The 288,358-nt window shown below is 48.4% G+C and overlaps 4 protein-coding genes across 4 annotated transcripts; 2 read left to right on the plus strand and 2 right to left on the minus strand.

Moving 5' to 3' along the window:
- Positions 1–805: 805 nt before the first annotated feature.
- Positions 806–14,668, plus strand: LOC138807937 (zinc finger protein ZFP2). The gene is made up of 3 exons (XM_069993806.1): positions 806–983; positions 4,672–4,846; positions 7,108–14,668. Exon 3 carries the CDS (start codon positions 7,185–7,187, stop codon positions 8,562–8,564), a length of 1,380 nt encoding a protein of 459 aa, XP_069849907.1. The 5' UTR covers positions 806–983; positions 4,672–4,846; positions 7,108–7,184; the 3' UTR covers positions 8,565–14,668.
- Positions 14,669–15,699: 1,031 nt separating this feature from the next.
- LOC138808029 (zinc finger protein 208-like) lies at positions 15,700–69,140 on the plus strand. Its single transcript, XM_069993993.1, is given in 19 exon segments — positions 15,700–16,069; positions 16,733–16,827; positions 20,362–20,488; positions 20,925–21,011; positions 25,737–27,071; positions 30,986–31,130; positions 32,343–32,530; positions 32,904–32,958; positions 33,543–33,648; positions 33,759–33,892; positions 37,138–37,778; positions 37,927–38,002; positions 44,687–44,847; positions 46,870–46,935; positions 49,743–51,284; positions 55,556–55,770; positions 59,029–59,155; positions 59,483–59,578; positions 61,018–69,140. Coding segments are annotated over 17 exon segments (6,510 nt in total). The 5' UTR covers positions 15,700–16,069; positions 16,733–16,827; positions 20,362–20,364; the 3' UTR covers positions 62,430–69,140.
- Positions 30,113–37,572, minus strand: Grm6 (glutamate metabotropic receptor 6). The gene is made up of 10 exons (XM_069993805.1): positions 37,159–37,572; positions 35,519–35,735; positions 35,137–35,272; positions 34,214–34,368; positions 33,766–33,906; positions 33,480–33,680; positions 32,869–33,014; positions 32,146–32,769; positions 30,966–31,277; positions 30,113–30,839 (listed from the first exon to the last, which is right to left on the minus strand). Exons 1-10 carry the CDS (start codon positions 37,447–37,449, stop codon positions 30,642–30,644), a joined length of 2,421 nt encoding a protein of 806 aa, XP_069849906.1. The 5' UTR covers positions 37,450–37,572; the 3' UTR covers positions 30,113–30,641.
- Positions 69,141–72,336: 3,196 nt separating the features above from the next.
- Adamts2 (ADAM metallopeptidase with thrombospondin type 1 motif 2) lies at positions 72,337–227,269 on the minus strand. Its single transcript, XM_069993809.1, has 22 exons — positions 227,046–227,269; positions 225,596–225,996; positions 162,135–162,294; positions 116,589–116,791; positions 107,267–107,350; positions 96,749–96,905; positions 96,140–96,245; positions 95,334–95,477; positions 94,796–94,928; positions 94,396–94,509; positions 91,433–91,578; positions 90,866–91,041; positions 89,482–89,615; positions 87,571–87,694; positions 85,767–85,847; positions 83,244–83,410; positions 81,854–82,013; positions 81,484–81,616; positions 80,442–80,649; positions 79,976–80,105; positions 78,965–79,054; positions 72,337–72,813 (listed from the first exon to the last, which is right to left on the minus strand). The coding sequence occupies exons 1-22, from the start codon at positions 227,188–227,190 to the stop codon at positions 72,350–72,352; spliced, it is 3,660 nt and encodes a 1,219-aa protein (XP_069849910.1). The 5' UTR covers positions 227,191–227,269; the 3' UTR covers positions 72,337–72,349.
- Between the last annotated feature and the right edge of the window lie 61,089 nt (positions 227,270–288,358).

The raw sequence follows: 288,358 nt of genomic DNA on the forward strand, positions 1-288,358 counted from the left end.
GCACACACACAGATACACACAACTGGCTTGGGAGAAAGCCAGGCTCTCTGAGCCTGTCCAATGTTTGATTCAGGACTTTGTCTAAGCAAAAGTAAATGGCAGAAGAAATTAGCAGGGTTGTTTTTTGTTTTGCCAGGCCACTCCTGGGGCTTGAACTCAAGGTTGGGCACTGTCCCTGAGCTTCTTTTGCTCAAGGCTTAGCACTCTACCTCCTGAGCCAAAGCATCACCTCTGTCTCTTTCTGTGTATGTGGTACTGAGGAATCGAACCCAGGGCCTCCTGCATGCTTCCCAAGCACTCTACCACGAAGCCACAGTCCCAGCCCTAGCAGTTTTTAATTAAACCAAATGTCACATTTCAAGTTCCAAAGTGGCAGATCCAACTCATACTACCTGAACACGGGCCACACATTTAACTGACAGAGAGGCTGGCTTCGTAGACCACGATAATTTGAAATACTTAGCAGCCTGAGAGCGCTCTAGGGCACTGGACACGACAGCTACAACTCTCGGGGTGCCCGTTAAGTATTTACTTACTTACTTCCTCTAGCCTCCTTTTATTTTACAGCCAAGGCCTAGCTGCCCGTTCTCCCCGACGACTGGCTCTGAGGAGAGGTGCATAGCAGTAGATTTAAGGAGCCCGCCCGGGTCGGCTTCCCACAAACACATCTCCTCCCGCCCCCCCCCCTCGCGCCTGCGCATTGGGACATTGGGAGACGCCCGGCCGCGGCTCCGTGGCCTTGTGGGAAATGTAGTCCGACGCGCCGGGCGCGGCTGCGTGTGTCCGCCAGCCGCTATGGCTCCTACAGGACCAGGGTGAGGGCAGCGTCTCTCGGGCGCAGTCCGCGAGTCTCAGAGGCTTTCAGAGGAGGAGCGCTGACCGCAGGGCGAGGCCAAAAGCGGCCCGAGGGGCGGAGCCGGCCACGGATGGGCTGGGAGAGCGTCCTCGGTCCCCCCGCGGGTCGCCGGGCCACAGAGCTGCAGGTGCGCCCCCTCACGCCCCGGACGCCAGGCCGCGGGGAGACCACCGGGGCCCCGAGTGTCGACAGTTCGGCCCTCCCACCTGTCCCGGGAGGGCTCCGGGCTGGGGCGGGGCCCGAGCTGGGGCGGGGCCTAGCAGCGGGGTGGGCGGCACTTGGCGGAGTGGCTCGGCTTCTGAGGGATCTGGGGGCAAAGGCTCCAGGGGTCGCGCGCACCCGGAGCTGCTCCGCGCGGGCTTCCGTGGGGTCCGCGCATCCCCATCCCGGGACGCGCAGCTCGCGTGTGGGGTGACCTGCCCCCTCGGAGGCCTGGGGCGGGGCGGGGCCGGGCGGGAGGGGCGGGGCCAGACCTGGCGCTGGGCTCCTGTACCTGCGCTTTGTGCCCGCCACATCTTGGGAACCTGCCCTCAGCTTTCCCATCCCAGGAGTGCAGGCTTTGGGAATCCTCGCCCTAAGAAGGTCAACCTTGGCCAGATTTAAGGATTTTTTTTTTCTTTTTGTGTCTCTCTGTCTGTGTGTGTGTGTCCCGGGCCTTGGCCTGGGCACTGTCTCTGAGTTGGCATTCTGCCACGTGAGCCACAGCTCAAATTCCACTTTTGTTGTTGTTGTTGTTGTTGTTGTTAATTGTGGATCAGAGTCCCACGGACTTTCCTGCCCAGGCTGGTTTCAAACAAACGATCCTCAGATCCCAGCCTCCTGAACAGTTAGGATGACAGATGTGAGCCACTGACACCCAGCCTTTTTTTTTTAAATTTTTTTCTTTTTAAATGTTCACCATAGGTCAGTTTGAAAACTCAGATGAACAAAATCATTCAAAAATCTCTAAAACTCTGCGTGTGTATGTATAAATAGGGATCATTTTGTTTAAACGGAATGTGAATGTTATCTTTCTCCATTTGCATTTTAAAATTGAGTTAGCAAATGCATCTGGGAAGTGCACAAGTAAAACTATTAATTTTTACTCATGTTACTATCATTCTATGAGGATAGAAAATAGGCTTTAAAAATCTGTTCCATAGAAATGGAAAAAAAATCTGTTATGTTGAAAACATCTACTTATGCCAGTTTTTCAAAAGCAGCTTAACTAAATCTGATGTGTTGAAAGCATATGTTGATGAGTTTGAAGGAGAAGAGGACTGTATCATATTTAATTCTCCTTTTAGGCCTTTTGATCTTTTTTTTCTCCTTCCACCCCTCCTCCCCCAGTACCAGGGTTTAAATTCAAAGTGTCCTGCATTCAGGGCTGGTGCCCTATAACTTGAGCCATACCACCAGCCTAGGCTGGGTTTGAATCATAGCCTCTTGAGCTGTCAGGACAGCAGGCATGAGCCACAAGTATCCAGTTGTTGTTGTTTTTTAAATAAACGATACAGGTATTCCCATCTAGTTATGGTAGTCTTTGCATTATGTCACATTTTATGTATTTCTTAAGGGGAAATCTCTAGTTAAGGGTACAGTTTGGCTTTTGATTCCTCCTGTCTTATTCTGTCCAGAGAAGTTGCAGTTTGTACCAACACTTGCGGTGTGAGAGTCCCTAATTAACTCGCAACAACTTTGCATTTGTGTTGTCTTTTACTTCTGAGAGGTACAAATGATAGGGTGTTTAAATTGCATTTTGAATACCCATGGAAATTTTTATGCAGTTTTCTCTCTGTGTGTGTGTGTGTGTGTGTGTGTGTGTGTGTGTGTGTGTGTGTGTGTGTGTATACATATGTATGTGTGACCCTGGGCCTTGTGCCTGCTAGGCAAGTGCTCTACCACTCAATCCCAGTTTTATTGTTTAATTTTACATCTGCTAGATAAGCATGTTTTTCCTATGCAAGCATGTTCTATGTTCATATGATCAGATATTAAAACCTTTGATGTTTGGATTTTAACATCCTTGTTAGGGAGGCCTGTTCTGTGAGATCACAGAATTATTCATCTACTGCTTTTACTACTATCATTTCATTCATGTGTATATTTTCTTTTCCAAATGGCAAGACTTTGTCATGTTATTGATCCTTTCTTCAACTGATGTGAATTATCACTTTTTCAATATTCATTCACTGTGTCCAGTATCTCATTCTTTCTCTTTCCCTATCACTCTTCTGGGGGTAAAACCCAGGGTCTCATGCATACTAGACAAGTAATCTGCCACTGAGCTCCCATTCCAGTGTATAAATACACATGTACACACACATTATATATACATATAAACAGACATATACACATATGTGTATATATACAGTATGTATAAATATATATACATTTTTCCTGACTCATTTATGATGGTAAGATTTAATCTCATTATCATAAGGGAGTTTACCTGTTTTATTTACAACTACAGTCACTACCTTTGGAGTGGTCCCGCTACACAGTAGGAGGTTCATGTTTCTGCTTATTTGGTAATACTACCTTCCAATATATTTAACTCTTAAGATGGGCAAGGTATGTCTCATTAGATTCTTATTATTTAAAACATTTTAATTTAAAACATTTTAATTGGCATAATGTATACATTGTATATGTATAAGTATATATACTTGTGTATGTGTGTATAAAATCAATTCAGGGCCGGGCGCTGGTGGCTCACGCCTGTAATCCTAGCTACTCAGGAGGCTGAGATCTGAGGATCGCGGTTCAAAGCCAGCCCGGGCAGGAGAGACCGTGAGACTCCTATCTCCAATAAACTACCAGAAAACCGGAAGTGGCGCTGTAGCTCAAGTGGTAGAGCGCTCGCCTTGAGCTGAAGAGCTGAGGGACAGCGCCCAGGCCCAGAGTTCAAGCCCCACAACCGACAAAAAAAAAAAAAAAAAAATCAATTCAGGATGACTAGCATATTCATGACCACAGAGATTGTCATGTGTTTTGTGTTGGGAAAATTTTAAAATCCTTTTTTCTAGTTTTTTGGAATAATATGGTAAATTATTGTTTACTCTAGTCATCCTATTGTAATATTAAATGTTCTTATTTTTAGTAACTATAACTTTTGTTTTGTCTTCTTTTGTTTGCCAGGCCTAGGGCTTGGACTCAGGGCCTGGGCACTGTCCCTGAGCTTCTTTTGTTCAAGTCAAGTGATCTACTACTTAAGCCACAGCACCACTTCTGGCTTTTTTCAGTAGTTTAGTGGAGATAAGAGTCTCATAGTTTCCTGCCCAGACTGGCATTGAACCATGAGCCCCAGATCTCAGCCTCCTGAGTAGCTGGGATTACAGGCATGAGCCACTGGTGTGAGGCTTATAACTGCTTTAATAGCTATTTTGTACATGATAACCAATCACTCTTTAACCCACACCACCCTTCACAGTACTGAGTGCCTCTATTTCTACTTTCTGCTTCAATGAGATCAACTTATTTAGCTTCTTTGTATGAATAAGAAGAGGTGGTATTTGTCTTCATTGGTACTCTTTTTCAGAAAGAATCCTGGCTATTGTGTAACACAATTACCTTTCATAAGTTTTTTTCCATAATTTGAAACATCATTACTTAGGTGTAGCTTGTATTAAATTATATAGATTCATTTTAAAGACATGACAGCTTAGAATACCGAGACATCCTCTCCAGTAGTGCAGCACATTTCTTTGTGTTCATTTTGGTTTCTAAACAACTTTAATAAAACAAAGCTCATAGATAAAAATGGTCATTTTACTTATTCAGGTGTCCTGCAGCTGATATGTCATTTATTTGTAGGTGTTTTGTTGTTGTTACAGGAGTCTTTCTTCTCATTGCTTCCTTTCCTTCCCTTGGCTTCGTCTCCTTTGAAGTTTACACAATCTCTAGGAGGGACACCCCAGGAAGGATCCTACAGAAAAGATCCCATAGAGAGGAGCCCATGGGAATGACAGCAAAGACAATGGCCGCTAGGTCTTGCTCGTGGGAGTGCAGGTAAGCTCATTTTTCTTTCAGACTTCTTTCTTACTTCCATACTGTGTGTGTGCTATAGATATGCCATTTGGCTGGGTTTTGTTTTGTTTTATGACTCCCTCTTCAATATCCCCACTTGGTTACCTTGAGTTCTTGGAAGCTTTGAAAGGGGAAGAAGTCATATGAAAGGTAGTCCTGGTGCTTATAGGCTTATGGTTTATCAAGACTCATAGAAGAGGCACATCTGTACAGGATACAGTCATAATGATTGCACCTGGAAAGGGCAATAAGAACAAGTATGGTTAGGTGCCCAGATCATTAGTGATTCAATACCTAGAGAAGGGAAAGATGAGGATGAGGAGGAAGAGAATTAAGTGTTTTCCCATCACACAGGGAAGAGACATCTAGAAGAAAGGATTTGCTACAATGGAAACCTCTACCACCTAATAGCTGCATTGCATTGGGCATATGACTTGCCTTTCTGAAGCATCACTTCCTCTTGGTGATGATAGAATAACAGCACTGACTTTACGTCAGCCGTACTCTTGGCATCATTAGGAATGGCTCACAGTTTATCTCATTTAATAATGCATACTTCATACATTTCCTGAAAGTTCAAATAAAATGAAATGTAAAACGCCTAGCCTGGGTCTTGGAACATGGAAGGTATTCAGAAAGTGTAAACTACTTAGTATTATCCCAGCTAACAATAACTTGGTATGTTAGGGTTTTGGTGTAAGGAGGAGTGAATGTAGCAGTGACTGATAGGAGACCTGCTTGATTGAAGTAGAGAGACTCATACAAATTTTGGGGTCAAGTGCCAGGAAGGAGGAGTTTATGTGTTCTTTCACGAGAGAAAGGTTTGAATGTAGCCCTAGGAACAGGAAGTTTCCATTAGAGGACAAACTATCAGTCATGAAAATGATATTCTTTCCAGATTTCCTTAGATATTTTTACTGCCAAATTAGTCCACCTGTTAGTCCTCTTGGTGCCCTGTCTAATCTAAGAAGAGAGAGCAGCCTTTGAATACTCTGCTCAGCTCAATTTACACATCATACAGACCTACATGGGAGGTTTTCATGCCACTTTTTCTTCTCCTGATATTTTTTTCTTCTTAAAATTTATTTCCTAAATCTATGCATTGTTTCCAAACTTAGCTTTTTCTATGTTCATCTATCTTTCAGTAGCGGCTGTCCTTCCTGGATTTTGTCATTGTCTAGCTGTGCTAATTGATTTGAGTTTGTACTTTATGTTGTGTTGTGGGTAGCACTTGAAGAATTCCCAAAGAATTTGCATAGATGGATTTTCCCATGGTGCCATGGGGCAACTCCTGTTTTCTGCTCATATTTTCATACTCTATTGGATAAATATTCTCTCAGGAGTTACTTGATGGGGTGTGGGTCTTGGAGCTGGAACTTGTTTAACTTTCCTCTTGACATTTTTCTGTAAGGCAGTTGGGTTGGAAGGAAGAGGGCCAGTTAATGACTAACCCTTTCTTCCTAGTCTACCTTGTGTATACAACCTTTGATTCATTGGCTCAGTGTTAAGCTCTGTTCTGTTGACTTTGATTGGTAATTATAAATCTCATTCTCAGATTGCAGTTTCTTATTATCTATCCTGTGAGACACCCACCTCTTCCCACCCAGAAGTTCAAAGGATTTTCCATTGCCAGCCCTGATTTTCACAGAAAGGATATTTAGAAAAGGTTAACCCCTTTACAACTTGTTTATATCTGTCAGTAGATTGCATCATTTTCTCTCAAAGACTAACGTTTCAAGTATATTCTGGTACATAGTGTTTCAGACAAGTATTTTCTCAAGTGCAATTTATATACATTATCTTCTTTACTCTTCATCATATTATTTTTATCTTATTTTATAGCTGTGAATACTGACCTAAATAGAGAGCAGTAAACATTTAAGATGGTATTAAAATTCAAAATTTGAGCCATTTTTTACTGTTTATATTAATTTGATGTAGAACCCTAAGCAGTTTGACAGGAGGGAAGAAAATGCTGTTATGAGCTTTCTGACTTACTTCTCATAAATCTCATCTCTTCTGCATAGTATCTTTTAATTTCAACTTCATGATTGTTCATCCCCTGCTTCTATCCACTCACTTTAATATACAGGCTCACTGTACCTTTCCTGTCTTATAAGTGTTCTATGTAAGTGTAGGTGTCTTTGAAATCCCTGCCTAATACTTATTTTTGTTTCAATGCCTCATTCCTTCCTTACACATTTTCCAGTCTCCCAACACAAAACATTTGAATTCTTTTTCAGACTGGGGGACAAGACTTGAAACAAAAGAATCAACTCCAAATCCCCACATTCCTGAATATTTATCCCATTGGACCACAATGGAAAGGGAACAAGTCTGGAATTCAACCTGGGAAGCTGACAGATGGTTAGAGAGGGAGCAGGACATACATGTGGGCCAAGTAGCAGTTACCCATAAGGAAACCTATACTGAGAGGAGCATGTTCAGAGATAATGAATTTGAAAGAGGTTCTGATCAGGGCTCAATCCTTGATATTCCCCAAAGCATTCCTATGTCAAAAAGGCCCCCAAATTGGAATTTACATGGAAAAGATGTGAAACAAAATTCTGAGTTAAAACTCATGAAAACGCAGAGAATGTTTGTAGGAAAGAAAATCTATGAATGTAATGAGTGCAGGAAAACCTTCAGCCAGAGCTCCTCCCTTCTTAAGCACCAGAGGATTCATACAGGGGAGAAACCCTATATGTGTAACGTTTGTGGCAAGCACTTCATCGAACGCTCCTCCCTCACTGTACATCAAAGAATACATACTGGAGAGAAACCCTACAAGTGTGATGAATGTGGGAAATCCTTCAGTCAGAGCATGAACCTTACTGTTCATCAAAGAACTCATACTGGAGAGAAGCCCTATCAGTGCAAAGAGTGTGGAAAAGCTTTCCGCAAAAATTCATCCCTTATTCAGCATGAAAGGATTCATACGGGAGAGAAACCATACAAATGCAATGAATGTGGGAAAGCTTTTACACAAAGCATGAACTTAACTGTTCACCAGAGAACACATACAGGAGAAAAACCCTATGAATGTAATGAATGTGGAAAAGCCTTCAGCCAGAGTATGCATCTTACTGTACATCAGAGGAGCCACACTGGAGAAAAACCTTATGAGTGCAGTGAATGTGGAAAAGCATTTAGTAAGAGCTCAACGTTAACTCTACATCAGCGGAATCACACTGGAGAAAAGCCCTACAAATGTAACAAGTGTGGAAAATCATTTAGCCAAAGTACATACCTTATCGAACATCAGAGACTTCACTCCGGAGTGAAACCTTTTGAATGTAATCAGTGTGGAAAAGCTTTCAGTAAGAATTCCTCTCTTACTCAACATCGAAGAATTCATACTGGGGAGAAACCTTATGAGTGTATGGTCTGTGGGAAACATTTCACTGGAAGATCATCCCTTACTGTCCATCAGGTTATTCACACTGGAGAGAAACCTTATGAATGCACTGAATGTGGAAAGGCCTTCAGCCAGAGCGCGTACCTTATTGAGCATCAAAGAATTCACACTGGAGAAAAGCCCTACGAATGTAATAGGTGTGGGAAAGCCTTCATTAAGAACTCGTCCCTCATTGTACACCAGAGGACTCATACAGGAGAGAAACCCTATCAGTGTAATGAATGTGGAAAAGCCTTCAGTCGGAGCACAAACCTTACAAGGCATCAAAGGACTCATATGTGAGGAAAGTTTCCATTGGCCTCCTGATGCTAATTAACTCTTCATTAATAATCAGTGAAGTCATATTGGTGTAGACTCCTAAGAAATGTAACAAAGATGGGAATCTTTTGGTTGAAATGCAATATGTCATGTAAGATAGTACTTGTACCACAGCATAGGAACCATTATAAAAATGGAGATCACCTTTATTCAGAAGGTAAAACCTATTTTATATCAGAAGGTTTGAATAGCTAATATATAAATGATGAAGATTTATGATGGAGATAAGTTCTATTGTGTCACACTGCAGATTCTCCTTTGGACATCACAGAGTTCACACAGGAGAGAAAATATGACAGTACTTGGTTGGACAGACACACCTGGTATGTAGTTCTGATCTGCAACTAACCTGCACAAGTTACCACTTTTTTACCAGGTTACACTTTCCTTATCTAGTAAATGAGATATTGTAGATTTAGCATGCCTTCAAACATTTCTGTTAGCTAAAATGTTAAAAAAAAAAAAATCACACTGGTGGCCAGACACCGGTGGCTCACGCCTGTAATCCTGGCTACTCAGGAGCCTGAGATCTGAGGATCACAGTTCAAAGCCAGCCTGGGCAGGAAAGTCTGTGAGACTCTTATCTCCAACAAACCACTAGAAAACCAGAAGTGGTGCTGTGGCTCAAGCGGTAGAGTGCTCCCCTTGAGCTGAAGAGCTGAGGGACAGTGCCCAGGCCCAGAGTTCAAGCCCCATGACTGACAAAAAAAATCACACTGGGAAGCTATTGGTGTTTTGCTCTGTTATATGTATTGTCTTGATGCCTCTCTTCCACAGTCTGGTATATGGATGTTTTGCCAAATTCTCTACCTCTACTAACTCCTGTTTACCACTCCAAGTCATTCCCCTCTTTCTTCATTACTTTCTCCCCTAAAACATAGTCTGGTTTCTACCAGGTGATACACTAATCGTATAAACCTTAATGAAATAGCATGCTGTTTTTTTAATTCTTAATTGATAGTCATTAGTCTTTTGTTAAGCTATTTAGAAGACAATGTAATTTAAATATAGACTTTAAGTACATGAGTCAAATAAATATTTATTTTTATGTCATTTGACTGTCAGAGTGGAAAGGAGAAGAGAGAGGGGTTGAAGATAAACATAGAAATTTCACATATGAATAGAAAGTTTGTAACTTAAGACATGTTCAGAATAACCATAAGAATAGTTTATAGATGCATCATAGTGTGAGTAGGTAGAATAGTTTCCTTTTTTTCATATTTATCAAGGCCTAAATGTGCACCAGATATATTTAGGAAGTCAAAGTAAATAAAATACATTTTTTAACTTTCAAAGGACTATACTAACAAATATCATGTGAGAAGAAAGGAGAATGAATGAGGCTGAATCTAGCCAAAATTGGTGGCCGGTTGAGATACATCTATTTGAACAAGAAGGAGTCTTGGATTCTTATTTGATTAGATTGAAATGCCACAATTAAAACCACACAAAAGTGGCTGGTTATGTGAGGGCACTGATGTGTTGTTTGAATATTTTGTTGAGTCTGTGGTCATCTCAAGAAGATTCTTGAGAAAAAAATAAGTTAGTGAAAAAAAGCCAAACATATGGAGGGAAAGAAGACGGTTGTTTCTGAGGATACAGTTAGCTCAGTGCTCCATTTGCCTTCTTAGCCTGTTTTGATGACTCAGTTTGTATTTGCGTATAGTCAAGGAGCCCTAGGACCTGCATTCTGAGATAAAGGACGCAGTGTATACGAGTAGGGAAGCTCAGTGTCTATGGATGACCACATTCCCTACAAGCCTCAAACTCAGAATGAGAGAAAGGGTGCTGTCACTCAGGATATGCTGACAAAGAATACTCAGAGCATAAGTATCTGGGAGAAAAGACCTCCATTATGTTACCCTCTTCTGAAGACTAAACCTTTCCTTCAGTGTCCATTGGCAGATAGAACTGTGGCTTTCATGATATTTGAGAGTCATGAATAGTTGTTTTTGGTTTTGTTTTTGTTTTTTTGGTGTGACTTGAGATAGACCTCGTGGTAACTAAGAACTATTATCAGCCAAGGTTATCTGTGCTCTGTACCTTTCCCTTTTTCTATCCTCTACCTCTCACAGCATGGCCATAGAACATGGGCTTCTATCTCTTCATTCCACATTCTTTTTTTTTGGGGGGGGGGTCTGGTTGTGGGGCCTGAACTTTGGGCCTGGGCGCTGTCCCTCAGCTCTTCAGCTCAAGGCTAGCGCTCTACCACTTGAGCCACAGCGCCACTTCCGGCTTTTTTCTTTTTGCTTATGTGGTGCTAAGGAATCGAGCCCAGGGCCTCATGCATGCAAGGCAAGCGCTCTACCACTGAGCCACCTTCCCAGCCCCTCATTCCACATTCTTATGGATAGTTGGTGCTTTTTTCACAATTAAGTTTGGCCCCAAAATATAAGCATCCGTTTTCCTATAGTAACCACACCAGTGGCTTTCCACCTTCCTTCTAGCTCTACATCTCTTTATCACAATTCTAAAGTTCCATGGAAGAAAATCAGTAGGTCCAGATCCTTCTGCCAAGAACCTCTCCCATTTCCAGTCAGCTGCTGGGGGGAGGAGGCTGCGATATAATCTCTGTCCATTACAGTTGGGCCTATGGACAAAAAAAAACAAAACCCCAATATGACCAAGATAACATTATTTACTGAGAACCTTCTCAGTAGTACTCTAAAGGAGCTCATGATAGAGAAGTCAGATGTAAGGAAGGAATTAGAATGTAATCGGGTGACTTCTAAGATGACAAGAAACATAGTGCCCTCAAACCACAGAGATTAGGGATGATTAAATCTATTTTCTCTATGGCTAAACTATCACTCAAGACTTAAATAGAGCCATTTCCACCACTGGAGTTCTGTGAAATAAGTTATCAATCTCCAGTTACTGGTGGCTCATGCTCATGCTCATGCAACTCAACTCTGAGGATCATATTTTGAAGCCAGCTTGGGCCAGAAAAGTCCGTGAAACTCTCATCTCCAATTAACCAGCAAAAAGTCAGAAGTGGCAGCGTGCTAGCCTTGAGAGAAAAGCCAAACAAGAGCATAAGACTGAAGTTGAAGCCTTACTACCCCCAAAAAAACGTTATCAAAGTTCCATAACAGATGGAACTGTAGAATATGGCACCATTTCCTCTCTCTTAGATTATGCATAGCTTCTAACATTTAAATGTTGGTGAGACCTGCATCTGCCAAAAGCATCACAACCCATCTGGACCCCTCCAGATGGGACTCTGAAAGTTTTATGGACACATAGAATCTAGTTCAGGTTTCTTCCAGGGTATATACCCATTGGCATTTTCAGTTCCCGCCTGCAGTCCATGGAGTTGCTTGCTTCCTGTGGGCTGCATGTTGGAGCAGTTATCAGACTGAGTAAGGCATCCTCTACCCATCCTGCATAAAGCAGCTCAGAGGCATTCCAAAGTGAAGGACCCTTAGTCTCGGTGCCAAGTTTCAGGGAAGAGGCAGCAGTATGTACAGAAGATGGGAAATGGGAGAGGGAAATAGTAAGAGCAGTGCAAAGAGGACTGAAAAATACTATACCTTTAGGAAAGTATAAGGGAGTATTGTGAATGTAGAGCCTTTAGGAAAGTATAAGGGAGTATTGTGAATGTAGAAGAGCAATCAAGAAATGACAGGAAAAGGATGCTCTTGTTACCTGAAAGGGTCATGTGACAGGGCTCAGCAGGAAATGGTCTCTCTGAAGGAAGACTAATCAGAGTTGATTGTAAGTGGTCATCCAATGTAAGTGATCATTTATCCCTAATTAAAATAAAAGCAGACAGGAAATAGTTCTTCCTGGACACGGTTTAGAGCCTGAGGGAAATATAGGCAAGAACTGGGGACTGCCCTAGTGGATGTTGGGAACAATAAAGCCAGTGTGTTAGCTCTGGCTAGTGCCAGAGGGCACATTGGATTTCTCATGCTCAGAGTCACTCTTTGAGTTTTAATTTATTTTTATTGTCTATGGAAAGCTTCCAATTAGGTCTTCTCTAACACACTACAGCCGCTCCAGGAAAACCAGTCAGATAAACAGAGGGGAGTTCTACTTACATGCCAGCTCTCAGCCATCTGGGCAGATAGACTGTCCTGCTGACAGCTTCCTTGTCAGCAGGAGTGATTCCTGCTTCTACTTACTGGTTGTGGGACACTGACAAAGGCATTTAGCAATGAAGGCCTCCGTTTTCTCATTGGATAATAGCACAAACCTATATGCCTTCTGGGTTGTATTAGGTAATAATGTAAAGTGCTTATAAAAGTGTCCAACACATAGTCACACTCAGGTACCATACTGTCATCCTTAGGTGTGAAAATAATCTCCTAGGGAGAGAGTAGTCAGTGGGCCAACCATGTTAGCAATATTGAGTTATGAGAACAAAGCAGATTGCCATCAGGCATGATGGTATTACTTCATTCCAGCTACACAGGAAGCATAAATAGGAGAATCATGGCCTCATCTACAACAAAAAAGCAAGGCCTTATTTGAAAAATAAAGAAAAAAGGGCTGGAAATGTGCTTAACTGGTAGAGCACTGTCCTGTTAATGCTTCCTAAAAGGTGGCTAACTTACCTAAATGACAAACCTTGGATCTTATTAGCTTTTTTTTTTTTTTTTTTGTCAGTCATGGGGCTTGAACTCTGGGCCTGGGCGCTGTCCCTCAGATCTTCAGCTCAAGGCCAGGGCTCTACCACTTGAGCCACAGCACCACTTCCAGCTTTTTCTGCTTATGTGGTGCTGAGGAATCGAACCCAGGGCTTCATGCATGCAAGGAAAGCACCCTACCACTGAGCCACTTCCCAGCCCTCTTATTGGCTTTTTTTTTTGGGGGGGGGTCCAGTCGTGGGGCCTGAACTCTGGGCCTGGGCGCTGTCCCTCAGCTCTTCAGCTCAAGGCTAGCGCTCTACCGCTTGAGCCACAGCGCCACTTCCGGCTTTTTTTCTTTTTGCTTATATGGTGCTGAGAAATCGAACCCAGGGCCCAGGCATGCAAGGCAAGCGCTCTACCATTGAGCCACCTTCCCAGCCCTCTTATTGGCTTTTTAAGCATCAAGAAAGTAAAAACTGTCAGCCAGGAGTCAGTGGCTCATGCCTGTAATCCTAGCTATTCAGGAGGCTGAGATTTGAGATATCAGTTCTAAGCCAGCCCGGATAGAAACATCTGTGGTATTCTTATTTCCAGTTAACCACCAAAAAGTCAGAAGTGGAGCTGTGACTCAAGTGGTAGAACACTAGCCTTGAGCACAGAGAGGCTCAAAGACAGTGCCAGGTCCTGAGTTCAAGCCCCAGGATCAGAGAAAAAAAAAAACAAAAAACAAAAATCTCAAACACTCATCTTCCCCTCTTGAGCTCCAGGAAAATGATGCATTCAAAGGCAATTAACTGTCCTTAGCAGGGTATACCTATCCATCACCACATCCTGCCTAGCAGAATAAGAACCTCAGAAAAAGACTGTAACTTATCTAGATGTCCCCCATTATCCCAGTGGAGGCTCCCCTGGACCCAGGGCAGCCTGGATAAGCCAGTGAGTGATTCCTGTGTTCTGACTCCGGAGCATTTCTGGTTTCCTTAGCCACATGTCTGGGTTTGGCCACCATCAGGTCTTCCTGGAGTCCCTGTAGCAAACTTGGCCTTCCAGTGTCCCTGTGTCCTCTCCCTGCAATGTCTAAGTCTCAGAGTCAGCTTGCCAGTTAAGTCCTCACCCTGTGTCCCTGTTTACAAAAATCGTTAAGTTTCTGTTTCCCCGATGCTATATTGTATTGTTTTCTGGGTGTATTGTTTTCCCAGTGTGACTAACAAATTCCTGCTTCAGTTGTAACAGTCGCTTTACACTCCTTCTTGGAATGTGACTCCCCCCCCCCAATTCCTGTAACCCACATAACACCTTCGTTAACACCTTCTTGAAACTGACTCTTCGAAATTCCCACAGCAGATAATGTACCCAATTTATTGCCCATGTGACCCATGTGACTGCCCCCTAAAATTTTGTTTAAATTCCACCCATACCTGTCCATATCTGCTGCCTCCATTCCTGCCATTCCAGCCGGGCAGGTCTGTCCCCCAATAAAGCCCTGAGCTCCTATCTGTTGCTGGCCTCTTGTTTCTTACAGAATGAAATTGGGAATTCTGTCTCTGCACCATGCCCGGGCCATCCCCCAGGCCAAACAGGAAGTGTTGGAAGCTTGTCAGGTGGAGTTGCCATCCTGCCAGCTTTTGCAACCTTTTCTGCCGTGGGTCTTAGGAAACTGAGTTATGAGAGTATTAGAATAAAGAGCAGAAAGCAAACTCAACAGGCCAGATCAACTTTAATGGAAAGTAGAAGAGGGATACCATGGTCACCAGAGAGGAGATAGGAGGCTTAATGGGGGCAGGGGTGGAGGGACTTAGGGTCATGGCTAGGGGACAGGGTTGCGTATAGCTGGAGAATTGCAAGGGATTTGGGGAAGTGCCTTGAGAGTTCATGGCCTAGTTCCGGGATCCTATTGTGTAGGTTACTGGCTAGACCAAGGGTATAGCCTGCGAGGAGGACTCAGGTGCCTGACACCTGAGGGGTGGGGTTGGGAAGTAGGCTTTCACTTTTAGATTAAGATTACAGGCTGGAGAGAATGGGCTCGGGAGACTCAGGGAAGTCACCCCCGGTGGAGGGGAGTGTGGTGGTGTGTGGGCCAGGCCATGGGAGCAACATTGAGTCATGAGAATAGAGCAGATTCCCATCACCAAGCATTCCATTTAGACTAGCTCCCTTGCCCCTTCTGCCCCCCACTTCCCTGGTCCCGTGGGCTAACTTCCGTCATGGACAACTTTCCCTTTCCCGATCTTTGGTTTCAGGGTGTTATTTCAAGATAGAGAACAAGGGCCAAGTCAGAACACGGAACCAAACGCACGCATGGTGGTTCGCTCCCTGGCGGAAGGGTTAAGCTGACTCGCCGCCGCCCCAGAGACTCCTGGGAAACGTAGTTTCGTACAGAAAGCGGCTAGACCGGAGGGCGGGGTTTGAAGGGCAGAGCCCGTTCTGCGCAGGCGCACATCATCCCTTTCGCTGAGGATTTCCCCCCCCCCCCCGCCCCCCCCGAAGAATCCAAGCAGCCCAAGCCCTGCTGCTCTAAGATTTGTGGGAACTCGGCTCGGCGGGGTCCAGGGCAACGCGCAAGCGCAATCAGATCCAGGCTGCAGACTTACTGCTCATTGTGTTCTGAGTGGAGAGTTGGGGGTGGCGGTGGAACCCCCCCCCCTCCGCCCCACCGCCGCCCGCGGAGCTTCTGGAAGGACCAGGCAGCGGTGGTCGGGTCTGAGGACGCGAGCGCGCCGGGAACGCCACCGAGGTCTGGCTCATTTAGGAGGGGCACGCATCGAATGCCCTAAACCTCGTGGAATTTGGTCCCAACCAGAAAAAAAAAGAGTCGGGCCAGGAATGGGCTCCTGGGTTTGGGTCAGGATTTGAGTGCACGCGGATGAGGACAGGATCGGGAAGCCCATCTCTCAGGTAAGGGCTGGCAGCTCTCGGGTTGCCCAGGGCCGGGGCAGCCGCAGTGTGAGCCCTGCAGCGGCTCCGCGGGACCTGACGAGGCGGCGGCAGAGGGTGGGAGGGTGGTGTGGATGATTCCTGACCCCCCTCCGAACCCCCCTCCCCGACCACACACACATGTGGCTGGCTTTTGACCCTAGGTCACTCACATTACCCTGAAGCCAGAGATCCGCTTTTGACCTGAGCGGTTTTCCCCAGTGAAGACTTCAGGCTCCTTAGCTCTGATCCCTTTCCAGGAAACAGGAGTTGACCCTCCTTGCTCTTCCTCTCCACTCCTTTCCGAATCAGCTGTCCCAAGATTACAGTCCCCGATCCCTTGAAGGGAAGGACGGAGGGTGACTAGAAAGTATGAGAACGGGGGCTGCAGCATGCGTTCTGCAGGGAGAAGGCACAGTATTTATACCGAAGGGAAGATACGGAGGACTTGACTAGAGGAAAACAGGAAGGGAAAAGGGTAGCCCGTGGGTGCTTCACCTTACTGTGGAAGCAAGACGTACATACTCTGAGAAGCCAGAGAGAGTGGAGAACAAAGAATTGGTTGCATTGGGAGTACTTGCAGGACTGCTAGGATGGGAATGCTAGCCTCTCTCCCGCTGCTGACACATCCTCTGCTCCTAACAGGTGTGCAGTTGTTGCTGGCCCGTGGAAGCTGGAAGCTAAAGGGCTTCCCACCTGCCTCCCATACACTTTGCCTGCCTTCAGCTGGTTTGTGAGAGGTAAGCGGAGGAATGTTGAGAGTTCTCCCTGCCCTCCAATTCACCTTCTAGATTTGAAGGGTATAGGGATATTTTCCCCATCTTGGAGCTCTACTCCCACCTTAGTGCCCCCCCCCCCAGATTCTTGGCCCCAGTCTCCCTCCCACCCCATATTGGGCTCATCTGGCCGGTTTCAGAGCTAAGTTGCCAGAGGTCATATAAATGGCACAACCTGAACTTGAATCCAGACTGATCTGAACTGAAAATCAGTCTCCCTCCCTCCCTCCCTCCCTCCCTCCCTCCCTCTCTTTCTCTTTCTCTTTCTCTTTCTTTCTTACTTGCTTGCTTTCCTGGTTCTGGGCCTTGAACTCTGGGCCTGGGCACTGCCCCTAAGCTCCTTTTGCTCAAGGCTAGTGCTCTACCACTTGAGCCACAGCACCACTTCCAGCTTTTTCAGTGATTAACTGGAGATAAGAATCTCACAGACTTTCCTACCTGGGCTGACTTCAAACCAGGATCCTCAGGACTTGGCCTCCTGAGTAGCTAGGATTACAGGTGTTAGCAAATGGCACACAGCTCTGAAAACCTTTCTACTAGCAGTACTTGACATAGGAACTAAAAGAAGGGAGGAATCAGAACCCTTTTCTGTGGAGCATGATGGTTTTTCTGGACATGTATTAGGGGTGTGAAATATGCTTTAAAAAAGTGAATTACAGGCTCTGATAAATTGGTTCATGGGTTCACTTCAACTAGTATTTCTTGATTTCCTGCTGTATACCAAGGCTTTGGGTACAGGTAATAGACACTAATTGAGAATGTCTTAAACTAAAGAATGCATTTAGCTGAGAGATACTGAGTTATCTTCCCAATTCTAGAAGCAAAAATACAACTGGACTTTTTTGTGGAAGAGGGGTCTTGAACAATCCAAAAATCCTTTCTCTTAGATATTTTTTTCTGGGCTTCTGCTGAACTCTTCTTTCTTAGAATATTCCAGCTGCCCTGGTTCCTCAGTTAGCTCAGAAGACTAGAACTGTGAGAGCTGCTGAGTTTTCCATGTGAGATTTCTGGTACTTGTTCTTATTTCTGAATTTCAAGGGAGTAACATGGAGTGACTGTTTCCATGGGTCATGTGTGTGTGTGTGTGTGTGTGTGTGTGTGTGTGTGTGTGTGTGTGTGTGTGTGTGTGTCTGTGTGTCTGTGTGTGTCTGTGTGTCTGTGTGTGTCTGTGTGTCTGTGTGTGTTGGGGGTGGGCACACAAACAGTTAAAGAAAAACAAGAATTGCTGAAAAATAAATACAGTCATGCTTCACTTGATAATGTGCACAGGTTTGGGGTTCAGACATCGTTAGGTGATTTGGCCCTGGCTGAACACTGTGGAGGAATCATAAAACTGAGATGGTGAAGTTAATCACTTATATGTCCTCTTGATGCAACCAAGAGATTCATGAAGACGAGATATGTGTTCTGCCCCAGTGGCATGGCCTACTAAGCTGTGTTTTATGTAGTAGTGTTGTACAGCATAGACCAGCTAAGATTGAAACCACTTTTTAGAGAGGGTAAAGGAGTATATTGCTGACAACTCAAACCAGGCTAGTGTCAGAAGTTTGGATCCCAAGGAAGGGGGGACCCTGAGTTTTATACAAGCTGGTTACACACAAACTAAGTATTAATTGGATATACCAAAGATCAGGTGGACTGACATCAAGTTCTGACTAGGTGGGCAGTTCCTGTGTAGTTATGCAGAAATCATGTCATCCTGTCACTACCCCTTCTGTATTGTTATTTAAAAGTGCTTTATGAGGAACCAGGCACTGGTGGCTCATGTCTGTATCCTAGCTACGCAGGAGGCTGAGATCTGAAGATCAGAGTTCAAAGCCAGCCCAGGTAGAAAAGTCCATGAGACTCTTAGCTCCAATAAACTACCCAGAAAAAAAGCTGGAAATGGTGCTGTGGCTCAAGTAGTAGAGTGCTAGCATTGAACAAAAGATGGGACAGTGCCCAAGCCCAGAGTTCAAGCCCCAGGACCAGAATAAAAACATGCCTTGTGGGCTTCTGCTATGGATTCAGACAGCCCTACCTAGCCTGCTCCCAGCCTGCATTCCAGCAACAGCCCCACCACACCACATTCTGGCAACTGGATGTGGGAAAGGGGAGAGGGGTAATTTTTGTCCACTTCATTCCCACCTCTAGTACCTCACTCAACTCATTGCAACATAAGTGTTATCATTGCTGATCAGTGGCTCCTATCAGGAAGCTTGGCCCCATGTAGGGAGAAGTAGAATCCAGTGTAGTAATTCCACTAATTAAGGATGTTAGCCATATGAAGCCAAAAGGGATCTTTGAGGTCAGCTGGGGGCCCAATTTGCATGGGTGGCTAGGACCACCGGAGTCTCTGGATGGTAAAAGAGACCCCTGGATCTCTCCGATGACCCAGAATCGCATTCTCAGGTTTTGACAGTTGGAGCTCCTATTCCTGTTTCCTGGGCAGGCACAGAAGGCTGTGCCTGTAACCATCCTTCATAAGTGAGGTCTCCACACCCAAGGGGCCTGTGCTTGGTACCACTGTTTCCCCATGCCTTTTTCCCTAGTCTATCTTACCTCAATAGTACTAGCTAAAATCATGATAAAAGAATAATATACTGCAGGGTGCCAGTGGCTCCCCCCCTGTAATCCTAGCTACTCAGGAGGCTGAGATCTGAGAATCGTGGTTCAAAGCCAGCCTGGGCAGGAAAGTTCATGAGGCTCCAATTAACCACCAGAAAACCAGAAGTGATGCTGTGGCTCAAGTGGTAGAGCACTAGCCTTGAACTGAAGAGCTGAGGGACAGCGCCCAGGCCCAGAGTTCAAACCCCATGACTGACAAAAAAAAAAAAAAGGTACAATATACTACATGTGTCAGTAATATAACTGCTTACTATGATTATCAAATACTTAATACAATACACAACTTGTAGGCACTATACTTGTGTGTGTGTGTGTGTGTGTGTGTGTGTGTGTATGTGTGTGTGTGTGTGTGTGTGCTGGTATTGGGGCTTGAACTCAGGGCCTTGCACTTTCGCATGGCTGTTTTTACTCAAGGCTGGCAGTCTGCCACTTGAGTCACAGCTCCAATTCCAGCTTTTTTTTCTGCTTAGAAATAAGAGTTCCATGGACTTTTCTATCCAAGTTGGCCTCAACCTTCAATCCTCAGACCTCAGCTTCCTGAGTAGCAAGGATTACAGGTGTGAACCTCCAGCGCCCAGGGCTTTGATAGGCCCACATAGATGACTATAAAAGCAGTCAGAGAGAGAACTATGCTGAGGAAACAATGTCCTTGTTGGAGATCAGAGGAATTGGTTGAACGGGGGAAGGATGGAGAGCTGAGGCAGGGCTGGGCAGATTAGGAGAGACTGGAGAAGATATTGAAGGCAAAATGAACGAGTACTGGGCAAGCAAGCATGTTTTCTCTGCCTCTTCAAAGTAGGGACCATGGTGTAGGAAATGGGTAACTTGTGCCCAGACACCAGCCAGCAGCCAGTGTCAACGTTCTCACTAAGGATGGGCTTGCTGTTACAGAACATGGTGAGCTTCAAGGATGTGGCTGTGGTCTTCACACAGGAAGAGTGGGGTCTCCTGAGCCCTGCGCAGAGGGCCCTATACAGGGAGGTGATGCTGGACAACTATAGCAACTTGGTGTCCTTAGGTAAGTGAGGAAGCCTGGAACGTTCACCTTTGGGGATCTCGTTGGGACCCTTCTACTAATGCTATGCAGAAGACTAAGCTGGAAAGGTGCTGAATGGGGATGCTACCTGCAAAGCTCCCACTTGCGTATTCCTGGTATCCCTCAGCCTCTTTGGAGTCTTTAAGTAGAGATCGTCCAAAATGATGGAGGACTTAGGGGTGTGGGGGGAGTCCCCCCCTCACCCTCTTCTAGCAGGGACAAGAACGTGGGGACAAAGTGTCTGTGTCAGGCCTGAGCTATCTTTTTTCCTCCTACGAGCATGTGTCCACCTGGGCTTTCTGATGCGATCACCTTTTCTAGGATATTCCGGAGAACATATCTCCTCCTTGCAATGACGTTTATCTCTATTAGAAGCAGATGTGGTCTTTTTTTTCCTCCCCACACTTCTCAAAACCAGGACTCTTAGGACCCAAACCAGATGAGTTTTCTCCCCTGGGAAAAAGGAAAGAATGGACACTGGATACATCCAGAGGCTTCTGTCTTGGTAAGAATCACGCCTCTGCGAGGCTGGGACTCCCGTGGGTGGTGAGGATAAGGGTGTCATCTCAGCAAGCACGCCAGGCTTTGCTGCCACATTGTCCCAGCATGCATTGCCAAAGGGTGACACTCCTGAATCCTTACCCCCCCCCCCCCCCGTTACTTTTTTTCCCCCTGTCCTTGTTTGGCATAGATGAATAGAGTCTGGGTTAGGGACACCTCAGACATCACTTGCCAACTCGGCCCTGACCCCTGAACAGCATGACATGCATCTGGAAATGAGGGCTACTTACTTCTCTAGTAGGAAGGAATCACACTGGCTTACTCACAGCGGTTATTTAAAAGCCAGTTATATGCCCAAGAAAACACCTCTTTTCCTGACCGCCCTCCCCCCCCCCAGAAAAATTGCACATCTTCTCAGCTACTTCATGCTTCTTCATCCATGTGGAAGTTCAATCAGCTGGCATTCAACTAGTCTCCCTATGCCAGGCACTGTGCTAGATTATCGGTGCCAGGAGAGCTGGTTTGCTATGCTAAGCTGCATTGCTCATACATAGGAAATGCGTGACACCTTGTTTTAGCAAATGCCTATGTGTATTGCCTGGGGATGCAGACAGCATGATAACTTAGTGGCTATTAATTGTTTTGAAGGAGTCCACTGGGGCTCACGACGTGAGGGCAGGTCTGAAGCTCTCTTGCTATCACCCAATATTCTAGAAAAATTACTGTATTATCATGACACTATAAGCTCGATGCTGGTGGCTCATGCCTGCAGTCCTAGCTACTCAAAGGTCAAGACCTGACTTTCCTGCCCAGGCTGGCTTCGAACTGCAATCCTCAGATCTCTGCCTCCTGCGTAGCTAAGATTACAGGCATGAACCACCAGTGCTTGTTTTCTTATTTTTGTTTCATCTCAACTTTTTTTTTTTCTTTTCTTTTCTGTACTGGGGATGGAACCCAGGGCCTCAGGTCCACCAAGCCAGTGCTTTGTCACCGGCCACATTCCCAGCCCTTGCTTTCATTAATAACTGACTCAGACTTCAGATACCTTATGGGGAAAGGGTGGTAGGCTTCATTTCTGATGCTTGAAGTATAGATTGAAGCATCCTTGATCCGAAAACCTCAAATGTGAAGTGCTTCAAAATGTAGTTTGAGCTCTGTCATACAGCAACTGACCCATAGGGAACTCCACTCCTGATCTTCCTCACGTGATAGGTCATAAGTCAAAATGCAAGCACCATGAAGTTCTTTATGAAATCACTGTCAGTTTATGTGTAAAAAGTGCATGTGAAAAGAATTGGATTTTGAGTTTAGGATCTTCGATCCCATTCCCACGCTTTTTTTCTTTTTCTTTTTCTTTTTTCTTTTCCAGTTATGGGGCTTGAATTCAGGGCCTGGGCACTGTCACTGAGCTCTTTTTGCTCAAGGCTAGTGCTCTACCACTTTGAGCGACAGCACCATTTCTGGTTTTTGGATGGTTAATTGTAGACAACAATTTCACAGACTTTCCTTCCTGGCCTGGCTTTGAACCACAATCCTCAGATTTCAGCCTCCTGAGTAGCTTGGATTACAGAAGTTAGTTACCAGCATCTCACTCCCAAGCTATCTTATTATGTATATGCAGGTATTCCAAAATGAGAATAAAAAAATCTGAAACACTTCTGGCCCCAGGTAGAAATGTGGAAGGGTTGTTTAACCCACAATGGCTATGAACCTGTATCGTTTCCATTGTTACTCTCATTACTCCCGGGGTAGCATAAAGCATTTTTTAAAAGTAGTTTTGACTCTACTTTTTTAAAATTAGTTTTATTTGTTTATTGGTTATTTATTTGTGTTTATGTGCTACTAAGGAACCAAACCCAGGGCCTCATGCATGCTAAGCAAGCACTCTACCACTAAGCCACATTCCCAGTCCCTAGATTATTCTTAGTTATAGTAGTAAGTCATGAACCAGATAGCTTTCTCCTGTGTCTGTTCTCTGGGCCATGAGACAGTGGAGAGAGATTGGGGTGATTTGGGGTGATTTGGGGCCCCACTCAGACTTTCAAACTATGAAGCAAGTAGGGATAGCACACTTGCTAGGGAGTGGCATCAATGGGGTTAGCTCATCTGGACTGACTTAAAGTTGTAAATCAAGGATTAGCATGAGGCCCTGAGTGGCGCTTAAAAGGTCAGTTTCTTCTGTCCAAAATTGTGGTTGGTGGTGCTGATCTTGAGGCTTGTCCCTGAGCTATTTTTCTCAAGGCTAGCACTCTATCACTTTAACCACAGCTCCATTTCCAATTTTCCGGTGGTTAATTTGAGATAAGGGTCTCACAGACTTTCCTGCCCTGACTGGCTTTGGACCACAGTTCTCAGATCTCAGCCTCTTGAGTAGCTAGAATTACAGGTGTGAGCCACCAGCACCCGGCTCTCTAAAATAGGTTTTGTTTTGCTTTAATATCTGTTGTGGGTCTTCAACTCAGGGCATAGTCACTGTCCCTGAGCTTTTGGGTTCAGGCTAGCACTCTACCATTTGAGCCACAGCTCCCTTCCAGCTTTTTGGTGTTTTAATTGAATTGATAAGAGTCTCATGGACTTTCCTACCTAGGCTAGCTTTGAACTACAAGCCTCAGATCTTAGCTTCCTGAGGAGTTAGAATTACAGGCGTGAGACCAGCTTTACCTTGATAATTTTCAAAGTAGGATCTGACTTTCTTCCTGGGCTGGCCTGGGCTGCAGTCTACCTACTTGTGCCACCCTGTGTCACTGGGCCTGACAGGCTCACACCACACCACTTAGTTCTTGAAATGGAGTCTCATGAACTTCTTTTTTGCCGAGATTGTCCTCCAGCTGCAATCTCCTGATTACTACCTTCCAAACAGCTAGGATTCCAGGCATGAACGACCATGCCCATCAAGGTTTGCTCTTGACAGGATTTCCCAGGAATCTGCATCATTCATGTTTGGTCTCCAGTCCTTAGCATTACCTTTCGTAGGATAAAATTTTAAATTGGCTTAAGTTAGAAGGTGGATTTTCACAAATGTGTAGAATGACATACAATCCAGAACTATGTTCTCTAATTCCAAGATGTGAACCTAGTGGGAAGGTTGTTTATGGAGTGGAAGTTTTTGTCAAGTAATTCACAAGGCTGTAGCTGCTACTCCAGTAAGAGTCCCACTGGTGGCTCATGCCTTTAATCCTAGCTACTCAGGAGGCTGAGATCTGAAGATCATGATTTGAAGCCAGTCTGGGCAGGAAAGTCCATGAGACTTTTATCTCTTTGTTAACCACCAGAAAATCAGAAGTGATGCTGTGGCTCAAAGTGGTGGAGTGCTAGCCTTGAGCAAAACAGCTCAAGTACAGAGCCCTGAGTTCAAGCCCTATGAGTGACAAAAAAAAAAAACAAGTCCCATTCATAAGTGCCCTGTCCCCCAGATTCATAGCTTCTCCCTCTTGGACATACTAGACATATCCTGGCAGGTGTGCTACTTTGTTTCTAAGTTCCTTTTCTACTCACACATCACGGTGGTTCATTTTCTCTGTGTGTAGATTCTATTATCTTGGTCTTGGATGCCTCACTTCTATTGGCAAGTGGTGGGCTTTACTTTTTTATTTTTATCCTTTGTCATCATGGAGCTTGAATTCAGGGCCTATGCGCTGTCCTTGGGCTTTTCTACTCAAGGCTAGCACTCCAGCACTTTGAGCCACAGGTCCACTGTCTGTTTACTGGTGGTTAATTGGAGATCAGAGTCTCAAGGACTTTCCTGCCTGGGGCTGGCTTTGAACCACGATCCTCAGATCTCAGCCTCCGGAGTAGCCAGGATTTCAGGCATAAACCACCAGTGCTCAGCTGGTGGGCCTTATTTTATTAGTAGATAAGAACATTTCATCCCAAGTATGTGACAACTTAACTTTTTATTGCCTGTCAGGGCTAGGGAGCCATTTTAAGCCAAAGGCCATTTGGATATTTATAACATCAGTTGGAGGCCATAAAAAAAATTATCAGTACAGATGGGCATCTGTCAAGTATCTCACGTGCCTGTGCCACCGTGTTCCAAATGATTTTGCTGGCCTCAAATAAACATCTTGTTCTATAGGCCAGATGTTCCCTAGCCCTGCTCTCTCAGCATACTCAAATGAGTCTATGAAATATATGAACGTTAGTAGAGGTTGTTACTCTTGAGTTATTTCCTAACAAGTACTCACCTCTAGTTTCAGGATTTTTTAAAAGACTGTATCTTGTTTGTTGTAAACATCATAACACTAGAATAGACCATTGTTTCTTGTCTATTAGCATCGGACACTCTGTGTTACACTTTAGGAGTATTACAATTTCAGATAGCTTCTGTCTGACTGCAAAGATATAAAGTGTTGGACTCAGAATTCCAGGTCAAGCCAGTGGCATCTGAGCTCAAGCTCCCAAGCTGTCCTGCCTCAGATAGATAACACTGCCGGAGAGCTGTGCTCGCCTGTTTTCCTCTTCTCTTTTTGCCACATCAAGTAATCTTCAAAACTGCCACCTGTTTATTAGCATTCTTAATAGGCTTATCATCTCATGCCATTCAGATGTTTCTTCCAGTCAGACATTATCCTGGGTTTTATTTTGGGGGAGGGGGTTGTTTGTTTTTTTGTTGGTTATGGGGCTTGAACTCTAGGCCTGGGTACTATCCCCCAGCTCTTCAGCTCAAGGTTAGTGCTCTACTACTTGAGCCACAGCGCCACTCCCTCATTTTCCTGTTAATATCTTACAGCATGGATGATCATACCTGTGAGTAAGAAATCTCCTCTCAAGGCAGATATTCCTGAAGAAGAATTAGATCAGTGGACAATAAAGGAAAGATTGACCAGAGATGATCACTGGACACATGCTGGCCTGTTGGAAGGGCAATGCCAGAAAAGTCAGGAGATTAATTTACAGCAGGTGAGCTGCACCTCCCAGTACATTCCATCTGGGGTTAGTGAGCAGAAATGCCATGAATCTGGGAAGGACTGCACCAAGAGCTCCTGTCCTGTACAAGATGAGGAATTTCAACTAAGCAAAAACACCTTTGAATCCAGTGAGCGTGAACAAGTCTTCTCTAATAAACATCAGCGAACGCATCCCAAAAACCTTCACACAAGTCAGAAAAATCTGACTAAAGAAAAACGCTATAAATGTAGAGAGTGTGGGAAAGCTTTTCACCAAAGTACATACCTTATCCATCACCAAAGAATCCACACGGGGGAGAAGCCATATGAATGTAAGGAATGCGGCAAAGCCTTCTCAGTGAGCTCCTCGCTCACTTACCACCAGAAAATTCATACTGGAGAGAAACCTTTTGAATGCAACGTATGTGGAAAGGCTTTCATCCGCAACATACATCTCTCCCACCATCACCGAATACATACCGGAGAGAAACCTTTCAAATGTAATATCTGTGACAAAGCCTTTGTGTGCCGAGCCCATCTTACCAAACATCAGAACATCCACAGTGGTGAGAAACCCTACAAATGTCACGAGTGTGGGAAAGCCTTCAACCAAAGCACAAGTTTCCTGCAGCATCAGAGAATTCACACTGGAGAGAAACCCTTTGAATGTAACGAGTGTGGGAAGGCTTTCAGGGTGAACTCTTCCCTCACTGAACATCAGAGAATTCACACTGGAGAAAAACCATACAAGTGCAGCGAGTGCGGGAAAGCCTTCAGGGACAATTCATCCTTCGCACGACATCGGAAGATTCACACGGGGGAAAAGCCCTACAAGTGTGGCTTGTGTGAGAAAGCCTTCAGGGACCAGTCCGCCCTAGTCCAGCATCAGAGAATTCACACTGGGGAAAAACCCTACAAATGTAATATGTGTGAGAAAGCTTTCAGTGACCAGTCAGCCCTTACCCAGCATAAGAGAATTCATACACGAGAGAAGCTATACATGTGCAAGGTCTGCGGGAAAGCCTTTATCCGAAGCACCCACCTCACCCAGCATCAGAGGATTCACACGGGCGAGAAACCCTATGAGTGTAGTAAGTGTGGGAAAGCTTTCAACCAGTCTGCAAACCTCATTCAGCACCAGAGACATCACATTGGAGAAAAGTGATTGAACCCACTTTGTCCGGAACAGCATTAGGAGTTAGGGAAGATTCCTTCTTGAACGTGAGAGATCTGCGCCAGAGATGAACTATGAAGTCTTGCATCAAATAGTTAAGAGTCAAGCTTCACAATGTCATGGAGCCAAAGGTGGTGTTAGGTTCACCCAGGGAGGCAGCTGTACATCCTTGGACTAGACAAAGTGCAGAATAGCACCTGGCAATGACTCTGTTAGCCGAGAAGGGCATACAATAAATGGTTAATTGTTACATAATGAAGGCACTGCACAGGCAAGTGCTATTACTGTAAATAGAGTTCTATTGGCCCACACATGTCCAGAAGGCCATTTAGTCCAAATTTTAGCAACTACTAGAGACTTTTTCTCTGCCCACCCTCAACTGGGTTAATCCCAAGGCATGAAAGGGTATTGATAAGTGCAGTCCTTCTGTACTTTCCTTTCCTTATAGATAGTCTGACCACAGCAGAGCAAAAAGGTCCCCTGTTGGGACCTTTCCTGGCTACAGGGGTTGCAAGCTGGTCTTGTGACATTGTGAGTCATGTGCATAGGGATGGTTCCCAGCACACCTGTAGACAGTGCCATCTCGAGATGCCATGCCTGCGTCTGGCAGGGAAGAGTGGGGCTTAGGTGTGATGTCAGTGTCTCCAGCCCTCCTCATGTGGACCGTGGAGCCCCAGAAGCAGACCCAGAACCCAGCTGCCCTCCGTGTCCTCCACCCTGCAGAACTGCAGACACCGCCTACTCCTGGGAGAAAAAGAAAACTCCCAGTGCCTCTTCAGATTCCTGTAATCCGGTCTTGTCAGCTCCCTGATTGGTTTTCCTCTGTCCACCGTAGATTGCTTAGCTCTGGCTTGCAGTGCTCTCTGGATGCTGCCTTCCTCCACATTCAGTGCCTCCTTTTTCTTTTTCTAAAATTGTTTTAACCCTATTGTCTTTAAGTAGTTGTACAGAGGGCTTCCATTCAACACATCCATGAGTATTATCATGATCAGGTTCACTCTCATTTCTCACCCCTCTCCTCCCCTTAGTCTTCCTAGTTCCATTTTTTTACATATATACATTGAGTAATATTCTGAGTGCATTCTCCCATCCTTCCTCTCTCCATTTGTCTGTCTCTCCACCACCACCCTTCACCTCATTCCTCTCCCCTTTTCCTACAGCACACTTGGGCCTCTGGTTCCTGTGGGTGAGCCTCAAGAGTCTTCGGGCTAGGCCTGGCCTCTATCCATCTCCTTTCTCTACTCCACACTGCCCTCCCTCCCCTGCACTGTTGCCTTTCATCAGCATCAAGACACAAGACTTTCCCGCCCTGCTCTTCCCTGCAGCAGGAGGCCTCCTTCCTTAGCTCAGGCCAGCTCCACTGAATATATTTTCAGTAACACTTGTATATACCAGTGAAGGGGAGGAAATCACAAGGCTAGATTATTGATCCTCACCCCTGGCTTTCTCCCACAGGCTAATGACCACGCTAACTCTTTTGCTTCTTGCCTAGCGTGCTACCACCTGAGTCACACTTCCAACCCCCTCATCATCACTCCATAAGCACCAGGACTTGGTGATGTATACCACATAGCACTATAAGCTTTTTAAAAAGGTGATTGATGAAGAATTACTCCACGGGGCATTGTCATGAAAATAAAAAGTAGCCACTGTTCTAAAGGTATGTGAGTTGCTTTTCTGTTGCCTGGTTATCTAGTTAGATGTCGCTAAAAAATGAGAAGTTGTAGCCCGGCGCCGGTGGCTCATGCCTGTAACCCTAGCTACTCAGGAGGCTGAGATCTGAAGATCGCAGTTCAAAGCCAGCCCGAGCAGGAAAGTCCATGAGATTCTTTTCTCCAGTAAATCACCAGAAAATTAGTGCTGTGGCTCAAGTGGTAGAGCACTAGCCTTGAACTGTAGAGCTGAGAGCTTTCCTGGTCAGAGGGGGTTTAAAAACTGGATATCAAAGCATATTATAAAAAATTATACAATATGATATACAATAAGAATCTCCAGTTGAATGGAAGAGATCAATTTATTAAAGTCATGCAGTTGGTAGTAAATAAAAATTAACTAGGTAATAAAGCTCCAGGACACATGTACTAACCCACTGTCCACCATCTGTTTTAGCAGTCTGAACCAACTAAATCAATGATTTACAAATGAAGTGTTAAGGCTAGGAACTTCCAAACCAGTCCTTCCATTAATTTTCCTCCCATGCTCTGGTTAGCCTTTTCCATTCAGTCTTCCCATTTTGATCCCCCTTCTCTTGGTTCCTACCCTCTGAGTTTTATCACTTTTTTGGGCGGGGAGGGGTCTGGTCATGGGGCCTGAACTCTGGGCCTGGGTGCTGTCCCTCAGCTCTTCAGCTCAAGGCTAGCGCTCTACCACTTGAGCCACAGCGCCACTTCCGGCTTTTTTCTTTTTTGCTTACGTGGTGCTGAGGAATCGAACCCGGGGCCTCATGCATGCAAGGCAAATGCTCTACCACTGAGCCACCTTCCCAGCCCATTTTATCACTTTTCTCCACAGGTTGGAACATTGTCTTTGAATCCCTATAGTTACTTGTAGTAACTGTCAGTATTTTGTTTCTGTCCATCCAGTATTAGTGCTCATTTCCCCCAATAGTCTCCTATATATGGTTGGTCATAGGGCTTGAACTCAGGGCCTGGGCGCTGTCTCTAAGCTCTTTAGCTCAAGGCTGGTGCTCTATCACATTGAGCCGCAGCTCCACTTTGTTTTGTTTTGTTTTGTTTTTCTTTTTGGTAGTTAATTGGAGACAACAGTCTCACAGGGACTTTCCTGCCTAATCTGACTTTGGACTGTGATCCTCAGATCTCAGCCTCCTGCGTACCTAGGATTACAGGTGTGAGCCATCAGCGCCTGGCTATAACAAATTTATTTCTGAGGCTGTTAAAGGATGGTGGGAAGATGTACCTGTAATGGTGCATCACACTCATTTTATAAGGAGTCCTGCAGACTGGTAAATAGATAAAGAACCAAGAGAAGACCAAAAGTAAACTTTAGGAAGAGATACATTTATTTAACAAGAATTCAGTGGGCAAAGTCAAAGGCAAGGTATATAATAACTTAGGGGAAATTTCCAAAGAGCAAAAGCATAGTAGATGTGACTAAGCTATAGGAAACGTCAAAAATCACAGTAGTGAGAAAACATAGGAATAACATTAATATCCAAAAGCCCTCCTGCATGGGTCTCAGCACATGGAGTAGAGGTAAAGATGTCATGAACAGGTAGGTAGGCCTCTCAGATGCACGCTTACTCAACTTCATCGTGATCTTTGAATTTCAGGGGATAAATTTAGTTCCTCTCTAGAGGCATAACCATTTGTACCAATCAGGTACAAGGTCCCATCTTCAGAGAGGACAGATGTGGCCAACACACACAGAAAACAGAGGCCAAATGTGGAATCAGCTCTTGCTGACGACCAGCTTCCATGCTGGGCGTGGTCTTCATGGACCTCTTCCCTCTGGCTAGTCACTGTGGACCCAGACTCTCTACGGCTTCCACAGTAAATCAAAGGGGAAGACAAGAAATGTGGACAGGGCACAAGCCATCCCACTCACAGCCACCCTGCTACTTGGGGCCTTCTTCATCCTCACCCTTGGGCTGGGCTGCCATGGTGGAGGTCTTTTTCAGGCTTCGCTTTCTCTTCTGCACGTTCTGCTCTGGATGGAACAGGATGACATAGGTTTTGGGCACGTAGAGCATTCCTAGGGACACCGATGCACTCAGGCTCAAGGACACCGTCAGTGTGGTGGTTTGGATATAGATCTAGACCGTGGAGGAGAGACAAGGAGGGCCTCAGATCTGTTCTTTCCCTTCCTGCCTTCTTGATAACACAGACTGGAGCTGAATGGGAAAGGAGATGGTGTGAAATCTACCAGGGCTCTTGATTACCTTCTCTGCTGATTGGGCAGTGCCAAAGAAGATGGGCACAAATGCCAGCCAGATGATGCAGGTGGTGTACATGGTGAAGCCAATGGGCTTGGCCTCATTGAAGGTCTCAGGCACTCCACGGGCCTTGATGGCATATACAGTGCACGTGACCATGAGGAGGAGGCTGTAGCCCAGGCAGCCGATGAGGGATAGATCTGACATGTCACACTTGAGGACCCCCCTGGCCTGCTCCGGATCCACCGTCCGCTGTTCCTCATAGTCAATCACACTGTGTGGGGGCTGGGCTCCCAGCCACGCTATCACTCCCACCACCTGCAGGCATCAATGGCATGTCAGGGACCTGCCTTCCTCCGGGGACAAGCTATCCTTGCCTTCCACCTAGGGTTTAGGAGAGAAGGGCTGCATTGTATGGAGGTATGTGTTGGCCATAGCAGGGGTGGTGGGTGAGGGGCAACTTGACATCCTTGTTCTAACCATTGCTAGTGCCATGTATTGAATGCCTTCAAGGTGTAGTGGCTGAAATGATGGTCTTATCACATGCCTTTCTTGGCCTTAGTTTCTTCCACTACAGAATGGAATCCCTCATAATCTGTTAAGAGGACATGGTGAAGCTGAGTCCTAGGGTAAGGCTCATGCCTGTATTCCTACTAACTCAGGGGGGCTGATTTCTGAAGATCATGGTTTAAAGCCAGCCCAGGGAGAAAAGTCCAAGAGACCATTGTCCTAAGTGAGTTACTTTCATTACTCAAGAGCATGGCTCTATCTCCTGTGGCATTTATTTATTTATTTATTTATTTATTTATTTATTTATTTATTTATTTATTTTTATTGTCAGTCGTGGGGCTTGAATTCTGGGTCTGGGCGCTGTCCCTCAGCTCTTCAGCTCAAGGCTAGTGCTCTACCACTTGAGCTACAGTGCCACTTCCAGTTTTCTAATGGTTTATTGGAGATAAGAGTCTCATGGACTTTCCTGTCTGGGCTGGCTTTGAACCATGATCCTCAGATCTCAGCCTCCTGAGTAGCTAGGATGACAGGCGTGAGCCACCGGCACCCAACTTCTATTTATTTTTAACACAAGGCCCTAACCCAGAGTGAGTAACTAGCCATAGATTAAGCTTGAGGCCTAGATCCTACGCCACAGCCCTGCCCCACGCCAGCCCTGTCCCTTGGGGAGACGCACCTGCAGGGAGGTGAGGCTGAAGGTGATGACGAGCTGGGAGGTGGGGCTGATGAAGGGCGGTGGGGTGACGGAGCGCTTGCCTTGCTCAAAGATGCGATAGATGCGGTTGGTCTTGGTGAGCAGGGCAGAGTAGCTGAGCGTGGTACCCAGGCCCAGGAAGAGTCTCCGGCCAGCACAGACGGCCGCCCCTGGCTCAGCCACCATGAGGAAGGTGATGGCGTAGATCAGGAAGATGCCGGTGAGCAGCACGTAGCTGAGCTCACGGCCCGAGGCGCGGACGATGGGGGTGTTGTTGTGCCGCACAAAGGTGGCGACCACCGTGGTGGTGGCCATGATGCCCAGCACGGCCAAGAGCAAGGGGGGCGCTGCCCAGGGAGAGGCCCAGGTGAGGCGGACCACAGGCGTGGGGCGACAGCCTGTGTGGTTGGGGGTGGGCCTCATGTCCCCGGGACAGGCCTCACACGTGAACTCGTCCACCTGGAAGCGGTAGCCATCACAGGCCTCGCAGTGCCAACAACAGGGCACGCCCTTCACCATCTTCTTCCGCTCCCCCGGCCCACAGGGAAGGCTGCATTGAGATGGGGGTACCTCGCGGGGGTCACCTGACCACTGTAAAGCTTCTACCTGGAACAGATGAAACATGGGCCGGTGATCATGCTGCCAGGGACAGATTCCAGCCCCCCCTCCCCCACCCGCACCCAGGGCTGGGTCTGAACCACTTACATCGAGTCTGAGCGCTTCTGCCCACTGGCCCACAGCCTGGTACCCGCCGCTGCTGGCGCTGCCATTGTTCGCCTGGTACTGGAAGATGTCGTAACGTCCAGGAGCATCCCCGTTCTCATTGAACATCACTGGAGTTCCTGCACTGCCTGCAGGGAGAGCCTGTCATCCTTAGCTGCCGGCCTCCTGGGCCTCGCAGGACACAGGAAGATGAAGGAGCTCAGGAGAAGAGGCTCAGCATCACACCTCACACCTATTAGGATTGCCCAGAGGCTCACCCTCTGTCATCCTAGCTACTCAGGAGGCTGAAATCTGAGGATCACGGTTCAAAGCCAGCCCAGGCAGGAAAATTGGTGAGACTATGTTGCAATTAACCACCAAAAAGCCACAAGTGGAGCTATGGCTCAAGAGTGCTAAGCTTGAGCAACAACAAGCCTCAGGGACAGAGCCCAAGACTTGAGTTCAAGATCCAGGACCTATGCGCGCATGCGCGCACCCTCACACACACGCACAGAGACATAGGGACCAGAACTCAGGTCTCTGGAAGTCATTCCAGGGCCCGCTTTGCAATTCTATCTATCCGTTGTTGTCCTGGCTTCCCTTACTCCGCTCACCATTGAAGCGCACAGCTCGGATATACTGCAGCAGTGTCCGCCCGTCGGTGGGCTCCATTGCAGGGCACAGGCCTGTGTGGCCAGGGCACAGGGCCTGGTGCATGCTGTGCAGCGCATGGGCAATGGCGTACACAGCATCGATCACAAACTGGACCTTTCCCTCTTGCTCGTAGGCAGAGTCCTGGCCGATGCGTTCCTCGCCTGTCCTAGGATGTATGGAGGAAGTGTGCCTGGCTCCCAGAGACCCCAAACCAGGCTTCCCACCTTCTCCCCCCACAGCTCTCACCTGTGCATTTGCGGGCCGAGTCATCTGACTGGCCGCCCGAGCTGGTTAGTTTGCAGTTGAAGTTTTCTTCCCAGAACTCAGCGAACCAAATGTTCCTGCGGTTGTTCTCCAGGGAGCGTGTCATGAAGTACTGGTCAAAGCCTGAGAGGGAGGAGGGGGCCAGACATCTGAGCCTACCATACTTCCAGGTGTGGTCCTGTGGCCAGGTTCTCTCCTGAATTCAAAGCCAGCTGGGAGATCCAGTGTAGAACTGGCTTCCCGTCAACAACTCAGGGCTCACTATTCCAAAAGCCTTTTACCCTGGCCCCTTCCATCCTGGTTAGAATATTCTAACCACAGTATCAGAGTCTGGGATTGCTGGTTTGTGGCATCCAACATACAGATGTGGGGAGTGAGCACCCCCTAGCGGGCACTCTGGGGAAGACAACCAGGGATTTCGGACTCTCACCATCAATGGATGCTCTTTTGGGCAGGATGGTGATGGCCCCCAGGGCAGCGTCCTCTAGGCTCAGGATGGGTGAGATCTTGGATCCCCAGCTGTCTGAGCCAACCCACAGGAAGTGGCCTGTCAGGTTGGCCTGGCGTGTGGCCTCCAGGACCCTCCTGGTAGGAACAGAACTGGAGTGAGTGAAGACCTAGGATCCTCTCTGGCTTAGCCTTGGTCCATTCCTGTTCTTTATCCATTGGTCACAATTCACATCACTCACCAGATCTTTGTCAGTCAGGAGAAATGGAAGGGGTTTCTCTAATCCTCTGACCCCAGGCCTGTGCCCATGGTCTGTCCACTATGACCAACTTCACACTGGCCCCCAGAGGGCGCTATGGTTGCGATATGGTATGGCAAAGGTGGGGGGGGGGTGTTGGGACCTTAAGAGGCGGGGCCTATTGCAACATTATTGGGTCTCTGGGGCCTAGTCCTCACCCCAGGGAAGGCTAAGCAGTTCTGCAGGACCCTTGCTTTGTTCCCTTTCAGTGATCCTGGCCCAGTCCCAATCTCTGGCTTCCTGACTCACCCTGTGGTCTCTCCCTCAGACACATACACCTGCCAGGATGACACCTGCTAAACTAGGATGCAGCCCACCGCCCTCCCCAGAACTCTTATGGTGCTGTTAGGACTTCTGACCTCCAAGACCATGAACTAAATATACCTCTTCTCCCTACAAGCTGGCCAGTGAACATGGACTACTTGTAGAGAACTCCCTGGGGTGAAAATCAAGGCCATTTAGAAGCCGTCCCTTTCCCCAGATGTCTCCGGAAGAGCTGCCTCTGGGCCTGTTGATTCCTTCTGTGCTGAGTGTGAGGCTCGGCGAGGGCAGAGGAAAATGGAAGGGAGCCGGGGGGTGGGGGGGGCCAACGTGGTATCTGTCTCACCTGATGTCATCCTCATTGGCGAAGATGATGATGCCCCGGGCATTGGGCGTCTCCATGAGCCTCCGGATAACCTTGTCAAACTCTCCAGGCTTTGGTTCTCTGGGAATCTTGATGGACTGGGCAATACAGACGCCCCCTAGGTGTCGGGGTGCTAAAGTCAGCTGTCATCCCGCCCACCCTCACCTCCCCCTCCCACTTGACCTCCACAGAGCCATTTAATCATCCGGGGACCTGGCTAATGGGGTCTGGAGAACCACAGGCAGGGGCTGAGTCCTCTAAAGCAAAGGCACCTGCCCAGCTGGCAGACCATCAGCAACCCCTCAGCCCCTGGCCGCACCCCTACAGGCTCCTTGATGCCTGGAACCCCCATCTTGCGGCTCACCAGCCTCGCGGGAGATCTGCACAAAGGCCTCCACCCCGCTCTCGCCATAGTTGCCCTCCGAGGCCAGCGTGGACACGTAATTCCACCCCAGTGCCCGCACAATGTCCACCATGGCCTGGGCTTGGTATGAGTCGGGTGGCACCACTCGGGAGAAGAAGTCGTAGCGCGTGGAGTCGCTGAGCTCTGGGGCCGTGGAGGCGTAGCTGATCTGGGGTATCTGGAGGCAGGAAGGATGGACAGCCAGGCTGGGAATGGACAGTCGGTCACCCAAAGGAGGGAGGGGCAGTGAGGGGAGGCTTGGGGGCCAGAGAGGAGGGTGATGCAGAGGTGACCAGGGGGAGGGGCCTCAGAGTGCTGTCCCACGCATGCACTGATGCGTATGGAAGGTTTAGGGGCTGGAGCCGTGTACAGCTGTGCAGGCTGTGTCTTAAACAAGGAGAAGGAAGCCAAGGGGAAGCGAGGGCTCCAATTCAGCCTGTTACCAATCCAAGTGGTGGCATGCCTCGGAAAAAGAGGTGTCTTCTGAGGAAAGTATGCTCCCCAATTCCCACCCAAGGATGTGAGCAAACAACACGGGAACCCAAGAGAGGTCGCTGAGTGGAGGCTGCATCAGAGGGGACAGGCTCTTTTCAAACTGGCTTTTATCCATGTGCATTAGAGCTGTGAGCAGCAGGGATTAGAGCTGAGCCCTTGGTGCGGGGCATGCCGAGCTGGGCAAGGCTGGTAAAGGGGGAAGGGTGTGGTCTGAACCAGAGGTACTCAGGAGGCACAGAGCAAAGGCAGATCGGGGAGACTGGGGCTACCCTCGGGCTGTTTGATTTGGAAGAAAAAGATGGTGGAGTGTGGACGTGCTGCGGGAAAAGATGGGGAGAGGAGGAAAGAGAGAAGGAGGGAGAGAGAAGGAGGAGAGACACGGAGAAGAGACAGGGGTCCTGGGCTCCCAGTGATTGCTCCCCTCAGCTCCAGTCCCCAGGAGGTCCCCTGAATGCACTTCACTCTGCGATTTCTTCATCAATCTGGGTGGGGAGGAGAGACAGGCAGACAGACACGGGAGCACCAGGCAGGGCTGGGGACACGGGAGGGGTGGGGACACACAGGATGGCAACCCAACGTCCCCAGTGTCATGGACGATGTGTCTGTGCCCCACATCCACAGTGCAAACAGGGGTTGGGGGGGGGGGTTTGGAGATCAGCAGATAGATGCCAGAGGCCACAGATGTGGCCCAAACAGGCTGCTCACCAGACAACTCAAACTCTAGGGCTGCTAAGAGCACAGCCTCCGCTCTCACAGACAGCTGGAGGGACAAAGGCCTTGCCCAGAGCCGGGTGAAGGCTGTCCAGCAATCCTTAGGGGTGGACCCCCCCCTTCCCCCATGGCTCACATCTGTCACCCTAACGATCCAGGAGGCTGTGATCTGAGGATCATGGTTCGAAGCCAGCCCCCCGGGGTGTGGGGAGGGGGGAAGAAAGCCCATGAGACTCATCACCCAAAATAAACCCCCCATAGTGGTGCTGTGGCTCAAGTGGTGGAGCACCAGCCTTGAGTGGGCAAAGCTCAGGGACGCGCGGCCCAGGTCCATGAGTTCAAACCCCGGGACGGGTACCCAACCCACCCACCAGACGGAAGGCCGAGACCCTCACCGCGAACAGGCGCAGCACGTTGGCCACCATGATGGACACGGAGCTGGCGGAGGCGCCCACCACGGCCACCACGCGCTCGGGGGGCGCGGCGCGCAGCGGCGGGGCGCCCCCGGGACAGCGCAGCCCGGCCTCGTCGCCGTCGCCGCGTCCCCGGATCAGCGCCTGCACGAAGCTCAGCGCCTGCTCCAGCGCGTGCGTGTCCCGCGAGCACGTGTCCAGCAGCCGCGCGCCCAGGCGCACGCCCGGCAGCAGCCGCGGGTCGGCGTTCACGCGGTCCAGCGCGTACAGCATGGCCTCCAGCCGGTGCACGCCCTGCTCCTTCTTCAGCGGCCCGCACGCCGCGCCCGCCGCGCCCCGCGCGTGCACCGGGAACAGCCCGCCCAGCGTCAGCCCGCCCGCCAGCCGCACCGAGCCCGCCGCGCGCGCCACGCCCGCCCGCGCCAGCCACGCCAGCAGCGCCAGCAGCGCGGCCCGCGAGTCCCCCGCGCCCCGGGGCCGCGCCATCCGCAGGGAAGGGGCGGGAGGAAGGGAGGGGGGCACCGAGGAGGAACGCTCCGAGCACCCGATCGCACCAGCCAGCCCACCCTCCACCTCACCCCCAAACCCCGACCCCAGCTCCGGTCCTGGGAGGGGAGGGAGAGTTGGCTGAACCGGCCTCCCTGGGAGGTCACCTCGCGCTCTCCTACCCTGCCCTCCTGCCCCCACTCCCACCCCCGATCGATCGCTGTCCTGCCCCCAGCCCGACACCCCTGGTCCTGTCCTTCCCAGAGTGCGCCCCCAGCCACCGCTGCGCCTCTCGGTCCTGTCCACCGGCGCCTGTGACTGGGCCGCTCAGGACAAGCCTGTGACAGATGCCAGGGCTCCGAGCCAGAGAGGATTTAAGGATTCTGGAGAGAGCTGGGAGAGGGCAGACCACCTCCTGGGCTTGGAGGGTGGAGGAATGCACGCGCTCTCCCTCTCCGCCTCCTCCCTCCCCGCCCTGACTCCCTGGCCCACCCAGCCGGCCTCCCTGTGCCATCTCTGGCCTGTCTCTGTCTTATTTTTGTTTCTGAGTCTCTGTTTCTATGTCTCTGGTGTGATCTCTCTCTTCTTGAGATCTCTCTCCCTCCCCCCCACCCAGTGTCTGTCTGTCTGTCTGTCCCCTTCCTTTCCCTTTCTCTTGGCCACAACCTCTTTTGACTTCAGCTGTCTGGCTAAGGGTCGGCCAGCACCCAGTCACAAACCATACGTGCTGGGTAATCGGCAGATGGTGAGTGAGGCTGGAAGAGGAGCTGAAGGACAGGAGGAAGGGCAGGAGGGGCAGGAACAAACCACACCCCAGCAGACCCTTAACATCAGCAACGTTCAACAGACCTGCAGCAAAGTGACTTTTCCCACTAACTCCCATTGGCAGCGGGCAATCAGAACCTCAGGAACGGAATTACCATGCCCTAGGTCACACCGCTGACCCCGGCCAGCGTCGATTTCTGCGCAGAATGGTGGAAAACCACCAGTCCAAGCCACCTTTGGCTAGAGAGAGAAAACAAGGCTGGCTTACCCAGCATTTCCCACACTTGCTTCTGAGAAACCTCTAAGGAGTTGTCCCCTGGTCATTTATTCCTGATGTTCAGCCTGGTGGCTCATGTCTGTAACCCTAGAAGGCTAAGGTAAGAGAATGTTGGCCAAAACCAACCTGGGAAAAAAGCAAGATTATCTGGATGAAAAAAATAAATAGCTTAAAAAGTGTACAGAAAAGCCAGGTATTGGTGGCTCATGCTTATCGTCCTAGCTGTCCAGAAGGCTGAGATCTGAGGATTGTGGTTCAAAGCCAGCCTGGGCAGAAAAATCCATGAGACTTATCACTAACAACCCACATAAAATAACTGGAAGTGGACCTGTGGCTCCAGTGGTAGAGACAATGCCCAGACCCAAAATCCAAGCCGTAGATTTGGCACACACACACACACACACACACACACACACACACACACACACACACACACACACACACACACACACACACACACACGCACAGTGCACGAAAGCTCAAGGCTCTGAATTCAAATTCTAACTCCCATAAACATTAAAATGAAAACCTAAAAGTTTTCTGAGTTCGGGTGTAAGCAGTAACCTGGAGCTGATTCACCAAGTGTGAGCCTCTCTGAACTTGCCTTTCTCCAAAGGTATCTTAGCACCATCTCTGTCTGAAGCTGAGATTAGGCTGTTTGGTGTGGAAGGCGCATAGGGTGTCTTGGAGCCAGGTGGTGAGCTCTCAGCCATGGCTTAGCCAGATCACGGAAGTAGGGCTGAGCTGGCTTGGCTTTTGCCTCCATTAAACAGGGTAGATTAGGGTGGCTGCGGGGATTTGGGTATAGCTGGCAGAGGGAACGGGAGGAAACGTATGGCTCCTACTACATTCGAGGCCTCAGTGTTCTCTGTCCCAGCAGCTGGCCAACCTCCTCTGCGGTGGAAGCCAGGAGCTGGGAGAGACAACTTGCTTTCTACCATTTTACAGGCTGGGCAAGGTGAGGCCCTTGAGCAGGACCAGGCCTGAGCCAGATGCTGCTGCAGAGAGCGCAGCGTCCTCATCTGCCTTTGCTACAAAGAGGTTTCCGTTCAATTTGTCAGTGTGTGAGTAAAGTGCTTCTTCAGGTCACCCCTTCTGTTGTTTTCCCCCATCCCTGCAACTTAGGGCCACATCCTGATGTCCTATGGAATTAGAACTTTACTATAGGAATTTTTTAATTCATCTATACCATCACCCTGCAAAGACAGTGAATTCTGTCTAGTGCTTTGACACAACAGTAATTGAGAACAAGGGTTATGGAGGCCCTGGGGAGGAGGCAGAGGGTACACAGCTCATCTTCACAGCTGCCAAGGACAAAGCACCATAGCACTGCAATGCTACAGCATTCACCTGGCAACAGATTTCAAAGTCGTAATCGTTCACATTAGCCCAATACGCTTAGAAATGGGACAACAGATCCACCAGAGGCAGATTGATTTATGTATTAAAATGCAGGTCTATTCCGAAATAACGCATGCTGCCATTTTGCCCGTGGGTGACATTATATGAGTGGACAGGGCTATTTGCAAAAGGTAGAACTGGAAGTGATTTGATCAAATCAGTCTGAAGTAACAGCTGTCAAATGCAGGAACATGCAGTGTGAAGCCTGGTCATTTTTGTTAGATCAGTTGGCATGAGTTTTATTGTTTGAGATTGGTACTGGCTTGCAGATGATAGACAGACAAACATTTAGGCTCCTGGCTATCTTCATGGAAAGATCTCCACTATTTTGAAACAAAACTGCTTTAATGAAAACTACATACTTTGTGGTTTGGTTTGGTTTCGATGCCAGTACTGGGGCTTGAACTCAGGGCCTCAGCAATGTCCTTGCGCTTTTTTTGCATGCAAGGCTGGAGCTCAACCAGTTGAGCCACAGCTCCATTTCCATCATTTTGGAGGTTAATTAGAGATAAGAATCTCACAGGCTTTCCTCTCTGGGTTGGCTTCAAACTCCCATCTCCATACCTCAGTCTCCTAAGTAATTAGGATTACAGGTGTGATGCTTAGCTACAGACTCATTGATACATTTAATATTTTGATCTGCCTTTCCAGAGAGCACAGAGGCTTCAAGTATGAAAGACAGATGTAAAGAACCCCTCATTAAATATCTGAGTGTCTTTAGTTGAGAGACACTGTTTCATGGTTTGTTACCTTGTTTGCTTATCAGAAAGAGATGAATGACAACACAGTTCTATTTGAAGTTAGAGAAATTAGTGTGGGAAAGGCCATCCACTCAGACTCACGAGAGAAATCCATGTAGGACAGGCACTAGAGATGGTTTCTTAAAGGGCCGTGTCCCAGGAGCTTGGTGGCTGTCACATCTGTCCATGTCCTAATCCACAGGACCTGTAAGGGTCCTCTTCTCTGGCAAAGGGAACTTTGTAAACATGATTAAGGATTTGGGTATGGGAGAGATGATCCTGTATTATCCAGGTGGGCTCCACGCCACCAGAAAGATCCTTATAAATAAAAGATGCGAGCAGAGAGAGGTCAGAAGAGGCTTGGAAATGAACAAAGAAGCCCCCTGCCAAGGAAGTCAGCTCTAATACCCCCAGGGAGACAAGGAAAAGGATTCTTCCTTGAGCTTCCCCAGGAATACCGTCTTGCTAACAACTTCACCTAGGCCTAAGGAAACTAATTTGAGACTTCTGGTTTCTAGAATATAAAGAACAGAAATCTACATTGTTTGAATTATTGTTATAATTCGTTACACTGATTTGGATTGGATATTGTTTGAGTTTCCGCCCCATACCCCCAGCCTCAAGTGTTGGAAGTATGGTACCCAATGAGCATGTGAGAGGTGGTAGGGTCTTTATAAGGTAGAGCCTAGCCTGATGCTTATAATCTTAGCTACTCAGGAGGCTGAGATCTAAGAATCATGGTCTGAAGCCAGCCTGAGCAGAAAAGTCTGCGAGACTCCTACCTCCAATGAACTAGTAAAAAAAAATCTAGAAGTAGAGCTGTGGCTCAAGTTATAGAGCAACAGCTTTGAATGGAAAATCTAAGGGATGGTGCTTAGATCCTGAGTTCAAGCCCAAGTACTGGCATAACACAGACACACAGACACAGACAGACAGACAGACAGACAGACAGACAGACAGACACACACACACACACACACACACACACACACACACTCCACATATCAGAAGAGGCAATAACCCTCTACTGCCAGTTGGTTATATACAAGGCTTGCATCATGGGTGGTATGGGGTAGAGAGCTGAATGAAGAGGAAGCTATAAGATGTTTATCAGGAACAGAAGATGACAACTGGAGACCCCAGGGAAAGACAAATGGCACAAAACACATCAAAGGGTGATGACAGGTGTTTGTGTTGGACAACAGAATACATATTCCTGAAAACTCTTCTGTTGTATAAAGATACAAATGGAAAATAACTCTGAGTATAGAAGAGACTGACCTTGTAACCGATAATTCAAGTCAAGCAGATATGGAACCAGAACACTAATGAAAACCAAAATCTTAATAAGAAATAATAGCAGGGCCAGAAATGTAGCTCAGTAGTACAGCTACCTTTGGCTAGCAAGCATGATGTCCTGGGTTCAATCCCCAGCTTAACAAAAAACATAAGAACAAGGAACACGGTGTTTCTAGAGAAAGCAGTCATATCAAGCTGAGACTTAAGAGCTAAAGATGTCCCACAATTCTATTTCTTCAATCCCTTCTGCTACCTTCTAGTTCTCCTGCATTCAAATCCATTTACTTTGAGAGCAAAATATTACTGTGCTAGGAAAAAGGTATCTAGAAACCTTATGAGGTTTAAAACATAGAACAAGAAAGAAAATTTACTGACTTGCCCCAAAAGCAAAGATACAGAAACCCTAGCCCAAGTTGACAAACCGACATGCATAAAAATGTCACAAGCATGTCTGGTTTGCCCCAGAAATGAACTTGAGCAGATTAATGACTTAGAAAAATCTATTAGTGTAATTCACTGCATTAACAGATTAAAGGGAAAAATATGATTATCCAAATGGATGCAGAAAAATTTTTTGATAACATCTAATGTTCATTCATGATTTGAAAAGTTTAGCAATCTAGGGATTTTTTTTTTAGTTTGATGAAATTATCTACTAAAAGCCCACAGAAAACATTGTAATCAGTAATGAGTCTCATAAAGTATGTATTTCCTTCAAAAACCAGATCAAGATAAAAACTGAAATTATCCCTTGGATAAAGGCATTTCTCCAGAATTATTCATGGTAACTTGCTTTTTCTTTATGATTTGCAATGTCAGTTTCTCATAAATGGTCACGTATTGCTTAATGACAGGGATATAATTGAAAAAAGCATTGTGAGAGAATTTCATTCTTTAAAAAAAATCAGTATTCTAGTACTGGAGCTAAAACTCAGGGCTTAGGCAATGTCCCTTTTTTGCACAAAGTTGGCATAATACCACCTGTGCTACCCCTCCACTTCCATCTTTGTTGTTGTTGTTGTTCATAGGGCTTGAACTTGGGCCCTACGCACTGTCCCTGAGCTCTTTTGTCAAGGCTAGTGCTCTACCACTTTGAGCCACAGCACTACTTCCAGTTTTTGAGTGGGTAATTGGGGATAAGAGTCTCACAGGGACTTTTCTGGGCTAGCTTCAAATGCGAGCCTCAGATCTTAGCCTCCTGAGCAGCTAGGATTATAGTTGTGAGCACCAGCACCCAGCTCACTTCCATCTTTTTGGTGTTTAGTTGGAGATAAGAGTCATGGACTTCGCTGCAGGGTCTGGCTTCAAACCTTGATCCTTAGATCTTAGCCTCCTGAGTAATTAGGATTAGAGTGGACTTACCTGCACCTAGAGGTTTGCTTGTCCTGTATCCTCATCAACGCTGTGTTATATTGTCAATATAAAGGTGATGTGGTACAGAAGGCTTACAGTTACATAAGTCAGGTAATGAGTACATTATTTTTTAGACAGTGTTGCTCTGCTGTGGGGTGTTTTTAAAAAATATTATAATAGTCATTCTAATTAGTGCAAAGTGTTCTATATCTCAATGTGGTTTTGATTTATAGTTCCACAATAACTAATATATGCAATTTTATTTACTCAATGTAAAGTGGCCTATTTCATCCAAATAAGTTTACTGTGAAATAATGTTTGTCTTTTTATTTTAGCATCATAACCCTAGATTTCTTCTTCATATGATTTACCTAACATACATTAGTCAAACCTGTATTTTCTACCTTCTAGTGCCCTTTGGATTCACATCTGTCTATAAACTACAAGGTTTACAGAGGCCTTGACTATAGATCTCCCTTGAGCCCTCAGGAGTATTTTGATTGGCAAACACCCCCTTTTTGTCCCCCACCGAACATATGGTTATGAACCAGGTAGCTCATTATCTGGCCTCACCACAAGCTACTTCTTTTTTAAAAAAAATTTTTTTTGGGGGGGGGGTTCGGTTGTGGGGCCTGAACTCTGGGCCTGGGCTCTGTCCCTCAGCTCTTCAGCTCAAGGCTAGCACTCTACAACTTGAGCCACAGCACCACTTCTGGTTTTTTTCTGTGAATGTGGTGCTGAGGAATGGAACCCAGGGCTTCACGCATGCTAGGCAAGCACTCTACCACTAGGCAACATTCCCAGCTGCAAAACAATTTTTATATAAAAAGTTGGTAAGTAGATTCTAGTAGTTCAGAATAAGCAATGAGTAGCTAGTTTTCCATATTCTTAAATACATACTCATCTTACCCTCTTTAATATTATTGCCATTATAATTATGAATAAAGTACACGAAAGTACTGGGTATCTGAAGAGTTTCAGCTGTCTGACACCAGCCTGAACGCGTTCCCTTCTTGGACACCGTAGAGTAGTGTCGCTATGCCAACTGGGAAATGTAGTCCAAGGGCGCCAGTGCTGCTGTGCGCGCAGAGAAGCCTGCAGACTCCCTGAGGAGCATGCGCAGTTGTTCGGGGAGGCTTGGCGGTGCAGCGGGTCCCTGCACTGTGCGTTCTGTTTGCTGCTGGTAAAGGGGCACAGCGTGGAGTGCCCGCGTGCGCGGTGAAAGTACAGACTGTTGGCCAAGGCGAGGGCGGCGACGGTGCGGGTGGCTCCGGGGTGCGGGACCGGGGGTTGACCGCGGCGCGGGCCCTCGCGAAGCGCGGGGCTCGGGGCGCGGCGCGGCCTCGACAGGTAAGCAGGGACGGAAGGGGGCGTGGTTAGACGAGGGGCGTGGTCTGCGACAGGGCGTGGCCGGGAAGATGCTGCTGCGAAACCCTGGGGGACAAATAGACCCAGAGAAGAGACTACAGGTGTCCTCACCCGTGCCCTGTTTAGGGGCTCATGAGTCCTGGGGAGGTTTCCAACACTTTGCATTGGTGAGTTTAGCCGTCCCCCCTCTGGAATTGTAACTTTGTTTACTGATTATGATTTTTTTTTTGGGTGGGGGGGAGAACACTTTTTTTGGACACTATTTTACTGCACTGAATCCTAGTGTTAGGTAACTGCTTATTGTTTTTTTTCTTTCTTTCTTTCTCCGAAACTGTGTCCGCTGGCTGTGACCTCCCCTTTCTCTGAGTGGTTAATTTTTTTTAAATTTTTTTTTAATTGTGAAAATACCGTACAGAGGGGTTACAATTACATGAGCAAGGTAATGAGGGCATTTCTTATCAAGCATTGTTGCCTCCTCCTTTGTTTCCCCTTCCCATCCCTTCCCATCTCCCCCCCTCCCCACTTCCGCGCCAATGTTGTAAAGTTCGTTTTTCAACATAACGTCTTGTACATCTCATTGTTGCAATGGGTCCACCTGTACCCTATTTAAACGATTTGTTTTTTTCCCTTCCCCTCCACAAATTATACCAACATCAAATACAGTGAAAACAGGGGTAATACTGTAAGGAGGGACATACAAAGCAACAAAGAAACCATTTTATAAATGTTAGAAACAATAGCAAGAAAGAAAAAATATTTGAGTCCTTATCTTGGGGTTCATTTCACCTAACATCAACTTATCTGACCGTTTCTGCTTATCTCAGACATATACTAGTTATTGCAAATAAGGGAAACCATGGGGCCTATGTTTCTTTGGGCCTGGCTTACTTCACTTAATATAATTTTTTCCAAGTCCTTCCATTTCCTAACAAATGGGACAATGTTATTCTTTCTGATGGAGGCATAGAATTCCATTGTGTCTATATACCACATTTTCTTGATCCATCCATCTACTGAGGGGCATCTGGATTGGTTCCCTATCTTAGCTATGGTAAATAATGCTGCACTAAACATAGTTGTGCTGGTAAGTGTTTAATTTTTGTATTATTGGGAGGTGTGCCTCCTGTAGCTTGTACTCTGCCTCTGAGCCTTTGCTCTGTATTTGAAATTGATTTCTACCCACTGATGTGGTTCTACTTCAGCTTCTCAAGTGGGCTTCATGCCACATTTAAGCGGCTTTTCTTTTTGATGCAAGAAGCAAAAGTTTCAAGAGGAAGAGTGGATAGGGCTGAGTTTTATCAGCTGTTTCTGAGAAATATATCCATTCTTCAAATGCTTTTTTTTTTTTTGGTGGGTATGTGTGCTGCTGAAGTTTGAACTCAAAGCCTTGATCTTGCTAGGTAGGCATTCTACCACTTGAACCATGCTTCCAGCCTCCAATGCTGTTTTTACCTCCACCAGTATGCAAGGGCAGATGTGTAGTTAGTTACACCTTTCCACTTTAATTAACACCCATGAGCTGTGTGTCAGCCATGTGTACGGCTGTACTTTTTATTGGTTAGTGAACATTGGATGATTTCTGAAAACTTTTGTGCCTGTACTGGCACTCTACCACTTGAGCCACGCTTCTGCTTTGGGCTCTTGATGAGTTATTTGGAGTTAACAGTCTCCTGGTTGGCTTCAAAGATCTCCAAATCTCAGTCTCCTGAGTAGCTAGGATTACAGATGTGAGCCACCAGTATTGGGCCATCACGTGGGTTTTATCCCTTTAGTTTGCCTCATCTTTACAAACAGTCATTGGCTGAATTGTAGAGGGCCAAGTGACTGGACTAGATTGTCCATATGTGGCTTTGGTGGTGGTGCCCAGGCCCCCTCTGGTTTAATATTGCCTTGACTATGCAGTTATCCTGAGGGAGGGTTGTATAACCCTGCTTGGGATTAGTGATGGTAAGGTGAGGGCTGGATAACCATACCTCACTCACTGCTTCTTTTCTCTATACTCAGTGTGTTCTCTGAGATCAGGAAACGAAGAGAGAAATGGCCAGGAGGTTGCTACCCACCCAGGCTCAGGTGAGTGAAGGCAGCTTCCTTTACAGCACATCCAGATGAGAAGTTTCTCTATACATACGTAATGTATATAATGTATAATGTATGTCTGTCACAGATATATAACTATATATAAGAATCTAGCTTGTCAAATGACTCCAAGCTGTTATACATAATAATTTATAATTATATATCTCTATATAAGTATAGAGATATTTATTCTAAATAAGTGCCCACTGGTTCAGAGTGGTGATTGCAATTCAGTGAGGTTGCAGAGAAAGAGAAACAAAGCCCTGGGGTAGAGAGGGGAAACCTTTCTGCAGCTGTCTCCTGACAAAGTCATACCTGGTCATACTCAGTGTTTCTTATTGTGAATGTCAGTTCTTCTTTCCTGGGGCTCAGAGATAGCTCAAGGTGATGACAGAATTAGGACCTCCCGAAGTAGAAGGAGTCTCTTTCTAAAACCTGATTTGTATGTCACCAGTAAAGCAAGTCTGGACCAGGGGATTACATATTTCCAGGTTTCTGGATTGAGTGTGGTGGTACATGCCTGTAATCCCAGTTAGGACAGGAAAACTGGGAGACTAGGATGTAGTTTGAAGTGAGTCTATGCAAAATTAGTGAGACCCTGTCTCTAAAGCAAAATACAAAGGAGCTGGGGGCATGGCTCAATAGGTAGAGCACTTAACCTAACCTGCTATAGAGCCCTGGGTGCTGTCCCAGGTTTTGTTTTGTGTACTTCCTGTTTGGCTGCTGTGTGCTTTCTGGGGACATGGTGGCACTCACAGGGGACACATGATACATACATGTCAGCAGAGGATTCCCAGTCTAGAAACACTCACCTGACCCTGAAATCCCCACAGCCCTGGTTGGTGCTGGGGCTGGTTCTCAGGGGTCCCATGGGGCGACTGGGTGCTGTTTCAGGAGTTGGTGACCTTCTGGGACGTGGCCGTGCTCTTCAGCCAGGACGAGTGGTCGCACCTGGATGCTGCCCAGAGACGCTTGTACCGGGAGGTGATGCTGGAGACCCACAGCCACCTGGTCTCACTGGGTGAGCAGCCCTCCTCTATGGCAGATCTGCTTGGGAGCAGGTGGACTGGCCAGGGGGACATTTTGGGGGGAGGGTAACCAGAGATCTGGGTGTGGTCCATTTGAGGAAGGGCTTCCTTGCCCAGAGTTCTGTGCCCTCCTGCAATGAGAGGGGGGTACACAGCCAGGACCCCAACTTTCATCTTGAGACCCCCTACCTCCTGGTGTCCCTGAGGAGCCCAATTTTAAGCCCCTCTGACAAACCCCCTCCTCCTCTGCACTGTCCCCTGCACTGCCCCAGCACCAGGGACTCGAGGCTGGACCTCTGCCATGGCTGCTCACGTCTTCTTGTTCACCACAGGGATTCTGTTTTCTAAGCCAAAGGTCATCTCCCAGTTAGAGTGAGCCAAAGACCCCCATACAGTGGGAAATGGGGCGCCTCAAGGCGCATGTCTAGGTGTGTGGCAGGGAGCCTGGGCTATGGGCCTGGGGAGGCCACATGGGACACTCAGGCCAGGGGGAAGTGCACATGCGCTCTCCACAGTTCTGCGCACTTTCCAGGCAGGTTCAGAGGGATGGGGACCCTGCCGGCCTGGAGTGCACTTGGGTCTGGAGTGCAGAATGTGTACCGACCACAGGGGGCCAGGTGGAAATGAGCATCGCTGTGCACCTGCACCCACTTCTACTGCATCGATGCGCTAACTAAAGCCACACTAGACCACGGACAGCCGCTTCCTGCCCTGTCTGAACTGTTCTTTCTCACTGCAATTGTCTTTATTTATTTATTTATTTTCTGGTCCTGGGGCTTGAACTCTGGGCCTGGGCACTGTCCCTGAGCTCTTCAGCTCAGGGCGCAGGACCTAACCCTTGAGCCACAGCGCCACTTCTGGTTTTCTGGTGGTTGACTGGAGATAAGAGTCTTACGGACTTTCCTGCCTGGGCTGGCTTTGAACCATGATCCTCAGATCTCAGCCTCCTCAGTAGCTAGGATTATAGGCGTGAGCCACCGGTGCCCAGCTTATTTAAAATTTTTAGAATTGTTATTAGAAAGGTGATGTACAGAGGGGTTACAGTGACATAAGTCAGGTAAAGAGTACATTTCTTTTGGGGCAATGTCACCCTGCAATGTCTTTATATCAGCATTTCTCCTGTGCCTTGTTCCTATGTAGATTTAATCTTTTGACTGCATTGTTTTCCACCACCCCATTTAAAACACCGGCATAGTTACCCACCCCTAACTCATATTGTCTTGTGTTCCCATCAGCCCCTAGCTCTTCTTGGCTGGTTTGGTTACATATAACCTTTGTCCATATAAGCTTTGGCCTTTGGCTTGTTCCTTTATCTGTTCTGGTAACTCCTGGAGCCTTGACCTTTTGCATGGAGCAGGTGGGCACCGAGTCAGTTCTGAGCAGGTCTTCTTCATGGCTTATTGTATGGCACTCTGATGAGTCTGTTTCCAAGAGCAGCAACCCTTTCACGTCTTATTTGAACCCTTCTGCAATCCTCCCTTGGCAATTATGAGTGCTTGGTGGCTCATCTGGAAGATAAGCTTGTCCTCAGAGATGACTTAATGCTGATGGCCTGGGCTTCGTTGCTCCACCAAGCCCAGCCCCTCGTCCTGCAGGAGCGTCCTTCTGAGTCCTCAGTTTACCTGCCCATCGGTTGCCTTGAGCTTTCCCCACCCCCAGCTTCCTGCTTCTTTCCCCTCTTCCTGTTCCCTTCCTTTCCTAAGATTTCAAGGCTGGCTTTTTGTTCGCTGTCTTTAGGTCTGTTGATGTCACGGTCTATTTTATTTGTTTTAGGATGGGAGAGTTTGTTTGAAACCACCATTTCCAAAGAAGAGAATCAGAAAGGCTTGGACAAACTCATGGCCGACAGTTCTTCTGACTTCAGGTTGGGAAAAACCTGCACGAACGGGGATAAGTCAGGGATGCAGCGAGACAAAGAGAACCCCATTTTTAGCAAAAAAGACCCCGTGAAAGCGAGGAGCTTTAGAGATACAGAACTTGGGAAACCTTTTGGTCCCCAGTCATCATTGATTAGAAAACCTAGAATCATGCCCAGAGGAAGAAAACCGGGTTCCCGGCGCTACTCCATTCTGTTGGAACACGCGGGAGTGGACGCAGTGCGCAGGCGTTATAAATGTGACCTGTGTGGGAAAATCTTCGTGCACAGCTCTTCTCTGAGCAAACACCAACGGACCCACAGCGGAGAGAAGCTGTACTCGTGCAAGGAGTGCAGGAAGGCTTTCAGCCAGAGCTCGTCTCTCACGCAGCACCTGCGGGTGCACACTGGCGAGAAGCCGTACATCTGCCGCGAGTGCGGGAAGGCCTTCAGCTTCACCACGTCGCTCATCGGGCACCGGAGGATGCACACCGGGGAGAGGCCCTACCGCTGCAAGGAGTGTGGCAAGGCGTTCCGGGGCAGCTCCTCCCTCCACAACCACCGGCGGATCCACACCGGAGAGAGGCCCTACCAGTGTCACGAGTGTGGGAGAGCCTTCGGCCAGTGCTCATCGCTCATCCAGCATCACCGGATTCACACCGGGGAGAGACCGTACGAGTGCAGCCAGTGCGGGAAGGCCTTCACCTCCGTGTCCCGGCTCAGCCGACACCATCGGATCCACACAGGAGAGAAGCCCTTCCACTGCGGTGAGTGCGGCAAGGTGTTCAGCTACCACTCGGCCCTCATTATCCATCGGCGAATTCACACTGGCGAGAAGCCGTACGCATGCAAAGACTGTGGGAAAGCCTTCAGCCAGAGCTCAGCGCTCATCCAACATCAGAGAATCCACACGGGGGAGAAGCCCTACAAATGCGACCAGTGTGGAAAGGCCTTCTCCTGGGTCTCCAGGCTCAATATCCACCACAGGATTCACACGGGGGAGAAGCCGTATCACTGTAAGGACTGCGGGAAAGCTTTCAGCTCCCACTCCGCGGTGAACAGCCACCGCAAAACCCACAGCGGCGAGAAACCCTATAAATGCAACGACTGTGAAAAGGGATTCAAGCAAAGCTCAGCCCTCGTCCAGCACCAGCGCATCCATACCGGAGAGAAACCGTTCAGCTGCCAGGTGTGTGGGAAAGCTTTCAGGCAGAGTTCCTCCCTCATGACCCACACGAGGATTCACACGGGAGAAAAGCCTTACAAGTGCGGCGAGTGTGGGAAGGCGTTCAGTCAGAGCTCCTCTCTCACTAACCATCAGAGGACTCATAATTGAGACCATAGAGACATGTGTGATACCTGTGACTATCACAGAGATCGGTCTGGAGAGAAAGAAGACAGTTCTCTGAAGTTAGATTCATCACGCATCTCCCCATCCAGGCCAACTTTGGGTATATCAGGCTAGCTTTGGTAAAACACTTCTTTAGAGTTTTGCTTGTTGTCTTTTATACATATATCTATCAGTACTGGGGCTTGAACTCAGGGCCTCATACACTTGTTTGGCTTTTCTGCTCAAGGCTGGTGCTCTTATCACTTGAGCCACAGCTTCACTTTGATGACTTAGAGATAAAGAATCTTGAAGATTTATCTGTCTGGGCTGGCTTAAAGTCCAGGCTTCAGATGAATCTAGAATCTTTTTTTTTTCTTTGTTTTTTGAGACTGTGTTTATGTGTTCATGCAAACTGGTTATACTAGGAAGAAAAGAAATGTGCACAGGTACTTATAGCTACCTCACTGTCCTGAACATTTATTTCTGTAATCCCTGAAAACAGACTGTGTACTTGTTTGCTGACAAGACTTCAGGGCCATTTCTGTATTTTCTGGTCCCTGTCACTCACCCGAGGAGAGAATCACAGTGAACTGCAGGGATTCTGCATGTGACTTTCCTTCCTGATTACCTGTGCTGACATCTCACTCAGATCTAACATTACTTCAAATCACAGGACACATGGCATTTCCCTTTCTTTTTTCCCCTCAGAAAGAGATTGCCTTTCTTATATTAAATGGCAAAGTGAAAGGTTATTTGGAGAACAACTGCTTTTGCAATTTAATTTAGGATGTTATTAGAAGGTATCTGAGGCTCCCAAGCTGTGCCTGCCTCCTGAGCTTTCAAGGTTACAGTGGGAGCTGCAGGAATGCTGAGGAGGTCAGGCCATCCTCCCAGGAAGTAAAGCGAGCCACGCCACTCACCCTACCCACCCCTTTACCCCACCCAACAGTGTTGCCCCTCCTCACACTCTTGACAGCTATAGGCAAAAACCTGGGCTCTGAGTCTGTTTTAATCATCCACAAAAAGAGAGAGAGCCTGTAGCCTCCAACATTCTCATCCACTTCAGCATGTCTAAAATATGAATTATAACATTAGCAAACTTAAAAGTTGTCTTACAAGTCAGAACTGTTGAGCTTTTCAGAAGTTAACATCTGGATTTGTCACGTTTATAAGGAACACAAGCTCAAGGGCTGATATAGCCACTTTATAAAACAAAATGCTTTTTTTCTTCTTCTCCAGGGAAGTTAAAAAAAATTAGAAATGGTGCTGTTGGTTATAGAGCATAAGCAGAGCCAAAATTCTCTTTAGCTCTTGTGTTCTGGGAGTGAAGAGTCAGTTTCAGACCTGTAAGGGGCAGAAATCTGGGACAGCCTCTAATGACCTGTTCCCTCCACTCTTCTAAATTCTCCCAACTACTCCAAGCGGGAAGATTCTATAACACTTCCTTCCCCCAAATATAGTAGTCGTAGAGAAGTTAGGTCTGAGTTTAAAATCCCACTACAAAATTATTTAACGTTATCTGTCATAGGCCCATTTGGGGGCTTGGCTGAACAGTTCCTATTGTCTAATTGATTTCTACTCTGCTGGGCTGGATGTCAATGGTGGCTGGCAGTTGGTAATGGCTACTGATTCTGGGCTCCGTTGAGTTACTCCATGGGGCTGGGGCTTCTCACAGGAGGGCAGCTGGTATCTGAGAGTACATGCTGAAAGCTGGCATCCCCGAAGATCTCTGTATATGGTGAATCTTGTAAAGCAGCTTTGGAACTCTGATGAATTTGACTGGTCAAACATGAGACAGATTTGGCCCAGATACAAGAGATGCCTGAATTGGTAGGGCATGGTTCATTGGGTGGGAGGCATCCTTGGGGACTGGTTTCCCCATAAACAGAATTTGGGGGTAATGAGGCAGTGTGAGGCATAGAAATGGCTTGAAGAGGAGCACAATCTCACTGCTTGGTTCTTGTTCAGGAGCAGAGCTGTCCAGGCCAGTCAGAGCAATTGTGGAAGGGAAGGTCAATCTGTGTATTAGTAAATAATTAGTACATTAATTTGATCCAATGGTTCTTTTTTGGGGGGAGGAGAATGTTGAAGAATAAAACATCCTAATGCCCCATCACTTTGTTGAAGCAACACCAAGTATAAGATGAAATGGGCTCAGAGATTGCACCCATCATCTTTGTCTATAGATTTTCTTTGCCTGAGTAGTCTTTGTTTCAGACAAGCTTGTTCCAAATTTAGAAGAAGAGAAATGTGTCCATTTTCATAGCTTCCTTAAGTGGTCATTTTTAAAGCAACCTGATAAAGCAAAAAATGCTTTAACATTTTTTGATGTACTTGACAAGTGGAGGATTTAGAACATGTCATCTTCAAGAACACCAAAGTGATGTTCTGATTATTTCCAGTTTTGGCTACCTATCAGCCATAGCTCCAGAAAGGGCCCTTGGCTTGTCTTACCTATGACACAGAGTGCCCAGAGCTGGAATGCATATGTTCCATCCTGGTCTGTACCCCTAATCTGACTTTGATCCAGGTTTAAGTGTTAACCACTGAAACCTCAGTGTAGAAGGATCCCTTGCTTCCTGGCTATTACAAAGTATGCTGCCCTCAAAATCAATAGTGCCAAGATGTAAACAGAGACCAGGGTTAGAGGACAAGGAGTCGGTCACCTTGCTAAAATATGCAATTAGTGCTAGATGGACAGAATGTAACTTAAAAAAAAACCCAACAAACTCCCCTGAGCAATATATAAATTAATTTGAATGAGATACAGCAGGTGCAGTGTATTTAAAAAAACAAGGAGGAAAATGTACTCACCAAGGTTAGGAGACTGTCTGGATTCAAGAGTGTTCTTTGGATGGTCATTGTGCAAAGGAAGAAATATGACACATGAAGAATGAGCATTAGAGCTGGGGATATGGGTCAGTGGTTGAGCCCAAGGCTGTAGGTTCATTCACATTGATCTACAGTAGGCAGCAAATTCAGGTTTTGCTCCTTGGAACTTTATGGACTTTCCCCCCAGATATGTTTAATCTGTAATTGGTTGAATGCACAGATGCAAGAATTTGTGGCGACACATGGCAGACTACAGGAAGATCAAAACCTTTGCAAGTGTGAAGCATTTACAATATAGGAACATATACTTAGAACCATCTAAGTGAGAATGCTGCAAATAAATTCAAGAAAATGTCTTGAGGGAATAAGTTAAACATCAGTTACGTGAGTATTGAGTTAATAATTCTCAAGAAGTAGCTATGGGCCAGTACAGTGCCATCCAGCGCACCTGTAATCCCAGCAACTAGGAGGTGGAGGCACGCTAGCCTGGGCTACATAAGTCAGTACTGGGCCACTTTGGGCTACCAAAGCAGATCCTGTGAGAAACCCCCTCTGCTCCCAAAATATGCCTCTGATCCCACCTGTTTGTCCACAGGTTAGTACAAATACAATCATGTGGAGGCTGCACAAAGACTGGCCGGTTTTGTTTAGTCAGATCGCTTTGCCCGCTGACAAAAACCAGTGTGCATCTTCTGGGTGCTGTCCCTCATCTCGGCCCGCGTTCCCGCACCCGCCCTGCTTCGCACCGCAGCCGCACGTGGCCAGGGCTTTTCAGCGCCTAGGCACTTCCCGGAAGTGGGTTGGCCGCGGTGCCCTCTGGGAAGTGTAGTCGGGAGGCCCGCTGCACCCCGGGAGTTGTAGTTCTCCAGGCCTTTGACCGGGTTAGCGGGTTGGGGGCGTGGGGGGGGGAGGGAGCTGGTGGCCGCTTTGCGGGGGGCTCTTGGCACCGGTGATCCCCACTTTTGCGGGGCGGCTGAAAGTGGGGCGACTGCGTCCTCTGGACCGCGGTGGGAGCCGGCGTGTATCTGTGTGAGTGGGGCGACGTGTGCGGCCTCGGCCGGGTGGCGCCACAGGCCCGGCGCGGCGCGGGTTCTTGCGGGCGGTGCGGGGGGGACCCGAGGCCGCCGTGCGCCCCTCGGGCCGCGCGGGCACCGGGCCGCCGCGGGGAGGGAGCCATCCCCGGGAGGCGCGGGGTGTCGGGGTGCCCAGGGACCGGGGGCCAGGCCGTCTTTTGTGATTCTTAGCACACAGAACTCAGGAAAGCAACAATAGCTGCTCCCAGCCGAGCGCGGCCTTGCGCCGGACCCGCGGGGCGAATTAACCCGATTCATGCGTTTCCTGCGCGGGTGAGTGCTCGGCCCCGAGCTGTTCCTGTGTGGGGACAGGAGCGGGGGCCAGGTCATCTGCTGGAATCGGAATGGAGGCTTGTGTGGGCAGCTGCCTGTCTCCCCTACTAAACCTTTCTTGTTCTTCTTTGTGTCTCTGGGCAGATCGGAACTCTGCAGTCATTGGGATCCCCTCGTCCCCAGTGTGCAAAATTGTAGTAGCCATACAGTCCTCTGTCTGCAGGTGCGGGGGTCACGGAGGACACCACACGGTTGTGTTCATACCAGGGGGGCGGCAGATCCTGCTGCAGAGTGCCCACACTCCTGGCTGCACCTGTAGACCTGGCTTCTGTAGGCCAGGCTCGTCTCTCCTCCAGCTTGCACGAGGAGGGAGAGGAAGGCCATTTGAGAGTTGGTGCAGAGAGATGGTACCAGTGGGGCCAGCAGGGCAACCGAATGGCAATCTAGTGCATCCTGAAGGGCTGCATACCCTGGGCGAGAGAGGAAGGCCAGATGCAGATCCAGACAGCGCGGTTGGGAGCGTTTAATGGGGAGACAGTAGCACTTCCTGTGGGGTCATTCGAGGTTCTGACTTGAGGCAGAGAGAGAAGGGTGAGGCAGGTGAGCAGGCTGAGGATGCACTAGTTGTGTGGCACAGTGCCACTCCTGGGAAGTTCAAATTCACTGTGACAGTGTGGAGTTGAAAGCTATCCAAGGATCCTTAGTATACCTGTAGATGAGCCCTAGTTTATGGAGAGGAAGCTAATAGGCCTTTATATTAGAGCATCGCTGTATGGAAAATAGAATACAGGGAGGTGGAGGTTGGTAAACTGGCTTGGTTGACTTTCTTCTCGCTTGCTTTGCATTATTTAGGGGGCTGCTTTCTTGGGATTCAACGGCCATTGTGGGTGGTTGTAACCTCCTCCTTCTAAGTCACCCCTCGATTTGAGAGTTCCTCACACCCCCTTTTTCCTCCCTAGACTCTTCCTTGCCAGCACTCAGTGCTGCTCAGCTCTGACAGGGACACTAAGAAGTAAAGAATGGCTGCGGCTTTGCTTCCAGCTCGGGTGACAGTAAGTGAATCTTGCTTTTGTATGAATTGCCTTTTGGGTTCAAGGAGTGAATGTGTTTCCCTTGGTTGACCAGACATTTTTCTACACACACACACGCACGCACACACACACACACACACACACACACACACACACACACACACACACACACACACACACACACACACTATGGCGAATCTAGAGCCTGACACTTCTCTCTTTCCTCATGGAAACCCCATCCTTTCCTCAACACCAGCTCCCTTCCTGGTTGCCTCTTTTCTGTGGATTTTCTGTTCTGCCATACCCCAAGGCTTCTGTTGTTCTCCACTGCCTGCTTTTCTGAAATGTGGCAGTAGCCCACGAGTTGCAGATGTGAACTTGAACTTGACCAGGTAAGCTTTAATTCACACTAGGGATTTGACCATGGCCAGTGATGGTATGTATGTCTTTGCATCTCTGCAGGGGGGAGGGTAAATTATATCTATAGCTCTTAATAGCTCTAAACATTATTAGTGGTCCAACCACAAATGTAGCTGCTGCATGCCAGGTTCTGCGCATTACAGTATGTATATAAATTAATCTTTTCATCAGTTAACTCATTAAGTTCTCACCTGAAGACTGAATTTGCATTTTACAGAGCCACACAAGCTAGACTGATTCCAAATAAGACTATCCACACTGTAGTGTTAGACTCTGAGAAAGAACAAATAAATGAACAGCTGGGTACTGGTGGCTCATGCCTGTAATATTCTTGCTACTCAAGAGGCTGAGATTCGAAACCAGCCTGGGCAGATATGTCCAGAAGAGTCTCATCTCCAGTTAACTACAAAAAGCTGGAAATAGAAGCACTGGCTCAAATAGTAGAGTGCTAGCCTTGGGTGAAAACAGCCAAGGGAGAGTTCAAGCCTTAGTACCAGCATGCATGTGCGCACGCATGCGCACGCATGCGCACGCACTCACACACACACACACACACACACACACACAGTGTGTTGGAAACAGTTTATGGTACAATTAAGATATTGACAAAAATTATGTTAGTGTAGCCACCTTGGCTGATGCATTACTTTACCAACAGCCTCTCCTCACTAGCTGGGCTTTGACTCTCTTAATTACAATGAAGTGAATGGTTTAGAAAGCCAAGATGCAGACACAGCAAAATGCAGGGCAAAGTGGAGCCCAGCAGTGACCTGGGCTCCGGCCTAAAGGTGAAAGGGAAACACTTCACTCTCTAGACTCTCCCAAGCTGGGCAGGCTTCCTTCATTTCCACTGAAGGAAGGGTGTGGCATTTGGTTTGTGGGTTGAAGCCAGTTTATGTGGCTAATTCAGTACCTACCCCTGTGGTTGTCTTGGGGCCCCAGGATCCCACCACAGGACTTGTCAACTGACACCTGAGACAAATCTCTCTCTGCTGTGTCAGAAAAATTAAATAGCAAACAGGCCTAACTTGGGGGGGAAATGAGGTATTTGCAGATTTTATAAAGATCTGTTTCCATGGAAAGTATAGTTTCTCAGCTGGAAAAAAAGACATAGAACTTTGTACTGATTGTGTATGTTATAGTCTTAGGTACATTTTTTTTTTTGTCTGTAGTAGTTTGATACCTCGTTTTGGTATTAACACTTTATTGACTGTTTTAGCACTTTATTTTTAGAGGCTAGTTAGTGTACACTCATCCGGCTTTTCCTAGTGGTGACACACCTTCTCCCAGCTGGCACGGTCAGTAGCAGCCGTGACTGCACCGCCAGCACTTACAGTGGGAGCCCACACACTGGACTTACAAATGTGCGGGACAGATTGCCACCCTGGCCCTCTTATTGAGTATATCAGAATAGCGAATGGCAATCCTCAGGATCTCAGCTTCCTGAGTAGTTGGGATTACAGACGGGGGCCACTGGTGACTGGCTTTGTCCTTGGGGGGTTTTTATGAGGTCAAGGAGATGCCATCAACACTTGACATGCATACATTCATTACAAACACTAATGAATACTATCATTTTACCATTTTGTGACTGAGTTTGTTTTTTTTTTTTGGTCGGTCGTGGGCTTGAACTCTGGGCCTGGGCACTGGTCCCTTAGCTCTTCAGCTCAAGGCAAGTGTTCTACCACTTGAGCCACAGCCCCACTTCCCGGTTTTCTAGCAGTTTATTGGAGATAAGAGTCTCACGGTCTTTCTTGCCTGGGCTGGCTTTGAACCACGATCCTCCGATCTCAGCCTCCTGAGTAGCTAGGATTACAGGCATGAGCCACCGGCGCCTGGCAATGAGTTGTTTTTTTTTTTTAATGTTTCTTTTGCTGTTGGAATTTTCCTTAACCTGCCCTCATTTCCCTAAATGTATTTGGATTTTTTATTTTATTCTATTCCTTCATTTAATTTGGCTTTTGAGTGTAAGGATGACTTGCCTAGATACTTTGAAATTCCCTGGGCTGGAATTTTCACTCGCTGTCAGTGGGGACTTTTTTTTTTTTTTCTTTTCCTCACAGCATGTGACATTTCTTTGATCCCAATGGCTAGTCCCTAAACAGTTAACTGGTATTTACGTAGAGAACTGACTTGAAAATTTTGGACTCCTGAGATTTGGGGGTGGGGGATGGGGACGGGGTTGTGCTTGAATCCTGGCGTTGAAGGCGGCAGCGCAGGTGAGTGGCACTGGTTTTCATCCTAGGAGTTGGTGACGTTCAGGGACGTGGCCGTGCTCTTCAGCCGGGACGAGTGGTCGCAGCTGGACGCCGCCCAGAGACACTTGTATCGAGAGGTGATGCTGGAGACCCACAGCCACCTGCTCTCACTGGGTGAGCATCGGAGCTCCCTTCTTGGGGTGCTGGGAGTGACGCTTCCATGTCGCTCCATGTGCCCCGTGCCTTTCTGCCCTCCCTTCTCAGTCTGCTCCTTGGCTAGCTTGAGATGCTCAGATCAGGATATGTAGATGTCCTTGGGAAGCACAGCAGCCTCCGGGCTCACTGAATCCTTTCTGAAGTAAAGCCTGCTTCCTGTTCTATGCCAGCCAAGGAGGGCACTGCCAGGCTGGCCCTGGTGGCTGAGCGCAGGATCTGGATGTGAGTTCTGTCCGCTCCCTCCTTTTGCCTCCCTTCAGATTCTATTTCCTTCCCCTTGGGCAGGGATTTCAGCGTCAACGCCTAAGGTGATTTGCCAGTTGCAACAGGGAGAAGATCCCAGCATGGCGGAAAGCGAAGACTCCAGGGACGCTTGTGGAGGTGAGTGAGAGATGGGAATCGAGCATCTGGGATCCTGTGCACAGATGGGCAGGTCGCAAAGCAGCAGTTATGAGACTGAGCCCCATGGAGAGGCTTAGGGTCCCTTGTGTTTGATTTCAACTGCAGGGTTTATTTCAGTACTATGGTCACCTGATTGCAGTGGTGTAATCCACTTGCAATTGTGGATCACATGAGGAGAGCCACGTTTTAACTCCCCACACACGCACACCTTAGGAGCTGCTCAAGCTAACGTTCCCATGGAATCAGCTGAGCTGTGGGTTGGCACGCAGTTCAGAACTCCAAGACAACTTTGTCCTGTGTAGCTCACAGATTTCCTGACTTCAGAGAGTGCTGTTCTGGTTGTAGCACGTTAGAAGATTTGACCATGCATTTCTCCTCCATTCACATAGTAAGGAGAAAGATGTGGCAGGGCAATAGGAGAAAATTGTTACTCCTCCAGTCCTGACAGGCCCATGGCTGACTTACTCCCCCTCTTTCCTTCCCTCACTTTTTCCCTCCCTCCCTTCTTCCTTCCTTCCCCTCCTCCCTCCTCCTTCCTTCCTTCCTTTCTTCCTTCCCTTTTTTGGTACTGAGGTTTGAACTCAGAGTGTCATGCTTGCTAGGCGGATGTTCTAACTCGATCTACACCCCTACCTCTTTTTTTCTTTATTTTTTGGGTAGGGTCTTTATTATTTTTTTTCCCAAGCCAGACCTCAAGCCATAATTCTCTTATGTCCTCCCAAGTAGTTGGGTGGAATTACAGGTGCACACCATGGTGCCCAGCTCATTGATTGAGAATGGTCTCATTTTGCTCGGGATGGCTTCAAGTACGAGCTTCTCGATCTTTGCCTTGAGTAGCCAGGATCACAGACAGGCCTGAGCCCACTCTGCCTGGGCCTTTTTCTTCTTTAAAAATCAGCCTTTTGGACTTAGGTGAAATACAGATGACACAGAAATACAGTTGCTCTAGGACTAGGATACGTTTTAAACCCCAACATGTCTTTTAACTGTTTCCTCTTTAACAGACATAGGATATGTGATTACTATCACACAGGGAATCACAGCTTGTAAGAAAAACAACTCAAACATTTGAAAGTGGTGTGGTGTGAACGGGAAGAAGGCTTATGTGCCCCGTGCTCGCTGGAGCCCCTGGGGTTTGGCTGGAGCTGGCCACCTGCCCTTGCTAAGCCTGCTCCGGGGTCCCCATCTCTCAGGCCGCAGGCCCTTGTACTTCCAGAGTCACATTATCGAGGATGTCTTCCCTCCCTGCTCCTAAGCAGGGACCTCACGGCACATCTGGCCGTCCACGGGCCCCATCCATGTCTGCTCTGGAGGGCATCGGGCCTCCTCTGGGCTGCTGCCGGCCCCCCGCCCCACTGAGGCAGGCGTACCTCTGCCCGGCAGAGCGGGGAAGCCCTCACCCTTCCCATTCATTTCAGATTTCAAGGTGGAGCCTGGGAAAGAAGCCACAGGACCGGAGGGAAGGTCTGGAGGGCTGCTAAAGAAAGAACCCCTGCAGCCCGGGGGCCCCGCGCTGCCCCTGGGAAGGACCATGCATGCAGCGGTGAGCGTGGCAGGGCGGGAGCGAGCGAAGCGCGCAGCCCCACGCCAGCAGGGCCTGCGTGGAGTTGGCAGCCCGGGCGCCGGGGCGAGGCCCTCCTCGCTGGGCGGCGCGGCGCCGGCGTCCCCGCCCAGCGTGCCCACCGAGCGGATCCCCAGCCTGTACCCGGCTCTCGGAGGACGGGCCCTCCCCCAGGCTCTCGAGCTGACGGGATGCTTCCAGATTTCCCCCCGGGGCCGGCCTCACGCGTGCCGGGAGTGCGGGCAGAGCTTCAGCCAGAGCGCGCACCTCCTGGAGCACCAGGGGCGGCTGCACGGCGGCGGCGGCGGCGGCGCGGGGAAGGCGCACGGGTGCGGCGAGTGCGGGAAGGCCTTCAGCCACCGCTCGTCGCTGCTGGCCCACCAGCGGGTGCACACCGGCGAGAAGCCCTACAAGTGCGGCGAGTGCGGCAAGGCCTTCGGCAGCAGCTCCACGCTCATCAAGCACCTGCGGGTGCACACGGGCGAGAAGCCCTACCGCTGCCGCGAGTGCGGGAAGGCCTTCAGCCAGTGCTCCACGCTCACGGTGCACCGGCGCATCCACACCGGCGAGAAGCTGTACAAGTGCGGCGAGTGCGGCAAGGCCTTCAACTGCCGGGCCAAGCTGCAGCGCCACCTGCGCACGCACACCGGCGAGAAGCCCTACCGCTGCGCCGAGTGCGGCAAGGGCTACAGCCAGCTGCCCTCGCTGGCCGAGCACCAGCGGCTGCACACGGGCGAGCGGCTGTGCCCGTGCCCGCAGTGCGGCCGCACCTTCACGCGCACCGCCGCGCTGGCCGAGCACCAGCGCCTGCACGCCGGCCAGAAGCCGCACCAGTGCCCCGAGTGCGGGAAGACCTTCAACCAGCACTCGTCCTTCAACGAGCACCGCAAGCTGCACACGGGCGAGAAGCTGTACACGTGCGGCGAGTGCGGGAAGGCCTTCGGCTGCAAGTCCAACCTGTACCGGCACCAGCGCATCCACACCGGCGAGAAGCCCTACCAGTGCCGGCAGTGCGGCAAGGCCTTCAGCCAGTACTCGTTCCTCACCGAGCACGAGCGCATCCACACCGGCGAGAAGCTCTACAAGTGCCTGGAGTGCGGCAAGGCCTACAGCTACCGCTCCAACCTGTGCCGGCACAAGAAGGTGCACACCAAGGAGAGGCTGTACAAGTGGAAGGAGTACGGGACCCCCTTCCTGTACGGCGCCGCCCTGACGCCCTATCACAGGTTCGCTTCCCCCGACGACCCCACGGTGCTCCCCGGGCCGTGAGCACTGCGCCCTCCTGGGGCTCCAGACACCCCCCCTCCCTCCCCCAGGAACCCTTGTGGTGGGGGTCCCAGGCTGCTGCCCTAACCGTGGCCTGTTTGATACCCCCCCATTGAACGACGGGATTCCTCAAAATCCGGCCGCCTTTTGAAACTCATAGGAAAAGTGGAGGAAGGCCTTGCTTCTTCGAAAAGCCCACGTTGCAGTGGATCATGGGTTCTCTTTCCAAGAGGCAGCTTCTGGAGGTGGATTGATCATGGGTTCTCTTTCCAAGAGGCAGCTTCTGGAGGTGGATAACACGACTGCCCACGCGGCCTCTTTTACTACATGCCAAGGACGGAAGCAGTTCTTTCAGCCTGACCTACAGGGCGAAACCCGAGCCCTTCATGGTTTGCTCCATAAGCAGCGTAGATGTGTCAGCGCATCTGTACGCACAGCCGTGTAGGGAAGGCGTGGACACCGATCTGTCCATCAAAAGTGCAGTGCACACCACGAGTAAGCAACTAATGTTTCTTACATGGCCACACATTTGGCCCATCCAGAGTCCCGTGTGCAGGGCTTTTGAGCTGACTGGTGGCTCAGCAGATTTGCTTCGTGCCAACAGTGCAACACATGGCAATGGTTATGACCTCATAGTAGCGGTGACGTCATTGTATGCACATAGGCAAGTGCACAGAGTGGTGGAATACTTCTTTTTTCCCCCAAAGTCATTGATGAAAGAAAAAAATTAGTCTTACGAATTTAGAATTTTGTTTTGTACAATGTAAACCGTCAAAGGGAGACTCTTGGTTTTGCTTTCCTCTGTTATTTCTTAAGCAGTGTGGTAGTCTTAGCATAGTGCACCGTAGGGGGCGGGCAGGGTGACATGCAGCTGTAGGCCTCAGGGCCTGTTACGGAAGGTCAGCATCTGATACCGTCTCCCATGACCCATCGGAGAGATTCCGTTCACTATGGCTTTTGCTTGGTTGTGTTGTGGCCTGGTTCAACGCCATCGCAGTAACCTAATCCGTTTTGGTTTTGTCTTTTCAGCTTTCCCTTTACTTGAGTCTTCATTACTGACTTAAAACCAGATTTATTTGTCCTATAGCTCTCTGGTTGTAGCTGCGTTTATGACAGTCCTTAAATCCTCAGAGCCAGTGTGAAGGCCCAGAGGGTGCTGCTAGGGGTGTTTCTCATGCAACATTGCCCCTCTAGTGTGAATCTTGGAAGAATTCTGGGTAATGTTATAGATGAATATTTTATGATTAAACATTCTGTTCATCCCTTTGATACAGCCCCTCACCCCAGGCCTATTTCCTGACCATCGTAGTTGGAACTGTTTTAAAATGGTTCTACTGCAATTAATTACACCGTCTGTCTGAGAATGGTTTTAGAATGAAGCCGTCTCAGCATTCGTCAGGATGGGTTTCTTCATTGACTTGGTTTAGCTAAACAGAAGGAGTCCCTTTATCTATTTAAATACATATTTACAAGGGAAATGAGGCTTTTCAACTGACCTCAAAACCCCCATGTGGTCCCAATAACAGTGGGCATGTGTAGTAGAAAAATCTAGATAGCATTCCTGCTAAGAGGAAGCTGAGTTCTTGGAGATGTGGGTTTCTCCGATGTGGAACTAGTGGGCCTAAATTAGCTTTTCCTGAATGAAAACACAAGATAGCATTTGAGGATTATTGGAATCACATCAGAAGAACGAAGAGACCCACTCTTTTGAAAGCATTCCCAACAGCCAAATTTAGAGAAATTTGAACATCACAAAGATTTATCACTAGGATTGTTTTTAATACAGTAAGAAGAAGAAAACCATAATGATAAAAACAGACAGACAAAACAAGCTCATCTTTCAGATGTATACAGAAAAATTTAAGAAAACTGCCATTTTACAATCCTTAATGTAATTAAGTCTAGAAAAACTCAAGGGATGGTAAAAAAAAAAAAAAAAACCAAAAAAACCACTAGTTGAAAAAAAAAATGTAAGGAACTCTGTGTAGATGATGGCGGACATTTACAGATACCAGTTGGCATAGTGATACCAGTTGGCCTGTAATCCCAGCACTTAGGAGAAGTGGAGGCAGGAGGATTGCAAGTTTAACCCCAGTCTTTGCTACACAGCAAAATCCTTACTCAAAAATAAATAATGAAACAACCCACAGACACCAAGTAGATTTGGTTTTATAACTGGCTGAGTGTTACTGCTTATGTGGAGGGCTGACATGTGACTTTTAATGAGTGACATGTAGAATAAATCCCACCATAATTATTTATGATACACTGCCAAAATGTCTAATGAAAAGAATCTATTAAAGATCTTTTATCTGAACTTCCTAATCACAAGGAATCGAGTAATAAGTTGAATTATAGGGCCATACACAAATCCGGAGTCTGGAACATTGTGAAAAGACGACTGATCTGGCCATATAATCCTCTATTGGGTTTGGATCCAGAAAAACAATAGAAACTCTAGGAGGCCTCTGGGCTATTTAGGGGCTATGAAGATGGAACGGGGATCAGATGATGTAGTGGTTCGATGTCTGGAACAGGCGACGGTATTGGGTTAGTAGCATTGTTTTTAGGAGATGCATGCAGAAGATTTTAGGTTTAAAAAGTCGTGATGTTGGCAGGGTATTTTCAAGTGAGTATGTAAGAAAATTAACTTGTGGGGCCTTTGTGGTAGATGTAGAGATATTCATGTTAAAAGCTTGTCTGGATGTTTAAGAATTAATAAAAATTGAGGCAAAGTGACTTAGGAAGGACCATCAGATTTCACCCCGCATTGTCTCGGATCTCTGCTTCAGGAGCTCTGCACCGCTACTGGTTAGAGCTGTTGTGTGGGGTAGCTGGGGACCCCACAACAGGTGACAACAGGCCGTTTGGGGGAGGGAAGTGGTTTAAAGCAAGAGCATCCGGAGCTCCTGGGCATTCATATGGCCAGAATGGTGGAGGCTGACGGTGTCTCCACCTCTGAGAGAGGGGAACCCTCGTCTCTGCCAAGAGGAACTGTGGGCCACCCAGGGCCAGGACACCCCCATTGCTTTTCCTTCTTTCCCTCTCTCCCTGCTACGTGGGCCTGGAGGTGCTATGTCCACCAGGTATGAGGCAGACAGAACCTGAACCCTTGGATTTCTAGCCCGAGCTCAGGAACACAGAGGACTCAGGAGCTGGAAGGTGCTGGGCTGGTGGCAGAGACGAAGAGACTCCAGTCATCTGTCAGAGCCGCCTGTGTGATCAGGACTCGGCCTTGATCCGCATGTGTGCAGATCACCCCTCAGCTCACTGGCTGCGTGAGAAAAACGGCATCAATCTTAGAAGCAAAATCCACAGGAGGATTGGAACTGGTGACCAAGCTAACCTGGTCAATTGCCTGCTTAGGAAAAAAAAAAAATCAAAACATTTTCCAGAATTAGTCATAGTCTTAAAATCTGCAAAATGCCCAGGATGCAAGGCAGAATTACACATAATAGATAAAGCAGGAAAATGCCCACCATTGGTTAGGAACGAGATAAAGACACTTCAAGGTGATATATGTTGGAATTATGAAACAAAGACTGGTGGGAATATTTTAGATTGACACTTGGTTGTACATATTTAGGGAGTGTAGTGTGATGTTTCAACTTACTTCAAACCCCAGTATTGTAAAAAAGAAAAGGAAAACAAGAGATCTTAGCCTAGTAAAGTGGATCCACCAAAACCTCACGAATAACATTTTCCTGATGATCAACCATGTGATTAAAGTTAGGAACAAGATACTACGTCCTATTCACTATCATACTGCCAGTCTGCACGAGGCAGGAAGCAAGAGGCCTTTAGATCAGAAAGGAAGAAGGTAGAGTGGTCTTGCGTCGATTTTCCATTCAGAAATCCCAAAGAAATCTACAAAACGCAAAATGAATGAGTTTAGTCAGACAACAAGATAACAAGGTTAACGTGTCCATCTTTCACTAGCATCAAGCAATCAAAATGAGCTCAAGCAAGATACTCCATTTGTAACTTTTGAAAAAGGACAAGAAAGCAAATGACAGAAGTCTAAAACATCGAACCAATGCCAGTCTGAGAAGGACTAAGTTAATGGACACACAGACTATGTAGAGGTCTCTGTAGTTAATAGACTTGGCAATTCTGATGTGTTGAGACAGATGTAATATCATTCTTGTAACGAATTTAATAATATGCTTAATAGACAAGCCAGCTCTAAAAACTTGTATGGAAAGTAAAGAAAAAAAAAATTTAAAAGCAGAGGAACAGTTCTGAAAAGTAAGAGCTGACACTGAAGAATGGAGAGCCAGAGAGACCAGGAACTGACTGAGGGACTTTCAAAACTTGGCCCTGAGGGTTTAGGAGTGTGATAGAGAGTCATACCAGCCCTTGAGTCGGGGCTGGGCATAGGGACTCACTCTGAATGAGTAGAATGCAGGTAGATGGGAAGATATGCCATGGAGAGATTTGGTTAAAGACTGGCTTCTGTTTGGGGGATGTGTCCTTTGGAAGCTGGCTGTCATGAGGACAGTTCTAGCTGGTAGAGAATTTCGTGGGTCAGGAAGTGTAGGACTGACTGGCAGTCAGCTAGGAACTGAGGCCTCTAGCAATATGGGAGGGAGAGTGAGCTCCTAGATAGAGATCCTCCCGTACTAACTGGGCATGTCTGGAGACTGGACCTTCGGGAGATGACTAGGTCAGGAGGGCTCTGACCTCACGAATGGATTCAGCCATTATTGATGGATTACAGGTGTTGGGGACTTCTAAGACATGGGCCCTGCTTGGGAGCAATAGATCATTGGTGCCTTTGAAAGGTCTATGTCTCTCTCTCTCTTTGCCTTGCCATAGGCTTAGAAGCCACTGGGCCACATGACCATGGACTGCAACCTCTTAAGACCTTGAGCCAAAATGAACCTTTCCTCCTTTTAAGCTCCTTTTTGCAGGTGTTTTGTCACAGTGATGGGAGGCTGACTGCCGCATCAGACCTGCAAGCCAGACTACAGCTCTCGCCACCAGCCTGCCTGCAACCTCGCGAGACACACTGCAGAAACACTCATCTAAACCACTCGCTATGGCCTTCTAAGTCTCAGACACTGCCCACGAACCTGCGAAGTTTTGTGGAGACACTTTGTGATACAGCAGTGGCTGACTAGTACAGAACTAGTATCTGAGGGTGGGCTGCTGCCATAATGAAAACCCAAAACGGGGTGGCTTTGGACTGGGGCACCCTGAAATTTTAAGTTGTATTTTTTTAGCTCCAAATATGCGTTGTCTCTTTAAGACTTCTTTGACCCATGTTCTATTTAGAACTGTGTTGCTCAGCCACCCCCTTCTCCCAATTTTTTTTGTTACTGATTTCTACTTTAGTTCAGTTTGGTCTGATGGCGTACTTCATATGACTTCTATTCTTTTAGATTTGTTGGAGAGATGTTTTATGGTTCAGAATTTGGTTTATATGTTGGTGAATGCTTCAAGTAAGCTTGAGAAAATTGTGCATTTCATTTTTCTTCTACTTGTCCTTCTCTTGTTCCTCTTCCGTTTCTTCTTCCATATCCTGCTCTTTCTCCTTTAAAAATAGCTCTCTTCTGAGGATGGTGGTTTGAAGTCAGCCTAGGCAGAAAAGTCTGTGAAACTATTATCTCCAATTAGCCATCCCCAAACCAGAAGTGGAGCTGTGGCTCAAAGTGGTAGAGTGCTAGCCTTGAGCACAAAAGCTCAGGGACAATGCCCAACTCCTGAGTTCAAGCCCCTTGACCACACCCCCCCCCCAAAAAAAAAATTCTCTTGAACTTATCTTTCCTATTTGACTGAAACTTTTGTATCCTTTGGCCATCACCTCCCAATACCCCCATCCCCTGCTCTCCTATCCTCTAGTACCCAAAACTTCCACTGTCATGGCGGCGAGTTCTGTTTGCAGGTTACACATGAGTGCTATTGTGCGGCACTTTGTCTCTTTGTGCCTAGCTTATTTCACGTTGGGTTCATCTATGTTGTTGCAAATGACAGGATTTCTTTCCTTTTTTTCAGGACGCCTCACATTCCATTTTGTATTCACACTCCATTTTCTGTGTCCATCACTGATAGACACAACATTGATGCCATATCCTGTGCGCTTGTGAACAGTGCTGTGGTAAACCCAGGGGGGTGTAGTATCTCTTCAGCATACTGAACTGCTCCTCCAGATACACACCCCATGTTGGGATGGCTGGATCCCTCCTGCTGCTACTGATTTATGTCTTTTCTAAGTATCAGGGAAGGTTCAGCTGATGGATGATGCTTTTGAGTCCAATGGTGTTCTTGTTGAATTTCTGCCCGCTTGGTCCATCAGTCAATGACAGAGAAGTGCCGAAGCGCTGATGGGTCCATTTCTCCTGCAATCGGCTCCCTGCTCTGTGGCGCTTGGTCTCCATAGTAGGGATTGCTTTGATGTCATTGAGAATTTACTTCTTTATCACTGTGTAATTCCTCTGTGCCCCTGCTTAACCATTGGTCGTAAAGTCTGATTCAAAATTAACACAAGGATGAAATGAATAGAAGGCATCCAGCTCTCTTTGGTTTGTTTTTGCTGTGTTTCTGTAATATAAGGTCTTGCACATGCTGGCCACTCATTGTCCCCGCCACTGATTGACACCCCAGCCCACCAGCTTTCTTCTATCTAGTGTTAACATTGTACAACTTCCTCTATTCATTTTTTTTATTAAAGTGGGTTTCGTGCACAAGTAATAATGTAGTTTTTTTAAACTATGATGACAGTGTCTGTATCTTAATTGCTATATTTAGATGATTCCCATAACTGAATGATTAGCTGGGGCTCTTGGCTGGGTCATGGAATATCACCTTCGTGGGGGGTTGGGAAAGGGGTCCCTTGCCCCCCACCACAGGGTCCTGATTTGAGCAGCTGTGACTACACTACTCTGTGTTCCCCCACATGAGGCTGGCCTTGGGACGTCACTGGCCTTTCCCTTGTGCTCATAGGTCGAGGTAATAAACGACACATTGGTGATTTGCAAAAACACAGACATTGTAACTTTAATAAGTTATCCAAGTAAGGAGTGGAGTGTTGCTCTACAGAACAAATACGTATTGTCGGCTATTGCCAGGAAGATAAAACTCTGTGATTTAAGTTCAGCACCTTGGTGTTTCCGTGTGGCGGCTACCTGTCGAATGGGAGTAAATAGAACCATAATGTCTCATCTGACCGAGACATTGCTACCAAGCACCATTTATATATTCGAAATAGACAAAAATACACATGATAAGGCATATACATGAAATTCCATGGGTTTTCCCAAGAGGAGTAATCCAGAGAGCTAGATTCCCCCCAAATCTAGTGTGAGTCTCCCTAAGAGTGAGCAGACTCGGCTACCTCAGGAGGTTTTCCGGGTGACATGGGACAGCCTGTATGCCATTGTGGTATTGGGAACTCTCCAGAAGACACCCACCTGTCTCTGGGGGATGCCGAAACTGGCTCTGAAAGCTCAGGAAGGTTCTGGGCCAGGGCTTCCCTGGGAAGCCTGCTGTTTCTGTCCAGGTGGCGCTACTCCCTTGGGGCAGAGTGTCTTGGGGACCTCTAACCTCAGAAAACTGTGGCTCTGTGGCCCAAGACACTGAGGACTGCTCGTGGGAGCACGGCCAGGCTGGACGTCAGCTCCCGAGGGAGACTTTCTCCCTCACACACAGGACAGATGCCCAGAGAATGTCCCCAAACAAGTGCTTTGCTCAGCCTCACATCCCTCAGGTTGGGTAAACTGAGTCAGACTTCCTGGCTAGCATTAGTCTCCTACTTCCTCCCCATTCTCCCTCAGACCCAAGCAGGTAATGCTGCTCATTAGGCCCAGAACAATAGCACCGGGTTCTATAAAGGAGTGTGGCCTGTGGGATCCACTTCCACTTCCTGAGGCAGGGCCACGGGCGTGTTCTCCAGCACACCCTGTGAGACACAGCTCACCTTGTCTGCAGTTTGCTTCTTGGGGCACAGGACATGTAGGGATGGGGGCGGGAGGTGACGGCAGGAGGGAGGGAGAAAAGGAGGAAGGGAGGCCAGCCACTTCCCCTGTGGCAAGTGAGGCCAGATGCTGTTTTCTAGCTGGTCCCTACATTCCAACTTTGTTCCTTACCCCCCCCCATGACATCATGACATGCACACACACACACACACACACACACACACACACACACACACACACACACACAGATACTGACAAGCATACTTAGCACCCTGACACTCAAAAGAAAGTAGCCCTTACCGGACCATGACCATCCCGAGTCAATTTCTAACAAGGAGGAGTTCTCTAAGATATATAATTGGTGAGAATACAAAGCTTCTAGAAGGTTCCTACACATGAAAACTCCAGCATTATCCACCCACTAGGCCCAGCTAAGAAGCTCGCGTGCCCCTGGGTCTCATTTTGGAATGCTAGAACCGCATGTTCACAAAGCACCAAGGTCATGAAAGGTCAAGGTGAGCACCCTCCCCCCTCCCCCATTTCCTTCTCCTCCCCCCCCCGCCCCACATCTGGCTCAAAGAAACATCTTTCTGACAAAGATAGAAGTTAAGTTTTTGAAAGGGCAAAGCTTCTCTCCTTTTCCTCCTCTATTCCCCCTCCCTCACTAGAGGCCTGTACCCCCGGTCCTGGGGTCTCAAACTTCTGAGGGATGAGGTGGTGGGGGGCAGGCCAGAACCAGATAGGGGGAGCCTGTCCTACAAAGCTAAGCTGTCCAAGGCCTCTCACACCCTGGGGGCTGCATTCTGACCCCAGAACGATGGATTCTTAGGCCATGGTCCACTTACAACTCAGCAGGTGCCCCCCACATCCTCCGATGCCCTTGGGAAAGGCTGGCTGGAGGAGAAGCTTGGGGCTCTGTATCGCAGAGTTCATGGTCCAGCAAGCAAGGCCGGAGGGTGGAGGGGAAGGGACTTACTGTCTTCCTTGCTGTCTTCGTCTCATGTTTCCTGTTTGGATCTGTCCTCCTCTCTAGTTCCAGGAGTCTCATCACTTTCCCCGGGGGGGGGGGGGGGGGGGAGGGGAGAATTAGCATCACAGCTCAAGCTCAGCTGAGATTTGAACACAGTACAATGTGAGCACCAAATGAGATGACTTTTGTGAACTTCTTAATTAATGATCAAGACAACCCCCGGTGATGAATTAATGATTGAGACTGGATTCAGACCCTAAGAGTCTTCCAAATTTCCTTTAAACTATTTAGAGTTGACTTAAAGACAGAGTTTTCATAGGAAAAACAAAACTCTATGCCTTTTTTTTTTTTTTTTGAAAAAGCCAAGCCAGGGCTCCTGGAGGAAGACAGATTTCACCCTAGCAGCCATGGCCACAGCTCACAAACCACTCTAACATGGTGTATGTAAGTTCCCAGTGTGTCTCCACTGTCCCAAACTGGCCACTGCATTCATCCTCAGCACCGGCCTGGTCCTTAGGACCCTGGAGAGCTCATCTTGACCACTGCTTAGTTATGAAGGAAATCTCAGGGTGTCCTAACAGTGCCCCTGATTTGGGGCCCAATAAGAAATGTCTTAGTCATATCCCCTAGGGACAGTGAACTTGCCATCCACTGTTCAGCAGTTTGGGAAAATCCAATTGCTCCTGTTTTCCCTTTTGCTTCCCGTTCTTCTCCAGTCCTGTCTACTCTGCACCCAACACTATTACACAATTCAGGTGATTCCTCGTCCAGCAAAAGAATATACAGTCTAACCTGACTGCCTTATGCACATGCATGTGCACACACGCCAACACACGTACACCAACACACACACATGCACACACATGTACACACACATACACAGTGTCATTCCCTTCTTCCCCTCCCCCCACCCCCCATGAAACCTTTTAGAATCAGGAACTTTGGCTTCATGTCCAACGACTTAAGATTTGCTCTCCATCCCATGGAATATCTCTACAAGCAAGAAACATGAACGCCACGATGCTCTTTGCATTTTATTAGGCCTTCCGGCGCGCCTCTTTCTTCCGCATTGCATCAATGAGCTCCTGGATCCTTTGGTTCCTGGTCTTTTCATACAGGCTCGGTCGTCGGGGGATTAAGTTGGGCGGTTGGGCTTCGTCATCCAGGCCATGGACCTTGTAGGGGACATCTAGAGCATTGGTTTCTGGGTGGTCCTCGGTGCTGGAGGTATTGACACTGGAGACATTGAGAGGGATCTCCGGGGGGGCGCCCGGCGAAGGCTGTGTCTGCGTGGCTAGGGTGGGTCCTGGGAGCGTGGGCATGAACACCTCGATGTCGTTGTGTTTCCCCGGCGGTGGCTCTGCCCGGTCGTCCAGGTCGGTGAGGTTGTTTTGCAGATTGCAGAATTTGCAGCAGAGTTTGTTGTAGCTTGGGATGGAGCAATAGCGAGACAAGACTTCCATCCTACAGAACATTGACTTGTCACCTTGGCAGTGGTCCTCTGAAAGAGAAAATTGGGACAAATAACCAAAGGACAGGGTAAGGGGGACTTGGTGCCCCCCGCAGGGTGCAGCGGCTGGAGAAGGCATGTGAGAAAGAGCCCAGAGGCAGCCTAGAGGCAGAGCGTTTGCACCGATAGTCTGTGTGCTCGCGGCGTCCACGTGCCTAGCAGGGTGGCATCCATCGAGCCCCGTGCCCCTCCTGTAAGCAAAGCCCCAGCTGCAGCTGGATTTTTCCGGGGTCTCAAAGGTTGAGATGTTCGCTCTTTCAGAGTGATTTCAACCAACGCTTACAAGAATGGAACTTGGCCGGCTCTTCACACTACAGACCCTCATGGCGACCCCAATGCCACTTAGCAAGTCCTGACTATAACAAAATTAAACCTAAAAGCGCCAATCCCAGAGCCTGGCTGTGAGCTCCCGTGTGCCCTGCCACACCCCCATCCTGACTCAGACTTCCCAGGTGCTCTGAACAGTGGCCAGTGCATGTGTTTCTCTATCTACACTTGCCTCAACTTACCCACTGGCATCCTGCCCTGCCTCGGCCCCATCCACTGGGCAGCCTTCCTCAAACAAACCGAATGCTTTGCTAAACGCTCACCCTCTGTCCAGCATTTTCCCACACAGGAAACTGGTCCTCATGGTCCTGCCAGCATGCAGAGTCCTGGCTCTCTCTGCAGAGGGCCAGGTCTCTCCCTGCCCAGCTGTCTTTCCCCTAGCCCACCCCCCTCTGCCCACAGCTCCGTGGATTCAAGGCCATCATCCCTCTCTGGCTGTCCCTCTCCCTTTTGACCCAAAATGTCACACCCCTTTCCCTCTCCCCTAGCATTCCACCCACAACCTGAAAAAGGACAGGATTTACCCAACCCATTCAATGTCAAGGAATACATCAGACGGAAGAGGGCGATGAGATCCACTGTGAATTCTTGGTTTCAGAGCTCACTGGGACCCACCCCGCCAGCCATGTTCTCAGCTCTCTTTCCACAGTGATGGCTCCTGATACCCTCACGTAAGCTCCTGATGCACCTTCCCTTCCATGTACCTCATCCCCTAATTCAAGGATGGACAGTGGGATGGAGGAGGAGTGAGCAGGCATCATCGCCATGTAGCTCTCCTGTGCACCCAGTAGGAATAGACCCTCCGCTCCCACCAAGGGCCATTGCTCCCAGCTGTACTTCCTCTTCAGAGGTGGGTGACCCCCAACCCCAAACTCCCAGAGTTTTCAACTTTTGAACACAGCTATCTACTGGGCACATGCTCCTGACTCTTCCCATGAGTCCAAAGACACCTGGCACCTTCTTACCCATCTAGCCCAAGTTCATGGCATCAGATGGCACCAGCAGCCTCAGTGAGTGGCCTTTCAGACACCTCAGCCGGATTCGTGGTGTCCCTGCCCCTCCTGCTCCCTCATCTCCAAGTCCTTCCCAGCCTGTCCACGCCTCTCTTCCACTCCTGTCTGGCCACGCTGCCTTGCCTCTGGGTTGCACCATGGTTTTAATTTTAAAAAAAAAGCTCCTTCCATTGCTTGCCTCTGTATCATTTGCTCTCTCTTCAGCTCATCCAGTCATTCTGCTCCAGAATTTCCTTTTCTAACATCCATCTTTCAGCCTCTGAAGCATCGCCTAAGCTCTCTTAGGAGGTAAAAGCTCCCTATTCCGCAGACCCCTGGTCTATCTTTTCCCAACTCCCTCCCAGCCTGCAAGTTCACATATAATTGTCATCTAAAAGTGACCGGAGCTGCCTGACTGTGCCATCATCCTAAAAGTCCCAAAGATCAAGCTAAAAAAGATAAACGGAAAGAAGCTACAAATGTCTGAGGCAGAAAATACAACCTAGAAATCAACTAAAGCTACAGGCAAGAACATTCACGGCACATACTACCACAGACAGACAGACAGACACCTCGCCCACACACACCCAAAACAATGAATCTTGTACTTCTAAGTGGCCAAAATAAAGAGGAAACATGACTGGCTGCAGCCCTCACTGCACAAGCTGACCAGTCCTGGGAAAGCCCAGGTGGTCCTAACTGATTGAGAAACGCTCACCAGTGGACTAGAGGGTGAAGGTCTTACACTCGGGCCTGGACAGTGGCTCTCGGGGATTTTACACTTGAGTGTGCTTTTCTCAGACACCCAAGACAAGAAGCAGGCAAATCAGCATGGTCCTGCTTGAGGTTTAGGGGAGGGGACACAGAGCCTCACCTGTACTCCCTTTCCCTCCTCCCTTCTCTAAGTAGCCACTGAGACGGAAAGTTTTGTGAAAACCCCACTGACCTCAGCGCTCCTCGGGATACAAGTGGGGATTTGGATAAGGGCTGGTTATAAGATCTGCCATAGGAGCCAGGAAGCAATGGTGATAGAGGGATCTGTTCTCTCATCTGGTTTTATAAATAAAGTTTTATTGACACTCTGCCACACTCCATTTATTGTCATTGCTCTCCCAATACAAGGGCAGTATTGAGCAGTGTGATAGTGGCTTCTCAGCCACAATACCTAGCTCTTGGTAGAAAAAGTTGGCTGATCCCTGGTTAAAGCTTGTCTGGATTAGAGCTTGACCCACAGAATTGTTCAGTACTCACTGGGTAAGTAAAACAGTCAGCACTGATGACTGGGCTCATGGCTCCCTTTTACCTATTTCCATAAAGGAATTCCCTGTCTGATTCCCTCTGGACATTCTCCAAGCAGCTACATTGCCTGCCATTGTTAAAAATGAAAATGTCGGGCTGGGAAGATGGCTCAGTGGTAGAGCGCTTGCCTTGCATGCCTGAGGCCCTGGGTTCGATTCCTCAGCACCACATAAGCAAAAAGAAAAAACCGGAAGTGGCTCTGTGGCTCAAGTGGTAGAGCACTAGCCTTGAGCTGAAGAGCTGAGGGACAGCGCTCAGGCCCAGAGTTCAAGCCCCACAACTGGACCCCCCCCAAAAAAAAAGAAAATGTCAACTGGGTTGACATTATAGGCTCACACCTATAAGCCTACCTACTCAGGCAGTTGAGAGCTGAAAGTTGAAATCCATCCAGCCTAGGCAAACAAGTCTGTGAGACTCTGATCTCCAATTTGCTAGCACAAAAAGCTGGACTGGGGGTGTGGTTCAAATGGTAGAGCACCAGCCACAAACAAAAAAGCCTAGTGAGTGCACGAGGCCCCAAGTTCAAGCCTCAGTACACACACACACACACACACACACACACACACACACACACACACACACACACAAACACACACACACACACACTGAAATAAGTCAGTGAATAAAAAAATTGGAAAAAAAAAGAACAACACAAATCAAGAGCTTGGCTATGGTAATATCAGCTGGGAACAACTTGACTACAGTTGTTACTCCGTATCTACAATTACACATTGGTGAGCCCATGGATCAGAAATATTTGGCAAAAAGAGAAATGCATCTTACTGAACATGCACAGACTTTTTTTTCCTTGTCATTATTCCACAAGCAATATAGAAGAACAGGTATGAACATCGCATTTACATGCGATTAGGCATCCTAAGTGCTCTTTAGATGATTTAATCTATACAGCAGGATGTGCTTAGGTTGTACGTAAATACCAGGCTCTTTTATATAAGGGTCTTGAGTCCCCAGAGAACCTGAACCAGTGCCCTGACAATATTGAGAGACGGTTACAACTAGGATGGACCCTGGGGCCAGGACAGTGACCTGGTGGTGGCGCATGGACAGGCGACCAGGAGCTTACATTTCCACTTCACTGTTTAAGTTTTGTTTTTTGGTTTTGGTTTATTAAATCAGTCCTAGGGCTTGAACTCAGGCCTGGGCTCTGTCTCTAAGCATCTTTGTGTTCAAGGCTAGCATTCTACCACTTGAGACACAGTGCCACTTCCAACTTTTTCCGAGTAGTGTATTAGACATAAGAGTCTCACGGACTTTCCTGCCTGGGCTGGCTTGGAACCAAGATTCTCGGATCTCAGCCACCTGAGTATGTAGGATTACAGGTGTGAGCAACTGCCACCCAGGGGTGTTCTAAACTGTTCTTCCTGATTCTGAGACTCCACGTGGGATCAGAGAACCTAGACTTTGCTTCGCATTAAAGGTCAGAAACTCCAAATCATGCAGTGCACTGTTGCATGTTGGGAAATACTTTTTTTTTTTTTTTAGAGAGAGAATGAGAGAATGAACCCAAACCCTTGTGGTAGACAGGGGACGGGCTGTGAGGTCATTACGGTCAAGTCGGCACCCTAATCAGTGCTGCAGAACAACTCCCTGGCTCCCTGGCGTGGTGGCCATGAAGGTGAAGACAACGAGCCATTAGCTTGCCAAACCCAAGCACCCAGTTTGACTGAATTTTTATTGAGTTTATTTGTGGGATGCATGACAGGTCTTTTCATCATTAGTGAGAATAAAAGGTCATTTTTCACAGTCACTTTGGCACACGCTAATGTGGTCTCATTAAGGAAAAAAAAAAAAGAACAACAGAAAAGCAACAACAACAATGGAACCGATAATCATACGTCATTAAATACATACAAAAACACTAATAAAATATCCCTGATAAACCAAAGTGCATATAGACAAGAGAGCGCAATGCCTGGGAGCCACGCTGTGCCTTCCCGGCTACAGAGATCACCCACATTGCCTCGTGAAAGCTGGAAGTTAACAGTCATGAAGATTAGTATGCAGTTACACACCGATTATTTACATAACAGTAATTAGTGCCAGAGGAGGAGGGGGAAGAGGAAAAGGAGGAGGAGGAGAAGGCTGGGATCCGTGGTCCAGCAGGTTTGTTCTTAATTGATGCAGTTGGCCTAGGGGCGAGACAGGAGTGCTACATTGGTCACAGCTAAGGGTCCGGGGTGTGTGACCCTCTGGGAGTAAGGCCGCGCTGTTGGATCCCCCCACGCCATGCGGGGCGGTCTCCACACAACAGTCAGCGCCATTTGGCCAGGTGGGTATCCTTATGGGGCTCCTTTTTTTACGGAGATGGATGGAACAAGTGTCCCCAGGACTCCGGGAGCTCGGATTCCCTCAGCAGAAGGAGCAAGGCCCCCATCTGCATCTAGAAACCTTGCCCTTGGCACAAAAAAGAAAAAAAGAAAACAAAGTGGGTGACTTGGACACTCTTCCCTTAGACCTCTGGTGCCCGCCTCCTCCCTGGACCACGTCCCCCACTGAGGCTGGACTCAGCAGCCAGTCCTGTGACCTTTCAACGTTAAGGCATGTTCTACATAGTTTGTTTGTTTCCTAAGCACAAAAGCAATAAAAATTGAGGTAATTCTGTAGTTTGTTCACACTGGTAGGCGAGGCAAATCCATATCACACAATCAATCATCAATCAATCATCCATCCATCCATCCATCGATCAATCACCAATCTCTCGTACTCTCAACCCTCTGCACGGGGTCTTATGCACACGGTAAGAAAAGGCCATTGGAGCAAGTGGACAGAGAATAGGAATTGTGTCCCCCAGGAGGGGACACGTCCCTCTGTCTCCTCCTTCACGACCAGACCCCTGAGAGGACAGGGGGAGGTGTGTGTGTGTGGGGGGGGGAAACCAGGGCGGCGTGGGCCGGATGCAAAGGCCAGTCAGAAGCAGGCCACAGTGTCACAAGGCGGAAGGACACACTCAGCAGAGGAGCAGGTAGCTCCTGATGCTGCTGGAAACTTGGGGGTGAGGTGGGGAAGGAGGGAGTCTGATCACCCGGCACGGCGACGCAAACAAAACAAAACAAAACAACACCTCAACGGCCTAGAGACCCCTCTGGCCTGGCCTCCACGACGGCAGGGGGCGTTGTGAGCCAGGGGGTGTGTGTGCCGGCTTGCACCCATCACCAGGGCCAAATGGGCACGATCGATTGCTCTTTGACCTCCAGCCCCTCTGGCACCACCACGACAGATCTTTGCCCCTTTACGAGCTATCGCCAACCAGGTCCCGGCCCCCTCCCCCCACAGCAAGGAGAGGCCGGTGGTGCTCCCCAAGGCCGGGCCTCGCTCACAACCCGGTGTTACAAGCTCCAAGGAGCTGCCAGGCACAGAGCCCGGAGAAAAAGAGAGATGCGGGCGTGCACCCCGCAATCAGGGCAGCTTTCCATACAGAGAGAGGAGCGGGGCCCAGGGCAGGCCCCACAAGGCGCGGGGCATGCACTGCAGGACAGAGGCAGAGTTATAAATGGGTCGGTTACTTGACGAGGTCTTCGCCATGGGTGCATCTGCGTCGGGCCGGGACAGCCACTGAACCACGTAGCTCTTCTTCGATGGATCTGAGGTGTTTCCTGGAGGGGAGAGAGGGGGGCATGGCTGCTGGGGTCTCCGGGTGGGCCCCCCACTCATCCCACCCCAAGCAACATGGCTCTGACACTGGTATCCCTTGGTGGGGGGAGCAATAGAAAGGACTTCAACTCATTTGGGGGGTCATCACTGGCCCCCCAGGGACAAACTGGTCCTGCCTTTTGGCCTTCCCCACTCTCTCCTTCCGTCTCTTCTCCCGATCTTCCTCCTCCCTCTCCCTCCACATCCCTCCGCTCCCCAGTCCAGGGTCCAAGGTTTAAGTACACCTGACCTCTCCCTGCATTCCTTCCTTAGTAGAAGCAAAAATAGTCTTGAGCCACTGGTTTTTTTTTTTTGTCGGTTGTGGAATTTGAACTCGGGGCCTGGGCACTGTCCCTGAGCTTCTTTTGCTCCAGGCTATCACTTTTTCTTTGCTGCCACTTGAGCCACAACACCACTTCTGGCCTTTCCTGTGTATGTGGCACTGAGGAATTGAACCCCGGGCTTCATGCATGCTATGCAAGCACTCTACCACTGAGCCACCTTCCCAGCCCTTGGGCCATTCCTGAGGGAGTCTTGAGTCTCTTGGGGACCAGGAGAGGGGAGTTGTGTGTACTACTAGGCCAGGAATCTGCAGGAGGTATTCTGTTACTAGCCCCTGGCAGAAGTCCATAACCCCTACCAAGAGGGCTGGGAAGGCCGTGCTGGGCTGAGGTAAGCCCATTTTCCCTGTCTGCACCAGGCTTGGCCCAACAACAGCGTGGGGCAAAATGCCACCCTCTCTCCCTTCCGTTCCCTCTAGGGAAAGCCCAGCCCCAGTGAGGAATGTCTTCAAGTCCAGCCAGTTTGAAGAAAGAGAAGAATTTGCTTAGATGCCCCCCCACCCTGCTCCCCAGCATACACACACAGCACAACAGAGAGCTTACGGGGACAGGGACCAAGCCTGCAGATCCGGGCTGTCTCAGGCCGCGCTTCCAGGCAGACGCCAAAGCTGTCATCCCCTGTGCGACAGAGCACTGGCCGCTCCTGGGTGCCATTGCCGCAGGTTACTGAGCACTGTCAGGGGAGAGTCACCAGTCAAAGGGGGGCACCGCCCCGAGTGGGGGTTCCAATCTGGAGGAGGCTCAGACGCCATCTCCATCAGCTGACTCCGTCCACTCCACAACCTCTCCCAGTGACACACTGTGACCACAAGACCACCAGAGTCCTTGTGGGGACTGAGCCTCTGGGTGGCCTTGGAAGTCCCCAACACACCAGGGCTGCCAGAGAAGACTCTGGAAATCACAGCCCTCACTGCGCCCAAAGTGGAAGGCCCCCTCAGTCCCTCCCAAGCTCAGTGGGGGTCGAGGGGGGGGGGGAGGGATCAAGGGTAAGGTACCGAGAGGGACTTACCTGGGACCAGGGCCCAGCGCGCCAGCGACCAGGGCAGAGCTCTCGGTTGCAGGCCCGGCGGCTCTCGGGCCGGTTGTCATTGCAGTGTTTGGTGTGCACGGATCGGGTGGTGTTGTTGTGTAGGGGCTGGATGCAGCGCACGGCGCGCACCTGCATGCCGGTCCGCCCGCAGCTCTGACTGCAGGGCTCCCATTCGCCGGTCACCCACCTGCCAGGGCAGGGTGGTACACTGTCAGCCCCCTGTAGCCCCGGAGAAACAGCCTGGCTGAGCTCTTGTGGCCCTGTCTGGAATGGCCCCGGTAGAGGGTGAACCTTTTTCCTGTTCTTGCAAAGGGGCTGGCTGTGTGTGGGTTTGCATGGAGGCTTGGATAACTCTACGCATGTCCACGGCTGGAGACGCTGCTGAGCCTGGTGGTTACGGTGCATCTGTCCATTATAATGTATCCTAACCCCTCAGGCTTCTAATCTGTCCCAGCCTCACTTTATCTTTTTGTCTGAGACCAAGACTCGAACTTGGTATCTGACACTTGTGCGCCCTGGCTGGTGCGCTGCTTCCAACCCGAAGGAGTGGATTATATCTTTTCTTTTTAGAGTGAACTCCCTTAGTCCCCCTGTCTCTTGTGACCCCCATCTGCCATCTTCCTAGATACCCCGGAAAGAAACCTGTACCCAGAAATGGAGTCTCCCCCCAAGCCCCAGAGCCTGAAGACCAAAAACCACCGCTTAGGAAACGTGTCTCTACACTAAAAGTCAGTTCTCTGAGCCTCAGTTTCCCCCATTTGCTATGACTTCCAAGGTTATACTAGTGTTCTGGCTTGGAGGCCGAGGTGTCCCTTTCAACCTGCAGCATCTTGGGGGGGGGTCCATGAGACATGGTGGGTGAGGAATGAGCCACCAAACCCCAAGGCCATGCCAGGGCCTGAGCTGCTCTAAGGTTCAGATACTGCCCCTCCCTTCATGGAGGATCTTGTGGCCTCTGACCTTTCCCTCTGAGGGAGACACTGGGCTAGGGGTCCCCTTCCTCGCACCCCCCGGCACTCACACAGGCTGGGAGCACTCCTGGGGGTTGCAGGTTCGACGGATGGCCTTGGGCTTCGGGAGAGCGCCGCAGAAGGCTCGGTGCACCATCTTGTGGTCCAGCTTCCGGCGGCAGCCATACTTGGTGAATTGGGACCCTGGACACAGGGTACTCGAGGGGGGCTCAGTGGTATGGGGAAGACCTCCCTCTTCCCAAAGGGCCTTGGAGGGGGCTGACTCTCTGCCTGAAACCCCTCATCCAGAAGACCGTCCACCCAGCTCAGGCCTCCTGTAGGAGTACAAGCTCCTGCCCTTGCTGAGCCCCAGCCCTTGGTAGTTCTCTTCTTGTTATCTAGCCCAGGAACCCCACAATGGGAAGCCCCCCCACCCCTCACCTCCACCGCAGGGCTTGGAGCAAGGAGACCACTTCTTCAAGGCCCACTCGTGGCGCACAGAGTCATCTTCAAGGACATTGTTGTCATCGACATTGAGCGAATCCTCGTGGATCATGTACTTGTAGGTCAGTGAGATCCGGGCATCTCCTTCTGGGATAACCTAAGCCCACACACGTACAGCTGTGCATGGGTCTGCCTCGCTGTCCACCCTCCCTCGCAGACAATGTAGAACTTGAAACCCTCCTTGCTCAGTCAGATCCCTGAGTACTGGACCATGACCCCAAGGGGAAATGCAGACGGTCCCTGACTTCCGGTGTGGCCTTACCATTTCCCAACTTCCTGATGAGAGATGTGATGTGCATTCGATAGAAACAGTACTTGGAGTCTTTTATGTATTTGGGATTTTGAATTTGAACCTTTTCCTGGACTAGCACCATCCTCTCTCTGGATGCAGGATGGCAGTTCTATCAGCCAGGAGCTCACCATACAACTATCTCATGTCCTGCAGTGTGTTTTGCTAAGATGGTCAGTGGCTTCGGTGGCTTTGATCCTTTTTTTAAATTTTGGGTCGGTCATGGGGCTTGAACTGTGGGCCTGGGTGCTGTCCCTCAGCTCTTCAGCTCAAGGCGAGCGCTCTACCACTTGAGCCACAGCACCACTTCCAGTTTCCTGGTGGTTTATTGGAGATAAGAGTCTCATGGACTTTCCTGCCTGGGCTGGCCTTGAACAGTGAGCCTCAGCTCTCAGCTTCCCTAGTAGCTAGAATTACATGCATGAGCCACCAGTGCCCGGCTGCTTTGGTCCTTTTGGTTGGAGGTACTGGGTTTGAACTCAGAGTGTCACATTTGCTAAGCCAGAATTCTTAGTAGTTGAGCCACAGACCCAAGTCTCTTTTTTGAACTTTGAGTTATTTTTTTTCCCTGTTTCTATCCAGACCAGCCCTGGACTGTGATCCCCTACCTACACTTGTAGCATAGCTGACATGACCAGGGTTTTCCACCATGCCTGGCTCTCAACACATTTCTTTGGGACTCGATGGGTTTATAGGGGAGGGGCTGCTGCCTGGTCAGAACATTTTGACAACAAATGAACACGAAAGACAGGATATGTGGTTTTTATTGTTGGTGTTGTGTGTGTGCGTGTGAGGGGGCTACTGGGGCTTGAACTCAGGGACCGAGGTGATGGAAATCCCTCTTGGGGCAGGTGCAGGGCCCAAGGCCCCAGTGCCTGTTCCTGGTTCTAACACTGCGTTTGGGGCCAGAGCAGGTCTAAGAGTCTGCTTAGTGTGTGGCCTGAAGCATGCAGAGAGGCTCAGGGTTTCCAGCCCTCCCCAGACCACTGGTTCCCATGTCCAGGCGGCAAGGAGGGGAGCCGGCCCACCCCAACTCACCAGGACAGTGATGGTGCCGTGCAGGGGACCCATGGTCTGCAGCGTCTCCCTGTCGTCCTCATTCCTGTATTCCCACTCCACGCCCAAGGCAATGAATGATCTAGAATTGGGGTCCACGTGGTTCTCTTCATTCAAGATGAACTTGCCTGTCTCCAGGCTCTTGACGGCTGAGAATGGCAAAGGAGCCCCCCCCCGCCCGGCCACAGTCACTCACGTGCAAGACCCAGACCCGCTTGGGGAGACACCGCAGGGCATTGGGCTTTGGATGGCCCGGGGCATGGTGGGGAGCAGAGCCCCTTGCCTCTCATAGTCCACATCACATTGGGAGGGTCACATCTTGCTCTGGGGCTTGAGTCTAAATAATTACCCTCCACGTGGCTCTTTCTGGATCGGCCCTTCTGAGTCCTGGAGGCTCCAGGGTTCCCCTCAGAGGTGACTCTGCAGCTGCTAAGGACACCTCCCTGCCACTAACCAGGGCCTCAGTGGCACTTGGAGGTTGATGTGAATGTGTCCCCAAAGCTTCGTCTCTGGGATGGGGAGGTGCCATTCAGAGGTGGTGGAGCCTGTGAGGGGTGGGGCCTAATGGGAGGCCTTTAGGTCATTGGGAATGGCCCTGAAAGGGGACTGAGGGACCCTGACCGCTCTCCCTCTGCTCCTCCATGCCCTCCCATCAATGTACCACCATGCGCTGCCCTCATCAGGGCTGGAGCAATTAAGGCACCATGTCTTTGAACCTCCAAAAATGGTGTGCTAAGGAAACCTTTTCTCTCTATGAGTCAATTGCCTCAGGTGTTTCATTGTGGCAAGGTGAAGCTGACAAATGCAGAGGCTTCCAGAGCATCTCTACCGGGTGCAGGGATGTGCTAGACCCAGCGCACAGGGATGGGTGGGAGTTGGGAATGAGTTGATATTTAGCTGGGAAGGCAGAGTACTGCATCCATCTGTAACTATGGCCTGGACATGGCCCCACCAGCTCCTTTCACTCCCCAAGGGGGCCACTGGGTCTCCTTATACCATCCAAGAGAACCTGGCTGGCCAGGAAGCACCACACTGCCTGCAGTATGGAAGGCAGCCATAGGGGCTGCTGGGTGACTGGGTTGAGGGGAGGAGAGGATAATAGGACACAGGTTAAAAAAATCATTTCCTGTACAAGTCCTTGCAATCCATGTTGTAAAGAAAGCCTTAGTTTGGAGCCAGCAGGTCTGTGTACATGCATGCGTGTATGCATGTGTGTGTGTGTGTGTGTGTGTGTGTGTGTGTGTGTACTCATGCTCCAGTCCTACCTAGGATCTGGCCTAGGTGCTGTTCCGGAGCTTCTTTTACTCAAGGCTAGCACTATACCACTTGATCCACAGTTCTACGTCTGGCTTTTTGGTGGTATATTGGAAATAAGAATCTTACAGATTCTTGCCAGGGCTGGCTTTGAACCACAGACCTCAGATCTCAGCCTCCTGAGAAGCTCGGATTCCAGGCATGAGACACTGGCGCCCAGTGTCAGGTCAGCAGGTTTTAAACTGCTCAGGCACTTGCTGCTTTTTGCCAAAGAAATTTGGACCCCGGCCTCAGAGACTCCGTGGGAAATAGTTTGGGACAGTACTGCTACTTAGCAAGTACCACTTCTGCACTTACCACGTGTCCTTTTAGAAAGGAAGGGCAATGCATACTAAGAGAGTGAGGGCTGGTCACCATCCTGGAGTGCTGACTGTGGCTATTTGGAAGTTTCCCACCCCTATCCCACTTCCCAGAGCTGGAGACAAAGGGAAAGCCTGGCTGGGGGCAAGGACTTGTCCAGTGGCCCCCAGAATCACCACTGGAGTCTCCTGACAACTACCCAGCAGACAGAGTCTGGAAAACTCCTTTGGGGGTTGGTAATAGGTGAGGGAAGCACTTAAGTCATGTTCTGGGCAGCCAGGGAATGCCCAGTTCACAGGCCGAGGCTGCCACGTGGGCAGGGTCACCAGAGTTGTGAGAACATGCAGATTTTCAAGAGCTGTCAGACTTCCCTATGGCAGGTGGAATCTCTTGAATTTCACATGAACGGGCTGGAGCACATGCTTACAATGTGTGAGGCCCTGGGTCCCATCCCCAGCATAAACGAATAAATAAAGTGAAAATATGTGAATGGATGGAATGATCCCATCCCACAGTGGGCTCTGGCGCCCTCTGGTGGGTATGTGCGGCGTACCACCCTGCAACCTGATCCTGTCATCCTTTCCCAAGGGTTAATGGGGGCCTCCCAGCATTCTGCAGGCCAGAGAGGCATGGCTTGGCTTGAACACAGGCCCCTCTACATTGCTGCCAGGGGGAGTCCTCTGAGCCCAAACTCTGGCCTTCCCACAGGGAGATGAGCCCCAGAAAGACCGTCCAGGTGGGTGGTAGATAGGGGCTGCAGCTATGTGGTCAGTTAGAGTATCCCCGCTCTGGTCTTGGTCACACAACCCAGGCCTCAGACCCCTGGTACTCTTCCCATCCAAGAAGAGCCAGGACTTGGAAATATGGAGTTGTCTGAGCTCTGACACTCACACAGATGGTGGCTGGCACTGTCTGTCTCCTGGATGAGCAGGTGTCTGGCTCCGGAAGGGATCTCAAACATCTTGATGTAATCTTTGGGAGTAGAAAGAAAGAATAGCAAATGAGAAAGGAAAAGGCAGCTCAAAGTCAGACAATCTGAGGGACCTCGTGGGCTCCATGGCTGGCTTTCCCAAGACTACTGTATTTCCCAGGCTTTGGTTTCCCACCCATCAGAAAGATACTGGGTCTGGGACCAGCCACAGCCGAGGGCTGGAAGGTGCGTCCTGCCCATCATCAGATTTTCCCATTGCCTCCTCCACTGAAAGCTCAGACAGAAATCCAGAGCAGGGCTCTAACGTGCCTGCCTGTCTAGGTAGGAGGCCCTCTGCAAACTTCATGGCCTGGTTGGACCACATTGCCTTTGACAAGGCCAGTATTGAGCACTTAATCTCAAAGGAAAGGCATTCCCTGGCGCTGGCCCCAGCCAAGTATTGCATGTTTTCCCTTGGCTCTCTACAATTAGCAAACCAAAGTGGCCTCTTCCGGTTCAGATATAGACTGCCGAATCTACCAAAATGCAGACAGGACCACACAAGGTGTAGGCAGAAGCACAGCCTAGAAAGAAACTGGTGTGGTTTGGATATGACTTGAATGTGCCCCCTAAAGATTCATGTGTGGGAGTCTGGTCCCCAGTGTGTGGTGATAGGGGGGGTGGTGGTTAAGAGGTGGGACCTCTCCTGACTTTAGCTTTCTCTTTCACCCTGTGATCTCTCTTTTCCTTGCCTACACGTCTGCCATAATGGTGCCATTTGCCACGATGTGATGAAAGGAGAGAGGCTGTGGTCAGAGTAAGGGTCATGCTGTATAGACATCTTGACTTCCTGAACTGTGAGCTAAACAAACTTTTCTTTGTAAGTTTCATAATCACAGATATTTTGTTACAGTAACAAAAAAATTGGACTAAGTTCCCCAGACTCATCACCTGTGGAGACAGAATAAAAAGAGGCCAGCGGGCCACTGGCTGCACTGACCAGGAAAGCCAGTGAAGAAAGTCCTGCTGACAGCTAGCTGGAGACAGAGAAATGGAGGGAGCAAGAGGCAGGCAGGCTGGGCTTCCCTGGAGGTTAGGGAAGGGGTCCTCTGCTAACCTCTGATCTCTAATAAAGATTTCTTTCTTTCCCTTCTTTTTTCTTTTGTTGCCAGTCCTGGGGTGTGAACTCAGGGCCTAGGCACAGTCCCTGAGCTTCTTTTTTTTTTTAATTTAATTTTATTTTATTTGTGAACATACTGTACAGAGGAGTTACAATTACATGGGCAGGATAATGCGTACATTTCTTACCAAGCATTGCAGCCTCCTCCTTGGTTTACCCTTCACATCCCTTCCCAGCCTCCCCCCTCCCCCCTCCCTGAGCTTCTTTTGCTCAAGGCTAGCACTCTACCACTTGAGCCAACAGAGCCATCTGGCCTTTTCTGTGTATGTGGTACTGAGGAATCGAACCTAGGGCTAGGTAAGCACTCTACCACTAAGCCACATTACCAGCCCTAATAAGGATTTCCAAGTCTCAACTTGTGGAATTTTTTGGTCCTGATCCTGTGACCTGGGCCTTCATTCTCCCTCTTCTGTCTGTTCTGACTATGGCTGCTTTAACTTCAAGTTCTCCTTCTCCCCCTCTGACCCTCCCAGATCTCAGCCCTAAACAGTCCAGAATTCAGACAGAGCCCCAGGGGAGGTTCGGGCCCAGCCCTGCAGGGCTCAGCCTGTGCATCAGGTGCTGAGGCTGCTCCGCTCGGGGTCCGGGTGGCAGGTGGGACTCACCGTGCTTCTTGGGCGAGCGCGTGAATGTGCCCTTGACCACTTTGCAGTGGGTGTTGTCGCCACCACACACGCCACACTTGTCCTCCTGCTTGCTGGAGCCGATCACCCCGTCACAGCCCACCTTCTGCAGGAGAAGGGAGGCAGGGAGCGCTGAGAATGTCTCCATGCTTGGGGGCTGGTGACCCCAGAACCCCTGGCACCTGTTTTCCCCTCCTGCAGCTCCTGATCTGCATCTCCCTTCCTGTGGTTCCAATGCAGTGAGGAGGAAGGAACCCAGAGCAAGGCAGGCCTTGAGAAGCTACATCTGGAAAGCCCCGCTACAGCGCCCACACAGGGCCACTGGCCCAGCTGGTCTCCGAGGAGCACATCTGTCCTTTGGCTGTGAGTCAAAGCCTGGCCTGGCCCTGCTGTGCACGCTGCCCGTCTCCAGAAGCACCGGCACAGCACATCCCTACCCCTGGCTCTGGCTAGGAAATACAATGTCCCTTGAAGTCTGTCTTCAGGTATTGGGCAGGCTAGTGACAGGAGCTGGCTGAGACTCTTCACCTTTATTCTCTTAACTGATCCTCTCAAGTCTGCCACTCCGGGAGCCAAAATGATTCTGCTAAATGATGGACCCCAGGGCCACCTGGCAGAGACGAGAACACTCAGGTTTTTCTCTGACACTGGTAGCACTCCATTCCCAGGGCCACAGCAGCTCAGTGGGGCCTAGCGCGTACCATGCTGCCCTGCCCAAGGCCACTTCTGAACAGATCTCAGAGAAGGAGATGAGCTTGGCCCTCAATGATATGCTCCCCATGGCTGTTCCAGATTGCATGATGGCATGCATCATGGATTTTCCTTCTTGCTCTGGCTGCCTGGAAGCTCTGAGCTAATGCTCCCTCAAAGATGCTTCTACCACGCCTGCAGAGACTCACTTCCTTTCCGTTTGCTCTTGGAGTCTTCCTTCTTCATACCCTGTCTTTCCCTCCCTTTCTCCATTCTTCTTTCCTCCCTCCTTCATTTCCTTCCTTCCTTTTTTTTCCTTTCTATATCCAATAACACCAACCAGAAACTGAGCTCATTCAGAAAATGTGGAGCCACAGTTGTGGCTCAAAACAGTAGCTCTGAGAGTCTGTTCCCAGTGCCAGAGAAGTGGAGCAAAAGGGAAATGGAGGAAACTACTGATCTGTTAGATCTTGACACTATTAAAGTTGCTGTTGCCGTCTATCTTTCACACTGAGACATACTTTTTCCCCCCCTTTTTATTTTTATTTTTCAGTAGTGGGGATTAACTTCAGGGCCTCCTGCTTGGCCAGTCAAAAGTTCTCCAGGCTAGACCTGTTGCTTCCTGGGGAGGCCCTGCATGTCTCCTATGTCCTCCTCTTGGGAGATGTAAAGACAATTTTTCTCTCAATGGCTTTGGCCTTCCCACAATGTCACTTATTACAAATGGAAGTCTTGCCAGTACAAAGGCGATGCCACCTGGGGGGTGCCAACCCCCCCCCCAGGCCGCTCCTCCGTATTTCTTCATTGACTAGTTAGTAGAAGCCAAGGATATATGGATGATCCCCAATATACGATGGCTTGACTTAGCTTTGTGTTGGGCCACGCTGACCTAGCCATAGCTCATGCAGGGCTCTGTGGAGTATAAGGGTTGGGTGGTTTGCACAGGAGTTCCCTGGGGAACTCCCGAACCCCCCAGTCAATATGAGACAGAGCCCCCAGGTTTCCTGAGAAATCCTCCGGGGATCTAGTTCAACCTCGACCTCTGCTCCTCCCTCCCCACTCCCTCCTGCCATGGGAAGGGGAAATCTGAAAGCCTGTGTTTCTCTGGACCCTGTGTAAACTTTGTCTTCGTTTTCCCAAGGAGTGGAAGCTGAGACCCAGAAGACCGAGGCCCGGGTCCCAGGCTGGCCTGGTAACACTCACCCTGCAGTCGCCACGCACACAGACGCTGAAGGCATCCTTGTAGGAGCAGCGTGTCCCATCATGTACCATGCGCTTCATGGACACCACCTCTCCAGTCTCCTTGGACTCGCAGTAGAGGTGACACCTCTCTTTGGCTAGAAGGGAAGCGGCAGAGTGTCAAGTCAGCACCAAGCTTTCTTGTATCTGTAGAAGAAACTCCCACGGGTCTTCAAATTCACCTGCCCACCCGTGAGGGAAAGGGGGCTGCAACCACTGTCCCAGCTCAGTGTCTTTTGAGCCTTTGAGTTGTTGCCTTTAGACAAAACTTTCCCCACTGGACTCACAGGCATAGGCCTCCTCTGAGATTTTATCACCCATCTATGAAGTCCTGAATACAAGCAGGACTTAATTTAATCCCAGGTTCTGGAACCATCCCTGCTCAGCCTTTATCCCAGGCAACGAAAAATGCCCGCCTGGGTTGGTAGACAGCAGCCTTTTCTGCTGTTATGGCCAAGCTTTGCATTAGTATGAGTAGGACACACAGCAGGGGGCTACATCATCACAAATCATGTGGAGCCACATGGCACCAGCCTTCTTTCCCTGCCTACTTCCCTGGGAAGAGCAGACAGAGAGAGCCCTAAATAGAATATCTCTTGTTGACCTTCTGTACCCACTCCTAAGTCTGCAAACTCGACTTCCCTAGATGGAAAATATTTTAAAACAGTTGCATCTGTATTGAGCACATACAAATATTTGGGGTTTTTTTGTTGTTGTTGATCTTCTTCTCTAAGCAACACAGTATGACAACGCTAGTATTTGCATGGTATTAGGTTATTTTAAGGCATTAAATACATGGAAGGAAAACATACAAATATGGCACCATGTTTGAGTATGGTGTCCTATGGAAACCCAGGCCTCTCACTATCTAATGCTACCAGATTTTTTTCGGTTCTACCAATCACTAAATAAATCCCTTTAAATGCTTAACGTAGTTGGAGCTGTACTTTCAACACCTGTAAACTGAGAAACCTAACAGTTGAAGGCCAAAGGTCATCTGATGATTTGGCAAAGTCAGCTGCCCCCTTTCACTACAACAGCCCAGCCATGCAACTCCAGTCTCGTGCACCAGATGGCGACTGTGGAGCCTGCTACCCTCAGCCTCTGGCCCCTCAGCCTCTCCTCAGCATCCTTAGTCACATCCAGTGTTTAGGTACCTGCATTAAAGCCCAGCCTCCAGCTGAACCCAGGAGTGGATACCTGCAGCCACACTGGCCACAAGTGAACTCTGCTGTCAGGCCCAAGTGCTCTGGCAGCCTTGCTCCATGCGGGATCAGAGGCACGGGATAATATGAGACCTGTCTATCCCTGCCTGAGGCCTATGCAGAATCCCAAGGCTGAACCTCACCATCCCGGTGTTCATGGGGCAGCCAGTGATGCTGGGCATCTCCATGCTCAAAGTACAGGTCCCACTGCCGGCACTGCTCTTCCCGGAAGTCGGCCAGGGTGTCTGGGCAGTCCTGGGGGTTGCAGAGCTGGAAGTCGTAGGCAAGGCCTGAGCAGGTGCGGCCACCATTGGCTGGGCTGGATAAGAAAGCAAACATCCACTGCTTGATGCCACTCAGCCTGGGGGTGGGGTGTAAAACATTCCCCTAACTTTCCTATCTCTTCTCCATGTCCACACCCCCTAAAATACAGAGGAAGCCTGTGTCTGAAGTGGGTTGCAAACCAGCAAGGTTGTGTGTCCTCAGGCCAGGGGGTCAGGAGATCAGTTTTCCAGGGCAGTGCACTGGAGACAAGGGTTGAGCCCACCCCTGGGTCTCAGCTTCCTCGCAGGTAGGAGGAGGAGAATGGTAGTCTGGAACTAGCATGTGGCAGCCATCAGGGCCCTGCAGAATGGGGCTCAGCTAAAGAGGGTCTTTGGGGACTGTGGCTGCCACTCAGGAGGGTGGGGGATGGAAAGTGGCCAACTCACTGTGGGTTGTCACACTGGCGGGTCCTAAACTTCACACCTGTGCCACAGGTGCGGGAGCAGGAGCCAAATGGAGTCCAGGCACCCCAGTTGCCATCCCGTTTGAGGATGTCAGGTGTCAGCCAGATGCAGTGTCCCTTAAAGCAATGCTAGAAGGCAAAAAGTCTGTCCTTTGACCCCCACTCACAGCAGGCTCCTGGGATACTACCAATTTCTTCAGCCATCAGTGTCTGGGTGGGGCAGGGGAAGGTACAAGGTTGGGGATGGGGGTCAAACCTTCCTTGCCCTTGATAGTATTCAGGAAGATTAGGCTCAGCCTGTGAGTGACAGGAAGAGGCACAGGAAGTGCTGGTTCCCTCAACCCTACTATCTGCCTACAGCTCTGTCCACCTGTATTCAGTACCTTGCCCAGCCTAACTCTGCCCCCTCAGCCACAGCCCCACACCGTGACACTAGGATGCCTCTTAGAGTGAGGGCTAAGGTGACAGGTGAAAGAGAATGAATGTGATCCAAGTAGTTTGCTTGCATGTTTGAAAACAGAACAACAAAACCCATTGAAAATGCCCTGCCCCTTGAGCCATGCCCCTATCCTGTTCTGCTTTATTATTTTTTTCCAGGAAGGGTGTCTTGTTTTTACCCAGAGCCTACCTCAGCCTGCATATTGCCTCTTTTGTATCTGGAACCACAGTCATGACTAACATGCCTGGTTAAGGTTTACTGGTTGAGATGAGGTATTGCTCACTTTTTGCCCAGTTAGACTTGAACTGTGATCCTCCCGATCTGTTTCTGGAGTAGTTGCACGTACAAGCATGACACCATGCCTGGATGAGTACTGGAGCAATCTGGTCCATGAAAGTGGGATGTCTTTCAACTTACTTTATCTTTAATTTCTTTCAGTGAAGTTTTATGCTTTTCAGTAGATATGTTTTGCAATGCTTTGTTCACTTTACTCATAAGGGTTGTTGTTCTAATTTTTTATGCTATTGTGAGTAAAACTGTTTTCTGCATTTCATTTTTAAATCAGTCATTGCTAGTTAATAGAAATACAATGGGTTGGGGAGAACTACTGGAGCTGGAACTCAGGGCCTGGAGTTTCCTTCGCTTGCTTGCCACAGCTGGTATTTTATCAGTTGAACTATACCTTCAACCCTGCTTTTTGCTGGTTATTTTGGACTGTTATAGACTTTTCTGTCCAAGCTGACTTCACACCATGAAGTACCGAGGGTTAAAGGAATGAGCCACCGTAATACCTGGATTATTTATTTTTTCACTTATTTGAGATAGTTTCTTTATGTAGCTCAGTCTAGCCTTAAAGAAGTGATCTTAATTGATGATGGTGAAGACATCATACTTTTACAAAATTTATTAGAAGATCTGACTTGGTGGACACATTACCAGGCTGCCTTCCAGGCCTTTGGAAGGGACCAATGTTTCTCTCTCTTCCCTATTGACTTCTACCACCATATTCTATTCCTACGTACACACAATTTTGGGTAACCATCATTTTTTCTAGAAAGAAAAGAGAACTATATCTACATTCTATCTCTGACTTTACCAAGTCTTTGGTGAATTACTAACAACATCCCACCTCTGACTTCTCACAGCTTGATAAATCTGGGCCAGTGCTCAATCATCTGAGGATATTTCTTAAAAAAAAAAAAAAAAAAAAAAAAAAAAAACCAACTTCTGGGTCTTCAAACAAAAAGTTATATAGAGAATGTTCACAGCAGCACTATTCACAACTACCAAAAAAGTGGAAAAAAATATATCATCAGAGGATTAGCTGATAAATGAAGCATGGTATAAACATACAATAGAATATTCTTCAGCTATTAAAAAAGGAATGAAGTATTCGTAATTACAACTGGGATGCATCTTGAACATATTAAGGGAAATAAGTCAGACACAAAAGGTCATATATTGTATAATTGTATGATTCCATGAAATGTAAGAGAGGCAACTCCAAAGAAACAGAGAACAGATTAGTAGTTACCAGGGGCTGGGGGGAAAAAAAGAAGAAAGACGAAAGATTGATTAATGGGTATAATTTTAGGCTGATAAAATTGTCTGGGAACTAGGGGGTGGTGATAATCTTGTGAATGAATTAAATGCTGCTAAACGATACAATATAAACAGTTAAAATGGTAAACTTTATTTCATGCTTTGTGATAATTTAAAATGGAAACAAAAATGAATGTAAAACAACAGGAACAAAAAAAAAAAATCAAAAACAAAACAAGCAAACAAAACCAGTCTCCAGGACTGGTCCTGGAAGTCTGTATCTTTAAGGAAAGAATTTATCCCAGGAAAGACAATTAGGCAGCTGGTCTAGTCCAATCTAGGCCCAAAACCTGCGCGGATCAAACATAGTCTGAATGACTGGTTGGGGCTGGGGGTGAAGTAGAGTGGGATCATTTAAACCACTCTCCCCTCCATGGGCCTCCCTGATAGCCAGGGTAGTTTCAGCAGGGAAGGGAAAACTCAGGTTTAGATTCATCTTCCTATGGCAGCACCTTAGCAAGTGATTGGCTAAGAAATGTGCGTGTGATTTCACCTGAACCAATGAGAATCAGGCCCTTGAGTTCTGGCTGTGTCAACTGGAAAGAAGCAGCACTTGCTTTTGCAGACTTACTAGGAGGGTGGGCCTCCTAACACAGAAGATGGAGAGGCTAAACCTCATGCAGGGTGTGGGGACCCAAATGCCCCAGTGTGTTCGCTTCATGGTGAGGCCACTCAGAGTCACCCACAAAGGGCAAAGGATTGGGGACACACTGAGAAGCTCTGAGTTTGCTGGGTTTCTCTGGCGTGGGACGCTGTGTCCCTTGAAACAAGGGGAGTAACTAGAAAGGGAGGAAGAGAGGATAACTGCAGTTCCTTGGGAAGGCTCAGGCCCCAATCAACAGGGCCTTCTGTGTGTGTCCTGGTTGCTACCCCTCTGTCCTTGAGAGCCCGGGGCCCAGTCTCACCTTGCCAGGTGCACACATAGTCCCATCCAGGGGGGGACCCTTCTTGGTTTTGCAAAAGTAGGGGTTGTCAGGGTGGCTGCACCATAGCTGTTTGCAGGGGTCAAAGGTCCGGAACTGGAAAAAAAAATAAGAGCACCCCAAGCTTACCTGGCTACCTCCTGCTGTGAAGGACCATCCAGGGTGACCCCGCCCAACCAGGTCCTATAACCTGGGGTACCCCAGGAGAACTGGCCTGTGTGGCTGTGGGGGAGGGGGGTTGTGCTGTGACATCTGCGTGATTCTGGAGGCCCTGAGGGATGGGCTGCAGTGTTCTAGGAGGGGCTGGGGTTACACAGTGGGATCCCGGGGGGCCTTACTATCCATCTGCCCTCCACCTTTCCCCCCCCCAGGCCGTACTTACCGCGGTGCACATCATGTAGCCCAGGCCGAAGTCGAAGCGACACTGCTCGTTCATGGAATAGTGCAGGCCGGGGAGTTGGGGCAGCGCTGGCCAGTCGTGGGCGAAGGGGTCATCCCGCAGGCAGTCATAGGAGCTGTGATGGGGGACACGTGGTGGTGGAGGGGATCACAAGCAGCTTTTGGTGGGGCTGGACATCCAGCCTGGGAGACAACTGGGTCTTTCATGGCGGGTCAGACAGCACTTGGCAATGCTGTTTCAGTTGTCCTGCTTAAGACCTGGCTGTTCAGCTCCTAGGAGCAGCTGCAGGGTCTGTTTGCCCGCCAAGGTGGGCCCGTCCAATGCTGTGATCTCCTCCCTGACATCAGAGTCACTCCGAAGTGTCCCTTCCCATCCCCAGCACTTCAAGCTGAAGGCTCCGAGGTCTGAAGGCTCAGGCTGGAGCCAGGTACAACCTGACACGGGAACCTAGCCCAGGGATTTAGGGGAGGAGGGAGGGCCCCCCCCCCCCCACTCCCAGGGACCGCATGGAGGCACTCACTGCAGGTAGCGGCCCAGCTCTTGCTGGCTGCAGCGGGACCAGTGGAAGCGGTGGAAGGCGGCCTGCACCAGGGGCGCCATGATGCTGCCCAGCCTCACCTCGTCGCCACAGCGGTTGCCCTGCCCGTCGTGTTCCATGCCCAGCCTGTGCGAGAGAGCAAGCCAGCCTGGATGGACCCTCACCCTGCCGTGCTCATCTGCCATCTCCTTCCCACCCATCACCAGGAGGGTGTCCCTGACGCACAAACACATATCCCCCGCCCCACACCTCCTCCACTGGCCTTCCTATCCCCGGCCGGTCTGGGCTGCTTGTCTCCTACGGGAGGAGACACCCAGCGATCAGCATCCTCCCCAGCCCACACAGCACCAACATTCCATCCTGAGAATCCCACAGACACTGGCATAGCCCAAGGCTCTGGGCCTCGGGCAGTGCTGGGGGTATCTAATCAGGCTGTCCGTGTGGCTTTACCTCTGGCTTTCAGTGCCCTCCCCCGCTCTTCTGTAACTTGGGGCCTCGCTCTACCCTTTGGACTGGAATGTGATCATGGTGAAAGACACCGCCCCCTCCCCCCAACACCAGCTCCTCACTGGCCCCGCATACTGTCTCTGCCTGCAGATGCATCTTTCCTTTGATGTGTCCCTGCCATGGGAAGAAGACCCAGGCTGTATCCTGTGCCAGGTAAAGTCTTCCCATGCTGGGCCTCTGGAGCTCAAATAAGAGTGGGCAGCCAGGGAGGGAGGATCCTGGGGTGTCCTCTCCAAGCCCCGATCTCCCCCCACCCCCAGACAATCGGGAGAGCCACTCACACATGGCCCGTCTCGTGTGCCACCACAAAGGCCGAAGAGAAGCCATCCTCGTGGTTCAAGGTACAGCTGCGGACGGGGTGGCACATCCCGGTGACAGGAGCATAGCCTGGGGGAGACAAGGTGAAGAGTCACCTTGTCTGGAAGCTCCAGCTTCCAGGCCTAGGGCTGCAAAAGCCCAAACAAGGTGGGCCCGAATGCTGTGTCTCTCCTGAACCCAGCCCTAGAAGCCATTGGGCACAGTCTAGTAACACCTGCTAAGATTGGCTCTGAAGACATGGGTCCCCACTTGGTCCCTGCCCACCAAAACCACCAGCATTAGATACTGCCTGGCTTGGAGGTTGCCATGTTCAGTCTCTGTCTGATCATCTCTGCTCTCTCTCTGTTTGCTGGGGGCGGGAGGGGTGGGATACAATTTCTTAGGGAACCAGCCTAGGTCCTGGGTTTTTCCCAGAGTCAGAGGTCACTAGTACAAACCGAAGCCTTCCTTTGGCTATGGTACCCACAGCACACATGCCCTCTCCTCCTCCACTGGCACTTCCTCCTTCCCGTGATCAATGGCTGGTCCCCCGTTTCTGTCCTCTCCGTGTCCCTGCAAGAGCCATGGCTCACCTTGCATGCCCGAAGGCCCGAAGTCCTGCCGGGTGAGGAAGATAGCGTGATCATGGTACTCATCGTGGTCTGTGTCCGGCTTCTGCTGCAGGTAGGCCCAGCGGCAGACATTCTCCAGGCTCTGAGAGGGGTTCCCGATCTCGATGAGGCTCATGGACTGCAGTGCAGGGGAGAGAAGGAAAGGGGGATGGGTTGGTATATGGCAAGCTATTTGGAGGTTGAGAACGCTGTCATGTTGAGAGACCCTAGTTCTTGGGAACCTGGTTCAGGTAGCCTTAACCCTGGCCTTTCCCTCTCAGGCATTGATTCCACTGGGCTCCACCCTTCGGAAGGGACGGTTCCCAGGTGCCCTTACCTGCATGAGCTCCCACAGAGACCCCAGTGTTTGCGAGTACGAGGTAGAAAAGCTCAGGTCACCTAGGGCTTTGTGCGGCCCACTCCCTGCCCCATTGCCCAGAGTTCTCTGTTCTGAGCAAGTTATCAGCACAAAGAAAAGTCAAGGTGGACCTTGCTTCAAAGAGCTATGGTTCTAGATGCTCAGGGACAGGGGAGTCAGTGTGGCATATAAGTATATAAGAAGATAAATGGAACAATAATACCTATCATATAGGGTAAATAAAAATAATCAAATATTGTGAAAAAAAGATAAAGGGGGAGGTAGGAACCCCTATAATGTGTTGTGTAACTCCAGACGGATAATACCCTGATGGTTTCTCCCTGTTTGAAGCTGTTTATGAAACCACAAAATAGAGTGAAAGAAAGTGTACATGATAAAGCAAAGAAGTCAAGGAACAAGTCAGTAAATGAGTCATTCCTACAAAAACTGTGGATGAGAAGAGCATGAAAACCAAGTACATTTCCTTTTATTCTCTTGTGGTGAGAGACAGAGAAAGAGAGAGAGATAATCCTAGCTACTCAGGAGGTTGAGATCTGAGGATTGTGGTTCAAAACCAGCCCAGGCAAGAAAGTCCATGAGATTCTGATCTCCAATGAACCATCAGAAAATTGGAAGTGGTGCTGTGGCTCAAGTGGTAGAGTGCTTATCTTGAGCTGAAGAGCTCAGAGACAGCACCCAGGCTCTGAGTTCAAGACCCACAACCAAGAAAAAGAAAAAAGAGAGAAAGGGGGGGGGAAGAGAGAGAGAGAGAGAGAGGTAGATGGAGAGCATGAGAAAGAAAAAATAAGAACTCAGGACACAGCCAACACTTTTTTGCTTTAGTTTTTCTTTCTTTCTTTCTTTCTTTCTTTCTTTCTTTCTTTCTTTCTTTCTTTCTTTCTTTCTTTCTTTCTTTCCTTCTTTCCTTCTTTCGTCGGTTGTGGGGCTTGAGCTCTGGGCTTGGGCGCTGTCTCTCAGCTCTTCAGCTCAAGGCGAGCACTCTACCACTTGAACCACAGTGCTACTTCTGGTTTTCTAGTGGTTTATTGGAGATAAGAGTCTCACAGACTTTCCTGTCCAGGCTGGCTTTGAACCGTGATCTTCAGATCTCAGCCTCCTCAGTAGCAAAGATGACAGGCGTGAGCCACCGGCGCCTGGCAGTTTTTTTCTGTTTTTTTTTTTTTTTTTTTTTTTTGGGTCCGGTCATGGGGCCTGAACTCTGGGCCTGGGCGCTGTCCCTCAGCTCTTCAGCTCAAGGCTAGCGCTCTACCACTTGAGCCACAGAGCCACTTCCGGCTTTTTTCTTTTTGTTTATGTGGTGCTGAGGAATTGAACCCAGGGCCTCATGCATGCAAGGCAAGCACTCTACCACTGAGCCACCTTCCCAGCCCCCAGTTTTTTTTCTTTTACATACAATCTCGTGTTTTGTTCCCCCCCCCCCCCCCCCCGGGGCCTGTCTTGGACTAGGATCCTTCTACCTAAACCTCTCATTAATTGGGATTACAGATCTGAACCACCTTGATCAGTTGGTTGGTTGAGATGGACCCTTGCCACCTTTAGGCCCTAGCTAACCTCCAACCACTGTACACAGTAGCTGTGCTTACTGCCATGGGCGGACAGACCAGGCATTATCTTGCTCTTTATATCACAAGCCACACTTGCAAGGAAAGAATGCCCCCAGGACTCACAGTCCTGCGCACTCACAGGGCCCCCAACACCGGCACAGGCTCTCATGGGCGCTCCACAAGCACCCCATGAAGCAGAGGAGACTGAGGCTCAGAGCCGATAAGCAGTTCACCCCAGGGCACACAATTAGGAAGGCAGGAAGAGACATGAGCACAGGAAATCATCTTCACCCCTATCCCCTAGATGCTGGGCTGGCCGTTTCCAATGGCCACAGTCAGTTCATGCCTTGGTCACTGGCAGGACTCAGTTTCCCCTCAACTGCTGGATGGAGGGTGCCTTTCCACAAGGTAGTTAACACATGGAAACTTGCTTCTGCCTCCAGAATGACCGACTCAAGCAACGTCAAAAGGGCTCACGTGTAAGACAGAGCCACAGTCAATTCAGAAGCCAAGTTCAGTCCAGGCTGCGTTCAGGTGGGGCACGAACAGCAGGACACGTGATCACTGGCAGGGCACTGAATGATGCATGAGGCAAGTGCGGATTGTGGTAAACTGAGGCACTCTGGATAGCCGAAGGGGCCATGTCCATGGAGGCCAACCTGTTACCCAGCTGTCATGCAAGACTAGAGGCCACGGGTGGGTGGCCAGCTCAGTTCAGTGGCTAGAAGGAAAACCCACCTCCTATAACACGACAAAGCCCTCCGACAGACAGCCCCTCCTCCACACCCACCTTGCCCTCTAGGTAGGACAGTGTCCGACTCTCAGATGCTGGGCATCTACGGTCCCCCCCCCCCCCCAGCTTCTCAGCCCCTCCTGGCAGCTGTGTGGCGATTCTGCTGCTGCGGCAGGATAATTTATCGTCATATCGATTTGTGTTTTTGCTCTTGCCTTGTTTCGTGCTGTGCTCATTACAAGAAGGCAGACTGCCATTCTTCCCCGACCCCAAGGAGTTCCTGCTGCAGGAGTCTAGAGACTACTTGGTGCCTTGGGGATCCTGAAGATTCCTGACCCTCCCCCCTCCACCATCTAACCCCCAAGTGGAGGGACAGAAAGAAAGACTAGAGAGGCTGCTAGGGGAGACCCGGGGAGCGGGACTGCAGAATGCGTGAGAGCGTGTGCGTACTGAGGCTCAGTTGCACGCGTGGAACACCCCCAAAACAGCTGAAATATAATTATAACTAACCACCCAGTTTCTGACCTCCGGCACCAGGGCCCCCTCCTTCAGTCTGCTCTCCCTACTTCAGGAAAGCCGCTAGTGATGCTCTCGCTCTGTCCCATTACAGCCCTCAGCCTCCCCGCCTGACAACACTGGGAGCAGCCGGGCAGTTTCTGAGTCCGAGGAGGGAGATCGGGGCTTGGGCCGTGGGCAGGGTAAAGTATTCATTGCTCGAGGCAGCCTGGGCCCCAGGCCCAGCGACAGGGTGCCCAGAGAGAAGGCACAAGTCCTGGCATCTCTCCAGGGCCTGTGGGAGCCTCTTGCTGCTGTCCAGAGTATGGGAAACAGAGCCCGGGTTCCCTTGTAGCTTCCCACATGAGTCACCCACGAGGATCTGACCTCCACCCACTCTTCCGCTCAATCTCCTCTCAGGCTTTCCCTCTGGCTCACCCTAGACCCTGCTATTCGGTGCCTTTTCTGAGCTGCATCTACAGTGGACTCACCCCCCGCCCCAGGGGATGCCTGCAACCATAGATAATATTGAGTTCCCAGCCACACAGTCCTAGCACAAACTTTCACTTCAGCGTATCTGCGTTAGCAGCACCGATACCCCTCTGGGTCTGATGCCACGATTCAATAAGAGAAGGCTAATGGAATACCAGCCTTGGAGGTTCAAGGCAAGCACGAAGTTAACCTAATGGGTGGGTGGTGCATACCGTATGGATACACTGCACAAAGCAGAAGATCAGATTCCCAAGTGAGAGGGTGTGGGTCGGGTGTGAGAGTTCATCATTCTACCCGAGCAACACGGAACCTAAAACCTACCAACTGCTTGTTTCTGGAATCTTCCATTTACTATTTCCAGACCGCAGCTGCCTAACTGGATAAAGGGGGATTACGGTGTTGCTTCTCTCTCACCTTGGGCTTCGGCCTCTCCTCCATCCCTGAAGGCATCTGACTCCTGCCCTGACCATTCTGCACTGGATTCTCTAGAAGTCTTTTCCCCCTTGGAATTGTGGGGGGGGGGGGGGTGAATACCTGAAATGAATCTCTTGGGCCACCAAATTCCTAAGGAATAACACCCCAGGATCTGCGAGGGGCTGACTCCACAGACCAGCAGTCCCTGGGGGAGGATCCGGATTATTCCTGAGCATATTTCCATCCCCTGGGGCTGGGTGGTGGCCACAGGGACCATCTCCCAAGGGAATGAGGGCGCTTGAGTCCTGGGACCAAACTCTTTCACTTTATGAACAGCTTCCCCCACCAACCGGAGCCCTGAGCTGAGTGGTCACAGACCCATCCCCCCTCTCCCCCCACCAGAGTGGAGTCTGCCAACACCCCTAGCTGGGTATAGTGACTAACAGGTCCTGTTTCCTTTTGGCACCTGACCTCTGGCTTTGCTGAATTGTAAACACCTTAAAGCTCACGGACCCCAAGTCTCTGTCCCAGGCGTGGGCCACCTCAATGTGCCGTACAGCCAGTTCGCTCTGTCACTCAACAACTATTTACTGAGCAAGCAAGCCTGGCCTCTGCTCTGGACACAGCACTGAAAGCGACCAGCCGTGGGATGGGTCTGTTTGCTCGACATGTATTTTTATAGGAGGAGAGGGAAGAAGGGGTGGAGAGAGGGAAGGAGGCAGGAAGATGTGTTTGCTGGGCAGTGAAGGCTGGGGTGGTCGGCAGGACTAGAGAAATTTCCAGAGAAGGGGACTGGCTCAACAGGCAGGAACTGATCTCAATAACAAGGGCCACAATCAGCTCAGGACACTCACTAGAAGCCATGCTTGGGAGTACAGGGAGATCCCACCTCAAATAAATGTTATAGCTTTCTAGGTACAGTCACCATCATCTCCCTACTTTCCTACTTTCCCACGGCGGGAAAGAGGTGGAGGTGGCGGCCCAAGTCACTCCTTCCTCTGTGGGACAGAGGCAAAGGAAGAGCAGGGCTCCCAGGGGGCCACCAGGTGGCGCTGCTGCAGCAAGAATGCAGTGACAGACTGAGGGAGGGGGTGGGGCGGAGGAGACTGGGCCTGGCCTGGATGTTCCTAGGGCCCAGCTGCAGCTCCCAGCAGTAGTTGGTCAACAGGGTCTCTCTAGGACCCAGACATAGCCCCTGGGAGCCTCACCTTAAATAAACCAATTAAAACCTGTGCAAAAATTAAAAAAAAAAAAAGTTCTGTGGCAATCAGTGCTCCCTGGACACTCCTCTTGTTTGCGCTGGAATGAGCTGAATTATTTATGTTCCTTCCTCTATCAGTCAAGGAGACAGGAACATGCCAGCCTCCAGCCCTGGTCGTCCTGGAGCGGCACTCGGCAACAGTGAAGCTGTGTCTGCCACATGTCACGTGCCCAATACACCGACCATGGCAGGTGGCTCATCTGGGCAAGTAGAGGGCCTGAGACCTGGGGACATGGGCCGAAATCTGTCACGTGTTCTGGAACAAGTTACCTCGTTGTTCTGGGCTCCCCAGATGCAAACTAAGATGCAATCAAGGTGAATCTTTCATCTATAACAGTGCAGTGTGTGTGTGTATGTGTGTGTGTGTGTGGGGGAGCCCACAGTCCACAAATGCTCCCTGTCTTCTGTGACAATGACAATAAGATAAACTAGTCTCCAGCCTGATATGCATGCCGTTAATCCCAGCACTCAGGAGGCTGAGGCAGGTAGGATCATGAGAGTTTGAGGTCAGCCTGGATTCCATAGGGAAACTCTAGCTCAAACTCACTCCTCCTCCAAAAGCGGGACTAGTCCACAGTGGGGGAGGGGAGCTGGCCCGCTTACCAGAGCTGGCCTGCACCCCCACGGTTCGTGCTCCAAGGGAGATCCATCTCAAGACACCTCAGACCAACAGGCATAAAATGGGATGACGTGCAAAGGCACTGGGGCTGGCTGAGGTGATCAGAAGGTATGTCTCCGTCTTGGCCTTGCTAATGTTGAGACACAGACAATCCTCGGTAGAGAGGGTTATGCTGCATATTGTAGGGTATTCAGCAGTTTCCCTGCCCAGAACTTGCCAGAAGCCAGTAGCATTCCCTCCCTTAGTTGTGAACAATAAAGAGCGTGTGCTTGTCAGGTAGAGATGAAAACTGTCACTACAGTTGTCCTTCCTAAATCTCAGGGGACATATATCCACACCCTCAGGTGATGTCTGAAGCACTGGGTGCTGCCAAATCCCTTGGATACCATGTGTTTCCCTGCATACCTAGGGTAAAAGTGTAATCTATCAATTAGGCCCAGAGAGAGAGAGAGAGAGAGAGAGAGAGAGAGAGAGAGAGAGAGAGAGAGAGAGAGAGAGAGAGAGAGAGAGAGAGAGAGAGAGAGAGAACTCCAATAATAAAATAGATTCATTAAAACAAAAAGCCTGCCAGACACCAGTGGCTCACACCTGTAATCCTAGCCATTCAGGAGGCTGAGATCCGAGGATCAAGGTTCAAAGCCAGCCTGGGCAGAAAAGTCTGTGAAATTCTTATCTCCAATTAACCACTAGAAAACTAGAAGTGGCTCTGTGGCTCAAGTGGTAGAGCGCTTGCCTTGAGCTAAAGGGCTGAGGGACAGCACCTAGGCCCAGAGTTCAAGACCCAAGACTGACAAAAAAAAAATCCCACGTAAGATTTATGAATCCTTTCTCCCCCTCCCCTTCTTTCCTCTCTTCCTTCCTTCTCCCCATCTGTCTTGTGAAGAGAAGAATCAGGCACCCGGTGACTCCCATCTAGCCACTCAGGAGACTGAGATCTTGGAGGATCCCAGTTTGAGGCCAGCCTAGGCAGAAAAAGTTTATGGGACTCCATCTCCAAAATAACCCAGCTGGAGGCATGGCTGGAGTGGTCAAGTGCCAGTGGAGCAAACAAGCTGAGTGAATGACAGGTCCTGAGTTCAAATCCCAGTATCCAACAAAGAGGGGATGGGGGGAGGTTAATACTACTCTTGGATGATGATGCCGCCATAGGTCTGGAATTAATACCAGTGACAGCGCGGTCGGGCTCCATGAGTCCGTGGTCTGCTGTGTTCTCTTGGCGAATGTGGCAAGAATTACCTCGAGGCCGGGTTCTTCTACCACCAACCCAGCTCAGAGAGCTCAAATCTCATGACGGGCTTCTTAGAACCCCAGGAAGAGTCACTTCTGTGCTGGGACTCTCATGGCAGGAAACACGTTTTATTTCCTGCACCGTCTCCCGGAATCCTGGGAAACTGATTCTAGAGAAAGCCACCTACTAGAAGAAGTGTCCACACCAACTGCCCTGGGCCAGGGCTGGCCACAGTGCAGTGGCCTCCTGGGTGGTCTCTGAAGGTTGCCCAAATTCCAGCAATAGTGACAAGTGGGGGGTCATGAAGACAGAGCCTGCCCCCCTCCCGTGTGTGCATTCACACCTGCCCAGGTAAGAGTCCTGTGGAAGGCCATTTGCCCTTCCCTCATGAGGGGATACAGCGGCGCCTCTGGGGAATGAGCCTCCCCCAATCAGCCGGCCTCTAGATCTAGACCTCCCAGCCTCCAGTCCATCCATCTGACAACAACTAACCAGATGGGACAACAACTAACCAGATGGAGGTATTTGTGTCAGAGAAGCCCCAATGGATGAGGACACTTTGCAGGGGGGCGGTGTGGCACCCTGAGAAGTTCAGGCCAGGAGGCTGGCCAAGAAGAACTGGGGACTGACCATCATACCTGACTCCAATCAGGTTGGGAATTGGATGTACGGAGGCCTCCAGGGGCCGCCGCTGGGTGTGTGTGTGTGTGAAGAACACTGCGGTGCTGATGTGGGGCCCTGGGGCGCTGGGCACCTCTCTTCTCTCATTTTCTAAGATTCTCCTAGTCAGAACTCTCTCAGTTCACGTGAACAAAATCCAACCAGCATTCCACCCTTTGTTTTCACCTGGCCTCGCATGACAAGACACCTTTCTGTCCCTCTCTGACCCTGAGTCTCTGCTACCCATTTGCTTTGATTTCCATCATCCTAGGGAATATTTAAAAAATGAGAACAGTCGAGTTCACTTTGGTACCTTCTCCAAAAAAAAAAAAATCAATTGAAAAGCCAGTTGCTATGCAACCCTCCAGTGTTTCCGATGCTCTGCTCCCGGGCTGGTGGCATATTGTATAAAATAAGATAATCTCTTTTCTTCTGCTTTTTTTTTTTTTTTTTTAAGAAATGGAGAAAAATGTTGTTTGAGAGAAAACTTGAGCTAACTCAGAGGCTTCTCATAAGCCAGAAGACAAATAACATGTCACTCATGTACCTGTTACCAATTTTATCCCTGCTGGAGTGTGTGGGTCCTAGGGACAGGTGAGGGATGGGAATTGGGGGGAGGGGGTGTCTATTTCTGTCACAATTAGGAATGGACAGTACAATCTGAGGAACTGGGCCACTTTCTGGCCATGTCAAGGTCACCGCCCTTCATCCCCCTTCGGGGACCCCCCCAAGTCTTTCTTCCTGGTTACACCCACCGAGAATCTGCCGCCCTTAAATTCTTTCAGACAGGTTTTCACTCCTCAATAGGAAGTCTGGGATCTCCACAGACCACCTCCTCCGTATTATTCATCTTGGCTATCCCCAGACTCCCTTCTAGAAGCTTCGGCTCTGCTTTTCCTCTCACCGGCCACGACGAGCCCATTCACTAAGGAATGCTGGACCTGTCTCCCCTGAGGTATCTGCTGGGGTGTCACTCATCTGGCCACCCTGACTCAGGGTCACACCCTACTTTCTCTTGTCTCCTCCATGATGTTGACAGTAGTATCTCATTCCTTGCTTGCACACTTGAGGAACGCAGGGTCCTCTAGGTTCAGGCCTAGGCCCAGGCAGAACAGAGAAACCAGAGCATCTGCTTAAGAACCAAGGACCTCACCCTGGTGGGCTGCTCCAGGGGTTCTAGGCTCCCCTCTCCATCTACGATATCCTCAAGGGATTCCAAAAGCCTAGGCCCTCCTAGAAGTTGAGCTATGCAATATAGAGTACAGAAATGTGAAACTTTCAGATGCAAAAGCAACTGGAGAAAGTGGGGCTTGAACTCTAGGCCTGGACACTGTTCCTCAGCTTCACAGTGCCATTTCCTGTTTTCTGGTGGTTTGCTGGAGATACAGAGTTTCACCATCTTTCCTGCCTGGGCTGGCTTTGAGCTGCGATCCTCAGATCTCAGCCTCCTGAGTAGCTAGGATTACAGGTGTGTTTTTTTTTTAATGAAATTTATGGAATTTAGTCATAAAAAAAAAGAACAGGGATTTTTTTTTTTTGGGTGCTGGTCCTGGGGCTTGAATTCAGGGCCTGGATGCTGTCCCTGAGCTTTTGTGCTCAAGGCTAGCACTCTACCACTTGAGCCACAGCTCCACTGCTGGCTTTTACATGGTTACTTGGAAAGAAGTCTTATAGATTTTTCCTACCCAAGCTGGCTTTGAACTGTGAACCTCAGATCTCAACTTCCTAAGTAGCTAGGACAACATGCAAGAGCCACCAGCACCCACTGAAGAAACTTTTTAAAAAAATTTATGGCTTGTGTGTTGTCACCGTTGCCTTTTCTAATATTTGATTGGAAATTGGTCTACAGTAGGTTAGAAATGGGGTCCAGGAGAGAGGGGTTCTTTGGACCTTGGCATTTACCTTCCACTAACTGCCCCTTTCCTGCGTCAGCTGAGCCCCAGTGTGTGAGCAGCTTCCCTCTGTCCTGTCTTCCTTTCCCACAGATACTGCTGCTCAGCCTGCAGCTCTGAACTGCACTGGCTGAATCAAGCAGAGCCCACAGCCAGGCACAGAGCCCCTGCTCCAGTGTGGATCTAAAATGACATTACCTGCAGCGGTTCCTGAGAAAAGGAAAAGAAAATGGCTCTTGGAAGGCCAGCTCCACACCCAGACTGCAAAGGACCAGCTCTTTAAGAAGCCTTCCTCTGCTAAGTATGGTAGACAGAGAGGTTGCAGAGCTTCTCTGGTAAACAATGAATCCTACACAATTGCTCTTCTCCCCCCCACCCTTGGTTGTGGGACTTGAACTCAGAGCCTGGGTGTTGTCTCTGAGCTTTTCTGCTCAACACTAGGGTTCTACTGTTTGAGCTGCAGCCCCACTTCCAGTTTTCTGGTGATTCATTGGAGATTAAGAGTCTCGCGGATTTTCTTGCCCAAGCTGGCTTTGAACCGTGATCTTCATATCTCGGCCTCCTGAGTAGCTAGGATTACAGGCGTGAGCCACCACACCCACAGACTGATGGCATCTTTATATGTGTTGAAGAACGATAAACAAGAAGTCAAGGGGAAGGGCCACAGGGCATGGAGGTGGCTCGGGTACACAGAACCACAGATGTGCAGTGAGAGGCTGAGGTGGCGCTGTGGTGTGGTGTGCAGTGTTGCCGGCAGGGCCTGGCTTTGGGAGGCTCACTCACCTTTGCATGGCTCAGCAGGATAATCCGCACCAGAACGACATTAATGTGGGCACCCAAAGACTCGTCGTGATAGATTTCATTGACCTAAAAGACAACCAGAATGATGCTTCAATTAAACCAGCTTCAATTAAACACCCTCCTGCCCATCTTGTTCCCTGGTCCATGCTTTTACAAACCTGACAGGACCCTTAGCTTCTTGCTGATCTTTCTCTTGATCATCCTCCTCTGGCCCTCACCTTTGTGGCCATCACCCCCTGTCTGAGTAGCTAGGATTATAGGCACGAACCACTACAGAAGGTCTCCATTCTGCTCCCATAGGTGTGACTCTGCCATTTGTGTCCCTTGTATCTCAGTGTTATTTTATTTTTAGGGGCTTTTAAAGAAAAATTAAACATGACTCGGAGCAGGTGTCCACTGGCTTCTCCAGATGTCCGTGAGGTCCATGGTAACAAAAAAAAATTTTTTTTAAAGTGCTCCCACCCTGCTACACCTCCACCACACAGCCTGTCCAGCACATGGGCCAGGTGAGCCCTGGGCTTGGAGCTACCCTGAGGCTTCCTTGCTTCAATTTCTCCCCACCCCCTCACTCTGTCCAAATGAGGACACGGCGAGGAAAGTGACCATCTGTAAATGCTAAAGGTGCTCCCCCCATCCCCAGGGGGGAAAACAAATTAGCTGGCAACCTTGATCTTGGAATTCCCAGTTTCAGAAATGTGTGAAGGAAACTTCTGTTACATAAGCTCCCCTGCCTGGTGGTATTCGCTGATTCCAGTCCAAGCAATTAGAACCAGGCTTGAGCCTGAGATTGGACGTTACGGTTTGGATCGCAGCCTATAGCACCATTGGGAAGGTGATGGAGCCCTCAGAAGGCGGGGCTTAGCGGGAGGAAGTTAGGTCTTTAGGGGTGGGCAGCCCTAGCCACTTCCCATCAGTAGCCATGAGGTGAGTCGCTCTGCTTTCCTCAGCATGGGAGGCCCAAAGCAACAGAGTCAGGTGGAACACGGATTGGACCCGGAAGCCAAACAAGGGGCAGGTGTTTGGTCACAGCCATGGAAGCCGTGACCCAGGGCTTAGCTTTGATCTAAGCGTTCCTGTGTGGAAAAGCTTGGCACAGCTCCCCAGACCTTCCTGCCTTGGTTGGGTCTGTCCCTCTCCGTTCCAAAACCACTGCCTCCTTCCTCTGCCTAAGACCCTCCATGGCTTCCCAGTGCCCTCTCCAAGCCAGGCCTGGCTGGCTTCTCCATCTCCCACTTTAGCTTCTCTCCAGCAGGGAGCCCTGACTTCGGACGACTCCTGACGGCCAGGCTCAGTCGCTCCGCTCTGTGGGCCTTCCTCCAAAGCCTGTAGCCTCTTCTCCTGCCATTGCGCAATGGCTCATGCCTGGAATTCCCACACTCCCTTCTCCAGGCCCCAAATTCCTTAAGTGTCTGGAGAGCACTCGAAGACAGAAAGCAGTAGTAGTGAAAATGTTTCGAAGGACAAAGGCATTTACTCCTGGTTTAGACCCTCCCTATTCCAGGGCCTTCTTCTGGCACTTGGGAGTAAAACTGTAATGCCTTTCCAGGACCTCAAGGCAAGGAAGAGCCAGCCTTGCTGCCTCTTCTAGGCTCTTCTCTGCCTAGTGGGCCTATCCCTACCTCAGGGCCTTTGCACTTGCCTTACCTCCCCTATCCCCAGCAAAATCTACCCCAGAGTAGGTGTTCATTTAGGAACTGTTGGATGAACCGATGAATGAGTGAATGGATGACTTTGGAGGGTTCTAAAGGTCAGCATGGGCCTGCCTTTCTTGGTAACACAAAGGTTTCTAGTTATGTTCTCTGTCCCATACTCCCAGCATCCCTCTGCCCTCCTGCCCTGCCCTTCCACAGGGCCTATGTGCTGGGGAGAAGCTGCCGTCCTCGGCCCAGACAGCAGGGGGAAGGGACGCGCAAGGACAACGTCCTTGAGCCTGTCTGAGAAATTGATCCTGGAATCTTTAAACCTTGGGGAAAAGGTTCAAAGCCGCAGCCCTTCTCGGTGCATGTGGGAGCGAGGCCAAGGACTCAGGCGTGGGGGGAAACACATTGTAATTCGCCTTTCGCTTATGCAAAGATGCAGCCAAGATTCTGCTGCAGAATAGACAATAAGCAAGGAGGAGGCTCAGCTTGACAATGGAAAAGTTTGCCTTGCTGCTGGCTCTGTGCCACTGGGGGGGGGGGAGAGGGGGAGAGGGGGCACGAATGCCAGTCCCCAGAGGGAGTGACCTGAGGCAGCTGGGCAGGGGGTTCCCCCTCTGCCAAAGTCAGGAAAATGGGTGCAGATGGGACCCTGGTAGGGGGGACCTGGGGTTCCATGCTGGGGGAGGCTGTGTGTGTGTGTGTGTGTGTGTGTGTGTGTGTGTGTGTGTTTGTGTGTGTGTGTGTGTGTGTGTGTGTGTGTGTAGCAGCTGGTGCGGTTCCCTGGGAGAGAATGCCCGACCTTCTAGAAAGGCTTGCTCTCTTGACTGAGCACTGGACAATGAGAGGCAACCCCAGCTAATCAGCCAAGCTAGGGAGAGAGGATCTTCCCTGAAGACTCCCCCCAAAAGAAAATGGCAGTGAGGGTCCTGAGGATGCTTGCACTGGAAACATTTGCTGAGAGTGAGAAGCTGATGAACAAACGGAAAGGAAAAGGAAAAAAGGGCTGAGGGTATGGCACAAGAGGAAAAGCACTTTGTTTAGCAAATGCAAAAGCCCAAAAAAGGGAGTGTGTGTGTGGTGGTGGTGGGGAGGGGATTTATTGAGCACCTACTATGTGCCAAGCTGTTGTGAGGTATTACGCCTGGAAAAATGAGATAGGCAGACCCTCTCTGGTTTGAAAACTTAAGAGACGGTGTCTTTGTGTGAACCCCTAGAGCTTCGAAGACACATCACTCGACTGTCACTCAACTCAGGGAGTAGCCCGAGAGGGACCCTCAGAGATGGAGAATGAGGAGGGGGTGACAGCGCAAGCGCACGTGTTTCCTGACTCGGCTGTCACATCCTCGCTGGAATCCACACGAGAGATGAGCTCCCGGGCTACCTCAAGCTGTCACGGAGCCCCGGCCTCCTGGTCCATCCTCCGGGGACTCTCCCTCTTGTTCTGACAACTGTCAGCTCCCCAGGGGACGGAATGCCAAGGACTGACAACTCCCAGGCTTGTGCGCATCAGCTGTCAGGAGCCTTCACTGAGGAGCAAGGAAGACGGCGAGAAGCCAGGGGACAGATGTCCATAAGAAGAGACAGAAGCAAAATTGGCCTGTGGCCCCCATTTCAGAATGTTCCAGCATCTCTGGTCCATGGGCCATCCATGAGCTCCACGAGGGCGCTCACAGCTCACTGCATCGGGCACCATGCTCACCAAGTCTGTACGGAGTGGCTCAGACCTGTCATCCTCGCCTCACAGGAGGCTGAGACTGGAGGATCGAGGTTAGAAGCCAGCCCAAGCTGCAGCCCAGCCAGGAAAGTCTGTGAAACTCTTATCTCCAAAAAAGAAAAAAAGAAAGAAAGAAAGAAAAGAGAAGAGAAGAGAAGAGAAGGAAAAGGTCAGGGACGGTGCTCAGTCCCTAAACACATAGTAGATGGAGAGGTCCCTGGGTATGGTTAGAGACTGCAGGGAGGAGGGGAGAGGTCAGAGAGGGTGGAGATGAGAATGTGCCTGCCCATCCCCCACCCATCCCCCACCTACTCGGGTCCCACCTGCCTGGCCTAGCCACAGGCCTCTGTCCAACCTCTCTGAGCCTGGCTGGCCACGCCCCGAAAGGGAACCTCGCTAGGCCACCAGGCAATACAGAGACATCCTGGTCTCTCTCCCTGCAGAGCGTATACAACAACCCGACCGGCATCAGTTTCTCCTTTCTGGGGATATGTGCTCTCAGTAATCCAAGGGCTTTACCCCAGCCCTCAATTTCTCCAGAGATGCGTTTCTACATTGTTAGATGCCAAGCCAACCTCATCTCCTTCCTTCCCTTCCTCAAAATCCTCAACTCCAGCCAGGTCTGACCCATGTTACTGCGAGATGCCACTGGACCTTTGCACATGCTTTCCTGCCACCCAGGACCCTTTGTGGGAGGCAGCTGCCGTAGCCCTCATCTGAAGAGCTTCCCCTGACCCAGGTACCCCAGTCACCCTTCCCTTGTGAGATCAGCAGGTGATAGAAGTGAATTATTGTCCTCACCCTGCCTCCCTCCCCCCCCCCCCCCACTGCATCCACCCTTGCCTGAACAGGACCCAGAATGGGGTTATGTGAGCCAGGGGTTCTGCGGGACAGATCACAGTTTCAGGAGGCCCCTCTAGGTAGCCAGCACCTGTCAGGCCCTTCTCTGATGTTTACAGAAACTTCTAGACATGGCATTAACCACTCCTCTCCCTGGGCACAGCAGCATGTCAGAGCAGGCAATTGCCTCTGGTCTTCTAGGCTGGAAGAAACCATGGGTCACCTACAGGCCAGACTCATCCTGAGGCTGGCTGCGCGCTCATTCACCTGGGCAGCGTGGGGTTCATTTCCATTTGTGGCCCGCATGGAGAAATAATTAGATTTCCCATGGAAATTGGATTTCCATCTTTGCTTTTCTGGCACCGGCGGGGCCTTGCTTAGACCTAACGAGACCACAAGTGGGCATGGAGCACCGCAGAACCTCTTGGGGGCGTGGCCTCTCCTGATGCCCTAGTTGGAGCCAATCCCTAGAGTCCCCATATTACCCCCCCCTTCTTCCCCCCCCACGGTGTTCACTGCCATCTGGCTCCCCTCGGCACCTGAGCTGAATGCAATGCCAGATACACACACACACACACACACACACACACACACACACACAGCACTGGCCCCCACATTTGTATCTCCTGGTGACACATGGAGGAGGGCTTGCAGGGACAAGCATGGGGAACAGACGAGAGCCAAGGGAGACCCTGGTGGCCTGATGCTGGGATACTGTCATGGGGGAGAAGGAAACTTTGCTCACAGCCCTAAGCTGTGGCCAATCCCAAATTCCCCAAGTTCCTGTGTCCAGTTTCAGAGGTGTCCTTACAAGGACACCTGACTGAGGACTGGGGGGTGGAGGGCAGCCATGACACCTCCTGCCTGGCTGGTTTGCAGTTCGTGAGAATTCTTCCTCCCCGTGACCAGCAGAAAACATTTCGTCCTGACTCTGCTGTCCCCTGCTGCTGCCGTGGTCGCCGCCACCGCCGCCACCACCACCACGTGGCCCCAACATTCTTGAAAGTTGGTGAGCAATTGAGCCCAGATGCCTCCTGATTGTTTGCAAACCCTGGCAAGACTTTGGTAAGTCAAGGCCAATTTCTGGATTAAATTAGAAAAGAAAAAGAGGGAAAATATCTTGAGTCTTGGCACCAAGAGAAATCATTCATTCAACAGGAAATCGTTCCAGAACATACTGCACAGGGGACCGTCCTCGGGCTGGGAGGAGGCAAAGGGTTGGCCTGGGCTGTGAAGAAAAGAGACCCCTGTACCCCCATGTCCTGGGCAGACCTAAGGAGCACGTCCATCCTCTCACAAGAGGTGTTGTGGGGGCTTAGGAATTCTTCCAGAACACAAACAGTTAATACAGCTGGGAGAGACTGTTTAGCGTCCCAAAAATCTCTTTTCTCACTCTGCCATTGTGTGTGTGTGTGTGTGTGTGGCAAGGGAAACTGTGCAGGTCTTTGTAGAAGTTAGGAGTGTGTGTGAGGAGGAAAAGGCCTCAGTCTAAAAATGAGGAAACTGAGTTCAGCAGAGGCGAGGTTTGCCAGGAGGATTCGAACTTGAGTGTGTTGACTGCTGGGTCTTTGTGAGATCTCAGCAACATACAGAGGCCTTAGGCTTCTCGGGGAAGAGGTTGGAAATGAGTGCTTCCGTGAAACGCTATAGAAGGCACGAAGGAAGCATGTGCCTCGGGTGCAGGTTTTACATTCCTTGAAGTCTTGGCAAAGATTTCACTTAAAAAAAATTCACAGGTAAACATACAATCATCATGTGCCATGAAAAGGATTAGCAAGACAGGCTGAATGCGTGAGAATGATCCCCAATGATGATAATGGAGCAGGTAAATTCCTGCCATCTAGTGTCATCGTACCGCCCTAATGTGGTACTATAACACATCACTCAGCTCATGCGGGCTGCTGCTGTAAACAATCCTATTTTGCTGCCAAGTGTATAAAAGTAGAGCACATGGCTGAGCATAGTAGTGTAGGCTTATAATCCCAGCTACTTTGGAGACAAGGGTAGGAGAGCCGCAAGTTGGAAGCCAGCCCAAGCAAAAATAATGTAATATTCTGTCTCAAAAAAAAAAAAAAAAGAATAAAAACAAAAGGCTAAGAGCATGGCTCAAATGGCAGAGTGCTTTGTTTGCTCCTGGCTGATGCTCTACCACTCGAGCTATGTCTCCAGTCTGGCTTATTTGCTGATTTATTAGAGATGGAGTCTTGAGGACTTTTCTGCCTGGGCTTCAACTTATGATCCTGAGATTTTTGCCTCTTTAGTGGTGAGGATTACAGATGTGAGCCACTATGCCTGCCTTTCCCCCTCACTTTTGACATTATTAAATGCAACATGTATAGGCAGAAATGCTGTGTAGATTTTTTTACAAGAAATGAAACATATATAATATTTTTTCCAAAGTATAGTATAAGGCAGGATAGAAGGTTCCAGCAAAAATATTAAAGTAAGAATCCTCCACACTACTGCAAATCCCTCATTTGTAGATGGAATACAATCAAGGTGGATTTCAGTGCTATTCGTATTTCCCAGGGTTCCCTGTCTTCTAGCTCCTTGATCTCTTGGCACTTTGGGTTTTGCAAGGCAATTCTTAAACCCACACTTTTCATTTCCAAAAGGTATCAGACTTTCAGACTCTCTGTGCAAGGGACATGTTTGACTCAGAAGACGACTTGGTCCAGATAGTCCTGGCATTTTCCTGTTCGGTTGTGAATTCAAGATTCAGAAATTTGCTTTCACGTAAGGGAGGAGGAGTGTCGTCACTGGACATGGTTGACTGGCAATAACTTTCCTGGGGCAATGCCTTCATACAAAATGGCGGCCGGAACAGACACTCAGGGTAGAGAGTCCGGTTCAATGGGGAGTCTGAATAATCAAAGCCAGGGGGACGACATACGAGAGCTTCTCTGAATGGAGTTAACTGTTATTGTAGTTTGAAGCCTGAGGCCTGGGCAGACAAATCCATGAGACTCTCATCTCAAATTTAACCAATGAAAAGTTAGAAAAGCAGAGATGTGTGGCTCACATGGTAGAATGCCAGCCTTGAGTGAAAAAAGCCAAGTGAAAGCTTGAGGTCCAAAGTTCAAGTCCCAGTACCTTCCACCCCTGCAACACATGCGCACACACACAAAAAATAAGACAAGGATCTCCCAATGCCTGTGTGATACTGTAGTCCCCAAAAGCACTCTGAGAATTAGCATCAATTTTTAGATTCCCTGTCACTTAACACCTAAGGGTTTTTATTATGATTATTTTTTTAAATCAGTGACACAAGATAAAGAAAATCAGTATTGATTACAATGTTCCCTATTCAGTAGTATGTTCCTTGCAAAACTTTTGGATCCTGGAGATGAACCTTCTTCTTAATCTCAAAACTTTAATTTTGCACTGGATTTTTAATCAGTCTGTGAGTAGTAGGTGATTAATTTTTTTTCCCCCTGAATGATCTGCTGATCTATTATTGCTTCTATTGACACCAGGTGAACAGTGTTCTGATGAAACTATGCCCAACTGGCTCTGGGTGACCTGTCACTGTCCTCCTACACTGTAGAGACTTATACAGACAAAGGGGTGGGGGGAGTTATCAAGAACGGCAACCCTGGATGAAGTGTTAGTGTCTGTATTTTTTTTTCCTTCTAAAGGCAACTGTTGGTCCTTGGTGGCTTTGTAGAATGTTGATGTTCTGCATCAAATGTCATTTCTTTAGAATTCACACAGTCTATGGAACAACATCATTATCAACAGACCCAGGGTTCACCTTCCCCAGGGGCTCTATGGCCAGGCTCTGAGTCCTGGCGCTGGCCTGGTGGCTTTCACAGCCCAATCCTGCTCTATGAGGCGAGCAGTCAGGACTGGCTCGTGACGACCACATATGCCTGCGATCTGTGGGCTGACAAGAGCCATTGGCCAAGCCTTAGAGGGCCATGTGGGCTGTGGCTTGAGGTGCCACACACTCAGGGCTGTGGTGGTGGTGAAGTTCAAGTTCACAGTGGCGAAGTTCAAGTTCAGAAGAGGGCACCATGTACCGATCTTCCTGAATGGTACCCTCCCCTCACAACTGCCACTGGCCACACTGGCAATTTACGTCTAAGCACTGATTAATTACAAATTCCCCACCCAGATGGTTACCGTAATAAATAAACAAGCACTGCAGGGCTGTGAAGAAATCAGAGCCCCCGGGCCTTGTTGGTGGGAATGGAAGATGCAAAACTGGATGGTGGTTTCTCTAGTGAAAGAGGATGAACATACCACACTTGTAGATGTGAAGGACCAGCATTATTTCCCCACTGGGTAGGAAGGTAGTAGAGGCTTCAGGAAAGAATTGAAGGCTGACAAAGACTTTTACATCTAACCTGTCTTGGAGACTCAGAGCACAGGCCCCACATGGCCACATACTGCGAACTCCGATGATGGAGCTCTCGATGGTTTTATTAATATTGTTATTATTACATTAAAATTAATATGAGGCTAATTTTCCACATTAAGGGCAGATGAAGAACATTCCTCAAAATAAAATGCTCTCTGCACATGCAAAGGGCTTCTTCAGTCTCACTGTGAAGGTTGGATTTGGGGGTGGCAATGACTCCTCCCAGACTAGGGGAGGATGGTGAAGTTGGTGGCAGTCGCTCTTCGGTGCTCAGCCCTCACATCCTCTCTTTTGTCCCCAATGTGTCTTTTCATAGCGCCTAAGGGCTCAGCACCAGGTCCAGCAAAGCAGAACTGCCCAGCGGGTCCACAGCCCATCTCTCTCTCCTGTCCACCTGCCTGTCTCCACATGGACCTGGGCCATTTGATTAGCCTTAGTCTATTTCAGAACTTACCAACTGCCTGGATTTCCAGTCTACCTGCAGCCCACAAACCACACCCCTTCCTCACAATGCTCCGCCCAGGGCCACATCTTGGCCTTCTCTCCCACCAGTATTCTCCCCTCAGGGCGCCTCCAAGTTGCTGGCCACAGGAAGTGTTGAAGAATCTCACCCACCAGTTCTTCTCATTCTTGCTCCAGCCCTGGTCCTTGGCCCTTGCAGACCTGCCCAGGCCCCAATGTTCCATCTACACCCACCCCTTCCCTTGTCACCCAATCCATCTCCAAGCCCCAGCCAGCTCTACTTACGATGTTCATTAGTGTCAGTAGGTACTTCTGCACGTGCTCCTTCCCGTGGAACTGGACAACAGAATCATCCACGCCCAGCAGGACCTCGATGTTGTAGTCGTCATCTGTCACATGCCTGCGTGTTCTCCGCCTAGAGCTATTGATGCGGTCCTCCAGGACACCCAGGGCTCGGCTCAGGCTGTCCAGGTTTCCCCAGGAGGCTCCTAGAAGCAGAGGACACTAGCCTAGCACCTCCTCGAAGACCACAGCACAACGAAATTGCAGGATGCAACTCAGCCCTGGCCAGGCCAACCATCACCTCATTGAAACCCAGAGTGGCAGTATTGACAAAGACAGGCCACTTGGAATCGGCAGCCCCTAAACCACTTCCTCCATGGCATCAAGGCCAGCCCCTTCCTCAGCACCAGGCTCAACTCCAGCCACAACCCTGGCAGTGGTGGCCTGAGGTTGAGACTCAGCCCAGCACCAGGATGGCCATTAGGGAGCCCAGGGCTGGTGCATGGCAACAGGTGTGCCAGGAATAGAGGTGGTACAGGAGAAGAGAGTGGGCCTCTGCTTAGCACTCCCAATGGGCTATCTGTTGTCAGCCTGTTACAACTGGGGAAGCTGAGATTCAGCCCATTGAGTCTCTGGCCTGGATCCTCTTTGAACTTTCTGCTCAGTCTTTCACTTGAGTTCAGGAGCTCCAATGCCTGCTTCTTATCCACTTTGGTGGACTGAGTCTGCCCCAGTGCTGACTTAGTACTTCAGGGACCAACATGCGCCCATTTTGTGACAGCTCCTAACAGGCTGATGTGGGCAGACATTGCCCTCCAGCTATAAACTGGCCATGAAGGAGAATGGAGCCTAAGCAGGCTCAGCAGAAGGGTCCAGGATGGGCCTGGATGCCCATCAGGACCAGGGCCCCAGAATGCTGTCCCTGCTACCTCCATAGTGTTTCTATTCCATCAGTTCCATCAACTTCTCACTGAGTGCAGAGCTCAACATGGGCCAGAGCTCCAGCGCCCAGCCCTCCCCGGCCAGCACCGCCTGAGATGACAGCAGACTCACCAAGTGACCATCAGCCCCGATGAAGCTCCACATCACCCTCTACCTGCCAAATCCAACACCAGAACCTTGGAAGCCCTGCTCACCCCTACCCTGCTGCCACGATCTCTATCAGAGCCAGGCCAGGCCACAGGTCATGTTGTCCAGTGGCATCTTCTTGATGATCCTAGACACTCTCGCCCTGAGAAAGCATTGGGAAGGCTGAGCCAAGCCACTGAAGGGAATGGAGATACCTGGTTCCATGTCCTGTGTTACACACCAGCCACTAGCATGCCTCCTCACCCATTCAGATAACAGATATCCTCGGTAGGAATATTGGTCCCCATTTTACAGATGTGGAGACTGATGGAACCCCAGTGTGGCTGATTCTTAGCCACAAACAAACGCCTCACATCCTTCTGACTGTCTCAGACAAGACAAACTAACTATCATGTTAGAGATTCAAGCCTGAAGCTTGGCTGTGGGCAAGACCAAGAAGTTGGGGGGGGAGTGATGGTGAGGAACAGAGATGAGTGATGAGCTGGTGCAGAGAAGCTGCCTCAGTACTTATACCTCCTGGGGTCTGCAGGACCTGGGCCCATTCTGTACATGTGAGTATACATGCCCTCATACACTTGTACACACATGTGCATCCAATGTGCATGTGCACGTGTATATGTGCAATGCACCATATTTGCATATGCATACATGAATGCCTGCATGCAATGTATCTGCACACTTGCATACATGTGCATGCAGTGTTCCCACAGTTGCACACACATGTGCATGCAATGGACTTGTACACTTGCATACACATGGCAGCAACTACCAGGGCTATCCCAGAGACAGGGACAGGGACATCATCCATGCAGAGCTGAGGCTCTGCTGAGCTGCCTGGAGATGATTCAGGGCCATCCCTGCTGCTCCCAGAGGAGATGCTGGGGACTTAAACCTGACAGAGGGGTTGAGGAATTGCTACTCTATTTTTATACATTTATTTCTTTGCATTTTCAACGAGCAGGGACAGCTCACCTTCAGAACCACCTTGAGAAGCAGAAAGATGGTAATTTCCATAGAAAAGTCTTCCCCTGGGGAGAGGCTGGACATGACCTCTGCCTCTATTAAGCTAAGGGTCTCCCCACCCCCACCCCGCCAGGACAAAACCAGACCACCAAGGCTCTCTTTAGAGTCATGCAGCATTTTAAGATACTTTTTGCGGGTGATAATATTTGAAGCATAGGCGAGTTAACATTAAAAGCTATCTAGAATATCCACGTTCTCCTGAGGAATTGGTGAGGATAGCCCTCAGGTAAGCCAGGGCTATGAACTGAGACCACACTTACAGATAGGGCACATGAGGCCTGGGTTGCCAGGCTACCCCCTCTGGTCCCCTCCAAAGGCCTTGGAGCAGTGATCTCTCCAGACATCCCCTGCAAGGGATGTGGGGACCACTTTGAGGCCAGACCTGGGCTGCTTGTCATGTCTCAAAGCACTTCTGCCAAGCAAGCATGGTTTTCAGCTGAACTGAATCCAAAGAGCTTCCTAAAGATCCTTTAGAAATACCCATTTCAGCTGGGTGTCCGTGGCTCATGCCTATAATCCTAGCTACTCAGAAGGCTGAGATCTGAGGACTGCCGTTTGAAGTCAGCCCAGGCACATAAGTCCATGAGACTCTTATTTCCAATTAACCACCAGGAATGGTGCTGTGGCTCAAGTGATAGAATGCTAGCCTTGAGCAAAAAAACTCACAGACAGTGCTCAGGCCCGAGTTCAAAGCCCCGTGTCCAACAAAAAGAAATTGTTGGCAACAAATTCTCAGCATGATTATTTGAGGGGGGGGGGGTGATGTCTTGGACATTATGATCTAGAACATTCCTGCAACCCTAAAGCCTAGCTACTGTAGAGAAGCCCCAAATCTCAGGGGTAAAGCAGGAGGTAAAGACAGAAAGATAGGGTCCCTGTTAGCTGGCAGGTGACAGCCCCTGCAGTTGTGTCCATGGATGCTTAGGCTTGCTTAGGACACGGGGAGCAGGACTGGAACCACATGAACCCTCCATGCCAACAGCATCTGGCAGGCCAGCCATGGGTACCATCATCAGCCATGGCTACCATCTTGGTTTTCATCACCATAAGCTTGACTCTGAAGCCCAGGCCTATCTCTCAGGGGATTACTGCTGCAAGGAGGGCTGGCCAAGCTGCCAGCTCCTGTGTGGTTCTTAGTGATCTCCTTGACATTGCCCTTAGCCTTTGGGGCCGTTCACTGCACTTGGCTTCTGGCCTGGCTTCTACTAGTTCCTTCCTAGCCAAGAGCAGCCATTCTGCCCTCTTCTGCAGGCTCTCATAAGGTTACAGCCTAGTCCTGTAAGCCACAATGATCCAAAGCTTGCCCCATCCATCCTTCATCCCTGCGCCAGGCTGGGTACTGAACTGTAGATGTAGTTTGCCATTCTCCTGTAGAAGCAGGAGCCATGCTGCTCCTCAGCCCCCTTCCTGCATGTGCAGCCTCCCCAACAAGAAGCCAAGTGGACAGAGAAAACCAGGACCCCAGCAATGACAACTTGGCAGGCTTAGGTTCCCTGCAAGGGAAGGCATCGGTTATAAGAACCCCCACTTTTTTGTGCTGGTCCTGAAGCTTGAACTCAGGGCCTTCGTGTTGTTCGTGAGCTTCTTTTGCTCAAGGCGAATGCTCTACCATTTGAGCCACAGCTCCATTTCCAGCTTTTTAAAGTAGCTTATTGGAAATCAGAGTCTCATCGGCTTTCTTTCCCTGGCCTCCTTAGTAGTTAGGATTACAGGCATGAGCCACCAGTGCCCAGCCAGGACTCATCTTTTAAATGAGTAATTGAAGAGGTGTTTTGTCCAGGTATTCCCTGTGCCTGGGGCCCCTTCCAGATGGCAGCTGGAACTCTCTTTTCTCATGTCTGAGTGAAGGATGACAGAGCAGGAACTGTTTCCAAGAGCCATCTCCAGTTTGAGAGTCTTCAGCATGGAAAGGAAAGACTAACAAAGTCCACAACAGATTGGGCAGAGGACGAGATAGAAAAAGACGAATTCCTGCCTGGGAAACACAACCAATCGCCATCTGGGAGAATGGCTGGATCACAGTGGCCAAGTTCAACTGTGGGCCCACAAAACCCAGGCTGCTGCCTGTCCTCCTGAGCTAAGGGGCTGAGGCATCCTGGGAATGACCCTACGGCCTCCAGGTCCCTGAAACAACTGCATGTGTCACAGGTGACAAAGCTCTGTCACTTCCAATAGCCAGTCTATACTTAGAGTGAGGACAAGGCTCCTTGCCTTCATCCTTACCCCCATTTGAGGGGTGGCGTAGTAGGAAAAACAACAAAAGCAAAAAGGGCTGGAGGCATGAGTGGAGGGACAAAGTGGTAGAAAGCAAGCAGAAAGCCCCGAGATCAAACCCAATCCTGCCAAAAAATAGAAGGGTATGTGTATGGGGGGGGGGGGGGATGGGGAGGGTTATTCATGAAATAATTCAAGAAAATGGCTGTAACTAGAAGGTGTCATTCCTAGAATGAAGGAGTTCTGTTAGTACCCAGCGCAGTAGAGGAAAACAGATCTGCATTGTGAGATTTCAGGGCACGGGAGAATCTACAAACGTCTATAGGAGACAAAAAGAGATCACAGAGGACTCAAGTCAGAATGGCTTCAACTTTGTCAAAGTAACATCAGAAGCAGGAACGCAAGGGAGCAAGGCCTTCAAAATTCTGAAGGCTGTGATTCTACGTCCAAATTCTTAATCAAGTAGTAAAGTGGAACAAAGACATTTTATACCTATGAGTTGCCAGAACATGTACCTGTCAAGCACCTGTTCTAAAAAAGCTACTGAAGGATGTGCTCCAGCAAACAAAACGAGGTGACCCGGAAAGAGTCGGCTATGAGGCACAACACAGCAAACAAGTGATCCAATACAGAAGAAATGACAACATAATCCCCCGGAAGAAGGATTAAAATGTGATCCACAGGGGACGGTTCTATTCCAGATGTGAAAGGCAAGTGAGCCACACTGTAGCAGTGCAACCCAAGAGGCTCAAACATCACCAACACCGCCCCCCCTTCCAGGGGCCTATGTTGTTTAGCTGAAGAAGAGAATAGCCAGGAGAGCTTGACTTGACCATGTGCTGCTGTGGCTTGCTCCTCTCCTGCTCTGCTCAGCACACACATGTGACTTGCAGGATGATACCAGAGCTGGGGAAGACCACAGCACACTTAGAAGCAGAGGACAGGGCCAGACCCTTTTCTCTGACCATATTTGAGCTTTCAAGGATCCAATCCACACCTCAGCCATGCCAGGTCTACAACTGTGGAGAGCCTTGGATTTCCCAAGACTCTGGGGACAGCTCACAATTTCTCCAGAAGCGCCTTTGTTATCTCCCAGAAGAGCATTTGTTACTCAACCCATGACCTGGAGACTCATCCACTCAACCTGTCTTCTGCTTCAATGCTAATTACCTCGGATACTCATTGAGAGGTACATTGTGAATAATTGGCCAGATGTCAAGATAGTAAGTAAAATCAGTAAATGATAGGAAATGGTAGAAGTCCAGTATACCTTCTGACAGGCTGGACATTGCTTAACCCATTATGGTCCATATCCTAAAAATACAGAGTATCTCTGGTCTATCGCAGCCTCTCTTTCTATTCCTTCCTCCTTTCCCCTTTTCCTTTTCTCCAACATTTCCTCTGTGTGTGTGTGTGTGCGTGTGTGTGTGTGTGTGTGTGTGTGTGTGTGTGTGTGTGTGTGTGTGTGTGTGTGTGTGTGTGTGTGTGTGTGTGTGTGTAGGGGGAGGGGGTCAGGACAAGCACCCGGGAAGTGATGGGTCACCTGGTGGCAAAAGCCCAGTGGCTCAATGAGGGCAAGTGGGTGCCAAGCAGGCCAGGAAGATCTGGGGGCACCATCCAGTGCCCTTCACCCCTCTGCCCTGGTGGAGCATCTTCTGCGGAGTATCCCAGAGTAAGAGGCAGGGGACGTTTCCCCCAAGGAAGCTCTAGGCAGTGAAGTGAGCTTGGGGCTTGAGGGTCTGAGGGGCAGCCCCATTCCTTGGTAAACGACAGAACTGAGCTGCAGGGCGGCTGCTACTGCTCCTCCATTCCACCTCGAGTCATAAAAATCACCCTGGATGAGCCTTCTGTGGCAGTTGCAAGAAATTAATTCAGAATCAGTAATAAAGTTCTAAAGGCTGGGATGAAATAATCATAATGAGCTCCTTTTAATAAAACTCACCAGTGGGACTCTGGGCTGATGGTCCCCACGGGAGACTGCTTCCAGTACCTCCAAAGAGCCTGCCTGCTGCCAGACAGGCCTCTAGCCTGTCTTGTCCTGATTATGCACCTACGTAAACATATTTTATCTTAATGAGCCTCTCTAGGTGAATCTGCAGTCACATAGCGATAGTATCTTGAGAGTTTACAACGGAAGGGGTGACCTTCCTTCAGAAGACCTCCCCTGGATTGGCAGGCCAGCGTGTGCTCCGTGAAGCTGCAGGGGATGCTGGGTAGGCCCCAGGGATACCACACTTCTAACCTCTAGGGAGTGTTCTGTGGGTGTCCCCACCACACCTGTCTCTTCTCTTGCCCATGAGTAATAATCAGGTCACAGCGAATACATCTCGACCTAAACTTCTTGGTGCCTATGCAGTTCCCTTAGCTTTCTGTCTCATGCAACTGCAGCAATCCTAGCAAGGCTCCTACACGGACATGATCACATGTATTGGCTTCAGCTAGACAGCACAGTTTGGTTTTTGCCAGAGCTTCTGGAGTGTCCAGAGGCATCAGACCTGCCACTCTTTCTGCCTGAGCTGACACAGCCCACTTTGTAGAGGGGCCGCCATGTGGAGAGAAGAAAGAGGCAGCTGTGGCCTTAAAGTCCAGGGACAAGGGTCAGGTTCAATCCCCTGATCCATGTCCTCGGGATGGAATGCTACAGTGTCCCAGTGGAAGGGTGAAAGCCATTGGGATTGTGTCCCAGCAGGCTGGGCTGTGATGGATGTCAGGACTTCTGGGAGCTTCTCCAGCTTCTCCCTGCAGCACGGCTCGGGGACCTGCTGTCACCTGGTGGTTCCAAACCTCCCACCTCATTCTGCCACCACCAGCAGCGAAACTGCCAAAGCTCCTTCACGCTCTCCTACGTTCCCTGTGCCACTTTCCAGCACCTTCTACAGCCCACCCACCCTCATCCTTGAAGACTTCTGGAGCAACTGGTTACTGGGACCTCCAGGGACTTGGGGAGGCTGCCAGCAGAGAATCGAGGAGGCTGTGCCCTGGATGAGTAGGTGCTGAAGCCAAAGAGGGTCCTGGGGACCGCATCAAGCTCCAGGGCACCACCAAACTTCCTGTGTGCTGGGCAGCAGGCCCAGGGTGGGGAGAACTGGCCCTGAGTTCTTGCACAGCGGCTCCCCAACACACAGCGGCCAGATGGTGGGAGCCAATGGAGAGACTTAACAGATCGTTTAATGAAAATATTTACTGTGAACTTCAGAACAAAACATAGACACCCACAGGTCCCAACAGAAGGGAGGATTCCCTGGGATTTCGTTTCGAATGTGGGGGAAGATTGCGACTGGTAAGTGGGGTGCTGGTGGCCAACGATGCAAAGCCCCACATGGCCAGAGCTTCAGCCTGTGCACAGCTTATAAAAGCACCTCATAAGGGGAAGTGGGTCTCTGTTACTAGCCCAGTGAACAGAGGCCCTGATTTGGACATCTGCAAGCTTCCTGGACATCGGGGATCTCACCCTCTGAATGTCCCCCACCCTCCTCCATCTGCTCCCCACTGGGGGGCTGGTGCCTGCATGCACACATGGGTCTGTCTCCTTCTTCCCCACAAGGATGTCTCCTTCTCCAAGAGTCTCTAAAACCTCCTAACCCATGCCTTCAACAGGAATCGATGGTGCCCTGTTTAATCTCTGGATCCCCCAAACCTGCCAACCTCAACTTCCCTTCTTACTCATTAAGGTGTTAGTCGAGTAGAACATGTGAAGGCACCGTAGGGTGGGGTACTAACTCATGCAGGAGGTCTCCGGTACTCCCTAGTCCTGAGTGAATGGGTTGTCTTCTGCCAGGCACACTGAGGTGCTGAGCACACAGCTCCTCTTGGCTAGTGCTGGGCATTCTGTGATGCTTCAGAAGGGCCACGTGTACCCCCAAGATACCTGCCTATGAGGAAGTATTCTCTAGATACTTAAGAGCAGCATGACAGTTAAACGTTCCCATTGTTGATGTCAATGAAGATGACTTTAGCAATGCTGATGTGGTCGGTGGTTTTTTTCTCCTCCAATGCTCAGTTGAGACTGAACTCTCATTCTAAGATTGTATATTAAGAGGTAGAGGCTTCAAGAGATGAATAGGGATCTGTCCTCATGGATGCAGCCATTCATCTACATCCAACTCATGGGTTGATGGGTGAGTGAGTGACCTTGGAAGCAGGTTGCTATAGAAACCAATTTGGTTAGGTCTTTCACCACAAGTTGCCCTGAATCACAGGACTCTATGACAAGAAGGTCATCACTAGATGTGGCCCCTTGACCTTGGACTAGAACTGTTTGCTCAAAAACACCTCTTTGCTTTCTAACTTACCCAGCCTGTAGTATTCTGTTATTAGTAACAGAAAATGGACTAAGTGGGAGGTTGAGGTGGGGAGAAGGCTTTTGCAAAAATTCCCTCCCTGTTAAGCTGGTAAAAAAAAAAAAAACCAAAACGAGCCCAGGCAGGTGAAATAGCAGTCAGGTAGGTAAGGGGCACACACTTGTCTGGCTTCAGCATTCAACTTCGTTCAGTGCATCCCAGAATCCTGATGATGACCTCAGAAGCAGTTGCACTGGGGCCGAGCAGACGGGAAGCTGCTAAAGGCACCAGGGCACCTGGTCATGCTGGGAACTGGTCCCAGAGCTACTTCCATCATGACCTGGTGGCAATAAACACCCACAGAGAGCCACCGTAAAAATAAGTGAGGGATCTGGGAACTGGAGCTTTGACAGGCACTGGGAGAGGCAGGAAAATGCTTCTGCTTCAGCATTGAGCAAACTTGGCCACCCATTGCCCTCACAGACCATTCAGTTCTCCTCCCTCCCTCCCCAGGTCTGGATTCACGGGAACTGTCAGATACTCCGAGCTGAAGTGTAGATTGGACAGTAGGATCACTCCTCCTGTTTTCAAGGTCCCTGGGGAGTATGGCTTCTTGACTGATCGTCCAGGAGACACATGGGATTTGCCCATTTCCCAGTGCTTCCTGGGATGGGGAAGGTGGACACCTGGCAGGGTGAGCAGCGTCTTGGATCTGCAGAGAGGAATGTCGTGTGGAGGCCACCTGGGCTGTCCCCTCTTCTGGTTCTCTACTCATAGCTTGCTTGGCCTAGGACGCAGAACACTTCTGCTCTCTCCCAGCAAGTGTTGGGAACCACCCCTTTGTCCCTCCTTTTTTTCTGGCTGGCTGACCCCCAAACCACCTGCCTTTTTCATGCTGTACCTGGCCCCTACTTGGAACACAGCCAGGTCTGGCCTTCCTGCCTGCTGCTTGGCTTCTCTCCTGTCCTCCATGGGCAGTCTGGCTGTGAGCATCTTCCTTTGAGCCTGCCTCTCCCGTGGGTGAATCCCAGGGTATGCTCTGCAGATCTGCCACAGACATCCCAAGGCAGATGTAGCTCTGAGCCCTTGTTCCCAACGTAAAGATGCTGAATTTACCTCCTGTTTGTCTTCTCATGGAAACTTGGTGCCTGCAAGGCCGGAGGTAGGAGTGATTAACCCAGATTGACCACTACGTGCCCCTCTCCTTAGGATGCATCTTGCCAGAGAAAGGCCCCTGGCTGCAGGGGAAGAGAGCAGGGCAGGGGTTCCCTGCTCCCCCAAAGCCCTGGAGGCATTGCTGTGCTCCCCATGTGGCACCAAGCCGGCTGTCAGACCATAGTGTTGACGGGGCTTAATTTGATCAGCCCCATTTAGAGGAGATCAGAAGGCAGAGCAAGTGCTGAGTCCTGGGAATTTAATCTGCGGGCCAGCCTCCCAGGGCTTTTCCTAACAAACAAGATGTAAGGAGGGTGAGGGGACACGCTTTAAGCTCAAATCCTGGGGCTACCCAGAGAACTGGGGGAGGGAGGGGAAGTAGGCAGAGATAAGGTCTCCCATCCTGCAGAGGATGGATGGTACAGGACCATTTCAACAGGCCGTAGCGACTCAGGACTTCACAGGGGCTTCGAGGACAAGCCTAGGAATCTACTAGGGGTCCTTCTCATGGTTAAATGCTGATGTGATCCTGCCAGGCAGCTTTTGGCAATGGATCAGCATCTTACTAGGTACCAGCTTGGCAATGAGCTTATGGCATGGGATGAGGTGACAGTGTCTGAGGAAGATGCCTGCTCTAACTCCAACCAAGGGACCGACAAAGTGCCAAGACCCTTGCCCCCCCATTAGCCATCTTCTTCCACCTCTGAAGCTAGACCAAGCTTCTCTCTTACCTGGCCCCTCATCTTGACTACCACGTTCTGTCTAGTAAACCCTGCTCTTCTTTTAGGTCCGGCTTGGCCTCTGGCTGAGACAGTCCCTGCCTGACACCCCACCTACTGGCCCTCCATCAGGTCACAGAGGGACACATTCCTTCTCTGCTCCTCCAAACTTAAAAGTCCGCTCATTCATTTGTCCCTTCATTTACTCCTCAAGCATTTCCATCGCCAGGATCTGTGTACTGTCACCTCCCAACATGAGCCTGAGGGCCTTTGTCACCATCACCGATCATCTGTCATACACACACACACACACACACACACACACACACACACACACACACACACACACACGCTCATATTCACACCCATGCATGCACTCTAAATTCCTCCTCACACAATTCTCACATGCACATATCCAGACATGCACACACATGTGCTACCACATGCACACACTTGCTCACATGCCAGCACATTCACAGGCATGCTTACATTCAACTCATATGCTTACGTGTTCACACACATACATGCACACAAGCAAGAACGCCCCTCCTAGCTCACCCTCACCCTACAGTGAAACCTCTTGGAAGATGGAGGCAAACTCGGCTTCCCTTCCAGGTCCCCAAGCAACTCCATGGAGCTTTGCAAAAACATAAATGACCTGGGCTAATTCCACCTGTTAATGCAAGGAAAACTATAGCTATCCCACTCCTTCTGAGCTAGCTGGGCTGGGGAGATGTGGGAAGGCTGCAGGTGGTTGCAGCTTTATAGGTGCAGGTGCAAGCTATAGCATATTGAAAGGAGGTATGGCTGCTTCTGTCATGGATGATGCTGGCAGGACAGGTAGACATTGAACATGTGCATGAAGGCCATGCAGAGTGGGCCTTTTGAAGATCACTGCCCTTTCCTCCCTCAGTGTGAACCGTTGCTATGGCTCCCAGTGCATCCACAACCCATAGGCACCACTCAGACAACATGCTTTTGGCCATGGGCCTCAGGCCAAATGCAACCCTTAAGTCAGCCCCCACAAACCTCAGGGTCCCCCATTATGCTATGCAAGGACTCAGGTAGCTCTCAGGGCCAGGACAGTATATTTCACAATGTCCCTCTCTCCCAGACACAGACGCATTCTGTACTAATACTAAACACGGAAACGGTCTGCATTTCCAGAGGGAAATATGTACTCTCTCATTTTTCCTTGAAACAGGCAGCCTTCTTGGCTTATCTTTTGTTTTCACACTCTTAACCAAGAAATATTTTGCTCCCCTAAGAAAAGCCACGTGGAAGTATGGAAGAGGAGGGCACAGTGAACTCCAGGCAGGCTGTCTCCAGACTACAGGGTCCATGTTGGTGGGCCTTCATATTTGTGAAAGGAGACAAAAAAAAAAATCTGGATTTGCTTTGAAGTCTCTGAGTTTGAGATATCAGCAATCAATTTTAAAGGAGTTTAGAAGCTCAGCAAGGCTCATGAAAGGAGACGATGCTGGGCTCTAGGTCAGTCTGCAACCTGGCTGCACTCCTGGCCCCTCTTCCTGTCTGAAAAGCCTCAGAGGACAGTCATATTCTGTCATATTCTGACAAGCCAGAGGAAGCCCACCTGGCCTCCATTAGAAGCCCACACCCACTTGCAGCCTATATACTTTTCCATCCTAGCAGACAGCTCCTGGTAGGTGTGACTTACTGAGGAATGCTTACACACAGACTCAGTCTGGATGCCAGACTCTTTCTCTCTCCGTGTCTTAATTTAGTACTGCATATAATCAATGGTTCATCCAATATCATCTGAACTTCAGGCAAAGAACATTAATTCCTTTAATATGTAAAGAGCTGATACTGATCAATAAGAAATAACCTAGAAATCCCAAAGGGAAATGGACAAATGATTTGAACTGACAGTTCTTTGAAAAGAACATCAGGCACCTTTTAAATGTATGAAAAGATGTTCAAACTTTTGTTCTTATTGTTGTTGCTGGTCCTAGGGCTTGAACTCGGGGCCTGAATGCTGTCACTGAACCTCTTTGTGCTCAAAGCTAGTGCTCTACCACTTGAGCCACAGCACCACTTCTGAGATAGAGTCTTAAGGACTTTTCTGTCTGGGCTGACTTCAAAACACAATCCTCAGATCCCAGCCTCCTGAGTAGTTAGGATTACAGGCATGAGCCACTGGCAACTGGGTTCAAACTCTTTTTAAAAAAATAAATGAAATACCTGCATCAGGTTGTCAAGACAGAAATATATGGACATGAGGGATGTGTTGAGAAAAAGATATATCGAATACAGCCTTCCAGAAGTCAATGTGACCATCTATATCAAAATCTAAATCCTCTGAACCTGCAAATCCAGTTGAAGAATTTAATCGTACAAATGTCCTTAAGCAAAATGGACTTAAGTATAAATAAATTGAAATAATGACTGAACTTGAAAGAATGAGTCAAAGTCAAAGTCTACTGAAATAAGCAATTCCTATAATGGAATGTCTAGGCAGAAACAACAAAAAGCTATAAACATCAATGAGGAGAATTCTCCAACATATACTACCTGGCAACAGGAAATGCAGTTCCACATACAATAGATAAGATGAAAATGCAAATATACGCATACATACAACAGAAAATCCTTTGAATCAGAGCTTTCAGTTCTAGGATGATAACCACACACACACCCGTGGCTGGGACACAGTAGGAAAGGTGAAGAGCAGCTAGCTGTAGAAAAAAGACAGGAACACCTGGCCAGCAGGGAGGGAATTCAGAGGCGGGATACGGCAGTAAGTCAGGCTGATTTGCTGTTTGTCCTTTCACACAGCTGCAATCCATCAGTCCATCCACAAAGCCAGTCACATGGATGGAGGAAAAGCCAAGACTCAGTGGGTGGCCAGGGGTGGGCCTCAACCAAGGGAGCACAAGGAAGTCAAAGACCCACAGTTAGGCCTGGCTCCCTGATGGCTGTGCACTTGGCAGCTCGGGGGGAGCCACCCTGACAACCGCAGAGACCTGGGATGGAAACAGTATGGCACTTTCCCCTTAGACTGCCTCTAGGCATAGGCCTGGGCATGGCAGGATGTGAAGGCTCAGGAACCCATTACTGAGACCCTCAGGGGTAGGGGTGGGGAGAGCTTGATGCCATTGGCTGACAGTAAAGACAACCAGGGGGCAGTCAGGACTGAGACCACAGAGTTAGTGAATGGGACCTATGTCCCCAGATCCGTGGTGCTGCGCCCCTGAAGAGGGCTCAGGAAGGCAGGCATGGGGCTTCAGAAGCTCTTAGGGGACTGTCTAATCCTCCCCAGCCTAGGCAGGCAGAATGAGACAAATGTCCATGACCAAGGACTTGAAAGGACATTATAGAGGGTGACTGACCCTGCACGGGGAATGAGGGCAGATGAGGCCAGGGTAACCATGCTGTGAGAAAGAGCTAGGTGTCCCCCATGGAGAGAGGGCTTGGCCTGAAGGGTGGTCTGGGGAGGTTCCAGCTGTGGGGTTGCCTTGGGTGATAACATTAAAAAAATAAGTTCAAATGACTGCAAATAGGAGTGTGCCAGTGGACAGAGAGTGGTTATTGATTCCGGCTCACCTCCTCCACAGGATCCTGTCTGGACACCAGCCAGCTCTCCTGTCCTCCCTGGCCACCAAGCAGCAAATGGGCGCACTTGCTACAGTCCATGTCCAAGAGCCCTCCCCCACCCACCAGAGTCCAAAGGTGTGCCTGGGTATGATGTGGAAGGAGTCTCCGCAACTACTGCTTTGCATCCTTTGGTACCTTTTGCAGCTGAGCAGCCAAGACTGGTAGAATGGGACCCTGGGTCTGGTGTCCCTGTCCTTGACCCATCCAGCTGAACCCAGTTGGTGGCATGGCCCTGCCAGTTCTATTCCTGAATGCTTACGGGACACCTAGAGGGTGCTGGGTCCCAGGGGATGCATTTACACCTGTTACCTTATTCAATGTCGACACCCATACTCCATGCCCTTTTGTGACCAAGGAGTTAGTTCCAAGTCAACTCTGGACAGAAGTCTCCTAAAAGCTCAGTCTGGGAACCTCTGCGCTCCCCACCCACTCCTAAGAGGTGAAAGGGCACCCATCAGCAGAGAGATCAGATCAATCTCTCTGGATATTAAACCCAGAGAGACATTGCTCCCTGCCACGGCTCTCTGACCAGGGCAGGCATCTCCTCTCTGGGCCTCAGTTTCTCCACCTGACCAATATGCATAATGACCCTTAAATGCTCTGTCCATGACAAAAAAAAAAAAAAAAAAACACCACCACAAACAAAAACCTGAGACACAGCTTCCTTCCGTCTTCTTGAAAGAATCGAAGGAGGAAACAGCCAGAAACTCAGATTCAAGAGGCTTGAAATTGACCAAATGTGGAAACTGGTCGCAAACACTGGGCCCTCTACCCATCCCCATGACAACCATGCCAATGACATCCAGCCTTCTGCCAGCCTCGGCTGCCACCAGCATGAGCACTCCCTTAGGGATCCTGTCCCCACTTAGGGCTGAGGGGTGCACCCCTCCCAAGATGTTGCCCTCCAGAAAGCCCTCCCTCCCTAGACTGCTCTTGAAATCACCTCCAAGAAGAAAAAAAAATCACTTTAACTTCCAAAGATATCCCCAGGCAGGAAATGGGCAGCAGGCACCATGAATGTTTAATTACGTTAATTGTCCAAGTTCAGTTCGCATCATCGTTCCTTAAGTACCTTATGGGAAATAGTGATTAAGCATGCAATGGTTCATTTTTACAACTCCCCTTTCTTACCATTCCCTCTGCCTGCTGGAAGTCCCTGCTAGCCCGCCGGGGCTCCCTTGATAACGCTCACCTCCCTTCCCTCCTTCTAATTTAATTTTTTTGACCTTTTCTCTTGATATCCTTATTCCCCCCCATCCCCCGCCTTTACATTTCTGTGACTTGGCACACAACATCAAAGCACCATAATTACTTAACTATAAACCTCTCATGGAAATCTGCTTTTGACTTTGTTAGAAAACACTGTAATCAAATCCCTGAGAGTCAGAATCGATGGGCTCTGCCTGCCAGAGGAAATATATATCACAGGATTAAGTGGCTTAGCAAGAGAGGAGGTCCCCGAAGGGAGGAGGGAGAATGGAGCCCAAGGAGCAAGGCTGGCTAGAGACTGGGGGCGGGGCATGCTGGACAGAATGAAAGAGTGGGTGGGGCTTGCAGATGGGCAGAGCAGTAAGGTAGGCCATAGTTAGGATGGACATGCAAGGTGAGCAAGGCAGAGGGTTAGGGTTAGGGTACCCACCTAAACACTGACCCTGAACTGTTTCCCTGGGCTCTGCTATGCAAAGCCTACGGAATCCTGAAGTCATTCACTGCAGGACACGCTCTATAGAGGCCAGAGGGAGACCTAGCCTCAAACACGTACCAGCTGTACCATTGGCCCTGGCAAAACTGTGCATGTGGGCATCGAGAGTCTGAAGCATGGAGGGAGTATGGACCCACTAACTCTACCCTGGGTCCTACCAAGGGATGTGCGCTTGCCTAGCAATGCAAGGCACTGGGTTCTGTACAAGACTTACCCAGTTTCATGTGCACACCTTAAAAAAAGACTACCATGCAAGCTGGGTGCAGGTGGCCCATGCTTGTAATCCTAGTTATTTCTTTTTTGGGGGGGTGAGGGGAATGCTGAGATCTGAGGATTAAGGTTCAAAGCCAGCCCGAATACGAAAGTCCATGAGACTCTTTGTTTTTTTTTCTGTTGGTTATGGGGCTTGAACTCAGGGCCTAGGTGCTTCCCCTGAGCTCTTGTGCTTAGGCCTTAGTGCTCTACCACTTTGAGCCACAGTGCCACTTCTGGCTTTCTGGTGGTTAATTGGAGAAGAGTCTCCTAGTGACTTTTCAGCCTGGGCTGATCCTCAAATCTCAGCCTCCTGAGTAGCTAGGATTACAGGTGTGAGCCACTGACACCCAGTGTCATGAGACTCTTACCTCTAATTAACCATGAAGACAGAAGTGTGGCTGAAGAGATAGAGTGCTACCCTAGAGCAAAAAAGCTAACGGACAACACCAAGGTCCTGAGTTCAAGCCCCAGGACGTACACAAAAACAAACAAACAAACAAACCCTACCATTCTCATACTGGTTTGACAGCCCTCCATTTTATAACACAAAGAGCCTCTCAAAAAATGAAAGGAATTCCAGCCAGTCTTGCACATCTCGTCTGTGACTGTATGTGTGCATCTGTACCCACACACACACACATGAACCCCGGAAGGATAAATATGGAATGAGCATACTTGCGCTCCCACCCCTATGGGCTGGTTATCCAGTTTCCATGGTTTCAGTTATGTGAGGTCAAACATGGTTCCGATATATAAGTGGAAATTTCCAAAACAAACAATTCATGTGTTTCCAATAGCTTTTACCATAGTACATTGTTGTGGTTGTTCTATTTTACTGTCAGTCACTGTGGATAACCTCTTAAGGCATGGGATTTAGAAATTAAGCTTTGTCATAGCTATGTATGTGTAGGATGATAGGGTTCAGTACTCTGAACTTTCAGACATCCATAGAACATCATAGAATGAATCCCGCACAGATAGGGGGTGGGTGTTATGTCAAATACATAGCAGCAATTATGAATTAGCAGTTGCCAGGGGCTGGAAAGAGGGAGAAAGGCAGTTACCAGCCAAGTACAATGAGCCCAAGCCCCCGAGTTCAGAGCCTGTTACCACTCCCTACCACACCCCTTAAAAAAAAAAAAAAAGAAAAGAAAAATTCAACAAGCAAATCAAAGGATAGATTGGAGGATAAGTTGAAGAACGTGTTGTTTCTAATCTCTAAAGTCACTTTGGATCATACATGGTATTTAGCTAACATTTTTATTCAAATTTCCATAAAATAATAGATTGATATGCTGCAACTTACCAGAATTTAGAACCCAATTGCTGTCTCTACATGCTGTCTTTAAAAAAGTGTGAAAAAAAAAAAAAACCAGCACAGGATCAGCATTTCTAATGCCAATGCTCAAAATCTGAACCGCTCCAAACTCTTTTTATTTATTTATTTATTCACGTATTCATTTATTTATTTATTCTGCCAGTCCTGGGGGCTTGAACTCTGGGCCGGGAAGCTGTCTCTGAGCTCTTTTGCTCAAGGCTAGTGCCCTACCATTTTGAGCTACAGTGCCACTTCTGCCTTTTTCTGAGTAGTTTATTGGAGATAAAAGTCTTACAGACTTTTCTGCCTCAGAGGGCTTACAAACTGCAATCCTCACATCTCAGCCTTCTGGAGTAGCTAGGATTACAGGTGTGAGCCACTGGCTTCCAAACTCTTTTTTTGGGTAATGACATAGATGACACAGCTGGAAAATTCCACCCCTGTCCCCCAGAGATGGGTTGGGTATCAGGACCCAGAGCATTGAAAATATTGTATGAAATTACCTTTGGGTGATAGATGTAATTGTATATAAAATATAAAGAGTGTTGTATTTGACTTGGGTCCTTTCCCCAAGATATCTCATTAAATCCATGTAAATGTTCCAAAATCTGAAAAATATTCCAGAAACGGAGACCTTTCTGGTCCCAAGCATTCTAGATAAGGGATATAAAACACAGACATCATACAAAACACTTTTCTATTGGTAGAATTTAAGAATTGGTAGAATTTCTATTGGTAGAATTTAAGCTCCTCCTAAGGAGGAGCTTCTGGGTCTTTCTTGGAGTCCTTCTTGCTTTGTCTGGAAAATGTCAGGAAAAAGGAGGCAACCTGGAACAGCCATGTCCTCTGGTTTAACTCCAGCCCTTAGTTTTCCAAGATAGAATCCTAGTACTTCTTGTACCACAAGGTATTTGACAAAGGAAGAACAAACAAACAGAAATAAAGAAACCCAGATCTCTCTCTCTCTCTCTCTCTCTCTCTCTCTCTCTCTCTCTCTCTCTCTCTCTCTCTCCCCCCCCCCTTCTCTCTCCTGAAACCCATCAGACAATGAGGGTGCTATTTAGCCAGAGCTTTAGGTCTCCCTCCATGCTCTGCAGAGGCCTTGAACATTCTACAGCAAACATACTGGAGGTGTTGGAGAGTTCTTGATGATGTTATGCCCTCTCCTTGTAGAACTCTAATAGGCACTGCAAAAGACAGTCTTGATCAAGGGCATGGTTCAACTCAGGAATGTACTTCCCAGCTTTGTGAAAGAGGATGAAACCCCAATTGTAGGAGCATTTGATGGGAATACTTGGCATCAATCTTAGGACAGGTGAGTTTACATGGGCGAGATAAACCAAGGCTCATGGTGTAGGTCTTATTGCTATGTCAACAGGGACATGTGCAAGACCCAGAAACCCCTTAGAATGGCATACACACTTTTTATATCACCTTTCCTGTGTGACATGGACCAATGGCCCGTGTTTACTGCCCCAGCCTGGCTTCAGCCTGGCACACTTTGTCAAAGATAACCTCATATTTGTGGAAAATGAAGCAACTGTAAATCAACCCAGTGAGATCCCTCTCACATAGCAGGGCTGGGTGAACTGGGTTTGTTATTCAGCGTTCCCATGAGTCAGAGTTTTCGGCCTCTCTATCATCCAGACAGAGAGTCAAAATCAATTTGATGTTCAAAATGATGTGAAAATTGCCATGTCAAAGGCCATTCAGTAATTTCCATTTTATGAAAGTCCAGAGACCACAATCTTCTTGGAGAAGTTTACTTTTGGGCAAAACTCAAGTTTTTGTTGTTTTTTTTTTCTTCTTTGACTTGTGCAATTTGAATTTAGTTCAGTTTTGAAGGAAGTTGCCCTGTATTTATTTTTTTGCATGAAAAATGCCATCCAAAGAGATAACTCTAGCAACTTTTGTTGTTGATTCTGAGTATGGCAAAGAGATTTGCAGGGCATGAAACTTAATTACTGATGATGGAGTTATGTCCTAGTAAACCTATCATAACTTGAAACTCAAAAATGGGTTTACTATACTGGCCCTACAGAATGGATCTATCTTAGCAATACAGTGCATCCCTTTGGGATGGAGCGGCTCACTTCCACTATGCAGAATGAGGAAAGAACATCACACCACAATGTGCTAGTCTCGGTGATGATGACGATGATCCAAACACTAAATAGGAAGCAAAGATTCTACTGAATGCACACTGCTTCTGTATCATCATAAAGTTTAAAAAATCCTAAATCAAACCATTATAATTGTGGGACTGCTTAGAAATGCAAAATTGTGTATGTGCCTAACTATATGTATTTTTATAGCAATTTTTATTGTGATTAAGTGATTACACAAATTTCACAAGTTTCACAGTACTGTGAAATAGTGATACTTAGTTAAAGTCACAAACACATTCTAATCTTCATGGGGCAAATTGTCTTTATCGTGGTCTATAAAGTTTGTGAATTCTATGAGCTTTGACAATACAGTTATTTCTTCCACATCAGGTGATATGTACATGTCTTTCCTTTTGCTTAGTGTCAGCTGTTCCCTTTCCCGCTCATTCCCTCCCTCCCATCACTGCCATTGAGTTGCTTAGTTCGTTTTGATCAATGACCAGTACAGCTGATGAGTCCTGCTGTATCCCTGATATAGCTATGATGAGTGTGGACATCACACCCACCTTGCCCCTAGAGGAGGGACATAACCTACCTAACACGCTATCTAGACTGAAATGAGGCTAATCAGTGGTCTTCATTGAAATCTGGACAATGAGGGGTTTTTGTTGTTGTTGTTGTTGTTGTTTTAACAAGTCCCTTTCTGGGTCAAAAAGCTAATCACGTAAGCTTGGGTTCTCTACCTTAAGTGTCAGTCTGAGAAGGAAGTGTACAAAAAATGGAACCAAGTCCCAACACAAGAGAAACACAGAGCTTCGTTTGAGCCAGATGTGCCTGTGTCTCATTTACATGCGCCAATGAATTTTTTTCTATGGCTTAATTGGATTTGGATTTCTATCAATTACACCTTGTAAGACCCAGACAGATGGAGTCCTCAACCCTGTGCATTGCTGCAATTCTAAAAAGAAGTTAAGAACCACCTGTTCCACGAGTTATATCTCTGCAACAGTGGGAAAAAAGAGACTCTTGATGTGCTCCCCAGAAAAATGGGTAAAGCAGTATTACAACATAAATAAATAAGCAATTTAAAGTCTCTGGTAATTGTATTAAAGGCATACAACAAATAAAGGAACTTCTTTTACTCAAAAAAAAAAAATTAGCAAGTCTTGATGAGAAAAATCTCAGGAAGAAAGATAAGAGTCTGCGGTGCTCGCTCGAGCCAGACTCTTCCAGTGGCTCCAGTTCTCAACAGTTGAGCCTTACAGGAAGTTTCTGCTTAGGTGCATATGACCAAAACATGGACATGGAACTTGGGTTTCCTTGAGATCTCACCTAACAGATACAGTATCTCACTGGGACAGGTTGGCTGTCAGCATTTCTTCTTCCCTCCAAGTTGAAGTCAAGGAGGCTAAATTCCTGGCAAGTGTAGCTAAGAGATTGGTGGACGTTTTTTCCATCTAGCCCAGGTCTAGGCAAGTCAATAAGTGAGCAAGTGAATAAATAAATAAACAAGCAAACAAGCCTTATGGAGGGGAAATGGGACTCAAGATAATCAGTACCTAAGATTGCTATGATGTATTCCCTAAAATGTCCTATTTTTCAATAAAGACAACAAATGAGACATACAAATGAAGAAGTGTGACCCATGCACAGGAAAAGAGCAAGTGACAGAACCTGCTTGTAAGAGGGCCCAAATCAGATTTAACAAATAGTTCAGAGCAGCCATTTTTTATGTTTAGTGACCACCACCAACAACAACAAAAAGAATGTGATTTAATGAAGGGAGCTACAATAGCAATTTCTTATCAAATAAAGAATATCAGTAGAGAAAAAGAAATTATTTTTTAAAAACTAAATGGCAATGTTGGGACTGAAAAACAGAAGAAAGAATCTTCAAGTAGGTAAACAAACACTGTATAATCTAAAGGACAGATGCGGGTGGTGAAAGATTTGATAAGAAAAGTGGGGCACCATTAAGAGATAAGCTTAGTTCTAGTAGGAGTATCAGATATTCCTACTAGAGACAAAGGGGCAAAAAGGATACAATGGTGGCTAAAAACTTCCTAAATTGAACTTTTTAAAATTAAACTAAGTCTACCTATCCAAGAAGCCTGATAAATTTAAAGTAGCAAAAATGCAGAGATTCACATCTGGAGATATCATAGAAAAATTGCTAATGGAAAAATGAGTAAATTTTGAGAAAAGAAGGAAAAGAATGACTTGTCACATCAAGAAAACTGAAAACAATTAACAGCTGACTTCTTCCAAGAAATAATAGGAGACAAAAGGCAGTGGAATACAAGAGTGAAAGTGAAGACAATGAACCAAGAACACTATGTTTAGCAAAACTGTCTTTCCAGATGAAGATAAAATAAAGACAATCTTAGATACACAAAAATCCACTTTGTTATAAGCAGTCTCATCTTATAAGACCCATTTTGTAAATTATTGAAAACAAATGACCCCAAAGCTAACTATGCAATTATTAAAACAATATAAATGCTATTTCTTCTCTTGCTTATCTTAACTGCCTTAAAATGTAAGTATATAAAATACATGAATATAATCATATTAATGGGCCTATCATGAAAATATATTTAATAATAACAGCACAAAGGAGGCTGGGAAAAATCTACAGCAGAGTAAGAAAATGATACCAGATGGTAACTGAATCCATAGAAACAAAATAAAGAGAATCAGAAATAGTAAATTAAAAGGTCATTATTACAAACTATAAATATATACATGCTTTCCTTTCTGTTTCAGCTTCTTTAAATACAGAACTATGTAAAGTAGCAATTAGCAAAAATATATTCTTGAGAATACATTCTTGAGAATGTAGCATATGTATATTTGGCAAGGAGAAATGTAGCCCTCTGAAATTGCTAAAGTTACTGGTACTGGAGCTCAAGCCTAGCTACTTAGGAGGCTGAGATCTGAGGATCAAGATTCAAGCCAGCCCAGGCAGAATCTGAGAGACTCTTATCTCCAGTTAACCAGCAAAACACTGGAGGTAGAGGTGTGGTCAAGTGGTAGAGTGCCAGCCTTAAGCAAAAAAAGCCAAGCAAGAGCACAAGGCCCTGAGTTCAAGCCCCAGTCCTGGCATACACATACAAAAAAACGCCAGTCTTAAACTCAAGAATCTGTGGATATGTAAATTTAAAAAGTTGCAAATCTAATTATGTTGGATTAGCCAAGAAGGCCTGCTATTATCACAAGAGGTTTTAAAGCTAAATGGAGAATGCAGAACAGAGAGACCAGGAGAAGCAGCAATGTGAGATATACTTGGCCTGAGGTTGCTGGCTTTTAAGATGGAGGAAGGGTGTCATGAGCCAAAGAATGCAGATGGCCTCCAGAAACTGGAATGGGCAAGAAAATAGATCCTTCCCTAGAGGCTGCAGAAGGAACAAAGACCTGCCAATACTTTGATTTTAGGTCAGTGAGGCCCGTTTCAGACTTCTGACCTGAAAAAATTGTAAAATAATAAAATTATATTACATAAGCCACTGGATTTATGGCGATGTGTTACCATGGCAATAGAACACTAATATACGCCGCATAGTAATAAGACTACAAATGGAGGAGGTGAAGGAATAGTGCTATAGGAGATGATATTTCTCTATTCATTGTACCTTAACATAAATATGGAGTTGATTCTGATAAGATGTAGATGATATGTCAGAGGACATCACCAAAATAACACAGTAGAGAATGCCAAACCTCAATCTCTCCATCAAAGGAAAATCTAAACCTGTAAATCTGTTAGAATCAACATTTTGGAAATCCCAGGATATAACTAAACACTTAACAACAACCAATAAATGCTTAATGGGAGAAGAAGCTGCTGAATTTCAGTAATAGTCTAAGAACCAGCAGGGCAGGAAGTCTTCTCGCTCTGAGGTCAGTACAATAGAGCACTGTGGTGTGTCAATTTACCCATTTACCACACTTTACTCTCCAGCTCAGTAGTTCTATAAATATGGTAGTCCACACTCCTGGTGCACGTTGATGGTATTCGAGAAAGCTGTAATTCCCTAATTCTTGCACTATATGCTTTGGCTTGTCTGGAGACTTGCCTCTTCTTCACCTGCCTTGGAGCTTTCCCCCAAACTGAAGTCGTTTTGCAGATGGTATTTGACAAAAAGCATTTAAAGGCAAATATATTAGCTTTAGCCACCTGGGGCAAAGTACAACAGCTGGGCCAAAGCATGCAATAAACAGATCCAAAATTCAGGGAAGGAAGAAAAGAGAGTGGGGAAAGACCTACTTGAGGGAATAAGGACTATATATGCTTGGGAGTCTAGAAATCTACATACATGACCAAGTCTGAATGAGTGTCCAAAAAGAAGCTGAGAATTCACAAAACTTTTACATCTGACTGACCTTTGGGTTATATGCAAGAAGGCTAAGACACAGCTGTAAATATTCTGACTAAGCAGTAAGGGAGGGCCAATCTTCAAAACCTGGGTAGTTTTTACCCCCTTTACCTTAAGTATTTAAGAAAAGCACTAGCAGAGTATTAAGCTAACAAAACAGAAACTTCAATAGTCATACTCTATAAAGAATATGGACTTTACATATTTTGGGAAAATTCACTAAACAAGTAACAGCAACCCTTAAAAGAAGCAACAAACTCTAGGGAGTGGAAAGAATCTTATTTCCATAATCATCATATTAAAATATTCAGAATGCCTAGGTTCAAACAAAAAATTATGAGGCATGCAAAGAAACAAGAAAGCGTGGTTTAGTAACAAGAAGAGAAAAAAAGAAATTAAGAGACATTGTCCCTGAGGAAGTCCAGACTAGACTTCAGTAGACCAAGACCTGAAGTCATTTATCTTGAATATGATCAAGTAAAAATCATGGACAAAGAGCCAAAGTAATACAGTAGAACAATGTCTCACAAACTTTAAAAAACATCAATAAAGAGATTGAAATTATATAAAAAATAATAAAAGAATTCAGAGCTGAAAAGGATAACTGGAATGAAAAATTCAGCAGATGGATTCAACAGTAGATTTGAGCAGACAGAACAAGGAACCAACAAAATTGAAAACAGACTTAATTACTCAATTTGAGGAGCAGAGAGAGAAAGAATGGAGAAAAATGAATAGTGCCTTAGAGACCCGTGGGACACTGTCAAGTGTCCAAAATACATATAATGAGAGTTCCAGAAAGAGCAAAGACAGAGGAAAGGGAAGAAAGATTATTTCAAGAAATAATGTCCAAAAAATCTCCTGCATTTAAAGAAAAGACATTAATCTACACACCTAAGGCACTCAATGAACTCCAAGTTTGATTATCAAAAAGAAACAAACACTGGGACATATGGGAATCAAATTATCTAAAGATAATGACTCTGGAAAGCAGCAGGAAAGAGACTACTTGCCACTGTTACAAGGATCCTCAATGAGGTTAACAGCTGATTTCTCACCATAAATTATGGTAGAAGGAAACAGTGGGATAGTGTATTCAACCAGGAATTATATCCAGCAAAATTATTCTTCAAAATACATGAAAAATTATGACATTTCCAAAAAAACAAAAGCCAAAGGCATTTGTGTCAACATGCCCTCTAAGAAATGTTAAAGGAAGTTCTTTGGGTTGAAATAAAAGGATATTAGGTAGTAACCCAAAGCTGTATGAATTAGAATATTAGTAAACTACATATTATTGGTTTTCAAGAATTCTTGGCTTTTTAAAAATTTTTCTTTTCCTACAAAGCACTAATTATAAATTTAATTAGCAGGCACACAATTTATGAAAATTTAATTTGTGAAAAATAAGATTATAAGGAATGTAGACTATACAGCTATATAGAAACAATTTTATATACTACTGTACTAAATTGGTGTTAGTTCAAACTAGATTGCTGTATGTTTAAGATAATAGTTGTAAACCTCAGAGCAACATTAAGAACATAACTTAAAATACAGAAATAGAAACAAGAATTGGGTCAAAATAGTATGCTAGAAAACAACCAATCATAAAAGATGTCAGCATTTGAGAAATCAAGGAATAAAGAGATCTGACACATTCAAAGCAAATTACAAATGGCAAGATTTAGTTATTTAAGTATAGTTCTACTTTAAATATAGATAGGTTTAAATTCTGTCATTAAAAGGCAGATATCTACCCAATGGATTTCAAAAACACAACATGATTCAAGTATATGTTGTCTTTAAGAGAACCACCTTTAATCTGGAAAAACAAATAAGTTGAAGATGAAAGGAAGGAAAAATAAATGTCCAGGCAAATAGTAATCAGAAAGATCTGGGATGGTTTTGCTATTATCAGACAACAAGGAAGGGTGTTATATATTGATGGAAGTCCTTGTACATCAAAATTACATAAAAGGGCAGGCACAAGTGGCTCATAACTGTAATCCTAGAGAGGCTGACATCTGAGGATAGTGGTTCAAAGCCAGCCCAGGCAGAAAAGTCTAGGAGACTCTTATTTCCAGTTAACAATGAGAAAACCAAAAGTGGCGCTATGCCTCAAAGTGGCAAAGTGCTAGCCTTAAGCACAAAAGCTCAGGAACAATGCCCAGGATCTAAATTCAAGCTCCAAGACTGGCAAAACAAACAAACAAAAACATAAGACCATGTCCATCTACACACCTATCAACAGAACCTGAAGTGTGAAGCAAAAATGGTATAATTAAAGAGAGACAATTCTTCAAAAGTTTCTGAGGACTTCAGTATCCTACTTTCAATAACAGATAGATTAACGAATCAAAAGACTAATTAGTAAATAGAGGACTTAAGCACTACTATATGCCTACTAGTCCTGTGAAGCACATAGAGAAATTACAGCAAAAGAATGTTTTTTTGTCGGTCGTGGAGCTTGAACTCTGGGCCTGGGGTGCTGTCCCTCAGCTCTTCAGCTCAAGGCTAGTACTCTACCACTTGAGCCACAGCGCTACCTCCGGTTTTCTGGTGGGTTATTGGAGATAAGAGTCACATGAACTTTCCTGTCCAGGCTGGCTTTGAACCGTGATCCTCAGATCTCAGCCTCCTTAGTAGCTAGGATTATAGGTGTGAGCCATGGGTGCTCGGCAGCAATATACTCATGTGTCTCCTGAAAACCAAAAACATCTGGCAGTACTGATCTTGCATGCTCCTGACAACAGCAATGTCAGAACAGAGAAACTGTCATAATTTCTGGTCTTATTTCTATTACCTTTTCTCTTATACTTCTTTTGGATTAATTTTGCTTTTCCCCTCCCCCAGCTTCTTTTTTTTTTGGGGGGGGGGTCCGGTCGTGGGGACTGAACTCTAGGCCTGGGTGCTGTCTCTCAGCTCTTCAGCTCAAGGCTAGTGCTCTCTCTACCACTTGAGCCACAGCGCCACTTCCGGCTTTTTTCTTTTTTCTTCTGTAGTGCTGGGGAATCGAACCCAGGGCCTCACGCATGCAAGGTAAGTGCTCTACCACTGAGCCACCTTCCCAGCCCCCCAGCTTCTTTCTTACATTGGAGATTGATCTCTTTAATTTTCAGCCCTTTTTCTTTTCTCGTATGAATTTCCATTCTAGTTTTCTTATTTAGTGCTTTGATGATACTCAGTTATAAGTATTTTTAAAGTTCCCTTATTAATTCTTCCTTGACCTATGAATTATTCAAGAAGTTTCTTTTTAATTTACCAATAATGGAGATTTTTATTTGGGGGGGGTAATAATTCTAAACTTGAAGGCATGATGATCTCTGCCTCACAATTATTCTTTGAATTTCCATAAGATTTACTACTTTATGGATGGATTTTTAAAATAAGTATTTCATGTGTGCTTGAGAAAAATGTGGAACCTCTATTATATCAGGTGCAAAATTTATCTACGTCCACTAAATTCAGCCAGTTATTTGTATTGTTCTGAACATCCTTACCTTGGTAGATTTTTTTTTTGTCCAACACTAATTGGAAAAAATAGCCGAAATCTCCCCCAAATGATGATAGATTTTTTCCATTCCTCCATGTTTCACAAAGTTGGCATCAAATACAGAAAGGCTATTTTAATAAAGGCATACATTTTTGGAACTGCCATATCATCTTGGAGAAATGAACCTTTTCTCATTAAATGGTGACCTGTCTTTCCCTCATCACATCTTCTGTCTTGAGTCTGAGATTGATGACAACTCCAGCTCACCCCTGGCTGCTAGATGTTTATGTCTTCACACTTGCACCATGACCTTTCCTTGGCTTATATTTTCGTGTATCCCTGGTGAGAGCACATGGCTAGATTTTGGGCTTTGGCTTTTGTCTTGTTTATCTAATACAATGACCTCTGTCTTGGAATTGGTGGGCTTTGTTCATCCATACTTACTGATCATGGATGCATTTGGATTTGTTTTGCCCATCCAATTCTATGTATGCGCACAGGCTTCATAAACACATACTTCTGTCTGTTCTAGGAAGACGAGTGAGATGCAAGGGAGACACAGGATCCCAGCAGACTTGACCAAGTTCCATCTCTGTGACTACTTGTCAGTATGTGGGTGAGAAGTTGTTGGATGAAGGACTAAGGGAAACAAATAATGTTCTACCCGGAAGCCTGGCAAGTAGGCTCTGTGGGGACCAGGGTGTGGCACAGGCAAGTATGTAGCCATGAAAGACATGGGCCTTGCCAGCTGTCTGGTAGAGCCAGGATGGAAGAACTATGCAGAGCTTCAGAAAGAGAGATGAAGTTGAGCCCACATGAACATGGAGGAAGGAACCATGAGCATAGCATATGGGGAGAGGAACTGCACATAGGCAACACAGATTTTCTAGAAAACTACAGGACAAAGACAGACAATATGCCAGGTACTGGTGGCTCACACCTGTAATCCTAGCTACTCCAGAGGCTGAGATCTGGGGACCATAGTTCAAAGCTAGCCGGGGCAGAAAAGTCCACGAGACTCTAATATCCAATGAACCACCAGAAAAACCTTAGTGGTACTGTGGTTCAAGTGGTAGAGAGCTAGCCTTGAGCTGAAGAGCTGAGGAATAGGGCCCAGGCCCAGAGTTCAAGCCCCATGACTGACAAAAAATAAACCCCAATATTGGTCAGTATTGGTACAAAAACAAAATAGAACAGAACGAAACAAAACAAAACAGATCAAATAGGTCACTGGATGTTATGCTTTCGTTTATACAAAATATCCACACTAGGCAAATTCATACAGGTAGTAGGTTTGTGGTTGTCAGGGCCAAAGGGATGGGGTAGGCAGTGACTTCTCAATGAGTGCCAAGTTTCCACTTAAGATGATAAAGATGTTCCTAAACTGAATAATGATGATAGTTGCACAGCATTGTACAAATACTCAAAACCACAAATTATGCATTTTTAAATGGCTACAATTCTGAATCCTATGTTATGAATTATAGTCAACTATAAAAAAAAAAGGCCAGAACTAGCAGTTCAGATGTTTACAGGAGCTCAGAAGAAATGTACATAAGTGAAGTCAGCTTGGAGGAGGTGTAAATTAAACCTGTAAGCATGTTCTCTAAAACATTAGGCCGTGCATACTCTTCCTCGCACTGTCCTTAAAACTCCTAGCCCTCCCTGACCGATTTTATAATTGTCAATAGTACCAAGAATGCAGACAATTTTTATATTTTTTATTTTTGCTGGACCTAGGGCTTGGGCTCTGTCTCTGAGCTTCTTTTTCTCAAGGCTAGAGCTCTACCACTTGAACCACAGTGCCACTTCCAGGTCTTTCTGAGTAGTTTACTGGAGATAAGAGTCTCAAGGACTTTCCTGCCCAGGCTGGCTTTGAACTGCGATCCTCAGATCTCAGCCTCCTGAGCATCTAGGATTACAGGCATGAGCCATCGGAGTCCAGTGATGAATGTTTTGATTAAAAAAGAAAAAGACAACATGACACAATGATTAAAGGTTGCAGAGCCCAGACTCTAGAACAGAGACTTGTGGAAATCATACAGACCGTTATAATGGTCTCAGGGGCAGGAGTGGGACCAAACTGTCTTGTTATGTATCATGTTTCCCTCCACTTCTTATCCCATTGGGCCATCAGACCTTTGTACGAGCATCACCAAGCCTAGGAACTGGCTGCTATCCCAGTAGCTGATCTAATGAGCCAAGGTTTTACTGGGTCTACCAACATCCCCCATACATGCAGTTTGGGGTGTTGTTCAGCTGGGAAACGTTAACTATTTCCTACTCACTGCCCCCAAAGCTTGTCCTAAAGCTCAGCCTCTGCACATCATGGTGAGCATTCTCTGAAGTAGTCTTTCTTCTTCTAGGAAGACCTAAACAGCCTTGTTCCTTTTTCAAAGAATGATGGCCCTATGGCTCCTTCAGGCAAGAACACAGGCACCATTTTGTCCATGCAGAGTGCCCAGTGGGCAGCTCAGCTCATGGCACAGTAAGCTCCTGGGTTCCAGGTTGGCCTGTCTTGTAAATGGTCCCCAGACCCTATGGGAAAGGATCCAGGGACGTTCTTATAAGAACCATGTTAGGACTGCTCATGAAGCTTTTATGAGCCTGAGGTCTTGGCAAAGGCCCTGGGAATTTAATTCAGAGATAGAACAGATGCAAGTCTCCTGAAGTCAGCCATGGAAATGCCTCAGGATAGCATGGTTCATCCCTGGGTTTCCTACATTGATGAAGACACAGGTGCACCTATTCTGTTTAGCACTGTGCATGAATGTATGCATGTAGGTATACACACATGCGTGTGTGTTTATATGAGAGAAACAAGCAGTGTGGAAATATAATCACCAACCAGGAGGGTTGTTCAGGGGTCTCAATTTCCATTGCCAACCCAGCAGGCAGGGCCAAAATGAGTAGCTGAGCCCAATAAGAGATGGCAGGGAAGAGAAGGGTTGTATTCACCCCACCGGAAGAGACACCGAGCTGCTGGTCAAATGCTGCCTACAGGCCCATGCCCAGGACTGCTGTGTTTTCTGATCTTCCTGGAGGAAATTGGGGAAAAAAATAACAAGCCTAAAAAAGGGGGGATTTTATGGAAACCTCCTGATTTGAAAGTATATACTCAAAAGTTTTTGAAGGCCTCAGGTGGGAATGGGAGGGGGCACAGAGGTACAGCCCATGTGAGTGAGCTAGCCTTTAATCTACCACCCTCAATTTTTCAAATGAGAAAACTGAGTCCAGGCCAGAGCAAGGTGAAGCTGAGTCCCTTGCCACCTACTGGGGCACTTTGGGAACAAGTCACAAGGTCCCAACTTCTGAAGATAGCAGGAGAAGGACACTGTCCACAGTCGTCCCCACCAAGGGCCCAAACGATGTGGCTCCTGCAAGGCTCATCCTTTCTGGGCATGTGAGGACACAAGGCCCCTTTCCACGCCCCTTTCCACTCCAAGGTCTTGGGACAAGTCCAAGCCCAGTTTTGGTGATGAAGGCCAAAAATATAAGCAACTCCCTTGGTCCTGCCCAGAAGAGGTGGAATCCCCTTGTATGTGCAGTAGACCATGTTCTCCAAAGCTGTAGGGAGTCTGGAGAATGTTCTGTACTATGGGCCTAAGATGAACAGGGAGCCAGGAGAAGTTGAGCCTTAGACCCCCTGGTTAAGGCACCAACTGCAACACAACTGGCTCTGTCTACTCCAGCCTTGCGTGGCCTGGCTACAGGGGTGAGACAACCTTGGTACTGCCCTGGGCAGGATGGCCATTAATTTCAGGGGGTTGGGAGCCCATCCAACCCTCTGTCTATCCAAGGTCCTATCCAGCGTGGACCGAGCCTTCCCCACATGCTCTTTCCCCTGCCCCCCACACACATTCCCTCTCACTAATGCTCTGCAGATGGGCTTCCTCGCAGGCCTCCAAGAAAAACAGGACGACCGCAGATTTCTCCTCGCAGAAACAGAGCCTCTGGAAAGCTCTCTTGCGACGTTCCCGAAATGAAAATAAAAATTCCTCTGAAGTACATTTCAACTCCGAGGCAGCTCCAGCCACATCCAAGAGGCTGGGCCCCTGGCTGCTAGATGAAGGTCCCCAGCACTGAAGGCACCCTGGGATACCCCTTATTCTGTCTCCACCACTACCATCCATCCCAACAGCTACTTGGCCCATACATGGCTTCCACAAATTGTGAATTACTCCCAGGTGCTGGTGGCTCATGCCTATAACTCTAGCTACTCAGGGGGCTAAGATCTGCGGACTGCAGTCCCAAGCCATCCAAGCAGCAAAGTTTGTGAGAATCTTATCTCTAATTAACTGAACTCCCCCCCCAAAAAAAAAGAGCCAGATCTGTGGCTCAAGTGGTAGAGTGTTAGCCTTGAGCAAATAAGCTCAGGGACAGCACCCAGGCTCTAAGTTCAAACTCAAGACACACACACACACACACACACACACACACACACACACACACACACACACACACACACACACACACACACACACACACACACACACACACACACACACACACACTAATGATGATAATAATAGTATTTTTTAACTAGCTGCCAACATTTGAAAATGAAGAGGCTTTACAATTAAAATGCAACTTCTGGTTTTGCTTAAAACATCAGAGGCCCTCCTGCTACCAGCAACATCACATGTACCTGTGTCTTAAACCCAGCCCATCTAGCCACTGCCCATCATTTGCTCCCCTGTGTCCACACACAACCTCTGTCCTCCAGAGATACCTGACTCTCAGTTCTGGTCAAGGCCACAGAGCTCTTGTCTTGGGGTCTGTGTTGCCCAGCTCAGCTACTTCTGAGCCCAGGTGCAGGGTCATGGGCCCCATGTCTCTTGAACATAGTCCAGCCATGACTTCCTGTGGCCACAAGCTTATGGCTGGGGGTTGGGGGAGAGTATTAAGACCATCATTTCTCTTGTCCCTCACCTGACACGCCCCCTCCCACCTTCAGCCTCCTAGCCTGAAGAACATATACTGAATTTCTGGTCAACTTAACCCCTCGAATACCACCCTCCACAGACTACTAGGGGCTCCTGAATATGGTCTGGGGACCTCCAGGGGGAACCCAGGTCCTTTGCCCTGCTAGAACCACATGTCAACCCTGCCCTGACCTATCCCAGAACTTTGTCCTCTTAACCCCATCACGTGTCATAGCCACTGGTCCCCCAGATCCGGTCACCCCAGCCCTGCCATGTAGACTGTGCAAAGGCTGCCTGTGAATAGATGAACACAGGCTCCTGTGGTGTATCTCACAGAATTCCCAGTGCCAGGCAAAGCAAGTCTCAGAGCCCAAGAGATGTGACAGCATTTCTATCAACTGGGAATCTGCGGATGGACCCAATCATGTCTCCAGAAATCTGCACAGAAGCCTTATCAACAAGTCCTGACACATAGAAGCAACCTGCCTAGGCTCCATCTTGGTGGGTCTGCTCCCTCAGGACCTTCACATCTGCCTTGTCCCTCTCCTCTTCTAGTGAGCCGCAATTTACCCTTCAGATCTCAGCCCCAACGCCCAGTCTCAGCCTATCATTTTAACTGTGTTTGCCGTGAACTGTATGAAGCTGGGGGTGCCAGGATTCTAAAGCCTAGTCCAGTGCCAAGGCCCTGTTGTGGGTACTTCATGACTACCTGTTTAGTGAGCTGACTGAGCAGGTGAGCAAAGCATGTGATTTCCACGGGATGCTTTGTGTTTGAAGCCAGTGGAGTAGAGCATGGCAGCCAGAGTATGCGGGGGGTAGCAAGGCCTACCTTCCCGACCCTACCCATTGGCGCCCAGCTTGCCTCCCCAGTTCAACAGACTTTCCTGGATGCAAGCTAAGATTCTCAGCACTTCTGTCACCAGGTAGAAAACAGGGCACATTTCTCAGGTGCCAGGCCTGTCATTAGAGCATCGGCAGAGCCCATCTGCCTGTTCTCTGCAGGCTAGAAGCAGACATTCCCAATAAAGGTTAAATGGCCCTTGGAAAGTACCGGGTTGCCAGGGGCTGGTGGTTCACACCTGTAATCCTAGCTACTCAGCAGGCTGATTTCTGAAGATGGTGGTTCAAAGCTAGCCTGAGCAGGAAAAGTCTACAAGACTCTTATTTCCAATTACCCAGTGAAAAGCTAAATGTGGAAATGAGGCTCAAATGGTAGAGCACCAGCCTTGGACAAAAAAAAGCTAAGGTGCAGTGCCCAGGCCCTGAGTTCAAACCCCAGTGCCAGTATGAAAGAAGGGAGAGGGTGAGAAAGAGAGAAAGAAAGAAAAAAAAGAAAGAATAAACTCTTGGCCTGGAAGGACTGGAGCCAGCCTTCTGTGACAGGTTGCATACCCATCAGGCTGGCCCTGACCGGGGACAGAAGGATGGGGCCAGTAAAAGTACAAGAACACCTGATGTCCTGTGTCTCCAACAACATCTCACCTCCACAGACCTAAGGCCCTACAGGCTTGGAGCAGAGGACCACACTACAGTGGGTTTCCGCAGCAAGCCAGCAAACATCAACAAGCAATGGCTGCTGCTCTAGGCATGATCATGAGGCCAGGTTTTCTAAGCAGCTCCATTCATTTTTTTTTTTCTTTTCACGGATATTTAGGCACTAACTGTGCGCCAGGCACTCCACGCAATGCTGGGGATTCCACTGCCAGCGAAAGGTTCTCCAGGGAGCTAATGTGCTAAATGACCCAGAGACATGTCCTCACTCACCCTCGCTGGGCTTCCATCTCTGCATCTATGAAGCAGAACTCCAGGCCTGCTGCTTGCTCAGAGGTGTCCCAAGCACAGCCAGCCTTCAGCTGAGTCTGAGACAAGTAAGTCTTGCCACGCCAGGCTCTTGAGTCACACAGGACGGTGTTGTATGGGGGGGGGACCGGCAGCTCTGGGTCCTGGGCCTGTTCTTCTCTCCCCATGCCAGAGGCTGGCTTCCATGGTAACTCTACAAACTCACAACCTATCCAACTATCTGAGCTTCAGTTTCCTCATCTGCAAAGTGGACACAGGAGTAGCACCAACAAACCCTGCAGGCTCCTCACATGACGTGCCTCTGTGGGTGTGGTACCAGGAAGTGTTCAAAAACATCACCATCTTCCTTCTCTCCCTGCTGTTTCCAATACTACTTGAATGGCAGTACTCCTGGAGGTTCTTGGTTTTCTCCTAGGCTTCCAGGGTTGCCATGCGGGTGACCAGACACTCGGGTTCATTCACTGTCTTCACGCAGCTCCCCTGATTAATATTCATGTCCCTGAACCGCCAGCTCGGCTCCAAGGGGGCAGAAGATCATTCACAGTGCTGACTGCTGATGGAAAAGTGGGCATTTGTGCAGCAAACACTATCCAAACTGTAAAGAAACAGGGAACTACAGCCTGGGGAAAAGGCATGTATCAAACATGACAGAAAGTCAGTATCTAAAACAGATAAAAGGCTTATCCCAATATAGAAGACCCCGAGAGAGAGAAACAGGCAAAGAACTTAAATGGGAAGAGAAGACATACAAAATCATCACACAGAGGAAGATCATCCATCATTCCTCATCACCAGCAATCAAAGAAGCAACAAATGAAAGGCAAAAGCAGCCTAGCTTTATGGCTAGATAAACGAAATAAAACACAAACTGCAAGGGGAGCCAGCCTGGCTCTATCTGAACAGCGAGAGTGTACAGAACTTGGACTACTTAGAACCTGGACTCCAGGGCAGCCAGACTAGCTCAGGCCATTGCCTGTGGACTCAACACAAGGTATGTGTTCCATTCACAAGAATGGAGCCCAAGGTCTGCTTCCTGGGTGTTTTTAACCCCAAATTCCAAGACAGGTCACCTCAGAAGCAGGGATCACCTTAGCCGTCAGAGACAGTTACAACTGTAGTCTGCCTGCAGCTACACGCCTGGCCCAGTACACACTCACAGTTCAGTTTCTTTCACCTGCAAACCCTCCCCTAAAGTAGCAAGCTGGGGAGGGGAGACCTAGCCTGCCACAGAAGCAAGGACACACACACACACACACACACACACACACACACACACACACACACACACACACACACACACACACACACACACACACACACACACACACACACACACACACACACACACACACACACACACACACACACACACACACCTCCATCAGTCCCTGTTCCTGGTCCCCATAATCCTATTTAAAGGGAGAGCCTTATTCATCCAGGGCAGGAGGAAATGCCAACATATTCCAGAGCCTGCTAGCCTGTGTGTCACTTCTGAGGCCTCTCAGGAGAGCAGAAGCCAAATGAGGGTCAAACCGTGGCTTATACCTTCTCTCTGAGCCTGGGGGGGGGGGGGGGGGGCGTGTGCACAGAGCAGGTGCAAGGTGCAGCTATGGAATCACTGGGTTCTACATTTAACTGGGCTCACAGGATATAATACCAGCCCTTAGTACTAGCTAGCTGTGTCTAATTTTTGCAACACTCTTTGTAGCCCTTGACTTTCCCATCATTCAGGGCATCATTCAGGGTCAACTGTGGCTACCTGGACCTGGAATGCCTCCCTCCCTTGCCAGCCCATTCATCTCCACAAATGCTGATCATGGTTCTTTGCTGCCACACTGTGAACTCTGGGAGAGGAAGAACTTGATCAGGTTTGTCCGCTACTGTGTCCCCAGCTAGCACCCAAGCATATAGTAAACACATAGTGAGACTGGGTTGAAAGGAGTAAACAAGTGGATGGATGAATAAGCATGCACGCAGTATAATGAGCAAGGGACCCTCTCTGAGTCTAGTGTTCCATCCAGGAAGTAGACCTGTTATTAGCTATTGTTCCTTCCATGATCTGGGGAACAGCACTGGGATTAGATATGACTGAACCCTCTGTGTCCCCCAGATTCCTGTCACAACCTAGCCTGAAACAGTCCCATCTATCTCCCCACAGAAGCCCAGCTCCAACGCCATCTCTTCTACCAGGCAGTGGCTTAGACTCCTGCAAGCCCTCACCTGGATCCTTCTAGGTATGTACATTACACTGTCAAGGCATCTGTGGAAGATACTCTGGCTGGACTTCTGTCAAGCTCTGGCTAAAATTCCTAAGGCTTTACCCCCTTGGGTTAGTGAGCTTCCTGTCAGTTAAAAGGAGGAAAGATTTATTTGGCTCACAGATTCAGGGACTTCAGTCCACTGCCCCTATGGTCTTGTGACTTTGGGCACAGTACATCAGGTTGAGAGCATGTACAGACTTCTCATCTCATGGTGGTCAGGAGGCGAACGAAAGAAACACAAAAGAAGCTATGATCCCAACATCTAACTTCCTCCAACTAGGCCCTGCCTCTTAAAGGTTCTACCTATCATAGCATCACAGTTGGTTAACAAGTCTTTAACACATGAACCCTGGTGGGGGGGGGGGGCGGAGGGGGTGGGGAGGAGAACTGTTCTTCCAACTGTAGCATGCCAGGATCAAATGGGAGAGATGGGTCAGCTCAAACTTGCACTTCTTGTGTGTCCACTCTGTGTGTGTGGAGCTGGACAGAGTGCTGGGGATACAGCAGCAGGTGAACCAGACCAAGTCTTCATCATCTCTTAGAGTTCACAGTCCAGAGGACAGATGTATGAGCAGCATCTGCAGAGTGGGGACTGGTCTAAGTTAAATGGGGTAGAAACTAAGTGCGGTACCAGAGAGGATGGAGAGAGGAAGGAGGTGGTCCAGATCCAGGTGGCCACAGTTGACCTGTGACCTTAATGGTGGTGCTAAGAAGAGTGTTCCAAGCAGTGAGAATGAGACAGTACTGAAGTCCTGAGGCTGGTAATATATCCAAGTGGCCCGGGTTAAATGCAGAGGCCAGAATCAGGATCTGTCCCTCCTATTCCACAGCCACATCTCTTCCATGGTTTCAGGCTGCCCCAGCTCCATCTCAAGAGAGAGAGAGAGAGAAAGACTGAGGAAGAGAAATAGATAGCCTGGTGTCAGCAGGGAGAGAGGAGAGGAGAGAACCACACGCTAACATTTCCACCTAATTGCGTGACCTTTTCCCAGCTCAGAGTTCCTTTAGGGCCAAGTGCACATGGCTGCTTGGGATTCATTTCAAAGAGAAATGGGTCAAAGAAAATTGGAAATTTTTATAGAAAACACTTCAGGCTTGGAGCTGGTTGAAGTGTTTGCTGTCCTGCCGAGAATTCTGAGAGGAAGTGGGGCCTGTGGTCAGTGGTCTTGCTGACACAAACTGGCAGAGTTTGGATCATGAACCAGTTTCTGAGCTCTGCCTACCCTCACTACTTCTGGCAAAGTGTATTCTGTCCCCTTGAACTAGCTCCACAGTCCCATCATGGGATATGGCTCTATCAGGAAATGTAACTTCCTTTCAGTGCAGGTACCTACATCTCTGAGGAGGGCCCAATATGGCATGGTTTCCCCTCCTGCCCTCCATGTTGCAGGACGCCATGGGGACACCAGGAGCATGGAGCCAGCCTTGCTCCGTCCCCAAAAGCCGCCTACCTCTTGCACCTGCAGCATGCAAAGCGAAGACACAACGAGCCCAAGGCCAATGCAAAGGCCACACACACACACACACACTGTTCTCACTAATTAAACTCCAGACAGAGCAGCGGCAGTGAGCAGAGCATAGTTTTCACTTCTGAGCCGCCAGCTATCTGGAAGCCAGTGTGGTTACTGTGCTGCCAGAAATGCTCTTTGGGGGACATTTGCAACACAAATCCAAGGGAAGGAAAGAAAAGCATCAATCTGTTGTGTCTGATGAAGATGGAGCCACAGAAAAGGATGGTTAAGGGCTAATGGAACCTCAGGAGCCACCACAAACACCCCCTGTAGCCCTTGTCACAACAAGCAAGGAGCAGTCGCTGTCCTCTGCATGAGAAGGGGAGCATCATGTCTAATTCCACGGACACCGGAATATTTAGAAATGGAGAAATTTAGTCACCAGAGGGTTAGATCCATTGCCCCCCACACCCTACAGTCAGCTAGAAGAACATCCAACTGGGCTAGAGTCACACACATTCTGACCCTCCACTGAACTGTCTCCTGACCCCATGCTAGAAGAGCTGCTGAAGCTGATAGAGCCCTCCTTAAAGAAGCATTGGTCCTCTTTCAGAACTGTCTCATGAACTTGAGTCTCTGAGAACGCAGTTAAAGGCAAAGCCAAGGCTGCCATCCTCTGGGCCATTTGTTCATGGAGATCAAAGACCAAGGACCTGCCTAGAACACATTCACCTGGATGTCTTTATGTTGGAGACTGGAGCACATGGCTACAAGGGCCAATCAGGGGGCATGCCATGCATGGATTGAATTGTGGGGAACACACTCTGATTTTCCCACTTCAGGATAAGGTGGACCCTGAGTCCTTGCCCTGCCTACATGAATTGCTTCTGCCTTTAGAGCTCAGGGGATGGAAAGTGTCCACAGGACAATGATCCCAAATGCAGACCCCAGGGCTTTGGGCCCTTTCAGCTCAGTCAGCAACTCTGGAACCTTCTCTCCAAGTGTGACCCCAGACAACTCCTAGCTTTTGAGAATGTGCAGCCTCGGCTTTCCCAGCACCAGCCCCCGCCCACCCTTCCCGGCGTGGGGCCACGTCACTATCCTGGCATCTCCAAGCGCCGTCCCAAGGGCCTGGCCCACAGAAGGACAGGAGCACTGCAGCCTCCGCCAAGGGTGCGCTCAGCTCTGGAACATGCCTCCTGGAGCCCTTGCCAACTGCCTTGGGTTTCACAATCAGCACATCTCCCTGAGTTTCCTTGGGTCCCCCAAGAGCCTCTGTCTACCCTCCCCCAGGACCTCAGGGTTGGAAACTTAAAGACACCTTAGGCTGAGTCATGACCACCCTGAGATGAACACATCCTACATCCTGGACCCCAAGAGTGTGGCCTTATATGGTAAAAAGAAACTGCAAATGTAGTTAAGTATCTTGTGATGGTGTGAGACTCTCTGGGATTATTCCACTGGGTCCTAAAAGTAATCATGAATGTCCTTTTAGGAGGGAGACAGAGCTCTAGAAGAGGAGTAGGCGATGTGCCGTAGAAGCAGAGCCTTCAAAGGGTGCCAGGCTATGCACACTTTGATTTTAGGCCTTAAAGCCCACTTGAGTTTCTGACCTTCAGAACTGCAGGAGAATAAATCGTGCTGTTTTAAGGCACTGCGTTTATAGTAACTCATTATAGCGGCCTTTCAGCAGGGCAGAAAGACTCCCCGGCCTAGTGATCAGCAAAATTTACATATATACCCTCATATGTCCTGGTGCACTGTCTGTAATTTTCTCCCACGTCCCTCCCTACCAGGCTTCACACCTTTAGCTGAGCCCTGCCCCTGCACCTCACATCCACAGTGTCACTGGGGCCTAATGATCTGCCTGTCACTACAGAGTCACACCAACTTCCCCATCCTGTAGCCCTCGGATAGAAGCCCACTTTCTTCCCCAAATTATGCCACCTTTCCAGCCTCTTTGTCCCTAGCCTTGAGTGAGATCCAACAGTAAGCAGCTGGCTGCCCAGTACACAGAGGACTCTGTCCAGATCCTGGGTTATCTGGGGGTACAATCCCCACCAAGCCCCAAGCATCTGCTCTGCCCTCCAGATCTCTGCCCTGCATGTCTACTATGAGCTCCCCGAGCTTGACAAGCCTGGAAAACTAGTGGGCTGAAAGTAAAATAAGAAGAAGACTGGAAAGGAGGGCTTAGCTTCTTGGCCTGGGGAAAGGCTGGCTGGGGGCCACCAGGTGGAGACTGTATGCTGGCCAGCTACACTCAGCCACGTGGAACGCTCAGTGCTGGCATCTCACTCTTGCTCCTCAGCAGCTGGCCTTGGCAGTGGCATGGTAGAGCAGCTCCCATGGTGTTGGGCCCCCTCTGCCCCTCAGGGAGGACACCGCAGCCTGACAGCAGTGGGCAGAGGCTTGGCACTAGGTATTTCTGAAAAGGAGGTAGCAGCCAAGGTCACAGGCATAGGGCTGTCTAACTCCTCTCAGCCCTAAGGCAGTGTATATGTTGGGGATTAAGGCTATATCAGCTCAAAGCAGGTTATCAGGGTAGGAGCCATCTGCCCTTCCTTTTATTTAATATATTCCCTGGGTGTGGGGGGGGGGAGTTGAGGGGAACCCCATTCCAGAGCAGCTCATAGAAGAGGGCAGAAGATGTTCCTGCTTCTGCATCTCAGAAAGCAGAAACCAATGGGGAAGGGCAGGTTTTATCTGACCCATACAGTGCTTTCAGAAATGTTAAGCCATAAAGAAAAGAAAAAAAAAGGAAAAAGAAATCTGAAGCCATAGTTTAAAATCAAGGAAAATCATATAAATAATCGTGATTGCTGAATTCTCTTGGCAGTAAGAGAATCGCTGCCCCAGATCCACACACTTCTTGAAGGTCAAGGTCAAGGGAGTCAAGGAAGGGCTGTCCCTTCAGATGAAGTCTCTGGTCCTCCCTGAGCCCACGGTGAAGCCAGAGTCAAGTGTCATGTACTTACTGCACATTCATTTTAGCAGAGATGTTTTTCTCTGTCATCCATATTTATATCAAAACTGAGGAAATGAAAGCCAGGCCAAGGGCGGGAACAATTTGTTTTTTCTTCTACTACTGTCCCCATTGGCTGCCTGGTGAACCTTGTAGGCCTCTGAGTTTGCAGATCTTGTTTTAGGATGGTGGAATTTTCTACAAATGGCTCTGTGTAAGACCTAGAGATCTTTGTGAAATCTCAAATTCAGCTCCTTGAAGACTGATACAACCAGGCCCTCAACACCACCAGCTTCTCAGTATACTCAATGTCAGGGTCAGCTCAGCTTTTCCACCTGGCTGAAGCCTGCACCTAGGCCCTCCACGGGGTACCTCACAAATGAGTGCTCCACCTATTGTATGACCAGCCTTATACAGAAGAGCCAATTGACCTCCTACAATTGACTGAACGGTAATCCCTAAAGATAGGCCTGACTCCCATTAACTGTGACTGTATCTTATATGGACTCTGCAGATGTGATTACATTAAAGATCTTGAGTTGGGAAATGGCCTTCAATAACTTGGACAAAACGTAAGTGGAAGTGCATACATCCTTCTAAGAAGGGGATCTAATATCCACACAGATAGAAGAGGAGGATGTGATGTGACCACAAGCCAAAGGAGGCTGGCAGGCACCAGAAATCTGAAAGGGCAGGCAACAAATTCTCCCCTAAAGCCTCTGGATCTTTTCCTGCAAACATCTTGATTTGGGACCTGGAGACCCACTCCATATTTCTGGCCCCCCCCAAACTATAAGAGCATAAATGTCCATTGTTTTAATCTTCCCAGATGGAGTGTCACAGCCACCTAGGGCTTAGAGAAGAAGGCAATGCCAGCCCATCCAATCCCAAGGGCAGAAGAACAGGCCTTCTGATCCAGTCAGGTCTCTTCTTCCTACACTTGCTTCTTCTTTCTACTTGGACTCCCTCCTCATCCCCTGACTAGGATAAAAGACAGTTACTGAGGTAGGGCCCAGATCGCAGAGTCAGGCACTGCTCATATACATTTGTTAGTGCATATAGATGCATGCACATGCATACAAGAACCAGACAGGCTAATGTCACACACCAGCCGCTACCCTCTGACGTAGGAGTCCCCTGGAATAAGGCTGGCTTTAGGAAAGCATGCAACAGAAAGTCATTATTCCTAAGAAAGGCCCGTGGCTCCAAAGAGGACTGGGGGGGATGCATCAACTGCCTATTTCAAAAGGTCACCTTAGATCCCTGGCTTCAGAGCTTGGCCTCTGTCCCCCAAGGCACCCAGACACAGTGGAGCTAAGTAAACATGCAGCAGTAGACCTCTGTATGGCCAATGAGGACAGAAAAACCCTCTGCCCCAACACTTTGCTCTTCCTCATAGCCTCCTCTAGGGCCACAGTGGGATGCTATCATGAGCTAAAAGGCCCATTGGCCCCCAGCCAAGTCTGAGTTGGAGAAACAGCAGTGAGTGATCATGACAGAGGATTAGTGAAAACCATTCTCTGAGACTTTGTGAGTCTCTGAGATCACCCCCAGGAAGTTTGTTGTCTTCTTTGCACCCCGGAGGAGAAGCCATGTGGGCTCCAGGCACCCTACAGACATAGGTAACCCCAAGAGCCCAGGACATATGCATCCTCTTCCCTATGGGACTTGACACACAAACTACCTATCACTAGGTAGTGGAATATTTCCAAACTACTTCCAGAAGTTGCCCTGGGTGAGGTAGGAAGATTTCTCCAGTCAACACCTCCTGCCTGAGTTAGCCATAGCCACATGGATAGAATTTACTGGAAGAAAAGGTCCCTGCTGTGGTTTGGATGTATTCTGTCTCCCAGGGCCTCATGCCTTGGAAAGTGGCTCTTGCTATTGTGACACCACCAGGCATTGGGCACTTACCAGAGTCCTAACCAATGGGATTGCCTAATCTTGAGCTTTCAGACTTCCAAACTGTAAACTAATTAAGCCTCTTTTCTTTATAAATTTAGCCTACCCTGGGTGTTTTACGATAGTAACAAAAATGAACTAACACAGTCCTTTAGTGTCTAAGCCCATTTTGCATTGTCCTAACCAAATACCCTTATACCTAACAAAATACTCCTTATAAATAAGGAGGTTTATGATCCCAGTGGCTAGAAAGTCCAAAAAGCAAGGCTCCTACATCTTGGCTTGGCCTTCCCCTTGACTTAATCACAACATGTTGAAGAGGTAGAAAGGAAAACACAGCAGTCTGCAAGAAGCCGAGCACAGGGAGTGATCTCCGTCTATAGCGATCTTATAAGAATTCATTCACTCCTGTGCATCCTAACCAAATCCGTGAAACCAGTTTAATCTACTCATCGGAGTGGAGCCACTAGGATCTGACCACCTCCCACTAGGCTCCACCTCTTAAAGGGTCCACCACTTCAACACTGCTCTACCGGAAACCAAGCTTACAAAATATGAAACTTTGGGGCACACAGCACATCCAAACCATAGTACCTTGCTTATAAATGATACACATGCACCCCCACATACATAGATACTCCCCATATACCCTCTGCACTGAGGTCCCAGGGCTTTGTCCTTTTCTCCACCCAGGGACTGAATTCAGCTGTCACTCTGGGCCCTCACAAATCCCAGTCTGATGGAAAGTTGAACTGCCTGAAGTCACCCCAGGCCCTCAGCCCAGCCCTGGCATAAACTGTGCTGGGACCTCTTCCAGCCAGTGAGTCGACCTCAGCCTTGGGCCACGTAAGAGGAAACAGAGGAAACAGGCTCCCTGTGGGCCCAAGTCGCTCATGAAGGATTGTGTGGACAGCAACGTCAAAAAATAAAAGAAGGAACCAAGCTCCAGGCCATAGCTGTGGTCTTGACCTAGCCCAAGGCCCACACCCTGTCCACAGCCTGAGCTCCCAGCTGGAGACACTGGGCTTGAAGCCCAGGACTGAGGCCTCGAGCTCAGCCTTGGACAGGTCGCCTCCTCCTCACAATGGCCAATTACCAGCCCCCATGGTCCAATCAAGCCTCACCCCTGACCTGGACAGCCAGGATGATCTAGCAGCTTCTATGGCCAATGCTTTATGCGCTTATTCTGAGTTTGAAACTTCTTTCCTGTGTTTTGAGTTCCAAATTCCCATTAAAGATATGTGGATTAGGATTATAAAATGGAAGGATGATTCAATACAAAAAGGCCAAAACACAAGCAGAAATCCAGAAAACAGAGCCAAGCTAGCTAGACTACAAGGGAAGTACTATCACATTCAGGAAGATAAGCACCATATGGAATTTGGGCTCAGAGACATGGCCAAGGGCACCTGGCCAGCTCCACTGTGCAACCTCCACCCTGAGCCAGCAGAGAGTGAGGAACTAGAACCACCCAGAATCTTCCAGTAGAGGCCATATCAAAAATACCAAGCCTGAAACCCAAAGCAGCCAAGCCATGGGATCTTTGAAAGGCAGGCATTCCTAACCCAGATGTATGATAAAATAGAAGCCAGAGGCTCAAATTTGCCAAAGGCCTGCTGATAAGCGACAGACCAAATGGGAGCCCTTTCCCCTGCCCCGTTTCTATACTTGCCCTCCAGAGAGACTTGTCTCCCCTCCAGAAGAGCCCAAGGTGAGAAGGAGGCAGGAGGAGGGGCTGAGGCTGAGGGAGGGAAGGCTAAGCAGGTAAGTGCCCAGAGCCAAGCTGATGACAGCCAAGGTGGACAGCGATTCATTACCAGGAAAGAAGGGGCCGCCAGAGTATTGATTGGCTTCAGAGAATACCGAGCTTCTTGATGGAACAATTCCTTTGCAAAGGTATTCAACACGCTTTCTTGAAATTAGAATGGTGCTCTGCCAGGCTGCACCCAATTGATCTGTCAAGCTGGGAGGCCAGAGAGACCTAAAATAAATGAGCCAGGGCTGCCCGGAGGAATAGGAGTATTTCAGAAATCACAGCACGAGGGGTTTGGCCTAGCCAGTAGTATCCAGATGTACTTCCTGTAAATATTCAGATGCCCTTGACCTGAAATCCCAGGCCACACCTGCCCTGGCTGCCACCACCTGCTGTGGCTTTCTTCAGCCACAGTTCTAGAGCTGGAGTCTGAGCTCACAGCTGCTCACCTGCCCAGCAAGAGCCAAGCACAGGCAAGATGACCACACGCGCTGGGACCCTAGAAACCACCTCAGATCCTGCCAAACTTCATCATGACCCAGAAGCTGAGACCCAGAGAATGCTGGGGAGGTTTGGACTGCCATATAAAGCCTTAGCTCTGTGACGTTCCAACCAGGTGACCACCTGGCCACCCAGCAGCTCTTTCACATTCCAGGGTCCAAAGCACAATTTGCTTTGAAGTTTAATAGCGTAATACTCCACGAGTGAGTTGAAGTTGCTAACAAACATCTCCAGGGTCTTCACAAAGCTTACTTTGAGGGGGTCCAGAAATAGCCCTGTGGTCCTTTTGTTCCCATGAGTGGCCAGGACAGGGTGGGATCTCAGTAGCCAATATGCCAGGGATCATGGCAACAGAGGGGAGGCAGGGGAAGTATTTATGGGCATAGCACTCAGGCCAGGAGTGCAGACCTAGTCTGGATCTCCCTTTCTCTCCCAATACTTGCCAGCTCTTGGGGAAATAACCACTGGACCTTTGAAAAGCCTCCATGCCCCGTGGGCAGCCATGCAGATGGGTCATTCCTGAGTCTCAGCCTGACCTAAGGCCTACATCCACAGGATGTTCCTCTGGGAACTAGGAGCTCAGACAGCTAAGGAGACATCTGATGTTTCCCATTCTGCCCTCCCACCTGCAGGAATCTTACCTGTGTCCAGGACCTGTGGTCCCCCCAGAGGAGGGGGCTTGGGAGTGGGTGGTCGACGGTATACCACATGTACACGGCCCTGCTCAGCCTCCTGCTCTGCCAGCCCCTTCTCCAGAGGCTCAATGAAGAACTCCTCCTCCTCCATCCGAATAAGACCAGCCTGTGGGGGCAAAGGTAAGATGTTCAAATTCCCAGTGCAGAGAAAGGAAAGCAGTGAGGAGAACATGAGTGGAGACAAAACCTCCCATCTAAGGAGCCTGCCCAGGACTCTTGGTTCTCAGCTAAAATCCAGGGTGAGCTAGAAGGGCACAGACTGGTGCCCTCTCATCTACTCAGAGGTTCAAAGGTCAGAACCACTGGACAGTGCCCAGCCTTGTCTAAGGGAAGGGCTCTGCCTGGGACAATGTTCCCCATCATATACACAGCTTGCCTTCCTTCCAGAAAAGTGACTGTGCTTTTTTAAAAGCCCCACAAGCCAAGAAGAGAAAGAAGGAATTCAGATGTGGGTGGTCCTAGAGGGATACAAAGAATCTGGCATCCAATATGGCCTGAGAACTACCCTCATCCCTGGGGGCCCAAGGTCCAAGATACAGGTAAAAACTACCAGTGAGGAAGGAACTTACCCACACACATGTTCAATTTGGACCTAATAACCTTTTTTTTTTTAAGTTCTGAATCAACACTCCATGAGATTTCATGTTTTAAAGGTAGAATTCTAAACCAGGCACAATGGTTCGTGCCTGTAACCCCAACTACTTGGGAAGTGGAGACAGGAGGATTGTAATTTGAAGCCAGCCGGAGCAACACATTAGTGATACCCTATCACAAAGAAAAAGTCAATTATAATGGTTCACACTTGTAATTTCAACTACACGGGAGGCAGAGATAGAAGGAATGCCATCTAATGCCAATCTGGGCAAAAATGGGACATAGATACTAGTTTGCTGAGAAAGAACTTGAAATAGAATTTGGGGATAGATGCCAGGGTCAGGAGGGTTTCTGGTCTGTGATTGGCTGAAAGACATTCCCCTGCCTTCCCCCTCTCCACCACCACCCCCCCTCCCCCCCCCCACAACTCCAGAAAAATAATTATCCAGTTTCTGGTTTCTGGCCCTGCATGTGGTAATCTAGATGGTAAAAAGGGACTTTGTAGATAGGACCGAGCCAAGGATCTCCAGCTTGGGGAATTGTTCTGGATGGTCAAAGTGGACCTTAAGTGTAATCATATGCCTTCTTCCCTAACAAAGGTGGCAGAGCACATTTTGATCAGTGAGAGGAAGATGAGAAGTGACCAGGGAGGTAGAGATTTGGGGGATGAAGCCACACGCCATGGAATGCTAGAAACTACCTGAAGCTGAGAGAACAAAGATGATTTCTCCCCAGGAGCCTGGAAGACAAAACTCAGCCCTAGATTGCAACCAGCCTGTTGTGACTCCAGACTTAAGGTCCTCAGAAATTGTGGGAGAATTAATTTCTGTCCGTAGAAGGAATTTGTTATAGCAGTCACAAGAAGCAAATACCAGGTCCCCATGGGTGGTGTAGTGAAGGGGAAGGCTATAGAGCCACAAGGACCACACCCAGTGGTCCAGGAGGTCCAGGAGGCCAGGGAAGGGCAGTAGGAACAAGTGGAATGAGCTCACCGGGCTGCAAGGAGACCATCTGGGGGGAAGCCTGCAGGTCCCCACACTTCCAACTCATCTTTGTGTCTAGGACTGGCGGGGAGTCAGTAAATGCTTGAGGGCTGAGTAAACAGATGACCCCAAAGCATGGGGACATGTCCTCTGAGAGACATACAGATGGGAAGGACAAGGGGGTGGCTCCAGTCCAATGGCACATGGTGAGAATGTTTACAACAGCAAGAATTCATTCCAGCACACTGTCACGGACCTTCCTTTATGTGTGTGGCTTTGGGAGAGACTGTTGTCTGAAAGGTGCCTTAAGTAAAACTCATTTAAGAAGTGTGGGAATTAACCTTGGAGGGGGCAGCCACATATGGGCTATCCAAGCAGGAATCCAGTGCTCTGGCTTCCCAGCATCCTTTTCAGCTTGGTCAGGTGACCTCAGAGAAGGTGCCAAAGCTCCTTGGGACTCTATAAGTGGAATCTGTTTCCCCTTAGAAGGTTGCTGCTAGAGCATGTGCAGCCAGGGACACCGAATCAATGTATGTGGGGTTAGTGGTCCTCAACCCAAGCAATGTCACTCAAGCCTGCTTACTTTCCACATGAGGAAACTGAGTCCAAGAGTTGGAGGAAACCTGACCGAGACATCCCCTGACCTCAGGCCAGATCAGACCTATTGCGGACAATTAAAGAAGGATGTTGGGGTACCAAGGAGCCCTCTTGCACTTGGGACTAAGGGCCATCTATAGCACAAACCCAAACCTAGGGTAATCCTATGGGGCCTCCCATGACAGTAAGTGTATGATCAGCATGCTAAGGAACAACTGTTTTTGATGAGAGATCTCAGGGGAAGATGGTCTAGGATCTCCTGTGCCCCAGAGGTCAGGTTCTGACATGAACACCCTGGGTCCAATTGATTCCACAATGATCAAGAAGCCAGAATACAAACTGACTGGCAGGGCACCCTGCCAGGTGTCCACCTGAAGGCCACTAGTGTCCAATGAAGTGTCAGGTTTTTCTCCCACCACCAGAGACCTCAAGGCAACAATGTTCTCAACTAGAAGATAGTTGATATATTCCTCACTAGCACCAGCCCATCAATTGTTGGCTATTAGGAAATGCACACACATGTCATCTTGATGAACTTGGGTGACACCTGTCCCACCCTAAGGTCAATGGATGACCATCAGGAAAACAATATACAACCATCTCCAAAGGCAGCACCTGAGCCTCCTGAGACTAGGGACAGATCACTCTCTAGATAGGTGACTGCCCACCCTCAAGTCCAATGGACAATCATCCCCCAAACTAATGGATGGTCAGATACTTATCACCTTCACAAGATCAGCTGATCTCTTTCCAAGACCACTGGTGGGTGAGGGGGTCTCCTCTTCACACAGAAACTGGAATTCATCAATAAAATGCCTGATCTTCAAATATTTTAGTATGCATCCCTGGAGCAATCTGTCTAAACTGCAGAAGAAAACTGACAAGAGAACAAGGCACAAAATATAAGCTCCATTGGGCTGAGTTCTTTTCTAGGACTTTGATTTTCCTGCTGCCAGTGGCAAGTGTTATCTGTTTTTTACATGTAATTTTTTATTAATAAGAATCAGTTTCCCCTCTCAACTCAATAAATATTAAAGAAATCACTCAAGCACACCAGTCTGAAGAGCACCCAACTGGGAGTCTGTTGGGGGGCTCGCTTGTCTCATCCCATTCCTGCCCAGCCTGGTGTCTTGCAGAAAGATTGATACCCAGACCTCAGCGCTCACTCTGCAAGTCTGTAACTTCCTGCCAAACTCAAGCAGATTTTCCCCTGTGGGACAGAGATGCTTCCTAGCACTCTGTCCCCAACCTTGGGTGTCACTACAGAGACCCAGAGCCTCTCAGTACTTTGGCTACTAAGTCATCAGGATTCAGATCTTGGTGAATTACAAAATGCCCACCTGACCTCCTTCTTTGATGCCCAGTTCCTTAACTGTCTGATTTTCTGGTGAAGTAGTCACTAGAAATGGAAACTATAAGTATCTGAAGACTTAACTGCTATCCTCAGCTACCTGGAATTTTAAAGCATTCAAAACACAGATGCCCTCAGTGATAAGGTTTCATAGGAAACAAGCTGGCGTCCTGTTCCCCTGGGCAAAGCTGTCTGCTTATCCTCACTGGTTCCTCCCGTGGGCATCCAAGGCTGCAGCATACCAGCAGGCCCTCCACATGTGCATGACTGTAACAGGTTCTACCATCAACCTTGTCATTTCTGCAACCTCCAGCACAAAGACTGCCAGGTGTTTGTCAAGGAGGCAGTGGTGATAATCAAGGGTAGAAAGAAGCCAAGCGTGGTTACTGTTACCTCTAGTCCCAGCAACTTGGGAAGTCAGAGATTTGGAAGATCACAATCCCAGCTTAGTGGGAAAAAAGTTCCCAAGACCCCAACTCAATCGATAAGGTAGTGTGCTGGTTCACCCATGATGTCAGGTATGCAAGTGGTCAAACACAGAGGAAGCCAGACTTGGACAAAGACAAGGCAGCAGAGATCAGTGCTAGTTCCCTCTTTTTTTCCCCTGAACTTAGCTTTGTTCTAACACACACACACACACACACACACACACACACACACACACACACACACACACACACACACACACACACACACACACACACAGCCTTTCCATACTCTTGCCATCAGAATCTCTCCTACACCCCTTCTTCCTGTCAACAATGAATCTGTACGGTTCCATTGGACAATATGGCAACAGCTATCCAGCTCCACCTGCCAAGAAAAGTGGATTTCATGCTGATCTAAGCAGGAGTGCCACCCAAATGTGTCTGCCACTCCGAGGGTGTCACCTGATGGAGCCTCTCAGACAGATATTTCCACCTCTCTTAGTGATCCCGCTAGGATTAGGGCAACCCTGGAGCTTTCTGGGAAGGAACTGACTCTCTCACCACTGACCAATCACAGGGCTGTGTATTAGTTGCTCTCATATAGCTGTGACTAGAACACCTGGGAGAACAATTTAAAGAAAGGAAAGATTTATCTTAGTTCAGACTGTGGTTCTTGGCCATGTGCACTTGAACAGAACACCATGACAGGAGGAGGTTCTTCTTCTCATGGTGGACAGGAAGTGGAAACTGGACAGCACCAGTAGTTCATACCTATAATCCTAGCTTCTCAGGAGGCTAAGATTTGAGGATCACTGTTCAAAGTCAGCCCAGGCAAGAAAGTCCATGAGACCCTGATCTCTAATTAACCACCAAAAAGCTGGAAGTAGAGCTCTGGTTCAAGTGGTAGAATACCCCCTTGATTAAAAAAGCTAAGTGACAGCATTCAGGCCCTGAGTTCAAGCCCTAGTACTAGCATGAGAGAGAGAGAAAAAAAAAAGAGACTACTTGAAGTCAGAGAAGCACCGCTAGTAAAATTAACATGCATCTTCCCAATTCCTGAGGATAGGCCATCTAATAAACATAGAAGACTAGACAAATAGAAAAAGAACACACAAAATAACATGTAAGTTACATGACTGAAGAATAAAACATAGGCACTATCACAATAAGTAGAAACCGCAAAGTATTTCGAAAACTTTGCAAAAGAGTTCAAAATTTATGCTAGATCAAAAGAGTTTTTACAGATTTTCCTCCTCTGAAGGAACAAATGGGTGTACAACACACTGGGGTCTGAGAAGGCAGGCCCTGACCGAGCCCGACCTCATTGTAGTCTAGCAATGACAGAGTGGTTCCAGAGCCCTTCACATGGACTCCGTGCTGGGTGTTTTCCTGTAAAATGAGCTTCCTAATAGGATTTACAGCTGATAGGCGGGTTAAATGAGATGCGGTAGGTGGAGCAGTCGGCACACTGCCTCGAAAAAGAATCTATTATCGTTGTCATTATTATGAAGACATGGGAGTTGCTTGGAAACATGTTTAACAGAGTTTGTGATAAGGTCTGGGGTAAGTTTCACATTTTTATTGTATTCTCTGTAGTTCTTGCGATTTTTACAAAAGGCATGTATCAAAACAGACCATTTGTTTGAAGAAAGGAACAGAGAGAAAAGGAATAGGGTAGACAAGGACAGAAAGAGACACAGAAAAATGGGATAAACAAGATGCCTACAAGGGAGGCCAGCATGGGGGCTGGCCAGGCAGCCTTCCCTCTAAATCAGACAACACTAAGATAGCTCCCTGAGGGGCTGACCTGTCCAGCCTCAGAGAGCCCGGAATGTCCCCCCACTCAGTCCCTGCAACCAGCAATCCATTTCCATAGCATCTAAGCATGCCAGAGCTGGGGATAACTCCAGGAAATGTAGACAGCTCACCAGACCTGGCCAAGACCAAGAGGTCAGCAGGTCAAACTCAGACCCTGGGACCACATCAGCTCTGCCCCTCCATCATGAGACTTGACACTCATCCCTGCCAGATGCTCGGAATGACATTTCCCAGGTCTCGCTCAGTATGAGGCCCGCGTCGGGGAATGTCCCCAGTCGCAAATTAACATTCACATAAATAACAGGGCGCTCTCCACTAAAGAAGAAAAATGACTTTTTGCTACAGGAACATTTGCCAAGCTATCAAAAAAGCAAGATCTTTCTTTCTGAGCTACTATATCTCACCAGCTGGACGACAACACACTGTGGCCTTGAGAATGAGAGGTGGAGGAGAGAGCTCACGGAATAATGTCCAAGTTCCTTGTTCAACAGGCCCCACCAACAGGTCCTTGCCTGGGCTGGCACTGGATCCTGGGGCAGCCCATGCCAATTGGAATCCAACACCTTTGTATGGCTGTCCCCAGTCGCCCTCTCTATCTTAAGACCTGTACATACTGCCCATCTACTTTTCTCACTCATCCCCACAAGCCTGCATGTCTCAGCACCACCGGTCCCTCCCCAATCCAGACAGATCCTGCACAGTCTGGGCGGGGGTACAGTGGCCGGTCTAAGTTCCAGCCTATACTTTTCCCCTAGATGTATGTTATTCGGGAGGAGAGTAAGGTTTGGGCGGGGCGGGGTTATGTATTCCCTACCTCATCAGCCACTTATATACAACAAGGCCCCAGAGCCTGCAAGCATTGTTACCATCCTTGGGGTACCTGAGGGTGACTCATCCTAGAAAGCAGATAGGCCCCACCTAAGGGAACTAATGACCCCAGGTTACCCCATGGGCATTCATTACATAGCTGCCAGACTAAATGCTCCAAGAGGAGGTCACACACACACACACACACACACACACACGCACGCACGCACGCACGCACGCACGCACACGCACACTACACAGACCCTGACATCCACACCTCCAGTGCACTTTTAAGGTTGCTGTAACAAAGTACCATAGGCTGAGCATCTTAAATAGCAGAACTCCATTCTCTCACTGTTCTGGACACTTGCTGGAAGATCAAGGCCTCAGCAGATTGCTTCCTTTTGAGGCCACCCTGCAGGCACGTTATGTGCCTGGGGGGTTTAGCCGGGCAGGGCTATGGCTCAGGCAGGAGAAGAGGGTTGAGTCACCTGCACAGGTCACTGTCTGAACCACTCCCCAGTGGGCTACAAGTCAGGCAAGTGAAAAGGCATCAGTTCCTTTGAAGTCTAAGCATGCCCAGGGCTGGCCAGGGAGGACTCCCTCCTCAATGACCGTCCTCACCTGCATGCCACAGAGCAGACGAGGCAGACCCAAGTGGTGCATGGCCAATGGGAAGTGAGCAGACCTCTCCTTCTAATCCAGTTCCACTCTCTCTGAAGACCAGTAGGAGCCTTGCTCCAGGGCCCAGATCTGGGACTGGCTGCAGCCTGCCTCCCTCCATTCCTGTGGCAATGCCTCAAGAGATTGGTTAGGGCACCTGCCAAGGGACACCCTATGTGCTGACAGCACCCCCAGAATATTCTGAGCAATTTCAAGGTTGAGTCTACAGAGTTGCTGGGTGACTCGTTTTGCAACTCCTGCTTTTAAGGGCAGAGGGACTCGGGGTGGAAGTGCTTGGTTCTAGGGAGGTAGAAGGCAGAGCTCTGCTTCCTCCCAGGTGGGCTGATTCCCCAGAAAAGAAGATGCAGACAGGATGCGTCTCGTCACTGCTTATGCCAGCCATTCCCATCCTAAGCCTCAGTTTCCCCAGAGGTGGGATAAACCTTGAGATGGGGATGGCAAGGCTCAGTGGGGGTACTGCCCTCTATGCCTACATGCACTAGAGTTCTGGTTCTGGAAGATTTCCTAGGCAAAGGATCTTGACTTTCACATGTCACTACAGGCTGTCACCTCCCTAGGTCCCTGGCTACCAGCCCCTCTCTAAGCATCTCAGGCCTCATGGTACATGAGAGTCCTGGCACTCTGCCCCACTTTGGTTTTCTTCAAATCCGGCTTCCTTTCCTGCTCTGTTCGCTGAGGCCCGCCGTGGTATCCGGGGCAGGCTGACCGCCGACCGTCCTCTGCCCGCCTACCCAGCTGCCGCTCCTGGGCGGGTAGCCCTGCCAGGGCCTAAGGCTGTCTGCTGCCCCTTCTTGTCCACATTTCCTAAAACAAAAACCAGGCCACACCATCTGATGAAGGATCTCGTCTGGTTTATTTATGGGAAGAGACGGGGCTCTCAGAGCCAGGTTGTCTGAGCTGTGGCCAGGCCTCTCTGCGGGCCTTCAGACGCTGTCCATCATGCGTCCTAACCTGGCAAGCAGTGATGGAGGGAAAGGAGGACAGGGATCTGGGACAGAGAACCAGTGAGTACCGGCTGGTGACACCAGGATGGTTTCTTCATTCTAGACCAAGAGTGACAGCTCACATGGCCCTGGCCCCGTCATCAGAGCCGAAGCAGGGATCCCAAGCAACAAGATTTGCAGTGACAAAAGGCTCTAGACCCAGATTAAAGGTTGGCTCAGATGTGCCCACCATCAGTGGATGCCACTGAACACTCAGGGGGATGACGACTCAGATTCCCAATGAGATCCTACTTACCACAGGGAACTTGGCTACAAGGTATCAGAAGGCGTTAAGGACATGTTCAGTAACCTTGTCTACCCCAAATCCCCACCCACCCACCCAGACTCCCTGGCATAGCATGGCACTCATGCATGAAAACAGAGTAACAGTGGAAGCCAAATAGTGAGTATCTCTGGGCCAGGTACAGAGCATAAGCACCCTAGGTGTCTCTAAGAAAGGCTGCTGCCTTGGGCCAGCTCTCTTTGCTGCAAGATGGCCTCTCTTCTACAGAGCACTCTGCATACCCAATGTTCAGACAGCCTGCCACACTACACTATGGAAAATCCCACCCTCAACTTGGTGAAAGGACACTGGATCCAATTTAAAGGGACCCTCTTTGGCCCAACCTGGGGTCATTTGAATAAAATCATAAATGATGACAGTAATGGATTATAGTCCCTAAAATAAAAATAAATATACCTGAGTCCAGACAAGTATGAACAAATGGCTGAATAATAAATCAAGGGGAAGAGGGGCAGCGCTTCCATATAGTAGAATTTAATTAATAAATGTTGACAAACTGATGAACATAAAAAATTAACCATCATACACACTATAAGCAAATAGCATAGTAAGTAAGGACTATTATAGGTGAAGCACTATCCATGAATGCTAAATTAGCAGGCAACAGTCTGATGGGAGATAAATGTTTCCATCCTCCTATCTTGCTTCAAGAGATTTATTAATTACCAAGTAAAAAGGTCAAAGAACTCCCCGTCCCCATGTCCAGTTACTCACTGTAACAAGATGATTAGAGAACAAGAAGTTGTTGAGAGAGAGAGAGAGAGAGAGAGAGAGAGAGAGAGAGAGAGAGAGAGAGAGATCATATAACTTTGATGAGAGTACATGGTTATAATTGTTCTGTTAGCTAATTGTTTATCCCTTACTGTGGCTAATTTATAAAGTAAGTTTCATTGTATATGTGCTTTTCATCTATATGAAATATAGAATATATACAGGGTTTATTCAGTACCATTCATTGGTTCAACCATCTCCTGGGAGTCTTGACACATCACCCCAAAGTTACGGGGAAGTGACCACAAGGACAGAATCCCAAGTGGAGAAAGTCACCATCAATATTAATAGGACAAAAGCCAAGTACTAGTGGCTCACTCCTGAGTCCTAGTTACGCAAGAAACAAGATCTGAGAATCAAGGCTTGAAGCTAGCCCAGGCAGACAAAGCATCAAGATTCTTATCTCCAATTAAGGATCGGAAAGTTGGACTAGAGGTGTGGCTCAAGTGGTAGAGTGCCAGCCATGAGTGCAAAAGGCAAGGGAGAACATGAGGCCAATCCCCCCTCCTCCCACACACACACAAAATGACTATCCCAGGCCTGAATATGTGAGGCCCTGCAGAAGGTCTGTCACTCCAATGAGATTCCTGCCCAAAGTTCATAAACTCTAATATAAGACAATATCAGACAAGCCCATGTGGAGGTATAGTCTACAAAAGAGCTGGCCAAGCCTTTTCCAAAGTGTTCAAGTATGGATGAGGATGGGAAGGGAAAACTGGGAGACAGTGAGGGAAGGGGTGATATTATCCAAAAAGAAATGTACTCATTACCCCTCTAACAATTAAAAAGTTAAAAAAAAAAAGTGTTCAGGTCATGAATGACAGACAGGCTCAGATCATGCCATTCAGGATCCTGTAGGGAACCAAAGAATGGACATGAGTTGGAGAATCAACAAGATTCAAATCAGATGGCTGGGTGCTGGTGGCTCACGCCTGTAATCCTAGCTACTCAGAAAGCTGAGGGTCACAGTTCAAAGCCAGCCTGGGCAGGAAAGTCCGTGAGACTCTTATCTCCAATAAAAACCACCAGAAAACCAGAAGTGGCTCAAGTGGTATAGAGTGCTAGACCCAGAGTTCAAGCCCCACAATCGATCAAAAAAAAAATCAAATCTGGTTTGGAGACTAAATAATAGTGTTATAACATCAGATCAATGCCTTATGTTTCCGGTGTCTGTTCTATGCTGAGACAAAAAGTTAACATTAGGGGAAGGGGGAAGGTTATCTAGGAAATTTTTGAGATTTTTTTTTTTTTTATTTTGGAAAATTTTTTTTTTTTTTTTTTGGGTCCGGTCGTGGGGCCTGAACTCTGGGCCTGGGCGCTGTCCCTCAGCTCTTCAGCTCAAGGCTAGCGCTCTACCACTTGAGCCACAGTGCCACTTCCGGCTTTTTTCTTTTTGCTTATGTGGTGCTGAGGAATCGAACCCAGGGCCTCGAGCATGCAAGGCAAGCGCTCTACCACTGAGCCACCTTCCCAGCCCCTGGAAAAAATTTTAAAATAGCACATATCTACAATTAATTCAAAATAAATATTTTAGATACATAAACATAAATATTTCAACCAAAATAAATATTTCAGATACATAAAATTGCATGCTTGGCCCTCTGGACAGTTCATTCTTCAGGTCAAGTCACCTCTTCCTGGAGCAGAGATGTCCCACCATCCTGGCTGTCCAGGAAGTGGTCCTGAAGAGAGGAAGCAGCAACCACAAAGACCCTGGGGACGAAGCAAGCTTGGTGCATTCCAGGAACACAAGGAATTGTCTTGGTCTGTTTTCTGTTGCTGGAACTAAACACCACAGACCTGCTTTTATTGTTGTTGTTTATAAGCAGAAGTTCATTTGGCTTGTGGAAGGAGACTCTAAGAGCAGGGTGCTAGCATCTGATGGGATCTGCTAAAGGCTTTTTGCTGCACCACAACATGGCAAAGGGCATCACGTGGCGAGACAGAAAAGGTGCTAGTTCAGGTCTGTCTTCCTCTTCTTATAAGGCCACTAACACCATGACGACCTCATCTAATCCTAATTAACTCTCAAAGACCCAACCTCCAAATACCATCAGCAGACTATGGATTAGGTTTGTAACGCATGGACTTTTAGGGACTCATTTAAGATGGTAACAGTGCCATATATAGTGGTGCAGACCTAGAATCTCAGTACTCAAGAGACTGAGACAGGAGTTTGAAAGTTTGAGGGAGACTCTGTGTCAGAGAGAGACACACACCATACAGAGACAGAGACAGAGAGACAAGAAGGAAGGGAGGGAGGGGAAGGAGGGAGGAAGAGAGGGAGGGAGGGGAGGGAGTGGAGGGAGGGGAGGGAGGAAAGAAGGAAAAAAGGAAGGGAGGGAGGGGGAGAGGGAGGGAGGAAGGGGGAGGGAGGGAGGAAGGGAAGGAGGGAAGGAAGCAAGGAAGGAAGGAGGGAGGGAGGGATGGAAGAGTAAAAGGAAGGAAAGAAGGAATGAAAGAAGAAAGGGAGGGAGGGAGAGAAGGAAGGGAGGGAGGGAGAGAGGGAAGGAAAGGAAGGAGGGAAGGATGAAGGGAGGGAGAGGGAGGGAAAGGGAGGGGGAGGGAAGGGAAGGAGAGAAAAGAAAAAGAAACCCCTGGCAACAGGGTAGCCAAGCAGTGCTCTTGAGCAAAGTGTCCACACCTAGACTGTCCTGTTATACCTTCTAGGCATTTTCTAGCTCTCTAGCTGTTGTGGGAGCCCACAACAGCTGCACTACTAAAAGCCCAGATGGGGTCAGATGGGGTGACTTCAGCCAAGATGACTTCCCCTAGAAGGTGCATTTGAGACAGAGTCACAATTTGACCAATGCCAGTGCAAGCCATCTACTATGGAGCCCTGACTATTTCTCCAGCAACTTCCTGACGCTGTACTTGGATTCCTTCAAGCCATCCCCTTTCTGAGTCTCCCTCAGCCTGATAGTCTGACCTTATTTCCCTTCTGCATGGCTCAAGATCAATTTCAGTCAGCCCCCGACAGAAAGAGAATCCCTTCTGAGTTCAAGGTTATGATATACATACATATATATACATACACACACATATATATGTGTCTCTATATATTTATAGATAAATTATCTATATAGATAACTATACCTAGATCTAGATCTAGATCTAGACCTAGATCTATATCTATCTATCTATCTATCTATCTATCTATCTATCTATCTATCCATCTGTGTGCATTCAGTGGGTTCCCCAGGCTATGACCTCTTTCCCTGGGGCTGATACCTACTGTTCTTCCTGCAGCCCTAGGCACTATGACCTCACCCTGGTGACAGCCCCTGACTTCTCACTCACAGCACTCCATGGAAGTGCCAACCCCGAGCCACCCCTCCCTGTTTATGGGGAGGACAGTCTGGCCGCATCTTTTTTTCTGCTCTTCTGAGATAAAGGACATGTTATTGTGTTGCTTTGTCCTGACAGACTCACACTTGCTTTAAAAAAAAAAAAAGTGTTAATGTTCACCAAAGAGACCAGAGCACAGTGTGTTCCTCTAAGTAAGGCAAATTAATGAGCTGATTTGCACAGGAGGGGCCTCTGATTCTTGCAGGTTTTGTTGAGATCAGAAGTAAGATTTGAAACAAAACAAACAAAAAAAAAAAAACAGTATCTCAGTGTAAAGAGCAAAACCTTTCCTCCCAAGTGACTTGGGGCCAAGAACGTGGATGGATTTGGCGCAACCTCTGCCCCTCACGGTGGCTGGAGGACCTCCGCGAGACTACACATCACACCTCACCTGCCCATCATCAATGGCTGCCAAATCCCAGGCCAGGATGAGCAGGATCAGAATGTTACCTTCCTATCCTCATGGGCAAGATGTCATTGGTTGCCAGGGCACAGTCCAGGCCACATACGGACCATCACCTTCTCATTACAAGAAGTTACCAATGGTCCGAGAGAGGCTCGCCTGGTATAAGCACTGCAACTGTCCTCCTAGAGTGCTCATTTCTAGGTCTTGGTGTCTCCAGAACACTCAGCTGAGTGACTGGGAACCAAGTGTCCAGTGCTTTGTTAGATTTTTCATCGCTGTAACGAATACCTGAAACAGTTTTAAAAGGCAGAAAGGTTTATTCTGGCGCACGGTTTCAGAGGGTTTAGTCCGGGGTCACCTGGATGCATTGCTTTGGGTTGGAGGTGAGGAGCAGAGGAAAATGAGTGGAGCAGGAGGAAAGAGCCAGACACAAGAGATATAGGCTTGAAGGGCCCACCCCCCACTAACCTACTTCCTCCAACAAGGCTCCATCCCCTCAAGTTCCTAACACGTCCCCAAATAGTGCCACCAGCTGGACCCTGGCTTTCATTATTTAAACCATGACAGATCTTCAGTCACAGCTGAGAGCCCAGAAACATATCCAGCCAATCATGCTGAACAGATCTCTTCCACTGACTACTCAATCCTATGGAAAAGGAAAGACATGTCTTCTCACATGCTATCCTGCCAGACACCTCCTCATCATTTCTCCTTGTCCAACAACTTACCTGTTCTTCCAATACTGACAAAAACTCTCTTTCCCTTCACACCCACCCTTCTCTTCTACCTGGCTCTTCCTCTTCCCCTCATCCAGCATGCATGGCCTCTTCAGCTCCTCCTCAAGGCCACTGGGGAACTTCCTTCACAGCTTTGTCTCTGGGCCTCTCTCTGGCTCTTCCTCAATGATCATAGTACCACAGGGCACCGGCTCACTCATACTGCACTAACCCTCTTAACGTAGCACACATAGTCTCTTCAAAAGCCCACCTAACATTTACAAAAGCTGAGCAAATACCAAAAAGATGAAGGGAATTCAGAATTCTCCAAAGTCTCGGAACACAACCTAGGTTGTCTTTGTGCTCATAACTTAGTGTGTCTGGTCTGGATCAGGGCATCTCTGCTGTTTCCATGGAGACGAGATGTTCCCACATTGCCAGACTGTGGCAAGCTGGGGAAGATGTCTGCCGCCCTGTGGCTATGGTCTGAATATGTATGTCCCCTCCAAGACACAGGCTGAATTCTGAGCGCCCTGGGTGATGGTATGAAAAAGTGGGGCCCTTTGAGGAGCGATTAGGTCATGGGGGTAAAGCCCTGATGGATGGGTTAGTAACCTTATTAGAGAGACCTAGGGAGATTATTTACCACCATATGGGGACAAAATGAGATGGTGCAGACACTGGAATCCCATGTACTTCTGGCCTCCAGAACTGCGAAAGTTGAATTTTGTTGTATATAAGTCACCTGCTCTATTATATGTTGTCATAGTAGTCTGAGTGGACTGAGACAACATCATAGTCTGGTATACTGATCAGGAGACGATGGGTATCCAGAAAACACACCCAAAAGGAGTGGCATAGACAGGGTCCATAGATAAGACCTAATGAATACAGAAATGCTTGAGAAGATGGTGATGGTGTCAGGGGAAACGAGACCTGGCAGGAAACTGAAATCTGTGTCAGTTAGGGTGGGCTAGCTCTGAATGGTGAATTTGAGTATATATTATAATAAGGTCTGATTTAATCCTACAGAAGGGGCTAGGAATGTGGCTTACTGGTAGAATGCTTGCCTACCATGCATGAAACCCCAGGTTTGATTCCTCAGTACCACAGAAACAGAAAAAGCCAGAAGTAATGCTGTGGCTCAAGTGGTAGAATGCTAGCCTTGAGCAAAAGCAGCTCAGGGACAGTACCCATTCCCTGAGTTCAAGCCCCAGGACTGGTAAAGAAATTTAAAAAACAAACAACAACAAAAAAAAAAAACCTACTTAAGATAATGAGGTATGAAAACATTTGGTTAAGTTAGGATTTAATACCAAAAGTTAACTAAATAAGGCAACTATTTCTTAAACCTTCCCTGGAATATATCTTAGAATAATATATACAAAATTACAAATATGCTTCAAGAGAATGAGAATCCAATATATCAAAATTTGTGAATGAGACCAAAGCTGCTAGCAAGAGGCAAATTCATAGCTTTGGATGTGTCAAAGTTATAGAATAAAATATAAACAGATGACATGGGCAGGAGAACAAAAATAAACCACAGTAAACAAGACAATAAAGTCAACAAGATCTTAATTAATAGGACCAATCAAGTCAATAGGATCTCATTTGTAAAAAGGTACATGTCACAAGATGGAAGATGGCCACCAAAATATCAATTAAGTGCTGTTGAAACAACAAACTTACTATCAAACTTATTATCTTAAGAGTTGTAGGAATTGAACATCCTAGGGAATCTCCTCAGCTAAGAGCAAGCATATTCCTTATGGGAGCTCTAAGGAGGACCTATTTCTTTGCCTTTTCCAGCTTCTAGAGGCCTCCTACAGTGGTTGGCTTGCAGCCCCTTCTCCATCTCCAAAGCCAGCAGTATAGCAGACTCTGACTCTGTCTTTCTGCCTCACCTCTTCCACTTTTAAGAATCCTTGATCCAGGATAATCCAGGATCATTTCTTTGTCTTAAAGCCAGCGAATTATCAACAGTACTTTCATCTGAAAGTCTCATTCCCCATTCCCACGTAACATGACATGTCCACAAATTTCAGTGATAATCATGTGGGGATCATCACGATCCCACAATGGCCACTTCCAAATAGTGAGAAGTTAGGCTGGCAATGTGGCTTAGTGGTAGAGGGCTTGCCTAGCATGCATGAAGCCCTGGGTTCGATTCCTCAGTACTACATAAACAGAAAAACCCAGAAGTGGCACTGTGGTTCAAGTGGTAGGTAGAGTGCTAGCCATGAGCTCAGAGACAGTGCCCAGATCCTGAGTTCAAGCCCCAGGACTAACAAAAAAAAAATTGAGAAGTTATGCTTTTCACTTTTTTTCCTTTCCATTTTTTTCTACACGGATTTTTGTTGTTGCTGCTGGTAATCAGTCTATGTTTTATGTGTTCGAAAATAATGTTTTATTATGAACATAATGGGAGAAGAGAATCATAGCATCCTCTTACAGTACCTACTAAAGTACTTTGGCAACTCTGTTTTTACATGCTCTTCTTTCCTTATCTCCCTGACTCTGGACCTGCCCCAGGACAGGACAGACACTTCCGTCCTGAGCACAGGGCCTTTTTCATAGCAGGCTTTGGAAAATGTTTCCAAAACAAGCTACGTTATAATCCCTTCAGAAAGGAGGCCCCTGGTTCTGCAGGAATGATGTGCACACTCAAAAATGCACTTTAAAGCTGAGATCCAAATAAACACAATGATATTATTGAAGAGTCCTTATGCATAAAACTCAATTCGGAAACCGTCTGCAAAATGTAAGCCAGCAGACAGATAAAATCTTATTGCTCTGGCCCTGGAGAAAAGCCTCCATTCGTCCAGAGCCAGAAGAAAGAAGTCAGAAGCCATAAAGTCTCCCAGGGACAGGCACGAGGGTGTTCCCCACAGGCTGATCACAGCTGCAAGCACAGGCCTCCCCAGGCTGCAGCCACCGGCTGCAGAGGACACTTCACAGCTGGACTTGGGAAGACCCAGCCCCTCACCCTGGCCACCAATCCCAACAAATCGGTCCCTGTTTTGAAAACAGCTGGGTACCTGGCTTGCCTCTGTCCCCCAGAGAAAATCTCAGAAAGCAGAGGGTATTGCTCAGAGGCTGAAGGTGGCTTCACCACCCCCCAAGATTCTGAGGAGTCAGGCCAAAGGGGTTGAGGCATGGCCCAACTGGTAGAATGCTGACCAATGAGCCAAAGTATCAGATACTGAGTTCTAGTCTCAGTCTTGGACCTTTAAAAAAAAAGAATCAAGCCAAACTGAGTGAGACCTGTGTGCTATTGGTTTTATTTGCAAGTGACAAACAGTAGCTATGTGTATTTGCGGATGGCGTGAGAGGTTTGATCTATGTGGACAGGGTAGAAAGATTGGCTCAAGCAAATTAACATACACCACTTCACCAATGGATGGTTTCTGCTAAGCTTTCCTCCTGTCACTTCCAGGCTCTTTGGCCTCTTTAGCCCCTTTTCCCCTAGAAAATGCCACAGCCCAGTCGCCTGTCACTTAGTGAGGGGACACACGCTGAGGAATGCATTGCTAGACAATTCCATCATGTAAATGCCATGCAGTGTACATGCACAGGCGAGAAAACCATGGCGTCACTCATAACAATCTCAGGTACCCCATTGTATATGGTGTCCACATTGACCACAGCATTGTAATGCCAGACATGACGTGTGTGTGTGTGTGTGTGTGTGTGTGTGTGTGTGTGTGTGTGTGTGTGTGTGTGTGTGTGTGTTGTGTATTTCTTTATGGATAATGCTACAAACCACATGCAATCAGTTGGAAAAGGAAAGCTCAAGATAAATTCAGGATAAAGTAATGTCCTGGATACATTCTTTTTGTCTGCCAATTTTTCTTGTGCCAATACTAAACTGTGTTTATTTTGGGGGGTTTTCAAAGCCACACAATCTGAAGTGTGGGACACTTGGGAGTTGTGCTTTGTCCAGTGTGCAGCTATGAACCCCATGAGGTGTTTGAGTCCTTGAAAGGTGATGGATCTAAGCCGAGAGGTTCTCTGTGGGTAAAGTACACACTGGATCCAAAGACAGTTCTCCCAAAAAATCCGCAAAACCCAAGTATGTAAACTATCTCACGGAAATTTTTAAAGTACTGATAACAGGTTGAAGTAATATCTTGGGTAGACAACTCATTACTGTATTGCCTATTTATAGAGCTGTCAAGGGATTCAAATGAGATGAAAACCAAGCCAGTGAGCACAGAATTATTATTATTCTCACACTGCACAGTGGGAAGCAGAGTTTAGGCCACACTCAGAATCAATACCAAAGGGCTAGCTGACTCAGATCTGCTGATCCCAAAGTGAGGCTCATCCTCGGTCCCCAGCTACAATGGGGAGTCCCCAGGGGGCTGCCCCATAGCTAGTGAATCCTACACATCAGCCAAGCTGTGCACGAACAAACTCATTTGTCTCTCCTCCTACAGCACCTGAGGAACTAAGGGAGAAAAACAGGTCAAGCATCTCCTGTGTGAGTGTGCTGGGTTTATGAATGCTGGATTATGGGTTTGATGCAGACAATGGAGCCAATCTACTCTCCAGGAAAGGGACACATTTGGGGCACCTGCTGCTTTGTAGCTTTGCCTCCCTGCCCCCCACACCCCCAGTAGAGTATTCTCACCCAGGTAGGTTTTCTACCCAGGTAGTCTCAGAGCTAGACAGCACTGGCCAGCGCTGATGACTTTGCTCACACATGCTAAGGCAGGAGGGGAAGTCAGTCTGCACATCTAGCCCATAGGTGCCCTTCCAAGGTGACCCTTAGGCTCTAGGCTTGAGATCACAGCAGAGGAAGCTAGAAGACAAGACAAGCCCAGCCTGGTCCTTTCCCAACCACTGGCCAGTTTAAAGAAGAGAAGTACAGAGGAGGCTGGAAGCCCATATAGGCAGGCTGGGCTGCTGGGACTTCTTCCTCTCAAGCTACAACAGAGTAGTCAGGTCAGGGCACCCCAAGCTGAGGTCACCAAGATACTCAGCAGAGATGGAGTTGCCTCCTACTGCTTGCTTCTGAGCCAAGAAGGAACTCCAAGGATCTGTGCAAGAAAGAGAGGGGACAGGTTCCTGACTGACCTTTCAAAGACACACCCCCAATGATCTGAAAACCTGCCATTAAGCTCCACCCCTTACTGGAGACTAAATCTTTAACATAATGGATTTGGGAGGGTATTCTGGCATTCTAGATAACAATGACAGCCATTTCATTTTTCTCTTTTATTTCCTCTTTTCTTTTCTCTATTCCCTCATACACCCTTATCCATGGCTGCCCACAGGCACCTGAACTCTGACAGAGAAGAGCTTTGCTCTCTAATTGGAAGAGCTGTGGTTCCAGAAAGCGAAAGCAAAATCCCAAAACTTAATGCACTTTTTTGTCTTTTCTTTTTTGGTACTGGGGATCAAACCCAGGACTTTGCACTTTCTAGGCAAGTGGTTTGCCACTGAGCTATATCCCAGCCCAAAAACCCCATTACTTTTCCATCTCTCTCCCCCCATGAGTCCCTGGATGGTACACACATAGGGCTGACTTGAAGAGCACTTATAAAGGCTCTGAAAATGGACCTGACATTGAAACCACGATCCATAGCCATGATGGAACTTGCAGCCTGAAGCCACAAAGAATCAATGACCTGATGAGACGAAAATATCCACCTTCTCTAGAGCATTTAAATGAGACCCACAGCCTCCTAGTGTAATATACAGGCCAACACTACTTGGTGTTGAAATCTGTATCTTAAATGTTCCCCCAAAGGTCCCTACATTGAAGGTTTGGTCACCAGACTGTAGTAACCAATGAGACGTGGTAGAATCTTTAAAAGGCAGCATCTAGTGGGTAGAAGCTAGGTCATTGGAATAAACCCCTGAAGGTGATATTGAGACTCCCTCTCTCTTTTTGCTTCCAGGATGCTATCTACATGCTTTGAGAGGCTTCCTGTGCTACAGAATCCAAGCCATAATATGAGATTGACAATCCCTGGATTGAAATCTGTGAAACCATGAACCTTTCTTCTTTATAAGTGCATTACCCCTGATATTTTCTCACAGTATCAGAAAGATGACTAGTAAATAAAAGAATAAAACAGGAAAATCTCCACTTAAAAGCTATTAAAGCCCAACACCAGTGGCTCATGCCTGTAATCCTACCTGCTCAGGAGGCTGAGCTCTAAGGATTGAGATTCAAAGACTGTCTGGGCAGAAAAATCTTTGAGATTCTTATCTCTACTAAACTACCAAAAAAGCCAGAAATGGAGCTGTGGCTCAAGTGGTAGAACACTAGCAGTGAACAAAAGAAACTTAGGGACAGCACTTAGGGGCTGAACTTAAGCCCCAGGACTGGCACACACATACAAAAAAAAACTAAGACTATAATAGCATATACAGTTGGGTTTTCAAGTCAGCTATTTTAAATACAAAGTAAGGGTAAAAAGTCCTTCAACTAATGGAAAATAGTATCAGTAAAAAAAAAAAAAATCCAAATTAGCCGGGCACTGGTGACTCACGCCTATAATCCTAGCTACTCAGAAGGCTGAGATCTAAGGATCGCAGTTCAAAGCTAGCCTGGGCAGGAAAGTCCGTGAGACTCTTAATTTCCAAGTAACCACCAGAAAACCAGAAGTGGCACTGTGGCACAAGTGGTAGAGTATTTGCCTTGAGCTGAAGAGCTCAGGGACAGGCCCCAGACCCAGAGTTCAAGCCCACGACTGACCAAAAAAATATCTAAGTTGTTTGTTTTTTTCCCCCAAAAGCCAAATGGAAACCAGACAAGGTGGTGTATTCCTAGAATCATAGTTATTTAGGAGACAGTGGCAGAAATGTACATTGAAGACATATCGAACAAAGTTAGCAAAACTCTTAAAAACAAAATACAAAACTGAGTACAGTGGCTTATGTCTATAATCCCACCTACTTGGGAAATAAAGATCACAAGTCAAGGACAACTTGGGCAAAAAGTTAGCAAGAAACTATTTTAAAGAACAAGTTGGGCAAAGTGATGCACGCCTATACTTTCATTGCCTGAATCCAGCCCTAGGCAGAATCTGGAGACTCTACCTGAGAAATAACTAAAATAAAAATGGACTAGGGGCATGGCTCAAGTAGTACAGTCAAGTCAGGCATGTAAGTGACCTTTACTTCAAATCCCATACCACTTTAAAGAAAAAAGTAAAAACAAGAACAAAATACGAAACTAAGGGCTGGGGTGTGACTCAAGTAGTAGGGGACTTGGCTAGCATGCCAGAGGTTCTAGGATCAATTCCATCACTAATGAAAAAATAATAATAATAACCAAATGGAAATTTCAGAACGGCAAAACACAATAACAGAAAGTCACAGGACAGGCTCAGCCACAGGACTAAAATGACAAAGGAATGTGTTTATGAACTCGATGATTAATCCATAGAAATTATCCAAAGTGAACCACAGAGAATAAAATATACTTAATGAAAAGAGCTGCTTTCCCAGTCTGCACAAGAAAACCAGAACATCCATCATGTGCCAGGAAGAAAAGGGACAAAGAGCATTACTGAGCACATACATGAAAAATGATGGTTGGAAACTTCCCAAACTCTCTGAGAGACATAACCCTACAGATTCAACAGCATGACAAACTTCAAAGGGATAAATCCAAGGAAATACACTCCCACACATGTTATCACCAAACTGCTAAAAACAAGACAATGTTGAAAGTAGTTGGAGAAACAGGGAAACAATGAGTCAGATAACTGCAGATTTCTCATCAAAATCAGGAAGCCCAAAGGAAATAGAGGGGAAAAACCCTGCTGATGTGCTGAAAAAAGAAGTAAAAATTTTATCTCCAGGAAAGATGTTCTTCAAGAATTCTGGGGATCGGTGTGGATGCTGGTGGCTTATGCCTATAATTCTAGCTACTCAGGAGGCTGAGATCTAAGGGTTGCTGTTCAAAGTCAGCCAGAGTGGGGAAAGTCCATGGGACTCTTATCCACAATTAACCACTAGAAAACCAGAAGTGGCCTTATGGCTTGAAGTGGTAGAGCTCTAGTCTTGAGCAGAAAAGCTCAAGGACAGCTCCCAGGTCCTGAATTCAAGCCCCACAATGGACACACACACACACACACACACACACACACACACACACACACACACACACACACACACACACACACACACACACACACACACACACACACACACACACACACACACACACACACACACACACACACACACACACACACACACACCACAAAGAATTTTGAGTGTATGCATGTATGAAAGTATCACGTGGCACTCCATAAATTCACATAGCTATTATGTGTCAATCAAAAATAGCAATAAAGGAAAAAAAAGAATCATGGAAAAATAAAGGCATTATCAAGAAGAGGTGATGTCCTCAGTGATCCTATAGGAAGTTCTTCAGATGGAAAAGGAAGACATCTGAACACTGGGAACAAAGAAAGAGCAAAAGCAATGGTCTGTCTGGAAACATCTAATAGTCTGGAGCAATTTAAAATCAAGAGAGTAGACGTATAAAGGCGAATACAAGACAAATACAACACAAAGAGGAGAGAAACAGAGACCCATGTGAGTGGGAAGCTTCAACACTCAGCTTCACTCGGTAAAATACTGTTTCTACACACACTGAAAAGTCAAGCTGTTCATTATAAAACTCTAGAGCAACCACTCCAAACACTGCACATCAAACACAACAGGGGAAAATGAAAGATGGAAGAAAAACCCAAAGTTCAATAGTTAGAAATAGAGGAACAAAATAAACCCCAAGCAAGGAGAAAATGACAAACAAAAGATTTTAAAAAATTAGTGAAACGGATTTTTTTTTTTTTTTGCCCGTCATAGGGCTTGAACTCTGGGCCTGGGCACTGTCCCCCAGCTCTTCAGCTCAAGGCTAGCACTCTATCACTTGAGCCACAGCACCACATCTGGCTTTTTCTGCTTATGTGGTGCTGAGGAATCGAACCCAGGGCCTCACAAATGCAAGGCAAGTACTCTACCACTGAGCCACCTTCCCAGCCTCCTGATTTTTTTTCAAATTCCAAAAAAATCAATGAAAACACAGTTGGTTCTTAATAAGGATTTAATAAGATTGCTAAATTTCTATTGAAACCAATGAAACAACATAGAAACTATAAATTAGGAGTATCATGGATGCTTAAAAGACATTTCTTACTGGTATTAAAAAGAAAACAGAGCCAGGTATCAGTGGCTCACACCTGTAATCCTAGCTACTCAGGAGGCTGAAATCTGAGGATTGCAGTTCAAACAGACTCTTATCTCCAATTAACCAACAGAAAACTGGAAGTGGCATTGTGGCTCAAAGTGGTAGAGTGCTAGCCTTGAGTGAAAAAGCTCAGGGACAGTGCCCAGCCCCAAGTTCAAGGCCCACAACTGAAAAAAGAAAAAAAAAAGAAAAGAAAACAGCAAATTACAAACTTTCTGCACATAAATTCAACAACTCTGATGAAATATATGGTTTCCTCAAACACCATGAACTAGTAAAACTCACTCAAGATGAAGTAAATATGTACTTTAAAGAGCCCTATAACTAGTAAGGAAATAGAATTTGTTGTTCCAAAGCTTCTCAAAAGAAATATCCAAGCCCTAACGGTCAGGAGAATTCTAATAGACATTTAAGAAAGAAACGACACTGATTCTACACAATCTCTTCTAGAAAATTAAAATTATGAAGTCAGCAGTACCCAGGTTTTAAAACCAGACAAATACTGTTAATAAAGAAGAAAACCTATAAGCCGATTTCCCTCTTGAACACAGATGTAAAAAATTCTCAGTAAAACATTGGTAAATATAGTAAACAATATATAAGGCATAATATATATACCACACATAGATTAAATTTATTCTGGAGATGCAGATTGGCACAATATTCAAATATTCAATTAATCCTCTTCTAACAGACTAATGAAGAAAAGCACATGATCATATCAAATGATGGACAGAAATGTGATTTTAAAAAATAACATTCAAGAGACAAAAGGTGAACAAATGGGAGCCATGGTACTCAGTAGACACTGCTGAAAATGAACTACACAAGTTGTGGACAGGGATGGGAGGGAAAAACTGGAAGCAGCAAAGAAAGGGGTGACATTGTCCAAAAAGAAATGTACTCCTTACTTATGAAACAGCATCACCTTTATAACAACAAAAAAACTATTTAATAAAAAAATCAATGTTCATTCATGAACAAAAATAATAATAAGACCCCCATCAAATCCCAGCTATGTGAGGATCACAGTCTGAGGCTGGGCCTGCCAAAAACATGAGATTCTACCTGAATAATAAAGCAAAAATGGCTGGGCACATGACTCAAGTAGTAGAAAACCTGCCCAGCAAGCAAGCACAAGGTCCTGAATTGAGAATTTGGCACTGCCAAAACAATGAAAGCTAACGTGAAATCCTATCAAGAAAACCTATTTCTCCTTGTGATAAGGAATATTTCCACTAATCAGCCTTGTACTGGAAATCCTAGATAGTGTAATAAGCAAGAAAAACAAATGCAAGACATAAAGATAGGTAAGAATTTAAGTCTGTCGCTATTTACATCCAACATGGTTTTCCAATGTAAATAGTTCAAAAAACATCTATAAAATGAACTCTATAACTAAGAAATTATGATAGGAAGGTCATGGAATCTAAGATGGAAACAAAAAAAAACAATATTTCTATATTCTGCCAATGAAATCTTGGGAACCAAGTTAAATTTCTAAACCATTTACAAAGCTGAAATGAAAGCAATATACTTGGGTGTAAAACTAAAAAAATAAAACCCATAGTTTTATGGTGAAAACCATAAAATTCTGATAAAAGAAAAAAAATCACAGAAAACCTAAATCAATAAAGAGGTATACAATGTTCATGGATTGAAAAAAAATACTATATACATGTCACTTCTCTACAAACTGGCCCATGGAACAAGTCAAATCAAAATATCAACAGGAACTTTCACAGCACAGAAAAAAAAATTATTCTAGATGTTCCATGCAAAGATAAAGGAACCAGGGGAAGGATGACAATTTGAAAAGATAAAGGAAGTGGTAGGCATTTGCCACCTGATAGGACATGCCCAATATACAGCTGGAGTAACTGAGATCATGTGTTGTTTGGACAGACATCTAGAGCAGGGGAGCTGGCTCTGAGGAGACCTTTGAAGACAGCAAACATGACCAGGACCCAGATGTGAGTTTCTAAGTCATTTATGGACCACATCCCCCAAGGTGGGTATGGTGGCAGCGATACAATGATGCTGGCCCTGGTTGGGAACAAGGCAGAATAAATAGATCTAAGGTCAGCCTTGGAATCCTGCCACACTCACGCGCTTTCTTCAGGTGCTGTCCTGAGTAACATGAGAGAGAATATAACTCATACTCACAAATGTCCATGGGTAGGTAGACCCTGCTCGTGAGTCTCACAAATGTTCTAAGGAGAGTCAAGGACACTGCAGACCACTGGAGCACAGCGTCTGTGAGTCCAGCCGTTGATCCCTCTACACCCCTCCACACTCAGAGAGCTAAACTGCTGACTGTCTCTCTGCATGGCTCCTGGAATATCCTAAGTCTCTTCCACTTGGAAAACTCCTACTCAACCCACAGGGCTCAATGCAATGTCTCCTCTTCTTTGCATAGATAAAACCTCAGACCTAGATAGGAGGAAGTGCAGTGAAGAGAAGGCAACAATGAGAAAAAAAATGAGTCTGCACATAATGTGGCTGTTGGAAAGGTCACAGACAGCCAGATGACCTTGTTCCATGGTCCTACCAGTGTCCCCAGGTATAAGGAAGCCAGACAGCTCACCACGCTAGAATGAGCAAAGGTCTTGCCATACTGGGTCTACTCTAGAATACCCACTCTCAAACGTCATCACCATCACCACAGAGCAGCAGAAAGAAGGTTCACTGAGCTTCCCTTTGATGGCAAAACATTGGATGGGAGCCTGGAATGCAGGCAGGAAGGGATGTGAAGCAGTCCATGCGGTCTCTATGTGGGGCAGCACTGGACCAGGATTTATAAAATAAGCTCAGCCTCCACATATTCAACCCAGCTTAGATTCTTGCATACAGTGTTGAGAATTAAAAAAATGTAAATTATAGGACGGTAATTACAGTATCTGTTTCAAATGCATCTATGCAATATTTTTGAAGGGAAGACACAAACAGCACTATTTTTCTCAAGAACATGCAAACACAGAGAAAATGGTTTAAAAGAATATTCTCTTAAGGGTAATGAGGACCAAGGAAGCTTGGGAAGAGCCTCTGAGCTCCAAAGTCAACATGGCTTTACATGAAGAACATATTCAAATGATGGGTAATTAAAATAGAATCAAAGGCTGGGCACCAGTAGCTCACACCTATAATCGTAGCTACTCAGGAGGCTGAAATCTGAGGATCATGGTCAATGCCAGCCTGGGCAAGAAAGTTCATGAGACTCTTATCTCCAATAAACTACCAAAAAGGCCAGAAGTCAAGTTGTGGCTCAAGTGGAAAGTTACTGAGTTGAGGCAAAAAAGCTCAGCAACAGGGACAGAACCCAGACCCTGATTCCAAGACCCAGCATAGGCACACACACCAAAAAAAAAGAAGAAGAAGAAGAAGAATTAAAGTAGATAGTTTCACTAAAAGTAGACTCTTCTTTCTTCACAAAAGAAAAGAATCTTCTGTGAAATCTTCAAGAAGGCCTAGAAAGAGACATGCAGGTATCTGGGAATGACCAGGAGGGCCTGTTGTGCACGCGTGAATCCTGCCCTACCTAGGGTCTGAGACTAGAGAAACAATGTCTCTGGATCCCAGAATTGGAGAAAAAGCATCCTTGTCCCCACTCAGGGCAAGAACACAATTGTACTGTGTAGGAGTGGCCCACCTGTTGGCCTGGAACACACCATGCACACACACTCATATAACCATACCCACCCACATATAACCACAATGCACACATAGACACACACACACACACACACACACACATCACACAATCCCTGCACTTATATTGACACACACAGATACTCACAACACCCTACCCAAATACAATCACATGGACATTGCTGAAAGTTCCTATGGTATAACTTTAGTGCCCAAAGTCACATGGTGATGGTATTTGGAGGTGGGCTTTGGGGAGGTAATTAGGATCAGATGAGGTCATGAGCATGGGCTCCCCCAAGATAGAATTCGTGGCTTTATATGAAAGGGAAGAGACGGGAGCTAGCACACTTGTCCATCTCTCCATGTGGTATCCTCCACCGTGCTCCAATTGGCAGGAAGCCTTACTGCTACCTGGGCAGATACCAGCAGCATGCACCTAGCCTCTCCAGCCTCCAGAGCCCTAGTCAGATCTGCTTCTCTTCTTTACTCATTACCTGGTCTCAGGTATTGTGATGGAAAACACAAGACATACACACATGCACAGGTGCACATGCACAAATATACACACATATACCACACACAGGCAGACAATCACTCGTATATACACACCCACTAACACACTACTCAAATACATCCAGTGCCCAGATTCCCACCCAACTCACACACACACACACATCACATGACTACACACAAATCACGCACGCATGCGCGCGCACACACAGCACTCAGCACAGAGCCTAGGGACCAGGGCAACTTGTGGCAGGAAGAGACTACAGAGCTCCCCAAGCCCTAGCCTGCCTAGGAGAGGTTATGACCGTCCTGTCAACCTCAACCCTAGGTTGGAGTCCCTGGCAGTAGGCAGAGGGAAACACACACCAGGTCATCCACGTAACCTAAGCAGTGGCCAGCCTGCGCTCAGCATAGACCCCTGCCCCGCCAGCCTGGCCAGCCACCTACAATGCATCACTGCCCTAGCCCCTGCTCTCTTGGGTGTTGCTTTCTACCCCAGCAGAGCGCTGTGAGGGCAGCCTCCAAGGTTCGGCCTCCAGAGACCCAGACCAAAGTTACATTGCAGGTGCTTCCCAGGCCAGGCTGCACCATCTGCTGATAGTGCCACCAAGCAGGGCAGACTGGCAGCCTGGACCAGTTGAGCCTCTGTGACCTCATTCTCGAGTCCCCCTGACTGCACAGGAGAATCTCTGAAACAGATCTGTCACCGCCTGCCTCTGGTGGCTTCCCACCATGTGACTGACCTCGTCACTGCTCATCCTTTCCTCACTCTAAAGTTCAGACATAGAGGTCTTCCTTCTGTCCTTGGCACACTTCAACTCAGCTCCTGCCCCAGGGCCTTTGCACCTGCTGTTCCTCCCACCTGGAGCAAACTCCTCCTAGAAGTCCAGTCTCCACGCAGATGTCCCCTCAGAAGGACGTTGGCAGCGTGTAAGCGCCCTTTCTCTGTCACGCTCTATTCTGCCATCTTGTTCTATTTTTTTTTTTCTGACATCATTTCCCAATCATCAGCATTTGTGTTTCTTTTCTTTTCTTTTTTCAGTCATGGGGCTTGAACTCTGGGCCTGGGCACTGTCCCTCAGCTCTTCAGCTCAAGGTGAGCACTCTACCACTTGAGCCACAGTGCCACTTCTGGCTTTTTTCTGCTTAGGTGGTACTGAAGAATTGAACCCAGGGCCACATGCATGCTGGGCAAGCACTCTACCGCTAAGCCACCCTCCCAGACCCAAGCATTTGTGTTCTTTATTGAGTCACTGCCTGCCTTCTGACAAGATTTCATAGGAGCAGAGATCTCCTTGTACGGTCCTTGCCAGAGCTTGGCCTTGACCCTCATGGCATCCATCCCCTATGTGTATTTAAAGGTGAGACCTTTAGCAGGTGGTCAGGATTAGGTCAGGCCTCCAGGTGGATTTATATCATTAAATCCTGATAGCTTCATAAGAAGAAGACCAGAAGAGACACACGTGCCCACATGACCCTTGCCGCTGGCTCTGTGATGCCCTGTGCATTTTCTGATCTCCGCCATCAAGAAGGGTTTTATCAGAGGCAGCCCCTTAACCTTGGACCTCTGGAACTATAAGATAAAATAAACTTCCTTTCCTTACAGCTCTTCTAGTCTGTGGTATTGGGTTACTAGCGACAGAAAATGGACTAATGAACCCCTAGACCTGTGCTTGGTACCTTCCAAACACTCAGTACACATAGGAAAGTCCTTTGGCCTTCGAAGTCCCTCACTTCCTTTAGGATGATGTAAGGGCTAACACACACAGTGGGTCAAATTCACTGTCTTCCAGAACAAGAGCAAGCATGAAGTGAGTGCGTGCTGTGGAGCGCTGGGCTGCCTGCTTGGTGGCAGCGCTGGGCGAGCAGAAGTTACCTGACACTCCTGTCTCTGCAGCAGGAGGCTCAGAAGAGATGTCGGAGACACGGGGACCATCTGACAAATGGGGATCCGCACGGCTCAGTGGTGCCAAGAGAGAGCACTTGAAATGCCAGCTGCAAAGGTCGGTACACCAGCTGGAAGGGAGCTTGCAGAGTCCCGCAGGCAGGCAGGCAGAGGACTGGCGGGCAGGATCAGCTACCAGTGCGCCCGGATGAAGCGAGGCAGGCAGGCAGGACAGGACAGGAGGCTGCTGGAATTCCTGTGACATGATCCCCATCCTCACAGGCTGGGCATCCCCCCTCTCCCCCCCCCACACACAGTGCACAGCCTCATCTTTTTCTAGGTTAAATTGCTGAGTCCTTTTAAACTATATTTGCAAAACAGTTTCCCCCCCCCCCACACACACACACACCTGTGCTCAGATGAGGTAGTGAGATCTCGAGAGCTCTTAGAGCAGGGAGCATAGTACAAGTGGTTCTGCCTCGTGAGAACTCCTGTGCCTACCCTGGAATGGGGCTAATGCAGGCTAGAGCCTAGAGCCCATTTGTCATCGTTTAACTCATTCAGCCTCACCTGGGCAGGGGCAGATGAGGCTCTGGGTTCAAGGTTGCAAGAGGCAGGCTGCAAACTCTTTGTCTCCTTCCTGAAGTTTTCTACCTCCTGCCTGTGGGCTGGACCTCTGCAGCACATGGTTCACAGGAAGTTACCAGGGGACCAGGGGAGGTACAACAGCCCAGCAGAGAAGCATAGCCTCTAGTTCACCTGAAAACTCAGTATTTCCCTGTTCAATTCCAATAAGCAGCAGCAGCAGACGTCCCAGGGCAAAACTGAGAGATGAGGGTGAAGCCAGCCTCCAAAGCAGAGCCAGCACCAAAGCCCTGGGTGTTCAATTGAATGAGGCTTGAGTCTAGAGAAAGATGACCTCTTTGGGCCCATAGGCTCCCCCCACCACCCACCCGGTAGCCTCCCAGAATCAGATGTCTACAGACATTCGATCTTTTGGCAACACAGCACTCTAGACTGGATCTTCAAACCAGGGGGGCCCTAGAGAGAACTTAGGCGAATGCCCCCACTTTGACAAGAATGTGTGGCCCATGTGGTATGGTTCCCTGAGCTTCACAGTCACCCGTTGAAAAATAGGGACCACATCTCAGTCTTACAAAGATGCAAGGAAGACAGCACAGCACAACAGTTACCCATATCAGCTACCCATGTCCCTGTGGCCAGAGCCGACCCCTGCCCCAAGCTGCTTCACCCCACCCACCAGGCTCATTCCTGGTGGCTTCACTCCTTTCTGCCTTGGATGGATGCCAACAACTCCAGCCTGATGGCAGGACCAGAGCTTTGTAGTCTTCTGTCTCAACGACAGGAAACAATTTGCAAAACCACTCCCCAAACCAGATTATACAAGGGAAGATGTGTATGTTCAACAGATGTGGCTCCGTGGCAATCCTTCCCAACTCCAAAAGAACAGGAACACCATCCCCATGAGCTCCACCCAAAGCCTGGCTTACCCAGCCCAGGAGGAGCCGGCCTCTGGCTGGACATTGCTCTAGAAGGGCTCTGGCCAATGCCTGTCCTTTGCTGGGCTCTGAGGTAAGACCCTCCCACACTGCTCTCTCCCAGCTCCCTGGGGGGAAGGAGCTTTGGGGCTCAGAGGCTTGGCCATTAGCCAAGATCAGACAGCTGTAAACCGCATGCACAGCAACGTAAACCTATTGGCAAGAGCACAGTCACCAGGAAGAATGTGGGAAGTGGACACGGATGAAGCTTCTCTGCTCAACCAGACTCTAATCACGCTCCTGCTGACTTCTCCTAGGACCCGCTAAGGACTTCCAGCAGCCTCTAGACTGAGCAAGAGCCGTGCTAAGTCCGCTCCACAAGAAGCCTGCCTTCAATAACTATGTTCCTTCTCCACTATCCTGTAGGTGTCTGAGCACCTGGTAGGTGGGGCTTGGGCTTGAATATGCCAAAAGGCTCATATTAAGTCTTGGTCCCCATACGGTGGCACTATAGAAAGGTAATTGGGTCACAAAAGTGCTAACTTCACCAATGGATTCAGCCATTGATGAGTTCATACTGAATGCACCACAGGAGGTAGGATCTGGTTGGAGGAAATACACTGGAGGTAGGCTTTGTAGGGGTATTCTAGTCCCTGGTTTGGTCTCTGTCTCTGTCTCTCTCTGTCTCTGTCTCTCTCTGTCTCTCTGTCTCTGCCAAACCTCTGAACACATGAGGCAAAATAAAATCTTCCTATTTTTGTTTTTCTCAGGTATTTGTCATGGCAATGAAAAGTCTAACACAGCCTGCTGAGCCAGGGTCCCCCTTCATTTTCCATCACTGACCCCACCTGCTCCCTGGCTAGAAATAAATCCCTGCCTTGCCCATGTTGAGTCTGGGGTTGAACCCAATCTCTGCCCCACTGCAAAGTCTCACTGCCATGATCTCAGCACCTGTCTCAATGGTTCTGGAGAGTCTGCTCTGTTACACTCTAACAAAGGTCACTGGATCATTTTCCTTTAAAAACACCCCCACCTTGCACAGGGCAAGGGAGAGATGACAGATGCAGGCAGGAGTAAAAACCCTGGAACTCCCATGGCACTGAGGGAGAACTCTAGACCCACTGCCCTTGGGCTGATGGAAATCGAAGCAAAGGTATAAATGTGGTAACCATTGGTGCTAGGCGAGACGGCTCATGCCTGTAATCCCAGCTACTTGGGAGGGCGGGTAAGAGGATCACAGTCCAAGGTGGCCCAGGAAAAAGCTCAAAATCCTGTATAAAAAAAAATTAAAAATAAGCTAAAAGCAAAAGGGACTGTGGGTGTAGCTAAGACTTAACTAAGAGCAGTCACTAATGTCCTCAGTTCAAATCACAGTACCACAAAAAGAAGGTGACAAAGACAAGAGAGTAGAGGAGGAGGAGGAGGAATATGAGAAAGAAAGAGGAGGAAGAGGAAGAGAAGGAGGAAGAAGAAGAGAAAGAAGGAGGAGGAAGAGGAAGAAGAGAAAGAAGGAGGAGAAAGAAGAGGAAGAGGAGAAAGAGAAGGAGGAAGAGGAGGAAGAGAAGGAAGAAGAGGAAGAAGAAGAAGGAAAGGGAAGAAGAGAAAGGAGAAGGAGAAGGAGAAGGAAGAAGAAGAAGAAGAAGAAGAAGAAGAAGAAGAAGAAGAAGAAGAAGAAGAAGAGGAGGAGGAGGAGGAGGAGGAGGAGGAGGAGGAGGAGGAGGAGGAGGAGGAGGAGGAGGAGGAGGAGGAGGAAGAGGAGAATGAACAAACAAGAAAAAGAAAGAAGGAAGGAAGAAGAAATAATGAACCATATAGCTGGTTAGCTAAAAATGTTAAATCAGGATCCAAGTCAGCCCAGGCAGGAAAGCCTGAAAGATTCTTATCTCTAATTAATCCCTAAAAACCAAAAGTGGAGCTATATCTCAAAGTGGTAGAGTGCAAGCCTTGAGCAAAAAGGCTCAGAGACAGTGCCCAAGCCCTGAAAAAAAAAAAAAAAAAAGCTTCCTAAAACACACCCAAGCCTAATCTGTGGAACTTTATTTGGTTAAAAAGAAAAAAAAAGGACTTATGGAAAATTATTACATCAAAGACTCTGAGATAAGACTATTATCCTCGATAACAGCAGATGAGCCTTCCTATCAAGTGAATGTTTATGACCTCCCCCCACTTAATTAATATGCTGCAACCTACAGCCTCAACATGATAGTATAAGATAGGTGTTTAGTCATGTGGGCAGAGGTCTCATGAAGGACACTAGTGTTCTTAAATAAGAGACCCCCAGAGGGCTTCTTCACCCCTTCTACTGTGGAAGAAGAAGAGGGTCCTCACCAGTCTGGGATATGATCTCAAACTTCCAACCTCCAGAAATAAACCATGAAGAATAAATTTCCATTGCTCATGATACTTTGTTTTCAATATTTAGTTACAGAATCCTGAAAGGACTAAGACAGTCCACAAATACACTGACACATTATTTTTTAGTGATGCATGACAGAGAGAGACAGAGTAGATAGACATACACAGAAGGCCACATGAAGCAGACCGAGTATACTGGCCCTGACAGTTGGTGACGTGGCTACAAGCCAAGGGAAGCTGGCTACCACCAGAAGCTGGAAGGAGGAAATGGCAGCATCTGCCCCAGAGTCTCCAGAAGGAGTTTGATGTTGGCCTGCTGAAACTGATTTCAGCCTCCAGAGCTGCGAGAATAAATTTCTATTGTTTCAAGCCAATTAAGTTTGTGGTCATTTGTTCTGGTAGCCACAGGAAACTAATACAACCAGGAACTCGAACATAGACAAAAAGTGGTGACAGGATTATTCTGGAAAAAATGGGACGAGGGGCAGGCCACAGGTTGCCAATGGGCTAAATCCTCCTCTTCCATAGCAAGAAGTCAAGAGCTGGTGTTGAAACCTGACACGTTAGGAAAAAGCAACAGAACACAGTTTCCAACTCCCAATGGATCCATTTATGACTTTTTGACTACGATGGTGCAAAAGTGATACGCACTGGGTGGAAACTGTACTTCAGATGTGGAAGCTGGATCTTTTCCCAGGCTGGCGAGGCTGGGGCAGCCACAGCTCTCAGTCACGTGACCATGAGGGGCGTGACTGGTAGTCTACTGTGTGCCATGTTCTATTTCATGAGATACTCTGAAATGGGTAGTTTTATTAGATGATTAGGTGATTTTTTTTTGTCTCATTGTATACTTTATGTAAGGCAGGCTAGAGAGTAAGTATGTAGATTAGGGGTATTAAATGCACTCCCAATTTATGATATTTTTCCATCTATGATGAGTTTTTGTTTTGTTTTGTTTATACCTTTCCCAGGGCTTGAACTCAGGGCCTGGGCGCTGTCCCTGAGCCTCCTTGTGCTCAAGGCTAGCACTGTACCACTGGAGCCATAGTGCCACTTCCAGCTTTTTCTGAGTAGTCTATCAGACATTAAGAGTCTTACAGACTTTTCTGCCTGGGCTAGATTTGAACCACAATTCTCAGATCTCAGCCTTCTGAGTAGATGGGATTACAGGCCTGAGCCACCAGCACCAGGCTATGATGGAGTTTTATCAGGGGGTGGAACCTCTCTAGAAAACTGACAGTCAATGTAATATTTAAAGATCTGATCAGAACCAATCAATAGTCTAAATCCCTTCAGGCTTCACTCTTGAGAATGACCTATAAAAATGATACACATGTACATACTCACACTCACATACACACTCACATGCACACACATGCACTCACCCATGGAGGCAGAGGGGGACGTGGCCTTAGCAGATATGCTTGGCTCAGGATCAGGGATCTGGCCAGAACCTGATGAAGGTTCCTTGCTTGTGCATGCATGTGCACGTGCGCATGCACACATGGATACACACACACACACACACACACACACACACACACACACACACACACACACAGAGGCAAACTCCAGGCTTCAGGCTCCTGTGTCCACATGGAGGCTTTAGATGGGGTGCAGGGCCGGGCTTGAGCCAGGGCCAGGGATGGCATCTCCCAGGCTCCTGATCCCTTCCTGCCCCTCCCACCAGGTCAGGCCTTGTCCTTGTCTTGCTCAGCTCGGGGGAAGCACCTCGCGCCAGCCATCTGGGGCTTGGCTAGGCCTCAGCCTCCTGGCTGCCACGTCTCACTCGGAGCTGGGCAACGGCCAGCACTGAGCTAAGTGAGCGCGGGAGGTGCGGGTGCAGGGAGCAGGCATGGGGCTCCGCCCCCATCCCACAGCGTGGCCAGAACACACACTGTTTTTCCCTTTCTTTTTGAAACAAGAGTAGTAAATCCACCGTGCTCTACTCAGAGCCCAAGTACCAACTTTCCTGGGCTCCCAAGCTGCTTCCCGTGGCTGCCCCCGGGCACAGTGCCTCCTTCAGCCACAAGCCACATCATCACGGCGCCATGGTCCCATCTTACAGATGAGGAAACAAAGCTTCAGAGGCCTGTGCACATGCCCGGCCACAGAGCTCAAAAGGGGGTGACTGCAACCCAGGCCACCAGTCTTAGGCCACTGGGTTCCAAGCTTTCATGCCAGCAGACTCTCTGTCCAATGGGTAGGAGCCTCTAGGGTCCACACACTCCTGTCTCTGATCCTCTGTGTGCCAGGGCCAAGCAAGTGCCACAAGGGACACTGGGATGTCCCTTTATTCAGCATGGCCTTGGGGAACTCAAGCCTTGGGGCCTTCCTCCTGGACACTCGGCTCCTCTCCCCTCCTCCCTCCATTCCCTTGCAATCTAACCTCAGTCAGTTACTCTGACTGGTCCTGGAGGTTGACCTCTCCCCCTCCCCCACCTCCAAGGCTCTGGGCAATCATCTCTCAATAATCTAGGACTCACCTGGCTTCCTCTTTTCCTGCCCATCTCTCACAACTCTTTTCTGTCTCTCAGTCCCTCCCTCCTGGCTTCTTCCTAAGACACTAGGTGACACGGTATCCAGGGGCAAGGCTGAATGCCCCACCTTCTGGAAGGTATAAAGGACAGAGTATTGTGCCTGTCTCCAAAAGAGAACTTGGTTCCCTCCGTTGTTAACCCAGAAATCTGAGAGCCTGGGCCAGTAATTCCAGTTCAGATCCGTATGCATACATAGGTAAAAGGAAAGCAAGCTCTGGGGACTCTGGCCCTGCTCACTAGGGATGTGAGCTAAAAGCTGGACATGAACTCTCCCTGTAAAACCAGCACAGCCACAGAGCCCCAGGGAACAAAGGCTCACATCTGAGCAGCTCAGGTGCTCGCAAAGAAAAGGCCACACCTAGAGTGCCTTGTATAGCCTAAAGAGAACTGAAATCAACATGATCTGGATTCTCAGGGATAACGGACAATTCTAGAAACAGATCAGGAGGGATAATGGACAATTCTGGAAACAGAACAGGAAGAAGGAGCTACCAACAACCAGTTAGTACAAACATACGTCAAAAAAGGACTCTGTGGTTGAGTCAAACAGCAGAACAGATGAGACAAAGCACCAACCCAGAGCTAAGAAATTTGGTCAGAATGCTTGGTTAGATGCTTTGGGACAGCATCAGGGACAGAAAAGCACAAGAGAAAGAGTTAGGTGAGATGGATAAATCCACAAGGACTATAAAGAGAGTTCGAGAAAAAGTATTTGAAAAAAAAATAATGGCCAAGACTGTCCCAAGATTAGATGAAAGATTTCAACTTCAGTGGATTCAAAGACTTATCAATACATAGCCAAGAAAAAGCTCCCTATCTGGACTCATTATAATCAAACCAACGAACATCAAAGTTGAAGAGAAAGTTCTGAAAGCTCCCAGAGAGAAAGGGCAGATCCTTACAAGAAGAGCCACAGATGCACATCAAAGTCCAAGATCATGGGATGGGTACCCCTGGGGGGAGGGGAAGGAAGCAGACCAGAGCAAGAGCACCATGAAGTACATTACAAAGATCTAAAAAAATAAAATAAAGACCCCCTCCCCACAAATAAGGTTGCCCCATTCCCTTAGGTGAGAACCAACCAGAGCAGGTGCATTGGCTGACTACTGTGTTCTCTCAGGGAGATCAGCCGTGAACTAGGCCACACCACTGGAGCTACACCCTAGGAGTTGCTTATAATGGCTGGGGTGAGGAGACCTCGTGTGTGTGTGTGTGTGTGTGTGTGTGTGTGTGTGTGTGTGTGTGTGTGTGTGTGTGTGTGTGTGTGTGTGTCTGTCTGTCTGTCTGTCTGTCTGTCTGTCTGTCTGTCTGTCTGCCGGTCAGGGTGGTGGTCATAGCCACAGAATCAAGGAGACTCTCACACCATGTGGGCATGCCTGGTTCCTGACTCGTTCCTTTGTTAGGGGATCCCCACCTCGATACAACATCCTTCTCACTCCAGTGATAGCCTCTCAGACCTTCACGTTTCTCCAGAAACCCACAGAGATGCCACAGAGGCTGGACTGGCTAGTCTACCTTTCATAGCCTAGTCCCCAAGGCCTAGGGCAGAGGAACAAGGAGGAGTGTCACTGAATAAGGAGTGGAAGGAAGGAGGGAGGGAGGGAGGGAGGGAGGGAGGGAGGGAGGGAGGGGGGAAGGAAGGAAGGAAGGAAGGGAGAGAGGGAGGGAGGAAGGGAGGGAGGGAGGGAGGGGGGAAGGAAGGAAGGAAGGAAGGAAGGGAGAGAGGGAAGGAGGAAGGGAGAGAGGGAGGGAGGGAAAGAAAGAGAAGGAAAGAAAGGAAGAAAGAAAGAGAGAGAGAAAGAAAGAAAGAAAGAAAGAAAGAAAGAAAGAAAGAAAGAAAGAAAGAAAGAAAGAAAGAAAGAAAGGAAAGAGAAAGAGAGAGAGAGAAAGGAGGAGGAGGAGGGAGGGAAGAAGGAAGGGAGGAGAAGAGAGAGAAAGAGAGAGAAGGGGAAGGAGAGAGAGAGGGAAGAGAAGAGGAGAGGAGAGAAAAGGAGGGGAGGGGAGGAAAGGGAAGGGGAGGGGAGGGGAAGGGAGGGAATGGATTCTCAGTCACAAGGCCCCACCCAGCCTGCTGCTGGGATCAGCACTGGCCCAGCCTCCTGCCAACTCTGCCATGAGGCTGATGTGAGGTGGGTCCTAGTGCCAAGGCAGCCCCTGCCTGGGCACTTGGTCTCTTTCCCCTAATAGTTTCCCGGCAGGTCCTCATAAATCCATGGTGAGACACTGACTGGTACGGTCTTTGTCCCTGAAGACTCCAGCCGGCAGAGAACACAGCATCATACTGTGCATCCCAGTCTGCTCAGATGGTGCCCTTCTGACCCCAATCCCTGTCACCAGCCTGGCAAGGAAGAAGCATGAAGACCCCAAAAGCCTGCAGCTCCAATTCTGGGCATCATAGATTATTTGGTTGTTCTCCTCTGACAGATAGGCGGCTTTGAGAGTTCTGTCTTGTACCAGTGTGGCCTGAGCCATCAATCTAAGGAAGACACTGGCACTTTAAGTGGCCCTGAGCAGGCCCCCTTTACCTCTCCCTGCTGCTCACCTCATGGTAACCTAGCCAGTACTACAGCATTGGTGTGACATATGTCTCTCTGGTTGCCATGGGTCCAGGGGTTATGCTGAAAACATGTATGCATGTGGGAAACACGTGTGCATATGCATGAGAAGACATCATTTCAACACTGCCAACTGAGGACCCATGGTGTGTGGCCAGTGCCCATTGGTTCTGTGCCAAGTGAGGGAGAAATGAGACTAGGTCATAGTGACTGAGGGAGGCATAATAAACTGGGCCAGAGGAAGGTTCTAGAAACCCACGCTGAGGCCCTGTGGAGAAGGGGAGGAGCTAAAACACCAAGAATAAGCAATGCCAATCCCTGCTAGACCACGATTCCCACCTGCATGTCCTTCTCCCAAACGTCAGGAGTGGAGCTTCTTCGTGGGCTGCATCTCTGCTTTATTAGCAAAAGGTCCCTCCTTGGACAGATGGCCCAGCGAAGGCTGGCTTTTCTTTCCTTTCAGCCCAAAGCACTGGCACAGGGCCACCAGCAGCGCCCAGCCCAGCATAGCCACCCTGATGGAGATTCCGGTCTAAGACATCCGATGGAAAGGGTCATTCATCTCAGAGCTTAACTAGCCTCTTCCAATTAGTGAGGAATAAAATGGCAGCATTTGCACTGAAGAAGTGCAATGTAAGATTATTAATTAAATACGCTGCCGCTGAGCTGCGGAGCACAGGAGGCCGAGCCCTCATTAAAACAGCATGAGACTGAAGCCGGGAGAGGGAAGAGAGGCGGGGGAGCCAGACATGAGATAAGGAGAGAGAGAGAGAGAGAGAAGGCACCAGGTTGGGGACAGACTGGGACAGCCACTGGGACGGATGGGCCTCGCTGAAAACTGATCTGGCCGCCTAGAGCCCTGTCCCTGGGAATGAGCTAAATACACATCGTTGCTTCAGGAGACTCTGGGCCACCCCCCCTTTTCCATCTAGATGGTCAGATGACAAGGGCCACAGTCTAGCAACTGGCATTTATCCTGTGAGGCCATGGACAGGGAGAAGAAAATTCCTGCTCTGGACCAAGATGGATGGATAAGGAATGCCAAAGTCTCTGAGGGGAAAGAGATGTTAAATCCCTGGGTTTTGAGACACTGAAGTCTGGGATCCAGGGGCAGGAGGTCAAGAGGTATGTACCCCTAACCTGCACGGTATTTCCCTTTCTCTCTTTCCTCTAGCTGAGGGGAAGGTATTAAAGATCACAGGTTGATCTTGGTTATGAGTGTAAGACTCATCACCAAATTGTGCCGTTGACCCACAGGCACTCACAAATCGAACGTACCAGGTGTTTACTCAACCAAAGCCAAGCACGCACCACACGTGCACAGCACACGTGTATCATGCAAGTGTATGTGTCCCCTATACCACACACAAACATGCATAGCACATGCAAACACCTACACATGAGCATGTGAATGCACACGCGCCACATCAGTGCATCTCATACAAGTATGTATATGCATCGCTCCTGCTTTGACTGCATCACACATATATACACATGGATGACACACAAGTGTGTGTGCATTACACACACACACACACTCAAGCATGCCTCACATTCACACATATGCACTCTCAGTCACCTTGTTAGCTGCCCTCGGCCTCATTGCTTGAGGCTCACTGTCCCAGTTCTTTGCACTAGCTAAAATGGTGTCTATTTGATCTCTTGCTTATTGTCCGTCTCCCCATGTCACCCCACCCCACCTCCACCCACGCGCATCCAGCAGAATAGAAATCTCCCACTCTCTGCTGAGGCAAGGCTGTGCCCCCCCCCTGCTTTTCACCCAGAAGCCATACACAGGAGAAATCTGAAAACTGGACTCAGCCCCTCCCAGACAGAGCAGTCACCAGGTCCTGGCCCCCTAGTGTTCTCATCCAGGTTTCTGTTGGTTAGCACAAACCAGCCCGCCCCATCTCCACCCAGCCCAGCTGATCATTCCTGGTCTCTCGCTCCTGAGGTATAAAAGACTGCCCTGCCCGGTCCCAGTGCTTGCTTTTCTGCATTGAGGCCATTCCTGCCGGCAGCCTGAGATCAGTCAACCCCCTAGCCTTGTGGCTCTGCTTCCAAAGCCAGCCAACTCCAGGGAGAGCTGTAGACAGCCTCAAAGTCCCTGCCCCACTGCCTGAGGGAGGAGAAGCCCAGGAGACATTCCCTCTTGCCCCCCCACCACACACACCTCTTTCTTTCCCTCCATTCCTCCCTCCCTCCTCTGGCCTCCTTGGGCTCCAATCCCAGCCCCAGCCTCTTCCTTGGGAGCTTGAGCCTGCCTAAACCACTCCCTCCCCTTGCTTACGTAACCCCTGTGCCCTCAGGAACCCCCTTTCCTCCATGTCATAGAAGGGGAGAGGGTCACAGGGACTCAGTGTCATCAGACCACGGTAAATACAGCTCAGGACAAGGGCTTGCCACAGGTTAGTTGCTATCATTTGAATCTGGATTGTCCCCTGTTGAAACTCTGCTTGAGGCGTGTTTCCCCATCATGGAGAAGTGTTAGGAGGAGCCCTGCAATGGGAGGTAGGATGATGGAGTCCAAACATGGAGCCTGCCCCTTGTGTTTGGCCTCTTTCCTATGTGCACATTTGCCCTTCCACTTTCCACCATGATCTACAGCAACAGCAACAAAAAAATAAAGTCCTTACCAGTCTTGGACTTCTCAGCCTCCAGAACCTTGAGCTTGAATGAACCCTTTTTCTCTGTAAATGACCCTGTCTCGGGCATTCTTTTACAGTCACAGAAAAACAGACTAAGACATAAAGCCATTAGATCAAATCCAAGGACTACTGGAAAAGAAAAGCTCTTTCCTGAGTTGTCCAATTGCGAGGGTATAATGTGGCAGCTGCCTGTAGCCATTTTTCTTTCTCATGCAAAGAGAATGCCTAAGAATGAAATCAACAGAGACCAGAGCCAAGAGTTGGCAAGAGTGAAATAAATAAGTAACGGGGGGTAGAGTGACTAAAATTTTATTTGAGCACCTAGATCCAGTCATGCCTGAAGCTAAAGAGCCTGGATTTAAAGACACACACACACACACACACATACACGTATATATACTGATACTTGAGCCAGCTTCACTTGTATTTCTGATGCTTGAGGACTAACTCTTACTGCAGTCTTTCTCTTCCATAACTTCAAATTCTCCCTTTTCCCTGGATCCTAATCCTGGTTTATGAATAAACTGCAGCCACCTAAAATCCCCTGGGCAAGGTCAAAGGGTACAAACACCAAGCACACCCAAAATACCGTGTACACATTTGTGTGTGCGCGCATGCAAATCCTCTACTGCAGTGTTTATATCACGGGGTACCCTATTTCCTCCATCTTCTTGCCTCTCACTGGCCTCTCATCTCATCAATAAAGCAACGACCCACCCACTCCTTGCTACAGGACACAAAACACCCTGACATCCCGCTCTACAAACTTCCTTCCTCTTAGTTCACTTTCATCCTTCAACACACAGACAGCCTCTCCCATAAAACTCTCCTTCCTTCTTCCCTGTCTCCCACAAGATGGAGAAAAAGGAGTATTACCCTTCCTCCTCTTCCTTTGCTGCCACCCTCCCTAGGTGAAGATGTCCCTTGATGCTCAAATTCTACCCAAGCCTCATTCTGCACCAAAACCTGCACTCACAAATGCTTCACCACCCATTTGGGAGACTGAGCAGATACCCAGCCTCTCCCCAAACGCTCCTCTTCCCTGGTCAAGCCCAAGCTGGGGCTGGCCCTCCCTGGCTTCCTTCTCAGCTCACAGCCCACTCACTTCCAGGACTTTGGAGATCCTGGCTTCTCCATTCTTCCTAAATAGATCACACAGCCTCTGGTCAAAGATGTTAAGGCAAGAACAAGCAGATGCAGAGATACGTCCATTATATAGATCATGAACGAGAGCAAGTCACAAAGAGAGTGCACAATATGGCTTGTTTTTAATGTTTGTACACTATGCATAGATGTGGAACACACATGCTGAGATGTTGATCATGAGAGACAGAGAGTTCACTTTGCTTCCCTTGCTCTATTTATGCATTCTGCTTTGTACAAAGGCAGGTTAAAAACACCTTTGGATGAAAGAAAAACAGAACAAAATGGTGTAAGGTTGTAAACCACCTCAGGACTTCTGGCTCTGGGAATTCCAGGGTCCTCTGAGACCTGGCACCGCGTGGGGGAAGGTGAATACAACCCATTCCTTCTTCAAATTAATCCCTGGAGGCTCAAGTAGGTGATGGGACCTGCCCAAAGGTCACACAGGAATGCAGGATCTGTGTCTCCCTCCACCACCTAGGTCCCCCAAAGGCAGTGATCCATCTTGCTTGAGGGCAAATCCTGGGGAGCACCGGGTGCTCCGGCAAGCCCTGAAACAAAAGAAGCCATCATGGCCATATAAGACACTCAAGAGACACAAGAAGGCCGGAAGCCAATTCTAGATGGCTCAGAAAGGCGCTGTCTCTGAAATATAAGCCACAGGACAGGGGGCCCCTCTGGGAGGTCACCAGACAAGGGTCTGGCAGCTGCCTGAACAGGGAGGTACTGGGCCACGTGGGAGCTGAAGAACACAGAGCACAGCACTAGAAAGCAAGAAGCGGCTCTGGGCTACAGCTGCTTCTGGTGGGGGCCTGGGAATGTCAGGGAGAGCTGATCTCTCACACACCTGCAGGTGTCCCTAAAAAGAGATGCTCTGTAAGGCATCTCCTAAATGTCAACACCTGAGCACTACTCAGAGGCAACACTGTGCCCAGCACTGAAGCGAAGAGGATTAGACCCTGCCTGCAAACACAGACCCCAGATTCCTCAGGCTGAGCCCACCCCAGAAACAAGATGAACAGCTTCCATAGAACCAAGAAAGCGCGCCAGCACGTGACAGGGCTGCCAGGGGCTTCCCAAGAAATGACAGAAGCCTAGTGCCCTCAAGAAGCAAATAACAACACAGCCTGTGGCCTGGGGGGGGGAAAGGGGTGGATCTACTTGTTTATGTGGTAGGCCCTGATTGCCTCTGGCTGAGTTCTGCCTACGGATCCAGGAAGAAAAGACAATAGAGAAGAGGACAGCCCCACAATTGACACCCCCCCAAAAAAAAGCACATGAAGCCAGGCACTGATGACTTATGGTTGTAATTCTCGCCACTCAGGAGGCTGAGATCTGAGAATCACAATTTGAAACCAGCTCAAGAAGGCAAGTCTGTAAGACTTTTATCTCCAATTAACCAGTAGGAAAAAAAAAGAAAAAGCTGGTGGTAGAGGGCCAGCCTTGAGGGAAAAACTATGGAACACCATCCAAATCCTGAGTTCAAGCTCAGGACCTGCACATACACGAAATAAAAGCACATGAAAAATGTGTACATGATCGCTCATAGCTAGTCACAGAAGTGAAAGAGTGGAAAGTGGAATCATACAATACAATACAATAAAACAGCATCATCCATGAAACCAAATGAAATTCTGATACATGCCCTGGCAGGCATGCTCCTCAGGACATTTCAGTGAAAAAAGCCCGACACAAGGGCAAATAGTATATGAGCCCATTTAAATGAACTATATAGAAGAGGCAAATTAATAGAGACAGAAAGTAAGGAAGAGGTCCCTTGTTGTTGGCATATATGGAGAACGTGGGACTGATTACTGAAGAGTGTAGATGATGAACACATTCTCAGATTCATGATAGTGAAGGCTGCACAACCCTGTGAATGCACTAATGCCTCTGAACTTTGCACTTGGAATGACTGAACATATAGCATGTGAATTATACCTCAATAAAACTACTACCAATGTAAAAGGTAGATGATGATAAGGAGTTCAAAAGTATGTGTAATGGATGCATGGCAAATTTTTTTTCCCGATGTAGATAGCACTATTTGAGCAGAATTGATTTCCTCTGTAGGGTGTCTTGTGCATTAAAAATAATCTTTGCATAAGGGTTTGTGTGGATTTCTTCAGACTACCAAGAGAGTTCCTGACATGCGTAAGGTGAGAGGGACATAGGCCAGAACAGGGATGCAGAAATGCAGCCTGGGCTAACTACAATGACAGGGAGATGGGGAAGGATTCCTGGAAGAGAGATAGTGAGGAATCAGTCATGCATATAGGGCTCCCAACACTTCTGGCAAAGCTATAGTGCTCCCCAGAGAAAACCCCTCCCCACCCCCATCTCCTCGGTTAATGCTGCCACATAGACTAGAACAGCCTCTGCTGCTTTGCCATGATACCCTTAACTCAAGTTAGGGACTGATCCCCTCAAGCCCCTTCTCAGATCAATGTTTTGGTTCAACTGTTGCCAAGTCCAATAGTCTCCCCTCCCAGGGTAGTCTTCAGCTTGGGCGGAGAAGAATAATATGGGTAAAAGCAGGACGTGTTTGGTCAGAGAGGCCTGGGGGGGTGGGGTGGGAGGTCTGTACTTCTACCCTGTAGATGAAGACAAGCCATGGGAGGTAGCTAAGGGAGGGCCTAATGAAAAGGCATTGTGCTTATCATGAGACAGCTGATCAGAGTGGGAAACCCAAGAGGGGACAGGACAGAGATCCTGGAGTCAGAGAAAGTAACAGGATCCCCCAGTTCTGCCTAACAATAACTACCCAATCAGCCATCCTCTAAGAATTCAGCCTTACCTGCTTGGTTCCTAAGGGATTCTGCCACCAAACTCCACCCCCTGGGGAAGTCATGTGACCTAGCCTGGCCAACCAAAGTCCTGCCCCTTGTCTCAGCCACTGTGATTTGCTGAAAACTTGGCACCTGATCCAGCCTGAACCAAGGAGAACCAGTCTCTGGACTCTCTCTGAAATCCTTTGGGAAAGGTAAGGCTCTATGCTCAGGTGGCATTGCTGGTTCCTAGGAAGCAGGTGAGTTGGTTGAGTAGATACACTTAAGGGGGAGGCAGCAATGGAACAAGACAGAGGCTGCTCAAGCCTCTGCTGCCCCAGATGCAAGATATTACCTCTTTGGCCTAAGCCAGTTTATACTGGGTTTTTCTGTCACTTGTAGTCACAGGAATCTGGACCTGGGGACTGCTTGGGGCAGGCCTGGGCTGCAGAGATGTGGTAAAACACAGGAGTGAGGCCCCAGCATCCCCTCAAGATACATTTCCTCCCCCGCTTCAGATTCACCACTCAAGAAGAGATTACAGGACTGGTTCCCCTGCTCCGAGGAAGGTCCTATGCACCCCCATTCTGACATCTGCACCCACAAAGGTGACTCTTCCATGCTGCACAGACCAAGCCTGCTGGCCAACAAGACTCTCTTCTGTCTTTCCAGACTGGAAATCTTTTCCACATCCAGCTAATTGTGTTCAGGTGGGGAGGATTTGGAGAAAGAAAGTGAGTGTGTGTGTGTGTGTGTGTGTGTGCATGTGTGTGTGTGTGTGTGTATGTGTGTGTGTGTGTGTGTGTGTGTGTGGTGTGTGTGTGTGTGTGTACCCTAGCCTTGGCAACTGCCCCAAGAATGCATCACTGGCAGGAAAACGACGAAGGACCCTCGGCCTCAGCGCTGTCCTGAGGGGCTCTGGATGATGTCAGCGGTTCTTGGCCTCTTCCAGTAAACATCTGTTCTCCTTACTCTGACCCAGGAATTCCATTTCAAAAGAGTCACGGCCTCATCTGGCAACATGTCCAGACTGATTATAGTCTGGGCAGGGAGAGCATCCTCCCCCTGGCCCATTCCCCCTAACCCCTGCCTGCCTTCCCACCCCCACCTTCAATCCAAGTCCAGCCCACACAGCACCCAGAAGTGATCTCTATCCGCACTGACTGCACTCTGTGTGTTTCCAACTAAAAAAATTTGTTCCTATGAGGAACAGCCCTATGAGGAAAATATTACCTGGCAGAAACAACATGTGCTATATGATGCTATATGATGTGCCAGCCATGAGCCTTACTTCATTTAATTCTCCTTGTGACCCACTAGAGTGGTCATGACCATTAACTTTTACATCACACGAATGAGCCATAAGAGGCGGGGCTGACACAGGATGCAGTAGATTCAAGCACTCCATGGAGAGGGTCCATGCTAGACTTCATTACACAGGACCTTACACAGAGCTGATGATCCATAAGACAAAAATCACAGGAAGAAAGGCGGAGAAGGGGTCAGGAAGAAATGACCACTCCAAGCCCATGCCAACAAAAGAGAAAAATCCCAGTGTCTATGCAGGAACTGTGTAGGAAATGTATCTAAGAGATTACAGGCAGCTGGAGAGACTGTGGCACCAGAGGAGCCTCTCAACAGGACTCTATCCCTGCTCAATTCCGGCCCTTGAGGACATAAACCTAGCAGATCTCCCAAGCTCCTAAGAGATGCTGGGAAATCTGGAGCCTCATGAGATTATTTGTCAAACACAAGGATGGCCAAACAAAACTCAGCTGTGGGTGGACATGGCACAAGGCCTGCCGATTTGTCAACTCCACCCTGCACAGAAAGAACACTGAAATTCAGAAAACCAGTTCATCCATAAGGGGCAAGGCAAGGACTCCAACAGGGCTCCTAAGTCCCAAGTTCATGCCGAGGTTTGGGTTACACAACTGGATCTGCTTGTCTTCTCCTGAAGTTCTCATTGAACCACATCCCTCGTAGAAACTGACAGCCATCTTTCCTTTCCTTTCCTCTTTCCTTTCCTTTCCTCCCCCCCCCCACCCCTCCCACCACCGTATGTCTGTGATAGCAGGGATTCAGCGGTAGGCAAGTGCTCCATGACTTGAGCCAAGCCCCACATCCTTTGACTTTTTAGTTTGCTTTTCAGATAAAGTCTCTCACTTTTACCTGGACCAACCTCTGATCAAGATCCTCCTACTTCTGCCTCCTGAGTATCTGGGATTAAGGATGTGTACCACCACACCCAGCCTTCATGACAGTCTTTCAAAACCAACTGTTTGCTTACACACAGTGCTGCTCACAAATCTGTGCATCCCCAGGTACACAGCTCTGGGATGGGGGAGGGGGAGGGAAGGGAAAGCATCTAACTGAGCTGAGTGAGGATTCCTGACATAAAGAGGTGGTCAGTTGCTGCCCTTTGTCCCCCACAAAACCACCAACTTCACAGCTGTGTCTTGTGTTTGAAGGTTTACTTGGTGCAGCAGGCTCCATGGCATTGAAAACATGAAATTCCAGGCACGCCAGCATTTGCCCACTATATATCCATCCGATCCACCCTCAGCAGCACACACAGAAAGAGAAGCAGAGCCTGGTTCTACACTCCCTTAGATCGTGGATAGATGCTCTGAGGCCATCTGAAAAAAAAATCCATTTTATATTCCAATACAAGAAGTTGTAAGGTGAATACATATTGAAAAAAAAAAACAAAATTATAGCATATTGTAAAAGATGGTTGCACACTTCAAAAATCCCTCCAAAAGCCAATGACAAAAAGGGGAAAAATAATAATAAGGAAGTTCATGAATGTATCTAGAAGCGAAGTAAATGTAGCCACTTGGAGATCTAGGAAAGCAAAGCTGAGAAATACAATTGATTTGTTTGGTAGGATTTATTGTGATCAGCTATATTTTGTGCTGGTTTGTTGAAACACAAGGGAAGGTGTAGATCGCTCAGAGCAAATGATCAAGAATGCACAGCCTAGAGGTCCTTCCCCAAGAACAGCAATGCTGAGGCTTGGCTTTATCAGGTAACTGTGATGGTCAAGGGTTTGGCTGTGGTTCTATAGACCATATATACCTTGTACTAATAGGAGTGGGAACATCCAGCCCCTGAGCCATGTGAGGTCCACAAAATCACTTAATACATAACAGTAGACACATGCTTTTCATATGCTTCTTATCAGCTGCCCTTGGCCATATGCCTGTATTGATCATTTTGTATGGCCCGAGACGATGTTATAAATATCCAAAAAGTCCTTGGCAGCAAAAAAGGTTCTAAATCCCCATAAGAATTGTTTTTAACTCTGCTTATTGGAAACGAAGATGTATGTCTAAATTGAGAACGTCATTAATCTGGAATAAGTAGGTCCCAGGTATTCTGAGTAAATGGTCACATGTGTATTATAAATTCAAAGTGTTTCTAGATATCTACAATAATAACCTGCTGTAAAATATGATGGAAAGGATCCTATTCACAACGCCCATAAAATTCCCTTACTAATAAACTCTCTGGGAGACACCGTAAGAAATTTCAATCAATGTTCTTCTTTCCCTTTGAAAAGTAAACAGCATGAAGATGTCATTCACTTGTTCAACAAAGATTTGCCGAGGTCTGACTGCATCCTGGGCAATTAATAGCAACCAAAATAAAGGTCATCTTAGAGTATTATTTAATAGCATAAGAAAACAAACCCAAAGTCCATTTGGAAAATGAACAAAAATATCCAAAGCATTTTTAAAATCATAATAATGATATTTACCCTTTCCGCTAATTGAACATATCCCTAAGCAACAGTAATTTTAAATCCTGGAACTAATTCAAAAAAAAAAGGAAAGAAAGAGAGGGGGAGGGGGCAGGCTTGGTGGCGCAAGCCTGTATGTAATCACCGCTCAGGAGGAGAAGATAGGAAGATCTAGGATGAAGGCCAATCAGGTCAAAGTTAGCAAAAGACTTTATCTGGAAAACAACAACAACAACAACAAATTAAAAGCAGAAGGACTGGGGGTGCGGTTCCTGAATTCAACCCCCCAGTACCAAACACACAGAGAGAGACAGAGACACAGAAAGAGACAGAGACAGAGACACAGAAAGAGACAGAGAACATGGGGTAGGGTGGAGACAAGAAGTAAACCAAATTATCTCCATGAATTTCATAGGTGGCATTTTACACCTCCCAAAGTCATGTAGAAAGGATGAATTAGTAAATGAATGTGTAGGAATAATTGGTAAATAAATAGTGTAGTAGTAATTTGGAAAAAATAAATACAGGAAATAGGGGGCTGGGAAGGTGGCTCAGTGGTAGAGCACTTGCCTTGCATGCATGAGGCCCTGGGTTCCATTCCTCAGCACCACATAAGCAAAAAGAAAAAAGCCAGAAGTGGTGCTGTGGCTCAATGTGGTAGAACGCTAGCCTTGAGCTGAAGAGCTGAGGGACAGAGCCCAGGCCCAGAGACCAGGCCCCACAACCGGACCCCCCCCCCAAAAAAAATAGTGTAGTAGTAATTTGGAAAAAATATATTCCTGAAACCAACTCCTTAGAAAATACAGGAAATACGCATCACTTGAATTAAAGGAACTAAATATTAAAAATCACAAGGAGTCAGGGAAGTAAAACATAGGAAGCACTTCTCTGAAAGGCTGGTTATTCCTGTGGCTGGAGTAAACAGGAGAGATCAGCAGGAAGAAGCTGGCTGTGTAGACCAGAAGAAATAGAAGCTAGCCAGGGGATCTCTCAAAGTACAGACCCACTCAAGGTAGCAGAGGGTTAAACACCAGTCCCAAGGAGGACCAATCAGCTTCAGAGGAGGGAAATTGCAGGGTAGCCACGGGCAGTCATCATAGACACAGAAGTCTCAACTGCAAAGGGGTCATTGACACCCACATAATGAACCAGAAGCTAGACAGACCCAGGGCTACAGGTCCCAGGCCAGCTTGGCCCCAACAGCTTCCTGCAGGCCCAGGGAGCCAGGTCCACAGAAGTCCAGGGGAGCACCTAGAGGCCAACTGAGGGAAGGCTGCGAGCCTGGTGGCCCATCAGGAAATGCAGGCACAAGGGTAGAAAAAACCTACAGTCTGCCCACCTCTGTCCAGATGCCACAGTGACCAGAGCCACTAAGCTTTTGGTTCTTACAGAAGTTCCTCAAAGAGAAGAATGTAGCAACTCTGAGGAGCTTGAGGGCAGGGAAGGGCACCAGGCAGTGTCAAAGATACACACAGCCAGTGAGGGCCAGGGATCACTCACAGGAAAGACTGTACGCCACCCCGCGACCATACCATACTATATGCAGCGGGGGATACTCCGGCAGACGTGATCATCTTGTTTTCTGGGAGTTACACCAAGAATCCACTGGTTGGCTGGCCCAGAAGAGAAGGGAACTCCTCCACAGCCAGTGTCTCTAATTGTGTGGGAGGCTGGGGATGCCTGCAACACTGAGGACAAAGGTTTTATCTGGAGCTCCAGCTGTGGTGGCTGTGTGATCCCGATGAGTCACTCCCCCTCTCTGAGCCCCGTTTTCCTCCCAGCACTAGGGAATGACTCCTTGCTGTTCCGAGTTTGCCTTTTGCCATTGAGGGCCTCTGGGTAAATGTCGCAGGATGGGAGGTATAAGCAGAAAGGTTCTGGCACAGAATGGGGCAGCCTGTGATGAGGAGTCCTCACCAAGAAAGGGTCCCCTGGAATCCTCGTGATGGAGGACTCTGGAAAAGGAGAGATGGACAGAGAGAGGGAAAGCAAAAGAGGAAAGAGAAAAGGGGAGAGGAAAAAAAACAGAAGGAAGAAAGGGAAAAAAGAAGCCAGAGGGGTGAGAGAATGGGGGTGGGGAAGAAGGTGGAAAGAGGAAGAGAGGAAGAGAAGGACATGCAGGAGCAAAGAACACGGCTCTGAGCCAGGACTCAGCACTACAGGCTCTGACCACCCTCCCCACATCCCCCACGCAGATGTCTCCACAGCTGTATTTTAGGGCTGCTCAGAAAACAGACCCTAGACTCAGCTTGGGACTTCTCCACCTTCTGTCCCAGGCTATGATCAGTGTCTCTCCTCCTTCTCTCTCTTCTGACCCCACATGGGCTTTTTTTCTTTCCCCTCCCACTAAGCAGTCCTCCACCTTGCTGGATACCATCTCTAGGTCCTGCAGTTCAACTCAGTACTGACACTGCTTGCCCATAAAGCCCCACTTCAAAGCCACTGGCCAATGGCTGGCCTCCTAGACTTCCCCATTCTGCCTTTGCTAGACAGGCTCACATAACTCAGGAAGGCACTACCCTACAGTGATACAAAGCAAGTGACTCAGGAGAAGCAAACACATAGGGCTTAGGTATGTGTGAACTTCCAGGCTTCTCCATGCTCACCATGAGCTCACCAACCCAGAAGCTGTCCAAGGCCCAGACTCAGGGTGTTATGGATGGATGTGCCTTTCCGCTCTTCCACCCCCAACCGAAAAGCTATTCAGGGATGGCACTGCCAGACATCTCATTAGCATATAAAAAGATTATCACTCTAAAGATGTCAAGGGTCTTAGAAGCTCTCTCTGGAACCACTGCACTAAGAGCAGATAGCATAATAGAAGATGCTCCCAGCATCCTTATCACTCAGGAAATTACAAGGGTTTTAGGAGGTCTGAGACAGGAACCAGGGATAAAGAACAAATTCCTACATATTACATCACACGCTTATTACAGGGTCGCAGATAAGACACAAAAGCCTGTGACAGGATCCGTGCAACCAAGGCCCAGACCCCAGACTCAGGACTAATGACTCCCATCAGTGGAGGGTGGCAAACAAATGGGTGCAGAGTCAGGAGAGAGACCCTCAGGATGAAGCATCTGGCAAGGGTAAGATCCCACCCCTGCCTCATGTAAAATCCATGTCCAGTACCCACTAAGTTCCAGGAGCCCTGACATGGACAGTCCAGTGACGGGTACCAGTCACTCACTGCCTACTTCCCTGTTAGGACAGCCATGTGGAAGTAGTAAGAAGGAAAGCTCCTTCCCTCTAGAGGGCTCTGAATCTCCAAGTCAAGGACGTGTGCATGGAGAGTCAAGAGCCAACACATGAAGAGTAGCTAGCCCTCTCCACAATCATTTCCTTCCACCTCTCATCTTTGGGTGATGTGCGCTCCCTTTTGCTCTCTCCATAACAAGAGGTAGATGGACTCACAACTGGGAAAACTGAGTCATGGGCCATCAAGAGAAGAATCAGGCTCCCAACCAATCCTGGTTGTGGGACCTTCTGTCTCATGGCCTTTCTCCATATTTTCATCCATACTTGCGTGGGTAAAACTCTCCCATATGACCCCTAGATCCCATTCATTTCTTATCAATCAGACTCTCAGGATGAGTTACAGCCACAGACATTGCTTAAAGCCCCCCTAAATTCCATGCCAGTCAGTGAGAAGATAGATCACATGATAGAAAACAATTTTGTTCTCTGCAGGATGGCCACAGATTTCCTACAGAGGGAACTGTCTTTGTTTGGGCGGAGGGAGGGAGGGGGCATGCTTTCTAGAATTGAGATAAAAGTTTAACTGTGGGTTTGGGAGAGTAGTAGACTGCATATGTAAGTATGGGCAGGCCAGAATCTTCTGTAATATACAGGGGGTTGAGGGGGGCTTGCTCTGGAGAAACAAGATAGAGGATAGGAGATTCTGTATGGAGGAAATTCCTGTATGGAGGAATTTTCTCCATACAGGCCCAGCAGGGAAGAACTGTGAGGTTCTGCCTCCTCTACCTGCCTAAGAAAAGCCCCCTCAAAAGGAAAAGTCCACCAAGGCTTTCTGGGAGTCGTTTCTGGCAAGTATAAACGGGGACTAGGCTTCATCTCTGGGCCAGCAGAGTGGACAACTAAGGAGAACTGGCAGCCCCCCAAGCCAAGAACAAAAGTCCCTTCCCCCACCCCCTCCCATAACTGCAGCATGGTTGGCTTGGGGGGTAAGATAGTGCGTTAAGACATTTTATCTAGACTTCGGCTCCTTTGCTGATAAAAATGGGATCTGAGAAGACTAGAATTCAGAGGATATTGCCTTCACATGAAATCCATCTTAATCTGCAAGCAAGCATTATATTAAGCAGAGAAACGCCAGGGGCATTCCTATTACAGCCAGGCACAAATGAGGATTCGAGAAGCTGCCCGTTACTTAACATCACTCTGAAGGTTCTAGACAGTGCAGCTTGCAAACAAGAATCCAAACCCATCACTGTTTACAGATGGTACAACAGTATGCCTCCGAAACCTAAGGGAATCTACCAAGACATATTAGAATTAATATCTCAAGCTGCCTGATAAAAGATAATTACATAACAATCAACAGCCTTCCTGTAAACCAGTGTTACATGAAAAAGATTCAATTGGCAATGGTGAAAAAGAAAAGTCCTTGAAATAACCCTGATTTAAAAATAAATAGATGACCTGTATTTTAAAAAATGTGTAATACTTTACAAAGCAACAGAATTAAATAAACTGAAAAATACATCATGTTCCTGGCACATGCTATAAATCATGTCAATTCTTTCTTTAATTAGTTTTTATGTTTAATTTAATGGCAATCAAATTCGCAAGAGATTGTTTAACCTGACAAAACAATTCCAAAATTCATTTGAAAGAGTAAACACATGTGACCAGGCAAGAAAGATTTTTCAAAGCAGAAACAGCAAAAGGGGGTGAGGGGGCTGGAGTGGGGAGCAGAGAGGCGGTAATGAATCCATCCAGATGTGCAAAAGAAATACAAAGACAGCTTCATAGGGATTCCCCAGTTTTGAACATGAAATCAAATCAAAAGGCACATAAATTAAATATCTTTTACTGAACCTGATATCCAAAAAATACTATTTCCACCCATCTGAAATGATCTAGGAGCCTAGAGCTGTGATGTGCTTGTCTATATATACAAGGCCCTGGGTTCAATCCCCAGCACCTCCCAAAATATAAAATTTAAATTATCTGTGAAATAGTTTACATTCTTAGGTGTGGCTTGTTTTGGGGTGTTTTGGCGGGGTTATAATCTTCACAATCCAGTGTGTACCTTACCCACAGAGCACCTGTCAGTTCAGCCACATCACATTTCAAGGCTCAGCAATCTCCTGTGGTTCATAACTGCCACCCTAGGCAAGCGCAGCTCCCAAGTGTCCTACGCTTAAGATTGTACAGCTTTGAAACCCCAATAATAAACACAGTTTAGTATTGGCACAAGAACAGACTGCCAGAAAAGTAGAATGTATCCAGGACATTGCTTCATCCTGAATTTATCCTGAGCTTTCCTTTGAACTGACTGAAGATGGTTTGTGACATAATTCATAAAGAAAATAAAACCATACTCATATGTATATATTCACACACATCCTAATAATATTTTGGGCAACAACAGACAACATACAGGGCAGTGGTCCCATGAAATTATAAATCCCAAAGACTGCAGCTAATTTTGTGTAGGTATATTCTGTGATGTTCATGCAGGGAAAAAAAAAATCACCTGATGACATATTTTTCAGAACATTTCCTTGTCTGCGTACCATATGTTGGTAGCGTTTGTGTCCCCTCTTTTTTTTCTTTCTTTTCTTTTCTCTTTTTTTTATGCTGGTCCTGGGGCTTGATCTCAGGGCCCTTGTGCTATCCCTGAGCTTTTTTGGTTCAGTGCTAGTGCTCTACCACTTGAGCCATACCTCCACTTCTGGATTTTGGGTGCCTAACTAGAGACAAGAATCTCATGGATTTTTTCTGGCCAGGGTGGCTTCAAACCATTATTCCCAGATCTCAGTCTCCTGAGTAACTAGGATTACAGGCATGAGAATCCGCCACCTGACTTACATCACTTCTTATCACCTCCAGAGTCTCTGTTCCAGGCAGGTTGATCACACAAAGCATATGTACAACATAAATAAGCCTTTATTTTTCCCTGTGGTCCCAATCTCTATTTTGAATAGAAAAAGACCCCAGTTCAAAGACAAAGCCTTGAATGTTGGCTTCACATAGCTGTTGGGAGTTGCTCCCTCTGCCACCCTGCATCTCCTGCATGGAATCTGCATGATAGCTCTCAGACTCAACCCCTATATAATTTGTTTCTCCATCATCATCATCATCATCATCACCACCACCACCACCACCACCATCACCACCACCACCATCGCCATCAAACCATGCTTTTAGGACTCTAAGAGGACAACTTGTTAAAACACATTTTCACATCCACCACCTCTGGACTCAAGACAAACTCAGTGGTCCCATCACATAGGGTGGTGGCACTGCTTAGGGAGGCCAACTGAATGGTGCTTTTGTTTCATACTGTTGCCACTCCAACTGAGATGCCCACAGGATTCGAACTTTTGGTGTTGGGACATTTGCCACCCAAAATGTCTTCAAAAGGTCACAATGTGATGGCAAAAAAAAAAAGGGTATGGTGCAGACAGCAGAAGGTGTAGCTTTTGGTATCAATGCCTATGCCTGGAAAGGAGATCACCATGCCATATTTTACCAGAAAGGAAGACTCCTAGAGGCAGCCACAGCCAGGCTATCCCTGCTTACCACAAAGGACAACAAACAGGAAAATAGCCAACTCACAGGGGCAAGAACAATTACTAACTAGAGACTGTGGTAGCTGGTGTCTATACTTCAAGGGGCTATGGCTATGGCACGAGGCTGCAGTTTAGCCAGAAGTGTCTCCTCTTCTTAATGGCATATAAAATAATTGTGCAACCTATGTGGCATCTTAGATGCAATGAAATACAGAAATACAGAAACAGCCATTCCTGAACTCTGGATCTGGATTAAATAGAGAGTATGTGAGTATGTCCCCTACTACCATAGACTGAGCAACTGAGTTTCTCACAACTGGGTAAATCACAGGGGTCAACACATCCAGAGGACAATGAATAAGCCTCACCCTGAGTAAACCACCTGCCTTAACAATAATCATGGTATTTTTTCCCTGTCAGGTAAATAACCAGCCCACATTCAAAGTCCATTTCTTCCCTGTTAACCACTGCAATGCCTAGCACTTGGCCCGATCTTTGGTCTTGGATGCGAGTTTCCTTTGCCTGCAAGCAAAAGCCCTGTGCCCCACTTCGCCTGCCCTGAAGTAGACGTGCAGTGTAATTGAAATTCATGGATGAGCCTGAGGAGCTGGCTCCGGGCTCAGTAATAACTTCTCCATATTAATGGCAGCACCGCAGACCCGGTGGACAGCTGACATTTAATATGAAACATACACAGCAGAGCAGAGAGGGCTCCTTACTGGGCCCTCCCATTCCAGAGTGCCTGCCCGTGGGGGAGGGACCACTTAAGGCAAGGCCAAAATTCAAGGACCTGAGGTCTACCTCACCCCTCCATACTTCCATCCCACTTCAGGATCTTGCCCCTGCAGGTAATCTCTGCCAAGAACACACAGATGCATATATCCTCATCCAAGCTAGGCACATGGGGGCCAGGGCAGCCCAGGTGAGTGAGTCAACAGGAGGAATCTGACACCTGCCAGAACCTGAATGAGCAGCATCCTTACAACAGGGACACACCTGGCCACAATGTAGAGTGGGGCAGGAAAGAGGGGGAAGGAGCAAGAGAGAACTCACATCCCTGGACTCAGGCTCAAAGACCAGCAATTGGCCTTGGTGGTCTTCATGAGGGGCCAGGCAGGCTCTACCTTGATCTTCCCTAAAGAAATCCCAGGAGAGATGCCTCCTCATTCTGAGAGCCCCTGCCCTACCCCAGATCTGAGTAATTCCCCTGAGCTTCGGTATCCTCCTCTTTGAAAGGGGACATACAAGCCAGGCATGGGTAGCTCATGCCTGTAATCCTGGCTACTGAGGAGGCTAAGATCTGAGAATGGCTGATCCAAGACAGCCCAGGCGGGACAGTCGGTGAGACTCTTATTAACAAGCAAAAGGACAAAAGTGGAACTGTGTTTCAAGTGATAGAGCACCAGCCTTGAGCAAAAAAGCTCAGGGACAGTGCCCAGGCCCTGAGTTCGAGCCCCAGGACCACCACGGAAGGAAGGAAGGAAGGAAGGAAGGAAGGAAGGAAGGAAGGAAGGAAGGAAGGAAGGAAGGAAGGAAGGAAGGAAGGAAGGAAGGAAGTCAGACAATGGCTTGCTCACAGGCTCGCTGCAGGGCTGGCTATGGTGCTCCAGAGGCACATCTCTGGTTTTCCTCAGGCGTCTCCTCAGCCCCGGCCGATCCCCTCTGGCAATGAGCCGCGGGAAGGCAGCTTTCCCTCCTCAGACCGCGCGGGGAAGTCCACCTCCCAGCAGCCTTTGCTCCCCTCATTATCATATTGGGCTAGGGAAGAGCATGTGACTCGCTGGAGCCAATCAACACAGCACTTGGCCTTCTTGGGCTATGGTGATTGGTTATGGAAAGGTCCTACGACCTAACCCCAACCAATCAGTGATGCTCGAGCATGAGTGAGCGCTGTGGTGGAGTCTCTAGAAAGAAAGGCCCTCCCCCTTTTCCACCCTGCTGCTCCAAGGGCTTGTGAGCAATGATGGAGCCACAGGAAACAGTCCCACGGCGTTTAGGACCCTGTCCAGTCCCTGAATTCTTGCTACCCACTCCCGAGGTAGGTGGGAAGCCACTTTACATCACGATGCCCTGTCCACACTCCGAGATGCCACCACGGGGCACAACTCTGCCAACCTTGCACACAAAACCCCTGACAAATTAGCCCTCGCACTGGACAGTCCCGAGTCATTTCCTTATCCCTCTCTGCCCCATTGTGGGAAGATATCCCTTTCCTCCCTCCAACTATCCCTCAGGAAGAATGCTGGTGAGACCAGCCAGGAGGTTGTGGGTGCTCAGAATAGAAGGTGGCCGTGATGAAGTAATGAAAATTCTGGAAAGTTCTCCAGAACAGCACCTGTCTAGCCTGTAGCCCTTGCCACTTACTAGGCCCATCCAATGAGCTTGCTGCCTGTACAGTCCCTGGCACCCACATCTGCCCCTTGCAGTTCCACATCAGTCCCTGGAGCTCCCACATCTGCTTCTCAAGACCAAACCAGGGGCCCAATGGGCCCACACTGCACACATTTTGCACACCCAATGCCAATAGAATCAGAAGCATGGCTCAGGAAGACAGCTTCTCTGAAGAAATGTGGGAGAGTCAGGCACCCAGGAGCCATGTTCCCTTTGAGGTAGTGGTCTATCAAGGGAGATGGGACCTGAGCTCATGAGGGTTTCTACCTCTCCCTTCTCTAACCCTGCACTCTCAACTATGTGGGAGCCCCACCTGACATCCAATTTTGCAACTCCAGAAGTAGCCTGGAAATGGCTGATATCCGTCACTTTCCACCTAGAGAAACTGAGGCACAATGGGAAGAAAGAGGGTAGTTTATCCAGGGTTATATCCAGAGTCTAGCCCAGCCCAGGGTCTCATCATCCCCATTTAATCCTTTCTTATGTGCTCTGGGGAGGTGGGGTGGGCGGATTCCTTTCTGTATTAGTTTGATTTTAAACTAATGGACCTGAAATCAGATTTCATAAACAACAAAGTAAGGCCAGGAAATCACACCAAACCATGCATGAATGCAAGTGCTTTCCTATGGCAAAGTAGCAGTTTCTGAGCAGTTTCTCCAAGAGGACAGGGAACATCCTAATTGAATGGAGATACCCAAGGTAGACCAACCTTAAGCACCAGAGGCACTGTGTCTCTGGGACAAGCACCACACTCTTCCATTTATAGGCTTCTAGTCTATACTGCCTGGGCGCTCTTGTTTCACAGCTCCCAGCTGAACTCCACTCAGTCTGGTGCTCAACCTTTAGACAAAGCCAGGGTCATCCAAGATATAAATTGCCAAGAAGCAGAGGATACTACATGACATGGGCCTGGTCCAGAGCACAGTGCTACAGGAAAGTGATACGGGAAAGGGTTCATTTGCACTTGCTAAAATCCTAAATATATGGGAATCATGGCACAAAAAGCTGGTGTGACTGGAGCACAAGTGTTAAGGAGACAAAGTGACAAATGAGGCTAAGGGACCCGAGCCAGACTGGGGATAGGGGGGCTTGAATGCTCAGCCAGTGGGTTTGGATTTTTCTTCTCAAAGAGAAAATAGGAAGCAAAGAAATGGTGTGATGTGGTGTGAAGTCAGTAAGGAGAGAGGGGCGCTGGAGAGAGCCCAGTCTGAAGATGGAGACGCTCTGGAGACAGTGGGGGCTTGGGGGGGGGGGGTAGACATCCCTGGGGTGAAGATTAGAGCTTTCCAGGGCCATGACTTTGGATATGGGGCTCCTGGAGGGGAGGGGCAATCCTGGGATTGCTCTTTGAAGTGGCAAGTGGAATCCGGAAGAAAGTGGGAGGAGCTATACTCACCAAGGAGTATGGTGTCAATCTGGGAAAGGAGTCCCAGGGGTAGCAGAGCAACAAGTCTCCCACAATCCCTCTCCACTCCAAAGACCCTCACCCTCAACACCAAAGGTGGACAGGCCAACATCACAATGATTGGTTTAGACATAAGTCTATAATCCAATCAAGGCCAAGCAGATCACTCCCCAGGAGGGACTCTCTAAATTATTGAAGGACATTCAGAAAGGTGTGTGTTGCATTCACAGGAAGTACCCTCTGAGAAGACAAGTAGATCTGCAGCTGCTGGTGGCTCTCCCCTCCCACCCCCAACGGGGGAGGGAACATTCTGAAATAAATATAGAGAATGGCAAAGCTGAGAGACAGCACGTAGTGAACCCCTGGATCCAGCCATGTCTAAAGTTGACATTTCCTCTAAACCACCAGAAAACTAGGTCCCTATGTCTTGTCTGTTCTATCCAACATGTTCTTATTTAAACTCCATGAGCCTTAGAGAAAACAGTAAGCCAAAGAGGAGGCTGAAATCACCCCAGGAGGTTGTATAGATCTCTCATAGCAAGGACTAGGCAGTTGCCTTAGCTCTGATCTGAAGAGCCCAGATACCTATGCACCCAAAATTCCTGCTATCCTCCTTGGTGCTCTCCACATTGCTCTCCAAGCAGTGGCAAGTCAAGATGGAATCACAGATGTCTTAGCACTGAGCAAACTGGAGCCTCAAAAGCAGACACCTGCTCATCTCCATCCTTTGAGGCTGCCTCTGCCTGTCCCTAAGGGCTTACATCACTGGTCCTGCCCAGCCAAGGACACTGACCAGGGAGGTCTCAGTCTCTACTGGAAGAGAGTGGGTAGGGAGAAAGAGGCAGGGCAGAACTTGAGTCTCCACTTTGATCACCCACCAATGAGAAGTCAGGACACCCACAAGGAGCTTCAAGCTGAGGACAGGCCACTGACCAGTCGGCGGTCACTCAGCCACCATGACTGCTCCTAGCTCCTTCTCCTGACTGAGAAGGTCTCCAGGAACTAGGCAAGCTGAGAAATGTCTTACAGAGCCTGATCCTGGGGGCTCACACCTATAATCCTAGCTGCTTAGGAGGCTGAAATTTGAGGATCAAAGCACACATACACACACACACACACACACACACACACACACACACACACACACCATATCCGTAGAAAACTCTCCTGTAGCAATGTGACATACAAGAATCATTCCTGGAGCATTTTTCTCTCATTCATTGTGAAAAGACAGATTTGTAACCCTTCCAATAAACACTATGAACAATTTCCAACTAGGAGCTATGAAAGATGCTATACATACACTTATGGGCCTCTCAGGACATAAGGTACACAATATATCTTATGAGGTGTGCCTTTATTTGGGATATGTGGCTTGTCTATCTGATTCCAGAAGAATTTATATCTTTCTGAAAGGAAAAAAAAAATGTATCTTAAGTCACTTTGGAGAATAGCACCTCCTATACTTCCAGCTCAAAGGGGATTCTGGGAACCGCTTTCCCTGACTAAGCCATGAGTACCCCAACATAGCTAGGGTGATACACAGAACTCACCTGAGGTTAGCAGGAAAAGACAGCTTGCAATTGCTGGGGTCCCTCCATTCATTGCAGAGGTGCCCCATCTGAAAGCAAAGCCAGCACATGGGAAGACAGAGGAAAGAAGTAGCGATGGTCTTAATGAGCTGGTGGGAACACCTGGATCTAGCCAAGCCTGAAGACTTAGCCTCACATGAGCTAATAAGTTTCCCTTTCTGTTCACATTAATTTGCCTTGTGTCTTCTATCACGTGTAACTGAAAGGACAGTGATTAATAGCTATAGTGTTAAATTAGATTAGCGTTCCCTAGTACTAAACAGGTTAGGATACTGATGACAGTAATCAAAGTCACTACTGCCATCCTTAAAAGCAGAACAAATACACTCTTAATTCTTCAGGACTGAGCAAGCAGATAAGCACCTATGTCCCAGGACTAGAGAAGGATAACAGGGCCTGAAGGGCCTGTGGCTTTGGGGAGCACCACAGCCCACCTAAGCATTCAAACTCTAGCTGCCTTAAAATTTACAACTGCCTGTCATACCCTGCACATTCTGTCCACACACCGTGGCATCACCACACATCTGCCTGAGAGTCTAGTGGCATGTGTTCCACAAAGAACGGGCTCTGTGGTCACATCTGTGTGGCGAGTGCTGGATGACAGAGTTGGCGAGATTTCTTTATTACAGAACTTCTCTGGCCTAATAGGCCTCGTCTTTCTAGGATCCATCTTTCTAGGATGGATACAACCACAGGCTTTCCCACAATGCTTTGTTCACCAAACCCCACTTGCTCAGAGCAACTTGTGGTACATCTCCTGCAGAATGTTCTTGGAGAAACAGGGCAAGAGAACCTTGCTTCTTGAACGGTGGTTTGAGGACCAAGAACAGGGGTCTAGACATACAAGACCTCAGGCTCCCCTCCAGAGGTGCTGAGATTGAATCTTCATCGTTGTTTGAGATCCTGGGGACCTGCATGCACAGCCCAGGCTCCTTCACCTGATTTGCTATTTTGAAGTTCCCTAGCAAGGAAGAGCCACAAGAGGAAGGGGCTCTGGGTAGCACTGTGATGAAGGACATGGGCTGCTGGGTGGATTTATGCGTTTATCCACGTGAAGTCCCTTGAGAGGAAGTACACAGGCATAATTTACTCGTTTAATTACAGCTCAGCCTCCGCCACCTCCCCCGGGCTGGGAAGCATTGTGGCAGAACAGACCAGACAGAACCAGACCAAACTCTACCTTCTCAGTCTCTGTGGTCCAGTACAAGTTACTCAAAGGATAAAAGCATTCGTTATTACAAAATCAGAACGGGTACACCCACGTGTACCCTCAAAGAAAAAGGATAAACAAAAAGATGGAATGATGCTGTCCCACTGTCTCAAAGGTCATTACTGATGGCATTCAAGGCCACCAGGCAGGGCAGTGTTGTTTCCAGCCCTGGCTTGCATCTCTACCTGTGGATGTCCAATGCCTGGGAAATCTCAGCATGCCTGTCCTACCCAGGCCAATTCACATCTGGAGCCTGACAGGTTCCTCTCTCCATCCACCCACTCTGCCAGCTGCCAAAGGCTTCGCTCAAGTAGTCCCCTAAGAATGCATTCTCAAAGCTCTGGTTAGATGCCCTTCTGCTTATCCACCCCTGAGTTAGTAGCAGGACCTGCCACATTTCTGGTCAGTCCAAAGGTACTGGTTGAACCAATGACCATATGACCAGATGAATGAGTGGACATTAAGAGACATCATTTTTGTACCCAAGTCTGAGAAGGACATTTGTAGTTTGCATTATGCCCATCTTCCAACTCAATCCAACCGAAGGCGGTGATTTTTCCGAAGCAACAAGTGATATTTCCTGTGTGTCCATAAAAAGAAACACAGTGGTTGTGGGGCTTAGTGTAACTGCCAGCTGTGCAGACGGCAGAAGGAGCTTGGCTGTCCAGGGGAACTGGTTTATTTGGGGGTGGGAGCGGGCTGGGGAAGTGGCCACTGGCCAGGAGCAGGAGTGCCCTGAGCAGCAATTAGAGCAGAACCCACAGTGGGCGGCTTTTAGGCCAGCATAGCCGGCCTGACCACCACACACCCAATCCAAAATAGAAAACTGCAGAGGCTTCCGTCATGTGCCAGGTCTCCGGAAGGCTGGACAGCATCGCCAATGTCAGCTTCCTCCCTGAGCATCGATCCCAGCTTTCTTTATGACTCCCTTGTGACCCAGCTATGGTCCCTTGGGGGTCCCCAAAACAGGTGAACCTCCCATTCTTCGGGGGCTGCTTTCCTCTCATCCCCCACCCCATCCCACCCTTCAAACTCAGCCCTTGGGCACCAGAGCCTTCATTGCCCAAGGCAGCCCCACCTCTTTGGCTCAAAATAACCAATTGGAGTTGTGCAGGAAACCACAGTATAAAAATCAGAGGCCCTGGGTCAGCCAAGGGGCAGAGGGCTAAAGGGGCATTCTAGCATTATTGTCTGCTGGGGGGGGGGCAGTTGAGCCTCATTTGTGCAGGAAGCCAGCACACCCACCCTCTACACACAGCACACTGCTACAGCGCACTGCTTGGACGTCCAACAGACACGGATGTGTATACGAGTGAGCAGAAACCCACAGATGCATACGTGTTGGGAGAGACACCTTCACATGTTCACACACGCTTTCCAGAACCGCACACTGCCAATGCACACACCGACCTTCCAGCGGCTGGCAACACGCAGACATGGACCCCTAGGTATAAGGAAGACTCCCTCCCCCGCCCGTCATTCTGTTACTTGGAAAGTGGGGGCTGTGGGGCTGGAGGTGGGGTGCTTGCCTAAAATCACACCTTTCTCAGACAAATCAAAACAAGTTGCCTTGCCACCAACACCTTCAGCCACGCGGGAGCTTCCCTGGGCACCAGGAAGACGGGGATGCTCCTCCACATAGAATGTAGGGGACTCCAGGATCACGGGCTTTGGATGCTCAGACAGACAGACAGACAGCCATCGAGACCAGACTGACAGACAACAGAGAAAGAAGTACTCACCAGCCCATCGCAGTTGCTGAGCGCCACCGAGGAGGCTTTAGCTAAGCCCGCCACATCCCCGACATAGAAGCAGGTCCCAAGCAGGGGCTCCACGCGGGTGGCACCGCTCTCCTCCTGCCATTCCACCGTGGCCCCCGGAGCCACGAGGCGGGCATTGGGTCGCAGCCGTAGGTGCAGGTCTCGACCGAAGACTGTGACATTGTAGAAGACGTGGTGGCGGCCGGGGTCCTCCTCCCCGCTGCCCTCTGGGAAGCCCGAGGTCTGCAGCGGGGCAGCCCTGCGGGCTCGAACCCCCGCACCGGCCGCCGCCAGCGACACCACGTGGGACACCAAGCGGCCCTGGGCGTCAGTGCGCACGGGCACCGCCAGGATGCGCTGGGCTCCGCGCCCCGGCGGCCCGCCTGCCAACGGGGGAAAGGGAAAGGGGCGTTAGCCTGCCGAGGCCCCTGGGTGACCACCACCACGCCACGCCTGCATCCCCAGCCCGGGCCTCCGTGGGGAAGGAAGGGCCATTGCACCAGGAACCCCCCCCCCAAAAAAAGCTCGCTCACGCCTCCCCGTCTTTCTGGCACACGGAAAGAGGCGTTGACTGGCCCGCCGCGCGGAGCCACGCCGCCCCGGCCAGCCCCCTCGAGGCCCCCGCCAGCTACGAGTTTTGCCCCCTACGCTGCTCCAGATTAGGGTCCCGCGAGGACCCCCCCCCCCCGCATTTCCCCCAGGGCGCGGGGGAATCCATCCATCCACCCCACCCCCGTCGGAGCGTCCCCTTGAGCCTACCACCCTTGCCAGGATGAGGGGGCTTCTTCGAAGCCTTTCTTGCTTGGTGCCCTAACCCCCGCGCACCCCGACCCCGCGGCGGCCCCAGCTACCCGGGGGCCTCCGGAGCCGCACGGGCGGCCTGTCCTCGGTGTCCGGCTCCCCGCCAGCCTGCCGCCGCCGGAGCACAGGGGAGAGGGGTGAAGCCGGGTCCCGCCGATCCCCAGGGATCCGTGCCGGGGCTCCCCGACCAATCCCCGGGGACCCCAAGGCGGCGCGCCCCGCACCGGCTCCTCCCGAGAGTCCCCGGACGCGAGCACGGGCGCCGCCGCCGCCGCCGCCGCGCCCTGGCTCCCCGGGACCCGCCGGAGCCGGCTCTGCGCGCTCCGCCGCCCGGCTTTGCCCGGCCCTCCCGTCTCCACGCCCCGCGTCTCCCGGAGCCGCGAGCGTCCCGGGGCTCCCCCCCGCCTCGGCCCCGGGCGCCCCCTGCGCGACCAACCCGGACCCGAAGTTGGCCAACTTGGCCCCGGGCGGGCGGGGCGCGCGGAGTTTGCCCAAGTCAGGCTGGACGACGACGCTTGGGGAAGGGGACGGCGGGGCCCAGCCCGCAGGGGGACCGGAGCAGGAAGGGTACCTGGCGGGGGGGGGGTGGAGAAAGGGGGTGCGAGTGGGGAGGGACCCGAGCCGCACTTACCTGAGGGGTCCGCGGCGACAGCGATCCGGACGATCGCGGCCGGCGGCAGCAGCAGGAGGAGCGGCGGCGGCGGCGGCAGCAGCAGCAGCAGCAGCAGCAGCGCGGGGCAGAGCGGGCGGCGAGCGGCTCCCGCCGGCGGATCCATGGCAGCCGGACCGCAGCCGGGGCCCCGCACTCGCAGCCGGCGCGAAAGTTCCCCGCGCGCCGCCCAGCCCACATCTGGGGGCAGCTGGAGCCGCCCGCAGCTGCAGCACCGCAGGGCGCGGGGCGGAGGAGGCGAGGCGCGGGGGAGAGGGCGGAGGGAGGGAGAGAGGGAGGGAGGGAAGGCGGGGAGGGAAGGAGCGAGCGAGCGAGCGAGGCGGGAGGGGGGAGGCGGACGGGGAGGAGGGCGGGGACGGCGGGCGCCTCAGCCTGCGGTGACCCGGCGCTTCTTGGAGAGGCTGCCGCCGCCGCGGTTCCCCCCCCTTTACCCCCCCTCCGCGCCCCACCGCTCGCAGCGAAGCGGAGACGCCCCGTGGCGGCGTTAGAGATGCGCTCCGGACCGGGACTCGGGGAGCCCGGACACCCGACACCCTCGTGCGCGCTCTGCGCCCTCGTGGCGCACCACCTGGCAAGGAGTGGCACAGAGCGCGCATCCCCCCCCCCCTCCCCGGGGCCCGCCCGGGTCCCATCCGTCAGCCTTGGGACTCCACTGGGCCGCCCCAGTCTCTTCCTGCGCCTTGTACTGCAGGACAAGACTCAGGAACAGAATCGAGGGCTTGACGACCCCTGGGGTCCGGGGCAGGGGGTCTGAGGCCACCAAGGCCGGTAGATGCCAGGTGCGTTCCCGAGGCCAACTCCAAAGATGAAGCTTCCCTCGGTCCCCAACTCTTCCCTGTCCAATGTTGGGCTCTGTTTACTTCTGTAACCCTCTCTCCAAGACTTTTCATTTGCCTCCTCCAGCCATCAACTTCCTGCCCTGCATCCGATGAACCTCCCTGCGGAGTGGCAGTCCCAGCCCCCACCTGAAGGGGTCTCTCCCGGCTCGGTCTCCTTTCCCAGGAAGCGGTCAGCCCGGGCAGGTTGGTTGCAGAAAACCCATTGCCAACACCACTCCTCTCCAGCCAGGTCCTGGACATCTCCGTTTCCTGGAGTCACTTCCAGGGGATTCCCTGAGGACACAGACTCCTCCCCGAGTCCTTGCTGGCGCATCCCCCTCGGGCTTGTGTCTGTAGAGACATCTTTGCAATCTGCTCCCCAACTTCTGGTTTGCTTTCCCAGAATGGACACCTGGTTCTTTGATCTTCTCATTCACTCTGTCCAGGCCTTGTGTGACCAGAGACATGGACAAGGACGGAGTACCCAGCACAGCTCTTGCTGTGATGATTTTTTTTTTTAACTCAGGGCCTGGGTGCTGGCCCTTAGCTTTGTCACTTCAGGTTCTACCACTTGAGCCCACCGCTCCACTGCTGGCTTTTTGCTGGTTAATTGAAAGTCTCATGGACTTTCCTCCCTGGGCTCCAACCATGATCCTCAGGTCTCAGCCTCCTGAGTAGTTAAGATTACAATGTCAGCCACCAGCCCCTGGCTCTTGCCGTGATAACTATCCTCAGTTCTGTCACATCTGGTGTGCATATGAGGGCAAGGCAATTTGACAACCATCCTCACCTGGAAGTGGCTTTTTTTCCCCCAATCATATGAGGGTGCCTGAGGCTGGAGCTGGCCCTCATTGTGAACACAGCTGGCCTAGTGGACATACAGTGTCAACATTTTTCTTACAGTGAGATTGATATAGGCATTCACATGTCTGAGTTTTCTTGAGAAATCGGAAGGTGTCGCCCTGGGTCTACATCCCTGCTTGGCCACCATGAAATGGAAGTTTGGTGAAGAGCCTGGACTTTCCAGACTTGCTTCTTGGGACCCTGATGATGCCGCTGAAAACGCAGTGTATCAGAAGAGAGATGGTCCCCAAAGCTGGGCATCTGGAGGACTTCTCATAAGCAGGAGCTGATCTTGAAGGCTGAGGAAGTCAGGCAGCCCAGGGCTAGGGTTCACTAGGTGCCACTCAGAACCTATTTGGACATCCTCCGTTATGGTCCTGCTATTTTAGTCTCCTTAGAAGACGAATGTAGCCCAACCAGCTGCTACTTTTAAGGGTCTCATGAGCCACCGCAGTCACTTTCTTCCCACAGATGTCAGCGTAGTTCCCTACCACCATTAGCGTTGTTTGTTTATGTAGCACTCGGTAGTTTATTTAAATGTTTATTAGAGGCACGGTGTGGTGGCACATTGGTCATACAGGCTACTTAGGAGGCAGAGACCAGGAGACTCTCAATTGGAGGTCAGCCCCAGCAACAAGTTAACAAGACCCCCATCCCAATTAATGTTTGGTCCCAGCAACTCAGGAGGCATAGGTCAGAGGATCAATGTCGAAGGCTGTCCTCAAGAAAAAAAAAAATGTGAGCCCCTATTTGAAGAATAACTGCAGTAAAAAGAGCTGAGAGCGTGGCTTCAGTGGTAGAGTGCTTGCTTAACAGGTACAAAGCCTTGAGTTCAAATCTCAATACCTTCAGCCCCTAAAACGAAAGGATGCTTTCAACTACTACCATCCTTGGAAAAGCCAACCTTGTACCATCCCACCACAAATCAAGGATAACTGCTCCACAAATCAACCAAACAAAAAGAGAAAAATATTAGAGTTCAGCTATTCCTCTGCTTACCCAAGACACTGAGGGGTCACAAAAGGGTTGAGACAGAAACCTTCTTTGATTTCATCAGAAAGATGGAAGGATTGAGAAGGACTAACTCCCCTCACAAGGGAATCCTTGCTGACAGGGCTATGGAAATGGAGTGTCCAGCGAGAGTTAAGATACTTACACTAAGCTGGATGCTGGTGACTCATGCCTGTAATCCTAGCTATTTCAGGAGGCTGAGATCTGAGGACTGTGGCTCAAAGCCAGCCCAGACAGGAAAGTCCGTGAGACTCTTATTTCCAATTAACCACCAGAGAACCAGAAATGGCACTGTGGTTCAAAGTGGTAGAGTGCTAGCTTTGAGCAAAAGCACTCAGGAGCAGCACCCAGGCCCTGAGTTCAAGCCCACAACTGATATACATACATACATACATACACTTACACTAGTATAATATTTTTGAAAAGATTTGTTTCTTGAACAATGCAGACACCTATCACCTCTAGCCACCAAAGACTCCATTCAGACCTGACTCAGAACAATACCCTTCTCTACCAGGAATCAGGGGAAGCAAACACCCCCATACCCACAACCACTCAACCTTCTGCCCTCACACTGACACCAAGATGCAGCGGTAGATAGATAGATATAGCATCAAAATGATGACTTGGGTAAGGTGCCTTAAGCCTGGAATCCTAGGTACTTGATTGGCAGAGATCAGGGGATAAAAGTTTATGATTCTCCATCTCAACCAATGGCTGGGCTCAGTGGTGCACCTGTCATCCCCACGGCCATGGGGAAGTACAAATAGGAGGATCACAACCTGGACAATAAGCAAGACCCTACCTCCAAAATAACCAACACAAAAAGGGGCTCGGGGGTGTGGCTCAAGCAGTAGAGCACCTGCCTAGCAAGTGCAGCAGCCTGAGTTCAAAGGCCAGTGAGTAAACAGATACCACACACGGCTATGTTAATTTCTCCCATTTGGCTCCTCAAGATAAAACTGGAGACAACAAAAGTTCCAAGTGGTTCTTGCCTCAAGTCTACTTTTCAGTCTAGATCCCAGAGATCATCCAGTGCCTGCTGTGGGTGTTGTCATTTGATTTTCAAAGTCTTCAGGTCTGCCTTCAGCTCTAGGGAAGCTAGGTACCAACGCTCTCTCCCACTAACCACTCCCTATTGTCCTGCAGCTGCTTATTACTGTGGCTACCAGCCCTGCCCCTGAGGGCACTGAAGATCCTGCCCAAACCTCACCCTGCCCAGTGTTTTGAAGGAGGGACCAGGACAAACCAAAGTCATCTTGGAGTCTCCAAACCTACTCCCTGAATTCTTCCAATGACAGGAGGCACAGAAGGAAATGGAGACTGTACTTAGGGGTTTTTCAGGGTGTCAGAGATCATCACACAGCCTTTGGAGAGGGTACTTAAGAGAGGCGAGTACCCCTCACACCATTCTCCATGGGTCTGCCACTGGCTACCAGATCACCAGATCCCATAGGCAACATAGACTTTAAACAAGAGCCCTTAGAGAACCATTGCTTTCTCTGGAGTGCACACAGACATCAACCACTTCTGAGGCAGTGTTCAGCTCCATTTCAAGGTCAGCTGCCTTGGCAAGAACTTCCAAGCAGATGGGGACAGTGAATGGGCTTGCACCAACCGCCCTCCCAACAAACCAGCTCCCGGGGGGGCGGGCTACAGGAAGGATCCAGATGCTTCCACTCCATTGGGACCCACATGCAGAGCTAACCCCATGTGAGGAATTGATGACCTTGTCATGGAGCCTGTAACCAGGCCTCTGGCCAGCCCCACTGCTGGAAATTAGCAAGTGCAATGGTCCCATCAGATGGGTTTGGCAGAGTGCTGGCCAGGAGTGGCCTTGGTAAGCAATAGATCAGGGGAACGCTGATAGAACAGAAAGTAGCAGCCAGCAGCCTTCGGGGAGTATCACTCTTGCTGTTTCTTGAGCTATCTACACACACACACACACACACACACACACACACACACACACACACACACACACACACACACACACACACACACACACACACACACACACACACACACACACACACACACACACACACACACACACACACACACCCCTGACAGGGAGATGCATCAGACAAAAGAGGGAACATGGGTGGTGTTTAGGCAGCATTTTCTCCACTGTATCCCTTCATCACTGGGACCAGTTCTGCCTGGAAGTGAAAGGATTTGAAACATGGAGGTTTGGGGATCCAGGCTCAGTCAACACTTTTAATGAAGATACAAGGTGTAAGCCCACACTCAATCTAGGCAATCATGACCCAGGGTAGGATATAGTCCGATATCTACTTGTGACTGTGCACTGTATATCTGCTCAACCTAGAAGAGAAAGCAGAGTAGGGGACGTCTGAATACAGCAGAAAGTGATGCCTGGATCCACTTGGGCCAGAGTCTAAATCCCAGAATGTACCCATCACAAAAGGCCTCTCTGCCCCTTAAGGTAGTATACTATCTCACCTTCCAGGAAGTCTCCAGGGATGACATCAGCACCGTGACACCTGGGGAGTCATCTTTGTCCTGATCAGGTAGAAAAATGGCCCAAACCCAGCTGTCTTGCTGACCTCTAGAAGTACCAGATGAATCTACTCTGGTCACACAGCCAGGGCCAGCCAGGGCCAACCATGACCTCATGGCTAGGCCAGATGTTGAGTGGTAGGGGGCAGGATTTCTGGAATTAGCCTGGATTAACCATTTGGGGTTTGGTGGACACTGGACACCCATCTCAGTCTCCCCTATATCTTGTCTACTGTTCTTTCTAAATGAGAGTATTTCACAGTCCCAGACACACCCCAAAGGAGCCCCAAAGTGATGCTGAGCTAAGCTATATTCCGTTCCTACACTGAGTTATCCAAAGAGCCTGCATTTGTGTATCAATCCTGAAAGAAGTTTGTGAAGGTCCAATTGATCGCTGTGTGGGATTTTGCATTCAGAGCCTGTCTAAGTCTGTCTGGACATTGCCTTGCATCTCACAATCTGAGGAACCCAGTCTATGGCTCTGGCCCAAGCCTTGATAGACACTCCTTTCCCTCCTCTCTGGCCTCCAGGCTCCATTCCTTCTGTATTAATTGCTTCCCCTAGAGGAGTGGCCAGAGGCTTGGGACAGTGAGCAAAGGTTGCCCCTTCCTAGTTCACAGAATCAGAGAAGCTTTGCCTTAAAGGAGCCAAAGCTTCCAATTGGGTCTGCAGATGATGAACCCTGGGACTGGTTTCCTGAAGGAATACTGGATGCAAAGACAGAGATTCCTATTTATCTCAAAATGCTCTAGGTTGGGCTGGGAATGTGGCTTAGTGGCAGAGTGCTTGCCTAGCATGCATGACGCCCTAGGTTCAATTCTTCAGTACCACGTAAACAGAAAAAGCCGGAAGTGGCACTGTAGCTCAAAGTGGTAGAGCGCTAGCCTTGAGCAAAAGCAGCTCAGGGACAGTGCCCAGGACCTGAGTTCAAGCCCCAGAACTGGCAAAAAAAAATGCTCTGGAAGCTAGGATACTGGTTGGGGGCTGCCCAGTGCCTTTCTCAGAAATATGACAACATCCCTGCTCCATGACCACTCTCCTCTGCCCTGATCCAAAGTAACTAATCAAGCTGCACCCTAATGCCCTCTTCCCACCCAGATGCAAAGATGACATCACCAGCTTCCCTCCTTTAAATGCCCTCTCTTTACTAGACACAGGGCTGGCATCCTTTGATGTGGTGTAAAATGCTTACATTCTGATCACTAGAAGGCTAGCTACTCATGGACTATGTCAGTAATTGGCTAAGATTTAAAAAAATCAAATTTCTGGTGAAATTATGTAGCTCTGGCTTTTATGGAAGAAGGAAGGAGAGGGGGGAGGGAGAGAAGGTAGGAGGGAGGGAAGAAGGAAAGAAGGAAGGAAGGAAGGAAGGAAGGAAGGAAGGAAGGAAGGAAGGAAGGAAGGAAGGGGGAGGGAGGGAGGGAAGGAGGGAAAGAAGGAAGGAAGGAAGGAAGGAAGGAAGGAAGGAAGGAAGGAAAGAAAGAAAGAAGGAAGCAAGCAAACAAGCAAGCAAGCAAGCAAACAAGCAAGGAAGGAAGGACATCTAGCCATGTTGGGCTGGCTCTATCAAAGGCAATCCAAAGCTGGAGCTGAGGGATAGCCACAACCTTTAAACAATTTTTGACCCCCACTGTCCTTGCCTAGCCACTTTGCCCCCCCCCCCTGCCAAGAAACTCATGGCATCTAACATCTTTGCCACACAGCCCAATCTCTGCCTTCTTCAAAGGAGAGTCAGGACTGGGACCTTATCCCTCTGATGGCCTGAGACAGTCAGAGACAGGCCTCCAGGCTGACCTGCCTTTGCATGCATGCATACACACCACACACACACACACACACACACGCACACACGCACACACACACGCACACACGCACACACACCACCTACACATGCCCCACATACATACACCCCAGGTTTCTCTATGAACTCAGGTTGCTAGCAGCCTTGTGCTGTCCAGGAAGATAATCTGCCCCTCTGGGCACACAGGCGGACTTGGCTAGCAATGAGATTATCCAGACAGGAATCTCGAAACACAAGGCTGCAGGAGGGGTGGAGAGGGAGGTGGCTCTGTGGGATGGGGTTCAGGGATGCCTGAGATTTAGAGGTGCCCCACAATGATGGTGATTTCAAGATTTCTGGGAGGAGGGACTTGCCAACAAGTTAATATGAATAACAGAAAAGTCAACACACAGGGTTCTTGACAGGCAAGTTGTCCCAGGAGATTAGAGCCAAGAGTGTGCATCTGCACACACACACACAAACACATCACACATACACACCACCGCGTGCATGTGTGATACCTCAGCACAAACACACGTGCAGATACGCACCAGCATGCAGCCCATGAACGCCCACAAACTCGGACACGCGCTCCAGAGCCCGTGTAGCCCTCTGGCCTCCCTAATTGCATTGCTGAAAATGAGAAAGAGGAAATCGAATGACTTTCAGGCGGCTGCTGTTCCCCCATGGCGATTTCCCATCTCCTTTCTGAAAGGCTGAGGCAGCGGGGCAGCCTTGAGTTCTCATCTGAACCCCAAGACTCCTTAGCAACACTCAGGGGGCCTATACTGTGAGCCGTCTCTGGCCTTGGCCAACTGGCCTGCCAGGCTTTGCTGTATCCTCACCTGCCCAGGAAGACTGTAGACAGGAGCTGCTGGCTCACACCAGGCTGATGAGGGAAAGGGACACTGGCCTGCCTGCCAGCTAGTGCAACCAAACCCCTCGGTGCATAGGATCACAGCCCTGAACTCCATTACTGAGCTCACTCCCCCTGCCCCATGCCCCAAACCAATGCTTACAGGTGGATAGCTGTTGCCCAGAGGGTACATTTCCCATAGGTCTGTGCTATGATCCACCTTCTTCCTGAGATGCCTCCCATCTATTCTGCAGACCCTGCTGGCAAGCCCCTCCCTCAGCTGATGTCAGACTCATCACACACACAGCATCTAAAGCAGATCCCTCCTGACCATTGCCTTGCCGTCCATTTTTGAAGCAGGCAAGCCCACCTTCTCAGCCACACTACTTTTTATACCTGAGGTCAACCAGAACCCTAAGATCTCTTACATGCAAATATATGAAGGCCTTCTTCCATCCTCACCCTAGCAATGAGTATATTGAACCCAACTATACATTGTCATCAGCTTCCTTTTACCAGCTCCATCTGGGAAATGATGAGCTTCAAAGTTGAGGAAGGGAACAGTCCAGGGACGGGTGACTCCAGGGACAACATGGCCCTGCTCTGAATAGCTAACACTCTGATTTCTTAAATCCCGGATAGCCCCAGACCAGCCAGCTTCACCCACCCAGGACAAGGCTGAGTTCTAGAGCAATTGTGGGGAGTGGGAGGTTTTTATCAAGGCAATTTGCCCAAGATTTATCAGAAACTTACAAATGATTCTATACTCCTGCCACACACACACACATACAGGGTGGCAGGAAATTGATGCTTCCTGCAAGTGAACCCCCCACTAGACATTAAAGCTTATTTTTGCCTGACCCCATGCCTCGGCTTTGGCAGTCCCTTGAGCTCAACTTCAATCCAGGCTGGACATTGGGCTCACTGATGGAGCTCAGCCTCACTGGGTCTTGGCCTAGCTGAACCCCAGCCGCCCTCACTAGATCTCAAACCTCAGATTCAACCCCACACTGTGCCCTTTCTAAACCTCTAGCAGGCCACAGATCACCATCTAGAGCCTAGCCGAACCTTGAACTTTGGTAGTTCTAGGCACTAGAGTTTTGCCTCATTAGGTCCCAACCTCAGCCTCAATGAACCCTAGTCCTTAAGTTCGCTGGACCCCACAGTTCAACCTGACTGGATCCTCATCTGGACTTTCCTGGACCCCTGGCCTCAATCTCCACCCAACCTAGACTCTGGGCCTTGGTTTTGATGTCCTGAAGAACCTGGCCATCCAAGACCCCAGTTCTGAAATTTGCTGGGCCTTGGACTTTCACCTAGCTGGCCCCTGGGCCTCAGCCTTACTGGCCCCTAGTGTTGGCCTCCCTCCCCTCTGCTACCATTCCAGGCCACAGTTCTAGTTCTTTGAACCCACCACAGCTCTGATCCTGCCTGGCTCCCCAGCAAATAAATGCCTTCTGCAGGAGCCCTACCCCGCCAAGCAAGCTGTCATCCTAGAGAAAAAATAAAACCTCCCCGCCTCACTTCTAACAAACTTGGTGTGTTGTGCAACTTTGCGGTACAGAACGTACATGTGCCCCAGCTCCCCGCCGTTGCATAATGATACAGCTGTTTGCAGGACGATTGCACGTCTTCCTTCGTCTGGCAGATTTCACAAGCCATATATAAAAATGATATATGTGTAAATATAAAGATGAGCATATGTGTGCGATGTAAGGACAAGCCTGAAAGTGGAGGGAAGGAGGTGGGGACCAGGCTGAAGCAAAAAGGCAGATGAAACAAGTGTAAACATTTTGAATGCCACCCTCTCTAGACGTCTGGGACAGAAAATGAACTTGGATTCAATTTAGAGTGAGACGTTCGTCCAAACCCTGGTGGTGTTTGATTCCTCTCTTTCTCAGTATTTGTTTTTCCTTCTTCTCTTCCTTTTCCTTCCTTTATTTTTTCCTTTTTTTTTAAGGACCCTTAAAATCCCTTTTTTTTTTGACCAATCCTGGGGCTTGAACTCAGGGCCTGGATACTTGTCTCTGGGCTTTTTGCTCAAGGCTAGCACTCTACCACGTGAGCCACAGCACCACTTCCAACTTTTTCTGTTTATATGGCACTGAGGAATCAAACCCAGGGAGGGCTCCATGCACGCTAGCCAAGCACTCTACCACAAAGCCACATTCACATTCTTTTTTTTTTTTTTCCTACAGGAATTCTGTGTGCATCTTCTTGTCAAATATTTCTTTTAATTTTTTTTACCCTAAATTTATTTTTCATTTACTTTTAGCTTTAAATTTTTAAGTGATATTCTAAAAGAGAGAGAGGTAAGGTGTTTGTTGTTATTTGTTTGTTTCATTTTTATGGTACTGGTGAATGTACTCAGGGAAATGTACTTACGAGGTAGGTGCTCTACCATTTGAGACATCTCTCCAGCCTCTTTTTGCATTGGTAATTTTGAGGTAGGATCTCAGTTCATGCCTGGGTTGGCTTCAAACCACATCCTTTCATCTCTAACTTCAAATTATAGAATTATAAGCTTGAGCTACTGATCCCAGTTAAGGGAGTTTTTTTGTTTGGTTGGTTGTTTTTTGCTAGTCCTGGGGCTTAAACTCTGGGACTGGGCACTTTCCCTAAGGTTTTTCGGTCAAAGTTAGTGCTCTACCACTTGAGCCACAGGTCCACTTATGAATTTCAGTGGCTAACTGGAGCTAAGAGTTTTCTTGCAGACTTTCCAACCCAGGCTGGCTTTGAACCGTGATCCTCAAATGACAGCCTGCTGTGTAGTTAAGACTACAGGCATGAGCCACAGGTGCCCAGTGATAAGTTTTTTTTTCTTTTTGACTATAGTTCTTAGTAACTAAATTAGTAACTATAGTTCTCAATAACCGAACAGTTCTTAGTCATATACCCATGATGCCCTATTGTGGGGAAATGTGACAAATACCTACATCTCCACAGAGACAGCTCTGCCCTACCTCCTGTTGGGAATTTCTCTTGGGACAGCCAAGGTGGCATGCTACCCAGAAGGACCCTCTTGTACTAAAGCCAGAACCTGCCAGGATGGCATCTGGGACAGGAAACAGAGGGACTGCTAGGCCTGGGAGCGCCACCCCCCCCACACACACACACACTGCCACAGCCGTATGCTGCTCACAGGTGTATCTGGTTGGAGCAGCTAGATAAATTTAAGACAAGAGTGATCCTCAGGTTCTCAGCTCCGCCTGACTGTGCAGGCATGCAGAACAGCTGGAGCTACGCTGCTCCCCGTAGCTCGGATTGGATCCAGAGTGCTAGGACAGCAGCTCCCAGGGGAGGCTTGTCTCTTGGAGAATGTCAGAAGTTTCTAGAAAGAAATGAAGCGTCTTAAATTCTGGACTCTAAACCAGCACGCCATCACATCTACCAAGGATCCTTTGACCAGCGAGATACACTGACCAGCCCCATTGCCAATGGGGTGGGAAGGATACTCTATCTGAGAGAGAAAGAGAGAGAGGAAGGAAGGAAGGAAGGAAGGAAGGAAGGAAGGAAGGAAGGAAGGAAGGAAGGAAGGAAGGGAGGGAGGGAGGGAGGGAGGGAGGGAGGGAGGAAAGCTTCATGTCATGTGACAAGGGGTATGGATACAGGGTTATATACTAGATTGATTGAACAGTGACCCTTCAAATGCATTGCCACCAGCCAGGCGCCGGTGGATCACAACTGTAATCCTAGCTACTCAGGAGGCTGAGATCTGAGGATCAGTTTGAAGCCAGCCCAGGCAGGAAAGTCCATGAGATTCTTACTTCCAATTAACAACTGGAAAGCTAGAAGTGATGCTGTGGCTCAAGTAGTAGAATGCTCACTTTGAGCCTAAGAACTCAGGAACAGCACACAGGCCCAGAGTTCAAGCCCCACGACCCCCCCCCCAAAAAAATGCATTGCCACCTTCAAAAAGAATATTATTTGACGGGTGCTAGTGGCTCATGCCTGTAATTCTAGCTACTTGTGAGTCTGTCTGAGATCTGAGGATTGCAGTTCAAAGTCAGCCCAAGCAAGAAAGTCTGTGAGAATCTTATCTCCAATTGTCCATCAAAAAAGCCAAAAAGGAAAAAAAAAAAAAAAAGCCAAAAAGGGAGAGCCAATAGCTGGTAGTTCACGCCTGTAATTCCAGCTGCTCAGGAGGCTGAGATCTGAGGATCACGGTTTAAAGCCAGCCCAGGCAAGAAAGTCCATGAGACTCTTACCTCCAATAAACCACTAGAAAACCAGAAGTGACACTGTGGCTCAAGTGGTAGAGCGCTAACCTTGAGCTGAAGAGCTGAGGGACAGCACCCAGGCCCAGAGTTTAAGCCCCGCAACCGACCAAAAAAAAAAGGCCAGAAAAGGAGCTGTGGCTTAAGTATTAGAGCACTAGCCTTGAGCACAGAAGCTCGAAGCTCAGGCCCCAGGACTACAGCACACACACACACACACACACACACACACACACACACACACACACACACACACACACACACACACACACACACACACACACACACACACAGAGGACCTTATTTGGTATTTGGTAACAGCACACACACACACACACACACACACACACACACACACACACACAGAGGACCTTATTTGGTATTTGGTAACGGGCTCCTGACAGATAAAAGTTAAGTGAGGTCATACTTGTTTAGGGTGCCCCTTGATTCAGCATCATCAGTGTTCTTGTAGAAGTAGAGATGGGGACACAAAGTGAGAAGGTCATGTTATGACAGAGGCAAAGATTAGAGGGATGCATCCACAAGCCAAGGGATGCTAGGGACTGTCAGATGAATGGTCAGAATGAATCCTGTGTATCCCCTCCAACATTCAGATATATGTGGAGACGTAATTATGATTAAATAAAAACATTAAGGCTAGGATGCTCATTCAACAAGATGATGGACTTTTAAGAAGATTCTCATGCTCAGTACTGGTGGCTCACACCTGTAATCCTAGTAGAAGAGGGCCTAAGTTCAAACCTCAGTGCAGCCCAGACTGGGGGCTTTTTGTATACACCTCTCTCAAAAACTGTGGGTTTCCTATGTATTTGATTCTAGATATCAAAAGCCATATTCACCATTCAGTTAAATATGTCTCTTGCTAACTTGGTGACAGGTACAAGGCTGTTAAGGCCCACATGATCTCCCTAGTAACTACCAGCCACCATTTAATTCTTTCTAGAGTCTTTACAATGGCGTATGACAGCCATACATTTGACTTAACTTTCCTCCCAGACTGTATCTTTCTTTTTCAGTACTAGAGTTTGAACACAAGGCCGAGCACTTGCCAGGCAGGCACTTCACCACTTCAGCTACACCTCCAGTCCTCAAGCTGGATCTTAAGTCAAGGATCTTTTGTTGGATAGAGAAGCTGAAGATTAGAAATAGCTCTAGTCACCAAAGCCAGCAACTCTCTGATCTGCCAAGCTCTATTCCCTCTCGATTCATGAGAAGTGGCTCAATTTTCCCTGGCCAACTCCTCTTCAATGTTCCCCATGTCAAATACAGACAGGAAGATCCAGTTCTTGTCTTCCATATCCATCTGGCCTCACCCAGCCCAAAGCCACTATGTGGCTTGGTACATCTTATAACCTCCAAAGTTATTACAAGTGACATTTTTGGCACGTAGCTCCCCCTTCCATAACACAGCCTGTCATTTTTCTAGCTTCCTATAACAGATCCAGGTTCCAAAGCCAAGACCACAGATTACAGGTTTCCGTTCTAGGTACTAGTTTCCACAGCTGTCAATCACTGCTTTTAATAAGACAGCATGACAGAACCCCCCCCCCAAAACCTGGCAATTTCCACCTCCATCATCCATTCTCAAGCTCCCAGCTCTGCCTCTATGTGTAGATCCTGGAGCCCAAGGCTGATGAAGCAACAGCTCCCAGGAGACCCTTGTGTCCTAGAGAAAGCTAGAAGTTTCTATAGGAGTAAGCACAAAAAAACAAATCTTTTCAAATCCTGAACTCATGCCAACACCACATTCGACTAGCCAGGCAAGCGAGGCCAATGTGAATAGAATAGCAGAGGAGGCTCCATTCCAGAGCCATTCAAAGTCACGAGGTTAAGGGTGGGTTGGGGGGATGGGGGAGCCCTGGGAATGCTCACATAACCCAATACTTCTTATTCCTGACTGGCCATCTTTCACATGGTGGAAGTTCTCATTGTTGTGATAATTGAGAAGACAGTCCTTCCTGGGAGTCACCCATAGGTCCTTGTTTGTGAAGGCGGAAGAGGAGAGGAAGAAGCAAGAGAGGAAGCAGGAATGGTGGGCGTCGGCTCCAGCCCCTGAGTCCAGCTCCATCCAGGCTGAAGGTTCTTTCTACTGTTGGGTTTCATGAATTACACTGCAGCCCCATCCTCACCTTGGTTTACTCAAGACAGATGGATTCCCTCTTGCACTAGAGGCCGACTTAAAACAGCAAAGGGATTTATCCTTTCACAGTTACCAGAAGGCAGATGTCCAAATTGAGTTTCACCAGCCTGAAATCAAGGCATTTGTAGGACATCCATCCTTGTTCTGGAAGTTCTACTAGGAGAATCCATTTCTGGCCTCTTCCAGCTTCTGGTGGCAGCCAACATTCCTTGGCTTATGGCCCCATCACTCTGATCTCTGCATCTGAGGTCACACTGCTTCCTTCTCTTCTATGTGCATCTATATGCACCAGATTTCCCCTTCTCCCTCTTATAAGAACCCTTGTAACATCTTTAGAGCCCACTCAGCTAATTCAAGATAATAACTTCCTCTCAAAATCATCACATCTTCAAAGAAGCCAGTGATAGGCAGGATATGGGCAAAAGTCGGAGTCCAGATCTCACGTGTTTAAGAATCTAGCTGGGATTTCAGCTCTACTGCCTTAGAGGGAACCAAAAGGGATTGCCCAAGGGCACAGGCTTGTTGCTAGATTCTCTCCACCTACAATTAAGCCTGAGCCAAACCCTGCCTTTTCCTAATGAAAATGCCTTTTATCGTCAGAGCTGTCCCTGTGGCAGGAAAGCCCTGCTTTGATGAAACCAAGTTCTTTAAAATGAAACATTTTATCAAAAGCCATAACACGATCCCCGTGAAATTAAACCAAGAAGACAGACATTCTAAATGCCCCAGATGCTGGTTCTGATTTTTTAAACTGTCAGTTAAATTAAAGTTGGGCCATGGAGACTCCATGCCCCGCTCCCCTTCCTAGAGGGAGAAAAAAAAAAGTGTTCTGATCTGCCTCCTCCAATGCGTGTTTCTTTCCTGCAAAGCTCTCCAAGGTTGGATGTAATTTGTACCTGCAGGGCTGTTTCAGCACTGAGGATGGAAGGCAGGAAGCTATTTGGGAGGGCCAGGAACCATTCGTTCCATCACTGGGGAATTCTCTGTTTCAGACTCTATCTTGGAACAGTGAAGGAGCTCTGTCCAGGCAGGCAAGAAGTCAGAGGTTGACAAGAACTGGTAGCTCCATCACAGTTATACGACAAGTGAAAGAAACTGACTTTGGTTAATTGACCGGAAGAGGACGTATTCTTTAACAAGATTAAAAATCCAGCTGAGCGCTGGTGGCTCACAACTGTAATCCTAGCTACTCAACAGGCTGAGCTCTAAGGATTATGGTTCTAAGCCAGTCCAGATAAGAAAGTCTGTGAGACTTTTATCTCCAATGAACCACTAGAAAACCAGAAGTGGAGATGTGGCCCAAGTAGCAGAACACTAGCTTTGAGCAAAAAAGCTCAGGGACAATGCCCAAGCCTTGAGTTCAAGCCTCACAACCGACAACAACAACAACAAAAACGTTCAGAGACAATTGGACATCCTAAATGCTATCTCCAGGACTCAGATTCTGTTCCTCCAATTTCTCTCTTTCTTCCTATGGATTATTTCTTTCTCAAATAAGAAGTGTCTTTATGGTACAAAAAGGGATGCTAAAAAAAAAAAAAAATCCAACTCATATTCTCATGACCTTCAACCTTAGGAAGAAAAACAAAATTCTTCCGCAAGAGCTCAGTTAAGTTCTGGGAGGCCAGCTCAGTGGCTTACAACACCTGGGGGTTGGGGGCTTCCATCTATGAATGACTTAGTCCCTACAATAACCAAACCAACCAATTGTGTATCTCTACCAGGTCCTCTCTGAGAAGAGATCTTAACCATTTTCTGTTAACTTTAACAAAAATGGGGTACATCCCACCCAGTGCCATTGGAGGCCCACAGAATTATCTGGTACCTGATGAGACAGGTGGCCCATCTGCCTATGTTGATAATTTTATATAACCTATTTCATTTTTTTTTATCTTTTTACTTTTTAGGCATGAGACCAAACTTAGTACCGGATGCTTTCATTCATTCGTTAGCGCTCTGCCAACTGAGCCAGGTCTCCAACCTCATTTTAAGGCCTATGAATGATGTTACAAATAATCAGATGGTCATTGGTTAAATAAAAAGCTCCCAACCCCAGGCACAGCCCACCTCTGTAGGCATATGAGTCTTTGCAGGGTTCTGGCATGATAGCGTACATACCAGAATCAGTAATTCTCCCTTCCTAACACATCATGGCCCCAGACAGTATCTACTGAGCTTTCTGCTGCCTTCCCATAACAATGTTTGAAAAGCCTCTCCTCGCCGGGCACTGGTGGCTCACGCCTGTAATCCTAGCTACTCAGGAGGCTGAGATCTGAGGATCGTGGTTCAAAGCCAGCCCGGGCAGGAGGGACCGTGAGACTCCTATCTCCAATAAACCACCAGAAAACCGGAAGTGGCGCTGTAGCTCAAGTGGTAGAGTGCTCGCCTTGAGCTGAAGAGCTGAGGGACAGCGCCCAGGCCCAGAGTTCAAGCCCCATGACCGACCAAAAAAAGAAAAGCCTCTCGTCAAGCCATCTATGTGTTCCGCCCTTTTCCTCCAGCCTCAGTTTCCCTATCTGTAAACACAAGGAGTTGGCTCAGTTTATCTTCTCAATCTTTTTAGCTCTAGAATATTCTGATTGATCCCATAAGTGCCTAAAGAAGCCATCTTGTCATATAAACATTAGACAAAGATTCTCTGTGGGTTTGATACAAAGAAAAACATTTTTCTTTCTTTTCTTTCTTTTTTTTTTCTTTACTGACAAACCTACCAAGGACTTACCTTGGAGAAAGGACACAGTTTTCAATAAACCATGTGGGAAGAAGGGGAAAATCCACTTGTAAAAGAATGATACTGAAGCTGGGTACCAGTGGCTCACACCTATAATCCTAGATACTCAGGAGGCTGAGATGGAAGGATCTTGGTCCAGAGCCAGCCTAGACAGAAAAGTCCATAGATTCTAATCCCCAGTTAATCACCAAAAAAGCTAGAAGTAGAGCTGTGACTCAAGTGGTAGAGCACTAGCCTTGAACACAAAAGCTCAGGGACAGCACCCAGGCCCAAAGTTCAAGCAAAAAAAAAAAAAAAGAATGAAACTACCTTCCCATCTCCTACCATAAATAGATCAAAGACCTAAATAGAAGACCTGAAACTACAAAACTACTAGAAGAAAACATAAAAGAAACACTTCAACATATTGCCAAAGGCAGATTTTTGCAGGATTAGGAGACCATGCCCCCCCACCCCTCCCACCCCCTCCCCCCACCCCCACCCTTGGCCAAAAGCACAAACAACAAGAGCAAAACTAGCCAAATGAGATCCCATCAATGGGAAACAGATTTTAAAAGCAACAGAACCCCTCGAGGGAGCTGGGGTAACAGAAGCTGGTTCTCAAGGACAACTCCCAAGCACCAGTTCTCCACATGTCTTGAGTTCCTCTAGGCTAGAAATAGGATGGATCTTACAAAGAGCACTGGGGAAAGCTGGCCTCAAAGCTGAGCCCTGGGGCTTGAACTCAGGGACTGAGCACTGTCCACTGAGCTTTTTTTACTCAAGGCTAGTGCTTTACCATTTGAGCCACAGCTCTACTTCCAGCTTTTTGGGGGAGGGCAGTTAATTGGAGATAAGAGTCTCATGGACTTTTCTGCCTGGGCTGGCTTCAAACTTTGCTCCTCAGATCTCAGCCTCCTGAGTAGCTGGGAGGGCCGGTGTGAGCCCCTGGTACCTGGATGGAAGCTACCTTTTGAACCCTCCCCAGGTGTTCAGGGAAAGCATCTCAGAGGTATCTTTGCCTCTTCTCTGTGTTGCAGTTGAAACTAAGGAAATGAACCTGTTCATTCGTCCCATTGGGAGAGCCACAGAGGGAGGCCACACCCCCAGCCCTGGGAAGGCAATGCAGGTGTGAGGAAATGCCGAGGACTATGCCCTCCGCCCAGTAGCAAGCCCAAGGCACAAGAGACCTCGCCTGGGAATGTTCCAACTAACCATGGACCAAGTCTGAAATGGACCACATGGCACACATATCCCAGACCAGATACCCAAATGTACTGAAAAGACATGGTATTGAGATGCAAAATGGCCACGAGCCATCCCACAATGTCAGTGTGGCCCCCAAACTGCATTTATTTAAACCCCAATGTCATGTTGATGATAATTAGAGATAGGGCTTCTAAGCAGGGAGAGGGGGGTGGTATTGAGGATTAGATGAGAGTATAGGGGTGAGACCCCTCCCATGATGCACTTAGTGGCTCTACAGGAAGAAGAAGAGAAACTCAAGCCTTTGTCACTTTGCAGTGACAAAAGGACTAAGACTATTTATTACTGAAGGGCCAGGCTGGGTGAGGAGATGGACAAGGTCAGCATACAGTATGAGTCAGCTCTGTCAGGTCCAAGCTGTCTTCCCCAGGGTCCTCCAGGCTAGACCTAGGAGCTAGGGTCTCCCTTAAAGATGAGCGTTCAGCTCCATCCTCACATCCCTATACCCTGAGCTAGCCACCTCTGCGTCTCTTGGCATTTCTCTCTGATGACACTGGACAGCTTATTTTGCTAATTTGGGCTTTAATAGAGATGTCCTCCTCCTTGGCCATTTGGATCATTAGTGAAAAGGTTAATGGATCTCCCACTGGGCCGACAGCCTGTGATTTCAGGGACCTGCTTTCCTCTGTCCGTGTCCCCAAGCCAGGGCCCTGAGCCTGTCAGAGCACAGGCTTGAGAGCAGTGGACCCCGGCCCCCTGCAGAGATAGGTTGCAATGTTGGAATCGCTGTGCATGCAGATGGCAGAAGTCCAGGCAGGGATACCCTTCTCTGGAGGACCAAACTTCACGTGATGCCCCGAGACGCTGCCCCTGGATCATCTCCAGGGCATTTCCTCTGTCTGGACAAAACAAAGGACCAGGCCTTTGTTCAGCCCTCTTCTGAACTGGGGTTTGGACTCAAGGGCTCTACTTACTAGACAGGTGCTCTACCATGTGAGCCATGCCCACAGCCCTATTCTGCTTTACTCTTCCACACCCCCCCCCAACTCCACCCTACCCTCCCAGGGCCAGCCTCAGATTGTGATCCTCCCACTTATGTCTCCTGCCAATGCCTGTCTGGTTTGTTTGTGGGAGAGTGTTTTACTAACTTTTGACAGGGCTCGTCTCAAACCACTATCTGCTGAGTAGCTAAGATTACAGTCATGAGTCTCCAGGGCAGAGGATTAACTTCTTCTGCTGGCCTGTAGCATCCCTATCGAAGCTACTTGTGTCGTCCAGTGAGAAGTTGTGTCCCACTCCAACTCCCACAGGTCACTAGCATTTCTACCTTCTTAAACAAACATCAATTCTTGGTGTAGGGGAATCTTTGAACTTCTCACTTCCAGTTCTTTATAAAATACATAATAAATTGGGTGTTTTGGTGGTTTTTCTCTCTGTTTTTATTTTGGTCAGTCATGGAGCTTGAACTCAGGACCTGGGCACTGTCCCTGAGCTTTTTCATTCAGGGCTAGCATTCTACCACTTTGAACCATAGCTCCACTTCTGGTTTTCTGGTGGTGAATGAAAGAGTCTCGTGGACATTCTCTGCCTGGGCTGGCTTTGAACTATGATCCTCAGATCTCAGCCTCCTGAGTAGCTAGGATTATAGACATTATAGGTGCCTCGCAATGAATTAACTACTGGCACCCTGCTGATATAGAACATTGGAACCTAAGGGGCTTTGGGCTTTTTTTTTTCCTACCACCTTCTTATCTCCTACACTGGTTTATTAGGGTCTCCCCCTCTCAAATGTGGGCTCTGAACCACCTAGGGTTTGGTGACACCAACCTTTATGCCTGGCACAGAGAAGGTACTAGGAGAGGTAGCGCTGGCCGGACAAGGGCAGCAGTTTCTCCCAGAGGCTTCCCCTTCCATGCTCAGTCCACAGCTGAGCCCTCTGACCTCCTGGCAGCCAGCCTCAACTCCCAGGCCCCAGGCCTGCCCCAATACAGACGCCACAGAGCCACGGAGACGGCACAGCCTTTGGTAAAAAATCAATGCCATTGCCAGTGAGCAGCTGGGCTGAGCTTCCCGGGGCTCCACCGTTACCCAGCAACAACACGCTCATCCCCTTGTCTGTAGACTCCTGAGAGGACACAGCTCAGACACCAGAGCCCAGCTAGTCCCAGCTCAGAAGCCACAGAGTCTACAGCCTTCATTCAGGGTAGGGAGGGCTGAGCAGATCCCAGAGCACAGACACACCGAACCCCCTCCTCTCCCATAGGGGAGGTTAAAGCTATCCAGGTTGAATAGCCCACCACTGGGTACACCCCCCCCCCAGGCTCTGCTGCCTTTCTGGAGGATTGTTGATCCTCTGATCAGGACAAGCTATGAGAGGCCTGTCTGTAACATGAGCAGTTAGGATGTGACAAGGGTCTGTCTATAAATGCATGCACCTGCAGGATGCTTTAAGAAGATGCCCTAAAGTATTTCCCTCATTCACTTAGATCCCAAACTCCAACCTCATCGAGAATCCAAGGGCTGTCCCCCCTGAGTCTGGTTGGTTCTGGCTGCTCCAGGACCCCAGCTTATGTGGTCAGGTACCCAATTAGCTACCTGTGAGCTTACCTTTGGGACATTGTGAGGCAGAGCTGCTAGCCCCTGGCCCAGGAAATAGAAGAGGTAGGAGGCCGGAGCCCAGCCCCAGCCTGATCCACGTCGCTCAGCATCCAACCCTTCCCACCAGCTCATCTGGAGTCAAATTTTGGTTTTGGTTTTGTCTGTCTGCTGTGGGTCTGGAACTCAGGTCCTGGGTGCTGTCCCTGAGCTCTTTTGCTCAAGGCTAGTGTTCTACGACTTTGAGTGCCACTTCTGGTTTTCTGGTGGTTAACTGGAGATAAGAGTCTCATGGACTTTCTTACCTGGGCTGGCTTCAAGCCATGATCTTCAGATCTCAGCCTCCTGAGTAGCAAGGATTACAGGTGTGTGCTACCAGCACCCGGTTTGGAGTCACATGTTTTTACTTAATCTCTTTGACTGTTCTGTGTTGTTCATTTCATTCATGCTATTTATTCCTCTACTTTTAACTTGTAAAAAATCATTGTCGTTCTTTTCTTATCTCAGCCTTGTATCGTGGTAGATTTTCCTTTTTATGTTTACAAATTTATTGTTTCTATTTCTATTGCATTGTATTTTGAAGAATCTTCCTTTGTCTCTTTGGGTGGGTGGCAGTGTTTTGAGAGGGTAAGGAAGAGCCTGGCAGACTTGCCAGGCTGATGGTGCTTTGTCAGCTTCTTAGAATCACTTTAAGTCTCAGCACCTCAGTTTCTCTATGTAAAAATTGGGGACAGCCATACCTGTGGGAATGACTCATCTGCACAGGGTCTGACCAGCACAAGATCATGGCAGAGTCTGGGATTCTGGAAGATCCCAGATTCTAGGATCTGTAGTTTTCTTCCTCACATCTGGGCAGCAATGATGCCAAGGATACAGAACACAGGGATGCAAGGGTGGGCGGGAACAGCTGACGTGCAGTCCTGGCTCTGCCAGCTGCTCCAATCCCTTGCCCTCTATGACAAATTAGTAAGAAGAGGAGCTGCCAATCAAACACAACGCCCCATCCCCTGTTGCAGGATTGGACCCGCAGCCTACACAACATCAATCAGCATCCTTCTCCAGTGATTTCCTTTTTGAATTGGGCCTAAAGCTTGGGAGGAAAGGCTGTGAACTTGGGTTCTGTCCGGCTGGAAGCTGGGGAAACTGATTTGGGGCAGATTCAGGGGCAGATGGGGGAGGGGCTAGGTGTATCAATGCTGGTGCCAGGGCCTCCTGGGTTCCCAGCAGGCTCCCAGCTGGAGGGAAATGTGCCTCTGGATGAGTCATGCTTTGAGTCTCTCACCCATCTATTTTAGATGAGCCTCTGGATTTTAGACTTTTTTGAGTTGGTGCTGGAATGAGTTAACATCTAGGGACTATTGGGCTAAAAATCACGTATTTTGCATGGGAGAAGGGCTTGGGTTTGGGGAACCAGAGGTGGAACGCTACGGTTTAAATGGACTCTTGAAACTGAACTGTCCAGTGTGACAGTTCTAAGAGGTGAGCCTTTCACAAGGGATTTGCCCATAAGCGCTCCACTTCATGAGTGGAATTCATAGCCAGAAGGAAGAAGAGGAGGAGGGGGGGGGAGAGGGAGGAGGGAAGGGAGGAGGGAGGAGGGAGGAGGGAGGAGGAGGAAGAGGTGGAGGAGGAGGAGGCTTGTCCTGATTCTACCCTGGGAAGACCCAGCATTCTTCCCCACCTAGATGACTCACCAACAAGAAAGCCACTTTGGGGGCAAGAGTAGCCCTTACCCATCAATCAAATCTCACAGTCACCAGAACTATGGGGCAGAAGCCACGAGTCCTTAGAAATCTCTGTGACAGGTACTTTTGTTACAGCAGCACAGATGTATTCAGATAAAGCCTTTGAAGTGATCTGAGCCCAGCTGGAGTAAAGAGTGCAAAGTGGGAGGAGCCAAGCTGGGGGAAGGATGGTGAGGGGCGGGGCTTTCCTGGGGAGGGGGGGGAAAGGAGCCTTGCTTGGGGAATGGGTAGGAGCTCTCTCAGTTATCCATCCTTGGGCCCACTACCAAGCCCAAGAGAGGCATATGGACAGGTCATCACAGAAAATCTTCCTGGATTGTTGACGTGAGGACAGTTACTAAGCCAGACCAGCCACACCCATACTGTCAGCCTCCCCAGAATGCACAAGGAAAGGTGTGGGTGGGTGGCAGTGGACCTGTGCCCCTCTCTGTCGACCTTCTTGTGGTTGAAGGAAGCAAACACACACACACACACACACACACACACACACACACACACACACACACACACACACACACTCCTCAAAAATAACCCAAGGCTATGTCCAAAGCAGACAGGCAGGCAGGGCTGCAAAGACACCCTTTTAGAAGCAGGCTGTGGGAAGGAGGAAGATTCCTAGGATTATATTCACAGACCCCAAGGCCACCCCCTTCCTCCCTAGTGACCAATGGGGTCCACAAGGGGTAAGGTGGTTTTCAAGATGGCTCCGAAAAGCCATCTTCATACCTCTGCCCCACTACCACAAAACTGTCTCACCTCTCATTTACATAACTGAGGGAGACCTTCATCGGGAGAGCCTGGGGAGCCACAAAACAGCAACTTCAGAAGAGAACAAACACACATTCGGTCCCTGCAGGGGACCCGGTTGGTACCTGAGCCAAGACGGGCAGGTGTTGGAGCATGTGACCTGAGAGGGGAGGGGAGGGGAAGCGGGCTGGGACACCTAGGCTGTATCTCTGCAGAAGGGTTGTGGCTGAGGCTGCCTGGGGGTGCTGGGGTGCATCGCAGGCAGCCTGAGGTTTGGATGTCACCCTGGGAAGATTCTTTTTTTTTTTTTTTTTTTTTAGGTCAGGAATTCAAGAGAGGGATTGAATGTCCTAAATCTGACGACAATTCTCCACTGTTCCCTTAGACCCAGTATGAGTGTTTGGGGAAAATATTCACAAGCACGTAGCAAGCTACTGGGAGAGGGCAGAGGATGCTGGCAGGGGGCAGGATGCCAGAGACTAGAGCAGGACATGACCATCAGATGGACACAAGATACCACCCAATGAAGGGTCCTTCACAGTTTTTAATAATAGGGAAAACTCGTTCCTTCCAGCATGGCTTGCATGTGAAGTGTCTGGAAGTGAAGGGTAACAACACAGAAGCATCACCCCAGAAATCAATATGGAATCCAGCTGAGCAACAGCTTTGCCTCCAAACCACTCCTAGGCTCACAGAAATGACCTGAAATGACCAGAAACCTCTGGGATGTCACCCCAGGCCAGACACATGGGGCCCCCAAATTCCAACAACTATCTGGACTTAGGCTGGAAACTAAAAGCCCAAACAAAAAACAAACAAAAAACTTTGGAGGGGCTGGAAGGTGGCTCAATGGTAGAGCGCTTGCTTTGCATGCATGAGGCCCTGGGTTCGATTCCTCAGCACCACATAAGCAGAAAAAGCAGAAAGTGGTGCTGTGGCTCAAATGGTAGAGTGCTAGCCTTAGCTGAAGAGCTGAGGGACAGCACCCAGGCCCACAACTGATTAAAAAAATAATAAAAACAGCTGGGCACTGGTGGCTCACACCTGTAATCCTAGGTACTCAGGAGGCTGAGATTTGAGGATCTCAGTTCAAAGCCAGCCCTGGCAGGAAAAGCCCGTGAGACTCTTATCTCCAATTAATCACCAGAAAACTGAAAGTGGTGCTGTGGCTCAAGTGGTAGAATGCTCACCTTGAGCTAAAGAGCTGAGGGACAGTGCCCAGGTCCAGAGTTCAAGCCACACAACTGACAAAAAGAAAGCAAGAAAGGAAAGAAAGCAAGAAAGCAAGCAAGCAAGCAAGCAAGCAAGCAAGAAAGAAAGAAAGAAAGAAAGAAAGAAAGAAAGAAAGAAAGAAAGAAAGAAAGAAAGAAAGAAAGAAAGAAAGAAAGGAAGGAAGGAAGGAAGGAAGGAAGGAAGGAAGAAAGAAAGAAAGAAAGAAAAGAAGGAAGAAAGAAAGGAAGGAAAAGAAAAGAAAGAAAGACACTGGAGCCGGGCGCTGGTGGCTCACGCCTGTAATCCTAGCTACTCAGGAGGCTGAGATCTGAGGATCACGGTTCAAAGCCAGCCCGGGCAGGAAAGACTGAGACTCCTATCTCCAATAAACCACCAGAAAACTGGAAGTGGCGCTGTAGCTCAAGTGGTAGAGCGCTCGCCTTGAGCTGAAGAGCTGAGGGACAGCACCCAAGCCCAGAGTTCAAGCCCCACGACCGACAAAAAAAAAAAAAGAAAGACACTGGAGGATGGAGATGAAGACTGGAAGTGAGTTCCAGGCTGCCATATCTCAATGCTCTAGCCAGTGTCCTCAGGAAGCACCAGGCCATAGCAGCCTTTGAGTCCTGAGGAGATTGATGGATGGAGAGTCTGACACAGTGCCAAACACACAGAGGGTATCCCCTCCCCCACCCCCATCCCAGTGCCACCTGCCCCTGTCGCTTGCATGTCCTTACCTTCAGTAGTGGGGAGAACCCAGCTCACAGCACTGTGCTGGTGGTGAAGATCAATATGGTAATACCAGGTGAGCAGTCTCCAGCCCGGTGCCTGCTACCTGGGGCCTGGCCTTCACCTAGCAGCACACAGCCTTGGGGGCCTCCATTGGTCCTTCTGTGAGGTTCCTCTTGTACTATCCCACCGCCTAGCCACTGGCCCACAGTTCTGGTTCTGGTGGGATTTTCTGTCACTTACAATGTGGACTCCAAGTGAACACTGCTGTAGCTTTGGACATAATAAACACATGACAGCTCATCTTATTTATGATGGCTTGCTCACTGGGCAAGACACTGTCTTTGCCCACCCTGCTCCATCTACTTCCTTGAATTCTCAACATAGCAGCTACGGCGGCCATCTTTGCAAACCTATACTGACTGAATGCTCACTCCCAAGATGCAACTCAAATAGATGAGGAACCCAACCGCTGCCCTCACCAAATCCCTCCACATCTGGAAAATTCTAGGTGCTAGGAGGGGATTTTTCAAAAGAGAATCTGGGGTACATTTATTTGAAGAGAGCCTTCACTCCCCCTCCCAGGGGGGGTGTCCTCAGACCTTGAAGACTGGGTGTGACTCCCACATAGGGGCCAGTGTCAGCCCTCCTGTGGGTGGGGGGACAAGGGGGGGGAGGCAGTTGCTCAGGAACAAGGTCACAGGGTTAACTGGATTCCCCCAACTGAGAGGGACCAGGCGACTGAGGGAGAAGTCTGCATGCAATGATCTTGAAGAAGGAAAGCAGAAGCTGAGGACGCCTCGCAAAGATGCAGTGCGTGGCACAGAGCCAAGCACAGGAGGCACGCGGTGTGTGGGTGGCCCGGGCTGGAGCTGGTCCTGGCTTAGGCAGGCTTAGAAAGTTATCCTGCATCTTGTAGGACACAGGAGCAGTGGGCAGCTTTTTACAAGGACATGACCGGAGCCATTCCAGAGTTTGGAGGAGCACCAGGTCTCTGGACAAAAGGGTAGGAGGTAGGGTGAAGTACAAAAGGTGCCATCCAGAAGGACTGGGGTCTGTGCCCCTAGGCTGGGATGGGCACCTTTGAGTGGCAGTGGCAGGCACTGGGCTGGACCCTGTACATCTGTTACTACCTTGATCCTCCCCTCTGTGCCGTGAGCACCAATGAATGGACCTAAAGACCCCCAGATGGACGGGACAAGATGTAGAGGTGAATCCTCATGCAATAATAATCTTGAAGAAAACAAACCAAATCAGAAGCTGAGGACTTTAGGACAGAGTGACTGACCCAGAACCAAGCGCACTCAGGTGTGGCTAACAAGGTTTAAACACAGGGCCTAGGCACTGTCTCTGAGCCTTTTTTTGCTCAAAGCCAGTGCTCTGCCACTTGGGCCACATCTCGATTTCCAGCTTTTGCTGGCTCATTGGAGATAAAAATACCATGGACTTTCCTGCCCAGGCCGCCTTTGAACTGCCCTTCTCATGTCTCAGCCTTCTGAGTAGCTAAGATTACAAATGTGAACCACCGATGCCCAGCAGGTCCGGGCTTCTAATTGTCCATTTTATGGTTTTTTTTTCAACTTGACAATGAAGCAAAAGGGAAGCCCACTCAGTTAGGAGCCGTACCTTGAGCTTGGCTCTTGCAATCAATAGGAGGTATCACCCGGACCTCTGGCCATGTGAGCAGCTCCCAACCAGCCACACCATCAACCAGAGGAAACAACTAGACCTCCTGCGAGCTAAGCAGAAGTTCCACTCACTGAGCCACGCTTTACTAGGCAGCACGCTTGCTTTGGAGTTCCGAGCATGTTTGAGGCAGATGAGGCTGCATTGTGATGTTCAGGAGTTCCGGTGGATTAAGCATTTTCAGTTTACCCTATTTCCAACTTTTGATGCATTTATCCAGAGTAGAATGAGTAGAATTATCCACAGTCATCCTCGGTGTGTAATTGATGGCCATTGGGAACAAACGAACCACCTGCACGGAGCTCACGGCGTGGCTTCTAACATATAAGAAGCCTAACTAACACCTGGATTCTATTCTTTGTCACTGTCTTTCCCTGCCATTTCTTTCCTTCTACACCTGAAATGACAGGGCTGGGGGTATAGCTCTGTGCTATGGTACCTGTCCAGCATGACCCAAGGCCCTGGGTTCCAACACCAGACACACACACACACACACACACACACACACACACACACACACACACACACACACACACACACAAAATTGAGACATCCTGCAACTCCTCCTTTTAGTGCTTTTAATAACTTTTTTATTACTATCTTCTTGAGGTTTGGGGGCTTGAACTCATGGCCTTACACCTCCTAGGCAGCCAGTCTACCACTTGAGCTATGCTCATTATTGCCTTCATTATTTTTCCAGTAGGATCTCAAGCTTTTTGTCAAGGGCTAGCCTTGGACCTTTCTTTTCTTTCCAGCTGAGGTGACAAGTGTAATCTATCAGTACAGTCAGCCTTTTTAAGTTACTTTTTAGACCATGCTTTGGTGGCTCATGCCTCCAATCCTAGCCAGTCTGGAGGCTGAGTTCTAAGGACTGAGATTCATAGGCTAGCCCAGGCAGGAAAGTCCATGAGATTCTTATCTCCAATTAGCCTACAAAAGAAGCTGGAAGTGGAGCTGTGGCCTAACAGCTATGAAAATGGCCCAAATGCACAAAGCAAATGCAGAAGTCCTAGAGCTAGAATCAACAGGAAGCTGATTTAGCAGACACACAATGAAAAGGCACTCCTAAAACCCCAAGGCCATGCTGGGAGAGGTTAGAGCTCTAACCCAACCAGAGACACTCAGCTGAGACCTCTCTCTCCTGGGGCTCCTGAATAAAGACCATACCTTAGAAAACTGCTTAATAGGGGGAAAGGAGAGGTGATTTTTGCCCCTCTCTCAGCAGACATTTGTCAACGTCTAGCCATCCTTCAACAATCACCACAGATCACGCTACTGCCTCCTGGTGGAGGAGAGCAGGACTGCATATCACCATCCCACCTTACCCAAGACTATCCTCACAGACTGAATACTCTATGTACCAATGGTGCCTAGGCTGAGAAAGTAAAGCTGCCCTGGATTCCTACAACCACAGGTAGCCAGCACGGCTCCCCGCCCCCTTCTGTGGATCCCCAGGAGTGCTGCTCATACCTCTACAGTCCCTAATACCTTCATTACCCTTTCATAGCCCTTCATGGGGAGACCCCAGCCAATTGCCAGCCAAGAGCAGAGGAGAGCCCAAAGCATGCAAGTGAGCTGGCACGGCCAACCGGCACAGCCACAGACAAGCCATCGCCCATGGCATCTTGATTCCAGTCTCCTGAGAAAACCTGAGCCAAATCACTGTATTGATGGATCTTTCTTGTCATTTTAAGGTGATGCTTTGGGTGATATTTGTTACACAGCAATGCAATCCTGTTTGGCAATGCCTGAAACAAAGCCCTCATAGGATCAAAGAGAGAAGCCAATGAATTTACTGCCTGCTGGGATAAAATTCTTTAAATAAAGGAAACATAAGATTCTTCAAAAATATATAATTGACAATGACCCACACAAAATACAACATTAGTAGGCATGGGAATGAGCAAGAAATATGGCTCATACTAAGAGAAAAACAGAAGTTAATAGAAGGAAATCTTGAAGCCAAGCTTGGGGGCTTACACCTATAATCTCAGTTACTTGGGAGACAGAGCTCAGGAGGATTTCTGCAAAAAGTTGCAAGACCCCCATCTCAACCAAGACTGGCATGGTAGTATGTACCTCTATAATCCTAACTATGTGAAAGATAATTAAGAGGATCTGAGTCTGAAGCTAGCCCTAAGGAAAAAATGTGAGTGATCCTATGCAAAAATTAATTAATTAATTAATGATAACTAAAGCAACCAGGCACTGGTGGCTCATGCCTGTAATCCTAACTACTCAGAAAACTGAGATCTGAGAACTGAGGTTCAAATTCAGCTGGGGCAGAAACTCTTTGAGTCTCTCTCTCTCTCTCTCTCTCTCTCTCTCTCTCTCTCTCTCTCTCTCTCTCTCTCTCTCTCTCTCTCTCTCTCCAATTAGCCAGAAAAATACTATACTAGAGGAGGCATGGCTCAAGTGATAACAGCATCAACACCATGCGTTTAATACAGTGTTAGCACAACAAGAGGATAGAGGTTCAAAGCCAGCCCCATCAGGAAAGTCTGGGAGAGTCTTCTCTCCAATCAATCAGCACAAAGTGGAGGTGTCGCTCAAATGGTAGCGTGCCAGACTTGAGCACAAAAGCTAAGTAACAGCACTCAGGCCTTGAGCTCCATGGACAGTTCATGATGCCCACCCAGCTCAAACCATTACACTGGGGCTGAACGAGGCCACCTGCCTGCTTCTGCAGGCCTGGTTGCCCTGCAGGATCCCCTGGGTCCCCACTGAAGGTAAGCTTTAGTAGGGAAACCAGCTTCTCGGAAGGCTCAAGAGTCCCTTTGGATTTTGTACCAGTGTCCATGGCCTTTTGGCTTCCTTTGAAAATTGCCAGAGCTTGTGGTAACAGCCCAGATGCCCTACAATAGATGAGAGGACCCAACAGCTGTGGTACCTATACACAGTGGAATTTTATACAGCCGTTAGAATGAGTAAGATTGTGCCCTTTGCAAGGAAATAGATGGACGTAGAACAAATCATGTGACGTGAGGTAAGCCAAGCTCAGAGAGACAAATGGCACGTGTTTTCTCTCCTCTGTGGACGCTAGATCTAAAATACACCAGGATGTGATAAATGATACAAGACCTAAGCATTCACACACAGTGAGACCAAAGGAAGTTACCTTAGGGGAAGAACATGAAGGCGCCAGGCCTATGTACCTCTGGGCGTATAAAATAATATTTATCGAGATGAACTCCAGGAAATGGAAACAAGAGATTCGTTTTTTCTTTGTTGCCGTTCTTGTTTTCTTTTCTTTTTATCTTGTTTGTTTGTTTATCTGGCGACTTTGTTTATCTGGAAGCTTTGTTTATCTTTGGAGGGGTAAGAGGGGCCCCAGAGATGGAGGGACAAGAGAGAGAGAGAGAGAGAGAGAGAGAGAGAGAGAGAGAGCAAGAAGGGGTGAAAATGTCCACAAAGAAATGCTCCCTTTCCTTGCCATACATAACGGTAACCCCTCTGTACATCCTGCACCACTGAGGAAGGAGACACGCACAGCTGCAGTGTTTTGCAAGTCCCAGGCCAGAGGCCCTGGCCATCCACTGGGATAAGCTGGAGCTCCAGGTGTCCTATTCAGGGAGGGGACAAAGAAGGGCCAGGAAAGACAAACCCTTGGCTAAGCATGGAAGCCACTGGCCTGGCTGCTTTCCCTCACTGGCTCATTTTTTCCCCCTTCTACTCCTTAAGAGACTGAGTCTCAGAGGAGAAGAAAAAAAAAAAACACACTAACTTTGGCCTCTCATCCTTTCGTTCAAGGCCTCTCTTCCTCCTGGGCCTCCCTCCCCTCCTTCACCTAAGAGCTGGCCAGGGTCCCAGGCAGGCTGTGACTGCACTTTTTATCCAGATTCCACAGATCCGGTGCCCGAGGTCAACTCTCCATATGCTGAGAATCTAACCATGCCACTACCCACGACCCCTATCTCTCCTCATATCAAAAGTTGAGGAGACGCAAGACAGTGGCTCCTCCATATGGGGAAAGATTCCATTGGGACCAGGAAAAAACAAGGTCAGCCCTTTCTCTGAGATGCTTGGGTGTGTGGTCTCTGCTAATCCCACAGCTTCTTGCTGGTTTTCACAGCTCATTAGAAACACAGGCCTCAGCTGGACATTGGTGGCATACACCTATAATCCTAATTATTCAGGAGGCTGAGATCTGAGGATCGATGTTCAAAGCTAGCCTGAGCACCAGAAATTAACCGCCAGAAAACCGGAAGTAATACTATGGCTGAAGGTGGTAAAAGCCCTAGCCTTGAGCAAAAGAGCTTCAAGAGCAGAGCCCTGAGTTCAAGCCCCACGACCAACCAATAAAGCAAAAAGCAAAAATATCACAGACCTGACCGGACCTTCCTGTAATCAGAAATGTCTCCTCTGCCTGGGAAGTGCTCATCCCCAGTGAGTTTTCCTTGGCTATAAACACACACCGGGAATTAAGAACAAGGAATTAATCCAGCTTTGGGTGGCTCAGGCTTGTAATCCTAGCTAATCAGGAGGCTGGGATCTGAGGATTGAAATTTGACACCAACCTTGAGCAGCAAAATCTGTGAAACTCTCATCTCCAATTAACCAGCAAAAAGCCAGAAGTGAAGGTATGGTTCAAGTGGTTGAATGTCTGCCTTAAGTAAAATAGCTAAGCAAGAGCACAAGGCCTGAATTCAAGCCCTGGTACTGGCACACAGACAAAACAAAGGAAGGAAGGAAGGAAGGAAGGAAGGAAGGAAGGAAGGAAGGAAGGAAGGAAGGAAGGAAGGAAGGAAGGAAGGAAGGAAGGAAGGAAGGAAGGAAGGAAGAGGGAGGGAGGGAGGGAGGGAGGGAAAGGGATTTAGCATTATAGCAAGTTCCAAGTTCAATAAGGCCCAGCAGGGACTCATCTACCTGAATCCAGCACACCACCTGTGGATGGGGATAGGGTAGTTGTTGAGTAGGACAGGCAGAGAGGTGACCTAGAACAGGTCCCTGGCCTCTGTGACCCGAGCACCGCTCCGTCTTGACTCCTCTGTGCCACACAAGGCAAATTGCCCTGCCCTAAGGCTTGGCTCCCACCCAGGATTATCAGACCTGAGGCCTCAGCCTCAGTGCACGGCAGGGAGTAGAGGCCACAGGGCCCAAGCTCCTTGGCCCTGGGGGATACTCCCAGCCCCAGCTTTCATCCTGGGCTCCTGGGTACCCACCTCAGTGTGTGTTGGGATTGTTGGGGACCTCAGGCACAGCTGTAGATGAGCCTCAGACCCGGGGTCTACTCTGCTTTTGTCTTCTCTGGGGGAGGCGAGAGGGGGGTGGCGGGGATCACAGGCTTCTTTGCTCCAATATGGCTGCCCTGAGGCTGAGCGGGTGCCACCTCTGACATTTGTCTAGGCCCTCCCACTTGGTGACACATACACAGGCGCGCGCACACACACACACACACACACACACACACACACACACACACACACACACACACACACCAAGCCTGTACCCTGCCTTTCCCTGGTCTGCTTAGGGAGGCTGGCTCGGGATCTCTGTTCTGGAAACCATTGAGAGTTAAAGCCAGAGCCTAGCATGGGGACACTGTGTTCATGTCAATTCTAGAGCAAACAGCTCCTGCCTCGCGGGCCTCTTGCCAGTCTTTGATTCATGCATCTTAGAAAATAAGATATTTTCATGCAGCTTGCCACGTTTATTAAGGCGAGATGTGTTTTAATTGACTGGCGCAGAACCTGCCCTCGCGCGTCAGCCCAGCAGTACCTCAGCCTCCTCCAAATTCTTCTCAATCTTTCCTGGGTCTGAATCAAGAAGTCTTAAACCTATCGCTCGATGGAAGGGTCCTCCTGTCTTTCACACGAGCAGATCTTGAAGAGCATTGGCTCTGAGCCCTCCCCCCACCCCACCCCACCTCCATCTTGTTTCCATAATCCTGGAGCTCGGGCAATTAAAATAAAATATCCTTTATAGTCTCTAGATGTTTACTAGACCAGCTGGTAGTGAGCTAGGCAAGGATCGGCTCTTACATAAAGGGAAAGAACAAAGAATTAGGAGATGGAAGATATTCAAATGTCTTAATTAGTGCTTCCATCTGTAAAATAAACTTTCTCCATCAGTAAAAAGCCACTCCCAGACACCAATCCTGGGAAGGACAGATTCCCCAAAGCCCTAATGCAGACAGCCATGATGACATGGAAGCCTGGCTTTGGTCCCCAGCAGGTCAGACTTCCTGGACACAAGACCCATGGGGAGACTCTGAAGCATCATCAGAAGGTGACCGGGGCCCAGGCTGGGTGTGAGCTCTTTCTGGTGTCTGGGGAGGGAGATCCTGGCAAAGCCTTGCAGATGTGGTCAGTGGGAAGTGAGGGGCTGTGGGTGGAACTAGCAAATCCTGGCTACACCCTTGCCACACAAGTGACAGATGCCGGAAGTGGCGGGAAAATTCCTTGCCCCTCTGAAGGCCAATTTGGGTCCCGTCCCCCTCTCCGCCACCTAAAGCTGCAAAAACCCCAAAGGACAGACATACTCCATGATTGCTCTTTATCTTGACTCCATACACTGCACTCCACAGGGCGGCCCCAGAGCCTTGTACATGTGGAGGAGGAAGGACAGTCAGACAGGAAGACATCTGAAGCCCAGCTCAGGGGTCAAAGGGCTAGGCTGGAAGCTGTGCTTTGGTGCTCAGCTATAATCCTAGCTACTCAGAAGGCTGAGATTAGAGGATTGAGATTTGAAGTTAGCCTGGGCAGGAAAGTTCGTGAGACTCTTATTTTTCCAAAGAAGAAGAGGAGGAGGAAGAAGAAGCTAGAAGTGGAGTTGTGGCTCAAGTAGTAGAATGCTAGCCTTGAGTAAAAAAGCTAAGTGAGTGTATGAGGCCCTGAGTTCGTCCCAGCACAACATATGTACATACATACATACATACGTACGTACGTACATACATACGTACATCCTGACTAAGCACGTGACTGCAGACTGCATCATAATAGCACAGTGTTGTCTGATCCAGCCTGTCTCTAAAACCAAGCCCTCTGCACTCTGTTGTATTCTATTTCATACTAGCCCTGTGGGGCTGGGTCCGTTATTACAGATGACATCATCAAGGCACAGACAAGAAAGCCATTCTCTACCAGCTGGTAAGTAGTGGCGCTGGGATTTGAACCCTCATCTCCCTGCATCCAGAGAGCTGTGAGCCCCGGAGCATGCTTCCCGTGTTATGTGTTCATCTTTCCACCAACGGCTGTCCAGACCTTCCTGCGCTTGGCTCTTGGCACTTTGGCCCTTTGGAGAAAGTCCTAAACCTACCTCTGTGCTCCCCTCCTCCCTTCTCCCACAATTCCTTGCATCCCCAGACTCTATGCACCAGTATCCAGCAGGGGCCTAAGTCAGAGCAGAGAGTACCTAAACACAGGATGAACTTAGCTGAAGGTTGGGAATGATCTTAAACAACACCAGATGACTCTTTAAGACCAAAGGAATGAGAGAAAGAAAGTAAACTTGACCCAAGCAGCCTCAGGCTTCCAGCTTGTCCAACTTAACGCTTCGAGAAGTCTCAGCTATGGAAAGGTAATTCTTTCCTATAACACATTCTGCTCTAGTGTGGGACGGAGTCTCTGAACTGGGTCCGTCCAGTTCCCTCCTTCGGGAGCCTTATGTGTTCAGTCTTGATAGAAATGTGAAAAAGATTGGACCCTTGAGACATGCCTCACTTACCATCCAAATTTCCCAAATACTGGAGCCCGAGCTCTCCAAACTTCTGTTGGATTCAATAAATTTGGTGAGAATCTATACAGAGGAGACACTTCCCCTGCCCTTGCGGGAGTCACAGGGAGAAAACACACACACAAACACAACAACCAAAAAACTAGATGATTACGGGGAGATGCAGGAAAAACTTGGCTAACAGTTAATTACGTGAGGCTGGATGCTGGTAGCTCACCCTTGTAATCCTAGCTACTCAGGAAGCTAAGATCTGAAGATTGCTGTTCAAAGCCTGTAAAGTCCATGAAATTCTTATCTCCAAGGAACCACCAGAAGACCGGAAGTGGCGCTGTGGCTCAAAATAGTAGAACACTAGGCTGTGCAAAAGAGCTCAGGGACAGCAACTCAGGCCCTGAGTTCCAGCCCCACAACTGACAAAAGTAGATAAAAGTGAAGTTGCTTCCTCCTTCCTGGGATAAAGGTAATGAACCCAGGGCTGGTGACAGGTGGAAGAGTGAATGTGGGAGGGAAAGGCATGTGATGTGATCTTCTAGGACAATCTGTAGACTCTACCAGGACTGTTGGTCATCCTATGCAAAGGGAACAGCATGAGCAAGACCAGATCGGCATGAGATTACTGGCAGATGCAATGAGCCTCTGGAAGGTACCTGGACCCAAGTGTATGAGACTCCTAGGGGCCTGGTACTTTGGCTTTTGGGGAAAGCTCTGAACCTACATCTGTGTTTCTCCTCTCTCTCCTCCCCTAATTCCCTGCATTGTCCAATTCTGCTCCAGCCTCCCAGCATGGATGTTTCTTTATGTCTTTCTAGGATCTTGACACCTCTAAATAGGTTCTTAGAGGCTCAGAGGTCAGGGTTTAGAAAGTCTCAGAGATGGCAGAAGATATATTTGATGCCTTGTTCATTGTCCTTGCTCTGCTGACCCCGAACAAGGCAAGGGTGGACGTCACCTTCCTGACCTTGCCCCGCCATTGGCCGAGACTTGTTATGTGTCCTATTTCCCCAGAGAGTCAAGAATCAGGACCTATAAAGTAGGCACCAGAGAGCAAATGGGGAGCTAGATTGGGCGGAGCCAAGAAAAGTCTCATTGGCTGGTGCTGGGCAGATGTGTGCGTTCAAGGCCCTATGCTTCTGTCTCCACGAAGATGAAGAGGGAATCCAGCCTGAGCCTGTCCAAAACAATGGTAGCAGAGCTGGGCCAGAGGACTCCTTTCTCTTGTCCCTCGGACTTATGGGAGTCAGGAGCAGAAAGGAGATGCACAGCAGACAGATCGAGCAGCCTGAGCTCAGCTCCACTGCTGCTCGGCTTTCAACCTTCGCCTGGAGAGGATCTAAAGTCAGGCTGACAAGACAGCTGGGCTGTTCTCTGGGCCACCCCAAGACAAAGTGAGAGGCCAAGGCTAGCCCTGGCAGGAGGCCCAGACCCCTGCCCAGAGCCAGGGCTTGGCTGGGACCTGCCCCTGAGGTCACCACTGGGGGCAGAGCCAGCTGTGAAGTGACAGCAGCAAACTCCTTGGTGGTCCAAGCCCAGAGCAGAGTGTCTAGGGGACCGGTTTAGACATTGGTGGCCAGGGGAGCCTAGCCCTGGCCCTGCCCAAGGGAATACAGTTATTTCAAGCGCAATGGAAAAAACCCAACACTCAAAAGAACAGGAGATTCCGCCAGGTCTGCAATCACCGTCCTGTCCTTTGGGCTGGCCAGCTCCCAGCAATTAGAGGCTCTGGGCAGAGCAGGCCCAAGACGTGGCTCCAGCGCAGCTTCATTGCCCTCCGGGGATGCTGGACGCCTGACAGCCTTCCCGCTGGGACCCTGTACCGGAGCCCAGGGCAGACAATATTGGTGAGAGGACCAGCAGAAGCCTGATTCCTATCTCACAATGCCCCCCACCCCCAGCCTTCCTGACATCTCCCAGAGATTCCTGGCCTGGGACTCAGCACCATCATTGGGAAAATGGGCACATCCATGTCTAGGGCTAATGTGATTTGAAATACACATGGAAGTGGAAGGAGATCAGAGTCGTGTTTGCTAGTATACACTGAGCATCCCTAATCCAAAATCCAAAATGTTCCAAAATCCAAAACACCGTGCAACCAAAGGAAAATTCCACACCTGACCCCCGTGTCAATGGGGTTCTATTGCAACAAGTACAAAGCTGAGTGCCAGCCGCTCATGCCTCTAATACTAGCTATTCAGGAGGCAGAGACCTGGAGGATCATGGTTCAAAGCCAGCCAGGCAGAAAAGTCTGCAAGACTCTTATCTTCCATGAATAAGCAAAATGCTTATTCAGCATTCAATTGGTAAGGTCTCAGCCGGGAGAGGAAAAGCTTCATGAGAACATAAGGTGCTCAATTTAAGCTGGGGAACTGGCACAAAATAAAAATGAGACTAAATAAACAAACACAAGTCAGGCATTGGTGGCTCATATTTGTAATTCTAGCTGCTCAGGAAGCTGAGACCTGAGGATCATGACTCAAAGCCAGCCTGGACAGGAAAGTCCATGACACTCTTATCTTCAATTAACCATCAAAAAGCCAGAAGTAGTACTGTGGCTCAAGTGGTGGAGTACCAGCCTTGAACAAAAGAAACTCAGGAACGGTGCTCAGGCCCTGAGTTCAAGCCTCAGTACTAGCATGGACATGCACACACACACACACACACACACACACACACACACACACACACACAATTAATTAATTAATTAATTACTAAATTAAACAACACAAATGAACCAAAAATCTTGTATGACCTGACCTTCAGGCTGGCTATGAGGGGTATCTATGAAAGCACAAATATTTTTTTTTTTCCTTTGTCAGTCATGGGGCTTGAATTCTGGGCTTGGGCACTGTCCTTCATTTCTTCAGCTCAAGGGAAGCACTCTACCACTTGAGCCACAGTGCCACTTTTGGTTTTCTGGTGGTTTATTAGAGATAAGAGTCTCACGGACTTTCCTGCCTGGGCTGGCTTTGAACCACGATCCTCAGATCTCAGTCTTCTGAGTAGCTAGGATGACAGGCGTGAGCCACCAGCACCCGGCTAGTACAAATATATTTTGTACCTACAGACTGAAGTCCAGATTCAACAAGCCTCATTTATATCTATGCAAATATTCAAAAGCAAAAAATCTAAAGCCAAGGCTGGGAAGGTGGCTTAGTGGTAGAGTGCTTGGCTAGCACGCATGAAGCCCTGGGTTCAATCCCTCAGTACCACATAATCAAAAAATAAATTAAAACAAAATACAGAGGACAATATAAACAGAAAATGTTTATAAAACCTAAAGCCTTCTGATTCCCCAGTAGCAACCAGGCCCACAGTCACCCTTGTCTCCAAACTCCCACTCCTCCATGGGGTCTCAGCCCTGCACAGCCTCCCTCCCCGCCCCCCTGCAGCCCCTGTGCAGACTCGAAGCCTGAGACCATTCTGCCCACAGCCTCTTCCCCACCCGCCCAGGTAAGGGTTAACAAGATTGGCTGTCCCTCAGACGCGCCCACCTCCAGACTGCGGATGAAGATAGAAGTATTTATGATTTCTCTCCAGCGTTTCTGGAAAGGATTTAAGGTGCTTACGAGGATACACATATATAACGAGATGGCATAAATTAAATGTGGGAGCGAGGGAGAGAAGAAAAGGGGAAAAAAATACAAGAAGAAGGGAAAGCAAAGCAGGGAGATGAAAGAGGAGAGCTGACTTGGGTGTCCGAAGGGACATGGTGACCTTTGCCCTGGCTATAGGAGGGTCACTGATGTGCCCCAAAGCTCTCCAACAGCTGGATTGGAAAAGCAAGATGGTCAGCTGAGAGCTTTGGGCTCTGGCACGTGAACAGCCCCCCCACACACACACACACAATGGCCCTCACAGACATCCCAGTAGCGACAGGAATGTCTCCCCAGGGACCAAAAGGCAAGGGGAGCAAATCAGGCGGACTTCTTCCTTTGGTAAGCTCCTCCCAACCAGCCATGACTTGGATGTTGGCGGTGGAGGAAAGCAGCGAAGGAAAAGCCAGATCCTCGCCAGCCTATAGCCCACACCTGGGCTAGAGGGACTCAGCAGCGCCCACAGCCAGTGGGGTGGGCACTGGACTCCTAGGCTGGGTCCCACGAGCTCCAGAAGCTCAGTGCAGCTTCTCCTCCTGCCAGGGACGGAGGAATAGTAGCAGCTGAGTGTCCTCAGCTCCCTGGACCCAGCCATTCCACTCACTCCCTTCATGGCTTTGTACCTGCAAATAACACTTTATGTACTCCTCGCCATGTGTATTCGATGTCACGGTTTTTAATAGTAAACTATGCTCGACCCTTTCATAATAAGTGAAAAAAATTGTTTTTCCTTCAACTTTGAACCAGGAGTGGTGGTACACATCTGTAATCCCAGCACACAAGAGATGAAGGCAGGAGAATTACAAGTTCAAGGGCAGCCTGTGCTGCATAGTGAGATTCTGGCAAAGAAAGGAAGTAAGGAAGGAGGGAGGGAAGGAAGGAAGGAAGGAAGAAGGGAGGGAAGGAGGGAGGGAAGGAAGGAAGGAAGGAAGGAAGGAAGGGAGGGAGGGAGGGAGGGAGGGAGGGAGGGAGGGAGGGAGGGAGGGAGGGAGGGAGGGAGGGAGGGAGGGAGGGAGAGAGAAAGAAAGAAGAAGGGAGGGAGGAGGGAAAGAAGGAGGGAAGGAAGGAAGGAGGGAATTTTGAGGTATCACTGTGGTAAAGAGGGGAGAAGCAGGCTCTTTCTCTGGTCCTGATGAGGTGCAAAATGGGCATCATCTTCCAAAAGCGCTTTGGTGATTTCAGCCCAAAGTTGTGCCCAGTTCTAGGAGCTCATGCCTACAAATCCTGTTACATGCGCATTTACTGTATGAAAGCTTTGTTGCAGAAGACAAGATGCAATCTGGCCTTCGTTATTCAATACGTATGTCTTGGGCCCATGACCCTTGTGAACACCAAAACAACGCACGCATAAGTCCCTTCTTTAAAATACCATAGTATTTGCACACAACCTCCCATAGGCTTCAAATAAGATGACTTACTTTATCTAACACAGTGGAAGAACTGGGTGAATAGGAGTACTGTATTGCTTAGGAAAGAAGGACAAATGTTTTTGTAAAAAAAAAATCAGTACATGTTCAGTATAGGCACAATTTTTCCAAAATATTTTTTATCCAATATTACTTGAGACCACAAAGTAAAAACCCCCAACCACAAAGGCCAACTGTATGGTACTTACATATAGTAGTATATTACATGGTCATAAAAGGAACTTTCTTCAAGGACCAGTGTGCACTTGTAGTTATCTACCCATCACGTGAAAGCAGCTGGAAAGAAAATAATCCACAATCACACATGTATTTGGATGATCATAAAATTCTTAACACACCCGTGGCTCTATAAGTGTTGCTCACTGACTCTGATGGGCTAGAAAGCACCGTTAAAAACTGTATTTTAGGGGCTGGGAATGTGGTTCAGTGGTAGAGTGCTTGCCTGGCATGCATAAAGCCCTAGGTTCAATTCCTCAGTACCATGCAAACAAAAAAACCTGAAATGGTGCAGTGGCTCAAGCGGTAGAGTATTAACCCTGAGTCAAAGAAGCTCAGGGACCATGCCCAGGCCCTGAGTTCAAGCCCCAGGACTGGCAAAAAACAAAAAGCAAAAAAAAAACTATTTACACCACATAGCCTTTGGTGCTTTTTGATCCTCAAAACAGAAGGTAAATATTCAAAATTACAAGGAAAACTTAAGCAGGAATTCCCTCCCCTCCCCCCACTCAACTTTGCTCCAACCCAGCTAATCATAAAATTCTCCAAGAGAGGACAACAGTAAGAAATCAGAGCCCTCCTTTAACTAGTAGTTGGGTGTGTGCCTGGTCCTCATCCTCTGGGGGTGGAGTTGGGGACTCAAGGTGGAGGCCCTGGCTGTAAGAGATTGTGCGCACTTTCCATCCGAAAGGCAAGTACCAGCTTGGTGCAAGTCTGCTACCACTTCAGGGGGTAAAGGGAGAGAAAGTTCACCCATGCAGGGGTGTGGAAGGGGGAGTGGCTTCACACTCAGTGAAGCGCCCACACCCCTGCAGCGCCTGCTTTCCAGAGATGGCAAGTGAGGCGTGCATACCTCCATCCATCTCTACAAACCTTGGCTCCTTTTGCTCAAGCTGTTTTATAGCCTCCTTTCTCCACTTCGCGGCTTATCAAGAACATTTTCTCACATCAATTACTGCTCTTTTACTGCCCGGTTTTTAATGACCAACGTTTACTCAACCAATTCATTGTGAACCGCTGACATTCTTCACTGTCATGAGCCAGGCTTACACGGAAATCAGCACAGCTAAGTTCTGGGACCCAGCCTTAATAACTTTGTACTCTTAGACTGAAACCCAGACTCTTCTGATCTAAATAAATGCACTTTTTTTTTTTTAATGCTGGTACACTAAGCCTGGGCACTGTCATGGAGCTTTTTGTTTTCAAGGCTGGTGCTTTAGCACTTGAGCCATACCTCTACTTTTATTTTCTGGGTAGCTAATTGAAGATAAAAGTCTCTCAGATTTAGATGTCTGGGCTGATTTTGAACCAAGATCCTCAGGTCTTGGCCTTTCTAAGTCACTAGGTTAACAAATGTGAGCCACTGGTGCACCAGCTTTGCATTTTGTAGCTTTTGTGCCTAACACCAAGTGGCCTTTAAAAACAGTTGATCTGGTTGATGCTGGTAATAGAATCAACCTTCCAGCTCCCTTCCAAACCTCCAGGGCCACGTGGGTTTATCTCTACTCACTTAATATCTGGAGACAGAGGCTTCTCCTTCTTGGTTCCATTTCCATCTTTTCACCCATCGCCTGTGGGATGTTCCTTGGTACTGAGTTCTCTATTTTTCTCACACAAATCACCTATGCTGTGCGGGTCAAACCAAGCATTGTCTTCTATCCACTTTTTGATTGGGCTCAGAGTCCCTCCTTTAAGCACTCTCAGCTGTCAAACTTCAAGGTCAAGGTCAAATGCCCCACCCTGACCTCTACACTTCCCACTCCCACCCCTACCCCCATCCCCGCCCCAGTTACTTCCTCCCTTCCGAGTTTCCCAGTCAAAGCACTTGCTGCTGCTCTTCCCAGCCACTGTCCCCATCTAAGGATTCCCCAGGATCAACAACATCTACTGGGCACCTGGCCAGCCACAAGGCATTTGGTGCCTCAGACGCCAAGAATAAGCACCTTCCGACAGGCAGCAATAATGAGCCCGGATAGTCTGACCTCAGGCCCAGGCCTGCACTTCCTACTCCTCTCAAGTCTCCTGGGGAAACTGAGTCTAGAGACTAAAAGCCTCCATCTCTCAGGCTTCAAGAGAAGGCAGAAGTCCCAGCAGAGCCTTCTCTGTTGTGAGCTGAACCTTTGTGGAGAGGAAGAAGACAAAGAAGGGCGGGTAAGGAAGGAACCATGGCATGATGGCTTTAAGGGCGACGTCACTTAGCCCTTCTCCAGTACTGGCTCTCTTTTTTCATTTTTGACTAAGACGGGGACTGGAACATGGTATCTGATGCTTTCACTCATTGGCTGATGCTCTACCACCCGAGCCATGCCCCAACCCCCAGACCTTTGGCTTTCTTGATCCATGTTCTCCAATTCCAACAACTCTGACACAGGAATAAATCTGGTCTCCGGACAGAGGTCCAGGTCTGATGGCTGAGGGTCTGTTGGCTTAGTGATGGCCAAGGAGGAAAACTCCATTGAGCAGGGGCGGGGGCGGGGGGGGGGGTGAGGGGGAAGAGGGGAGCAGGCACTGAGGGGCGCGGATGGGGTCACCTGGGGGCAGGCTTCATCCTGAAAGCCACGGGAGATTTGTAGGTATGTTTAGTGACACTAATGGATTTTCATTGGCCATATGAGGCAACAATGGAGGTGGGAATGGTGGGGGGGGGGAGGAAGGAGGGGAGACCCGGTTCTCTGAAAGGCAGGGCACACAGGGCTGAGTCTTATGAGAGGTGACAGAATGAGTTTTGGTGGCGTGGGAGCCACACCCTCTGGAAGGTTTTCATTTTGTTGTTGTTTGTGTGTTTTCCCCAACCTAAAGAACTCCCCCAAGATGCTGGACAGCAAGCACATGGCTTGCTAGGTCCCCAACTCTCCTAACACCTGGAGACAACTCCTCTCCCCAAAGGCAACTGCACAGTCAGGGTGACCTTGCTCTCCCCCCCACACGCACACCACCAGCAGAGATGACAAATTTCTTTTCTTCTGCTGAAAACCAAATCTACCCTTTCATGGGCCTCTGGGGAGGGGAGTTCCGACTGGGCTCAGGTCGTGTCTGCGGGGCTGGCTCCGTTCCCGCTGTCTTTCTAAAACCTCTGGAGACTGCGAGAACCTTTTTAACACCCAGGGGCTGATCTAGGAATGTTCCTGAAAAACAGCCCAAGTCTCTATTTGCTGTTGTGATCCTCCTGGCTGGGCTTAAATGACTTAATTTGGCAAGAATAAGCACTCGATCTGTTCTAGGCCTGAAGTCAGCCGGGCCCAGTGTGGCTCTGATAGTTAGGCTGTGGTCAGTGGGTCACAAGGTCGCCTGCATGCGTGGGGGAGGGAACCTGTGGGTCCCCAGCCCTGATTTGCAGGGTCTCCAGATGGTCTCCCCCAGAGACGGGCAGCTGAGGGTCTGAGCTTTGAGTGATGGATGAGAGAGACAGCTCTTAAGAAGGGAAAAGCATTGGTGAGTGAAGTAAACTGAGGCCAGGCCACAAAAGGCCACAGGAGAGGCTCATTGAGGTTCATTGATCAGTGGATGTACCAGTGGACGTACGGGAGGGATCTTTGGAATCATTCAAGGGACTCCTGGATACAGGAACATGGAAAGAGGTGAAGGGGAGCAGGAAGGAGGAGAGAGGGACTGGTTTGGGGTGGAGCCATGCAAATAAAGGGGTTTCCATACCATTTTTTGGTGCTATATTATATTCATAATATAATTGGGTGGGAGTCGGTGTTGTTGGTCGTGGAGCTTGAACTTATGGCCTGTATGATGTCCCTGAACTCAAACCTAGCACTCTACCACTTTGAGCCACAGCACTAGAACGCTAGCCTTTCAGTTTTTGGGTGGCTTATTGGAGATAAGAGTCTCATGGACTTTCCTGCCCAGGCTGGCTTTGAACTGCCATCCTCCCAGATATCAGCCTTCTGAATAGCTAGGATGACAGGCGTGAGCCACCAGCATCTGGTCTGGTATGATTTTTTTTTTTTAATTCTTACAAGAGTGGGGTATTTTTTGTTTGGTTTTGTTTTTGTCTGTCCTGGGGCTTGAAGTCAGAGCCTGGGTTCCCCCCACACACACACCCTGAGCTTTTTACCACTTTGAGCCACAGATTCACTTCTGGTTTTGAGGTGGTTAATTGGAGATCTGTGTCTCATAGACTTCTCTGCTCCCGCCGGCTTCTAACTACAATCCTCGAATCTCAGCCTCCTGCATAGTTAGGATTATAGGTGTGAGCCACCAGCACCCAGCTAAGAGTGGTTTGTTTGTTTTTTCCTTCCTTCTCCTTACCCAGTTCTGATCATCTTGCTGTCAGCCTGCTAATTAAAGCTAACCTCCGACATTTCATGCTTATCTGAAGAAGGAGGTGAGTCAGTGAAATACCAGGAATTGAAGAATGTGGAAATCGTATGCACAATCAATGTATAGCTTGCCACCCAACGTTTTATTTGTTTGGTGCAACTTGGGCTTTTTTGCTGTAGTAGGGTTGAACTCCACGCCTTGTGCTTGCTAAGCAAGTACTCTACACTTGAGCCATGCTCCTAGGCACAAGTATAAGTTTTTTGAAAGTCCAGTCCTCCCTTTCCAGACCCCACGCAGATACCAAAAACCAAGCATCCTATGAACTTGTGAAGAATTTGCATATGACCTTCACACGTCCTCCTGTGGGCTTTACCTCACGTCTCAATGACTTGCAATACTACTGCTAGGCAATTGCTAGACAGCTACTTATTATGGTACATTGTTAGAGAACAGTGACAAGCAAAGGTGTTTTGAGATGAGATGCTAAACAATGCTCAGGCAAGCGGGGAGAGACTGAGGGCCTTGGAAATGCTGAGGTTACAGCTGGATTTACTTATGTATCCCTTCATTTGTACAACTCAGTGTAAGGTGCACCAAGTGGCTGATGCTAATTTTGCTTTGGGAGAACTTTCTGGAACTTTTTTTGTCCCAATTTTTTTCTATCTGGGGCTAATTGAATTCATGGATGTTGAATGTGTGAATACAGATGGCCAACTACACCCAAACTCTTGAAGAGACTCGAAAAAAGGAAACCATCCAATCAGATGCTAACATATTAAAAACCTTGACTGGGCATGGTTGCACAAGTATGTAATCCCAGATAGTTGAGAGGTGGAGATAAGAGGATCGCAAATTTAAAAGCCCATCTGATAAACTGATAAAAGGGCTGGGAATGTAGCTTAGTGGTAGAGTGCTTGCCTAGCATTCATGAAGCCCTGGGTTCGATTCCTTAGTACCACATAGATAGAAAAAGCTGCAAGTGGTGCTGTGGCTCAAGTGGTAGCGTGCTAGCCTTGAGCAAAAGAAGCTCAGGGACAACACCCAGGCCCTGAGTTCAAGCCCAAGACTGGCACACAATAAAAGCCCTGCCTCAAAAAACAAACCACAAAAAATCCAAACAAAATGTATACATTTATATCTGTGAATGTACTTGGTGTGGAGAGAGAGAGAGAGATAACATAATCCCAAGCACATACAAGAAGCTGGTCAATGATAAAGGCAGCAGTCTAATCAGGAAGGAAGAATTGCTAATAAATACTGCTGGACTAAATCAATAGCCTTCTGGGAAAAGATCAAATTAGATTTGTACCTCACATTGTACCTCAGGATAATTTCTGCATGAATCAAATGATTCAATGTATAAATGTTACCTATACAAGTACAGGGAGAGAAATATGGATGACTTCCTTTAATAAGCTTGAATAAATGAAATCTTTTCAAACTCTGACTCAAAATTTCACAACCATAGAAGCAGGATAGATTACACACACTCACACACACACACACACACACACACAAACCCTTTTGTAGGACAGAAACCACTGTAAGTAAAATCAAGTGATCCACCAAGAAAAAAACAGTTTTAACTGCCAGGATAGCTCTTTAATATATAAAAAGTTCTCAGAAACTATTTTTTTGGGGGGGGGGGCAATCCTGGGGCTTGTACTTAAGGCCTGGACACTGTCTCTGAGCTTTTCTGCTCAAGGCTACTACTCTACCACTTGAGCACACTATGACTTCCAGTTTTCTGGTGATTAATTGGAGATAAAAGTCCAGGCTGGCTTTGAACCACAATCCTCAGGTCTTAGTCTCCTGAGTAGTTAGGATTACAGGCATGAGCCACCAGTGCCTGGTTCCCTTAAGTTTTTTTTAATTTGACAGACAACCTTGTGTTTGTTCTCATGTGCTTCAAAGTACCTGTACATTGTGTAATGGTTAAATCTCCCTAATCAACAAACACATCACAATATGTTTATATCTGGCAAGACTACAATATGTTGTCCTTCACTACAGTCACCTTGTGATACCATCTTTCTTGAGTTTATTCTTCCTAACTGTCTTCCTTTTCCTGTCCCCTACTCCCTCCCTTTCCCCTTCCCCCATCCCCCTCTGTTGCTTCATGTTCTAGTCTCTCCTTCTTTGAGATCCATTTGTTTGGATTCCACTTACAAGTCAGATCATGCAATGTTTGTCTTTCTTGGGCCTGGTTACTTTCACTTAACATCATGTCCTCCAGGCTCATTCACGGTGGCACAAATGCCAGGCTTTCCTTATCACCTGTGGGATGTCCATATTCCTGTGTGTGCACACACACATCGGCCACCCCTTCATCCACCTCTACCTAAGGACATGGGCTGGCTCCATCGCTCAGCCTGTGAACGCTGCAGCAATGATAGGGCCAGTCCTGCTATCCCTCCCTCTCCCCACGCCAAGTTCGTTGTCTTTTGGTTTGCTGCTCAGTAATGGGATTTCTAGACCACAGCTAACTTGTGGGAATCCCCCCAGCACACACACACACCCAGCTCTCTTCCCAAATGACTGTATGACATCGCTACACCGCTGTGCATTTACCCCTTGACCCTGCCATTTCATTCCTGGAAACTCCTCCTTCCTGTACGTGTGACAGCCATAGACTGGCCCCCGCAGTGAAACCACACTTCAAAAAAGAAAAGTACACCGGGTGCTGGTGACTCACACCTGTGATCCTAGCTACTCAGGAGACTGAGATCTGAAGATCACAGTTCTGTGTTAGCCCAAGCAAGGAAGTCTTATGAGAGTCTTATCTCCAATGAACCAGCAAAAAGCTGAAAGTGGGGGTGTGGCTGAAGTGGTAGAGTGCCAACTATGAGCTAAGAAGTTCAGGGACAGTGCCCTGAGTTCAAGTCCCAGGACAAGCATAGAAAAGAAAGGAAAGAGAAAAAGAGGGAAGAAGGGACAGGGAGCAGGACAGAAAAAGAAAGAGGAAAGAAGGGAAGTGAGAGAAAGAAGAATAAGAAAGAAAGAGAGAGGAAGTGAGGAAGGAAGGAAGGAAGGAAGGAAGGAAGGAAGGAAGGAAGGAAGGAAGGAAGGAAGGAAGGAAGGAAGGAATCGCACCCTAAGCTGCACAGTCTGAGCTAACCATCTGCTTTCTGCCAGGCCCCTGGCTGGTGTGGTAGCTATTTATAAAAAGGACGAGCATGCATTCTAGGTACGAATCTGGCAAGGTTTCCAGACACCTTGTTAAGTAAGCATACGGGGCTACCTTGTGCAAGCTGAAGGTACAGGAGGACGCACCTGCATCTGCTCCTGTGTGTGTAAAGAAACCTGGAAGGACAGACAAGAGTTGACAAGGACGCTGTCAGCCAGAAGTACAGAACGGACTGGTGAGGGAGCAGAGCATGACCGCTCTTGTCTGAGTACCCAGGATTTGCACCTCCTCCACCATGGCCCACACAGCTCCATGGAACCCCCAAAGAAGCAGCTGGATGGATCTCTGGCCTTGCCGGCAGCCAGTCTTTCCCAGGTACATGATGCTGGGTGCTGTGGTCTGGATTTCTTTTTTTGGAGGGCTTGGGGCTTGAACTCATGGCCTAAACACTGTCCCTGAGTTCTTTGGCTCAAAGCTAGCACTACACCACTTCGAGCCACAACACCACTTCTGGTTTTTCTGGTGGTTAACTGGAGATAAAACTCGTACGGACTTTCTTGCCTGATCAGGCTTTGAACCTCAATCCTCAGAGCTCAGCCTCCTGAGTAACTAGGATGACAGGCATGAGCCACCAGTTCCCAGCATGTGGTCTGATTTTATCTCCCTAAAATCCCTGGTAGCTCCAGAAAGTCAAGACTTTGGGAGGCAATTAGGCCTTGAGGTATTGGTGTCTTTATGAGACACACCACGGAGGCTCGGGGAGTGGCTCAAGTGGTAGAGTGCCCACCAAGCAAGCACCACGCCCTGAGCTCAAACCTCAATATCCCAAGCAACCAAATTAACAGAAAGATGATCCAAGGGAGCTCATTCTCTCACAAGGTCACCAGTAGAAGATGTCACCTGTAGACCAGGAAACAGGCCCTTCCCAGACACGGAATCTGCAGGTGCCTTGGTCTTGGTCTTCCAGCTTCCAGAACTCTTGAAAAACAAGTCATTGTTCTTCCTCGTTCCCACCCCACCCCCTGGGTCAATGGTATTGTATTATAGCAACCAGAATGGACCAGGATGCTGGGTCTGTCCTGAGCCTGCAGCACTGGATTCCCCTGGTCTTGAGACATTGAAATCAACCAACAATCCAGGCCCAGTGGCTCCTGGTTATGATCCTAGCTAGTGGAGGCAGAAGTGGGAGGAGGCTCAAAGTGGATAGAGGTCAACTCCAGGCGAGAGTGTAAGACCTTAACTGAAAAGTATCTAAAGCAAAAAGGGTGAGGCGTGTGGCTCAAGTGTAGGAGACTGCACACATCTGGGCACAGCTGGGCCTGGGTTCAGGTGGGCAGAGGGACCCAAAGCTCCAAGCTGGAAGAGGCCCTCAGAACAAGGCCCTAGGATGCTGAGCAATCACAGGATTAGGACTTTGTTTAAGAAAAGATGGTTGGGGTCTTTCTGGCCCCCACCCCACCCCAGACAGGCATCACACTAGTTGTGGGCAAGCGTGTCACAGATTCCTCTCACCCAATGTCCTTCTGCACTGGGCCCTGATTAAATTATTCCTAGGGAAATTAGGGAGGAGGCATGAATAATGCAAAGCAAAGATAAAGTTGAATCTAATCAGCCTCATCTGCTGCTTGAACTTTGCCACACTGACAGGGGCCACAGAAAGCAGGGCCGGCGGGCATCTGAAGTGGGGATTGAGAGGAAATCATGAGAAGCCTCAAGTCTCCACCTCGAGCCCCTCAGGACCCAGTGGGGGCCTTGGCAGCGGCGGCTGGGCCTGGGCTCTGGTTGGCTATGTGTCCTTAGGAGGAAAGTGGCCAGCCAGGCCTGGCCTGTGACCTGGGCTTCAAAATGAAAATAGCCCACAACCTGCCTTAAAAAGTATGTATCTGAGCTGGGCATTGGTGGCTCACACCTGTCATCCTAGCTACTCAGGAGGCTGAGATCTGAGGATCACAGTACAAAGCCAGCCTGAGCAGGAAAGTCTGTGAGACTCTTATCTCCAATAAAACCACCAGAAAACCAGAAGTGGTGCTGTGGCTCAAGTGGTAGAGCGCTAGCCTTGAGCTGAAGAACTGAGGGACACCACCCAGGCCCAGAGTTCAAGCCCCACAACTGACAAAAAAAAAAAGTATGTGTCTGGTTGGAGTCATGGTTCAACTGGTAAAGTTCTTCCAGTGAGTGAAAGTGGCGAGTACTGAGTTCAAGTCCTGGTCTCATACCTAAAGGAACACCCTGGTGTTCTCCCCTCTAGGAGGCAGACAGGTGCCCCTCATTGCGAACTTGCCTCCCCCTTGTACCCTGCAGGTCCCCAGCTCAGCAAAGGGCGGCCGTTCCTCTTTGTGACATTTTCCAGATAAGTGGATGCTGTGATTCTGAAATTTAGGAGTGACCTTTCTCTGCTGTCGGGAGCCAGCATCTGTCACCAAGATGCAGCCTCTAGTCTCCTGGGCCTCCTCTCTACAGACCTAGCTGCTGATCACCATGGACCTCCACTGTCTGGGCAGGGCTGGCCTTAGGGACCGACGAGGACCAGATCTAGCAGCTGCCTTCACAGGAAAGAGCACTGGAAAGGGAAGAGTAGAGTCTGGATGGGAAGGCTGGGCTCCAGGAGGAGTTAAATCTACCTGTGACTCTCTCCCCCACCTCCCATCAGCCTAGGATCCCAGGAGAGGGGCCTAGCCTCCCTGGGGCACATAGTTATCTAATAGCTTGATCAAAATTGGAGTGGTGACAGCAAGAAATAAATTAGAGAGCCAGGCTTGGTGGTACATGCCTATAATCTATCCTACCTCTGTAGGAGATAGAGATGGAAGATCACAATTCAAGACCAGCCAGAGCCTTTTTTATTGAGACCACCCCCAGCCCCCAACCCCATCTCAAAATCAAGTTAGGAGTGGTGTTTCATATCTGTAATCCCAGCTAGACATAGGAGGATTAGGGTCCAAGGCTAGTTTGGCACGGCCCAAGGAGATGGCTGTGTTCAAGCACTGGCTGGCACTAAGTGAACATGTATTGATGTGGTATATTTTGTGGGAACAGTGACTACCATTCCGGTCACTCAACTTCACATGACTCCTACCCAAGCAAGACTCTACCACCAGGCCTTCTGTTCTCTTAACCACACCCAAGTCCAGCCACAGGGTTCTCAGACTGACCTCTGACCTGAGCCTTAGTGCATTCACCCACCCTCACACACAGAGCCTGGGCGGGAATCCTAATCACCCAGGACCAAAGCAGAGGCCCTGCTTACAGGACAGAGGTGTTCCCTCCCTCCTAGGAACTAGAGCTGAGAAAGGATGCACAGTGAACTGGAGGATCATAACCCTTTGGAGCCAAGGTGAGCCCTCCACACTCCCCCACTCCCTACCCCAGCCGGGTCACCCACCTGTCGGCCCATGCCAAGCCAGGGTGGCGCACACACACACACACACACACACACACACACACACACACGTCTCTGCATCCCCACTTCTCTTTCTCTCTGCAAAGAAACACACGAAGATTTCTTGTGCAGAGCCACAAGACAGACAGCCTCCATCTCTCAGTGTCAATAAACCAGGCGTCTCCAGGGCAATGACTTTTACTTGGTAAATACTAAGCCACGAGAGAGACGGGGGCGGGGGGGGGGGGGGAGAGAGATTGAGAGATATGCTGGCTTTGTGAGCCCCCAATCTAGGAGTGGGGAAGCCAGCATTCTGCCATTATCAAGTCCATCCCTCTTGCTGCCCAGCTGAGCCAGGAGCTGCAGGTGTGAGCCTCTGCTACTGGCCCAACTCCAATCTATAAGCACAAGGACAGGGAGAGCAAGCCAGGGGGAGGTGGTCTCAGAGGGGAGGGAGCCAAGCATCACCAGGTCACCTCAGCAGAAGGAGCTGTGTTCTTGGGTAGCTGAGGGGGACTGGGCAGGGGACCTGAGAGGAGGCAGCAGATCCCAGATGTGGTCCTGCAGATGGTCAATGCTAAGGTCACCTTCCCCTCCTGCATCATAGCTCAAGACTTTTCTTTACAAGAATATCAACAGGAGATGCCAAGGGCCAGCCAGTTCCCCACCCCTGCCAGTCTATTCCTCCTACCATCTTTGTAGAGAACTGTACTAGTCTTGGCTTCTCTTGAGGGCTAACATTCAAGTATCCCTAGATGAAAACTGATGGATGGAAAAGTGAAACAAAAATGGCTGGGTGAGCCGGGCACTGGTGGCTCACACCTGTCCTTCTAACTACTCAGGAGGATGAGATCTGAAGATCGTGGTTCAAAGCCAACTCAGGCAGGGAAGTCTGTAAGACTCTTATCTCCAATTAACTGCCCCAAAAAATTTTTTTAAAGGTTCCTCAACTTTTGTGTGTGTGTGTGTGTGTGCGTTTTTTTTTATTATAAAAATGCTGTAGAGAGGGGTTACAGTTACATGAGCAAGGTGCTGAGTACATTTCCTATTGATCATTGTTGCCTCCTCCTTTGTTTTCCTCCTACCATCCTTTCCCTCCCACCTCCACAACTTACCACCCCCCCGCCACTCCCCGCCAAAGTTGTAAAGTTCATGTTCAACATAGTGTTCTGTACATCTCATTGTTACAATGGGTCAATCTGTATCCTTATTTAAGCATTCCCAAAAAAGACTTTTTAAAGCTAGACATGAAGCTGTGGCTTAAGTGGTAGGGTGCGAGCCTTTAGCAAAAGAACACTCAGAGACAGTGCCCAGGCCTGAGGTCAAGCCTCAAGATACACACACACACACACACACACACACACACACACACACACACACACACACACACACAGGGATAGATGGAAATGGGTGGAGATGTACGGGTGGGTGGATGTATTATGTATGTATGTATCTATGTACATATATAAATGAATGGATAGGTGGGTGGGAAAAATGGATGGATGGATGGAGATAAGTGGATAGGTGGATGGATGAATGGATAGGTGGATGGATGGATGGAGATGAGTGGATAGGTGGGTGGGTGGGTGGATGAGTGGATGGATGGATGGATGGATGGATGGATGGATGGATGGAGATGAGTGAATAGGTGGACAGATTGATGAGTGGAGGTGAGTGGATAGGTGGGTGCATGAATGGATGGATGGAGATGCGTGGATAGGTGGGTGGGTGGTGAATGGATGGATGGAGATGAGTGGATAGGTGGATGGATGGATGGATGGATGGATGGATGGATGGATGGATGATGAGTGGATAGGTGGGTGGGTGGATGGATGGATGGATGACTTTTCTTAGGAGGAAGCAGGCTTTTTGGAGATAGGACTGTGAATTTCAGGGTTTTTTTTTAAATCTGCAATGAATTTCACACAACACGCTTCAGGAAATACTTCTTAACAGTAACAGACTCTGCCAGACAGCACTGACAGGGTTACTGCCCTCGGATCCCGCACAGGCCATGTGACATTCTTCTGACAATCTGGCAATGGCAGTAGGAGTAACTTGATTCTGGCCACACAAGAAAAATGACACTTAAAAGCTATTTTCTGAAAACTGCTGTTGTTTGTATCCTTTAAAATGTACTTTGCAATGTAACTGATTAGCTACCATTAATATGTGCTGCATGTATTTTATATATAATCTTTGAGGAATAAATGTTTAGGCAAGAAGAAATCATTCTCTTTTCCTATTTGGTATGAGTCTATCTCCCTTGGTTCCTATATTGAGTTAATAGTCACATAATTTAAGACCAAAACATTATAATTATTGCTAGTCATTTTTTTCAAAAACAAAAAAGAAATAAAGAAAGGAAAAGGGAACCTCTTTTTGCTCGCTGAGTTAAAGTTACTTAGTTAGGAGCCAAGTACTGGTAGCTCATGCCAGTTACTCAGAAGGCTGAGATCTGAGGATCACAGTTAAAGCCAACTCAAGCAGGAAAGGCCAGGAGACTCTAATCTCCGATTAACCACCAAAAGCCAGATATGGAGCTGTGGCTCAAAGAGGTAGAGCACTAGCCTTGAGCACCCAGACTCAGGGACAGCACCCAGGCCCGGAGTTCAAGTCTCAGGACAGGAAATAGATAGATAGATAGATAGATAGATAGATAGATAGATAGATAGATAGATAGATAGATAGATAGATAGATAGATAGATAGATTATCCCAGATTCAGAGACCACAGACTTTGAGAGTGAATGGGAGTCAAGACAGTCCCTGGGAACACTCTTATCAACTATCCTGGTTGTACACTCAAGACCTGGGGACCAGAAGAAAAGGGGGGACCAGCCCAGAACCCCAAAGGACATGGCTGGTAGAAATCAAGATGTAGTTCCTTGTTGACAGCCTTGGCAACCTCTATTGGTATCCTAATGGCTGCTACAGAAAAGCACCCTATGTGTTAGTAGCTCCATGCTACTCTGACAAAACACTTGAGATCATTTATCCACAGAAAAATCTTATGATTGATTGCCCTCACTGCTTTAGGGACAGTGGAAAGGCAGCAGGTGATGGTAGGAACAGATGGTAGAGCCAAGAAACAGAAGAAGAAAAGGCCAGGATCCCTCAATGCCTTTCTTTAAATTCTAATTACAAAGGTGATGTACAAAGGGGTAAGTTAGGTAAAGAGTGCATTTCTTTTTGAACGATGTCATACCTTCCCTTGCTCTCTCTGTTTTTCCCTCCCACTTCCACCCACAAGTTGTATGGTTTCTTTTCCACGTAGTGTCCAGTGAACACCACTGCTGCATTTGTTCACCCTTTGTTCCTGCATTTCTTTTTTGTTGTTGTTGATAGTGGGGCTTGAACTCTGGGCCTGGACACTGTCCCTCAGTTCTTCAGCTCAAGGCTAGCGCTGTCCCACTTGAGCCACAGTGCCACTTCCAGTTTTCTGGTAGTTTATTGGAGATAAGAGCCTCACAGGCTTTCCTGCTCAGACTAGCTTTGAACTGTGATCCTCAGATCTCAGCCTCTTGAGTAGCTAGGATGACAGGCGTGAGCCACCAGAGCCTGCTGTTCCTCCCGCTTTGTCCTCCCAAAGGCAGATAAATGAACAAACCAGACAAAAAGAAAAGAAAACAAAAACAGCAACAAAGTAAAACAACCCCCCCCTTGTTTCCATTTCCTGGAGTTCATCTCAGTAAATATTATTTTATATGATCAGAGGCACATAGGCATTGTACCTTTGTGTTCTTCCCCTACTAATATCCTCCTATATTTCCCCCCTCCCACCAATGACCTAAAGACCTCCCACTAGGCCCTACTCTGGGACCAAGCTTTTAACACATGGGCTAAATCTGAACGGTTGCACACATTTTCTAGGGAACAGTCCCCATGCTCCCTTGTGCCCCTGTGCCTTCCTCTCCAGCCTTCTTATTGCACATCTGGCATCCTCATGGATCATGCTCTGGATACCCAGATCCCTCTCAGCTCTTAGCACAAAAGGCACCAAGTTCATTCCCAAGACCCAGGGCAGACCTCTCAAGGGTGTCTGTCCACACCAGTGATGGATCTAAAGAGTGACCATGCCACAGTTGTTTGCAGGTGGCCAAAAGTTCAGGATGACAGAGCCAAGGCAATGCTGGCTGCTTGCCTGAGGTCTTCACTCCACCAGGCAGCAGAAAACTGAGGCGCCTCAGAATTCAAAATCTATGCTAGGCAATATTTTTTGTTAAGGTTGGAGCCAGACATCTATTTTCTTTACTAAATGGCTACCTTGATTTAGAACTGCTACCTATTTAAACCAGGAGTTCTCAACCTTTCGGGTCTCCAGACCCTGTTTACATTCTTAAAAATGTTCAAGAACCCTCAAAGAGTCCTTGATTGTATGTAAGCTATCAAATGTCCACCCTGTTATCATTTTTAAATTGAGACATCTCAAAAAAAAATCTTTGCTCTTTATCTAATTTAGAAAATAACACGAGTAAGCTCATTGCATGCTTATATAAGTAACACATTTTTAATAAGGGAATAAAAAAGCTCAATTTTGAAAAAAAAAAAAAGTATGTAGTGAGAAGAGTGACATTGCCTGACAGAGTCACAAATCTCTTTAATGCCTGGATTAAGAGGAGACAGCTGAGCCCTTATCTTCATCTGTTGTGATGAGCAGCTTTGTGCATGAGGAGAAAATCTGGATCCTGACAGAGATACAATTCCAAAAGGAAGATGAAAGCTGGACACTGGTGGCTCTCGCCTATAATCCTAGCTACTCAGGAAGCTGAGATCTCTGAGGATCCAGGTTCAAAGCCAGCCCAGGGAAGAATAGTCCATGAGGCTCTTATTCTGGAAGCAGAAAAAGCTAATGGACAGAGACCAGGTTCTAACTTCAATTCCTAGTATTGGTGTGCCTGCATGCACACACACACAAAAGAAATAAAAATGGCACTGGTAACTCACACCTATGATCCTAGCTACTCCAGAAGTAGAGATCTAAGGATAGCAGTTCAAAGCCAGCCCAGGGAGGAAAATCTGTGAGACACTGATCTCCAACTAACAACCAGAAAACTGGAAGTGGTGCTGTGGCTCAAAGGGTAGAGCGCTAACCTTGAGCACAAAAAGGCTCAAGGATAATGCCCAGGCCTTGAGTTCAAGCCTCAACCAGTTTTTTAAAAGTTTTATTTTAGGGCTGGGAAGGTGGCTCAGTGGTAGAGCGCTTGCCTTGCATGCATGAGGCCCTGGGTTCGATTCCTCCGCACCACATAAGCAAAAAGAAAAAAGCCAGAAGTGGCACTGTGGCTCAAGTGGTAGAGCTCTAGCCTTGAGCTGAAGAGCTGAGGGACAGTGCCCAGGCCCAGAGTTCAGGCCCCACAACCGGACCCAAAAAAAAAAAAAGTTTTATTTTAAACAGCAACAACAACAATAAAAAAAAAGAAAAAGAAAAACCTAGGGATACACTAGAAGTGTATGGGGGAAAAAAAGTTCAAAATTCTACCAAGTGACTGAAAGGGCAGGATCACCCCTACAGACGCTGTTTCCTCCAGATACCACCAACTGTGAATGGAAAATATTAAGGGGGGAAATTTGCAGCCATGCTAAACGCGCAGACCTTTTCCTAGACAATTCAGCATCCTTCCGTACATAACATTTTCAGCACATTAGTCATATTATAAGTCATCTAGAAAGTATTTAAAGTGCACAGAATGGTGTGAACAGGTTTTATATGTAACTTACTACCTCTTTTTATAGAGAGACTAATGTATCCACATACTTTTTTTTTTTTTTTTTTTTTTGCAGTTGTGGGACTTGAACTCTGGGCTGTGTGCTGTCCCTGAGCTCTTCAGCTCAAGGCTAGCACTCTACCACTGAGCCAGTTTCCCAGCCCCAGACTTCTTTTTATCCATTGGGATTCTGAAACTATACCCCCAGGTTACTAAAAGGATGAATAAATGATATTGGTACAAATTTTGCAGGTGTCAGATTGGACTTAGTACTGTTTCCCTCAATATTTATGTCCTTCCTGAAATTTGACAATGTGGCTTTATTTGGAAATAGGATCATTGCATGGGTAATTAGCTAAGTCAGAGTCTCATACTGGAGTAGAATGTGATACAACTGATGTTATCAAAAAAAAAAAAAAAAAAAAAAGAGCTGGGTGCCGGTGGCTCACGCCTGTAATCCTAGCTACTCAGGAGGCTGAGATCTGAGGATCGCGGTTCAAAGCCAGCCTGGGCAGGAAAGTCCGTGAAACTCTTATCTCCAATAAACCACCAGAAAAACGGAAGTAGCACTGTAGCTCAAGTGGTAGAGCGCTAGCCTTGAGCTGAAGAGCTGAGGGACAGTGCTCAAGCCCAGAGTTCAAGCCCCACAACCGACCAAAAAAAGAAAGAAAGGAAGGAAGGAAGGAAGGAAGGAAGGAAGGAAGGAAGAAAGGAAAGAAAGACAGAAAGAAAGACAGAAAGAAAGACAGAAAGAAAGACAGAAAGAAAGAAAGAAAGAAAGAAAGAAAGAAAGAAAGAAAGAAAGAAAGAAAGAAAGAAAGAAAGAAAGAAAGAAAGAAAGAAAGAAAGAAAGGAAAGAAAGAAAGAAAGGAAAGAAACAAAGAAAGAAACAAAGAAAGAAAATACAGCCAGGCACCGGTGGCCCCTTCCTATAATCCTAGCTACTTAAGGAGGCTTAAGATCTGAGGATAGTGGTTCAAAGCCAGGCTGGGGAGGAAAGTCTGTGAGACTCTTATCTCTAATTAGCCAAGAAAAAAAAAAAATCAGAAATGGAGCTGTGGCTCAAGTGGTACAGCAGAGCTTTGAGGAAAACTGCTCAGTGACAGTGCCCAGGCCCTGAGTTCAAGCCCCAGGAATGGCAGAGAGAAGGGGGGAGAAAAGGACAAGAGTCACGAAGAGACGGAGGCAGAACAGTCTGTGGACAGAGGCACAGACTCGCTTGATGCGCCTCCAGGTGAGAAACTCCTGGGTTGCCAGGGAAACCGAAAGCAAAGAGAAAAGCCAAGAACAGTTTCTCTCGCAATACCTTCAGAAAGAGCATGGCCTGCCAACACCTTGATTTGGACTTGTAACCTCTGGAGCTATTGGGGAATAGGCACTCAGATTGTTGCAGCCATCTGTTACAGTGTGTGTGTGTGTGTGTGTGTGTGTGTGTGTGTGTGTGTGTGTGTGTGTGTGTGTGTGTGTTTGGGGAAGGTATTTAGGCTAGTATTTTGTTCAATTTTTTTTTCTCCTCTTATTTTTGTGTCAGGAAGGGAAAGGGAATTCAAAAGTGAATCTCACTGGGTGCCAATGGCTCATGCCTATAATCTTAGCTATTCAGGATACTGAGATCTGAGGATCACAGTTCAGGGTCATCCCGGGCAAGAAAATCCAGGAGATTTTGATCTCCAATAAACTATTAAGAAAACAGAAAGTGGATTTGAGGCTCAAGTGGTAGAGCACTAGCCTTGAGCAAAAAGAGCTCAGGGACAGAGTCTAGGCCTTGAATGCAAGCCCCAGGACCTGCACCAAAACTAAAAACAAAAAAAGTTAATGGCAGGTCAGAGCTCAGCTCCTTGCATTCAGCTCAGTCCTGATAAGTTAAAATGTTTACACAAAGTGATTCCAACAGAAACATCTAATCCAAGACGACAAACCATATTTACATTAGATCTTCATTCTCGAGACAAGAAATGACAGGAAAGAGCATCATTTTGAAATGCACAACCCAGCAGTGTGGAGGTTCAAATTTGCCCTTAATGGTCATATATTTTGAGAAATTTCTTTTTTAAAAAAAAAAAGGAGGCAAATACGATCTGATTTATAAGACAATCAGAGCAGAGAACTTTCATGTTAGAAGGAAGATTTGGTTTTCCTACACAATTTCCTTCCTGCCACTTACAACGGGGTCCTCCCCAATGCCCGGACATGCCTACACATGCAAAATATTCTCTCAGCACTCCAATCAAGAGAAAAATACTGACCTGATAAAAATTTCAATTCAATTATAAATCACTTTCCATGTGCAGAGATTTTAGAAAACATAAGCAAAGCAAGAATCCACAACATTTACAGTCTTTCAGTTGGAGTAAACCAATGTATCTGGGGTGGGGGAGGAGGATTGGGTGGGGGGAACGGGGTGGAGGGGATGGGAAGGGATGGGAAGGGGAAACAAAGGAGGAGGCTACAATGCTTGATAAGAAATGTACTCATTATCTTGCCCATGTAATTGTAACTCCTCTGTACAGTATTTTCACAATTAAATAAATAAATAAATAAACCAATGTATCTCACACACACACACACACACACACACACACACACACACTGCAATGTCCAAGACACATATGTAGAAGCCAATGAAAAACATACAAACTAAACTCTACCACACCAAGGATTATTTACCATGTGTTGCTCATGTTTTTGTCCAGAAGGAGATAAACAACTGGGGTTTCAACCAATGTATGGACACTCCACCAGAGAGAGAGCAAGAGCGAGAGAGAGAGAGAGAGAGAGAGAGAGATAAAGTACTTGTTTTGGGGCCAGGCGTGGTAGTACATGCCTATAATCCCAGCTATCAGGAGGTAGAGGTAGGAAGATCATTGTTCCAAGCCTGCTGTGGGAAAAAGAGTAAGATCCTATCTGGAAAAAAATAAATAAAGACCGGGTGTTGATGGCTCATGTGTGTCACCCTAGCTACTAAGGAGGCTGAGATCTGAGGATCATGGTTCAAAGCCAGCCCAGGCAACAAAGTCCATAAGACTCTTATTTCCAATTAACCACCAGAAAACCAGAAGTGTTTCTGTGGCTCAAAGTGATAGAGCTCTAGCCTTGAGCAAAAGAGCTCAGAGACAGTGACCAGGCCCTGAGTTCAAGCCCCACGACTGACAAAAACAAACAAATAACAGAGTATATGGCTTAAGTGGTAGAGCACCTGTCTGGCAAGTGCAAAGCCCTAAGTCCAAATCCAGAAAAAAAAGGGGGGGGAGGAACATTTCATTTTTCAAACAAAGCCCACTTATCTTTTTCCTTCTCTCCCTGCCCATCTATCTACCTCCCACACCGTCCTAGGTTACTCTAAGCTATCCTCTGATGTCCCCTTCATCAAGAACCAGGGAAATGTAATCATTCTGCCAACTTTGCCTCGTTTTGCCGAGTCCTGCTGGTGCGGTGAGCTGCTGAGCGTGTCCTTTCAGTTGCTTCCAGAAGTTGTGATGGATTTTCACTTAGCACTTCCTGGCCCCTCTATACAGCAGCCTTCAGAACACAGCCTGCCCCGCCGTGCTGTGGAACACCGGCGGCTCGGCTGCCCAGTGGGGAGGCCCGCTCTGGATGTTCTTGAAAAACCACAAAGCTTATGTGAAGGCCAAGAGCCTCTGTCTGAGTCTCAGACAGTCTGGGGAGGGCGGGAGCGGGGGAAGAGTGAGTTCAAGAACGAACACAGTTGAATGCCACAAGGGGAAATAATGGTGCAAATAAATCCATACACACTGTCACCCTCGGTTCATTAAAATTAGAACAACACTGAAGTCTCATTTTACATCCACCCCCCAAAAAATTAGCGAAGTATAAGAAAATTCTTGCAAAAGTACAAGGAAATTAGCCCAAGCTACAACAGGGTTTCTGATATGATCCTTTTCCCTGGAGGAAGGGGGGAAGGGGGGGGTCCTTAAATCCCCAAATTCCCTCAGCTAGTTCAAGTCATCTCTATCAATAGCTAGAATAATCTGGGCTAAAACAAGGACTTTACTGGCAGATACTTTCAGCCTATTTGAAAACTGAGAGAGGACCTCAGCTTAGTGAATGAGATTTAATACTATGACACATCAGCACAATAAACTAAATATGGCCTTAAATATGATCACTAGCCAAGCAACTGTGCTTATACTCATTATCACAGCTACTAGGGAGTCAGAGATCAGGAGGATCAAGGATTTGAGGCCCGTCCAAACAAAAGAGAGTTTATGAAACCCCATCTCCACAGAAAAGGCTGGGAGTGGTGGCATGCACCTGTTAGCCCAGCAACAGCAGAAGTATAAATAGAAAGACTCATCTAGACCAGCCTGTGCTAAAATCAGGGCCCTATCTCAACTAGGGCAAAGCTAATTGGAGGTATGGCTTAAGTAGTAGAGCACCTACCTAGCAAACTCCAATATCACAAAGAGATGGGGGGGGGAGAGAGGGAGAGAGAGAGAGGGAGAGAGAGGGAGAGAGGGAAAGGGAGAGAGAGAGAGAGGGAGGGAGAGGGAGGGAGGGAGAGGGGGAGAGAGAGACTTTTCCCATGGACAGGCATTTTGTTTTGGGTTTTTGTTGCTGTTGCTGTTATTTTTGTTTTTGTTTTTTGTGCGCTGGTAATGGGGCTTGAACTTAGGGCCTCTCGTACTCCCATGTTTTTTTGTTTTGTTTTGTTTTGCTCAAGGCAGACACTGTACCAGGGTTTGGGTACAGGTTTTTGGACACTAGGCCCAAAGACCAGGAGTCCCATATTAGGTCTAGGTACTCGCCCCTGTATAACAAAAAGACATGGTGAAGGACAGAGAAAGGAAATGTATTACACAGCAGCCATGGGAAAACAGCACTTTAGTATGTACATCTTTCAGCCATCTTTAGTGTACAGATGCTGGCTTCAGGTTAAATAGGGAGAGTTTGGGGCAGGGGAGAAGCAAGTTATACAGAGTTAAAAGAATCCCAAGCCGTAAGTATGGCCTAATTGGCCAGGAGCTTCATCATTGACTCTGGAGGCCTGGTCTGTAACCTTGACCCTGGAGGCCTGGCAGGCGATCTGTA

Source organism: Dipodomys merriami, unplaced genomic scaffold (genome assembly GCF_024711535.1).
Source record: "Dipodomys merriami isolate MVZ:Mamm:240054 unplaced genomic scaffold, mDipMer1.0.p SCAF_44, whole genome shotgun sequence".
Classification (NCBI taxonomy): Eukaryota; Metazoa; Chordata; class Mammalia; order Rodentia; family Heteromyidae; genus Dipodomys; species Dipodomys merriami.

What these genes read in the sequence shown, in the direction of transcription:
- LOC138807937 (XM_069993806.1), top strand. Translation starts at nt 7,185, where the DNA reads ATGGAAAGGGAACAAGTCTGGAATTCAACCTGGGAAGCTGACAGATGG.
- Grm6 (XM_069993805.1), bottom strand. Translation starts at nt 37,449, where the DNA reads ATGCTGTACGCGCTGGACCGCGTGAACGCCGACCCGCGGCTGCTGCCG. An exon ending in ACGTGCTGCGCCTGTTCGCG is followed by an intron (nt 35,736 to 37,158) that starts GTGAGGGTCTCG and finishes TCCTGCCTCCAG; the next exon opens with ATACCCCAGATCAGCTACGC. An exon ending in CAAAAGAGCATCCATTGATG is followed by an intron (nt 33,907 to 34,213) that starts GTGAGAGTCCGA and finishes CCTCCCTCTCAG; the next exon opens with GCTTTGACCAGTACTTCATG.
- Adamts2 (XM_069993809.1), bottom strand. Translation starts at nt 227,190, where the DNA reads ATGGATCCGCCGGCGGGAGCCGCTCGCCGCCCGCTCTGCCCCGCGCTG. An exon ending in CTATGTGTGCACCTGGCAAG is followed by an intron (nt 91,579 to 94,395) that starts GTGAGACTGGGC and finishes TTTGCCTTCTAG; the next exon opens with CATTGCTTTAAGGGACACTG. An exon ending in CAGGAGTGCTCCCAGCCTGT is followed by an intron (nt 80,650 to 81,483) that starts GTGAGTGCCGGG and finishes CTGCCCTGGCAG; the next exon opens with GTGGGTGACCGGCGAATGGG.